The sequence below is a fragment of the Vulpes vulpes genome, chromosome 2, assembly GCF_048418805.1.
Source record: "Vulpes vulpes isolate BD-2025 chromosome 2, VulVul3, whole genome shotgun sequence".
NCBI lineage: Eukaryota > Metazoa > Chordata > Mammalia > Carnivora > Canidae > Vulpes > Vulpes vulpes.
In genome coordinates this window covers 103,109,492-103,322,935 of record NC_132781.1, presented here as the reverse complement: position 1 = coordinate 103,322,935, position 213,444 = coordinate 103,109,492, and the positions used below count along the sequence as shown (strand labels likewise).

Here is a 213,444-nt window from a genome sequence, read left to right as displayed (position 1 = left end):
AACAATGGCTCTTTTTTTGAAACCTGTTCTTTTTTGTTCCTTCCTCATCGGCATTATAATTTCCTTGTTTTTGTGAATTTGTAACTTACACAAAGTCCATAAAACAATGGTACAACTTGGAGCGCCTGGGTGCCTCAGTCAGTTGAGCATCTGCCTTTGGCTCAAGGCATGATCCTGGGGTCCTGGGATCGAGTCCCACATTGGGGCCCTGGCTCAGTGGGGAGTCTGCTTCTCCCTCTGCTGTCACCTTGCTCATGCTTGCTTTCTTTCTCTCTCCCTCTCTTTCTCTACCTCTCTATGAAATAAATACAATCTTTTCAAAATATAATGGTTCAACTTAAATAAAGTGAACATATTTACCCAGTACTGGTCATTGTCTTCATCTATGCAGTGTTTCTCCCTGAGAATGGCCACTTTCATGTGGTTATGGCCACCTCTGTCATTGGACATTTTCAAGACCATTTTCTGCCTTCGAAGTGTAGGCTTAGGGCTATGACTGATTCTCCCCAAAAGAACCCACAGAGCTCCTCAGAGATGGGTTTGCACATTATCATGATAAGGAAAAATCTGTCAGAGAAAAAGCTTTAATCTTTCATCTGTGTCTTTTATTTCCTTGTTCCTGGGGTGTAGAGATTGTTCAGATTTAGGCTAATAAGGAAAAAACAAAGAATAAAAATGCAGCACTGATATATTTTACTGAATGGTATTTTAGTTTAGTGAAATCTTCAGCAGCAGTGGATGTTAATGCCAATGACATATAACTTCCAGTGACACTGGTGGCTCCCCCTCTGTCCCTGCATTTTTTAATGGTATCTTCCCTTAGTGATATCTTCCACTAAGAGATTTTGATGCACTTTCTTGTGGGAGAAGCTCTTCTTTTGAAGAGGGAAGAACAATCTATGTGCCCATAAAGGTGAGAATAAAAAGGTTTTATGCTCCAGATTCAAGAAATAGAGACTGTCCTTTTGCTATGATCCCATGGGTCAACACAAAACTAAAAGCAATCCCAGTCAATCAATGACAGCATCACATCGGTGCATATGACTTTGACAGTCAGTGATGGCTCAAGGCTTTGGAAAGTCAGCCAATCAATAACAAACAGTAAACATGCTTCCACACAGGGGGAATTGGGTAAAGAGTCTGAAATTCTCCCAATCTCTGGATTCCATCTGGACTTATTTAAGATCACATGGTGCTTTGTTCATAGAGACTAACCCTTAGCACAGTTGTTCCCAGTGCATTGTATGGGCATCACCTAGGAACTTGTTAGAAACACAGGCCTATCAAATTAGAAACTTTAGAGGTCGTAGACTAGTAATCCGTGTGTCAACAAGGTCTTCAGGTGATTCTAAGGCAAGTTAGAAAACCACTGCCTCACAAGTCAGATTCTTCCTTGCTTTGGAAGAAATATGATTCAGATATTGAGTGATGACCTCTTTCTTCATCAAAGTGAGAATGTTAAAAAAAAAAAAAAAGTGAGAATGTTAACTATTTCTGTAGGAAAGGCCAAGAAGAGTGTATGGAGGGGAAAGGGAGAGGCTTATCTTACTAGGGATGGAAGTCAACTCCAGAAAGGGAAAAAGGTTGCCCCATCATAACGTGGACTGGGAATTCCTATCAAAAACATGAGCATGGGCCACCACAGTCCAAGCTTGCTAGAGCCAGTACAGGAAAGGGAGTTAGGCTGTCAGATGCCTGAGAGTCTGGAAAAATACAATGCCTAGGCTTTGAGGTGACTATCTCCAGGCTATGATGAGAGTGAATGGCAACAAATGTTACCCAACAAGTGGAATGACTGAAGGTGGGTGAAAGCCTTGTGTGTTCCCAGCAAGCAGGTATGATGGAATGTAGAATCTTTTTTTTTTTTTAATTTTTTTTAAAATTTTTATTTATTTATGATAGTCACACAGAGAGAGAGAGAGAAGCAGAGACACAGGCAGAGGGAGAAGCAGGCTCCATGCACCGGGAGCCCGATGTGGGATTCAATCCCGGGTCTCCAGGATCGCGCCCTGGGCCAAAGGCAGGCGCTAAACCGCTGCGCCACCCAGGGATCCCTGGAATGTAGAATCTAACCATTGCCAGAAGTAGCCCTTTTCTTTTCTTTTCTTTTCTTTTCTTTTCTTTTCTTTTTTTTTTTGAGAAAGAGAGAAAAAGAGAGAGCATTGGCTCAAGGGTGGGGGAGGGAGGAGAGAGAGAATCCTAAGCAGTCTCCACGCCCAGCTCCAGGCCCAACTTGGGGATGGATCTCACATCGCTGAGATCATGACCTGAGCAGAAATTAAGAGTGGGACACTTGACTGAGCCCCCAGGTGTCCCACCCTTTTCTCCTTCAATAAATTTGTTGTTGTCTGAGGTTTATTGAAAATATTACAAGCACAGCAGGAAGAGTCAAATGGCCTCATGTGGTGTCTTGAAATTCATCCCAACTGTAGACTGAGGGACCAACAGGTTGGCTCCACTGCCAAAGCCCAGAAGCTTCAGCAGTTCTTTGGGGTCACGATCTACCACAGTGACCCCCTGATCCAGGGCTTAGACCTTAAGAACATCATTCTCTCTCCTCTTCCTACAGCTTAATGGAGCTACCTCTCACACGTATCTCTGAATCCACTCTATCAGATGCGTGTTATAGCCTGCTGGCTGGCTGAGGAGCTTCTTGCTGGAAATGTTGGTGATCTCTTCACGCATGAGCTTGTTGGTGTGAGATTCGTTGTCCAAGCACACGTAGTACTTCTCAATGCTGACCCAGGCTGCTACCTTTACAGTTTCGGGGTGAGCACAGCCCATGTTGGCAGGTCCCTGATAAAAAGGCTTCGGTAGATTTTTTAAGAGTAGTTTTAGGTTCACAGTAAAATGGAGTAGAAGGTACAGAGATGTCCCATATGCCCCTTGCTGTGTACATATGCAAAGCCTTCCCTACCATCAGTATCCTGCGCTAGAGTGGTACACTTTCTATAGTTGATTAACCTATATTGATATATCATTATCACTCAAAGTCCATGGTTTATCTTAGGGTTCACTCTTGGTGTTATACATTCTATGAGCTTTGACAAAAATATAATGACATGTACCCACCAGAATAGTATCCTACAGGATGGTTGCACTCCCTGTTTTACTTATTCATCCTTCCATCTCCCATAGATAGTTGGGCCATTTACTAAAGTAAAAAACCTTCAAGAAGAATTCCCTCTGTGAGTATTAAAAAAGAAAACCATAGCTGGGTGCATCACAATGCCAGATTTCAGGTTGTACTACAAAGCTGTGGTCATCAAGACAGTGTGGTACTGGCACAAAAACAGACACATAGATAAATGGAACAGAATAGAGAATCCAGAAGTGGACCCTCAACTTTATGGTCAACTAATATTCGACAAAGCAGGAAAGACTATCCACTGGCAAAAATACAGTCTCTTCAATAAATGGTGCTGGGAAAATTGGACAGCCACATGCAGAAGAATGAAACTAGACCACTCTCTTGAACCATACACAAAGATAAACTCAAAATGGATGAAAGATCCAAATGGGAGACAAGATTCCATCAAAATCCTAGAGGAGAACACAGGCAACACCCTCTTTGAACTCGGCCACAGTAACTTCTTGCAAGATACATCCACAAAGGCAAAAGGAACAAAAGCAAAAATGAACTATTGGGACTTCATCAAGATAAGAAGCTTTTGCACAGCAAAGGATACAGTCAACAAAACTAAAGACAACCTACAGAATGGGAGAAGGTATTTGCGAATGAACTATCACATAAAGGGCTAGTTTCCAAGATCTATAAAGAACTTATTCAACTCAACACCAAAGAAACAAACAATCCAATCATGAAATGGGCAAAACATATGAACAGAAATCTCACAGAGGAAGACATAGACATGGCCAACACGCACATGAGAAAATGCTCTGCATCACTTGTCGTCAGGGAAATACAAATCAAAACCACAGTGAGATACCACCTCACACCAGTGAGAATGGGGAAAATTAACAAGGCAAGAAACCACAAATGTTGGAGAGGATCTGGAGAAAAGGGAACCCTCTTGCCCTGTTGGTGGGAATGTGAACTGGCGCAGCCACTCTGGAAAACTGTGTGGAGGTTCCTTAAAGAGTTAACAATAGATCTGCCCTATGACCCAGCAATTGCACTGCTGGGGATTTACTCCAAAGATACAGATTCAGTGAAATGCCGGGACACCTGCACCCCTATGTTTATAGCAGCAATGTCCACGATAGCCAAACTGTGGAAGGAGCCTCGGTGTCCATCGAAAGATGAATGGATAAAGAAGATGTGGTTTATGTATACAATGGAAAATTCCTCAGCCATCAGAAATGACAAATACCCACCATTTGCTTCGACGTGGATGGAACTGGAGGGTATTATGCTGAGTGAAATAAGTCAATCGGAGAAGGACAAACATTATATGGTCTCATTCATTTGGGGAATATAAAAAAAAGCGAAAGGGAATAAAGTGGAAAGGGAAAAAATGAATGGGAAATATCAGAAAGGGAGACAGAACATGAGAGACACCTAACTCTGGGAAACGAACTAGGGGTCGTAGAAAGGGAGGTGGGCTGGGGGGTGGGAGTGACTGGGTGAAGAGCACTGAGGGGGGCACTTGATGGGATGAGCACTGGGTGTTATTCTATATGTTGGCAAATTTAACACCAATAAAAAATAAGTTTATAAAAAAATAAAATAAAGATATGTTTCTACAAACTAACAATAAATTACCTATACAAAAATAAAAAAAAATCTCCTCTGTGATATCTGTACCATAGTCTTTTCATGCATTTTTAAAAATATTTTATTTATTTATTCATGAGAGACAGAGAAAGAGAGGGAGAGAGAGAGAGAGAGAGAGGCAGAGACACAGGCAGAGGGAAAAGCAAGCTCACTGCAGGGAGCCCGATGCGGGACTCTATCCCAGGACCCTGGGATCATGACCTGAGCCAAAGGCAGACACTCAACCACTGAGCCACCCAAGCGTCCCTCATGCATTTTTTAATAAAAGTTGTTTTTTTTTTTAAAGACCTGTCCTTTTATCAACCTTGTTCCACAGAAAATAACTTTTGCTTTCTTATTTATTACCAGTTAGAGGGCTACCTTAATTTTTCCCAAGAACATTTTAAAAAAATTAATCAACTTGATTTTTGAAAGTGGATTCAGATTTATAGAAAAATTCTGTCAAACGTAGAAAATTCTCATATACTCCGTCTCCATACTTCCCACAATTTTCCCTACACACTTCACACTGGTGTGGTACATTTGTTACAGTTCAGTAACCAATGCCAATACATTATTATTAAATTAAATCTGTAGTTTACATTAGGTCTCACTCTTTGTGTCACACAGTTCTGTGGGTTTTGGCAAATGTATAATGTCATGTATCCACCATTATAGTACAGATGTCCCAGAGGATATCTTTTTGCAGATTTTTCATCTTAGTAGATGGCCCAATTGTCTGGTTGTACAAGCTACACAACTAAAGGTCATTTTGACAGCAACACAGAGCCCCCTCTTGGTTGATGACTAAGTTCCTATGTGTCTTAGTCCATTCAGGCTGCTATAAAAAAATAGCAGAGACTAGCCAGAGACTTAGTCTGATCAGGCTGCTATAAAAAAAATAGCCAGAGACTGAGTCACCTGAACCACAAACATTTATTTGTCACAGTTCTAGATGCAGGGAAGTCTAAGACCAGGCCCCAGCAGATTCGGTGTCTGTTGAAGACCTGCTTCCTGTTCACAGATGGCATATTCTCACTGTGTCTTCGCATGGTAGAAAGGGGGCAGGAGCTCTCTGGTGTTCCTACTGGGCACAGTTCCCATTCCTGAGAGCTCCACCTTCATGACCTCCCTAGGACCACACCTCCTTTTTTTTTTTTTTTTTTTTAATTAGTTTTTATTGGTGTTCAATTTACCAACATACAGAAAAACACCCAGTGCTCATCCCGTCAAGTGTCCGCCTCAGTGCCCGTCCCCCATTCCCCTCCAACACCCGCCCTCCTCCCCTTCCACCACCCATAGTTCGTTTCCCCGAGTTAGGAGTCTTTATGTTCTGTCTCCCTTCCTGATATTTCCCAACATTTCTTCTCCCTTCCTTTATATTCCCTTTCACTATTATTCATATTCCCCAAATGAATGAGAACATACACTGTTTGTCCTTCTCCGATTGACTTATTTCACTCAGCATAATACCCTCCAGTTCCATCCACATTGAAGCAAATGGTGGGTATTTGTCGTTTCTAATTGCTGAGTAATATTCCATTGTATACATAAACCACAGTTTCTTTATCCATTCATCTTTCGATGGACACCGAGGCTCCTTCCACAGTTTGGCTATTGTGGCCATTGCTGATAGAAACATCGGGGTGCAGGTGTCCCGACGTTTCATTGCATCTGAATCTTTGGGGTAAATCCCCAACAGTGCAATTGCTGGGTCGTAGGGCAGGTCTATTTTTAACTCTTTGAGGAACCTCCACACACTTTTCCAGAGTGGCTGCACCAGTTCATATTCCCACCAACAGTGTAAGAGGGTTCCCTTTTCTCCGCATCCTCTCCAACATTTGTTGTTTCCTGCCTTGTTAATTTTCCCCATTCTCACTGGTGTGAGGTGGTATCTCATTGTGGTTTTGATTTGTATTTCCCTGATGGCAAGTGATGCAGAGCATTTTCTCATGTGCATGTTGGCCATGTCTATGTCTTCCTCTGTGAGATTTCTCTTCATGTCTTTTGCCTATTTCATGATTGGCTTGTTTGTTTCTTTGGTGTTGAGTTTAATAAGTTCTTTATAGATTTTGGAAACTAGCCCTTTATCTGATATGTCATTTGCAAATATCTTCTCCCATTCTGTAGGTTGTCTTTTAGTTTTGTTGACTGTATCCTTTGCTGTGCAAAAGCTTCTTATCTTGATGAAGTCCCAATAGTTCATTTTTGCTTTTGTTTCTTTTGCCTTTGTGGATGTATCTTGCAAGAAATTACTGTGGCCAAGTTCAAAAAGGGTGTTGCCTGTGTTCTCCTCTAGGATTTTGATGGAATCTTGTCTCACATTTAGATCTCTCATCCATTTTGAGTTTATCTTTGTGTATGGTGAAAGAGAGAGGACCACACCTCCTTATACCATTGCATATGAATTTTGGGGATGGTGGGCACAAAGTCTCTATCACCATCCAGGACTGAAGTATGGCAGTGTTGGCAGTGTACCGCCCAACACCAGGAGACATGGCTGACACAGACCACAATCTTGTGGGACTTGTCTTTTGCCATGACACCGCTGTACAACAAGTTGTCATCACATGTGGCTTCTTAATTGGTCTTCTGCCCAGCCCATTCTTGGCTCTTTTCTCTCTGTCACTGCCTGGATCCAGAGCAATCTTTCAAAAGCGCAAATCTGATTGATTCTCTCTTTTGAAACTCTTCATAGCTTGCTCATTGTCATCTGTCTCCAGATGATTAGACAGACCCCAGGCAGCCTCTGCAGGTTCAGCCATACTCGTTTCCCACTAATCTTTTAGTTCCACAGGAGCATCATGCCTTCTCCCATCCAAGACCTTTGGCAGTGCTGGGAATGCTTTTTCTTTCTGCTTTGCTCATCCTTTGGATCTCTGTTTAAAAATAACTTCTTTAGAGAAGTCATACCTGACCTCTTGACTAGACTAAGTCCTGCTGCCATTAAACTCTGTCTTAGTCAGTCCCTTATACTTTTATAATTCTATGTGACTGATGAATGCTTCATGCCCAGCAGACTACGAGCTCTTAGGGAGCAGGGACTGTGCCTCTTTCATGTGGCATTTCCCCTTCAGTGCCCATCGCAATGCTTAGCACATAGGAGGCTTGTGTTAAATACCTGTTGAATGAATGGATAAATGACCTGGAAAAGAAAATGGACTTACATTGGGCAATGTGGGTGATATTGAAAGCACCAATAACCAATGTGTGACATTGAACAGAGTATAGAATGTTTATTGACTTCAGTTTCTTCCATTGAAGATGAAGAGATTGAAGATGATCTTTACTTTCCCCTTTAATTATGAAGCTCTTTGATTATATGGATGGCCATCTGTTTCCTGATTTTTTTTTTTTCAAGAAGTATGTATTAGGTTGTAGTATACTCCGAAAAGCAAATACTTTGTACTTGTAAAATGCCACATTGCAATGTATAGTATTGCTTAGCATGGAATATATATATTAAGGCAATATATGCTTATATATAGTATATTTATAGTATATATATATATATATTAAGGTAGTTTAGAAAATCTTAAAATGTGGGACTGAAAATTCAGTGGAAACCATTATAAAAGAAACTTCAGTTTAAGCTGAAGCATCAACAATAACTGGCCAAGACAGTGTTCTTAGGAGATATATCCAAGGTAGGCTTGAGCCCAGCAAACTTGGCAAGGGGTAAATCTCAGCTTGATACATGCCTAATGCACAGTTTTTAAAAGAGTGTTTTTTAAAATAAATTATTTTTGTGTGTGTGTGGTGAAATCTGATAGTTTCATAAAACAAACAAACAAAAAATCTCTTTCACAGTCCCCCCTCCCTGCCTTCTTTCAAACAATATCTGTATATTTTATACTTTAGGGGCCATTAAGATTTAAGATATTTCCTAGGCAGTCAGCATGTGTCCTCTAGATGGCAGAACAGGATTTCATTTTGCGCTGTTGAATCCTCTCGGTCATTTAATTGAAGATTTCCTATTGCAGAAAGTTCTTATTGATCTTGCAACCGAAAGACTCAATATATGTCTAAGAATTTCTTTTGTACAGATAACACTTGACCAATCCAAAGTCACAGGCAGAAGAAGCAAGGTGCATTAGGAGAAAATCTGAACAATGAATTAAAAAAAAAAATCCAAAATTTTTGATGTTCTTAAGCTACTAATTATTTTGAATCAATTGCTTATTATTTTGCCAAAATGGAGATCCTGCTAGACTGGCTTTAATGGGGCAGCCACGGTGGCCCAATGGTTTGGTGGAGCCTTCAGCCCAGGGCGTGGTCCTGGAGACCTGGGATCGAGTCTCACGTCGGGCTCCCTGCATGGAGCCTGCTTCTCCCCCTGCCTGTGTCTCTGCCTCTCTCTCTCTCTCTCTCTCTCTCTCTCTGTGTGTATCTCTCATGAATAAATAAATAAAATCTAAAAAAAAAAAAAGACTGGCTTTATTGGACAGATAAGACTTGTTGTCAAGTTGTTGACCTTTATTGTCACTACTTAATAAATGTTGCTGGAGTCCCTGGAAATTATTCTCTTACCTAGGTTAAAACTGCTGTTACATTTGCACGTATATTGCAAATTTGCTTAGCAACGTATTTTCTTCTCAAAGAAATTTCAAAAACAAATTTTAGAATAGATTTACCTGTTATGGGGATCCCTGGGTGGCGCAGCGGTTTGGCGCCTGCCTTTGGCCCAGGGCGCGATCCTGGAGACCCGGGATCGAATCCCACTTCGGGCTCCCGGTGCATGGAGCCTGCTTCTCCCTCTGCCTGTGTCTCTGCCTCTCTCTCTCCCTCTCTCTCTGACTATCATAAAATAAAATAAAAAAAAAATTAAAAAAAAGATTTACCTGTTATTAGGAATTTTGGATTGGTCACGTCTGAAAGATACGGTTTATATTAGCCCCTTAAGCAATCCTTTCTAAGAGTTTGTGATACTATGAGATGTCATCTCTGAATACAGCTGCCATGGAGGATCTATTAGCTTTCTTCCATCTGTTAATAACCAATTCCTACCAGGGGATACATTTTCCAGAGAGCAGACATTCATTAAATACTTATGAATTTGAATGGACTTGAATACAGGTCACATCCAAAGCTTGGATGTGAAACATCTCAAGAGATACACTCGAGAGCTGAAGTTTAATCTTTCTGAGAGAGATCAGGTTTCCTCCACAGAAAACTTGGGTCTCATGTTTCCAAAATGAAGGTCACTCTATCCACTAATATGGATAAAGTAATGAAGACCAATATGTGGGTTTTAGGTTTGCTTACACTGAGGTCCAAGTTCTCTATTCCTTCTTTTAGGTAGCAGACAAAAGTAATAAAATCTGTGCTTTCTCAGTCTCTCATAATTTTGCCTACAACTGATGAATGCAAGCAACCGTGACAAATAAACATTGTCTGGAGTATATGCAGTTATGGCTTCTAAGAGCCTTGCTGGGCATTCAGAAGGGAAGATGAGGTGATTCAGGAGCCTTTTCTGTCCTGGGCTACCCGCCGCCTCCAGCGCCCAGACGGTCGCGCCACAGGTGGCATCCGGGGCGGGGCGGGGCGGGGCGGGGGCCCGGCGCGCGGCCTGGGCCCCCCGGCGCGGGCCTGGCGCCTCCCAGATGCCTCCGTGCGCCCACCGCCCCCCAGCGCGCGGGGCCTCCGGGGCGTCCGGGGCGCCCAGTGCGCAGGCGCCGGCGGGGGGCTCCGAGCGTGCGCAGGCCTGGAGCGCGGTCGGAGCGCGGCGGCGGACGTGGGGATGGACGGGCGCGCGCCGTGTCGCCCTGCGCCTGCTGAACTCCGAGCGCCCGAGGATGTCTGCGCTGAGGAAGGTGCGAGCCGCGGGCGGGGCCGCGGGCGGGGCGCGGGCAGGGACCCCGAGCAGCGGGGGCGCACGGTCGCGGGCTGCGCGCGGCGGCCTCCTCCCTCGCCGGGGCTGGGCGCCTCGCGGGCGGGGCCTCCCGGACCCTGCGCTCCCGGGGCGTGGGTGCGGCGGGCTGCGCTGGGCCGGTTGTCCTGATCTCCTAGGGCTTATCTGTTGCTTTTTAAATTTTTTTCCTTGTTTATGATTTTAAAAAGCCATAGTTTAAATATCGGGGCCGTATAATTAAAAAAAATCGATTATCTTCAGAAGTTGATTTTCTTATATGTGTTTTCTATTTTATTTTATTTGTAAAAGATTTTACTTACTGATTTGTGAGAGACACAGAGAGGCAGAGACAGGCAGAGGGAGAAGCAGGCTCCATGCAGGGAGCCCGATGTGGGGCTGGATCCTGGGCCGGAATCACGCCCTGAGCCCAAGTTAGACGCTCAGCTTCTCAATCACCCAGGTGTCCCCGTGTTTTCTATTTTAATTTAGGTAATAAGGCATATGTCATCAATCTCAAAGTGATTTGCTATTTGGTTAGTCCCCAAAACTTCTTTCAGGTTTTATCCACAGATTAGAAATTATAGGGATTTTCACTTTATGTGTTTTATGCGGATGCTTATTCCTCTGCTCCTCTTGGTTCTTCATTAGAGAACCAAACTTTTTGAAGTGAAGTTGAGTAAAGGTATAGACAGAATTCTAGTAAGGGGCAGTTGCCACTTGAGGAAGTCTTAAGAAATCACTTTATTTTTTTTAACTTTTTTTTTTTTTTTTAAGATTTTATTTGTTCATGAGAGACACAGAGAAAGAGAGTCAGAGACACAGGCAGAGGGAGAAGCAGGCTCCATGCAGGGAGCCTGACGCTGGAGTCTTCCCTGGTCTCCAGGATCACGCCTGGGCCGAAGGCGGTGCTAAACTGCTGAGCCACCCGGGCTGCCCAATTTTTAAAACCTTTTTATCAGGGACGCCTGGGTGGCTCAGTGCTTAAGCGTCAGCCTTCAGCCCAGGGTGTGATCCTGGAGTCCTGGGATCAAGTCCCGCTTTGGGCTGCCTGCATGGAGCCTGCTTCTCTTTCTGCCTATGTCTCTGCCTCTCTTTCTGTCTCATGAATAAATAAAATCTTTAAAAAAATTCATCAAATGCCTCTTTTGTGCCAACCACAGGACTACATGCCTTGTTCCCTTGCATTCTTCTAACAATCATGTTAACCACGAGTTCTCCTCTTGCTTTAACTGTACTTTGAGATAACTGTGGATTCATGTGTTGAAAGACAATACAGATCCCAAGTACCCTTGACCCTGCTTCCTCCAGTGGTGACATCTCGCATAGTTATGGTAACCACGTGGGTACATCGTCACAGATGCAGTCCCTTAGGCTTTTCCAGATTTTACCTGTATTATATGCACACACTTGTGTATGTGCATACGTTTGTGTATTTTTTCCTGTCCAGTTTACTACATGTGTAGATTACCGTTTCTTTTGAACATATGATGGAAAGAAGGCTGAGGTAAGTTATGGGAGGTAAATGAAGTATAGACCTGGTTTGAATCTAGGTCTGTTTGACTCACAGTTTTGATTTTTCAATAGCACTAGTGGTGGGCACTCCTGGGTGGTGCAGTGGGTTGAGTGTCTGACTCTTGGTCTCAGCTCCAGCCATTATCAGGGTCATGATTTGGAGCTTCGTGTCAAGCTCCATGCTGAGCGTGGAGTCTGCTTAAGATTCTGTCTCCCTCTGCCCCTGTCCCCTGCCTCTCGGTAAAATAAATTAATCTTAAAAAAACTAACAGTCCTGATGAATAACAGTAATAATAACAACAATAGCTGAAGCTCACTGAGTTACATATGAAATAGACTATTTACCATATGCCGGGGCTGCTCTAATACATTACCGCAGTTAACGCCCCCCCCCCCCAAGAACTATACCTCATAAATTATGTTATAGTTGAACTAGTATTATTAATTAAACTAACCATATTTCCAAGGAACAAGGAATTCCTTTTACTGCTCCTAAATCAATAATAAAATAGCGAAATTCTACCTCCTTTTTACATAATTTTCAATTTGAACCTGACCTTAACCACTGATCTTGGCAATTGTTATGTTTTTAAAGGTGTATGTATCTGTGTATGTGTAAAGTGAGACCTGTATTATTATACGTCGAATTATGTGGGGACACCTTACAAATAGTTTTATGAAATCATAAATAAGAGCTAGCTTAGGCATGATGCCAGGTTTTTAAGGCAATAAGTGTAAATCATCAAGAATACTTAAGAATGGAGGGGGAGGGGCAAGATGGCGGCAGAGTAGGGTCTCCAAGTCGCTTGTCCTCAACAAATTACCTAGAAAACCATCCAATCATCCTGAAAATCTACGAATTCGGCCTGAGATTTAAAGAGAGACCAGCTGGAACGCTACAGTGAGAAGAGTTCGCGCTTCTATCAATGTAGGAAGACGGGGAAAAAGAAATAAACAAAAGGCCTCCAAGGGGGAGGGGCCCCGCGAGGAGCCGGGCTGAGGCCGGGGCGAGTGTCCCCAGGACAGGAGAGCCCCGTCCCGGAGGAGCAGGAGCTGCACCAACCTTCCCGGGGGAAAGGCCTCCCGGGGAATTGGAGCAGGATCCCCAGAAAGGCGGGGATGCCCTCGGGCTCCCTGGGACAGTAACAGAGGAACTGCGCCCCGGGAGATGCGCCGAGCTCCCTAAGGGCTGCAGCGCTCGGCGGGACCCGGAGCAGCTCGGAGGGGCTCGGGCGGCGGCTCCGCGGAGGGGGCTGCGGGGCTCCGGGAACAGCTCGAAGGGGCTCGGGCGGCGGCTCCGCGGAGGGGGCTGCGGGGCTCCGGGAGCAGCTCGGTGGCGGCGGCTCGGGCGGAGGAAGAAGCTCCGCGGAGGGGGCGGCGCGACTCCGGGAACAGCTCGGAGGGGCTCGGGCGGTGGCTCCGCGGAGGGGGCTGCACCGCCAGGAGCGCGAATCCAACAGCGCAGGCTCCGGAGCACAGGGCGCCGGGACACAGCCCAGGATCCGGCCTCCCCCGGAACAGGCAGAGGCCGGGAGGGCCCAGGACAGCAAGGACGCTCCTGCCCCGAGCTGAGCAGATCAGCGGCCCCGCCCCGGAGCCTCCAGGCCCTGCAGACGGAGAGCCCCGGAGCTACTGCGGGGGCTGACTCCAGGGCCCCAGAGCTGCCCCCGCCACTGTGGCTTCCTCCCGGGGCCTCACGGGGTGAACAACCCCCACTGAGCCCTGCACCAGGCAGGGGCAGAGCAGCTCCCCCAAGTGCTCACACCTGAGAATCAGCACAGCAGGCCCCTCCCCCAGAAGACCAGAGACACGGACAAGTTCCAAGGGAAGTCAAGGGACTTAAAGTACACAGAATCGGAAGATACTCCCCCGTGGTTTTTTTTTGTTTTTTGTTTTGTTTTGTTTTGTTTTGTGCTTTTTTTTTTCTCTATCTTCTTGATTTCTGATTGCTTCCCCCACCCCCCCTTTTTTTTTCTTTTTTCTCCTTTCTTTTTCTTTCTTTTTCTTCTCTTTTTCCCCTATTTTTTCTTCTTTCTCTTTTTTCTTTTTCTCTTTTCTTTCCTTCTCTCTCTTTTTCTCCTTTTCCCAATACAACTTGTTTTTGGCCACTCTGCACTGAGCAAAATGACTAGAAGGAAAACCTCACCTCAAAAAAAAGAATCAGAAACAGCCCTCTCTCCCACAGAGTTACAAAATATGGATTACAATTCAATGTCAGAAAGCCAATTCAGAAGCACTATTTTACAGCTACTGGTGGCTCTAGAAAAAACCATAAAGGACTCAAGAGACTTCATGACTGCAGAATTTAGATCCAATCAGGCAGAAATTAAAAATCAATTAAATGAGATGCAATCCAAGCTAGAAGTCCTAACGACGAGGCTTGACGAGGTGGAAGAACGAGTGAGTGACATAGAAGACAAGTTGATGGCAAAGAGGGAAACTGAGGAAAAAAGAGACAGGCAATTAAAAGACCATGAGGATAGGTTAAGGGAAATAAATGATAGCCTGAGGAAGAAAAACCTACGTTTAATTGGGGTTCCTGAGGGCGCCGAAAGGGACAGAGGGCCAGAATATGTATTTGAACAAATCCTAGCTGAAAACTTTCCGAATCTGGGAAGGGAAACAGGCATTCAGATCCAGGAAATAGAGAGATCCCCCCCTAAAATCAACAAAAACCGTTCAACACCTCGACATTTAATAGTGAAGCTTGCAAATTCCAAAGATAAGGAGAAGATCCTTAAAGCAGCAAGAGAAAAAAAGTCCCTGACTTTTATGGGGAGGAATATTAGGGTAACAGCAGACCTCTCCACAGAGACCTGGCAGGCCAGAAAGGGCTGGCAGGATATATTCAGGGTCCTAAATGAAAAGAACATGCAACCAAGAATACTTTACCCAGCAAGGCTTTCATTCAAAATGGAAGGAGAGATAAAAAGCTTCCAAGACAGGCAGCAACTGAAAGAATATGTAACCTCCAAACCAGCTCTGCAAGAAATTTTAAGGGGAACTCTTAAGATTCCCCTTTAAGAAGAAGTTCAGTGGAACAATCCACAAAAACAAGGACTGAATAGATATGATGACACTAAACTCATATCTATCAATAGTAACTCTGAATGTGAACGGGCTTAATGACCCCATCAAAAGGCGCAGGGTTTCAGACTGGATAAAAAAGCAGGACCCATCTATTTGCTGTCTACAAGAGACTCATTTTAGACAGAAGGACACCTACAACCTGAAAATAAAAGGTTGGAGAACCATTTACCATTCAAATGGTCCTCAAAAGAAAGCAGGGGTTGCCATCCTTATATCAGATAAATTAAAATTTACCCCGAAGACTATAGTGAGAGATGAAGAGGGACACTATCTCATACTCAAAGGATCTACCCAACAAGAGGACTTAACACTCCTCAATATATATGCCCCGAATGTGGGAGCTGCCAAATATTTAAACCAATTAATAACCAAACTCAAGAAATACCTTGATAATAATACACTTGGTGACTTCAATCTAGCTCTTTCTACCCTGAATAGGTCTTCTAAGCACAACATCTCCAAAGAAACGAGAGCTTTAAATGATACACTGGACCAGATGGATTTCACAGATATCTACAGAACTTTACATCCAAACTCAACTGAATACACATTCTTCTCAAGTGCACATGGAACTTTCTCCAGAATAGACCACATACTGGGTCACAAATCGGGTCTGAACCGATACCAAAAGATCGGGATAGTCCCCTGTATATTCTCAGACCATAATGCCTTGAAATTAGAACTTAATCACAACAAGAAGTATGGAAGGACCACAAACACGTGGAGGTTAAGGACCATCCTGCTAAAAGATGAAAAGGTCAACCAGGAAATTAAGGAAGAATTAAAAATATTCATGGAAACTAATGAGAATGAAGATACAACCGTTCAAAATCTTTGGGATGCAGCAAAAGCAGTCCTGAGGGGGAAATACATCGCAATACAAGCATCCATTCAAAAACTGGAAAGATCTCAAATTCAAAAGCTCACCTTACACATAAAGGAACTAGAGAAAAAGCAACAAATAGACCCCACCCCCAGCAGAAGAAGAGAGTTAATTAAAATTCGAGCAGAACTCAATGATATTGAGACCAAAAGAACTGTGGAACAGATCAACAGAACCAGGAGTTGGTTCTTTGAAAGAATTAATAAGATAGATAAACCATTAGCCAACCTTATTAAAAAGAAGAGAGAGAAGACTCAAATTAATAAAATCATGAATGAGAAAGGGGACATCACTACCAACACCAAGGAAATACAAACGATTTTAAAAACATATTATGAACAGCTGTACGCCAATAAATTAGGAAATCTAGAAGAAATGGACGCATTCCTGGAAAGCCACAAACTACCAAAACTGGAGCAGGAAGAAATAGAAAACCTGAACAGGCCAATAACCAGGGAGGAAATTGAAGCAGTCATCAAAAACCTCCCAAGACACAAGAGTCCAGGGCCAGATGGCTTCCCAGGGGAATTCTATCAAACGTTTAAAGAAGAAATCATACCTAGTCTACTAAAGCTGTTTGGAAAGATAGAAAGAGATGGAGTACTTCCAAATTCGTTCTATGAGGCCAGCATCACCTTAATTCCGAAACCAGACAAAGACCCCACCAAAAAGGAGAATTACAGACCAATATCCCTGATGAACATGGATGCAAAAATTCTCAACAAGATACTAGCCAATAGGATCCAACAACACATTAAGAAAATTATTCACCATGACCAAGTAGGATTTATCCCCGGGACACAAGGCTGGTTCAACACTCGTAAAACCATCAATGTGATTCATCATATCAGCAAGAGAAAAACCAAGAACCATATGATACTCTCATTAGATGCAGAGAAAGCATTTGACAAAATACAGCATCCATTCCTGATCAAAACCCTTCAGAGTGTTGGGATAGAGGGAACTTTCCTCGACATCTTAAAAGCCATCTACGAAAAGCCCACAGCAAATATCATCCTCAATCGGGAAGCACTGGGAGCCTTTCCCCTAAGATCAGGAACAAGACAGGGATGTCCACTCTCACCACTGCTGTTCAACATAGTTCTGGAAGTCCTCGCCTCAGCAATCAGACAAGAAAAAGACATTAAAGGCATTTAAATTGGCAAAGAAGAAGTCAAACTCTCCCTCTTCGCCGATGACATGATACTCTACATAGAAAACCCAAAAGCCTCCACCCCAAGATTGCTAGAACTCATACAGCAATTTGGTAGCGTGGCAGGATACAAAATCAATGCCCAGAAATCAATGGCATTTCTATACACTAACAATGAGACTGAAGAAAGAGAAATTAAGGAGTCAATCCCATTTACAATTGCACCCAAAAGCATAAGATACCTAGGAATAAACCTAACCAAAGAGGTAAAAGATCTATACCCTAAAAACTATAGAACACTTCTGAAAGAAATTGAGGAAGACACAAAGAGATGGAAAAATATTCCATGCTCATGGATTGGCAGAATTAATATTGTAAAAATGTCAATGTTACCCAGGGCAATTTATACGTTTAATGCAATCCCTATCAAAATACCATGGACTTTCTTCAGAGAGTTAGAACAAATTATTTTAAGATTTGTGTGGAATCAGAAAAGACCCCGAATAGCCAGGGGAATTTTAAAAAAGAAAACCATAGCTGGGGGCATCCCAATGCCAGATTTCAGGTTGTACTACAAAGCTGTGGTCATCAAGACAGTGTGGTACTGGCACAAAAATAGACACATAGATCAATGGAACAGAATAGAGAACCCAGAAGTGGACCCTGAAATGTACGGTCATCTAATATTCGATAAAGGAGGAAAGACTATCCATTGGAAGAAAGACAGTCTCTTCAATAAATGGTGCTGGGAAAATTGGACATCCACATGCAGAAGAATGAAACTGGACCACTCTCTTTCACCATACACAAAGATAAACTCAAAATGGATGAGAGATCTAAATGTGAGACAAGATTCCATCAAAATCCTAGAGGAGAACACAGGCAACACCCTTTTTGAACTTGGCCACAGTAACTTCTTGCAAGATACATCCACAAAGGCAAAAGGAACAAAAGCAAAAATGAACTATTGGGACTTCATCAAGATAAGAAGTTTTTGCACAGCAAAGGATACAGTCAACAAAACTAAAAGACAACCTACAGAATGGGAGAAGATATTTGCAAATGACATATCAGATAAAGGGCTAGTTTCCAAAATCTATAAAGAACTTATTAAACTCAACACCAAAGAAACAAACAATCCAATCATGAAATGGGCAAAAGACATGAAGAGAAATCCCACAGAGGAAGACATGTACATGGCCAACAAGCACATGAGAAAATGCTCTGCATCACTTGCCATCAGGGAAATACAAATCAAAACCACAATGAGATACCACCTCACACCAGTGAGAATGGGGAAAATTAACAAGGCAGGAAACAACAAATGTTGGAGAGGATGCGGAGAAAAGGGAACCCTCTTACACTGTTGGTGGGAATGTGAACTGGTGCAGCCACTCTGGAAAACTGTGTGGAGGTTCCTCAAAGAGTTAAAAATAGACCTGCCCTACGACCCAGCAATTGCACTGTTGGGGATTTACCCCAAAGATTCAGATGCAATGAAACGTCGGGACACCTGCACCCCGATGTTTCTATCAGCAATGGCCACAATATCCAAACTGTGGAAGGAGCCTCGGTGTCCATCGAAAGATGAATGGATAAAGAAGATGTGGTTTATGTATACAATGGAATATTACTCAGCAATTAGAAACGACAAATACCCACCATTTGCTTCAATGTGGATGGAACTGGAGGGTATTATGCTGAGTGAAATAAGTCAGTCGGAGAAGGACAAACAGTGTATGTTCTCATTCATTTGGGGAATATGAATAATAGTGAAAGGGAATATAAAGGAAGGGAAAAGAAATGTTGGGAAATATCAGGAAGGGAGACAGAACATAAAGACTCCTAACTCTGGGAAACGAACTAGGGGTGGTGGAAGGGGAGGAGGGTGGGTGTTGGAGGGGAATGGGTGACGGGCACTGAGGTGGACACTTGACGGGATGAGCACTGGGTGTTTTTCTGTATGTTGGTAAATTGAACACCAATAAAAGTTAATTAAAAAAAAAAAAAGAATACTTAAGAATGTAATAGGGAGACATTTTCTTCCCCCTAAAGTAGAATAGATCTTTTTGGCCACATGCAGTCTCAGGAATGTTTGAGTTTAATGTCTCAAGTTACAGATCCAACTTTCCAAGGGAAAATGAATACATTTGGTGAATGATCACTGATTATCAGAATATGATAATACTTTAGGAAGATAATAGACTAATCAGCAGGCCATAATTTACGATTCTTTGCTAGTTACATATATTGTAAAGCTGTCCCTGTGATGAACAGCAGCACTTCTTCAGAGCAGGAATTACAACACGCTCCTGTGTCGTAGATCCCAGGAGGTTTCGGTGCTCTTGTAGACAGTAGACAGAAATAAAAGGAAGTTTCTCCTTTTTTACCTCATATAATCCCACTGGAAAGTGAAACGTGTGCTGATAGTTGATACTGACTTCTTCTAGGTCACCTCCCTGAAGAGGCCCCGGGCAGGCACTGTCATAACAGTTCTTGGACAGGAGTCTGACGGCCCCCAAAGGAGGTGGGAGGGTTTCTGCAACAGGCTACTGGTGGAACTGGGCACTACTGTCTAGCCCCAAGAAGCTTCTAGTGAGGAGGGCCCCGAGGAACCTGCATCCTTTTCCTTAACTCTTTCAGAGGGTACGGCATACGCCCAGATTGGAGTTAAAGATAAACTCAGTTCTGTGTAGCTTGTGGTGGTGGTTTTTGAAAAATGAGCAGCTACAAGAAAGCAACACCACATATGGCTTAATAGGCCTTAGCTTTTTGGAACTTGAATTTGGATGTAGATAACGCAAATGGTTTTGAAGCTATATATCATTAGGAACTCTTTGGAAACCACAAAACCTTTTTAATGGGCCACTCTATCAATTTTCTGCTCTTCTAAGGAAGTTTTTCCTATTCATGACTTATTTTGCTCTTTGGCTAACACTGAGGCAATAATAGTGACAATTTAGTTTTCTTCTTCCTCTGAAAGCTTGTACACGTTTTCTGCCTCGGGTTGTGTCCACTTGGATGCCTGGAGAATGTTGACAAACGAAAGATTAGGCTAGCCTGTTGATGCTGCATATTTGTTTGGGCTGTAAAAATCAAAAGGTTCCTTGGCTTCCTCGGAGAAGCATTCTGCTTGATGGCCCAGAATACTGATCCAGTAAAAAAGACATGTTCCAGCCATCCTTCACACACACCTTAAGTGAAATTAATGAGATCACTCTACAATTACGCTTTGTGTTTTATTTTCACTTTCTAGGTCTGTATGAGCTGTTGGCTGTTGGCTGTTGTGCCAGGCCGGCTGGGGCCACATGTGGACAGCCAGGAAGACCTGACCTTCCTCTGGGATATGTTTGGTGAGAAAAGCCTGCATTCACTGGTAAAGGTAAAACCATGCTGATGTCACATTCTCTTGGTGGGAAAACATATGGAAAAACATTTTGAGTGCTTTCTCATAAACCAGAGATCAAATTGTTGCCTTCTGCAAGGCAGAACAAATCAGCCTTGTTCCACTTCCCTGATGGGCATGGAAGTTGTTAAAGATTTTACCAAAAATACCTAGATGATTTCCCTTAATGGTGGTGATCTGGCTGTGTGCACTAATGAAGCCAACGTATGCCTGCCCTTGTTTAGAAGAAGAATATGAAATAATAGCAGGAAGGTATAGGCTCCTTATGGACAACATTCATGAGCTGGAATTTAGCTTGAGTATTGAATGGTCACAACAAAAATTAGAAGGAATATATTTTCTGAGATTAAGGATGGCAGCAGTTCGTAGCCACATTAATTTAAAATAATTACCTTTCCACACCAATCTTAAGATAATTTGTTCCAACTCTCTGAAGAAAGTCCATGGTATTTTGATAGGGATTGCATTAAATGTGTAAATTGCCCTGGGTAGCATTGACATTTTCACTATATTAATTCTTCCAATCCATGACCATGGAGTATTTTTCCATCTCTTTATGTCTTCCTCAATTTCTTTCAGAAGTGTTACGTAGTTTTTAGGTTGGTTAGTTTATTCCTAGGTATCGTAGGCTTTTGGGTGCAATTGTAAATGGGACTGACTCCTTAATTTCTCTTTCTTCAGTCTCATTGTTAGTGTATAGAAGTGCCACTGACTTCTGGGCATTGATTTTGTATCCTGCCACACTGCCGAATTGCTGTATGAGTTCTAGCAATCTTGGGGTGGAGTCTTTTGGGTTTTCTATGTACAGTATCATGTCATCAGTGAAGAGGGAGAGTTTGACTTCTTTTTTTTTTTTTATTTTATTTTATTTTATTTTTTTATTTTATTTTATTTTTTTAAATTAATTTTTATTGGTGTTCAATTTACCAACATACAGAAAAACACCCAGTGCTCATCCCGTCAAGTGTCCGCCTCAGTGCCCGTCACCCATTCCCCTCCAACACCCGCCCTCCTCCCCTTCCACCACCCCTAGTTCGTTTCCCAGAGTTAGGAGTCTTTATGTTCTGTCTCCCTTCCTGATATTTCCCAACATTTCTTTTCCCTTCCTTTATATTCCCTTTCACTATTATTTATATTCCCCAAATGAATGAGAACATACACTGTTTGTCCTTCTCCGATTGACTTACTTCACTCAGCATAATACAGTTCAACGCTGAAGCAAATGGTGGGTATTTGTCGTTTCTAATTGCTGAGTAATATTCCATTGTATACATAAACCACATCTTCTTTATCCATTAATCTTTCGATGGACACCGAGGCTCCTTCCACAGTTTGGCTATTGTGGCCATTGCTGCTAGAAACATCGGGGTGCAGGTGTCCCGACGTTTCATTGCATCTGAATCTTTGGGGTAAATCCCCAACAGTGCAATTGCTGGGTCGTAGGGCAGGTCTATTTTTAGAGAGTTTGACTTCTTTGCCAATGTGAATGCCTTTTATTTCTTTTTGTTGTCTTATTGCTGAGGCTAGGACTTCTAGTACTGTGTTGAATAGCAGTGGTGAGAGTGGACATCCCTGTCTTGTTCTTGATTTAGGGGAAAGGCTCACAGTGTTTCCCCATTGAGGATGATATTTGCTGTGGGTTTTCATAGGTGGCTTTTAAGATGCTGAAGAATGTTCCCTCTATCCCTACACCCTGAAGAGTTTTGATCAGGAATGGATGCTGTATTTTGTCAAATGCTTTCTCTGCATCTATTGAGAGGATCATGTGGTTGTTGTTTTTTTCTCTTGCTGATATGATGAATCACATTGATTGCTTTAAGAGTGTTGACGCAGCCTTGCATCCCGCGGATAAATCCCACTTGGTCATGGTGAAGCATCTTCTTAATGTATTGTTGGATCCTAGTGGCTAATACCTTGTTGAGAGTTTTTGCATCCGTGATCGTCAGGGATATTGGTCTATAATTCTCCTTTTTGGTGGGGTCTTTGTGTGGTTTTGGAATTAAGGTGATGCTGGCCTCATAGAATGAGTTTGGAAGTACTCCATCTCCTTCTGTCTTTCCGAATATCTTTAGTAGAATATGTATGGTTTCTTCTTTATTTTTTTTAAAGATTTATTTATTTATGATAGACATATATAGACAGAGGCAGAGACACAGAAGGAGGGAGAAGCAGGCTCCATGCAGGAGCCTGACGTGGGACTCGATCTCAGGTCTCCAGGATCAGGCCGTAGGCTGCAGGTGGTGCTAAACCACTGTGCCACCAGGGCTTCCCTGGTTTCTTCTTTAAACGTTTGATAGACTTCTCCTGGTAAGCCATCTGGCCCTGGACTTTTGTGTCTTGGGAGGTTTTTGATGACTGCTTCAATTTACTCCCAGGCTATTGGCCTGTTCAGGAAACAACAAATGCTGGAGAGGATGTGGAGAAAGGGGAACCCTCTTGCACTGTTGGTGGGAATGTCAATTGGTGCAGCCACTCTGGAAAACTGTGTGGAGGTTCCTCAAAGAATTAAAAATAGATCTGCCCTACATACGACCCAGCAATTACACTGCTGGGGATTTACCCCAAAGATACAGATGCAATGAAATGCCGGGACACCTGCATCCGGGTGTTTCTAGCAGCAATGTCCACAATAGCCAAACTGTGGAAGAAGCCTTTGTGTCCATCAAAAGATGAATGGATAAAGAAAATGTGATCTATGTATACAGTGGAATATTACTCAGCCATTAGAAACGACAAGTACCCACCATTTGCTTCCATGTGGATGGAACTGGAGGGTATTATGCTGAGTTAAATAAGTCAGTCGGAGAAGGACAAACATTATATGGTCTCATTCATTTGGGGAATATAAAATATAGTGAAACTGAATAAAGGGAAAGGAAAAAAAACAAGTGGGAAATATCAGAAAGGGAGACAGACCATGAGAGACTCCTAACTCCGGGAAACGAAGAAGCGGGGGTGGAAAGGGAGGTGGGTGGGCGGTGGAGGTGACTGGGTGATGGGCACTGAGGGGGGCACCTGATAGGATGAGCATTGGGTGTTATGCTATTTGGTGGCAAATTGAACTCCAGTAAAAAAATAATAAAAATAAATAAATAAATAAATAAATAAATAAATAAATAAATAATATTACCTTTGACAAGGTCAACTGAAATTTGAAGAAGTTGCTTTTTTTTTTTTTTTCCCCACAACGCCATTGAAATGGTATTTTGTGTATAAATACATGGAAGTTCAAAACGAAGAAAAAGAGTTTCTGGAGCTGGTTCTTGGTAAAGCATCATGCCATGGAAATGGTCAGCCACCAGAAATGAGATCTTGCCACACAGCAATGCTGGGAGTGATCAGAAATCTTAAAATAGTAAAATGAGATTAAGAAGCTTAGTTTTGCTTCTGGAAATATGAATTGCATTTTTTTTTTTCATTTAACTCAAGCTGAATAAAAAATGTGAGTCTTACTTGAGTCTGTAGGAAATTGATACCTGTGGTGCCTTAGCTCTATCTGCGCCAAAACCAAACTCAGGTGAATTTGTTATGGTTGTCTGTCATGAGAGAAGGATGTTACTGATGTATAGTATTTGAAAATCAGCCACTTCCAATGTGCTTTTGCTTCACAGGATAGAAGAAATCTTAGTCCATTTTTTTCCCATCAAATTTGCTGAACTTTGCCTGCCTCAAGCAGTAGCAACTCTCAAGAAATGAAAAAGTTGAGATGTGGCATTTTCCTAACAATACATGTAAAGACTAGAGTGCTTGATTTAGTTTTTATGGAATTGCCACGGTACCTTTGTGTATCGTTGTGTTCATCAGCACATTAAACAGACATGCCCAAAACAATGCATGCACGTGTGTCTCTATTTAGTTGTAATATGGCCACTGTCTGTTTCCTTCCTATAAAATGGAAATTATAGGGATCCCTGGGTGGCGCAGCGGTTTGGCGCCTGCCTTTGGCCCGGGGCGCGATCCTGGAGACCCGGGATCGAATCCCACGTCGGGCTCCCGGTGCATGGAGCCTGCTTCTCCCTCTGCCTGTGTCTCTGCTTCTCTCTCTCTCACTGTGTGCCTATCATAAATAAATAAAATTAAAAAAAAATTAAAAAAAAATGGAAATTATAATGTTAACAAGGTGGTTTGTGAGTTTCAAATACAATAGTGAAGATCTCCTTTCTTTGATAGTTACATCGGTTAGGCAAATACAAGCAGGCATTTAGTATTAAATTATAGCACATGAAAGACCAAAAAATAGTGACAGGTGGTTGTTATTTCTACTTAGAAAAGAACACTAATTTTTTTTCAAAGTCTTAGTTACACTAGCTCTTGAGTTTTAAGCTTGGTGGTTTTTCAAAGTAAATGTGACTGGTAAGTGGTGAGGAAGCATAGTTACTGATATCCTGGTTTTAGAAAAACAATGAATAAACAAATTGATGTTGCTAGCATTTAAGTGGCACAGTAGCATGTGTACTATTACAAGGATCTTTCTGTGATTGCTGTAAAATGTGCTTTTAATGTTTACTGTGCCCCTCTAGTCCATTCTCTGTTTCCTACTAGCTGTCCCCACTCGCAGCCTCTATCACACGCAAACTTCAAGTGTGTCTTTTGACCCATTCTGTTCACTTGCAAGTATGTCAACAAGCAAGAGAGAGAAGGCGAGCCACATGTGCGCGTATGCGAGAATGTGCACAAGTGCTAGAATGCGCAGAGGGAGACAGAGAAAGTTTAGCAGACTCCCCACAGAGTGTGGAGCCCTGTGAAGGATCCGGGGTCCCGACCCTGAGACCAGGACCTGAGCCCAAACCAGGAGTTGAGGCGTAACCAACTGAGCCACCCAGGGGGCCAGGCAGAGACCTCTTCTTGATTGACTTCGACTTTATTTGACCATGGTAGGAGCCACTATATTGAAAGGGTTAAAGCAGCAGAATGACGATATCAGACTGTTTTTTTTTTTTTTTTAGAAGTAAAATTTAGTTGCTACGGAGATGGGATGGGCCTGGAGATTTCCAGGTCAAGACGATGGCAGTGAAGCCATGGGTGAGGGAAGGAAGGTGATTTTTGTTTTGAGAAAGGGAGTTGGATGCTCAGCCTGCCCTCACCATCAGGGTGATGTTTCTCAACGTATTGAAACTCCTCCCCAGTGTTGGTTAAACCTCAGCTCCTAGACACCACACGCACTAATCCAACCACCAGATTGTTGATGCTAGGCCATCGGGGGTTGAGAGAGGGCTCCAGAGACCTGCACAAGTCCTGACCTACCACTTCTGACATAAATGAATATCTCCTCATAAGAAAGGCAATTTTAGTTTTATGTTCATTTGCTATTTGGCAGTTAACCAAGTAAAACTTCTACTGTGTAGTTGGATACCTGGATTTTGAATTGAGGATAATTAGTAAGTTCTAGGTTGTAGGTAATAGACTTGGGAGTCAGGTTGCCAGATAAAATACAAGGCATCCAGTTTAATTTGAACTTAAGAGAAACAGTAATTTATTTATTTATTTTTTAGTGGACTTATGAACTGTGCAGTTTTTTTTTATATTTCCTTTTGTGAAATCTCGCAACTCTGATTGGGGTGTCATCAACATTTAGATAGTAACACTCTTTGTAACCACTTTATTGAGACACATATCAGACAGTTTACCCATTTCAAGTATACGTGCAAGGATGTGAAGTGTACGCACAAAGTGATGCAGCCACCTCCACGATACTAGAATAATTTCATCTCCTCCCAACAAACCCCTGTCACATGTAGCTGTCTACCACTAATCCTTCATCCTCTGACCCTTCTTCACTCCAGCCCTATGCAACCACTAATCTACTTTCTGTTTCTATTTACCTGTTTTGGACAATTCATGTAAATGGAATCATATGGTGGGTAGATTTGTTTGCCATCGGCTCCTGTCACTTAGCTTAATCCACATGATAACACGTAGCAATACTTCATACCTTTCTATGGCCCAGTAGTATTTATGGATATACCAGCTTTGTTAACCTCGTTATCCAGGTTTGGACATTTGGGTCATTTCTACCTATTGCCTACGATGAATAATGCTGCTAAGAATCTTCACATAGAGGGGATGCAAGTGGCCTTATGGGCTGAGAAGAAAAGCCAAGGTGATCGCAGTAATGAATGCTGTGGAAGAAAACCAGGGGTCTGGCGAGTCTCAGAAGGTGGAGGAGGCCAGCCCTCCTGCAGTGCAGCAGCCCACCAACCCTGCATCCCCCACTGTGGCCACCACACCTGAGCCCGTGGGGGCAGATGTTGGGGACAAGAACACCACCAAAGCAGCCGATGATGAGCTGGTGTACGAGGACGGCCAGGGCTTTGGCACTGGGGAGCTGGTGTGGGGGAAACTTCGGGGCTTCTCCTGGTGGCCAGGCCGCATTGTGTCTTGGTGGATGATGGGCCGGAGCTGAGGAGCTGAAGGCACCCGCTGGGTCATGTGGTTTGGAGATGGCAAGTTCTTGATGGTGTGTGTTGAGAAGTTGATGCCACTGAGCTCCTTCTGCAGTGCTTTCCATCAGGCCACCTATAACAAGCAGCCCATGTACCGCAAAGCCATCTATGAAGTCCTGCAGGTGGCCGGTAGCCACGGGGGGGAGTTGTTCCCGGCATGCCACGAAAGCGATGAGAGCGACACTGCCAAGGCCGTGGAAGTGCAGAACAAACAGATGATCGAGTGGGCTCTTGGAGGGTTCCAGCCTTCTGGCCCCAAGGGCCTGGAGCCACCCGAAGAAGAGAAGAACCCCTACAAAGAAGTTTACACAGACATGTGGGTCAAACCTGAGGCAGCTGCCTATGCACCACCCCCACCAGCCAAAAAGCCCCGAAAGAGCACGCCTGAGAAGCCTAAGGTCAAGGAGATCATTGATGAACGCACAACAGAGAGCTGGTGTACGAAGTGCGGCAGAAGTGCCAGAACGAGGACATTTGCATCTCTTGTGGGAGCCTCAACGTTACTCTGGAACACCCTCTCTTTGTTGGAGAAATGTGCCAAAACTGTAAGAACTGCTTCCTGGAGTCTGCATACCACCACGATGATGACAGCTACCAGTCCTACCACACCATTTGTTGTGTGTGGGGGGGTAGGGGACACGCGAGGTGCTCTTGTGTGGGAACAACAACTGCTGCAGGTGTTTTTGTGTGGAGGGTGTGGATCTCTTATTGGGGTGGGGGCCACCCGGCAGCCATCAAGGAGGACCCCTGGAACTGCTACATGTGTGGGCACGAGGGCACTTACAGGCTACTGCGGCGGCGGGACGACTGGCCCTCACGGCTCTAGATGTTCTTCGCCAACAACCACGACCAGGAATTTGACCCTCTGAAGGCTTACCTGCCTGTCCCAGCTGAGAAGAGGAAGCCCATCCGGGTGCTGTCTCTATTTGATGGAATTGCTACAGGGCTTCTGGTGCTGAAGGATTTGGGGATTCAGGTGGACTGCTACATCGCCTATGAGGTGTGCAAGGACTCCATCACGATGGGGAAGATCATGTATGTCGGGGACGTCCACAGCGTCACGCAGAAGCATATCCAGGAGTGGGGCCCGTTGGATCTGGTGATTGGGGGCAGTCCTTGCAATGATCTCTCCATCATCAATCCTGCCCGTAAAGGACTCTACGAGGCCACTGGCTGGCTCTTCTTTGAGTTCTACCGCCTGCTGCATGATGCGCGGCCCAAGGAGGGAGATGACCGCCCCTTCCTCCGCTCTTTGAGAATGTGATGGCCGTGGGCATTAGTGACAAGAGGGACATCTCGCGAATTCTCGAGTCCAACCCTATGATGATTAATGCCAAAGAAGTGTCAGCTGCACACAGGGCCCACTACTTCTGGGGGAACCTTCCTGGTATGAACAGGAGGCCATTGGCATCCACTGTGAATGATAAGCTGGAGCTGCAGGAGTGTCTGGAGCACGGCAGGATAGCCAAGTTCAGCAAAGTGAGGACCATTACTACTAGGTCGAACTCCATAAAGCAGGGCAAAGACCAGCATGTCCCCGTCTTCATGAATGAGAAAGAGGACATCTTATGGTGCACTGAAATGGAAAGGGTGTTTGGCTTCCCTGTCCACTATACTGATGTCTCCAACATGGGCCACTTGGCGACGCAGAGACTGCTGGGCCAGTCATGGAGCGTGCCGGTCATCCGCCACCTCTTCGCTCCGCTGAAGGAATATTTTGTTTGTGTGTAAGGGACATGAGGGCAGACTGAGGTAATGACACAAAGTTAAACAAAACAACAACAAAACACAAAACACAACAAAACACCAACAACATGAGGATGGAGAGAAGTATCCGCACCCAGAAGAGAAAAAGGAAATTTAAAACAAAACCAGAGGCAGAAGTACCAGAGGGCTTTGCCTTGCACAGAGGGTTGCACATCATCTGATTTTTCAATGTTAGTCTTCAGTCCTATTTATTTTTTTTCCTTCAGTCCTATTTAAAAACAAAACCAAGCTCCCTCCCGTCTCCCCCTCCCCTTTTTGTAGGTCAAACCTTTTGTTTTCTACTCTTTTCAGAGGGGTTTTCTGTTTGGATTTTTTGTTTCTTGCTGTGATTGAAACAAAGAGGGTTTGTTGCAGCAAAAACCAGTAACAGGACATAGCAACAATACCTTGCAGAGGAATGACAGGTGGGAGAAGAGGAAATTCTACAGAAATCTATATATTGGAGTTTTTTTTCTATGTATCTTTTGTTGTTGTTTCTAGCCTGATCAGATAGGAGCACAAGCAGTGGGCGGAAAATAGTGACGCTCAGCGGCAGAATTTCCTTCCAGTCGCTGAGCTCTCCTGCCAGCACCATTCCTGGTCATGCAGAACAGAGCCCAATGAGCAGCAGGGAGACAGATCACACAAGACCCTTGTATGCAGTATTTCAGGTGCCTACCACACAGGAAACCTTGAAGAAGATCCATTGTTACCTCTACCAGTTTGTATGTATGTGTGTGTGTGTATATATATATATACATATATATATATACACACATAGGTATGTGTATACATATATACATATGTATAGGTATGTGTATACATATATACACATATATATGACAGATATGAGATATATAAATATAAAAGGTACTGTTAACTACTGTACAACCTGACTTCATAATGGTGCTTTAAAACAGTGAGATGAGTAAAAACATCAGCTTCCACATTGCCTTATGTGCAAAGGGTTTTAACATTGGATGAAGGGAGGCAGCTTGAAGGTGAATCGTTGCCATTCATGGAGGGCTTTCCCTCTAGTGTTTAACAAGGTGAAGGAGGAGAATTCGGGACCACGTACTCCCGCTTCTCCCTGCCAAAAACGGGTGAGAGGTGAGATGGGGTGGTTTGGACCGTGGAGGGCTGACAGTGGGATTCATCCAGGCTCACACAAGAACCTTTCGATTAAAAAAAAAAAAAAAAAAAGAACCTTTCGATTTTTTTTTTTTTCCAAAAAAAGGAGACTCCCTCGGCAAGATGGCAGTTTAAAGGGGTCTTCATTCCCAATTTCTCACGTTAGCTGATTCGAGGGTTCCTGGAATGGTGGGATCAGAAATTATCCAGAGTGTGGGAAAGTGACTGTTAAAAACCCCACCTGGAGGAAAAAAAAAATACAAAATGTAAAAAAAAAAAAAAAGAAGAAGAAGAATCTTCACATACAGGTATTTATGTGGACATATTTTCATTTCTGGGGGCTACGTATGTAGGAGTGGAATTGCTGGGTTAAATGCTAAGTCTAAGTCTGTATTTAACACTTAGAAGAACCAGCAGTTTCCCAAGGTGACTCCACTATTTTGTATTCTCACCAGCAGTGTGTGAGGCTTCTGATTTCTGTATGCTTGGCAACCCTATTTTTTAAAAAAAAGTTTTTATTTATTTGAGAGAGAAAGCAAGGGAGCGAGCAGGGAGGTGGGCAGTGGTGAGGGAGAGGGGCAGAGATGAAATCTCAAGCCGACTCCTTGTGAACACAGACCCTGATTTGGGGCTCAATCTCACACGACCCTGGTATCATGACTTGAGTCAAAATCAAGAGTCGGCTGTTTAACCAACTGAGCCACTGAAGTGCCCCACCAACACTTGTTTTAGCTAACACTTGCTTTTATTTGACTTGTTTGTTCTCACCTTTCTAGAAGAAGGTGGGACATGATACCTCCTTGTTGCTGTGGTTTAGGTTGCCTTGATGACTGAAGTTCAATATCTTTTTGTGTGTTTATTGGCTATTTTTGTATCATCTTCGCAGAAATGTCTTTTTGGATTCTTTGGACAGTTTCCTTTTCTCATTAGATACCTTTGAAATAGTAGACTTCTTTTTAGAACAGTCTTAGATTTACAGAAGTGTCTTTTCCATTTTTTGCCTATTTTTAAGGGAGTTGTGTTTTTCCCTTATCATTGAGTTTTAACAGTTGTCTTTTGTGGATACGCATTGTTTATTAGATACGTGTTCTGAAAATATTTTTTTCCAGTCTGTGGCTTGTTTCTTCATTCTCTGAACGATTTCTTTCACAGAACAGAAGTTTTTAATTTTAATAATGTTCAACCTTGCAATTTCTCTTTCATACATTGGGCTTTTGGAGTTGCATGGAAAAACTCCTTGCCATGCTCAAAGTCACCCAGATTTTCTTCTCCTGTCTTCTAGGAATTGTGCAGATTTGTCTTTATATTTAGTTCTGTGATCTAATTTGAGTTCATTTTTGTAAAAAGGGATAAGTTCTATGCCTAGATTCAAAGATTTTCTGCATGTGAATATCCAGTTGTCTAGCATCAGTATTTGAAAAGACTGGCCTTTCTTCACTGAATCGTCTTTGCTCCTCTGACAAAGACCAGTTGATTGTATTTGTGTGGGTTTTATTCTGGGCTCTGTTACATTCTAGAGATCTGTTTTTCTGTTCTTTGACCAATACTGCTGTGTCTTTATTACTGAAGCTTTATAGGAAATCTTGAAATTGGTTGGTGTCAGTCCTTTGACTTTGTTTTTCTCAATATTGTGTCAGCTGTTCTGGGTTTTTTTGCCTATTCTTGTAAAATTGAGAATGAGTTTGTCATATATATGTGATAACTTGCTAGGATTTGGGTTGGGGTTGTGTTGTATATAGAAATCAAGTTGGGAAGAACTGACATCTTGATCATATTATGTATTCTTGTCTGTAAACATGGAATTTATTTATGGAGATCATCTTTGATTTCTTTCAACTGAGTTTTAAAAAATATTTATTTATTCATGAGAGACACAGAGAGCACAGAGAGAGAGAGAGAGGCAGAGACACAGGCAGAGAGAGAAGCAGGGAGCCCGACATGGGACTTGATCCGGGGTCTCAAGGATCAGATCCTGGGCTGAAGGCGGCGCTAAACCGCTGAGCCACCCGGGCTCCTCATCAGCTGAGTTTTATATGAATTGAGATTCTGTACACTTTTTGTTAAGATTTATACCTGGGTTTTGTTTTGGGCACCAATGTAAATGGTATTTTGTTTTGAATTTCAAATTCCCAATGTTCATTGGCCGTGTGAACAATGCTATCTTGGGCAGATGATGGCTCTCTGTGGCCTGAAGCCTTCTGGAGCACAGGTCCCTCTCATATTCTTTCTTTTTTGCCTGGTCACACCCTTAAGTACACCCATGAATGTCCCTCATCTGCTCTAGAGATAGGATTATGATTTTCAAGCATTTCCTCCTGGGTGGGCTTCCAGCAGTTACCCGCCAGCTTCTTGGGCCCCAAAACAGGTCTTACTGGAGGTGGTGTTGTGGAGATCTACTAATCTTTCAGCCTCTCAAGACACACTTCTGTCCCTAAGTCCCCTTAAGAAGCCACTTCTCATCAAGCTGGACTTGTCAGCCTTTTTCTCCTCTCTTTCATAGAACACAGGTATATAGGAAAGTAATTGATATTTGTACATGAAGTTTGCATCCTGAATCATTGCTATAATCACTTACTAGTTCCCAGAGTTTTTTTCGTTGTTTCTTTAGGATTTTCTACATACATAGTCATGTTGTCTCTGAACAAAGGCAGTTTTACCTTTTCCTTCCCCATATGTAAAACTTTTCTTTTCTTTTCCTGTCTTAAAGGATTAGCTAGGACTTCTTCTTAAGTACTGAATCTTTACTAGTGGTAAGAGGGGAACATCCTTGCCTTGTTACTGATCTTAGAGGGAAAGAATCTAGTTTTTCACCATTAAGTAGGTTTGCTCTAGGTATTTTATACATGTTGTTTATCAAGTTGAGGAAGTCCCCTCTATTCCCAGTTTGGTGGTAACTTTTATCATGAATACGTGTTGGATTTTTCTTAATAATTGTTTTGCATCTGTTGATATGATCAAATAGATATTTTTTTATCTTGTTGGAGTGATGGTTTACACTAATACTTCTGCATATTATATAGCCTGTGCATTCCTGGAAAAAAAAAAAAAACATTGGTTTTGGTATAGCATCCATATTATATGTTGTTGAATTTGATTTGCTAATATTTTGTTGAAGAGTTTTTCATCTCTGTTCATAAGAGATATAGTAGTCTATAGTTTTCCTTTCTTCTGCTGTCTTTATCTGGTTTTGATAGTAGGATAAGGCTGGCCTTATAGAATGAGTTAGGAAGTACAGCCTCTGTTTCATTTTCTCTGAAAGAGTTTGAGAATTGGTATAATTTCTTCTTCTTATTTTTGCCAGTGAAGCCGTCAGGGCTCAGTGCTTGCTGTTTAGGAAGGTTACTAATTATTAATTTCTCTTTTAGGTATAGGCCTATTTAGATCACCTATTTCTCTTTGTGTAGGAGTTTTTGTTACTTGTGTCTTTTACGGAATTGGTGCATGTCATGTAAATCCTCAAATTTGAGGGCATAGAATTATTGTTACCTTTAATTTTTAATCTCCATGGGATCCATAGCGATGACTCTTCTTTCATTTCTGATATTAGTAATTTGTCTCTTTTCTCATTTTTTCTTGGCTAGCCTGGCTGTAGGTTTACCAATTTTATGAATCATTTTAAAGAACCAGCTTTTGATTTTGTTGTTTTTTTCCCAGTTGTTTTCCTCTCTTTCTCCCCTCCCTCCCTCCCTTCCCTTTCCTTCCTTTCCTTCCTTCCCTCTTGATTTTATGTATTCATGAGAGACACAGAGAGAGTGAGAGGCAGAGACATAGGCAGAGAGAGAAGCAGGCTCCATGCAGGGAGCTGGATGTGGGACTGGATCCCAGGATCCAGGATCATGCACCCAACTGCTGAGCCATCTGGGCGTCTTCCTTCCTTTCCATTCCTTTCCTTTTTCCTTTTTCCTTTTTCCTTTCCTCTCAGAAAGAGAGAGAGAATGAGCAGAGGAGAAGGAGAGGAAGAGAGAGAGAGAGAATCTCAAGCAGACTCACCTGCTGAGTGTAGAGCCTGACTCAGGGCTCAATCTTATGACCCTGAGATTATGACCTGAGCCAAATCCAAGATTCAGATGCTTATCAGATTGAGCCACCTAGTTGCCATGTTTGCCTGTTTCAATTCCACAGATTTCTATTTTATTCTTCCTTTTCTTCTCCTGGCTCTTCTTGCTCTTGTTTCCTAAGGTAGAAGCTTAAGTTATTGATTTTAGTGTTTCTCTCTCTCTTTAACATATGCCTTCAATGCTGAAATCTTCCTCTAACCACTCCTTTGCAGCATTCCACAAATTTGGATAAGTTGTATTTTCATTTAGTTCAGAATAGTTAAAAATTTCTCTCAATGCTTCAACTTTAACTCATTTATTTAATTTCCAAATGTATGGAGATTCTCCTGCTGTATTTCTCTTACTTAACTCCATGTGGTCTAAGCTAATAGTGTGTGATTTCCATTCTTTTAGATAGTTACAGTGTGTTTTATGGCCAGGATGTGGTCTGTCTGGTTCTGTGTGAGTTTGCGAAGACTGTGTACTGCTGTGTTAGATGAAGTGTTAGACTAGTTGGTGCTGTTGTGTTCAACTGTATCCGCACTGATGTTCTGCCTAGTGGGTCTGTCAATTATTGTGTAGAAGGCTATAGAAGTTTCTAAGGGTGCTAGTGTGTTTATCCATGACTCCTTGGATGTTATCAGTTCTGCCTCATGTATTTTGACCCTCTCTTGTTAGGCACATACATACACAGTAAGGAGTGTTCTGTGTTCTCAGAGAATTGATCCCTTTTTCACTGTGTAATACCTTCTTTTATCCCTGAGAATTTTCCTCATTCTGCCATCTGCCTTGTCTGAAATTGATATGGGTTCTTCAGTTTTCTTTTGGGTGGTGTAGGCCTGGTTCCTTTCTCCCTCCCTTTACTTCTCTTCTACCTGTGTACTTCTATTTAAAGTAGGTATCTTGTAGACGGCATATAGTTGGATCTTCTTTTTATGTGCTCTCGCAGTCTCTGGTTTGATTGCTTGCTTGATTTTATTTATTTAGTCACCAAAGACACAGAAGGAGAGGCAGAGACCTAGGCAGAGGGTACCCAGGCTCCCCACTGAGCAGGGGGCCTGATGCTGGACTGGATCCCCGGACCCCAGGATTATGACCTGAGCAGAAGGCAGATGTTCAACCACTGAGCCATCCAGGCACCTCCAGTCTCTTGTTTTAATTGGCATATTTAGACCATCCACATTTTAGGTAATTGTTGCTGTAGTTGAGTTAATGTTCACCATATTTGCAACTGATTTCCACTCATTACAGTTCTTTTTTTTTTTTCTCAGTTCTTTTTTATATTTTTATCACCCTCTCTTTCTCTTCCGTCTCTGCTTTTAGTTTAACATTTTATGGGATTCCATTCTTTCTTAGCATATTCATATACTTTTTTCTTTTTAAAGATTTTAGTTTTGAGAGAGAGAGAGAGAGGAGCAGGGGGAGGAGCAGGAGAGAAGGATAATCAGACTCCCCACTGAGCCCAATGCAGGGCTCTATTGCAGGACTTTGGGATCATGACGTGAGCTGAAGGTAGACGCTTGAACCAACCGAGCCCCCAGACAACCCTGTCCATATACTTTTTTTTTTTTCATATACTTCTTTAAAAGAATTTTTGTGCTTGCCCTATAGTTTGTTATATTCATTTATAATTAATCCAGGTCCACTCTGAAATAACATTACATCTTTTCACAGGTAGTGCAGTTGCCTTATAGGAGAATATATTCAATTCCTTTTTTCCTCATCCTTTATAACATTGCTTTAATTGATTTCACTTCCTCATATTCCTTAAGAACTCAGCACGCTTATTTTAATACTTTTTGCAAGACAAGTCTGCTGAGCAGTAAATTCCTTGGGTTTATTTGAGTGTTTTGTTTTTATTTCTTTTCACTTTTGAAGTACAATTTCACCAGCTACAGAATTCTTAGGTGGTGGGTTTTTCTTTTTAACCTTTTTTACCCGCACCCTCCCTGTTCTTGCTTGCATGATCTCTGATGAGGTGTCTGATGTATTTCTTATCCTCGTCCTCTGTAGATAAGGTGCTTTTTTCTCCCCTCTGGCTCTTTTCAGTATCTTTATCTTTGGTTTTTGCTGTTTGAGTATTATTGCAAGATGTAGATCTTTTTGGCATTTATTCTGTTTGGTGCTCTCTGAGCTTCCTGGGTATGTGGTCTGGTGTTTTATTTTTATTTTTATTTTTTTCTTTAATTTTACTTTTTTTTTTTTTTTTTTTTTTTTTATGATAGTCACACACAGAGAGAGAGAGAGAGGCAGAGACACAGGCAGAGGAAGAAGCAGGCTCCATGCACCAGGAGCCCGACGTGGGATTCGATCCCGGGTCTCCAGGATCGCGCCCTGGGCCAAAGGCAGGCGCCAAACTGCTGCGCCACCCAGGGATCCCTGGTGTTTTAATATTAATATTGGAGAATTAATATTGGAGAATTTTCAGCTATTATTACTTTGAATATTTCTTCTCCTTCCTCTCTTTGTTCTCCTTCTGGTGTTTTCCATCATGTGTCTGCTATACTTTTTGTATTGTTCCACAGTTATTGGATATTTTGTTCCTTTTTGCATTTCACTTTTGGGAATTTCCATGAACATATTTTCGACCTTACTGATTTTTCCCTTGGCCACGTCCAAAGGCAGCCTTCATTTGTTACAGTGTTCTTGGTTTCTCGCATTTCGCTTTAATTCTCTCTGAGTTTCCATCTCTCATTAGCATATTAATCCACTAAGGTATTAGCATATTCATCATACTTATTTTAATCTCCGTATTTCTCCTGCTTCCATAAATCTGTGTCATATCTGAGTCTGATTCTTATGATTGCTTTATCTCTTCAAACTGTGTTTCTCTCTTATCGTGCCTTGTAATTATTTTTGTTGAAAGTTGGACATAGTTATTGGGTAATAGGAACTGATATAATCCAGCTTTTAGTGTGAGCTTTTATGTTAAGCCAGCTAGAGGTTAGGTTGTGTTGAATGTTTGCTATAGCTGTCAGTGTCAGAGACTTCGGAAACCTTCATGTCTCTTCCATTCCCTGCCTCCTTCTCTGGCTCTTTAAGGAACTCTCTTGAGGTCTTTGATGTGCATCTCTCAGCTATGACCACTGTGGTTTCACTGGCACCCCATTGGTGGGGAGTTGTTCTTGTGATCCTGATGGTTAAGTGTCCGTTATTTAGTGGGCCTGAGTCCTGGGCTCTGCTGACTCCTATAAGCATTTCTTAGCCTCCTTTTTTCCTCCTCCTTCCTTAGTTGGGTCAGGAAGGCAAGCAGGGGCTGGAGTTAACCTTACTGCTCTTTCCCCAGGTCCAATAGGGCTCTATTTAAAGCTGCTTGTCTCAGAGAGCAGGCCTTAGTTACGGAGAAAGTTCTTGACTTAACGTATTTCAAAATGATTGTTTCTCTGTTCTCCTATTGCAAACCCAAGGGGATTTTTCTCCAGTCTTCACTATGAGAATTTGGTGCAAGGAACGTGCAGGGGCCTCCTCCCCTAGGACTGGGGCTCAGGAGGTTTTTGACTCTCAGACTTCCACATTCAGTCACCATCAATTCATCAGAGTTACCATTTTTGTTTTCTTACAAGCTTCTGGCTCCACCGGCTTCTGCTTTGCTAAGCTGATCTTGGCCATGAATCTCTGTATTCCTCTTTATTTTCTGATTTCTGAGAGGCAGTTTGCTCTGTGACTTTTCATTCTCCCTAAAGATCTGAGCTGAAACCAAAAGTCTCCCTTTACCTAGTTTTATCATTTGGTTCTTACTTTTATTGCTGATTTGTAAAGAATTCGTTGTGTATTTTGAATACTAACTCCTTGCCAAATTATATTTGTAATTGGAAATATTCAGTTTCTCCTTTGGAAAAGATAGCCTGGAATGTTGTTTTTAATGAAACACACAAAGTTGTGGACAGGGTAGTTGACCAGAGGGAAGAAGATATGATGGATAATTAGTTTATTTTAAATCTCGATATTCATGTGAATTTGTGAAGATTTTCATACTTGTGATTTAGGTAGAATTTTAAAAGTGGAAGTCTTCTTTGCATCTACAAGTAAGTCTTGAACAGATGCTCAGAAGGTAACCTATTAACAAGAATTTATTTATATTTATATTTCCAAGCAGGAAACATTAGAAAATGAAAGACCAATTTGAAGTTTATGTGTGATCTTCATCTTTTAGTAATTCCAATTTTCTTACTAATTAGCAACATGAGTGTTTCTTGGAAAAGAGTTATTTTCAAGATAATTGATACAGCCAAGCTATTAAAGAGAGAGAGAGAGAGAAAGAGAGAGAGATCATGTTTTGAGCAGTGGTTTTATAAACTTATTTTCTGTGCAGGCCTTTGGTTTCCTCTTTTATTTGAATCTAGAAGCAATGAAAAGCAAAGTAGTGGGGGATGGAAGGTGAGATTTACATAGTAGTAAGTGAGATTCAAAAAAATATTTTATAAGATTCTTGGGGGGGGTACAGGGCTTCTTAGAAACAAATTGTCCTGTTCGAGAGGGGAGAGGTGGTGTTAGGTTCAGAGAGTAACCCCGTTGGGGTGGTTATGTTACTTGCCTCTGCAGTCCTATTTGCCTTGGTGGGAGGAAAGGGAAAAGATAGCCAGATGTTGCAAATGATCCATGGCCACCTGGTCTGACAGAGTGCAGACCTGGGCATCAGCAGCTGGTAATGCTCCTTGGCCAATCCAAGGTAATTGTTCAGCCAGCTGTGTTGGAGGAAGCAGACAACCTTATTTCTTACGTTATAGTTGACATTTTTTTCTGGCATAGAAACAGGTAAAGTCTGCCCAAGATAGGAATTCCTGAGACCCTGAGTAAACAGTTGCCTTTGTAATTGACACTCTTAAGACAGAGGCCATATGTAGCCCTTCTTAGAGATCTGCCTGGGACTGGGGCTGAGTGATTAGGAGCCAGGTTGTCATTGGAAATGCTCAGTTTCTCTTCTTACAGATGTCCGGAAATGGTTGCTTGATGGGGCTGTCTCCTACCGAGGTAGTCTGTGTTCAGCGTAACACATCAGCTGCCTTCTGAAAGTTAGTGTGAGATTAAAGTGGTTATTCAACTATGCTTCGTTGCAGAACAGTCACCTTACTTTTGGATTGATTCCTAATTTAATAACAGGGAGTCTATTTGCTCTACAAAAATGCACGTGGGATGTTTCCTCCTGAGCATCACATAAGAGCAGGTAGTTGATTGCCTGGAATGAGTGGAGGCAGGAAGGCAGTTCTCACTTCCCTTGTGGAGGTGATTCCTGTTATTCTCCATCTCCAGAGACCAGGAATTTTAGTAGGGAAATATCCAGCACCTGAGCTATTCTACCTAACAGTGGATTTGTTGGGGCACAAAGATGTGTGTCTCCCACTATATTCAGCTTTGCCAAATCATCCTACAGGTGATTGTACGTGACCGGAAGTGACTGGCTTGCCGAGCTGTGTGTTGGCATTAGCAGTACCCCACTTCATCTCCCGTTATCACCTCAGTCTCTGGACTGTGTGGTTTTCAGAACCCTTGTTTTATTGCCAGGGCAGGCGGTAGTTCATGTCCTGTTGCCGGGAACGTGTTTGGTCATGAGCGTGGGCCTGACATTCTGCATTGGTTCTCAGAGTACATTGACCACAATTCATTGTGGACCCAGATAGGAAAAGGGAGTGGCCTGTTCCTCAGGGCCGAGATGGAATGGGATGTGGTGATTGTACAGAGGCTAGGTCCACGCTTCTCTGAGTTGTGTGAAAAGGGCTATAGAAACACAAGTTCTGTTGGAAGAAAAGTCAAGGTTGAGGTAGAATCTCACAGGGTAGATTTTTTTTCTTAAAAGTGTTTATTTACGAGAGAGAGAGAGAGAGAGAGAGAGAATGAGCAGGTAAGAAGTGGCAGAGGTAGAGAAAGAAGGTGACCGACTCCCCGCTGAGCACCTGATGTAGGGCTCCTCCCCGGGGCTCTGAGATCATGACCTGAGCTGAAGGCAGATGCTTAACTGCCTGAGCCCCCCAGCTGCCCCTCATAGGATGGATTGAAACCTGCTTTTATGGGCTGACTTGGAGACATCACCACCATATTCACAGTATCAACAGGAATATGTGTCCCAAAATCTAGGATAGAATTACAAGTGAACTTTTGGCACCAACTCCATTTGATTCAGGTGGAGGAGGGACTGAGTAGTACTCCTTGAAGTTTAGTTTGGTCCCTTAGGCACTCAGCTACCACTCATTGAATGAGTGAAGGAGAGAGTCTGGTGTGTGGCTCAAGGCACTAAAGGTTAATTTCTAGAAGGAGGGATCCTGCAACCTCCAGGACACCTTTCATTATTCATCCAGGTCAAGTTTGGACCTTTCGCTGCCTCTTTTCTCTTTTCTTTTGTTCCTTTTTCTTTCATTCTTGAGGTCATTTCATTGTCATTGTGTTTGTCTAGTCACCTCTCTTGGAGTGCCTTAGCTATATGGTCAATTGGGTGTAGTAAGGAGTATTCCGTGTGTGCAGATCCCTGGGCTCTGCATTCTGGTGCACACACATCTGCGGTGGTAGTTCAGGGCCAGGGCTGTGGAGCTACATTGCTTGGACTTGGATTCTGGCTGTGCTAAGAATATCATGCCAACAGTGTGATGATAATACCTCATTGTCTGACCTCGTGGCACCTCTGTTCCTTATATGTGAATGATGGTAATAGTGGTACCTACCTTGCATGCTAGAAGTGAAATCATAGGCTTTTGTGTGTATAACCTAAAATTTTTTTCAGACGATTCACTTGGAATCAAAAAGATTTTTGTATATTGTTGTAAGCATCCATCCATCCTGCCGTATATACTGTCTGATATTTGCTGTTCACAGACACATATAAGGTTATGTTACTTATGGTCATGTGACTTGTTAGTCAATGAAATGTGAAAAGAAGTGAAGTGTGTCACTGCAAGGCAGAAGTCTTTGAGGGCCAGGGCACTGTCTGCTACATTTCTCCACCCGTGCACTCCCCGTTGGTCACAGGTGCTGTTCCAAATGGTAGAAGCTCTCGCACGGGGGCCCAGGAGTGCAGAAATGGGGAGCAGAGTTGCCAGAGGACATGTGGTGTCCACAGAGTAGGAGTGAGGTAATCAATCTCCAGTGTCAGTGCCACTAACATTTGCGAGTTATTTATGACCATTGTTCCCCTATTTAATTCTCATGATTGCCTTCACCATGTTATATTTTAAATCTGTTTTTCTGACAGTATAGCTTAGTGATGTAGAGGGTAAAGCACATGTAATTAACTTTCCATGTAGTTCTTTTTAAGTGGCTGCTCTTGGTCTGGGAGTTGCACTGTAAAAAGTTAAGGTTTATATTCTTGTCAAAACTATGTATCTTTTATTAGGTCTTTCTTGATAGACATGTACTCCCCTTCTAACTGCTGGGGTGAGGCTGGAGAAAGGCTGGCATGAACTAAAAGATCTGTTTTTTAATGGGGTTTTTAAAGATTTTATTTATTTATTTATTTATTTATTTATTTATTTATTTATTTATTTATGAGATAGAAACAGAGAGAGAGGCAGAAACACAGGCAGAGGGAGAAGCAGGCTCCATGCAGGGAGCCAGATGTGGGACTTGATCCCAGGACTCCCAAGATCACGCCCTGGGCCAAAGGCAGGTGCCAAATCGCTGAGCCACCCAGGGATCCCCAGATCTCACTGTTTGATATGATTATTCTGGAGTAATATAATAGCAGGATAGTGTGCCATCTTGGGTCAGACCTTGTCCATTTCGTGTTCTCTACAGCACTAATAGGACAGAAGGCCAGTATCTCTATGTTTTTTTTCAGATTCCTTTGTTTTCTTAATGAATTTCGTGAGCTTATTTTTACTTAACAAGCAAGGGTTTTCAGTATCAAAGTATAAAATGTATGTCACACACACCCCCGCCAGATCATCTGATTTATATCCTTTTAAGTCAAAAGAAGTGAACTATCATGTAACAAACAGTGTATTACATATGCAATTAGCATTTCATTTTTTTTTTGCAATTTGCATTTTAATTGTAACTTGTTTCTTTTGCAGATTGCAGGATTTCTTTTCTTTTGTAGTATTGCAGCCACAACTGCTTTTTTTCTCCTTGTCCTTTCTGTGTTTAGTTCAGCCAAATGCTAATAAATTAAATGGTCTTCACGGTCAACCTTAAGAATAGATTTTACCAATTTGAATGCCTTTAATGTCTTTTTGTTGTCTGATTGCTGAGGCTAGGACTTCCAGTACTATGTTGAATAGCAGTGGTGAGAGTGGACATCCCTGTCTTGTTCCTGATCTGAGGGGAAAGGCTCCCAGTGCTTCCCCGTTGAGAATTATATTTGCTGTGGGCTAAAAACTATAGAACACTTCTGAATGAAATTGAGGAAGACACAAAGAGATGGAGAAATATTCCATGCTCATGGATTGGCAGAATTAATACTGTGAAGATGTCAATGTTACCCAGGGCAATTTACCCAGGATAGTTTAACGCAATCCCTATCAAAATACCATGGACTTTCTTCAGAGAGTTAGGACAAATTATTTTAAGATTTGTGTGGAATCAGAAAAGACCCCAAATAGCCAGGGGAATTTTAAAAAAGAAAACCGTATCTGGGGGCATCACAATGCCAGATTTCAGGTTGTACTACAAAGCTGTGGTCATCAAGACAGTGTGGTCCTGGCACAAAAACAGACACATAGATGAATGGAACAGAATAGAGAACCCAGAAGTGGACCCTGGACTTTATAGTCAACTAATTTTGGATAAAGGAGGAAAGACTATCCACTGGAAGAAAGACAGTCTCTTCAATAAATGGTGCTGGGAAAATTGGACATCTACATGCAGAAGAATGAAAGTAGACCACTCTCTTTCACCATACAGAAAGATAAACTCAAAATAGATGAAAGATCTAAATGTGAGACCAAGATTCCATCAAAATCCTAGAGGAGAACACAGGCAACACCCTTTTTGAACTCAGCCACAGTAACTTCTTGCAAGATACATCCACAAAGGCAAAAGGAACAAAAGCAAAAATGAACTATTTGGACTTCATCAAGATAAGAAGCTTTTGCACAGCAAAGGATACAGTGAACAAAACTAAAAGACAACCTTCAGAATGGGAGAAGATATTTGCAAATGACGTATCAGATAAAGGGCTAGTTTCCAAGATCTATAAAGAACTTATTCAACTCAACACCAAAGAAACAAACAATCCAGTCATGAAATGGGCAAAACACATGAAGAGAAATATCACAGAGGAAGACATAGACGTGGCCAACACGCACATGAGAAAATGCTCTGCATCACTTGCCAGGGCGGAGGCTGGATCCTGGGCTGTGTTGTGTCTCTGGCGCCCCGTGCTCCCGGGCCTGCGCTGTTGGATTCGCGCTCCCGGGGCCGCGCAGCCCCTCTGCATGGAGCCTCCGCCTGAGCCCCGCTGAGCTGTCCCGGGGCTGGGGAGCCCCCTCCGCGTGGAGCCGCCGCGGAGCCCCTCCGAGCTGCTCCGGGTCCAGCCGGGCGCACGCTGCAGTCCTTTAGGGAGCTCCGCGCACTCTCCCCGGGGCGCAGGTGCCTGTTAGGGTCCCAGGGAGCCTGCGGGCACCCCTGCCCTCCTGGGGTCCTGCTCTAACTCCCTGCGAGCACTTTCCACCTGGGAAGGTTGGTGACGCTCTTGCTTCTCCGGGACGGGGCTTTCTTGTCCTGGGACACTCGCCCCGGCCTCAGCCCGGCTCCTTGCAGGGCCCCTCCCCCTTGGATGCGTTTTGTTTATTTCTTTATTCCCCGTCTTGATAGAAGCATGAACTCTTCTCACTGTAGCATTCCAGCTGTTCTCTCTTTAGATCTCAGGCCGAATTCGTAGGTTTTCAGGATGATTTGAAGGTTATCTAGGTAATTTGGTGGGGACTGGTGACCTGGGGACCCCACTCTTCCGCCATCTTGCCCCGCCTCCTGTAGTCTCATTTTTAATCACTTAAAAAAAATTTATTTATTTATTTATTTATGATAGTCACACACAGAGAGAGAGAGGCAGAGACATAGGCAGAGGGAGAAGCAGGCTCCATGCACCGGGAGCGCGACGTGGGACTCGATCCCGGGTCTCCAGGATCGCGCCGCGGGCCAAAGGCAGGTGCTAAACTGCTGCGCCACCCAGGGATCCCTAATCACTTTTTTTTTTAAATCACTTATTACAGTTAGATTATTCCTTCTCGTGATGCACTTTGAGGGGCGTCAGGGAGGGGCCTCCCTGCCCGCACCTAACCTGCCGGTTCCAGGGCTCCGGGGGCTGACATTTGTATCGCGAAGCTCAGGTGTCGGGTCTGGGCCGCACCAGGCAAGGAGAAAAATTAAAGATGTGGGGTTTTTCCAGAAAAAAAAAAAAAAAAGAATTATTCCTTCTCAGTTCTTTGAAGTTACTTTGAGATACATTTTTTTTCAAGATTATATTTATTTTCAAATGAGACATACAGAGAGAGGCAGAGACATAGGCAGAGGGAGAAGCAGGCTCCCTGTGGGGTGTGCGATGCAAGACTTGATCCCAGGACCCCCGGATCATGACCGAAGCCAAAGGCAGATGCTCAACCACTGAGCCACTCACAGGCCCAGAAAACTACATTTCCACACCTCAGAGGCTTTTGCAAACGTCCCCAAATGCTCAGTCATCCCACCAACTTCTGAAGGGAAGCCAGCCCAGCTCACAGGGGATCTCAAGAGATTTGAGAGGCTTGGGCCTCCTGGCACAACAGGCTTTGGGCACCCTTGGCCACTGCCCTCTGTGCGCATGCGCAGGGATGCCAGCTTCTGAGGTGCGCAGGCGCGTTTGCATTTAGCACTGTTGCTAGGTTACACCGGTTCTGCCCAGGAAGATTCTAAGTCGTTGGGCTTAGTCCCTGGGACATTGAGGCGAGGCCCACTTGCCTTATTGCTGGCGCGGGAGTGTATCGCACTAGAGGCGGTGAAACCTGTGCCACTGAGGCCTGTCGGCTTCATTATGGAAAAGAAATCTACAGCGCGGAATGGGTGGGGCGTGCTGCCCTTCGGCTTCAACCTCAGGCCTCTGAGGGTCAGATCGCCGCCTATGGCTACGACTGTTTCCGACTTCCACAGCCCCGGCCCCGGATACCACATCAGATATCAAGATCTCCGGGAAATCCACAGAGCTGTGTTTGAGGGCGATGCAGAAAAAATGCAGGAGATAGAGCAGTTGCTGGTTTTTGGTTTACATGACTTAAATCAAAGGGACAGGAAGAACAGGTAACAGGGCTTTTGAGGCGGGCGGGAGGAGGCGGGGCGGGCGGTAGAGGGGCTCATGACATTAAAAGCAAAAATTCTGGAGTTTGATTAAGCCACATAAAAAAAAAAAAACCCTCTGAATCAGAAAGTAATATTAGCAAAATAAAAGAGAATGTACTTGCAAAATATTTACAACATATGTTTCGGAGAAAAAGAACATCTTCGTTTTATAGGATGGTTATTACAGGAATGAGATAGGGGCCTCTGGATGGCTGAGTCAGTTGGCCTCTTCTGACCTCCTCTCAGGGTCATGATCTCTGGGTCCTGGGACTTAGCCCCTGGTGAGGCTCCCTGCTCAGTGGGGAGTCTGCTTTTCTCTTTCCCTCTCCCCTCTGCTGGTGTTCTTAATTTCAAATAAATAAAATATTTTAAAAAGAGGCACAAAATCCCATTTTCCATCCCAAGCTTTGTGAAGATAAGGAATGATGTTACTTATACTACTTAAAATTTAAGTTGTTTTGGACTTTTCAGATAGTTTGGTGGTTAAGTACCACATTGAAAAATAAGTATTTCCTTTAGCCATGAAGCTTATTGATGTAAAATATCTTTAGGAAATCATTAGAAATAAATAATATACAATATGGTATTCTCAGCACTATTTACAATAGCAGTGTATTAAGGAGTCACTTAATGGCCTGTATAAATAAATGGCAGTGTATCCATAGGCTGGACTACTATGTGACCACTGAATGTGGCAGAGATAGTTGATACACATTAACATGCAAAGCTGTACTTTGGATCATTAAATGAGTGAAAAATTGTTTTGATGATACAAACACATAAGCAGACAATGGTTTTGAGTTAGCCAAAAAGATGTGCAAATATAAAATTAGTTATCTTCAAACATTTGGATTCTAAGTGGATTTTTCATTTTCTTAAAATCTGTGATTTCTATAGGAAAGATACATAAAAATTCTAAGAAAGGTTTATTATCAATGAACTAATCCAGGAGAACAAGAATATGAATCTTGTGTAGACAAAAAATAGTTTCTACTTATTTACTTTAAAGAGAGAGAGACCAGGCAAACAAGCAGCAGGGAGGGGCAGGGGGACAACAAGCAGAAACCCATAGAGCAGGGTGAGCCTGATGATGTAGGGCTCGATCCCAGGACCCCAGCTCCATGACTTGAGCCGAAGGCAGATGCCTAACTGATTGAGTCACCTAAGTGCCCCTCTTTCTATTTAAAAAAAATTAAAAAAAAATTGATGGGAGAGGATTGGTATTTTCTGACAACCTTTAGCCTCTTCAGAACTAAGGGGAATATTTTTATCTGTATTGTAGGTTGTATTATGCATACATTAAATATAGACATCTGGTTTTATTTATTTATATATTTTTAAAGATTTTATTTGTTTATTCATGAGAGACACACACAGAGAGAGAGAGGCAGAGACACAGGCAGAGGGAGAAGCAGGCTCCATTACAGGGAGCCTGACGTGGGACTCGATCCTAGGTCTCCAGGATCACACCCCGGGCTGCAGGCGGCGCTCAACCGCTGCGCCACGGGCGATGACCTATACATATGTTTTTATTATGTGCAACTTTATAACATCTAATAAGTAAATGGTTAATGATTTTATTTTGGTTAAATCCTTATAAAAATAAAAAGTAAAAAATATAAATGGTATTGCAAAACCTTATAGAATTTTTGTTGTATCCCTCCTCTCAAAAAAAATTAAAAAATAGCAAATATAAATTTTATTGCTATTTCAAAAGTATGTTTACTTCACAAAAGTTTTCTTTAAAAATATTGAACTTTCCTGGTGCCTTGGTGGCTGTTTGTTGACCATCAGACTCTTGATTTTGGCTCTGGTCATGATGTTAGGATTGTGGGGTTGAGCCCCCTGTTGGGCTCCATGTTCAATGGGGAGGGTGCTTGAGATTGTCTCCCTATCCCTCTGCCCTTCACCGCACTGATGCATTCTCTCTTTTTCCAAGAAATAGATAAATCTTTAAAAACTATCGAACTCTCCAAATGAATTTTTTAATAATAAATTTATTTTTTATTGGTGTTCAGTTTGCCAACACCCAGTGCTCATCCTGTCAAGTGCCCCCCTCAGTGCCCGTCACCCATTCACCCCCACCCTCCGCCCACCTCCCCTTCCACCACGCCTAGTTTGTTTCCCAGAGTTAGGAGTCTTCATGTTCTGTCTCCCTTTCTGATATTTCCTACCCATTTTTTCCCCTTCCCTTCTATTCCCTTTCACTATTATTTATATTCTACAAATGAATTTATGTATTCTTTCAGTCCATTTATTTCTCAGAGAAACCTGAACACAGGTTATATAGCAGACATAGTCTACTCGGGATCTTTTCAATTTTAAAAAGACTTCAGGGACTCCTGGGTGACTCAGTGGTTGAGCATCTGTCTTTAGCTCAGGGCGTGATCCCAGAGTTCTGGGATCGAGTCTCACATTGGGCTCCCCGTGAGGCACCTGCTTCTCCCTATGTCTGTGCTTTCTGTGTCTCTCATGAATAAATAAAATCTTAAAAAAGAAGACTCCATGTTTCCCAGTATGAGCAAGATGAGAAATTTTATGTATTTAGGTTTTAGGGCTTTCATTTTTAAGTAATCTCTCTACCCAACATGGGGCTGGACATTTAAGGACACATGCTCTACGGACTGAGCAAGCCAGGCAACCCTAGGATGAGAGATTTTATTTTATTTTGTAAATGATAGAAGATGCATTTATTCTAAAAAGAAAGAGAGAAGGTCATGGGAGGGGAGGAATAGAAGGAAAGCGTGGATCTCAAGCAAAATCCACCCTGAGCATGGAGCCTAATGTGGGCCTCTGTCTTAATGACCTTGAGATCATCCTGAGCTAAAACCAAAAGTTGGACACTCAGTCAACTGAGCCACCCGGGTGACCCTAGGTGAGAAATTTTAAATGGAAATATTAGGACTTAATCTCACGTGAAGCTTTTCCTTGGAATTTCCTGTCAAAGGAAAACATTTCTGAAGATCAGAAATTGTAAAAGATTACCTTTACCTGCCCTTTTGACATTTCAATAATATTAAATACTAATATTGGTAATTGGAAATACTTCATTTCTATGAATCTAAACATTTTCTATTAATTAAAATGCTTAATAAAATGAGCTTCCCAGCACCTCCCAAAAAATAAAAGAGCTCTCCCCGTTTATTTGAATCCTGAGTTACTTTTGGCTTAAAATTCCTTGAAATTTAAAGTAAGGGTTGCTTTTGTTCTTTTTAGACCTCTCTTCTCATAATGCTTTCAACTACTGAAAATTATTTTAGTTCTTGAACAATGTAATTCCAGGCATAGGACTAGAAGTGCAGCAGACCTGTTGTATATGTCATTATTTCACTTAAGGCACACCGTAGATTGTATGATGCCCCACTATTTATGTACCAAGAAGAAATTTTTAAAAATCATGCCAGTTATAGTTTTAAGACATTTTGAATTAGAAATTGGATTCCGATGTCAGAGATATTAAAAGGTGACAAAATGAGCATCTTGGAATCATTGAAATAGAGTATTCATGCTCATCCTTAAACGTAGCTGCAAAGTAGGCATAATTGGATCATTTTACCTAATTGTAGTGGGTCTTTGTAAGTTGTAGTAATAGCTATAATAATATTTGTGCTAGGAACTAGTATTCTAAACGCTTTGCATGGATCCTCATTTAAAGATCACGACAAGAGGTCTTGTGAGATAACTACCTTTTAATTTATTTATTATTGTTTCGTAACCTCTATAACCAACAGGGGTCTCGAACCCCTGGCTCCCGAGATCAAGTGACATGCTCTTCAGAGTGAGCCAGACAGGTGACCTGAGATAACTATTTTTATGCCCATTTTGTGGATGAGGAAATTGTGATAAGGCTAAGTGGTCACTGTGAAGCGACAGAGTTAAAGTGGGAATCAAACCCAGGTTGAGCTGCTTCCTGAGATCATGCTCTTCCTAAATAGATAGGCTGCTCTTTTAATAGAATGGTGAATATCACTAATAAATATTGTACTTTCTTCCAAAGAAAACTAAATCTTTGTGTTGGAGTCATGAGAATAACATAGTATTTAACATTTACAATTCTATGAATTAGTTTGAATGTTTTGAAAAGGTATACTGTAATTTCCTGACCAGTCCTTTCACGCTCACAGGACTCCTCTCCACTTGGCCTGTGCCATTGGCTCTGTAGATATGGTGAAGGAGCTGGTGATGTGGGAATGCGAGCTAAACCTCCGTGATGGAGAAAACAGGACAGCTCTCGTGAAGGTGGGTGGTCACAGCTATGTCTGCCTGAGGTGGATTGGATTGAAGCCCTTGGAATGAACATTTGTTGCATTTAAACATAACTCATGGTGAAACTTGTGGCATGTTTCGTTTAAGTTCCCAGAATTTACATTCTGTTTCTTGTTGTAATGCTGACAGGCTGTACAATGCCAAGAAGAGGCATGTGTAGATATTCTTCTCAAAAATGGTGCTGATGTAAATACTAAGGATTTCAAGGGCAACACCGCTCTCCATTATGCGTCCTATGAGGGAAATATCTCAATAGCACGGAAGCTGCTTTACAATAAAGGAGATATAGAGGCTAAAAACAAGGTACAGGTCAACTTGTTTTTACAACGTATTTGACATCATAAATAAATAAATAAATAAGTCAGTAAAAAAATAAATAAATGTAGCTGCAAAAGGATTTTTTATATGTATATGTACATATATTTGTACATAAGCACATAAATATATGAAGACATCGATATTGAATATTACACAGCAGGTCCTATCATCATGGAAACACCTCCAAACCAAGGCAGAGGGAGGGAAAGAGAAAAGTAATGCATATAGAAAGGAAACATTCTGTCTGCTAGCTACCCTTCCACCCTAGTAAGAAAATCTTCCCCTTAGTGCCTGGGAGTAGATGGTGCCCTCAGAGCCCACAAAGGATTGATGGCCTAGAGGGGAGTGTGGTGATGATGGAGGCTGAATGCTGTGCAGGGGCTTAGGAAATGGATGCTTCTGGGGATGAGTAGCAGACCGTGACCCAGAGGAGTAGCTTGGGTGAATGTAAATGGGAGGAGAAAGCAGCAGGTTGTAATAGGCCTTGGGCGCTCTAGGCCCTAAGGTTCAGAAGATGAGAGCAGGGGGATCAAGTCATGACATCGTACAGGGGGTATCTACTTGTGCTGGTAGCCACTCTGCCAGCCACATACCACGTTGAGGCCTCCCATTCCAGAGGGTAGCTCCTGCTCAGCCTATGTAGTTCCTCAGTGGGGTGGTAGGTGTCCATGGGGAGCTGGTGCTGACCACACTTGCCAGTCTCCCTGTGTTTTCTTTGACGTGCATTACCTTCAGTCACTGCCCTTGCAGAAACACTGTTGTATGCCATAGATAGGGTCGATTTTTCATATTTGGAAGCTCAAGCATGTCCTGGATGAAAATATTTCCAAATAATTGTCTAAGCTTTTGCTTTAAATAGCAACACTTTTTATTTTTGAAGATTGTATTTATAAGAGAGAGAGCAAACATGAGTAGGGAGGAAAGGCAGACGTAGGGGAAGAAGAGGCCTTCCCACTGAGCCAGGTAGCCTGATGCATGGGGCTTGAAGTCAGGAGTGGGATCATGACCAAAACCAGAAAGTTTTGCTTAACCCACTGAGCCACCCAGCCTCACCATACTTCTTCCTTCCTACCTTCCTTTTTTTTTTATTAAAGTTTTTTATTTATCCATTAAAATCAATAACAATACTTTAAAATTTACTAGTATGTTTTAGAGAGTAGAGATACAGAGATAGAAAATAACCCCTCCCCTCTAGAAGCTTTTGGTTTAGATGGTGTGGAATAAAATAACTGGAGTATACCATGATATATATTGTGAAAGAAGCAAAGATTCTTGGAGCCAGGCAATGTTTGAAGCGAGTTTGTGGAATGACTGCAGGTTATCTGTTGAAGAGGAAGAGGAGGTCTATTTTATTATTTTTATTTTACTTTTTAAAAAGAGTTTATGTTTTTGAGAGAGACAGAGAGTGAGCAAGCAGGAGAGAGAGCACGAGTGGAGGGGAGGGGCAGAGGGAGAGGGAGAAGCTGACTCTTTGCTGTAGAGGGAGCCCAAGGTGGGACTCCATCCTGAGACCCTGAGATCATGACCTGAGCTCATGAGCTGAAAGCAGATGCTTGACCAACTGAGCCACCCAGGATCCCTGAGAAAGCCGTATTATAAAAAGAAGGAGGAGGTGGTGAAACCATGGAGGGTTGAGAACGAAGAGGCTAATTTTATTTACTTTCTATGTTACATGTTTAAGTTACAGGATCGTTCAGAATTTTTATGATTCATTATCCAAATATGTAATTTTGTAAATTTTAAATTTTGTTTGCACTCCTACAGGATGGCCTCACACCACTTTTAGTTGCTGTAAATGAAAAAAAAGAGAAAATGGCGAAATTTTTACTAGGAGAAGCAAATGTAAATGCAGTTGACCACGCTAAACGGTAAAGGTTTTTTTGTGTGTGTGTGTGTGAATCTTAGTATTTGGTCAAGAGTGGTAACAATTTCTCAAGGCAGAAAGTTTAACTTAATAAGAAGAGTATAAGTATAGTGAAAAATATCAGCATGTGATTGGTTAGCTAGAAAAAAATTACTGTGACAGGATAAGGTGAAGAACATTGTATAGTATAATTCAGAATCCTTTGTAATATAGATTGATGTCATTTGCAATAGTTTTTTTTTTCTGTATGATTCTACAGTAGCTAAAAGGGTTTCTTGTTAAAATTGTGAGCTTTTTTAGCTCAGAGCATGATGCCAGAGTCCGGGTATTGAGCCCCACATGGGGCTCCCAGCAGGGAGCCTGCTTCTCCCTCTCCCTATGTCTCTGCCTTTCTGTGTCTCTCCTGAATAAGGAAATATAATTGATAAAAAAAAAATTTAGAGAGTCCAAGCAGAAACCTCTGAAACTGTCTCCAAGCCTTCATTTGGTAGGGTAAACCAAAAACAACCCTGCATCCTAGCAGAGATGCAGTGGGATAGTGCTAAAGGATGAAAGGCTGGTGAGCTCTATCACATTTCTGCTTGATTCACTAGTCTGGCCCATTCAGAGACTGGAGAGATTGTGGCAAATATCTGTAGTTACTGTCAACTTAAACAAAGAGTAGTTCCAGTCATAGTTATTGTGCGCCTCTTATTGCTTCCAGAACAGATTGATAAGACGTCAGGTACATGGTATGTCACCACTGATTTGGCAAATGCATTCTTTTCTATTCCGCCTGTGAATCAGAAATAGTTCATATTCATAGAGTATAGGCAAAGTGTCCATTCATTTCATTTGCCTCAGCGTTTTATTAACTCATGGAGCTAGACCATTTGAACATCCCCAGAATACCTCATTGGCCTATCATATTAACACCATGCTAATTTGACATGAGGAGCGTAAGAGGCTATGACGCTTTGGGCCCTTGGTAAGACGGCATGAATTGACATATCCGTGAAGTTTTGAGGCATCTAGTGGGCATGCCAGGATATTCCCGCAGGAGTGAAAGAAAAATTGCCACATTTTGAATACCTTTTCACAAAGACAGAAACTGGGAGACGTCTTTCGGTTCTGGAGGTAGCATATTTTATACCACTAATTCTCAATGCGTTGGGGGTGGGGTGGTGGGAGAAGAATTCTGCTCCTCAGGGAGCATTTGGCAGCGTCTGGAGACATGTTTTTTGACATGTCAAAAGCTGTACATACTTAATGTATTGAATTCAGTGAGTTTGTGGATAAGTATAGACCTCTGTGAAATCATCAGTGCCTTAAAGCCATAGTCCTACCCATCACCTCCCAAAGTTTCTTCCTGCTCTTATTAATTAATTAATTAATTAATTGTTAAGAACACTTAACGTAAGCTCTACCCTCTTAGCAAAGTTTAAGTATAGAATGCAGTATAATTAGCTACAGACACTGCTAACAATAGATTCGTCCGGAGACATTTCCGATCCTCACAACTGAGGACGTTGCTGGCATCTAGTGGGTCGATGTCAGGAGTGCTGGTAAACATACCCAAGAGAGGCCTCCACAACAGTCCACCATGTCCATGGTACAAGGTTGGGAAACCTTGTAGCAGCTGTCTACATTTTGAGCTGCAGTTCAACTGTGCTCTCTGTAGTAGATCCTCTAGAAGACAAATCCAAAGAGTGCAACTCCCTGGCCTCTATCTTAGTCTGGGTCCAATCAGAAGACAAATATGACATAGTATTTTAAACAGTGGAAGTAAATACAGAGAATTACTAAATGATGATGAGATAGTAATGAAAAGGTGGGACAGAGGAGTCTGAAGACAGTACCACAGAAGAGTTAACTTGGGGGGGGGGGGTCCAAAGTTGCTAAAGAAGGTGTGATTGCAGCACGATGGATGGCAGAGAAGTTTGAGTCCTGTATGTCTGACTTCCTCTGTGCATCCGATTACCAACCTCAACTCATTGGTGTCCCAGAGGGTTGTTCCTGTTAGCCTGGAGATTGAGCACTGGCCCTGGCCCACGTTCCGGTTTGCTTCCCTTCTTCTTCTTCGTCTTCTTTCATCTTCATCTTCATCTTCATCGTCTTTGTGTGCTCCTCCTCCTTCTCCTCCTCCTTTCCTTCTTCTTCTCTTCTTCCTATCTCCTTCCTTTCTCCTCCTCCCTTGCCGCGCCCCCTTCACCAGCATCAGAAGTACTCTTCCCAGCTGTGCACTGCAGAGCATGCAGTCCCAGCCCCAGCCAGTGACCTTCCTAAAATGGATACCATGCCCCTAGCAAATGCTCTTGACACCCTACTCACTCTCTGCATCCAGTCCTTAGTCTTAACTCTGCTGTATCCCTAAGGGTTTTGTTGCATCCTTCTGCATGTGCATATGATACACTGGAGGCCTTGCACTGCTCTGCTGGTCGGTGGGCTCATTGTTCCCTGACTCTCTCTATACATCCATTTATCAGACAGGACTCCCTGCACTCCTGAAGGGTAGTTCCTGTTTGCATGCTGAGTAGCACGGACTAGCTTTGGCAGGGCAACTCTGACTGCAGTTCCGACATCTCCTTCAAAGAGACCTGAATCCCAGCCTTGGGATTTACCCATTTGGGCAATCTTTCTTGGGTAATCTTGCACCTTAGGGTATTTGGATTTCTTTTCTCATCTTTATAGTTGATCTACTGTTATAGTTCATCATTTTTTATATTAAACATTCTCTGTTGAAATTACTAAGTGGTTTGTCTCCTGTTTGGACCCTCACTGATACACTATCCCTTCTTTTTGGAATGTGCTTCTCCCCCTCTTCACTGGCTAATCCCTATTCGTTCTTTAAGTTTTAGCTTTGATATCGCATCCATCCCTGACTCACTACCCTTATTTTTACATGACTCCGTAGGCCCTTTGTGCTCACCCTAAATGTGGCATTAAACTCGCCTCTACTCTGTGAACACCGCAATGTCATGTTTGTTGTTCCCTCACTGACTCCCACAATGCCAGAATACAGGTTTTCTGATTTAATTTTGTGGTCCCTTTGAGGTGGTTCTCCCAGGTCAGGGATTTTTAGTAGACTATGGCCTAGATCATCCTCAGCTCACTGGAGACCTCATATTCTCATCATGGTTTAATTATGACATAGTTTCAGTTTTCCTCAGGAGATAGAGTGGACTGCAAGGGAAGAGACATCCAAAGGAATGAATAACCAGTTATGAAAAGCTATTGGTTGTTTTTAAAAGATTTTTATTTATTTGAGTGTGAGAGAACACAAATGGGGGTGGAGACCGAGGAAGGGGGAGAAGTAGACTCCCTGCTGAGCAGAGAGCTGGAGGCAGGGCAACCCCAAGGCCCCTGAGTCCTGACCTGAGCTAAAGAAGCCTTATTTTTATAAGATTTTATTTATTTATTCATGAAAGACACAGAGGAGAGAGAGAGAGGCAGAGACACAGGCAGAGAGAGAAGCAGGCTCCATGCAGGGAGCCTGACGTGGGACTCGATCCCGGGACTCCAGGATCTCGCCCTGTGCCAAAGGCAGGTACTAAACCGCTGAGCCACCTGGGATTCCCTTAACGAAGCCTTTTAATGGACTGAGCCAGCCAGGTGCCCCTATGGAAAGTGTGTGGTGAATTTCTTGGCAACTCTTAAAAGGAGGAGACATTCATGACAGCCCTGAAGTAGAATTGGAAAACCTGAGCTAAGGGATTTGGTAAAGCATTCATATCTCAGTTGTTTTTCATCATAAAACATACATTACTCTAACACTGTGTTATTTTCATTGGTGTAACTACCAAATGAGTATGCAGCTAAGTTGAACCAGGACATACATGAGACTCAGATGGGGATGGGAGTTCTAATCAGGAACTTTCTAGAGGATGTGTGTTCTAGATCCGAAATTGTTTTCGACAGAAGTCTGGGAATTGGAAATCTTAGGTTTCAGGTGATTGTGAGAAAGTCTTTGGGGGATCCACCTAGCATTTGACCAAGGAACAAAGAAGCTCAGAGTTGGACTACCATATACGCTTTGAGTATCTCTGATCTATACAAAAACACTACAGTCAACCATATTCTTCAACTTACCTGGAGTCCTGGTGTGGAGTTCCTGTCTCCTTATAGCCTAGTAATGCCGTTGCCTCTCATCGCAGGTTGCGTTAGGAAATGTCAGTCTTCTATTCAATTGTCACTACAGAGAGCCTCTACTGGTCTCATAAGTCACCCTGGGGAATTCTAAGGGGACAAAAGATAATTTTCTAGCTGGCACCTGTAAGAGACAAATGCTTGATGCTCATAGTTGCAATCATTCACACGCACCAATACCATTTGGTCTAGCTAAGCTGAATGGGGCCAAGAAATGGTTTCTTGTTGTTGTTCCTTTGTTTTTGTTCATTGCTCTTCCACCAATGAACATGATCTGCCCTGGAACTAGCCACCCTCTCAGAAGGGACCCTAGTGGTCTCCAGAGTTCTGTAGTTCATTCCAGCAGCAGTTTCTGAGGATGCAGACCCCCTTAGTTTCTAGGTTGCTCATTCCAAACTACTTCCTGTCAAATCATGCCACCTACACACACAAAATGGCACACACACAAAATGGCCTCTGAAATAAGTGCCTACACTTGTATCTATGCATTTGTCTTGCTGTAAAAACACACCAAACTTCCCAATTTTGCTGGTGCATCTTGTGCCAACAGTGGCTTCTGTTAGGTTTTGTTGGTCAATTTCTTTTCTTTCTTTTTTTTTTTAAACTTTTTATTGATCTATTTGACAGAGAGAGAACAAACCAGGATAAGGAGCAACAAAGGGAGAGGGAGAGGCAGGTTCCCCACCGACCAGGTAGCCTGATATGGGGCTTGATCCCAGGACCCTCAGATCCTGATCTGAGCTGAAGGCAGATGCCTGACTAAGCCCCCACCCCCTCCCTTTTCTAAGCAGGCTATAGTCCCAATGGAAGGCTTAAACTCACAACCCCAAGACCAAGAGTTGCATATTGTATCAACTAAGCCAGTCAGGGGCGGCTCCTACTTTGGTTAGTCCTTAAAATCATTAACAAATGTAATAGGAATCTGGTGAGTTTGGGGGTAGCTAGTTTTGTATTAGCTGTTGTCGTGGGTTTGCTCCTGCTTTTTTCTATCTGCCTCACCCACAATACCGCGTGTAGTCCGGTTGTAATTAATTAATGGATCAATTACCACCACATTAAAAGGAGTTTCTGTAGACATTCGTATACAGCCTCTGTGTGTGTGTGTGTGTGTGTGTGTGTGTGTGTGTGTGTGTGTGTGTATCACATACACATAAATATGAACAGCCTATCCTGTTTGTATTTTACTTGATTTGTTTTTCAACCACATCATACCATTCTTCGATGTGGATCTTTCTGGTGAAATCTTTCCCATCCAATTCGTGCCTTCCCTGAGTATCTTCGAGAAACTCCCAACTTTTGTTAACAAGCATGTAGTTTATAATGCACTTTACTCTCATTACCAAATAAATACACAGATATCAAAAGAGTGCCCACTTAGACGTTACAATGGGAAAATATATCATTTCATTAGAAAAAAGAAAAAGCCAGGATATAAATACATCACGAAGTGTATGCAGGATTTACATATGGTAAAAAAAACCTCCTGGAAGCTAAGGAGGGATGTCAAATAAGACGTAAAAGCAAAGACATAACGTGCATCTAAATACACTGATTCAGGGAGATTGATTCTGTTAACATTAATTGTCTTCACCTAATTACAAATTCTCTCCATGAATTCTTCAAATTTAGCATAGTGATTAAAAATTCATCTCCAGTAACAGACGTAAATATTGCCAAGAGAATACTGAAAGAGAAGATTAAGAAGGGGAACTATGGACCTGCATTGGATACTAAAGCATATGTATAAAGCAGTTAAAATACTAGAGTACTGATTGATACAAGGCAACTGGTCAATTGAATCCATTGTAAAACCCAGAAAAATAAAAACATAACAGAATTTATGATAAAGTGGCATTTTAAGCTAGGTGAGAAAAGATGGGTTATTTAGAAGAAGCAAATAGCTGTTTTTTTAAACAGTTCTTAAATGTTGGGGCGTGGGCGCCCGTGTGGCTCAGTTGGTTAAGCCTCTGTTTATTTTTATTTTTTGTGTTTGTTGATTTTAGCTCCTGTTCCTCCATCTCTCTCTCTCTCTCTCTCACTCTCTGTCCCTCCCTCTCTCTCAGAAAAACAAAACAAAAAAAACAAAAAACAAACAAAACAAAACTTAATTGTTGCACCACACTGCAAACTAAATCTTGGATTGATTAAAGATTCAATTGGGGAATAACAGCAAAAAATAAGAATAAAGGAAATGTAAATGTAAGGCTGGGCCAACTGGGAGGATTATGAGGCATGCAGAAACGGGTTTTCATTTCATCTAGGGAATATGAATTGTTCTCCCCTTGTGAGCTTGCACTTGATGATACATGTCTCCCTCTCCCTGTGCCCTTCACCGCACTCATGTATTCTCTCTTTCTCAAAGAAATAGATAAATCTTTAAAAACTATCGAACTCTCCAAATGTATTTATTCTTCAGTCCATTTATTTCTCAAACAGATCCTGAACACGGGTTATGTAGCAGACATAGTCTACTCAGGATCTTTTCAATCTTAAAAAGACTTCATGTTGCCCAGTATGAGCAAGATGAGAAATTTTATGTATTTAGGTTTTAAAGCTTTCATTGTAAAGTGTAATCTCTCCACCCAACGTGGGGCTTGACGTTTCAGGACACATGCTCTACTGACTGAGTCAGCCAGGCACTCCTAAGATGAGATTTTATTTTATTTTATTTTGTAAAAGTTAAAAGATGTATTTATTTTAAAGGGAGAGAGAGGGTCATGGGAGAGGGGAGGGACAGGGGGAGAGAGAGGAACCCAAGCAAACTCCACCCTGAGCATGGAGCCTAATGTGGGGCTCCGTCTTACGACTTTGAGATCCTCCTGAGCCAAAACCAAAAGTTGGACACTCAATCAACTGAGCCACCCGGGTGCCCCTAAGGTGAGAAATTTTAAATGGAAGTATTAGGACTTAATCTCACCTGAAGCTTTTCCTTGGAACTTCCTGTCAAAGGAAAACATTTCTGAAGTTCAGAAATTGTGAAAGATTACCTTTACCTGCCCTTTTGACATTTCAATAATATTAAATACTAATATTGGTAATTGGAAATACTTGATTTCTATGATTCTAAACATTTTTCTATTAATTGAAATGCTTAATAAAATGAGTTTCCGCACATCCCCCCTCCAAATAACTAAAATGAGCTGTGCCCGTTTATTTGAAATCCGAGCTTCCTTTGCTCAAACTTCCTTGAAAACCAAACTAAGAATTACTTAAAAATATTCTTTTGTTATTTTAATCTCTTTTACCCGTAATGTGCTTTCAACTACTGAAAATTATTTTAGTTCTTGAACAATGTAATTCCAGGCATGGGACTAGAAGTGCAGCAGACCTGTTGTGTATGTCATTATTTCACTTAAGGCACACTGTAGATTGTATGATGCCCCACTATTTATGTACCAAGAGGAAATTTTTAAAAATCATGCCAGTTATAGTTTTAAGACATTTTGAATTGGAAATTGGATTCCGATGTCAGAGATATTAAAAGGTGACAAAATGAGCATCTTGGAATCATTGAAATAGAGTATTCGTGCTCATCCTTAAATGTAGCTGCAAAGTAGGCATAATTGGATCATTTTACCTAATTGTAGTGGGTCTTTGTAAGTTGTAGTAATAGCTATAATAATATTTGTGCTAGGAACTAGTATTCTAAACGCTTTGCATGGATCCTCATTTAAGGATCACGACAAGAGGTCTTGTGAGATAACTACTTTTTATTTTATTTATTATTACTATTGTTTCGTAACCTCTATAACCAACAGGGGTCTCGAACCCCTGGCTCCCGAGATCAAGTGACATGCTCTTCAGAGTGAGCCAGACAGGTGACCTGAGATAACTATTTTTATGCCCATTTTGTGGATGAGGAAATTCTGATAAGGCTAAGTGGTCACTGTGAAGTGACAGAGTTAAAGTGGGAATCAAACCCAGGTTGAGCTGCTTCCTGAGGTCATGCTCTTCCTAAACAGATAGGCTGCTCTTTTAATAGAGCGGTGAAGAATCACTAATAAATATTGTACTTTCTTCCAAAGTAAACTAATTCTTTGTTTTGGAGTCATGAGAATAACATAGTATTTAACATTTTCAATTCTATGAATTAATTTGAATGTTTTGAAAAGGTATACTGTAATTTCCTGACAAGTCCTTTCATGCTCACAGGAGTGCTCTGCACTTGGCCTGTGCCAATGGCCATGAAGATATGGTGAAGCTCCTGGTAGATCGGAAATGCCAGCTAAACCTCCGTGATAGTGAAAACACGACCGCTCTACTGAAGGTGGGTGGTCACAGCTATGTCTGCCTGAGATGGATTGGACTGAAGTCCTTGGAATGAACATTTGTTGCATTTAAACATAACTCATTGGTGAAACTTGTGGCATGTTTCCTTTAAGTTCCCAGAATTTACATTCTGTTTCTTGTTGTAATGCTCACAGGCTGTACAATCCCAAGAAGAGGCATGTGTAGATATTCTGCTGAAACACGGTGCTAATCCTGACCTAAAAGACAACAAGGGCAACACTGCTCTCCATTATGCGGCATTAGGGGAGAATGTCACAATAGCACAGAAAGTACTTTTAAGGAAAGGAAATATGGAGATCAAAAACAAGGTACAGGTCAACTTTTTTAACAATGTAATTTACAAAATAAATAAATAAGTAAATAAGTAAATAAGTAAATAAATAAAAATAGCTGCAAATGTTTTTTCTTGTACATGTACACTTATATGTACATAGGTACATATATATATGAAGACATCGGCACTGAATTTTATACAGCAGGTCCTGTCATCCTGGAAAGAACTGCAAAACCGAGGCAGGGGGAGGGAAAGAAAAAAGTAATGCCTGAAGAAAGGCAGCATTTTGACTGCTAGCCACCCTTCCACCCCAGAAAGAAAATCTTCCCATTGGTGCCTGGGTGTAGATGGTGCCCTCAGAGCCCACAAAGGATTGAAGGCCTAGAGGGGAGTGTGGTGATGGTGGAGGCTGAAAGCTGTGCAGGGGCTTAGGAATTGGATGCTTCTGGGGATGAGTAGGAGACCATGACCCAGAGGAGTAGCTTGGGTGAATGTAAATGGGAGGAGAAAGCAGCAGGTTGTAATAGGCCTTGGGCGCTCTAGGCCCTAAGGTTCAGAAGATGAGAGCAGGGGGATCAGGTCATGACATCCTACAGGGGGCATCTACTTGCCCTGGTAGCCACTCTGCCAGCCACGTACCACGTTGAGGCCTCCCATTCCGGAGAGTAGCTCCTGCTCAGCCTATGTAGTTCCTCAGTGGGGTGGTAGGTGTCCATGGGGAGCTGGTGCTGACCACACTTGCCAGGCTCCCTGTGCTTTCTTTGACGTGCATTACCTTCAGTCGCTGCCCTTGCAGAAACTCTGTTGTGTGCCATAGATAGGGTCGATTTTTCGTATTTGGAAGCTCAAGCATTTCCTGGATGAAAATATTTTGAAATAATTGTCTAAGCTAATTGCCTTCGGCTCAGGGCATGATCCCGTGGTCTCCCGAATCGAGTCCCACATGGCACTCCTTGAATGCAGGAGCCTGCTTCTCCCTCTGCCTGTGTCTCTGCCTCTCTCTCTCTCTCTCTCTCTCTCTCTCTCTCTCTCGGTCTCTCATGATTAAATAAATAGAAATCTTAAAAAACCAAAAACTGGAGAAGAAGAGGAAAGAACACAGTATAGTATTTTGCAGCTATAGCCACTTAGGTAAGAGTCTAAACTCTGCTTGCAAATCTAGAATGTCTTGATGGGAAGGAAGTAAGGAGAGTGTAAATAATGGAATCAAGTTGCATTTTGAGTTTACTACTCCTTGTTCTACCTCTAGCCATGGAAATTGAATGAAGGTTTGATAAGTGACTCATTTCTGTTTTTGTCTGAATCCTTAAGTGATAGGGAGAATTGGCTACGTAGGTGAAAGAGGGGACTGACATGGTTGTGTACTGTGCTAGTTCTCAGCTAGACTTGTGCTGGTGAATCACAGTCAGCTAGGGAGCTTTAAAAGAATTTACAAGCCAAAACTGTCCCGTGAAGATTTCGATGGAGTGAATCCAATAACGTGTGTACGCAGAAATTTGGAAGTAGTTTTTTGAGATTCTGATACAACTCTTGGCTAAGAACTACTGAATGGGTAGGTATACATATACAAATTTGGAGATGTAAAATAAAAAACAACTGATGTTTGCTACTGGCTACTTCCTTCCACTCTCTCCAACATTAGCGTTTCATCTGTCTGTATCTCTTTGAGAATTACAGATGAAAATTATTGGTCATCTCTGTTGGCTTGAAAAATAATTACCTTTTCTTCCAACTATCAGTCATTCACCGGCACCCAGATGGGAAGTCTTTATGAGTAGTCTTTTAATAAGTAGAGTCTGACCGTTTAAAGATTTTACATGTTTTGCTACCATTCTGTTATTAGAAGCAGGGTTTTCCCAATTGCAGCAGTAGAAATCCGTGAACCTTCCTTTTTAGTTGAAGCTGTGCGATAGACTATCTTAGGATGTCTTTCAAATTCATAGGGCCCTGGCATAGTCACTACTGTGTTAAACATTCAGCATGTAGTTAGTGACAATACAGATGGTAATTGTTTTAATAACTTTGCTTCAGCATTCCTCTGAACTCCTGTCTGTTCGGCTAGCAATCTGAGGGAAGTAAATACAAATAGATTGTAGTTGAAACAAGCATTGGAAAATTCTGACAGTAGGTGTTAATGAGTCTTCACAGCAATTTTCCTTAGAAGGTGGGGCCTAATTTGTTGGGAAAACATGATCCTGATGCTTTAGGAAAGGTTTGATGTCCAAGTATTTGTTTTACGCACAGCCATTGGAAACAGTCACAGCAAATAGAAAAACACAAGTAGGCTATAGACTAGATGTGGCCCCCGGATGTATTTAGTTTCCACTGTCAGTTGAGCTAACATTTAAAATTATGACACGCATGTAGAACTCTGGATTTTGAGCTTTTCTTATAGATCACTTCTGGTACCTTCAGCCCATGCTGCTGTTTGGTATGCTGTGCAGAGGCTGTCCCTTTATATGAGGCGTGTGTCTCCAGTTTGCTCGTGTCCCCGACTAGGTTCTTCACTGACTCGTGTCACCTGCTTTGCCTCCATAAGCATTGAGTTTACCATTACTGTTTTATGGTATATGTTGACAAAGATTTCAAGATTTTCAAGACACTCCATATTAATTTATAATATATATTTTGTATTTTATGTTAATTTCTTAGGATTGGGATTGAATTTTCTGTTTCTTCGTCTCCTTATTTTTTTCATTACTTTATTCAGTAATTGAAGAGAGACACACAGAGAGAGGCAGAGAGCTAGGCACAGGGGGAAGCAGGCTCTCTATGGGGATGCTGATGTGGGCTCGATCCCAGGACCCTGGGATCACCATGCTCAACCACTGAGTCACCCTCTGCCTCAGGATGAATTTTCCAAGTTAAAATTTAAAAGATTTTTTTTTAAAACCATTTTTTCTTTAAATGTACAGTAATCACGTTCCTTTTGGAATATCTGCAAGCCATATGAGGTTAATCCTGGTTCTCCTTGGATAGATTATGCATATTTCAGACAGTGTTCTCTTTCTCCTTGGTATTATTCCCTAAATACGCAATTTTTATGGTAGGTTTTATTATAGTAAAAATAATCCGTATAAAGCAGTATTAGAATTTTTGAATAATAGTTTTTTCTTAAACTCAGTTTCCCAACATTTAAACACCCAGTGCTCATCTAGTATTAGAATTTTTATTGGTAAGTCATGTCATTTTTTTTTCTGATTTACACTTAGTCTAAATTATAAAATAATCATAAATAGCAATGATAATAGAAACTAGAATACAAACAGGTTTTTTTAGAAGTAGATGTGCATTAGGTTCTCAGAATGAGTATAGTTGAGAATAAAATCTCATTGACTTATTTTACTTAGCATAATACCCTAACTCAGTCAGAGAAAGACAATTATCATATGATCTCATTTATATGTGGATCTTAAGAAACAAGAGAGAGGAGAAGGGAAAGAAGAGAAAAAGTTAAACCAGAGAGACTGAGGGAGACAAACCATATGAGATTCTTAATCATAGGAGCCAAACTGAAGGTCACTGGAGGGGTGGAGTGGGAGGATGGGATAACTGGGTGATGGACATTAAGGAGGGCACGTGATGGAATGAGTCTTGGGTGTTACATAAGACTGAGGAACCACTGACTTCTACCTCTGAAACTAATAGTACGCTATATGGAAATGAATTTGAATAAAAGGGTAAAAATGAAAAAATCTCATACTGAGCCTTCTAACAGTTAAGATAAAACTTTAATGTGGTATAGTAGGAGAAAGTCCAAGGATTATTTATTTAGTTATTTATTTTTAATATTTTATTGTTTTTATTTTTTATTTTAAACAAAAAAAACCCCAAATTTTTTATTGGAGTTCATTTTGCCCACATAAAGAATAACACCGAGTGCTCATCTCATTGTGTGCCCACCTTTACCAAAGATTATTTAGTATTAAGTGGTCCAAATTCATTTGAAGCTTGTTTCTTTTATTTTTATTTTTTTACTTTTGTTTTTAATTTTTAAAAGATTTATTTAAGTATTTTAGAGAGACAGCACACACATGCACAGGCTTGTGGGGGTGGGGGAGGCGGAGAGGGAGAGAGAGTGTCTTAAACAGTCTTGGTGCTGAGTGCCAGGGGAGCCCCGAATCCAACGTGGGGCTGGATCCCACGACCCTGAGATCACACCTGAGACAAAACCAAGAGTCACTCAACTGGCTACGCAACCCAGCTGCCCTGAAACCTATCTCTTTTCATTCAGAGTCCATCTCCTTAGTGACTCATTTGGAGCTGGAGTGTTTTATGTTGACATCTGGGATCCCCATACCATTGAGAGATGAGAATCCAGCAAGTTTGTACAACCTGGAGAAAACCCTTACCTTAATTGGAAAGTTCTTAAAACTATATCCCTGGGAACTCTTATTTCTCAAGTATTAATGTTTGCTACAAAAGAAGGAATTGTCAAATGGGGATAAGCAAATGTAAATGGAATTCATTTGTGCTAGTTGTATAGTGCAGTTTTGTAATATTTCACAAACTTAGATGATCATTGAATCTTTCTTTTGGGGCACAGTATCTCTTGCAAATCATGTGTTCTTTGTAATATAATTGAAGAAACACTACTCCGGAGATCTCCATTAAAATCAATAACAATACTTTAAATATTTACTACTGTGTTTTAGAGAGTGGAGACACAGAGATAAAAAATAACCCCTCCCCTCTAGAAGCTTTTGGTTTAGATGGTGTGGAATAAAATAACCATGATATATATTGTGAGAGAAGCAAAGATTCTTGGAGCCAGGCAATGATTGAAGCGAGTTTGTGGAATGACTGCAGGTAATCTGTTGAAGAGGCAGAGGAGGTCTATTTTATTATTTTTATTTTACTTTTTAAAAAGAGTTTATGTTTTTGAGAGAGACAGAGAGCGAGCAAGCAGGAGAGAGAGCACAAGTGGAGGGGAGGGGCAGAGGGAGAGGGAGAAGCTGGCTCTTTGCTGCAGAGGGAGCCCAAGGTGGGACTCCATCCTGAGACCCTGGGATCATGACCTGAGCTCATGAGCTGAAAGCAGATGCTTGACCAACTGAGCCACCCAGGCTCCCCGAGAAAGCCGTATTTTAAAAAGAAGGAGCAGGTGGTGAAACCATGGAGGGTTGAGAACGAAGGGGCTAATTTTATTTACATTCTATGTTACATGTTTAAGTTACAGGATCGTTCAGAATTTTTATGATTCATTATCCAAATATGTAATTTTGTAAAATATAAATTTTGTTTGCACTCCTACAGGATGGCCTCACACCACTTTTAGTTGCTGTAAATGAAAAAAAAGAGAAAATTGTGGAATTTTTAGTAGAAAAAGCAAATATAAATGCAGTTGACCCCGCTAAAAGGTAAAGTTTTTTGTTTTTTTTTTTTTTTTTTTTTTTTTTTTTTTTTTTTGTGAATCTTAGTATTTGGTCAAGAATGGTAACAATTTCTCAAGGCAGAAAGTTTAACTTAATAAGAAGAGTATTTATAAGTATAGTGAAAAATGTCAGCATGTGATCGGTTAGCTAGAAAACAATTACTCTGACAGGATAAGGTGAAGAACTTTATATAGTATAATTCAGAATCCTTTGTAATATAGATTGATGTCATTTGCAATAGTTTTTTACTGTATGATTTTACAGTAGCTAAAAGTGTTTCTTGTTAAAATTGTGAGTTTTTTTAGCTCAGAGCATGATGCCAGAGTCCGGGTATTGAGCCCCACATAGGGCTCCCAGCAGGGAGCATGCTTCTCCCTCTCCCTATGTCTCTGCCTTTCTTTCTGTGTCTCTCCTGAATAAGGAAATATAATTGATCAAAAAAAATTTAGAGAGTCCAAGCAGAAACCTCTGAAACTGTCTCCAAGCCTTCATTTGGTAGGGTAAACCAAAAACAACCCTGCATCCTAGCAGAGATGCAGTGGGATAGTGCTAAAGGATGAAAGGCTGGTGAGCTCTATCACATTTCTGCTTGATTCACTAGTCTGGCCCATTCAGAGACTGGAGAGATTGTGGCAAATATCTGTAGTTACTGTCAACTTAAACAAAGAGTAGTTCCAGTCATAGTTATTGTGCGCCTCTTATTGCTTCCAGAACAGATTGATAAGACGTCAGGTACATGGTATGTCACCACTGATTTGGCAAATGCATTCTTTTCTATTCCGCTAGTGAATCAGAAATAGTTCATATTCATAGAGTATAGGCAAAGTGTCCATTCATTTCATTTGCCTCAGCGTTTTATTAACTCATGGAGCTAGACCATTTGAACATCCCGAGAATATCTCATTGGCCTATCATATTGACACCATGTTAATTTGACATGAGGAGCAGTAAGAGGCTATGACACTTTGGGCCCTTGGTAAGACGGCATGAATTGACATATCCGTGAAGTTTTGAGGCATCTATTGGGCATGCCAGGAAATTCCCACAGGAGTGAAAGAAAAATTGCCACATTTTGAATACCTTTTCACAAAGACAGAAACTGGGAGACGTCTTTCGGTTCTGGAGGTAGCATATTTTATACCACTAATTCTCAATGCGTTGGGGGTGGGGTGGTGGGAGAAGAATTCTGCTCCTCAGGGAGCATTTGGCAGCGTCTGGAGACATGTTTTTTGACATGTCAAAAGCTGTACGTACTTAATGTATCGAATTCAGTGAGTTTGTGGATAAGTATAGACCTCTGTGAAATCATCAGTGCCTTAAAGCCATAGTCCTACCCATCACCTCCCAAAGTTTCTTCCTGCTCTTATTAATTAATTAATTAATTAATTGGTAAGAACACTTAATGTAAGCTCTACCCTCTTAGCAAAGTTTAAGTATACAATGCAGTATTATTAGCTACAGACACTGCTAACAATAGATTCGTCCGGAGACATTTCCGATCCTCACAACTGAGGACGTTGCTGGCATCTAGTGGGTCGATGTCAGGAGTGCTGGTAAATATACCCAAGAGAGGCCTCCACAACAGTCCACCATGTCCATGGTACAAGGTTGGTAAACCTTGTCCTACATTGAGTACTCCTTTCATCCATACGCCTTGGTGAAACTAAAGAATGCAAGACTTCAGTGGTCTCAGAGCAGATGAATTGTGCAGCAGGTGCAGGCTGTGCTTAGGAGTCCTCACTGCTTTGGTCACAGGATCCAGTAGACCCTATGCTATTCATGGTGTCAGTGGTGGGGAAAAGCTGTGCAGTGGATCTTAGGGCAAGCCCCGTTGGAGAATCAGAGGACAGGCCCCTGGGGTTTTCTGATCTTGAGTCCCCATCAGAAGCTTGCCTGTAGAGGGGTCCTATGGGAGACAGAAATGACTTGGTTTTAGTATTCCTTCTGTGCTAAGTCATTGGCTGGACACAGCCTACCAGAGACACGAGGCCTTAGTGTGAGTGCTATGGTGGATATGAAAATGTAGCAGCTGTCTACATTTTGAGCTGCAGTTCAACTGTGCTCTCTGTGGTAGATCCTCTAGAAGACAAATCCAAAGAGTGCCACTCCCCGGCCTCTGTATTAGTCTGGGTCCAATCAGAAGACAGATATGACATAGTATTTTAAACAGTGGAAGTAAATACAAAGAATTACTAAATGATGATGAGATAATAATGAGAAGGTGGGACAGAGAAGTCTGAAGACAGTACCACAGAAGAGTTAACTTGGGGGGGGGGGTCCAAAGTTGCTAAAGAAGGTGTGATTGCAGCACGATGGATGGCAGAGAAGTTTGAGTCCTGTATGTCTGAATTCCTCTGTGCATCCGATTACCAACCTCAACTCATTGGTGTCCCAGAGGGTTGTTCCTGTTAGCCTGGAGATTGAGCACTGGCCCTGGCCCACGTTCCGGTTTGCTTCCCTTCTTCTTCTTCGTCTTCTTTCATCTTCATCTTCATCTTCGTCGTCTTTGTGTTCTCCTCCTCCTTCTCCTCCTCCTTTCCTTCTTCTTCTCTTCTTCCTATCTCCTTCCTTTCTCCTCCTCCCTTGCCGCGCCCCCTTCACCAGCATCAGAAATACTCTTCCCAGCTGTGCACTCCAGAGCATGCAGTCCCGGCCCCAGCCAGTGACCTTCCTAAAATGGATACCATGCCCCTAGCAAATGCTCTTGACACCCTACTCACTCTCTGCATCCAGTCCTTAGTCTTAACTCTGCTGTATCCCTAAGGGGTTTGTTGCATCCTTCTGCATGTGCATATGATACACTGGAGGCCTTGCACTGCTCTGCTGATCGGTGGGCTCATTGTTCCCTGACCCTCTCTATACATCCATTTATCAGACAGGACTCCCTGCACTCCTGAAGGGTAGTTCCTGTTTGCATGCTGAGTAGCACGGACTAGCTTTGGCAGGGCAACTCTGACTGCAGTTCCGACATCTCCTTCAAAGAGACCTGAATCCCAGCCTTGGGATTTACCCATTTGGGCAATCTTTCTTGGGTAATCTTGCACCTTAGGGTATTTGGATTTCTTTTCTCATCTTTATAGTTGATCTACTGTTATAGTTCATCATTTTTTATATTAAACATTCTCTGTTGAAATTACTAAGTGGTTTGTCTCCTGTTTGGACCCTCACTGATACACTATCCCTTCTTTTTGGAATGTGCTTCTCTCCCTCTTCACTGGCTAATCCCTATTCGTTCTTTAAGTTTTAGCTTTGATATCGCATCCATCCCTGACTCACTACCCTTATTTTTACATGACTCCGTAGGCCCTTTGTGCTCACCCTAAATGTGGCATTAAACTCGCCTCTACTCCGTGAACACCGCAATGTCATGTTTGTTGTTCCCTCACTGACTCCCACAATGCCAGAATACAGGTTTTCTGATTTAATTTTGTGGTCCCTTTGAGGTGGTTCTCCCAGGTCAGGGATTTTTAGTAGACTATGGCCCAGATCATCCTCAGCACACTGGAGCCCTCACATTCTCATCATGGTTTAATTATGACATAGTTTCAGTTTTCCTCAGGAGATAGAGTGGACTGCAAGGGAAGAGATATCCAAAGGAATGAATAACCAGTTATGAAAAGCTGTTGGTTGTTTTTAAAAGATTTTTATTTATTTGAGTGTGAGAGAACACAAATGGGGGTGGAGACCGAGGAAGGGGGAGAAGTAGACTCCCTGCTGAGCAGAGAGCTGGAGGCAGGGCAACCCCAAGGCCCCTGAGTCCTGACCTGAGCTAAAGAAGCCTTATTTTTATAAGATTTTATTTATTTATTCATGAAAGACACAGAGGAGAGAGAGAGAGGCAGAGACACAGGCAGAGAGAGAAGCAGGCTCCATGCAGGGAGCCTGACGTGGGACTCGATCCCGGGACTCCAGGATCTCGCCCTGTGCCAAAGGCAGGTACTAAACCGTTGAGCCACCTGGGATTCCCTTAACGAAGCCTTTTAATGGACTGAGCCAGCCAGGTACCCCTATGGAAAGTGTGTGGTGAATTTCTTGGCAACTCTTAAAAGGAGGAGACATTCATGACAGCCCTGAAGTAGAATTGGAAAACCTGAGCTAAGGGATTTGGTAAAGCATTCATATCTCAGTTGTTTTTCGTCATAAAACATACATTACTCTAACACTTTGTTATTTTCATTGGTGTAACTACCAAATGAGTATGCAGCTAAGTTGAACCAGGACATACATGAGACTCAGATGGGGATGGGAGTTCTAATCAGGAACTTTCTAGAGGATGTGTGTTCTAGATCCGAAATTGTTTTCGACAGAAGTCTGGGAATTGGAAATCTTAGGTTTCAGGTGATTGTGAGAAAGTCTTTGGGGGATCCACCTAGCATTTGACCAAGGAACAAAGAAGCTCAGAGTTGGACTACCATATACGCTTTGAGTATCTCTGATCTATACAAAAACACTACAGTCAACCATATTCTTCAACTTACCTGGAGTCCTGGTGTGGAGTTCCTGTCTCCTTATAGCCTAGTAATGCCGTTGCCTCTCATCGCAGGTTGCGTTAGGAAATGTCAGTCTTCTATTCAATTGTCACTACAGAGAGCCTCTACTGGTCTCATAAGTCACCCTGGGGAATTCTAAGGGGACAAAAGATAATTTTCTAGCTGGCACCTGTAAGAGACAAATGCTTGATGCTCATAGTTGCAATCATTCACACGCACCAATACCATTTGGTCTAGCTAAGCTGAATGGGGCCAAGAAATGGTTTCTTGTTGTTGTTCCTTTGTTTTTGTTCATTGCTCTTCCACCAATGAACATGATCTGCCCTGGAACTAGCCACCCTCTCAGAAGGGACCCTAGTGGTCTCCAGAGTTCTGTAGTTCATTCCAGCAGCAGTTTCTGAGGATGCAGACCCCCTTAGTTTCTAGGTTGCTCATTCCAAACTACTTCCTGTCAAATCATGCCACCTACACACACAAAATGGCACACACACAAAATGGCCTCTGAAATAAGTGCCTACACTTGTATCTATGCATTTGTCTTGCTGTAAAAACACACCAAACTTCCCAATTTTGCTGGTGCATCTTGTGCCAACAGTGGCTTCTGTTAGGTTTTGTTGGTCAATTTCTTTTCTTTCTTTTTTTTTTTTTTAAACTTTTTATTGATCTATTTGACAGAGAGAGAACAAACCAGGATAAGGAGCAACAAAGGGAGAGGGAGAGGCAGGTTCCCCACCGACCAGGTAGCCTGATATGGGGCTTGATCCCAGGACCCTCAGATCCTGATCTGAGCTGAAGGCAGATGCCTGACTAAGCCCCCACCCCCTCCCTTTTCTAAGCAGGCTATAGTCCCAATGGAAGGCTTAAACTCACAACCCGAAGACCAAGAGTTGCATATTGTATCAACTAAGCCAGTCAGGGGTGGCTCCTACTTTGGTTAGTCCTTAAAATCATTAACAAATGTAATAGGAATCTGGTGAGTTTGGGGGTAGCTAGTTTTGTATTAGCTGTTGTCGTGGGTTTGCTCCTGCTTTTTTCTATCTGCCTCACCCACAATACCGCGTGTAGTCCGGTTGTAATTAATTAATGGATCAATTACCACCACATTAAAAGGAGTTTCTGTAGACATTCGTATACAGCCTCTGTGTGTGTGTGTGTGTGTGTGTGTGTGTGTGTGTGTGTGTATCACATACACATAAATATGAACAGCCTATCCTGTTTGTATTTTACTTGATTTGTTTTTCAACCACATCATACCATTCTTCGATGTGGATCTTTCTGGTGAAATCTTTCCCATCCAATTCGTGCCTTCCCTGAGTATCTTCGAGAAACTCCCAACTTTTGTTAACAAGCATGTAGTTTATAATGTACTTTACTCTCATTACCAAATAAATACACAGATATCAAAAGAGTGACCACTTAGAAGTTACAATGGGAAAATATATCATTTCATTAGAAAAAAGAAAAAGCCAGGATATAAATACATCACGAAGTGTATGCAGGATTTACATATGGTAAAAAAAACCTCCTGGAAGCTAAGGAGGGATGTCAAATAAGACGTAAAAGCAAAGACATAACGTGCATCTAAATACACTGATTCAGGGAGATTGATTCTGTTAACATTAATTGTCTTCACCTAATTACAAATTCTCTCCATGAATTCTTTAAATTTAGTATAGTGATTAAAAATTCATCTCCAGTAACAGAGGTAAATATTGCCAAGAGAATACTGAAAGAGAAGATTAAGAAGGGGAACTATGGACCTGCATGGGATACTAAAGCATATGTATAAAGCAGTTAAAATACTAGAGTACTGATTGATACAAGGCAACTGGTCAATTGAATCCATTGTAAAACCCAGAAAAATGAAAACATAACAGAATTTATGATAAAGTGGCATTTTAAGCTAGGTGAGAAAAGATGGGTTATTTAGAAGAAGCAAATAGCTGTTTTTTTAAACAGTTCTTAAATGTTGGGGCGTGGGCGCCCGTGTGGCTCAGTTGGTTAAGCCTCTGTTTATTTTTATGTTTTGTGTTTGTTGATTTTAGCTCCTATTCCTCCATCTCTCTCTCTCTCTCTCACCCTCTGTCCCTCCCTCTCTCTCAGAAAAACAAAACAAAAAAACAAAAAACAAACAAATGAAAACTTAAATGTTGCACCACACTGCAAACTAAATCTTGGATTGATTAAAGATTCAATTGGGGAATAACAGCAAAAAATAAGAATAAAGGAAATGTAAACGTAAGGCAGGGCCAACTGGGAGGATTATGAGGCATGCAGAAACGGGTTTTCATTTCATCTAGGGAATATGAATTGTTCTCCCCTTGTGAGCTTGCACTTGATGATACATGTCTCCCTCTCCCTGTGCCCTTTACCGCACTCATGTATTCTCTCTTTCTCAAAGAAATAGATAAATCTTTAAAAACTATCGAACTCTCCAAATGTATTTATTCTTCAGTCCATTTATTTCTCAAATAGAACCTGAACACGGGTTATGTAGCAGACATAGTCTACTCAGGATCTTTTCAATCTTAAAGAGACTTCAAGTTGCCCAGTATGAGCAAGATGAGAAATTTTATGTATTTAGGTTTTAAAGCTTTCATTGTTAAGTGTAATCTCTCCACCCAACGTGGGGCTTGACGTTTCAGGACACATGCTCTACTGACTGAGCCAGCCAGGCACTCCTAAGATGAGATTTTATTTTATTTTATTTTGTAAAAGTTAAAAGATGTATTTATTTTAAAGGGAGAGAGAGGGTCATGGGAGAGGGGAGGGACAGGGGGAGAGAGAGGAACCCAAGCAAACTCCACCCTGAGCATGGAGCCTAATGTGGGGCTCCGTCTTATGACTTTGAGATCCTCCTGAGACAAAACCAAAAGTTGGACACAAAATCAACCGAGCCATCTGGGTGCCCCTAAGGTGAGAAATTTTAAATGGACGTATTAGGCCTTAATCTCACCTGAAGCTTTTCCTTGGAACTTCCTGTCAAAGGAAAACATTTCAATATTAGAAATTGTAAAAGATTACCTTCACCTGCCCTTTTGACATTTCAATAATATTAAATACTAATATTGGTAATTGGAAATACTTGATTTCTATGAATCTAAACATTTTCTATTAATTAAAATGCTTAATAAAATGAGCTTCCCCACATCCCCCCTCCAAAAAAAATAAAATGAGCTGTGCCCGTTTATTTGAAATCCGAGCTTCCTTTGCTCAAACTTCCTTGAAAACCAAACTAAGAATTACTTAAAAATATTCTTTTGTTATTTTAGTCTCTTTTACCCGTAATGTGCTTTCAACTACTGAAAATTATTTTAGTTCTTGAACAATGTACTTCCAGGCATAGGACTAGAAGTGCAGCAGACCTGTTGTATATGTCATTATTTCACTTAAGGCACACTGTAGTCTGTATGATGCCCCACTATTTATGTACCAAGAAGAAATTTTTAAAAATCATGCCAGTTATAGTTTTAAGACATTTTGAATTGGAAATTGGTTTTCGATGTCAGAGATATTAAAAGGTGACAAAATGAGCATCTTGGAATCATTGAAATAGAGTATTCATGCTCATCCTTAAACGTAGCTGCAAAGTAAGCATAATTGGATCATTTTACCTAATTGTAGTGGGTCTTTGTAATTTGTAGTAATAGCTATAGTAATATTTGTGCTAGGAACTAGTATTCTAAATGCTTTGCATGGATCCTCATTTAAGGATCACGACAAGAGGTCTTGTGAGATAACTACTTTTTATTTTATTTATTATTACTATTGTTTCATAACCTCCATAACCAATAGGGGTCTCGAACCCCTGGCTCCCGAGATCGAGTGACATGCTCTTCAGAGTGAGCCAGACAGGCGACCTGAGATAACTATTTTTATGCCCATTTTGTGGATGAGGAAATTGTGATAAGGCTAAGTGGTCAATGTGAAGCGACAGAGTTAAAGTGGGAATCAAACCCAGGTTGAGCTGCTTCCTGAGGTCATGCTCTTCCTAAACAGATAGGCTGCTCTTTTAATAGAGCGGTGAAGAATGACTAATAAATATTGTACTTTCTTCCAAAGTAAACTAATTCTTTGTTTTGGAGTCATGAGAATAACATAGTATTTAACATTTACAATTCTATGAATTAATTTGAATGTTTTGAAAAGGTACACTGTAATTTCCTGACCAGTCCTTTCATGCTCACAGGAGTGCTCTGCACTTGGCCTGTGCCAATGGCCGTGAAGATATGGTGAAGCTCCTTGTAGATCGGAAATGCCAGCTAAACCTCCGTGATGGCGAAGACAGGACAGCTCTCGTGAAGGTGGGTCGTCACAGCTATGTCGGCCTGAGGTCGAATGGATTGAAGTCCTTGGAATGAACATTTGTTGCATTTAAACATAACTCATTGGTGAAACTTGTGGCATGTTTCCTTTAAGTTCAGAATTTACATTCTGTCTCTTGTTGTAATGCTGACAGGCTGTACAATGCCAAGAAGAGGCATGTGTAACTCTTCTCCTGGAACACGGTGCTGATCCTAATCTGAAAGACAACAAGGGCAACACCGCTCTCCATTATGCAGCCCGTGAAGAGATTCTCTCAATTGCAGAGAAGCTGCTTTTAAAAAACGCAAATATAGAGGCCAAAAACATGGTACAAATCAACTTTTTTTTACAACGTATTTGACATCATAAATAAATAAATAAATATATATATTTATATAGCTACAAAGGTTTATATATATATGTGCATATATATGTACAGAGGTACATATGTATACGAAGACATTGGCACTGAATTTTATACAGTAGGTCGTGTCATCATGGAAACAACTCCTAAACCAAGGCACAGGGTAGGGAAGAGAAAAGTAATGCATATCGAAAGGCACCATTTTGTCTGCTAGCCACCCTTCCACCCCAGAAAGAAAATCTTCCCATTGGTGCCTGGGTGTAGATGGTGACCTCAGAGCCCACAAAGGATTGAAGGCCTAGAGGGGAGTGTGGTGATGGTGGAGGCTGAAAGCTGTACAGGGGCTTAGGAATTGGATGCTTCTGGGGATGAGTAGGAGACCATGACCCAGAGGAGTAGCTTGGGTGAATGTAAATGGGAGGAGAAAGCAGCAGGTTGTAATAGGCCTTGGGCGCTCTAGGCCCTAAGGTTCAGAAGATGAGAGCAGGGGGATCAGGTCATGACATCCTACAGGGGGCATCTACTTGCCCTGGTAGCCACTCTGCCAGCCACGTACCACGTTGAGGCCTCCCATTCCGGAGAGTAGCTCCTGCTCAGCCTATGTAGTTCCTCAGTGGGGTGGTAGGTGTCCATGGGGAGCTGGTGCTGACCACACTTGCCAGGCTCCCTGTGCTTTCTTTGACATGCATTACCTTCAGTCGCTGCCCTTGCAGAAACTCTGTTGTGTGCCATAGATAGGGTCGATTTTTCGTATTTGGAAGCTCAAGCATTTCCTGGATGAAAATATTTTGAAATAATTGTCTAAGCTAATTGCCTTCGGCTCAGGGCATGATCCCGTGGTCTCCCGAATCGAGTCCCACATGGCACTCCTTGAATGCAGGAGCCTGCTTCTCCCTCTGCCTGTGTCTCTGCCTCTCTCTCTCTCTCTCTCTCTCTCTCTCTCTCTCTCTCGGTCTCTCATGATTAAATAAATAGAAATCTTAAAAAACCAAAAACTGGAGAAGAAGAGGAAAGAACACAGTATAGTATTTTGCAGCTATAGCCACTTAGGTAAGAGTCTAAACTCTGCTTGCAAATCTAGAATGTCTTGATGGGAAGGAAGTAAGGAGTGTGTAAATAATGGAATCAAGTTGCATTTTGAGTTTACTACTCCTTGTTCTACCTCTAGCCATGGAAATTGAATGAAGGTTTGATAAGTGACTCATTTCTGTTTTTGTCTGAATCCTTAAGTGATAGGGAGAATTGGCCACGTAGGTGAAAGAGGGGACTGACATGGTTGTGTACTGTACTAGTTCTCAGCTAGACTTGTGCTGGTGAATCACAGTCAGCTAGGGAACTTTAAAAGAATTTACAAGCCAAAACTGTCCCGTGAAGATTTCGATGGAGTGAATCCAATAACGTGTGTACGCAGAAATTTGGAAGTAGTTTTTTGAGATTCTGATACAACTCTTGGCTAAGAACTACTGAATGGGTAGGTATACATATACAAATTTGGAGATGTAAAATAAAAAACAACTGATGTTTGCTACTGGCTACTTCCTTCCACTCTCTCCAACATTAGCGTTTCATCTGTCTGTATCTCTTTGAGAATTACAGATGAAAATTATTGGTCATCTCTGTTGGCTTGAAAAATAATTACCTTTTCTTCCAACTATCAGTCATTCACCGGCACCCAGATGGGAAGTCTTTATGAGTAGTCTTTTAATAAGTAGAGTCTGACCGTTTAAAGATTTTACATGTTTTGCTACCATTCTGTTATTAGAAGCAGGGTTTTCCCAATTGCAGCAGTAGAAATCCGTGAACCTTCCTTTTTAGTTGAAGCTGTGCGATAGACTATCTTAGGATGTCTTTCAAATTCATAGGGCCCTGGCATAGTCACTACTGTGTTAAACATTCAGCATGTAGTTAGTGACAATACAGATGGTAATTGTTTTAATAACTTTGCTTCAGCATTCCTCTGAACTCCTGTCTGTTTGGCTAGCAATCTGAGGGAAGTAAATACAAATAGATTGTAGTTGAAACAAGCATTGGAAAATTCTGACAGTAGGTGTTAATGAGTCTTCACAGCAATTTTCCTTAGAAGGTGGGGCCTAATTTGTTGGGAAAACATGATCCTGATGCTTTAGGAAAGGTTTGATGTCCAAGTATTTGTTTTACGCACAGCCATTGGAAACAGTCACAGCAAATAGAAAAACACAAGTAGGCTATAGACTAGATGTGGCCCCCGGATGTATTTAGTTTCCACTGTCAGTTGAGCTAACATTTAAAATTATGACACGCATGTAGAACTCTGGATTTTGAGCTTTTCTTATAGATCACTTCTGGTACCTTCAGCCCATGCTGCTGTTTGGTATGCTGTGCAGAGGCTGTCCCTTTATATGAGGCGTGTGTCTCCAGTTTGCTCGTGTCCCCGACTAGGTTCTTCACTGACTCGTGTCACCTGCTTTGCCTCCATAAGCATTGAGTTTACCATTACTGTTTTATGGTATATGTTGACAAAGATTTCAAGATTTTCAAGACACTCCATATTAGTTTATAATATATATTTTGTATTTTATGTTAATTTCTTAGAATTGAGATTGAATTTTCTGTTTCTTCGTCTCCTTATTTTTTTCATTACTTTATTCAGTAATTGAAGAGAGACACACAGAGAGAGGCAGAGAGCTAGGCACAGGGGGAAGCAGGCTCTCTATGGGGATCCTGATGTGGGCTCGATCCCAGGACCCTGGGATCACCATGCTCAACCACTGAGTCACCCTCTGCCTCAGGATGAATTTTCCAAGTTAAAATTTAAAGGATTTTTTTTTGAAAACCATTTTTTCTTTAAATGTACAGTAATCATGTTCCTTTTGGAATATCTGCAAGTCATATGAGGTTAATCCATTTTATTTGGATATATTATGCATATTGCAGAGAATATTAAATAATTTAGTAGTATTGATTGTGCTAAAAATAATCTATGTAAGCCAGTATTAGAATTTTTTGTTAAGAATTTTTATTTAATTTCATTTTACCCATTTATAAAAGCACAGTGCTCTTCCAGTATTCCTATTTTTATTGATAAGCTGCTATATTTTTATTTCTGATTTACTCTTTGCCTAAAATACAGAATAATTATAAATAGTAATCACAGTAAAAACTGGAATCCTTAGAGGATTTTTTTTTTTCCTTAGAGGATTTTTAGAAGTGGATATGCCTTACGGGTCCCAGAATTAATATAATTGAGACCAAATCTGATACTGACTTATTTCATGTAGCGTCATACCCTAAGTCAGTCAGAGGAAGACAGTTATCATATGGTCACATTCATTATGTAGATGGTAGAAACAAAACAGAGTATCAGAGGGGAAGAGAAGAAAAACTGAAACAAGACAGAGTGAGGGAGACAGACCTTGAAACTCTTAATCATAAGAACCAACCTGTGTGTCCCTGGAGGGGTTGGTATGGGTGGATGGGGTAACTGGGTGATGGACGTTACAGAGGGCACATGATGGAATGAGCACTGGGTGTTACATAAGACTGCTGAATCACAACCTTTTACCTCTGAAACTAATAATACACTATATGTTATTTAATTGAATTTAATCAAAAAGGTAAAAATGAGAAAAATCTCATACTGAGCTTTCTAACAGTTAAGATAAAGCTTTATCATTGTATAATAGGAGAAAGTCCAAGGACTATTACTTATTTGTTTCTTTTAAATTTTATTTTTTTCAGTTTGCCACAATAAAGTATAACACCCAGCGCTCATGTCATCATTTGTGCCCTTCTTGACCAAGGACTGTTTATTCTATTTAAAAATATTTTATTGATTTATTCATGAAAGACACTGAGAGAGAGGCAGAGACACAGGCAGAGAGAGAAGCAAGCTCCATGCAGGGAGCCAGACGTGGGACTTGAACCTGGGGCTCCAGGAACACACCCTGGGCTGAGGGCAGGAGCTCAACCTCTAAGCCACTCAGATTTCTCAACCACGAACTACTTAGTATTAAGCATTCAATGTTCAGTTGAAGCTTGTTTCTTTTACTTATTCTTTTTCTATTTTTGATTTCTCCTAAGTTTTATTTACATATTTTAGAGAGACAGCTTGTACATGCACAGGCTTGGAGGGTTGGGTGAGGGGAAGAGGGAGAGAGTATCTTAAACAGACTTGGTGCTGAGTGCCAGGGGAGCCCAGAATCCAAGGTGGGGCTGGATCTCACCACCCTGAGACAAAACCAAGGGTCACTCAACTGGCTACGCAACCCAGCTACCCTGAAACCTAGCTCTTTTCATTCAGAGTCCATCTCCTTAGTGACTCCTTAGTGACTCAGTGTTTTGTGTTGACATCTGGGATCCCTATACCATTGATAGAAGAGAATCAAGCAAGTTTGTACAACCTGGAGAAAACCCTCGCCTTTATTGGAAAGTTTATTGGAAGGCTATATCCCCGAGAACTCTTATTTCTCAAGTATTAATGTTTGCTACAAAAAATAAAAGGAATTGTCAAATGGGGATAAGCAAATGTAAATGGAGTTCATTTGTGCTACATGTATAGTGCGGTTTTGAATATTTCACAAACATAGATGATCATTGAATCTTTCTTCTGGTGTCTTCCAGTGCCTTCCTTCTTGCAAATTATGTATTCTTTGGAATATAATTGAAAAAACACTATTCCAGAGATATCCATTAAAATCAATAACAATATTTTAAATATTAACTACTATGTTTTAGAGAGTGGAGATACAGAGATTAAAAAATCACCCCTGCCTTCGAGAAGCTCTTGGTTTAGATGGTGTGGAATAGAGCGTACCATGGTATATTATGTGAGAGAAGCAAAGATTCTTGGAGCCAGGCAATGTTTGAAGCGAGTTTGTAGAATGACTTCAGATAATCTATGAAGAGGTAGCGGAGGTCTATTTTTTTTTAATTTTACTTTTTAAAAAGATTTTATGTTTTTGAGAGAGACAGAGAGTGAGCGAGCAGGAGAGAGAGCACGAGTGGAGGGGAGGAGCAGAGGGAGAGGGAGAAGCTGACTCCTTGCTGCAGAGGGAGCCCAAGGTAGGGCTCCCCCCTGAGACCCTGAGATCATGACCTGAGCTCATGAGCTGAAGGCAGATGCTTGACCAACTGAGCCACCCAGGCTCCCTGAGAAAGCAGTCTTTTAAAAAGAAGGAGCAGGTGGTGAAAACACAGAGGGGTGAGAAGGAAGGGGCTAATTTTATTTGCTTTCTACAATATATGTTTTAAGTTTAGCAGAATGTATAGAAATTTTAAAATTTAGCATGCGAATACATAATTTTATAAATTGTAAGTTGTTTTTGCACTTTTACAGGATGGCCTCACACCACTTTTAGTTGCTCTAAATGAAAACAAAGAGCAAATGGTGAAATTTTTAGTAGGAAAAGGAGCACGTCTACTTGCAGGGGATACGGTTAAAAGGTAGAGTATTCTTTTGTTTTGTTTTTTAAACCTTACTCTTTTGTCTTGAGTGGTAACAATTTCTCATGTCATAAATTTTATCTTAATAAGATGATTAAGTTATAGTCATATAGTGAAAAATGTCAGGATGTCATCTCTTAGGTAGAAAGCAATTATTCTGACAGGCCAACATGAACAGTGTATAGCAGAATTCCTATTTCTTTGTAATATTGATTGATGTCATTTGCAATAGTTTTTTTGCCATAGGATTTTATATTAAAAGGGTTTCATATTAATATTATTAGTTTTATAATGGGGACTCCCAACTTGTAGTTTACTTTATGACACAATTCTGGATATCTGAACTCTTTTATTAATATTTTTTAAGATTCTGTTTCATACTTTAAAAGATATATAATAAGCATAAGTAGGAGTTGTTTTGTTTTTTTGGATGACTCTTTGCTTTATTACTTTTTGTTGAAGAATACTGATGTTGTTAGATGATCCCGAAGTGGTTACCATTAGCAGATACTCTGGGTTCATCAGTTTTTATACTTTTTCATGTCCAGTATGTTTTATCATTTTCATTTTTAATTGGAATGGATTGAAGGATGAAAGAGAACCTTAGGTGAATAGACTCTTCCTTTAATGAGGAGAAATCATAGGTGAGTGATAAAGAGAAAAGAGATGGACTTTAGATTCACAGAAGACTAGGTTTAATCCTTAGCTTGCCTCCTTGCTGGGTATGTGACCTTGGAAACATTACTTACCATCACCAGATACATTTCCTGATATGAAAAGGAGGATAATAATATATCCTTCAAGGGTGGTTGTGTGTAAATAATTATATATATATATATAATCATGTAATTTAGTGCCTACCACATGCTTAACTTAGCATCATTAACTGCAACTATGACTGTTTTCTTATCATTAGTGTGAATATTACTGTTTTAAGCCTACAGATAGCTTTTATACCGACCTGGCCTCCAGGTGGTTTGGAGGTACAATGTACCAGTTTAAGGAAGAGATGGGGATTTTTAAAATGATTTTATTTATTTATTCATGAGAGACACACAAAGAGAGGCAGAGACACTGGCAGAGGGAGAAGCAAGATCCGGAACTCCAGGATCACGCCCTGAGCCAAAGGCAGACACTCAACCGCTGAGCCACCCAGATGTCGCAAAATGGGGAATTTTTTTAAAAAAACCCTTCACCTATTCAGATCAGTGACCTCGGCATAGTTTCTTGTTCATCAGAGGGTTTTAAATTAGCAACTTCTACTATAATACCCAAGTGGAACCAGAGGATTCTTTTTTTTCGCTTCATTTTAGCCGTGGGGTTAATTTACAAAAATGAACACTTGGACATGTTAGTGGTCAATTCTGTAGCAACATGTGAGATATTACCCTGATGAAGTATATCAGATTAGGTGCTTAAATACTCTGAGTTCTTAAGGATGAAGTTATCTCTCTGTTATTTTAGACTAGCCCTTATGCTTGCTGTAAAATATGCTGTAAAAGATGAACCATGAAATATAGTCAGTCTTCTCTTTAGGAAGGTTTTCCTAAGATGTATATAGATGGACTGCAGAAGAATATGCTATTATTAATAGTGTTAATATGTAAGTGTTTACATTAAAATGCTAGTTTACTGGGATACCTGGGCAGCTCAGCGGTTGAGTGTCTGCAGTGGACACAGGGCATGATCCCGGGGCCTGGGGATCGAGTCCCATGTCTGGCTCCCTGTGAGGAGTCTGGTTCTCCCTCTGCTGATGTCTCTGCCTCCTCTCTCTCACTCTGTGTGTGTGTGTCTCTCATGAATAAATAAATAAAATCTTTCTTCAAAAGTGAAAATAACTTAAAACATGCTAGATATTTCTCAACTGAGGTTTAAAATATAGTAAAATAGTGTTACTTCCTATGTAACAGCTGAGAAGGTATAATTTGATTCAGCACTTTGGGATGGCAGTGAGTTAGAGCCTATCATCACCCAGAAACCAAGCAAAAGGCTAGAGTAGTTAGAAGTAGCAATGAGTGCAGGATTCTTTATGTCAGGACTCTTGAGACCTTTATGCTTAGGGATCCTCACTGTATCTGTTTCATTCCAACTATAACCCTTCTGCATGTGGTTCACATAATGTTATACCTGGGTGCTTTTTAAAAAGATTGATTTTATTTATTATTTATTTATTTATTTATTTATTTATTTATTTATTTATTTATTTATTTTTATTTATTTAAGAGAGAACAAGCACAAGTGAGGCGGAGGGGTGGAGGGAGAGGGAGAAGCCGACACTCTGCTGAGCTGGGAGCCCAACACAGGGCTGGATCCTGAGACCATACCTGAGCCAAAGGCAGATGGTTAACTAACTGAACTACCCACCTCAATGTCTGTTTTTACTAAAGAGTTACTTGTGTCCTAAGATGTTCAGTTTCATAGGAAACTGTATACTTTTCCTTGTGGGTTATCGCCTATATTTTCCCCCTTGAATTTTCCGAGAACCTAAGGATTTCCCTACGACCAAAGAGACAGTCCTCTTTCATAAGCCTTTTGGATGGAAAAAAGGACATACTCATCATTCTGTGGTTTCCTTTGATTCTGTTCCTGCAACATTGCTGTTGAAACTGGTTCTGCAGTCCAGTCATGATTGGCTTTTGCTCATAGGATGCCCTTGCTGATCCTCATTCCTCGGTGCTCATGATGATCCACACTTAGAATTCAAACTTAGAACCCTTTTTTGGTTATTACATATGCTTATATGCTCAGCTGCTATTCCAAAGCCACCGGCGTGCTGTTCTGGCAGCTGGGCCTTCTGGCTTTAGCCCCCATACACCCTTCCCTTCACACTCAAAAACCTTACGTGGAAACCATATATTAGCCCAGACCTTCATGATGAATTAACCTTCGAGGATTTTGTTTGTCTTTTCTGCTAGCAGACTTTAGTTAGGACCATTCTAAACTATTAAAGAAGTTCAAATAATACTATGAGACTGGACTTTCCTTCCCCTTTGTTCCTACATCTGTAGCCGAAGGCTGCTTTATTTATTTTTTTTAAGATTTTATTTTTATTTATTCATGAGAATACACAGAGAGGAGAGAGAGAGAGGCAGAGACACAGGCAGAGGGAGAAGCAGGCTCCATGCAGGGAGCCCGACATGGGACTCGATCCTGGGTCTCCAGGATCACGCCCTGGGCTGAAGGCAGTGCTAAACCACTGAGCCACCCGGGCTGCCCCCCAAGCCTGCTTTAAATCCTGTGGAATACCTTTTTTTATTAGGTCATGGAAGGTCTCATATTGCCCTTCCCAGAGTTGTGGGCATCACCTTTCCTGAGAGGCCACGTTTTGGGTATTAACCTCATTAAATCCTCCTAACGGCCTTGTAATAGAAGATGGTAAGATTCCTGTTTTATAGAGGAAGACTTTGAGTGGAAGAGAAGTGGCGGGTCTAAGAACAAAAAAACTGCTGGTTTTCGAGCTGGGACTTTGGGATTTGAGACACTTTCCATTATGGCATTCTAACTCTTAGTTTACTGAGCAAAATGCCTTCAACTCATGACTGGTTCACCTTACTTTTGATTCTCCTTTAATTATAATTACATACTTGATAAAAGTTTTTAGAACTAACAAATTTGAAGTACCTATTCGGGTAATTTAAGTTTTGATGTTAACCCTGATATTCTTTGAAAAATCTTAAGAATTTGATATATCTGGTAAATATTTTTCATATCAGTATTTAAAAAGTCTCATTGTTTATCACTCTTTCTTATACGTAGCAGTGACCAACTAATTTCTGAACATAAAGAAGAAATGAAACCTGAAAATTCTTCACAGAATCATGATCTAGGTACGATTTTTTAGAGTGAATTACTTATGGTGGTCCTAACATAGATGAAGTCAGAATAAGGCAGTTTTGATCATGAAAGAGCAATGAAAACAAAATGAAACAAATCCGATGTGTAAATTGCATGGGTGTTTGGTTTCTTAATTTCTTTCTCAATAGTCTAGGATTCAGAATTTGAGAAGTTCTTTTTGGTAATTTAAAATATGAGGCAGTATTGTCTGAAAATAAATTCGTTATCTTAGTATTTTTTAGATTTTATTTCTTTATTCCTCAGAGACACAGAGAGAGAGGCAAAGAGAGAGGCAGAGGGAGAAGCAGGCTCCATACGGATGCCTGATGTGGGACTCAATCCCAGAACCCTGGGATCACAACCTCAACCAGTGAGCCATCCAGGTGCCCTCATTATTAGTTATGATACTTAAAATCCCATGGGATATCTTTGTGTAAATAAGGAAAAAAGATTTTCAAGTTAGTATGTTTTATGTTTCCTCTATAAACATGTTATAAAAATTATACTGGTTATACAAATGGCATTTTGACTTTTACAAGTGGATTTCATTTAGTAAATATTATTATAGTGTGATTTGTCTCATTATCCTTAAAACTGGAACTCTGCAATACCTTGCTGGTCCTTTACACAAATGGCAAACAATGAGAACTGCGAAACCTAGCTAGTGTGCAGCAATACCAATGAGATTGCTTGATTTTTTAGGTGATGACCTATCCTACGGAAGCCTGTTGAGGAGCACAGGTTATTTTAGATGCTGTTGCCATCAACGCAATCTCACTATTAGTGACTTCACTTCTCTTAAGTCAGAATGTGATATGTTGACTTCATTAGGACAATGTTCTCTCCTGTTTGTTGCATAATACTGTAGTTTTTTGGAAATAAGATACTCTGTTATCATTAGTCAAAATATGATCATAATAAATATTCAAAAAGGGCAACTTGGGCTCAACAAATTATAATAAAAGCACAAAAATGTTCGCAGTAACAAAGATGTTATCGTTGCTCCCCAGAGGTGGCACCTAGTGCGTTGCATGGTCTGAAATGTAGGAAGAAACCTTTAACTTAGTGGATCTCTATCACAGAAATTCTTTAGGTTGGCTTTGGTTTTGCAAGTTATAAGAAGCAAAGATGGAATAGAGTTTTGGTCTTTCAAGGTGCTCATAGTAGAATAGAGCTGTCTTTGTGTTGTGTGTGTTTTTTTTTAAGATTTTAATTTATTTATTCATGAGAGACAGAGAGAGAGAGAGGCAGAGATATAGGCAGAGGGAGAAGCAGGCTCCAGGCAGGGAGCCCGACATGCGACTTGATCTGGGAAGTCGGGGATCAGGGCCTCAGCCAAAGGCAGACACTCAACCGCTGAGTCACCCAGGAGTCCCTGTCTCCTTTCCTGCTTGGCTAATTAGCAACAGCTTCAGGCATATTTTCACATGACAATATCCGTGACCAGAAGGACTGTGTTTGTCTCTGTGTTTCGTTTATATAGGAAGAAAACTCAGCCTATAGGACTAACATTTTATAGGCTAGGTAACATGACTTGCTTGTTCCTAAACCAGTCACTGGTAAGTCAGGTACTGTGATTAGCTTAGAATAATCCTTTCTCCTTTTGCAGCTGGGGCAAGACCACGTTCTTTGTGTATTGGGACACTAAATATCCAAATAAAGCTGTGGTTCTCCAGCAAGAATGAAGACTATGGAATGGCTGTTGGGGAGGGAGCCAGCAGGGATTGATAGGAGAATTTCAAATAGAAGAGTAATCAGATTAGATTTGAATTAGGGCCCTTTGGTTATGGCATAAAATGGGGATCACCAAGCTTTTCTTAAAAGGGCCAGATAGTGAATATTTTAGGCCCTGGGGTCTCACACTCTGCCATTGTCGTGTGAAAGTAGCCATAGCAATATGTATTGAAATAGATGTGACTGTGCTCCATTACAACTTTATTTACAGAACCAGATGGCAGGTTGGATTTGGCCTGTGGCCATAGTTTGCAGGCATTTCCTGTGGAGGATAGATTGAAGAATACCAAGTTAAAGATACTAGAAGACAAAGGAAGCTTTTATTTCCTTAGCCAAGTATCATTCCATTTTGAAATTTTCAGCCCTCTCTACTGAACAAGTCAGGAGGCTCAATTCATTCCATTTAAAATGTTGTTCTTTTTCTCGGCCTTATGTCTTTCTCTAGAAAAGGTTTTGAGAAGAGTTTATTTATTTATTTGAAAGATAGCACAAGCGAGGTGGAAGGACAGAGGGAGAGAGAAAAGCAGACTCCCTGAGGGTCTCCACCCAGGACCCCAAGATTGTGACCGGAGCCGAGCCGAACTTTGTGATGAAGTGTTTCATCCTGAACTTAGCAGTCTTCCACTGAGGAGCTGGAGAGGTTCCATCGTGTTCCAGCCAAATATGTCTAGTCTGTTTTAACTGCTCCTAGTAGTGGAAGTCCAGGAAAATCATGCTATTTAAGTTTGCCATTGTCACTTTAGGATAATGATTCTGCTGATGATACCATTTCCTGTCAGTCTCATAGGGTTTGGTTACAATAATGGTCATTAGAAACATCCACTTGTATGTACCACATTCTGATAACTAGAATTCTTTTCTTGCATTGGTAATTATAGAGGAGAAAATGAGATTTCTTAAAGCATTAACTGCCTACCAATAGTACAATTAATATCCACTGTAGTGTGGTTTCCAGGTGTGGTCCCAAAGGAATACTTTTTAACAAGTCATCATCTGTCTTACACTTTTAATATTCTGTATTTTTCTATTGTTGACTTAAAATGTATTTTTCTGCTTTCTTTACTAGTGGCTAAGAAGTCTGAAGAAGTCGCTTTAAGCCGGTAGGACTTTTATGGATTTTTTAAAAATGACGTGTTAACTAAGGAAGTGGAGAGGAAAGGATTTGTTGAGTGTTGTCTTCTGGGCTAGACACTATATTATGTGCTTCATACGTATTACTTATTACTTATTAGTCATTGCAATAGTTTCACCAAGGAGCTGTGTTGTTATAGCCTACTTTTTATTAACTAGTCAGCTGTAGTTCAGGGAGATGGATAAATTGACCCAGGATTCCATAGTTAATGAGTAGCAGACCCATGATTTGAATGTTAGCCTGTGTGGCTCCCACGTACATGTTGTGCCCCTCAGCAGCACTGGAATTAAGATACAGATCTTAGATCATCCCAGAATGTCAAATTTCATTACATGTTAACTCTGATTTAGAGTTTTCTTAAGAACCAGGCAAGTCCAAGCATTTTCCTAATATATTTGACACAACTAGTGATAGCTAGACGTAATTATTGCAGTGGTAACTAGTTTCTTGTTTTTACTGTCAAAGATTTTGGAGTGGATCTCAGTTACCTATGGCCACAGTACCATAGCTTTTACATAAGCAAGCCCTAATCTGGCAAGCTCTTAGATATAGTGACGTCTGCTCTCCTTGAGATGAATGATTTTTCTGAAAGTGAAGGATATGTAATCTAGGTATAGACCATGTAACGTTAATTAAATTTATCATCTATTTAGAGGGTATTTCTAAACAGTTGTCTATTGACTGACTTCTGAGTCTAATTTTCCCTTTAGGCTGGCACCCTTGATAAGTTCTGTGAAGCTTTTTCTTTTTTTGTAGACTTGTTTGCTTTTCTCCATGTCCTTTCTATACTCTTTTCTTGATTGTTTTGTAACTTTCTTCTCCAATTTTCTTGCTGTTTCTTTTATTCCATTACGTTTTATCATTTCTGCAGCTAAGGATTCTCCATTTTTCTAAAGACAAAATGAAAAGCAGATAGAATTTCAGGGTTTTAAAGAATCTTAGAGATGTGTTAATCAAAATACTCTCTGATGCTGTAACCCATGTTTAACATCCTTACCACGTGGTTGTTGAAGTGGAGAATTTGAAACTCAAAAGGGATTAAAGTGACTTACTTGAATTTGATAACTGACAGAAATGAGATTTAAATTTAGATTTTTTCCCTTTTCTCTCATCTTGTAGGTAAGTGATTTAATAAAATAAAGATAGGGAGTGGGTCTAGTGTACACGAGACGGGAATTAGCAGGAGAGGGCATGTTTCAAGAAGAACCACACTGGGTTGAATAGGAAAAGAGTTTTAGAAATGATGTCAGAATATTGGGGTTTATGACAACATAGACAAAGATCAATTACAAAAAGAAAGAACACAACATATTGGGTGTTGTTTATAAAAGCATATTAAAATAGAGCATTCAAGAGAGTCCTGAGCAGCATTTCTTTTTGTTGGTTTATTTGTTTATTTATTTTAATTTTTATTTATTTATGATAGTTACACACACAGAGAGAGAGAGAGAGAGAGAGAGAGAGAGAGAGAGAGAGGCAGAGACACAGGCAGAGGGGGAAGCAGGCTCCATGCAGGGAGCCTGACTTGGGACTCGAACCTGGGTCTCCAGGATCATGCCCTGGGCTGAAGGCGGCACTAAACCGCTGGGCTACCCAGCTGCCCTACTTCAGAGTTTCTGTTGAGAAACATTAAAATCAGTTCAGCCACTGGCAAGAGTATTTACAGCAAATAGGAATGGGATATAATCGACTTCTACCCCACCTTACAGAAGGCGGGTTAGATCCTCTCAAATAATGGGGGGAATGGAGATTCTGAACTATGTAAATGTATGGCCCAAGGTCACAAGGTCTTGTGATCACTCCACCTCTTTTCGTAATTCTCTGATGCCCTTCCTGTGTATGTGTAGGGTTTGGTGGGGTAGGACTAGCTGTCAGATCAATAACGGAGCTTCATTTGGGTAGTTGGTAAGGTGCCTACATTGAGATGACTGCATGGATGACTCAGACTCCATTTAGCTGGTTCTCCAGGAGCAGGAAATGGCTCCTATTCTTGGTCATTTGAGCCTTTCCTTGTTTTGGGAATCTGTGCCTTGGCAGGCTAAAGACTTAAACGTTGGAGAGTGCCACTGAGCCCTGCAGAGGAGTAATCCAGGAGTGGGAGCTCACAAAAAGAAAATATTAGGCAGTGTGTGGGGCAATAGAGGCACAGATATCAGGACTATTTTTATAGAAGTCTCTCTTCTTGGGTATCTGAGTGCCCTTGATGATTTTTAAGGTCTTGCTAGTTTATGTGGATGCAAATACGGCAGGACTTGTGAAACTTGGATTTTATAGTTTTTAATCTTTTAATCTCTTCAGGAATAGTATTCCCACTAATAACATATAAATTTGTTCTTTAACATCTGTAGATAGTTCCTTTTCAAAATTTAAGTATAGTTGACACAACGTTATGTTGGTTTCATGTGTACAACATAGTGATTCAGCAGGTCTATGTTGTTACCCCATGCTTACCACAAGTGTAGCTATCATGTGTTACTGCATATTGCTATTACAATACTATTGACTATATTCCCTATGCTGTACTTTTATCCCTGTGACTTACTATAACTGGAATGCTGAACTCCCACTTCCCTTCACCCATTTTTGTCTGTCCCCCACCCACTTCCCTTCTGGCAATACAGAATTCTCTGTACTTACGGGTCCGGTTCTGCTTTTTGGTTGTTTGTTCATTTGTTCTGCTTTTTCGATTCTACAAATAAATGAAATCATATAGTATTTGTCTATTTTGCTCTGACATATTTCACTTGGCTTAATACCCTCCAGGTAATCCACATTGTTGCAAATGGTAAGGTTTCATTCTTTTTTATGGCTGAGTAATATTGCTGTGTGTGTGTGTGTGTGTTTGTGTGTGTGTGTGTGTGTGTGTGTTATACATCTGTTGATGGACACGGGTTACTTTCATATCTTGGCTGTTGTAAATAATGCTGCAATAAACGTTGGGGTACATATGTCTTTTCAAATTAGTGTTTTCTTTTTTGGGGGGTAAGTAAGTACCCAGTAGTGGATTACTGGGTCATGTGGTATTTCTATTTGTACTTCTTCAAGGAAACTCCATTTTGTTTTTTACAGTGCCTACCCCATCACCAGCTCACGCGTATTCCTTATTCTCTGCATCCTCACCAATATTTTTGTGTGTGTGTTTTTTATTCTAGCCATTCTGACAGGTGGAAGGTGATAATTCATGGTGGTTAACTTTTGTTCAGTTAGCTGTCAGACATTTCAGAGAATTCCTTACCTGTCACACTTAGTAATGGGAACTAAAAATGGGCCTTTACTGGGCATTTCACAGGTTAGGAGAGGTGAAAGGAAAGTAGATAACTAAACCCTTTTTAAAAACAGAGGCCAAGGGGCCTCTGGCTGGCTCAGTCGGTTAAGCGACTGCCTTTGGCTTGGGTCATGATGTCAGGGTACTGAGATAGAGCCACATATAGGGCTCTCTGCTCAGCAGGGGCCCTGCGTCTTTCCCCTCCCTCCACCTGCCTCTCTGCCTACTGTGCTCTCGCTCTCTCTCAAATAAATAAATAAATAAATAAATGAATAAATAAATAAATAAATAAATAAATAAATAAATAAATAACATCTTAAAAAAAATAACACAGAGGCCAAATTTTGAAAGACCTGCATTCTGAAAACATTGGTGAAAGCAATTGAGGATGACACAAAGATGTGGAAAGAATTCCATCTCATAGATTGGAAGAGCACCTATTGTTAAACTGTGTATAGCACCCAAAGCAATCTACAAATTTAGTGCAATGCCTACTAAAATCCATCGACATGTTTCACAGAATTAGAGCAAACAACCCTAAATTTATATGGAACCACTGAAGACCTCAAATAGCCAAAGCAATATTGGAAAAAGAAAAACATAACTGGAGATATCTCTATGCTAGATTTCAAGTTATATTACAAAGCTGTAGTAATCAAAACAGCATAGTATTGGCATTAAATGGATACGAAAATCAGTAGAATAGTATAGAAAATCCAGAAATAAACTATAATGATATGGTTAATTAATCTTTGACAAAGGAAGAAAGAATATCCAATGGTTTGAAAAGGCAGTCTCTTCAATAAATGATGCTAGGAAAACTGAATGGGTATATAAAAGATTGAAACAGGACCACTTTCTTTCACCATTTACAAAAATAAATTCAAAATGGTTTAAAGATATAAATATATCACATGAAACCATTTTATCCTTGAAGAGAGCACAGACAATGATCTCTCTGGTATTAGCTGTAGCCAGGCTTGGTTTTTTTTTTTTTTTTTTTTTAATGTCTCCTGAGGCAAGAGCAATAAAAGCAAAATAAACTGTTGGGGCTACATCAAAATCAAAAGCTTTTGCAGTGAAGGAATCAATCCACAAAACTAAAAGGCAACCTTACAGAATGGGAGAAGACATTTGCATATGACATATCTGATAAAGGATAGTATAAGAATATAAAGAACTGATACATCTCAACACCCAAAACACAATCCAGGTCAAGAATGATCAGAATATATCAGACATTTTTCCAAAGAAGATGTCCAGTTGGCCAACAGACATATAAAATGATGATCAGCATCACACGTCATCAGGGAAATGCAAATCAAAACTACAATGAGATAGCGCTGCACACCTGTCAGAATGGCTAAAATCAAAACCACAAGAAACAAGTGTAGGTGAGGATGTGGAGAAAAAGGAACCCTGTTGCACTTTTGGTGGAAGTGCAAACTGGGACAGCCACCATGGGAAACCATATGGAGGTTCCTTAAAAAGTTAAAAACAGAACTACTAACAATCCAAGAGTTGCACTCCTGCGTATTTACCCAGATATGACAAACCCACCAATTCAAAGGGATGCATGCACCTCATGTTTTTACTACAGCATTATTTGAAATCGTCAGCCTAAGTGTGCTTGTTGATGGATTAGTGAATAAAAAGTGGTGTGTATATGTTTATATATATACACACACATATATATATATATATATACACACACACACCAATATACACACACACACAATGGAATATTCTTCAGCCATTGAAAAGAATGACATCTTGTCATTTGCACGGTGAGGGCTAGAGTGTATTACGCTAAGCAGTGTAAGTCAGAGAAAGACAAATATGATTTCACTCCTAAGTAACATGTAAGAAACAAAATAAAAATGAGCGAAGGAGACAGAAAAGATAGATTTACCAAGAAGAAGACTGCTATAGAGAACAAACTGATGGTTACCAGGGGGGATGTTGGTAGGAGGATGGGTGAAATAGGAGATGGGAATTAAGGAATGCACTAGTCATGATGAGCACTGGGTGATGTATGGAATTACCAAATCATTATATTGTATATATGAAACTAATGTAACACTGTATGTTAAGGATACTGGAATTAAAAGTAAAAGCTTAACCAAAACGAAGCTAAATTTTCGTATTTCAAGAAACTTCATTAATAAACAGCTGACCTTTTCCTCGATTTTTCTTTTTAAAAAAATGAACTTGTCTTTGTTTTCTATTTTTGCTGTAAAGTCTTACCCGCAAAGCTGATACTGATGATTCAAGGCCTTCAAAACATGAAGACTTAAGTTCTGGTACCAAGGTAAAGTACTCTCTTGTAAAATTAATTTTCCTGCTCTGAGTTTAGTGTTGTGTATTATTTACTCTTAAAATACAAAGTGGCTTGCCTCCTGTCATTTTAAGTTTTTTTAACTTTTTTTTTTTATTGGAGTTCAATTTGCCAACATTTAGCATAACACCCAATGCTCATACTGCCAAGTGACTCCCTCAGTGCCCATCACCCAGTCACCCCAACGCCCCCCACCTCCCTTTCCACTACCCCTTATTCATTTCCCAGAGTTAGGTGTCTCTCATATTCTGTCACTCTCACTGATATTTCCACTCATTTTTTCTCCTCTCCCTATATTCCCTTTCACTAATTCTTATATTCCCCAAATGAATGAGAACATATAATGTTTGTCCTTCTCAAATTGACTTATTTCAGTCAGCATAATACCCTCCAGCTCCATCCACGTCAAAGCAAATGGTGGGTATTTGTCATTTTTAATGGCTGAGTAATATTCCATTGTACACATAGACCACATCTTCTTTATCCATTCATCTTTCGATGGACACGGAGGCTCCTTCCACAGTTTGGCTATTGTGGACATTGCTGCTAGAAACATCGGGGTGCAGGTGTCCTGGCGTTTCACTGCATCTGTATCTTTGGGTAAATCCTCAGAAGTGCAATTGCTGGGTCATAGGGCAATTCTATTGTTAACTCTTTGAGGAACCTCCACACAGTTTTCCAGGGTGGCTGTTCCCGTTCAGATTGCTACCAATAGTGTAAGAGGGTTCCCCTTTCTCCACATCCTCTCCAAATTTGTTGTTTCCTGCCTTGTTAATTTTCCCCATTCTCACTGGTGGACAGTGATACCTCATTCTGGTTTGATTTGTATTTCCCTGATGGCCAGTGATGTGGAGCATTTTCTCATGTGCTTGTTGGACATGTCTGTGTCTTCCTCTGTGAAATTTCTGTTCATGTCTTTTGCCCATATCATGATTGGATTGTTTGTTTCTTTGCTGTTGAGTTTACTAAGTTCTTTATAGATCTTGGATACTAGCCCTTTATCTGATAGGTCATTTGCAAATACCTTCTCCCATTCTGTAGGTTGTTATGTTATGTCAAAAAGTGTGTTGCCTGTGTTCTCCTCTAGATTTCTGATGGATTCCTGTCTCACATTTAGATCTTTCATCCATTTCAAGTTTATCTTTGTGTATGGTGTAAAAAAGTGGTCCAGTTTCATTCTTCTGCATGTGGCTGTCCAATTTTCCCAGCACCATTTATTGAAGAGACTGTCTTTTTTCCAGTGGATAGTCTTTCCTGCTTTGTGGAATATTAGTTAACCGTAAGTTTGAGAGTCCACTTCCGGATTCTGCATTCTGTTCCATTGATCTATGTGTCTGTTTTTGTGCCAGTACCACACTGTCTTGATGACCACAGCTTTGTAGTACAAACTGAAATCTGGCATTGTGATGCCCCCAGGTCTGGTTTTCTTTTTTAATATTCCCCTAGCTAGGGATCCCTGGGTGGTGCAGCGGTTTGGCGCCTGCCTTTGGCCCAGGGCGCGATCCTGGAGACCCGGGATCGAATCCCACATCGGGCTCCCGGTGCATGGAGCCTGCTTCTCCCTCTGCCTGTGTCTCTGCCTCTCTCTCTCTCTCTGTGACTATCATAAAAAAAAAATATTCCCCTAGCTATTTGGGGTATTTTCTGATTCCACACAAATCTTAAGATGATTTGTTCCAACTCTCTGAAGAAGGTCCATAGTATGTTGATAGGGATTGCATTAAATGTGTAAATTGCCCTGGGTAGCATTGAAATTTTTCCAATCCATGAGCATGGCATATTTTTCCATCTCTTTGTGTCTTCCTCAATTTCCTTCAGAAGTGTTCTGTAGTTTTGAGGGTGGAGACACTTTACCTCTTTGGTTATGTATATTCCTAGGTATCTTATGCTTCTGGGTGCAATTGTAATTGAGATTGACTCCTTAATTTCTCTTTCTTCAGTCTCATTGTTCGTGTATAGAAATGCCCCTGACTTCTGGGCATTGACTTTATATCGTGCTACAATGCCGAATTGCTGTATGAGTTCTAGCAATCTTGGGGTGGAGTCTTTTGGGTTTTCTTTTTGTTTCTTTTTTCTAAAGATTTTATTTATTTATGAGATACAGTGAGAGAGAGAGGCAGAGACACAGGCAGAGGGAGAAGCAGGCTCCACGGAGGGAGCCCGACGGGGGACTCGATCCCGGGTCCCCAGGATCAGGTGCTGGGCCAAAGAAGGCGCTAAACCGCTGAGCCACCCAGGCTGCCCTCTTTTGGGTTTTCTATGCACAGTATCATGTCATCTGCAAAGAGGGAGAGTTTGACTTCCTCGTTGCCAGTTTGAATGAATGCCTTTTGTTTCTTTTTGTTGCCTGATTGCTGAGGCTAGGACTTCTAGTACTATGTTGAATAGCAGTGGTGAGAGTGGACATCCCTGTCTTGTTCCTGATCTTCGGGGACAGGCTCCCAGCGTTTCCCCATTGAGAACGATATTTACTGTGGGCTTTTCGTCGATGGCTTTTAAGATGCTGAGGAATGTTCCCTCTATCCCTACACCCTGAAGACTTTTGATCAGGAATGGATGCTGTATTTTGTCAAATGCTTTCTCTGCATCTATTGGGAGGATCATGTGGTTCTTGGTTTCTTCTCTTGCTGATATGATGAATCACATTGATTGCTTTAAGAGTGTTGACACAGCCTTGTATCCCGGGGATAAATCCCACTGGGTCATGGTGAATCATCTTCTTAATGTATTGTTGGATCCTGTTGGCTAGTATCTTGTTGAGAATTTTTGCGTCCGTGTTCATCAGGGCTATTGGTCTTGAATTCTCCTTTTTGGTGGGATCTGTGTCTGGTTTTGCAATTAAGGTGATGCTGGCATCATACAACGAGTTTGGAAGTGCTCCATCCCTTTCTATCTTTCATAACAGCTTTAGTGGAATAGGTGTGGTTTGTTCTTTAAATGTTTGATAGAATTCCCCTGGGAAGCCATCTAGCCTCGGACTTTTGTTTCTTGGTAGGTTTTTGATGACTCCTTCAGTTTCCTCCCTCGTTATTGGCCTGTTCATGTTTTCTGTGCCTTCCTGTTGCAGTTTTGTAGTTTGTGGTTTTCCAGAAATGCACCCATTTCTTCTCGATTGCCTAGTTTATTGGCGTAAAGCTGCTCATACTACGTTTTCAAAATCGTTTGTATTTCCTTGGTGTTGGAGGTGTTCCCTCCTCTCTCTCGTTCATGATTTTATTAATTTGAGTCTTCTCTCTCTTCTTTAAATAAGTTTGGTTAATGGTTTCTCTGTCTTATTAATTCTTTCAGAGAACCAACTCCTGGTTTTGTTGATGTGTTCCACAGTTCTTCTGGTCTCTGCCTCATTGAGTTCTGCTCGAATCTTTATTGTCTTCTTCTGCTGGGTGAAGGTTTCAGTTGCTGTTCCTTCTCCAGCCCCTTTAGGTGCAAGGTTAGCTTTTGTATTTGAATTCTTTCCGGTTTTGTGGCGGATGCTGCTGGTCTTGCGATGTATTTCCCCCTCAGGACTGCTTTTGCTGTATCCCAAAGATTTCGAACGGTTGTATCTTCATTCTCATTAGTGTCCAGGAATCTTTTTAATTCTTCTCTATTTTCCTGGTTGACCCTTTCATCGTTTAGCAGGATGGTCATTTCCTCTCACGTGTTTGAAATCCTTCCATATTTCTTCTTGTGGTTTAGTTCTAATTTCAAAGCATTATGGTCTGAAAATATGCAGGGGACAATCCCAGTCTTTTGGTATCAGTTAAGACCTGATTTGTGACCCAGTATGTGGCCTATTCTGGAGAAAGTTCCATGTGCACTTTAGAAGAATGTGTATTCAGTTGCGTCTGGATGTCAAGTTCTGTAAATATCTGTGAAATCCATCTGGTCCAGTGTATCATTTAAAGCACTTATTTCTTTGGAGATTTGTCCGTAGAAGACCTATCGAGTGTAGAAAGCACTAGATTGAAGGCACCAAGTATATGTGTATTATTATCTAAGTATGTCCTAACTTTGGTTATTAATTTTTGTTATACTTGGCAGCTCCTGCATTTGGGGCATACATATTCATGATTGTTAGGTCCTCTTTTTGGAGAGATCCTTTATTATGATATAGTGTCCCTCTTCATCTCCTACTACCATCTTTGGGATAAAATTTAACTTATATGATGTCATTTTATGTTTGTAATGGAAGGTTGGTCAGTACATTTTAGAGACATATGGAAAGTTGAATTTTTTTTTTTTTACTTTGGTAAATCGGCAGAAAAAATAGGTAGGAACATATATAATGACAGCAAACTTTTATTGGGAAAAGCTTTCCCATGTTGGAGGGAACATGACATTTGGTCAGGGATCAGAATTCTTACTGTTGTGATTTTTAAATTATACTAACATTTAATTTATTGATTCATTTAATGAATTAATTTATTTATTGTTATCATGACTTTTATAATACTCATGCCTAACTGAAATCTTTAGTGGATCCAATTATTGTAGGTTTTTTTTCTTGGATACTTTTCTTTGTTGGACATTTTTTTTTTATCTTGTTAGCATATAGTTTTACCAAAGAGGACTCGGTTCTCTATTTCTATCCTTTTTGTTACATTTAAACTAAAATAATAGAAATTGTGGAAAATCAGGGATTGTTTCTCACAATTTATATTGCTATGGTATTCCACTGTGTTTTTGAAATTATTCCATTAAGAGTATAGTTAACACTCTTTATCTAAGTGAAGAATACAAGTATTGCCTAAAACAATAATCAGCTCTAGAAGGGAGGCTCTTCCTAACCCCATGGTAAAATGTCCATTCTCAGAATTCTTTTATAGTAAAGTGCTAAAAATATCTACTCATAGTCCTGTGTCCGATGTTCAAATTTAAAATTTTAGATATTTTATAATTATTTACATATTCATTTTAAAGACCCTGCTTCATTATAAGGTAGTAGATTATGTTAGGAAACAGTCGTGCTTCTCCTGGAACACCTAAAATAATATCTTGCTTGGAAGAAGCAATTTAATATTTTTCGAATGTGAATAAGTGAGCAGACAGATGGAATTCTGTAAAATGGAATGTTATAAGTATTATGCATAATATGTCATAAATATATACATTTAAAAGTAAAGTTCAAATTTATATTTCCTTTTCCCATTTAGGATTTACAAGCTCAAGTGAATTATGTTGAGGAAATAAAGAAAAAAGTAAGAAAGAATGTTATGTTTTTTAGTATCCTTCAATTGTCAACTTAGAATTTTAGATAAAAATTCCTCACCTTTTGTTTTTTTAACCCCATCTATATTACATTAGATACAGGCTTTCAAGGTATACATTTCTTCTTAGAATTCTCATTACCAGTTCTTATTCCACATGGAAAGTTGATGTGTTTGAAACATTTCTTTTTCAATTTTTTTCTCTCTCTAGTGATAATTTATACCTTCCTGGTTGTGAGAGATGACCACTATCTGAAGAATTTACTTTATGGTGAAAAAAGTAAATTCTTACTTTTTAGATTTTATTTTTTATTTATGAGAGACACACACAGTGATGTGGGACTCGATCCCGAGACTCCAGGATCATGCCCTGAGCCGAATGCAGACACTCAACCACTGAGCCACCCAGGCATCCCAAAACTAAATTCCTTATTTACAATATTTATAAACAACTGTAGAGTAAGAAAAGTCAGTATTATTAGGGATATAGTATTAACAAAAGTCTCTTAATCTTTTTTCAATTACATTTTATAAATATATCTATTATATAAATGTTATATGTATATATAAAACAGGCGGCTGTTCATTGTATATTCCTCACTATACATACATACACGCACACACACACACACACACACACACACACACACAGAGTGAGGCCAGTGGAAAAAATGGTCAGGTTAGTATTATACTAATTAATAATTAATTAGTATTAACTAATAAGTTAATACTAACCTGACCATTTTTTCCACAGGCCTTTTTTAACTTACATTTTTCCCTGCCTTAAGCTCATGCTTGATTGGTCACATCTTATGTTTTACTTTTTTTCTTCTTCTTCCTGCGTTTTTTAAAGGTTTTATTTATTCATGACAGACACAGAGGGAGAGAGAGAGAGAGAGAGAGAGAGAGAGAGAGGTAGAGACACAGGCAGAGGGAGAAGCAGGCTCTATACAGGGAGCCTGACGTGGGACTCGATCCTGGGGCTCCAGGATCTCGCCCTGGGCCGAATGCAGACACTCAACCACTGAGCCACATGGCTCTCCCCCCTGCATTTTTTTGTACATGACTTTCCCGTACCCTAAGTTTTCCTTACATGGGGGAAAAAAACAAAACACGTTTCTTTAGTGTCTGTTCTTTCAGTCCATCTCTTTCTATGTTTATTGTCAATATTTTTGATTATGCCTTTCTGTTGTGTATGTGTGTCTGTGGTTTTCATTCCTGAATCATTACCCCACAAGCCTTATTATTTTTCTCACTTTCCTGGAAGGAGCTGATGTTAGACAATCATTTGTCCTTAGCATTTTGACAAACAAAAGCAACTTAAACTGTTTGTAATGCCAACTTGCCCAAATAAATACTACTAAAAACTAAATTTTAATATTTTCTCTTATAAGAGATCGTCATGCAATTATAAATAATGCAAACACATTTAAAAAATTTAAATATAATAAAATAATTAATTTTAAAAAATATTGTATTCATTTATTCATGAGAGAGGTAGAGACAGAGGCAGAGGGAGGAGAAGCGGGCTCCATGCAGGGAGCCTGATGTGGGACTCTGGGATCACACCCTGAGCCGAAGGCACATGCTCAACCACTGAGCCACACAGGCGTCCCAATAATGACATTTCTTATTGTCAGTTTTTTTTAAAGATTTTATTTATTTATTCATAGAGACAGAGAGAGAGGCAGAGACACAGGCAGAGGGAGAAGGAGGCATCATACAGAGAGCCTGATGTGGGACTCGATCCAGGGTCCCCAGGATCACGCGCTGGGCTGCAGGCGGTGCGAAACCGCTGCGCCACCAGGGCTGCCCTTATTGTTAGTTTTTTGAATTTAAATTACCTAGTGATAAATTTTTATTGTACGACATTTTGGTAAAGAAAGTATTTAAAAAAATTTTTTTAAGTTTTTTTATTTATTCATGATAGACATAGGGAGAGAGAGGCAGAGAGAGACACAGGCAGAGGGAGAAGCAGGCTCCATACAGGGAGCCTGACATGGGACTCGATCCCGGGTCTCCAGGAATCACACCCTGGGCCAAAGGCAGGCGCTAAACCACTGAGGTACCCAGGGATCCCCTTTTTAAAATTGTTTAATTCAAATTAATTAACATATAGCGTATTATTAGTTTCAGAGGTAGAATTCAGTGATCCATCAGTTGCATACATCACCCAGTGCTTCAAGGGCCCTCCTTAATGCCCATCACCCAATTACCCCATTGCCCAACCCTCTCCCCTCCAACAACCCTCAGTTTGTTTCCTGTGTTTAAGAGTCTCTTACGGTTTGTCTCTCTCTGATTTTTATCTTATTTTTCCCTCTCTTCTGCTATGCACCTCCATTTTGTTTCTTAAATTCCACATAGGATTGAAATCATATGGTATTTGTCTTTCTCTAACTTATTTCACTTAGTATAATACTCTTAAGTCCCATCTATGTTATTGCAAATGGCAAGATTTCATTCTTTAGGATGGCTGAGTAATATTCCATTGTATTTACACACACCGCATCTTCTTTATCCATTCATCTGTCAATGGGCATCTGGCTTTTTCTGTAGTTTGGCTATTGTGGTCATTGCTGCTTTAAACGTTGGGGTGCTGGTACCCTTTCAAATCACTATGTTTGTATCCTTTGGATAAATACTGAGTACTGCGATTGCTGGGTCATAGGATAGCTCTATTTTTTTCCCTAAATTTTTATTTACTTATGATAGTCACAGAGAGAGAGAGAGAGAGAGAGAGGCAGAGACATAGGCAGAGGGAGAAGCAGGCTCCATGCACCGGGAGCCCGACGTGGGATTCGATCCCGGGTCTCCAGGATCGCGCCCTAGGCCAAAGGCAGGCGCTAAACCGCTGCGCCACCCAGGGATCCCGGATAGCTCTATTTTTATTTAACTTTTTGAGGAAGACTTTGTATACTAATCAGGGGTAAGAAAAGTAACATTTTGGGACTATTAAATCTCTTATAATCTTCACCTCCATGAGAAAATGTAGGTTAGTAAATGGCGGAACTGAGATTTGAATCTATATTTGAATGATCTCCAAAACCTGTGTTCTTTTTGTAATGGTGTTCATTTGGTAATGGTGAATATTACAATTGTTTTTACGAAATGTGATACTTGTAATTCTGAAAACTATCAATTTTTTTCTAGACTGTCCCGAAACTAAACTTAAGAAAGCTAATGGCTGCTTTTCAGCGACCCAAGAGTAAGCTATTTGAAGATTTGTGTTATTCACTGAGTTTTGTCCATTTTTGTGTTATTTAGTAATTCATAGTTACAGATATCTTCATGTACTCTTTACTTTGTTTTTCACTAAATAGGAGCAAAATGTGATCTTGTGAGCCAAGAAGATAGACCTTTATTTGCTGACAACAATTTTGCAAGGGAAGATAAGACTGAAACTCTTTGTAAACCATCAGTCAGTGTCTCTGACTATTCTCCTCTTGCTTTTGTATCACCTGAAACTCCTCAAAAGTCTTTAGCAATGCTTGGTGTTACAAAGGTAAGTTGTTTTGAACTTTGTCCCCCATGTTTTTTCACATACCATCCTCTTGATATCCTTATAATGAAAAGAATCTAAGGGAGAAATGGAAGCCCTCAAGAATATAAGAGAAAACAGTGGAATAACAACAGAGAAGTAAGTACTGGGTTGAGATTTATTATGGTTGGTGGGAGTAAACAAATCTTAGGTATGTCATTATGGAGGGAAAGAATTAGAAAGCAACTGGAAAGAATAGCTCGATGGATGTGAAGATGAGGGAGGGGTTGTGGGGTAAGAATTCATTTAATAAGGATGAGATGAATGTAAAGATAGGAGAGTTTAGAGAGATTATTATTAAAAACACAGCAATAGTGAGGCTAAGGTAGAACAGATGCTGTATATTATAAAGTACGGTAGAAATTATTTTAAATGCAAGTTAATAAAAGGCAATACAAAAAATGCTCAGATTCTTCAGAATGACAGCTCGTTTTTATGAAGAACGGGAAGGAAATTTTATCCTTTTAAGTTTAATAAAGTATGATAGCCTATATTTAATTTAGCAAGAGTTGTGTTTATACATAGTGCAAAGTGAAGTCTGTTTTAAGCCGTAATCAGATTTATTATGAGTTTTGAATTTTGGCTGTTGTCTTTCTTGTGGTTTCTAATTAAACTTACTGTGTGGTATAATCTTGGTCGACTTTATATCTTTTGAGAATAGAGAGGACATAAACATTTTAGTTTTTTCATTAATTAAAACTGAATTTTTTTCTTAGGTAAGTGAGGTTCTTAATCTCTATCCATTAAATGAAAAAAATAAATTTTAAGCTGCAAGATTCTTAAAAAATATAAAAACTATTTTCTGGATTCTGATGCATCTGTTTTTAAATATAAGCTTAGAATAGAGACACATGTCAAATGAATAAACTCATGATTTATCATTTTTTTATCAGATGATTTATCATTATAGAATCGTAAGGAAGGAAAAGTTGCCCGTAGAGTATACAATATTATTTCCAGAAGGATGATCTTTACTTTCTCAAAGATTCAAACAGTGGATACATTTTACGTTATCTCGGGAAACTTTAGTCTTCATAGTTGTTATATTTCGTATTTTTTAATTTTGTATTTTATTTGTAATTTTTTTATTGGAGTTCAATTTGTCAACATATACCATAACACACAGTGCTCATCCTGCCAAGTGACCCCCTCAGTGCCCATCACCCACTCACCCCAACGCCCTGCCCGCTTCCCCTTCCACTACGCCTTGGTCTTTTCCCAAGGTTAGGTGTCTCTCATGTTTTGTCACTCTCACTGATATTTTCACTCAATTTATCTACTCTCCCTTTATTCCCTTTCACTAATTTTTACATTCCCCAAATGAATGCGACCATATAATGTTTGTCCTTTAAAGACTGACACGTTTCACTCAGCATAATACCCTCCAGGTCCCTCCACCTCAGAGCAAATGGTGGGTATTTGTCGTTTCTAATGGCTGAGTAATATTCCATTGTATACATAGACCACATCTTCTTTATCCATTCGTCTTTCGATGGACACCGAGGCTCCTTCCATAGTTAGTCTGTTGTGGACATTGCTGCAAGAGACGTTAGGGTGCGGGTGTCCTGGCATTTCACTGCATCTGTATCTTTGTGGTAATCCCCAACAGTGCAATTGCTGGGTCGTAGGACAAATCTATTGTTAACTCTTTGAGGAACCTCCACACAGTTCTCCAGAGTGGCTGTGCCAGTTCACATTCCCAGCAACAGTGCAAGAGGGTTCCCCTTTCTCCACGTCCTCTCCAAATTTGTTGTTTCCTGCCTTGTTGATTTTTGCCCATTCTCCCTGGTGGGAGGTGGTATCTCATTGTGGTTTTGATTTGTACTTCCCTGATGGCCAGTGATGCAGAGCATTTTCTCATGTGCTTGTTGGCCATGTCTGTGTCTTCCTCTGTGAGATTTCCATTCATGTATTTTGCCCATATCATGATTGGATTGTTTGTTTCTTTGAGTTTACTAAGTTCTTTATAGATCTTGGATACTAGCCCTTTATCTGATAGGTCATTTGCAAATACCTTCTCCCATTCTGTAGGTTGTTATGTTGACTGTTTCTTTTGCTGTGCAGAAGCTTCTTACCTTGATGAAGTCCCAATAATTCATTTTTGCTTTGGTTTCTCTTCCCTTCAGGGATGTATCTTGCAAGAAGTTGCTGTGGCCAAGTTCAACAAGTGTGTTGCCTGTGTTCTCCTCTAGGATTCTGATGGATTCCTGTCTCACATTTAGATCTTTCATCCATTTTGAGTTTTTCTTTGTGTATGGTGTAAGAGAATGGTCCAGTTTCTTTCTTCTGCATGTGGCTGTCCAATTTTCCCAGCACCATTTATTGAAGAGACTCTCTTTTTTCCAGTGGATAGTCTTTCCTGCTTTGTCGACTATTATATGAGCATAGAGTAGAGGGCCCACTTCTGGATTCTCCATTCTGTTTCCATTGATCTGTGTGTCTGTATTTGTGCCAGTACCACACTGTCTTGATGACTACAGCTTTGTAGTACAACATGAAATCTGACATTGTGATGCCCCCAGCCGTGGTTTTCTTTTTTAATATTCCCCCTAGCTATTTGGGGTCTTTTCTGATTCCACAGAAATCTTAAGATGATTTGTTCCAACTTTGTGGAGAAAGTCCATATTATGTTGATAGGGATTGCATTAAGTGTGTAAATTGCCCTGGGCAACATTGACATTTTCCAAATATTCATTCTGCCAATCCATGAGCATGGTATATTTTTCCATCTCTTTGTGTCTTCTTCAGTTTCCTTCAGAAGTGTTCTGTAGTTTTGAGGGTAGAAACCCTTTACCTCTTTGGTTATGTATATTCCTTGTTATCTTATGCTTTTGGGTGCAATTGTAATTGGGACTGACTCCTTCATTTCTCTTTCTTCAGTCTCATTGTTAGTGTATAGAAATGCCACTGTTTTTCTGGGCATTGATATTGTATCCTGCCACACTGCCAAATGGCTGTGAGTTCTAGCAATCTTGGGGTGGAGTCTCTTGGGTTTTCTAGCTACATTATCATGTCATCTGCAAAGAGGGAGAGTTGGACTTCCAACTCTCAGTCAGTCTTTTATTTCTTTTTGTTGCCTGATTGCCGAGGCTAGGACTTCTGGTACCATGTTGAATAGCAATGGTGAGAGTGGACATCCCTGTCTTGTTCCTGATCTTCGGGGACAGGCTCCCAGTGTTTCCACATTGAGAACGATATTTGCTGTGGGCTCTTTGTAGATGGCTTTTAAGATGCTGAGGAATGTTCCCTCTATCCTTACACTCTGAAGACTTTTGATCAGGAATGGATGCTGTATTTTGTCAAATGCTTTCTCTGCATCTATTGGGAGGATCATGTGGTTCTTGGTTTCTTCTCTTGCTGATATGATGAATCACATTGATTGCTTTAAGAGTGTTGACGCAGCCTTGCATCCCGGGGATAAATCCCACTGGGTCATGCTGAATCATCTTCTTAATGTATTGTTGGATCCTGTTGGCTAGTATCTTGTTGAGAATTTTTGCGTCCGTGTTCATCAGGGCTATTGGTCTTGAATTCTCCTTTTGGGTGGGATCTGTGTCTGGTTTTGCAATTAAGGTGATGCTGGCATCATACAACGAGTTTGGAAGTGCTCCATCCCTTTCTATCTTTCATAACAGCTTTAGTGGAATAGGTATGGTTTGTTCTTTAAACGTTTGATAGAATTCCCCTGGGAAGCCATCTAGCCTCGGACTTTTGTTTCTTGGTAGGTTTTTGATGACTCCTTCAGTTTCCTCCCTCGTTATTGGCCTGTTCATGTTTTCTATGCCTTCCTGTTGCAGTTTTGTAGTTTGTGGTTTTCCAGAAATGCACCCATTTCTTCTCGATTGCCTAATTTATTGGCGTAAAGCTGCTCATACTACGTTTTCAAAATCGTTTGTATTTCCTTGGTGTTGGAGGTGTTCCCTCCTCTCTCTCGTTCATGATTTTATTAATTTGAGTCTTCTCTCTCTTCTTTAAATAAGTTTGGCTAATGGTTTCTCTGTCTTATTAATTCTTTCAGAGAACCAACTCCTGGTTTTGTTGATGTGTTCCACAGTTCTTCTGGTCTCTGCCTCATTGAGTTCTGCTCGAATCTTTATTGTCTTCTTCTGCTGGGTGAAGGTTTCAGTTGCTGTTCGTTCTCCAGCTCCTTTAGGTGCAAGGTTAGCTTTTGTATTTGAGTTCTTTCTGGTTTTGGGGCGGATGCTGCTGGTCTTGCGATGTATTTCCCCCTCAGGACTGCTTTTGCTGTATCCCAAAGATTTTGAACGGTTGTATCTTCATTCTCATTAGTGTCCAGGAATCTTTTTAATTCTTCTCTATTTTCCTGGTTGACCCTTTCATCGTTTAGCAGGATGGTCATTTCCTCTCACGTGTTTGAAATCCTTCCATATTTCTTCTTGTGGTTTAGTTCTAATTTCAAAGCATTATGGTCTGAAAATATGCAGGGGACAATCCCAGTCTTTTGGTATCAGTTAAGACCTGATTTGTGACCCAGTATGTGGCCTATTCTGGAGAAAGTTCCATGTGCACTTTAGAAGAATGTGTATTCAGTTGCGTCTGGATGTCAAGTTCTGTAAATATCTGTGAAATCCATCTGGTCCAGTGCACCATTTAAAGCACTTGTTTCTTTGGAGATGTTGTTCTTAGAAGATCTGTCGATTGCAGAAAGGACTATAGTCAAGTCTCCACACATAAGTGTACTAATATCTAAGTATGTCTGAACTTTCATTTTTACTTGAGTGATATACTTGGCAGCTCCCGCATTCAGGGCATAAATATCATGATTGTTAGGTCCTCTTTTTGGAGAGATCCTTTTAGTTTGATATAGTGTCCCTCTTCATCTCTCACTACAGTCTTTGGGATAAACTTTACTTTAGCTGTTAGAAGGATGGCTACCCCTGCTTTCTTTTGAGGACCTTTTGAATGTTAAATGGTTCTTCAACCTTTTATTTTCAGGCTGTAGGTGTCCTTAGGTCTAAAATGAGTCTCTTGTAGACAGCAAATCGATCGGTCTTGCTCTTTTATCCGGTCTGAAACCCTGCATCTTTTGATGGGGTTATTGAGCCCATTCACGTTCAGAGTTACTATTGAAAGATGCAAGTTTAGTGTCATCATGATACCTGTTCAGTCTCTGCTTTTATGGATTGTTTCCTTGGACTTACTCTTTCTTTTACAGAATCCTCCTTAATATTTCTTGCAGAGCTGCTTTCCTGGTCACATATTCTTTCAGTTCCTGCCTATCTTGGAAGCTCTTTATCTCTCCTTCTATTGTGAATGGGAGCCTTGATGGGGATAGAGTATTGTCGGCTGCATGTTCTTCTCATTCAGGACCATGACTGTATCCTGCCAGCCCTTTCTGGCCTGCCAGGTCTCTGTGGAGAGGTCTCCTGTTATTACTAAGACTTCTCCCCATACAGGTTAGGGATCTCTTGTGTCTTGCTGCTTTAAGGATCTTCTCTTTATCTTTGGAATTTGCAAGCTTCACTATTAAATGTCAAGGTGTTGTGCAGGTTTTATTGATTTTAGGTGGTGATCTCTCTATCTCCTGGATCTGAATGCCTGTTTCCCTCCCCAAGTTAGGGAACTTCTCAGCTAGGTTTTGTTCAAACACACTTTCTAGACCTCTGTCCCTTTTGGCACCCTCTGGAACCCCAATTACATGTCGATTTTTCCTTCTGTGGCTGTCATTTATTTTCCTTAACCTGTCCTCATGATCTTTTGTTTTTCTCTTTTTTCCTCCATTTCCTTCCTTGGCATCAACTTGTCTTTTCTTTTTTAATTTTTATTTATTTATGATAGTTACACACACAGAGAGAGAGAGAGAGGGTGGCAGAGACACAGGCAGAGGGAGAAGCAGGCTCCACACACCAGGAGCCCGACGTGGGATTGGATCCCGGGTCTCCAGGATCTCGCCCTGGGCCAAAGGCAGGCGCCAAACCTCTGCGTCACCCAGGGATCCCATCAACTTGTCTTCTCTGTCACTCACACATTCTTCTATATCGTTATCCGTCGTCAGGACCTCCAGTTTGGACTGCATCTCATTTAATTCATTTTTAATTTCGGCCTGATGAGATCGAAATTCTGCAGTCATGAAGTCTCTTGAATCCTTTATGCTTTTTATCTTGAGCCACCAGTAGCTTTATAATTGTGCTTCTTTATTGGCTTTCTGACATTGAATTGTAATTCGAATTTTGTAACACTGTGGGGGAGAGGAATGTTTCTGATTCTTTCTTTTTAGGTGAGTTTTTCCTTCTAGTCATTTTGCTCAGTGCAGAGTGGGCATAAGCAAGTTGTACTGGATAGAAGGGCAGAGGTTTCTCACTGTGTCACTTCAGTTCTCTCTTTAAATCTCCGACCGAATTGGTAGGTTTTCAGGATTATTTGAAAGTTATCTCTTCTGGGGTGATAACACCGGTTTCCTTACATTTTGATTCCTTGAGGACCTGGGTCAGGTACTCAGCCACTTCCAGTGCCTTTCCCTTCACCGTGTTCATCACGTTCTGCTTCCTGGGGCGGGGAGGCGGCGGGGACGCCCACCCTGTGAAGGGGAGTCCCAAGCGATCCCCGCCCCCGCCGCCGCGGCGGCATATGGGCCCGGGCTGTGGGCGCCGGAGGGGCGGGACTGACCGCAGCGCCGGGATGGGACGAGGGGGAGGGGCGGCGGCGCCGACCCCGAGGGCAGGGCGCGAGCTCCCGCCAGGCCACCCAGGCAGGCGGTGGCGGACCCGGCCCCGGTGTCGCAGGCCGCGAGGGAGGGCGCGGGGAGAGGCGGACGCACGCACACCCCTCGCCTTCTCGGGAGCTGTGGGCTCCCCTCGGCTTCACTCGCTGTTTTGTATTTTTTATATTAAATTTTTTTTTAAGTAATCTCTATACCCAATGCTGGGCTTAAACTCAGATGCTGAGATCACGAGTCACACACTCCTGTGAGTGAGCCAGCCCGGTGCTGCCAAAAATTGTTAAATTTAACCTGTGAATTCTTTCCTATCTGAAACTCAGATATACAGGTGATTTGATTGTTTAAGGCCTTTTCTTCTCTCCCGTGAATATGGAATATTGTGTCCTGCTTGATAATCATTCATGACTTTGGAGACTTTAAAACTTTAATTTGGATGATCATGATTATTAATATTTTAATATTAGATTCTTTCCCCAGCCTTTAAGTACCATCCTATATGTGTAGATAGGGAATTAAAGCTATTAATTCCACTGCTATTCACAGTGGAATAAGAAACCATGTGAATTTTAAAGTGGGTTTTATGTTTTTCTCATAAAGTGCCTTAAAATACTGTAATCCCTAAAATATTTCTCTTCTACAACTTAGTCTTAGCTTTTAAGTTTCATTTTTAATAAGGAATAGTGTGGCAGCCTGGGTGGCTCAATGGTTTAGCGCCACCTTCAGTCCAGGACCTGATCCTGGAGACCTGGGATTCAGTATTTACCTTAAAAGTGCTATTCGTTGCAGAAATGAATACATGCCCACGTATATATGCATTTTTCTAAAGATTTATTTATCTCAGAAGTGGGGGGAGGGGCAGAGAGAAGGAGAGAAGCAGAATCCCTGCTGAGCGTGGAGTCTGATGTAAATCTCAATGTCACAATCCTGTCATCATGACCTGAGCCGAAATCAAGAGTTGGATGCTTAGCCAACTGAGCCATCCAGGTACTCATTACTTGTGTATATTAATAAAAGTATTTTTTCTAAAAAAAAATAAAAATAAAAAAGTATTTTTTTCTGTTCTAGAAGTAATGTTGAAGTATATAAGTGAAGTACTGAATCCCATGGTTCCCCCCCCTTCTTTTATTTATATTTTGAAAGTTTCAGAGTTTTGTGTAGGTTTACATTAATTATATCAGGTTAGTATGTTTTATAGATGACTTTTTAACATCATGTGGTTTTCCTGAGTATTGTCATTTTTTTCTACTCCTAATGTATTTATCTAAAACTTTCTTAATAAGTCCCCCGGGTGCTTCAGATTTGATGAAGTCCCAGATGGAAGACATTATTTCTGACTCTTTCCTCTTCCTGACTTTTAAATCTGCTTTGTCATTTGTTTTCCCCACCCTAATATAAAGCACCATTGGAACACTGCAGCAGAAAAACAATCCTGGACTCTAAACTTCCCTAAAATTAGGTGACATCACATCCAGGTGACTGGGGTGGCTCCCTTGGTTAAGCATCTGACTCTTAATGTTGGCTCAGGTCATGATCTCATGGTCCAGGTATTGAGCCCTGTGTCAGGCTCTGTGCAGAGTGGAGAGGCTGCTTGAGGATTCTCTTCCTCTTCCTCTGTCCCTCCCTCTGCATGGGCATACACACTCTCATTCTCTCCAAAAGTGAATAAATAAATCTTAAAATAAAAACCACATCCAGTCACTCCACCACATACAGTATCTTTACCTGCTTACGATTTTTCACATCTTATTACCACAATTCACTTTCTCATCTATAATTTTGAAATACTCTTCTCTTTTGGTTCCTTTATGTTCATCTTTACATTGGTACTAGAGTGACGTTTCTAAAATATCTATGTGATGATGTAACTCCTCTGCTTATTTAGTGGATTCCCCAATACCTGACGGAGAAAGTTCATATCTTAGCATGACTCCTGTCTTTTGCAGTTCAGTCCTGATTTTCCAATTATATTTCTTTATCCCATTCCCAATAATTGTGTCCTAGTTTTGCCACATTCTGAGCTATTGTCACTTACTATGTTATTTCCTACTTCATCCTTTTGATTATTCTACCTTTGCTAGAATGCCCTTCACACACTTCTTGTATACTTTGTCTTTCAAGATACAAGCCTTATCTTTGCAGCATTTCCTGAGCTTCCCATATACAACTTTTGTCTCCTTGTGCCTTCACTGAACTTTATTCACTTCACTTCTAGAACTAGAGAATGTTCCTCTCCTGTTCTTATTTATTTTTGTCCATCTGTCCCCCTAGTAGCATATAAGGCAGACTCCCTCTTTTATTTGGCTCAGTGGCTCAGTGGTTGAGCATCTGCTTTCTGCTCCGGGCACAGTCCCAGGGTCCAGGGATTGAGTCCCACATTGGGGTCCCTGTGGGGAGCCTGCTTCTCCCTCTGCCTGTGTCTCTGCCTCTCTGTGTGTGTGTGTGTGTGTGTTTCTCATGAATAAATAAAATCTTTTTTAAAATTGTGTTAAGGAATCTTTTTTTTTTTCTATATTTCATCCATTTACTCATGAGAGACACACAGAGAGGCAGAGACACAGGCAGAGGGAGAGGCAGGATCAGCACGGGGAGCCCCACGCGGAACCCGATCCCAGGACTCTGGGATCACGTCCGGAGCTGAAGACAGATGCTCAATCACTGAGCCACCCAGATATCCCAAGTTTGGGTTTTAAAGTTATCTAAAAAGCTAAAGAAAAACTCTAGGTCAACCTATGGTGAAATGTATGATTCTGTGGTGTGTATGGATTTGCAAAACTTCTAATGTGATCTTCTAATGTATCTATAATCCAGAGTTTGGATTATAGTTTTTTAGAATATAAATCATATATATTATGTTTATACATTAAATTTATTAGCATATATGTGTATCTTATAGATTATAATTTCCATATTCTATTTTATATATAAAACACATTTATATAGTGTTTGTGTATTATGCATAATGTATAGTATCATAATTTATATATTAACTATATATAAAGATTTATTAAAAGTTTTTATGTATTTATTTATTTATTGAGAGAGTTAAGTGGGAGGGAGCGGAGACAGAATCTGAAGCAGACTCCAGTCTGAGTGCAGAGCCCATCACAGGGCTTGATTCCATGACCATGAGATCATGACATGAGGTGATACCAAGTATTGGATGCTCAACCAACGGAGACATCCAGGCACCCTAGAAGTATTATATTTGGATTGTCAGGTAGATCTACAAGGAGCAGTGGGAGTATAATAACAATGTGGTTTAGTGGTATGTTGTTCATTTATTATTGTAAAGAATTTATTTATTTATTATTTATTTATTTATTTTTTCATTCATTTATTTATTTATTTGAGAGAGAGTGCACGTGCATGAGCGGGGGAAGGGGCAAAGGGAGAGGAAGAAGCAGGCTCCCCACTGAGCAGGGAGGCTGATGACTTGGGGCTTGATCCCAGAACTGACTCAGCCATCAAGGCCCCCATGATTTAGTGGTACTTTAAAAGGTAAAAACATTTTGGATAGTTAAAATAGCATGCATTGAGTATCTTTGTGGCTGCCCTACTTATAGTAACATAGTATAAAATAATGATGACCTATTCTACGGTGACACCTATGGAAGAAGGTAAAAAGGTCCTATGTCTTAGTAGAGGCAGCTGTTCTACAATGGTGTGGGCACTGTATTTGAAGTCAAAAGATGTGCTATCATCCTGGTTCTGTCACTTACTTGCTGTGGGATCTCAGAAAAACTTGGTTAACCTGTTTGAATGTCAGTGACCTCATTCATAAAAATGATACTAATACCTACATCTAGGGTGTGTGTCATGACCAAATGTGGTAACAAAGGTGATCACCCACTTTGTGAGCTGTAAAGAATGCTCTAGAAATTTTTGTCTTGAGACAAAAAATGATCACAGCAGTATTTGAGTGACTTACTAAATATAGAGGGCATGGTTTTTAAATTTTTTTTCTTTTTAAAATTTATTTATTTATTTATTTATTTTATTTATTTATGATAGTCACAGATAGAGAGAGAGACTCTGCCTATGTCTCTGACTCTCTCTCTCTCTGTATGACTATCATAAATAAAAAATAAAAAAAAAAAAAAAAAGAGAGAGAGAGAGAGAGAGAGAGAGAGAGAGAGGCAGAGACACAGGCATAGGGAGAAGCAGGCTCCATGCACCGGGAGCCCTATGTGGGATTCGATCCCGGGTCTCCGGGATCGCGCCCTGGGCCAAAGACAGGCGCCAAACCGTTGCGCCACCCAGGGATCCCGAGGGCATGGTTTTTAAATGTGAAGATTTCTGAAGGACAGTAAAACGGCAAGTGTTAAGAAAAGAATGGGAAAGTTAGAGTGGACAGGTGGATTTCTAATTTGGGGGATGTTATTAAGTTTCAGTAGCCTGTGATTAGAGACATTGTGTAGGTGTACAGTTGGCCCTTGAGCAAGATGGGCTTGAACTGTGTGTCCACTTACAGATGCTTCTCGATAAGTATTTTCTTAATATATTTTATCTTCCTTATGATTTTCTTAATAACCTTTTCTTTATATTTTAAGGATACAGTGTATAGTACATATAATATACAAAGCTTGTTCATTGCCTTTACGTTATTGGTAAGGTCAACATCAGGTGATAATTTACTAGACTTTCCATGCTGAGTTTACAGTCAGTGGCCAAATGAGGGTTAAGAAGTAGCTTAGATCTCGAGAGCATATATATGAGTCTTTTATTGAAATGTTTTGATTTTTCATATATACGTTTCCTATTTTTAAGTCTAATTGCTCTTAAAGTAGGAAATAAGAGATGAGTAGCTAAGTTTTGGGGGAATCAAAAGTCATTTGTAGATATTTGACTGTGTAGCCATCAACACCCTCAGCCCTTGCATTCTTCAAGGGCTGACAGTATAGTGATTTGGTACTTAGACCTTCTCAGTGAGATGAGGATGATGATTATGTTTTAGAGAGAGAGAGAGAGAGAGAGAGAGAGAGAGAGAGTGCACACACACATGTGGGCGGGTGGGGAGGAGCAGGGGCTGAGGGAGAGGGAGAGAGAGAATCCTAACTTTGCTTCATGCTCAACACAGAGCCAAACCCTGGCCTGGCCACATGCCTGCAAGTTGGCTCCCCCATGAGGGGTATGGGCTGAGTGGCAGCCGCGTGGGGCAGGGTGGCAACAAAGCGGCCTCTCAGACCAGTTACCTCACCCCCGACCTTTACACAGCCTCTGCTGAGCCATGGGCCTGGCCTGGCTGAGCACCCGCCTGGTTCTCTGGCGGGAGGGAGCAGTTCCCCAGGCTGAGCGGCCGTGACTTACCATCTTCTCAAGGCTGTCGCTTGCTCAGAGTGTCTATTTGCTATGCTGAATGCAGCCCAAATTTACTTTTTACGATTTGTGATGCCTTACCGATTGGATCTTACTCCTGTATTTAAAGTTTTCTAACATTGCCTTAAAAAAAAAAAAAAAAAAAAAAAAAAACGACCCTGAGACCCATGGCCTGAGTTGAAATCAAGATTTAGATGCTCAACTGACTGAGCCACCCAGGCACTCCCTCAGTGAGAGGAATTTCAGTGTTTCGACCTTAAATACATTTATGTTACTGAATACTAACTATGACCAGGCTGTACAGGTTGTAGTGGTAGGAGCAGAAAAATAAGGAAACTCTGATCCATTATAAGTCACTGTAAGCATTTCATGTAAAAAAAAAAAAAAAAGGAAATGTTAGTTTAGGGAATATTGGAGGCGTTTGTAGTTAGGATGGGGATGAGAATGGGAGTGGAATTTTGGTAGTGAGGAAAGATCTCTCTGAGTGTGGCCAGAGCTGCCAAGTGAAGGGTGGGAAGGACCAGTCGCAAGAATGTCTTGGATGGAGAAGGACATTCTGGACAGAGAGACCATGGAGCACATCTGTTCCTTTTACTCTAATGTCTTAGAAATGACCAGGAAGCAGGAAGACCCACTCTATTGTTATAATCATTGTTATTTTTGTGTGTAGAAAAGAAACTGTGTGTACTAAAACAAATGCCTGGTACCTTTTAGGTGATTAATCAGTAAATGTTCTTTTTGTGTGTGTGAGTAAAATGAAAGAAGTTTATTCAGTAAAGATACAGAGAAAGCTCTTAGGAGTGAGAGGGGTCCCAGCAGGGTTGCCCTCAATGAATGTTCTTATTCTTCCCTTCTGAAAGCTTACTATACTTTTTGAAGCATTTCATACCTATATCTAAAATCTTTTGCTATTATTTAAACATAATTTCAAGAAAAGTTTTTCTTCCTACTTTGCCATTTCATTCAACCATTTTTTCCTACCAATGAAAATTCCAAGCCTTTGTTTATCTAAATGAAGCAGCAGCTACCACAGTGTTCTGTTTATACTCAACATGATGTACTCCGAGGTTTCTTATCATGCCAAGTATCTTATTTTAAGGCTACAAATCTTTCTGCCATTAGGAACAGTTTAAATTTATAGCAAATGTACTTATTAAAGAATTTGTTTCAATAGTTTTACTGTCCTTGTATCCTGGTGGAGAATACAAAGTAGAGTTAGGTGTTTTGTTATTTCCTTGTTGAAATGTATGTATAAGTCAGTCTTCTTGTCTGTGAAAATATTTACTCTGGCCTTCCATGTTCAGTTAGAGTTAATGGCCAAATGAAGTTGAAAAGGTGCACTTAATTGAGAGAGCATAGATGAGGTTTTTAAATGTGTTGATTTTCAATACATGCTTTTCTTATTTGTATGTCTGATTGCGATTAAAGTAGAACATTTGAATATTTTCTTAGAAAAGGATTTGGAAATCTTTATGCAACTCATTATTGATGTTAATTTTAACAGAGTATTTCTGCAAGACTTCCAAAGAAATCTGTTGATTGTTTACCTGGAGCTGCAGATCAACAAGGGAAAAGTATTTCTGCAAGACTTCCAAAGAAATCTGTTGATTGTTTACCTGGAGCTGCAGATCAACAAGGGAAAAGTATTTCTGCAAGACTTCCAAAGAAATCTGTTGATTGTTTACCTGGAGCTGCAGATCAACAAGGGAAAAGTATATTCAATGAACAAGTAGAAGGTAAGAATTGTATTTTATAAAAAGTCATTTGACAGAATGTTGATTTAAAACAGAAATTCTCATGTATCCTAATTTCCAAAGAAAATCACCGATTACATGCATAGAAAGGAGAAAGGTGAGAAAAGGAGGTGAGTTCTATATTTTATCAGGTGTCAGCTGCAGATTAAATTGAGAGTATGGCTAGAGGAGCTAAATTACTGGTTCCATTTCCAGGTATTCCAAGACCTAAGGAATGCCTGGAAATAGCTGGAAAAGAGCAAAGAGGGAATGATGAGAATGGCTGAGAGTGCAGGGAGTAAATGGAGGAAAATAAGCAACGCTTTATAGTGGAAGGTGGTCAAATGAAAGCATTTTTTTAGGAGGAAGAGCAGGGGATCCCTGGGTAGTTCAGTTTTGGTGCCTGCCTTCAGCCCAGGGCATGATCCTGGAGTTCCGGGATCAAGTTCCACATCAGGTTCCCTGCATGGAGCCTGCTTCTCCTTCTGCCTGTGTCTCTGCCTCTCTCTGTCTCTCTCTCTCTGTGTGTGTGTCTTTCTGTGTCTCTCATGAATAAATAAATAAAATCTTTAAAAAAATAAAAGGAGGAGCAAATTATTTGAAATGTGGGGATATCAGGTGAGCTTCCAGTACCCAAACTTGTCAGAGTAGTATACCAAAATTTTCCCACTCTTACCAGTTTTTCTCGCTGTTGGGGAGACATTATGGATTGACCTAGCTGATTATGCAGAGCTATGTCCTAGTCAGCTATAAATGTATGTATGTTAGGGGTGCCTGGGTGGCTCAGTCAATTGAAGGTCTGCTTTTGGCTTGGGCCATGATCCCCGGGACCTGGGATGGAGCCGTGCTGAGCTGGGAGCCTGCTTTTCCCTCTCCCTTTGTCTGCTGCTCTGCCTGCTTGTGCACGCTCTCTCTGTGTCAAATAAATGAAAACGTCTTTTAAATAAATAGATATGTGTACCTCTATGTCATATGAAATGGTGGTACTTCGTAAGTTAGTATCATTTCGTGCAAAAAAAAAAAAAAAGAATTGGAAGGAAAAAAGGAAAAAGAGAGCAGGGTCAATTAGGTGGAGATCAGGGAAGCTTTAGTCCTGGTAAAAAGTCCGTTAGAACATTTATGACTTTTAATACGTCTTCACTTTCAGAATTGATAGTGATGAACTTGAGGCTTGATCCTAGAAGGTTAAGGTAAAGGAATACAGCGGCAGCGTTCAGTATGACCCAGGATTTCTCAAATTGTAGGGAATCGCCTGAGACCTTGTTAAAAATGCACACTGAACATCAGGTCTGGAATCTGCATTTTGACCTCTCAGGTCATGGCCGTGTCTGTGGTCCTTGGGTCATGTGCTCAGTAGCATGGGTATAGACTTTCCTGTAGAGAAATCTGGAATATCTGTTGGACAGTTCAAGACATAACAAGGTCAAGAAAAAGAATTATTTTGTTTTTATTTCTGAACATGTTTATAACCAGAGGGGAGCAAGGAGATACAGAAATAGAAGGTATAGATGTAAGATACTATTGCTAAACAAAGAGGAAAGAAGTGGTGGAGAAAATCCATAAAAACGGTTGTAAAAGCAAAAAAAAAAAAAAAAAAAAATCAAGACCATAGATCACAAATTACTTTTTAAAAAGATTTATTTATGTTAGAGAGTGAGCGAGCAGGGAGGGGGCAAAGGGAGAGAGAGAGAGAGAGTCCTTAAGCAGACTCCCTGCTGAGTGAGGAACCCCCCATGGGACTTAATCCCAGGACCCCAAGATCATGAACTGAGCTGAAATCAAGAGCTAGACTCCCAACTGACTGGGGCCACCCAGGTGCCCCCAGAAATTACTTTTGAAGACAGGGGATAGTAAAGGGAAAGAGGGAAAAATGAAAGAAGCCTTAGCTAGGAAATTTTGGAGTTGGTGAGGAAACTCTAGAGAATTCACTTTTTTTTTTTTATGAGAGACATAGAGAGAGAGAGGCAGAGACACAGGCAGAGGCAGAAGCAGGCTCCATACAGGGATCCCGACGTGGGACCGGATCCTGGGTCTCCAGCATCACACCCTGGGCCGATGGTGGCACCAACCCTTGGTCCACCGGGGCTGCCCGAGAACTCACTTTATAGAAACCTTGAGTTTATTTCTACTGAAACAGATTAGATCACAGCTGCTCCACCAAGAATACTGAGAGCAAATGGAGTGCTAGACTTGGGATAAAACATAGCCACCATTCATCTTCCTCAAATCTATTGGACCTCAAAGATATATGTTGCTTTGATATTCATTATTCAAATGAGACTAATTTGAATATGGAAGTATGGGTGTTCTTTTTTCAGATAGCTCATTTTGGGGGATGATAGCTGTTTCAAAGAAACCTTTTCAAGACTGACATAGTCTACCAAATCAAACTAATTTTGGAAAGTAAAGAAATCATAGGGTCCATTCCTTAAATGCTAAAATTGTTACTATCAATAACTATGACACTGATTTTGAAATACAAAAGATTTTTAGTATCTAAAAATTCGGTGGCAATTAAATTGATTTTTTTCATTTTGGTAGTAGTCATGGTTCCATATTGAAAGCTTCTTATACATTATTTCTTAGACGTGTTTTATATACCTTCTTGCGTGCGTGGGTCAAGAAAGTTTAACATGGCTAAACTAGAGGATACAAGAAATGTAGGCATGCCAGTTGCCCACATGGGTATAGACAAAAATGAATACTTTTATTGACTATTACCCTACAAGTATAACCAGGCTGATCAATTCATAACACTGTTTTTGGTGACAAATAAATTACGCATTCAATAAATTATGCATTCATCATAAGTGCGTACTGCCTAAATTGCGGGACAAATTGAAGAACATGGCAAATACTTGTAGTAGAATGGTATCGATGATTCTGCTGTACTGCAGTCAGGATGTGCTGTTGCATTCTGCCATCAGCTTTCACGTTTATCCTCTCAGAGTCATCATTTGTTCCTCTGATTAAAGATTGCTTTTCTCCCCCGTCAATCAGCATGTTCACGTTAGTATATGTGCAACATTTAGTGATTTCTGTTTTAGTCATTTCATTTGAAACATCATCTTACTTTTGGAATCCTAACTGCATGTTATGTTGAACATATATTTCTTAAATTTTATTTATTTATGATAGGCACACAGTGAGAGAGAGAGAAGCAGAGACACAGGCAGAGGGAGAAGCAGGCTCCATGCACCGGGAGCCCGACGTGGGACTCGATCCCGGGTCTCCAGGATCACGCCCCGGGCCAAAGGCAGGCGCCAAACCGCTGCGCCACCCAGGGATCCCTGAACATATATTTCTATTTTTTATAGTATTTATAACGGGTTCCTATTTCTGTCTTGTTGCTGTCTTAATCCACCTTCCTGTCTCTAGAATCAAGACCAAAGCCTAATGTAATCACTTTGAAAGCCAAGCATGAGGATTCAGCTTAATCCTAACTGCACGAATGTATAGTTGGCTTTCATATTTACGTATAATTAACTACATGTCCCTTTTGTGTTTTAGATTCTCCTAGAAAAGATCTTCGTCACTGGGAGGTAAAGCTTTTGTATTTTCATTTTGAATTTTTAACTACAGACTGTATGAAATGTACATTGTTCTAATCATATTGTTTCAATACCCATCCAGTCTCCCACTAAAGTGAAAGATTCTGTTCCTACTGAAGCAGTCACAACGAGTGATAAACAAACACCCAGATCAGGTAAATTTTACAGTTCAAATTTGGAAAGCTTGGAAATTGGAAAATTTGGAAAGTGGAAAGATGTGCACTAAACTATTGAAATGCCCATCGTCTTATACCAAATTCTTCTTTGTGTGTGTGTGTTATGTGAGACAAATTTAATCGAAGGATGTGACATAAATAAGGTAGATGTCATTGCTGATATCCACGTTTGAACAAAAGATATTTACAAGCATAAGAAAAAGAGATTTTAAAAAATGTAAGCTTTAGTTCAAGTTTCAACTTTTAAGTTTTGAAATCCTAATGTCCCCGGTTTGGAATTCCTTTACTTCTAAGGGGTTCCCAGAAGTTAATTATTAGACTCTAAGATTTTTCCGGTGTTCACCATACTTATTTGAATTCTGACTTTTACCCAGAGTAAAGCTTCACTTGCTAACATGTCAGTTGTGTTAAATGAAGTTAAAACTTCATTTCATGTTTGTGTTGTTATAGTGATCATTTTAAGCCAAACACTTGTTCCGATTGTGTGTGTGTATGGTGACTTTGATTATTAGAAATGTGGGACGGAATTAGTTGTATCTTAATATTTGGTAGACACAATCTTTTAAAAAAGTAATTCTGAACCTTTTCAGCCTAGGGTCCTTTTCCACTGTTCAAAAATTATTGAGAATTCCAAAGAACGTCTGCTTAAGTGGGTTATATCTGTTGATATTTACAATCTTAGAAATTAAAACATTTAAAACACAAGGATACACAATCTCATGTTGTTAGCCATTAGAGCTGTGATCCACTGATCATGCGAGTTGCGATGCTATCACACATTTTATCTTTAGAAAACTTTATTGTACACTTAATAAGAAAATGAGAGTGAAAATGGCAACTAGCATTTAGTACAATTGTGAAGATCGTTTTCACCTCTTGGATTTTGTGAATCGATGGATCTTTGGACTCTGGGGATTCTCAGATGACATGGGAGAACTAATTTAAACCATGTACAGGGTTCATGGATGCAAAATGATAAAGGGGCCCTTGTGATGAAATGGGCATTAAAGTTTCATTTCTGCATTTCTTCCTTTTTTGTTTCCCTTGTCTTAAAGAGGTTTAAATCAGACCAATCTTGTTTATAAAGGGACAATAGTTTTGTTATATATTCATTTTCTGTTTCATGGCGCTGTAGTTTTTGGATCTCAGTGTGGACTGAGACTTATTTTGTTTTTACATGGAAAGGATTATATTACCCAAGTCTCTGATTTCTCATATAAATATGATATTTGTCCAAAAATTAAATTCTGAGGATGTTGGTGCATTGAGGAGAGACCATCTCATTATTATTAAAGTAGTACCATTCATCACAAGTTTTTTAAAACTCATGTCTTTAGAACACAAAATGCATATTTAAACATAAAATAAATGATTAGACATCAGTTTTGTTACTAAAAACATTCAGACCTTGAAGACTCTTTATTATTAATGGACAGAGCTTTCATGGAATATAGAATATGTAATAGAGCTTGGTGAGTGAATTAAACTGTGTAATACTAGAGAATAAAAAAGAGAAAATGAGAGAGTTAAATTCATCTGTGTGAATGCCAAGTACAGGACACGTAAAATATAATTAGCTACGAATGAGTAGTAAGTAGTGCATCTGGGAGAGGAGCAGGACTTGTGGCTGTTTCTCCAACAAAAGAATTTGTACAATTTTGTTAAGTTTGTATTGTTATTTACATTATAATAAAGGAAACTTTGTTTTCAGATTTTTCTGATTGTGATTCTAGTTTGTCCCTCAGTAATGAGACTTGTCAAAGAACTGGGGATTTGAAAGTTGATAATATGCCCATTTGTATCACAACCAATGATCAAAAATGAGTCAGCATCCACAGAATTTGGACAGACGACCTTAATAGATAAAATATTAATATTGGAGCTGTGTTTCAGTTAGAGAATTCTGTGCTCCATGGCCTGTGTGAATCACTGCTACTAGAAAACAGAGAGAGCAAAAAAGGTAAAGAATCAGAGAGAGTTCAGTGTCCTCATGATTTCACCATAGTTCTGATTTTTCAAAAATAATTTTGTGGTAAGATTTACTTTGTGTTTACTCCTTTCATGCAACCTGCCACCAAACAGAGCATCTTTCAGCAAGACATTTTTGCATTCTTCCTCTAACCAAAGCCACATATAAATAAGAAAGAGAATTAGGAGAAAATAATTTCTTTTAGGCTCGTGTTCAGCTTTCACTTGAGTGTGGGTAGCGGGATTAGATTTAGAATTTGGGGACCAGTTGGGAAAACTAGGTAGAGATGTAAAGATTGTTTACTCACAACATAGTTTCTTAGCTTTATTTTTATAGCTCTAAATTCATAAGTATTGGTCACACTATATTCACTGTAACAAACAAAAGCACCTTCCCAAACAGAATATTAAAATATTTCCTATATTCTCTTTGACTTTATTTTGGAGTTGACTTTCCCAGCAGTAATTGGAATCATTGAGAATTTACTACATAGTGTCCTCTTCTCAGCTATGTAGGCATAGTCCATCTCCTTGTTTGATTATTTTTATTTTACTTTTTTAGAGAGTGTCAGAAAGTAAGGAGGGAGGGGTGGGCAGAAGGAGAAAGAGAATCCCAAGCAGGACCCACACTCAGCACGGAGCCCACTGCAGGACTCAGTCTCTCACAACCCTGAGATCATGACCCAAGCTGAAATCAAGAGTTGGATACTTACCTGGCTGAACAACCCAGGTGCTGTTTCATTATTTTAAATGAGTAAAGAGTTCCTAAGGAATATTGGTTTTAAGTATCAAATATCATTTAAAAAGAATATATGGAAAGTCAGTTCTAATTCTACTAAGATGTTCAGTTGATTAACCACATCTAACATGTGTTCTACTTAATGTATCAGTTAATCCAGTGTCCTTTATCAGTCATATGATCACGTCTGTACTAACATATCATATAATATTTTTTCACTCCTGTAGTTTTGTTGTTTTCTTTCTTCTAGAATTAACTCATTTTCTAAAGATTTTCAGTTATCTCCAGGAGTAGTGAGTATAGGCTGTAAATCCAAATTTATTGATCTATGCAAGTGACTTGTTTGCTGTTACTTCTTTGTGAGCTTGGTAGATCCAAGAAACAGGACTTTAAAAAGAAAACACCTGTAGGCTCCTGTACCACAGGAAAATGTAAAACAAAACCAGTTACAAAGTACATGCAAGCAACATAAAACAGTTCATGTAAAATTATATCTCTTTTCCCTTGATGCCAGCATTGTTGTTGATTCACTTAATACAGATTTATTCTGTCCTGAGACCTGATGATTTTATATTCTGAGTATTTCTGGAACCATTCAGTCAGTTGAGGTGTGTATCATCTTTGTTTTGCATTACTACCTTCTAATTCATCTCCTGTCTTTGATCACAGTGCCCCTCACACTCATCCCTCCCCACAGTATGTAGAGTGATCTGTCTCAAATGCATATACGACCATGAACCACTGTTGAAAACATATTTATGTCCAGGCATCTTAAAATTACATACAAAGCTTTCATAATCTTGACTTCTGCCTAAGTCTTCATCTTTAGCCCTTTATACCGTCCGCCCTTATCTCTGGTATCCTGAACTGCTAGTGATGTCTTCCTCTGTGATCTCTCTATTTTAGACAAATATTTACCCTGTTGTGTGCTTCTCTCCCTTGTCTTACTACAGCCTTGCATGCTCTCCCCATTTTCTGCCCTTTAATCCCTTTGAATCTGTCTGACGTCACTGTTGCAGTCTCAGTTTAGGCATTATGTCTAGGAAAGCTATTCCTGACACCTTACATCTATATGCTTCTTTAAACCTGGTCCCCTATCTATCACTTAGTGGGAACTCAGTGAGTAGTACTAAGTGACATAAAGACTGTTTACTTTTATAAGTACTAAGTAACATAAAGACTGAAAGATGATTTAAGAGATTGTCCCCTACAGGGATGCCTGAGCGGTTCATTCGGTTGAGTGTCCAGCTCTTGATTTCAGTTCCGATCTTATCTCAGACTTGTGAGATGGAGCCCCGGGTGGAGCTCAGCACTGGGGGTGGAGCCCGCTCAAGATTCTCTCTCTCTCTCTCTCTCTCTCTCTTGTCGAGATTGTCCCCTACAGTGTAGGAGCAAAAGAACTAGATACATAAAGAAGTAGTTTACAGTTCAGGTGGTGAAGGTGCACTAGAAAAAGCTGTAAGGTATTAAGGTAACCCCAAAGAAAGAGATACATTTTTATCTGAGAAAGGATAGCCATAATCAAGGATGACTTTACACAGCAGTCTGAGTCCTAAAAGATGCAAGGAAATTTGTGAAGTAGTAGAGGAAAATAATTTCAGAAACCTTTACTTATTGGGCACATACACCCACAGGATGTATGTCCAGTGTATCCCAGAGGATATACACTGATACAGACATGAAAAGTACTAATAATTTTGGAAATGATGAATAACGTTGTGTTGAAGCTTAAGGTGTTGTTTAAGAGGTACTGTTACAAAGTAGAGAATAATCTCTTGTGATTTTATATGTTTCTACTGAATTTTAAACTTTTGTTTTGTTTCTGATTGTTTTGTTCATGGATGTTAGTGGATGAATTTGTGAATGAATCTTGGAGATGTTTGTGTGCCTTTAACCTGGTGACGTTTAGTATTTCTTAAATGGTTTGTTGAAATTTTAGATAATTAGAAGTATTTCTTAAATATTCAGCTAAAGATGAATTTAAACTCTTCAGTGATAAATGATGTTTTCTATTTTTATAGAGGTAATAGCTTTTATCTAACCTTTCTAAGTAGTCCATTTTAACTAAATATATAGATTTTTCGTCAGAACCAGACTTAGAAGTGGCATCAGAGCAAAAGCAAGAGCAAGAAAGACCTGATAAAAGTGAAAATAACCACCCCCAGGTATGTAAAACTTTAAATTTATGATTTCATATTGTTTTCCCTGCTTTTCTAATACTACATGGTTCAAGTGAAACTCTTTGAGTGGATATATTGAAATCAATAGAGTATAATTTAATATTTAGTTTTTATAAAATTTTACGAGTTACAAAACTTAAAATGTTGTAATTTTTAGTAACCTAAGTTTAGCTAAACTTCATCCTTGGAATTTAGGCAAAAAAAATTCTTTTGAGACCAAAATAATTCTAAATATTCTTTGCTTCTTCCATTTTTGTAACTTCTTTACATGATAAAGAAGGTAGCATCAAATATTGAGTCATGTTTAAGCAGTTGAAATTATGAGCAGTATAACAATGATGACTACTGACTTAGACTCATGTACAAGGAGGGATTATTCTCAGTGGTTCAAAGTGTCCAGTTCTCTATTTCCAGTTACAAATGCCAAGATTAAAGATGTATTGTGCTTTGTGATCTCTGTGTAGTTGACTTGAGAGAATGGGGTCATGAAATCAGCACGATCGCCTATTGTAGAATCACACCTTCCAGGATGGGACCTTTGTAGTTGGATTATAAACAATAACTCTTTCAGTTATTTCAGCACAGGAAATCCATATTATTAATATTTTTCTTATGCGCTCTCAGTGGACATTACAATATATTAGAGCTGGATACAAGCAGATAATCTATAGCGATGTCTAACACTATCATAGTATATAATTTAAATTAAAATATAGGAATTTATTTTTCTTTGATTGATGTTAATTGATATTTGCCCCCCAAAAGTGTAGTTTGCCTATTATCTAGGTTTCAAACTTGTAAAAACTCCTGAAATGCATTGTTGGGGCTCACTGTTTAAGATACAAGGGAATAAAGTGTTTTTAGGTTTGTAACATTAAAAATCATCTGATTCATTTTTTCGTAGATGTAACTGTATTGAGTTGTTTAGTTAAGAAAAACCTGACAAAATATAAGTGAATGGATTTATGCTTTTCTTCTGTCCTCACTTCTTAGTTAATAATCCAGTGACTTAGGAACAGCTAATAACTAAATTTTAATTATTTTCTATTTTTCTTTGCCCGTATTTGATTACCTAAGGATAAAGTTATTTTACAAACATGTATCCTGGCTGAAAAGACATCTGAAAGCCAAATGAAGCAAGTTAACATTCCACTTGTGCAACTGCAAAATATGGCTCGAGAACCAGAAATGAATATGGAATGTGATAGACAGAGTGATAGATCTGTACATTCAGAACATCGTCGTGTGCACGAGGAGTATGAGGAGATACAGATGAAACAAGGCAAATTAGATTGGAAAAATGTGAAACGCATGAGCAGAGAGTTAAAGCAGAAGATTGGTAAAACTTGTAAAAAGTACGGAATTATTACTCATCCTAAGTTAGAACGACTACGTGGTAATTCTAAAGAAGCAGACTTCAAGGAAATGCCTCCTAATGTGACAAAAGTTACACTTGATCGTGAGGAAAAAGATGAATTTGGAGTGTCTGTCTCTGTAGTACCTCAGGCCTTTCCTGAACAAAAAGAGCCTAGTCTCGACAATGCTATTCTCTCTCATTCATACTCTGGGTCCCTGGACTATGCTTGCCAGTCATCTTCTAAGCTTTCTTCCCATGAAAATGATAACAAACCAGGTGAGCATGTTTTTAACAAAAATGAGAGTCTTGATAGCGATCCAGAAAATAAAGTAAGGAACCCACTAGTTACATCTGAAGTGAAAGAAGACCAAGAGTTTGACATGCAGATGGCCAAAAGTTTGAACCAAAATACCACCAATAGCAAATTAGACACTGGATATATCCCTCCGTATAGTGACCCAGAAAGCCTTTTGGATTTGCGGCCTGCCCACTCCAATGTGGCGAAACGTATGATTCAGAAGAAAAGGCATGATACTTCTGCTATTACAAACACTTACAAGAAAACAAAACCAATACCAGACTCTTTCCAGAAGCCATTATATGCAGATAATGACAGTACTGATAACTATAAAAGTACGGAACCTGCATTAGAAAATGTGAGTTCTTCACCACGTCCTTTCAGAACATCAAAAGTATATCAAAAAGAAGAATTACAGCAAGATATGCAAAATCTGCAAAGGTTTAAGAATGAGAAAGGCATGTTACAAGAAAAACTGGCTTTGGAAAAAGAGAAAGTTGAACTTCAAGAAGAGGTAGGGAGATTCACTTTGCTGCTGCTCTTTTGATTTTTTTTGTCTTTGTCAATTATCTGAGCCATTTTGATTTTCCACTTAAGAAAAAAGCTCATGTATAAAATGGGGTCATCTCAATATACAATTGTGTTCGGAAATAGATTATTTCTGCTATCTAAATGATAGGAATGCAGGAAAACCTAAGATTTGTGTTCCTTAAGTTTCTTTCAGTTTCGCAAGTGGCGTGTGAACTGGAAAGCTCTTTTCGCTATGCACCCTGTGACCTCATGAACCAGAATAACCGTAGAGAAAATTGCTTTAAAATGCGATTATCTTGGGGTGCCTGGGGGGCACGGTCAGTTGAGAGTCCTAGTCTTGTTTTTGGCTTGGGTTGTAACGTCAGGGTTGTGAAGAGGAGCCCCACGTCAGGCTCTGTGCTCAGCATGGAGTCTGCTTGAGTTTCTCTCTCTCGCTGTGCCTCTCTCATGCTATCAGTCTTGTTCTCTAAAATACATAGATGTTTAAAAAATGTATCATAATATCTAAGATTTTTATCTATTGGCTTAAATATAAGTTGCACTTCCATAAACAATAAAATGGAAAAGAAGTTGGGATGCCTGGGTGGGTGGCTCACCTGTTGAGTGTCTGCCTTTGGCTCAGGGTATGATCCCGTGATCTGGGATTGAGTCCCACATCAGGTTCCCTGCATGGAGCCTGCTTCCCCCTCTGCCTGTGTCTCTGATTCTCTGTGTGTGTGTCCCTGATGAATAAATAAATAACGTCTTTAAAATAAATGAATACATAAAATGGAAAAGAAGCAATAACTAAGGGAAGGGATATAAACAAATATTTCATCTAAACCAATCTATTTATTGCTTCTGTTTATTGCTTCAGTATGTGTAGTCTTCTCTGCTTTCCTCAAACTCTTGGAACTTCAAATTCCAACACGACCACTTTTTGAGATATTTTTAAGAACAAATATTTGCATTATCACCAGTTTTTTTCTCCCATGTTTTAAAAACAGACTCCTTTTTTCTTTTAGGATTTATTTATTTATTTATTTATTTATTTATTTATTTATTTACTTATTTATTTACTTATTTATTTGAGTGTGTGAGCAGGGTGAAGGGTAGAGGGAGAGAGAAAGGGAGAGAAGCAAACTCCCCAGTGAGCGTGGAGCCTGAAGCGGGGCTCAATCCCATGATCATGACCTGAACTTCAATCAAGAGCTGGAGGCCCAACTAACTGTGCCATTCAGGCATCTCCTCCACGTTAGAAAAAAAAAATTTTTTTTTTTTAGTTTTTATTTCACACTGAGAGAGAGAACACAAACAGCGGAGCAGCTGTAGGAGGGAAAGGGAGAAGCACGCTCCCGGCAGAGCAGGAAGCCTGATGCACGGGTCTTGATCCCAGATCCCGGGGATCATGACCTGAGCCAAAGGCAGATGTTTAACTGACCGAGCCACCCAGGTGCCCACATGTGTGTGTGCGTGTGTGTGTGTGTGTGTGTGTGTGTGTGTATACACATATATGTGTTTGTTTAATCACCATTCTCAGATGTTTTTGTTGAGTCAAATCTTTACATCTTGTTTAATAAAGTATGATATATTTTGGCACGTACGACTTTTATCATGTAGGTAGCATAGATTTTCAGCAAACCTTCAGTATTTGACTCTAAGGGAGAAAACTGATGTTTGAGGTGAAAAATAAACAAAATCTAGAGATGTCCTCCTTTAAAATAAAAATTAGCTAAGCGCCTCATCCCCAATTAAGGTATTAAATTACTGTGCCAAAGTCACACTTTTAGCATAGCTGATTAATAAACTTGTTGGGTCATTTATTTGATTTAGCATTAAGGAATTGTATCATCTCTTTGATGCTAGGTAATGCCACTTTAGGAACTTTGGACAAATCATGTAACCTTTTTTGGTTTTATTCCCATTATCAATAGAAAATGGGATTAAAGTTGATAATTACTTTTATACCCTCTAGCTATAAAATGTTGTGGTTATGGAATGTGAAATTTGGGGAGCATTACTCATTTCCCAAAATTCTACACTAATCTCAGTTTTGCTCTGCTCCTTTTATGTTGTGGTGAACTTTGGTTCACATATTTTAATGAACACTGTGACTTTTTTGATAGCCCTGGGATCCAAATGAAAAAAGAATTATAAAAGGCAGTTGGGGAAAGAATAGTTCAGTGCAGAAATGGAAAGCTTCCTCTTTGTTCCTGGAGCATCACAATGTCACATCCTTTAAATCTGTCAGTGTAAGCAAAATCCAGATGGTAAAGACGAGAGGACAGATTTTTGTGTCTTTTTATTCCTTTGTATCTGCTGGTCAGATGGGGTGAAGTTGGGAATGTTAGGTGGATATGAACACAAAATTAAGAAAGTGCTTTTTGGAATTCTGGAAAATTATGTTGTTCTATTCCAACAGAAATGAAGCAGAATTTCCAAAAATTGCAATTACATGTAATGATAAAGTTAAGCGCAAGATAGTTTTATTGATTAAAATTATAAACTAAGAGTCAAATGATACAATTAATGAAAAAAGTTCTTTTTAGTGAATAAAGTTGTAACAGTATCAAATTTCCATTCAAGACTGGAAAAGAAAGGAAGCAGCACGAGAGTAGTAAAATGGAAGGAGCAGAAAACATATATGCTGCTGCTGCTGCTGCTGCTGTTCCTGTTCCTGTTCCTGCTGCTGGACTAATTCAACAAAGAAAGAGTGGAAAAACTGATTACCACCTGTTTCCTACTACGCAGAATGAAGATTCTGATAGGTAAGCCTATAGCAATATTTAAACAATAGATAATTATTATTTTTCTATAAACCAAATTGTTTGGAGCTAATGTTCATGATTAACACATTTTATATTTTTAGTAGAGATATTCCACCCAGGGTGCTAAACAGAAAAAGGCAAAGACTGGTAAGGTATCAATTTTTTTTTTGCAGGCATAGTGATAAATATTTAATTAAAAAAAATAACCTAGGTTAGCAAATGTGAGGCAAAAGTCATTCTCATACACTTGTTAGGTGAAAATTGTCAAATCCGTTGCACCTGAGTGGCTCAGTGGTTGAACGTCTGCCTTTGGCTCAGGTTGTGATCTCAGGATCGTGGGATCAAGTCCTGCATCAGGCTTCCCATGAGGAGCCTGCTTCTCCGTCTGCCCATGTCTCTGCCTCACTCTGTGTCTCTCCTGAATGAATAAATAAAAATCTTTAAAAGAGAGAGAGAAAGAAAATTGACAAATCCTTTCTGAAGAGTGATGTAGCAGTGCATTTGAAATTTCACATATGCTGTCCCTATATTCCAACGGCTTCATTGCCAGGAGTAGATCCAATAGGAAAACATGACTTGTGTGAACACTTAGACACACATATTATAAGAACATTTATTATATATTATTATATATATACAATATGACAAATATATTAAGAATACTTACATAAGCATGTTACATATATATGTTCAGATTATCTATCAAAAACTTGGAGGGAGTCTAACTCTCCATCCCTAAGGAAGTAAGTTTTCACACCTATAAAATGATGCAGCGTGTAACTATCTGAGAAAATGAATTTAGGTCTGCAGAGTTTTGATTGTTTAACAAAGTATATATATATATATATATATATATATATATATTTAAATTTTATTTTTATTTATTCATGAGAGACACACAGAGAGATAGAGAGAGAGAGAGGCAGAGACACAGGCAGAGGGAGAGGGAGAAGCAGGCTCCATGCAGGGAGCCTGATGTGGGACTCGATCCCGGGACTCCAGGATCACACCCTGGGCTGGAGGCAGGTGCTAAACCGCTGAGCCACCCAGGGATCCCCCAAAGTATATTTAAAGTGTTTGGTTTGATGTCTTACAGAAACTTTAGAATACTTTTAATATCTGCTGAGTTGCAAAAGGAAGTTACCTGCTACACTGGCACTCTACCTGACAGTGCTCAAATGTTGGACTCTCAAATTGATCTGAATATTATTACGAAGAGATTTCACATGGCAACTTGTCCCATATTCTGTATAAACATTTGATCCCTATGCTATAAACCAAGAGGTTGTTAATGCAGTGAATCTTCTTTTTCATGCACTTTGCATACAGGCTAATATTTTTCCTTCAAAAATGTTTTTAAGATTATTTATTTGAGAGAGAGAGAGAGAGTGTGTGTGAATGCAGGGAGCGGCAGAGGCAGAGGGAGAAGCGGGGAGCCTGAAGTGGGGCTGATCCCAGGACTCCAGGGTTATGACCTGAGCCAAAAGCAGACGCTTTACCGACTGAGCCAACCAAGTGCCCCTTATTCTTCCTTTTTAAAGAGCATATATTTCAACATGCACCACATCAAATTTTTCAATAGTGACTTCATATTATATAATCTTCAAAAATTCACTTTCCATTAATTCTAAACACAGTGGATCTATTCAAACATAAGTCAGATTATGTCCTCCTCTGCTCAAAACCTAATGGCCTCCCATTCACTCAAGTTCTTTCTAATACCTACAAGGCCTTATGTGACTTGTTCATCTCGGGTCCCTCCCTATCCTTTCCTCCTTCTGTCTCTCTGATTTGAACTATTTTCTATCCCTTTCCTTCTGTTCAGCCACACTTGAATTTCTCACTATTCTTACCCCCCACCCTCATTATAAACACTTCAGGCATACCTCTGTACTTGCTATAAACTCTCTGTGCAGTGCTTTTCTCTCAGGTATCCTCATGGCTTACTCCTCGCTCCCTCTTTTTCTTCCTGGTTTTTGCTTCAAGGTCATTTTCTCAGCAAGGCCCTTCTTGGTTTATCCTGACTAGTATTTCGACCACTCCTTTTGCTACAACATGTCGAAATTTGATTTCTCTGCTTTAGTTTTTCTCCTCTCATACTGTGTAGTTTGCCTAGGTAGTTTATTGTTACTATGTTTACTTTCCTCGTGAGTAGGGTTTTTTTCTGTTCATGGCCGTGTCCTCAGTGCTTAGAGAACATTCTAGCATATATAGTGCTATGCAATAAATGTTTGTTGAGTGAATGGAGTTTAACTAAACCGTGTGTATTGTTTTTAACATAATACCAATTCTCAAACAGAAAAAATGGTTGGCATGGGTCCATTCTGACGATTTAACCTGTCCGTTATCTGCATTTTGTGGATTATTTGGGCCTTATATTGTGGTTACTTGCTACTTATTCTTTTACTGGTATTTATGTTAGTTTTAATTATAGTAGAATGGAACAAAGGAAGAGCAAACTTCATTTATGTTTCATTAAGGAAAATGAAATGTGGTGGTAAATTATTATAGGACTTTAAACATTTTTGCCAGGGGATATGAGCCCTCAATATCTGAAATATAAAGGTGAAATTGAAATTTACTGCTGACTAATAAGAGGGAGCTATGCTGGCCACTTACAGTCTTTTCTGACAGAGTAGTCTTCACTTTTTATATACAGTTTCAGGAAAAGTGGAGTTTAAGACTTGGGAGACTTTCAGAGAATTAAGTGATTTGTCATCATCTGAAGCACCATGGTAATTTGGGTAAGACTGTTGTTGATTGGTTGGCACTCAAGGCATGCGTATTGGAGTGATTTTGTCCCACACTGGCTATACCTCAGGAGGGAGAAGCTGACATTGGTTGGCTGGTGAGTGAGGACAGATGGCATTGATCATTACAAACATTTAAAACTGGTTCTGATGGGTTCTCGTTACCATGGCTGCATGTTAGCATTCCCCCACCAACATAACTTTGAGGTGTCTTTAACCAGTTGTTTTCTATTTAAAAGTTACTTCTATCAACTGTTTTCAAAATGAAAGCTATTTCATATCCATAATTACAGATTTACTTCTGAAATTTGGGTCAAGAAGAATTGTTTAATACTTGCTTTCAGGAAGATCCATCTTTTTTGGATGTTATTTAACTAGAAGAGTTAGCTGTATGGCAGTTTTATTTATTTATTTATTTTTTATTTTTTAATTAATTTTTATTGGTGTTCAATTTACCAACATACAAAAAACACCCACTGCTCATCCCGTCAAGTGTCCGCCTCAGTGCCTGTCACCCATTCCCCTCCAACACCCCCCCTCCTCCCCTTCCACCACCCCTAGTTCATTTCACAGAGTTAGGAGTCTTTATGTTCTGTCTCCCTTCCTGATATTTCCCAACATTTCTTTTCCCTTCCTTTATATTCCCTTTCACTATTATTTATATTCCCCAAATGAAGAAACAAACAATCCAATCATGAAATGGGCAAAAGACATGAAGAGAAATCTCACAGAGGAAGACATGGACATGGCCAACATGCACATGAGAAAATGCTCTGCATCACTTGCCATCAGGGAAATACAAATCAAAACCACAATGAGATACCACCTCACACCAGTGAGAATGGGGAAAATTAACAAGGCAGGAAACCACAAATGTTGGAGAGGATGCGGAGAAAAGGGAACCCTCTTACACTGTTGGTGGGAATGTGAACTGGTGCAGCCACTCTGGAAAACTGTGTATGGCAGTTTTAAAACAGTAATTGCTGGTTTTGTTTTTGTTTTCAGTGCCCTAAAGTTACTCAATTGATAATCTCCTATGGGAAAATTCAGTCTTTTTGTAAATTTACATAGCTATATGCTCATAATATTTTCTTGCATGCATTTAGTCCATGAAAAAAAAATATAATTTTCTGTTGGTAAATCTAGCTTTTTGTATTAGGATTAGATACTAAGCTAAAAGTATGCACAAGTTACCAAAACTAATTCTTTTTCTTTGTCCCTTTAAAATTATTTTTAAAAATATATTCATTTGAGAGAGAGAGAGAGAGAGAGAGAGAGAGAGAGAGAGAAAGAAAGAAAGAAAGAAAGAAAGAAAGAAAGAAAAGGAAGGAAGGAAGGAAGGAAGAGCAAGTGGGGAGAGAGAGAAAGAGACGGAGAGAGGATCTCAAGCAGACCTGGGGGTGATTCCACGACCTTCAGATCATGACCTGAGCCAAAACCAAATCAGACACTTAAACTAAGCCCTTGCAGCTGTTCATTAAACTTCTTTTTTGTTGTTGTTTATGTAGTGTATTCCTCATTTTATTGAATTAACTGTTTTTTAAAGATTTTATTCATTTATTTTAGCGAGAGAAAGAGTATGTGAGCTAGGGGGGAGTAGCAGAGGGAGAGGGACACTGTGCTGAGTGTAAGCCTGATGCAGGGCTCAATCTCCTGACCCTGAGATCATAGCCTGAGATGAAATCAAGCGTCAGACATTTAATTGCCTGACCCACCCATGCACTCCTGAGTTGGCTTTTTGTGTTTTCTGGTAGCTCCTTGAATTTCCTTAAGACTGAGATTTTGAAATCTTTCTTGGATAAATTACAGATCTTCACATGTCTGAGATTGATTACAGGAAGATTATTGTAATCCTTTGTTGGTGTCATATTTCCTTGATTTTGTCATATCCTTTTGCATTGCTGTCTTTGCCTTTGAAGTAGCAGTCACCTCCTCCAGTCTTTAATGACTACCGCTCCCATGTGTCCAAACCTGATTGTTTTGCTCTGGTGGTGTCCTAGAACTTCTCTGCAGGAAAGCTGGTTTTCCACGTAGACTCTCTACCCCCATGGGTGATTATCTAAGTGTTTTCCAGGGGCTCCCAGATGGTGGCTGTGAGGGTGAGGGTGGTGCCAATTTATGGGCTTTTGCTGGATCCATAGCTGGGAGTGTAGTGCGTATGCCTGTTACCCGATGCATGGGCAGATGAGACTTATCCGCCGTGCCTTGGTGAATGGCACTTGATTCCACAGGTCCTACACAGGCAGTTTTGTCCCCACAAATGACATTGTATCATAATTGTATATGTGTATTTCCTTGCATATGGTTGCACTTCATAACTTTCTATGAATTAATAAATGAATTCAGATGGGTAACAGATGTTTACCAAAAAAATTTTTTATTCCTTACCAGTAAAATTATTACAAAATATTGGCTTTCTAATGGATATTTTAACTGGATTTTTGTTTTAAGTAATGATCCTGGTTTGTCTATCATGGAAATAAAGAAAGATACAAATGTAAAGTGGGCATCAAAAGCATCTGTGATTAAACCAGGCTTTGAGGAGGCCGATTCCCTAACTGGTAGTCTACTACGAGTGAGTAATGACAACAGTCTACGTGAAATGGATCAGGATGAAAGAAGGTAAAATCCCATAAATTCTTTATTTCCCTCTGAAGGAATGTTAACTATGATTATTATGTAAGTAAAACACTGTAATATACAGCCTGTCATTACAGTCTGAGGGAAGAAATACTCAAGTATATCAAAAACACCACTTGAAAGGTTAGGATGAGGAGGAGTGACTTTTTTTTTAAGATTTCATTTATTTATTTGTGAGAGACACAGAGAGCGAGGCAGAGACATGGGCAGAGGGAGAAGCAGGTTCCCTCTGGGGAGCCTAAAGCAGAACTCGATCCCAGGACCCCCAGATCAGGATATGAGTTTTGTGGTAAGAGATTGTTTATTTAGAATCGGTTCCACCATGCAGTATTCTCATATAATTGAATATCAGGGATCCCTGGGTGGCGCAGCGGTTTAGCGCCTGCCTTTGGCCCAGGGTGTGATCCTGGAGACCCGGGATCGAATCCCACGTCGGGCTCCCGGTGCATGGAGCCTGCTTCTCCCTCTGCCTGTGTCTCTGCCTCTCTTTCTCTCTGTGTGACTATCATAAAGGAATAAAAATTAAAAAATAAATAAATAAATAAAAATAAATGAATTCAGATGGGTAACAGATGTTTACCAAAAAAATTTTTAATCCTTACCAGTAAAATTATTACAAAATATTGGCTTTCTAATGGATATTTTAACTGGATTTTTGTTTTAAGTAATGATCCTGGTTTGTCTGTCATGGAAATAAAGAAAGATACAAATGTAAAGTGGGCATCAAAAGCATCTGTGATTACACCAGGCTTTGAGGAGGCCGATTCCCTAACTGGTAGTCTACTACGAGTGAGTAATGACAACAGTCTACGTGAAATGGATCAGGATGAAAGAAGGTAAAAATCCCATAAATTCTTTATTTCCCTCTGAAGGAATGTTAACTATGATTATTATGTAAGTAAAACACTGTAATATACAGCCTGTCGTTACAGGCTGAGGGAAGAAATACTCAAGTATATCAAAAACACCACTTGAAAGGTTAGGATGAGGAGGAGTGACTTTTTTTTTAAGATTTCATTTATTTATTTGTGAGAGACACAGAGAGCGAGGCAGAGACATGGGCAGAGGGAGAAGCAGGTTCCCTCTGGGGAGCCCAAAGCAGAACTCGATCCCAGGACCCCCAGATCAGGATATGAGTTTTGTGGTAAGAGATTGTTTATTTAGAATCGGTTCCACCATGCAGTATTCTCATATAATTGAATATTCAGATACTATCCTTCATCGATTGAAAATATATATATATATATATATATATATATATATATATATATATATATATATAATAGTAAATTTAGAGACACATAGGCGATTCTGAATAGAACTAATCATTTCTTGATAGGTTTTAAGGTATTCAGTACCTTTGACAGTATCATGATTAGCTATGATTTTGTGAGGGGCTTTGGAGTATCTGATTATATTAAGTTAATATTTGTTTAGGTTCTAGGGGAAAGGGGAATGGTTTTGTTTATTTACAATATGTTTATTTACAATCAAAAACTATTCATCTATCATAGATTTTTACTTTTGGATTATAAAGTTCTAAATTACAAGAGCCACGGTTACTGTACCAGCAGCGTCATTGACACATATTGTGTGCTTCATGAGTCATTGTTGAATCCATGAATAAACATTTGAATGAGTAAAAGAATGCCCATTAATGAACTTCTTTAGAAGAATTAAATATTTAGTTTATTGAAAGTAGATTTTCAATACAGCTTAGGTTTGAAGTGTTTTAATTAAAAAATGTGTGTGGGATCCCGGGGTCGCACAGCAGTTGAGTGTCTTGCCTTGGGCTCAGGGCGTGATCCTGGGGTCCCACACCAGGCTTCTTGTGGGGGAGCCTGTTTCTCCCTCTGCCTATGTCTTTGCCTATGTCTCTGCCTGTCTCTCTCTGCGTGTCTCTCTAGTGAATGGATAAATAAATAAAATCTTTTAAAAAAATAAAAATTAAAAATGTATGTAAGATTCAGAAATTATTTGTAGAATAGTTATAGCTAGAAATGGAATAATACTATAGATTCAATTGCTATCACATTACTTAGAAATACTTAACTTACTTTTACCACATATTTTAAAACACATGTTTGGACGGGACATTTCCTGGACTTGAGTTCTGGGTGGTCTGCTCCTACCAGCTGTATGGGCTTGGGGAAGTTCCTTAGAATATCTGTGCCTCATTTGCTTCCTGTGAAAAGATACCCAGTATAATTGCCTACTTCATACGGTTTGTGTAAGGCCTAAAAATCCTTTAAGATATGTAAACTGTCCCAAATAATGCATAGTAGTTGCACAGTAAAACTTCAAAACACTAATATCACGATTATTTCAAAAGGGCTTGTGTCATTAAAAAAACTTAGTTTGCACTTTCCAAATTGATTTAGTGAAAACTTGTTTTTATTGAAAATGACAACAAAAAATGTGGTATATTTACCCCTATCAAATAATGTAAGTAACATTAGGATTTCCTTTACTTTTGCAATTTTGATCTAAATTTAATACTTTGTTAATATTGCTATTAATATTGCTTAGATATGCTTTAAATATTCTTTGTATTTTAAGTATTTAATATTTTCCTGAAAAGAATCCTTCCTCTTTTTAAATTTTTTTTAAATTTATTTATGATAGTCTCACACAGAGAGAGAGAGAGAAGCAGAGACACAGGCAGAGGGAGAAGCAGGCTCCATGCACCGGGAGCCTGACGTGGGATTCGATCCCGGGTCTCCAGGATCGCGCCCTGGGCCAAAGGCAGGCGCCAAGCCGCTGCGCCACCCAGGGATCCCCTCTTTTGAGACCTGCAAAGAAAACATCTAAGGAAAAGAACAAGGTAGACAAACAAACAAAATATATAATTCTATTTCATTTATGATACATTTTTATTATATTATTCTATTTCATTCATGGTATATTTTTATTATATTATTTTGATATTTCATATTTATCAGAAATATTCCATGGTAAAAAAATTACTTTATGAAACGCATAGTGAAAAAATGAAAATTTTCCTTTGTTGTATAGACATCTGCTGTGAAAAAATTATTCAGAAACACCAATTATTGATAAAGGTCTTTTTGATAAAAATCAGTTCTTTTAAAAAGTACCTATGTTTTTGCTTTTATAAAAAGATGGATATGTATCATCTTTCTACACTTAGTATATTTTATAAATATTTGGATGACATTTTGAAATAGTATTATTTATTTGTAGGTCAAAAAGCAAGTGAAGTCTGTGGAGCATCTTGATGACTTAACTCAGTCATCTGAAGCAGCTTCAGAGGATTGCAAGTTGCAATACTCTGATTATAAGAGTTCCCTGTTGCTCATTGAACTTGGCATGGATTGTAAAGGTAGGGCCGTCGTATAAATTTAAAGCCTTTTTCTGTATATATGATTGTAGTAATATGTGCGCATCTCGTCTAGCGCTGCGCCACACAACACTGAGGTGTTATAGAGCTACTCATCTCAGAAATATGTTTTATATTAAAATAGAGAACTATTGAAGACTCTCATCCAAAGAACTATAATTTCCATTGTGGTTGTCCACGTGGGAATGGCACACTTGATGTGTTTGTGAACTCTGCTTCTCTTCTGTGCCTTACCATTATTTTTCTCCTAGATTACTGAGCTAACCTCAGGACTGTTTTCCCTGCCATTCCACCTCTCGGGATCTTGGTCTACACTGCAACCATACTTACTATACATTTTTAAAAGTTTACATTTCATCACGTTACCCCCTTGCTTAAAGCTTAGCTGTTACTTCTTAATGCCATGAGGTGAAAGACCATCGTCCACTAGCTTCATCTTGTATGGTTTCATATCCATCTTTCCATCCGTGTCTCAGCCACTGTCTTAGATGGTTTTTCATATAATAGAGGCTTTCTTTCTCCAACAGCTTTAGTTAGGTAAACTGCATGTGTATGAAGCATATAATTTGATAGTTTTGTCATATATATATATACACATATGAAACCATAACTGTAATTTAGACAGTTAACATATCCATCACTCTTAAGTCTCCTGTCTCTTCATATTGCCTTATTATGAAACTGCCAAATTGTTTTCTAAAGTAATTGTACTATTTTCTAAACCCACCAGCAGTATGTGAGGGTTTCTAACTCCTCCATATATATTTATGAGTACTTAGTATTATCAGTTTTTTAATCGTAGCCGTGGATGGGTATGGTGTATATATATATACGCACACACACACATAAATACTTATATATGTGTATAAATATATACATTTATGGTTGTAATATACATTTCCCTAATGACTGATAATGTTGAGCTTATTTAACATCTGTGTATCTTCATTGAGCTGTCAAAATTTTTGTCATTTAAAAAGTTAGGTTTATTTCTTATTTGTTGAGTGTTGATAAATCTTTGTTTTTGTTTTTGATATCGTATTATTTTTTAAATTGGAGTTCAATTTGCCAGCAGATAGCATAACACCCAGTGCTCATCCCATCAAGTGCCCCCCCTCAGTGCCCATCACCCAGTCACCCAAACCCCTCGCCCACCTCCCTTTCCACCATGCCGTGTTTGTTTCCAAGAGTTAGGAGTCTCTCATGTTCTGTCACCCTCCCTGATATTTTCACTCATTTTCTCTCCTTTCCACTTTATTCCCTTTCACTATTTTTTATATTCCCCAAATGAATAAGACCATATAATGTTTGTCCTTCTCCGACTGACTTACTTCACGCAGCATAATACCCTGCAGTTCCATCCGTGTCGAAGTAAATGGTTGGTATTTGTTGTTTCTAATGGCTGAGTAATATTGCATCGTATACATAGGCCACATCTTCTTTATCCTTTCATCTTTCGAAGGACACCGAGGCTCTTTCCACAGTTTGGCTACTATACATTGCTGCTAGAAACATTGGGGTGCAGGTGTCCCGGTGTTTCACTGCATCTGTATCTTTCAGTAAATCCCCAGCAGTGCAACTGCTGGGTCGTAGGGTAGATCTATTTTTAAGTCTTTGAGGAATCTTCACACAGTTCTCCAGAGTGGCTGTGCCAGTTCACATTCCCACCATCAGTGCAAGAAGGTTTCCCTTTTCTCCGTATCCGCTCCAACATTTGTTGTTTCCTGTTTTGTTCATTTTCCCCATTCCCACTGGTGTGAGGTGGTATCTCATTGTGGTTGTTGTTTTTTTCCCTGATGGCCAGTGATTCGGAGCATTTCCTCATGTGCTTGTTGGCCATATCTATGTCTTCCTCTGTGAAAATTCTGTTCATGTCTTTCGCCCATTTCATGATTGGATTGTTTGTTTCATCATTAACAAATGACCTTATACATCACGAGAATATATATTGCTTTGAAATCTATTTTGCCTGGCATTAATATTGCTACTCAAGTTCAGCCTTCTTTTGTCAAGTGTGAGTGTGGTATATCCTTATTTTTGTCCTTTTCACAAATTTGTGTCTTTACATTTATTTTTTTATTTTATTTATTTTGTGTGTGTGTGTCTTTACATTTAAAGTGAATTTTTTATAGGCAGCCTATGGTTGTCACTTACATTTTTATCCATTCTGACAGTCTGCCTTTTAATTGAGGCTTTTAGACCATTTTCTTTCTTTCTTTTATTTTTTGACCATTTTCATTTACTCTGATTATTGATACAGTTGATATAAATCTCTCATCCTGTTTGCTTTCCATTTGACCTGCTTTGTTCGCATTTTCTTTGCTTTCTGCTTTCCTTTAGATTAATCAACTAATTTTTACAAGTTCCATTTATACATATATATAAACATACAGATATATGTGTATGTATGTGCTTTGTTTATTACTATAACTCTTAAGATTTGCTATTTTAGTGATTGCTTTAGCGTTTAAAGCATATGACTCAAGCATCACAGTCCACCTTCTTGTAGTGATATACCACATCATATGTAGTTTAAGAAAATTACAATAGGGAACACGTGAGTAGCTTAGTGGTTGAGCATCTACCTTTGGCTCAGGGTGTGATCCCAGGGTCCTTGTATCAAGTCCCGCATCAGGCTATCTCAGGGAACCTGCTTCTCCCTCTGCCTGTGTCTCTGCCTCTCTCTCTCTCCATGTCTCTCATGAATAAATAAATAAAATCTTTTTTTTTCAAATTACAAGAGTTTACTTCCATTTCTTCTCTCCTAGCCAGATCCTTTGTGGGTCTGTGGGATTATAGTTTTCATTCAGTTTAGAAAGGTTTCAGTCATGTTTTCTCTTCTTTTTAAAAGATTTTAAAGTTCTATTGATAATAAGATTTTATTCATTTATTTGAGAGAGAGAGAGCATGAGCAGGGAGAGAGGCAGAGGGAGAGGGAGAAGCAGACTCCCTACTAAGCAGGGAGCCCACCATGTGGCTTGATCCCAGGACACCAAGATCATGACCTGAGCCGAAGGCAGACACCCACTGATTGAGCCACCCAGTCGCCTGGTATAATATCTTTACGTTGAAGTCACTCAATATTTATTTCATGTATGAATGAGTTAATGTGAGCATGCTCGGTCCCTTATATGCAAAAAGTACTCATATTGTTTTATTTTACTTTTTTAAAGAACAAATTTTTGAGAGAGCATGAGCAGGAGATGGGGAGAGGAACAGAGAGGGAGGGAACGAGGGGGTAAAGAATCTTAAGCAGACTCTGTGCTGAATGCAGCAACCAATGCCAGGTTCAGTCCCACAACTGTGAGATCATGACCTCAGCCAAAACCAATAGTTGGATGCTTTACCAACTGACCCGGTCTGATGCCTCCTGCATTTTATTTCTGTCTTTGTGTTTCCTCTGGTGTAGATTCTGTTAGCGTATTGACATTCCGGGATGCAATTCTTAAATACGAAAGATCAATAGAATTAAAAAAAAAAGAGTGTGAACGACTTAAAAGAAAAATTTTAAAAGTGGAACGTAAGGTCAATGAACTAGAAAAGTTGCTACCAGAAACAAAAGAAATGAAATCTCAGTTAGAGCATCAAAAAGTGGAATGGGAACGAGAACTCTACCGTTTAAGGTATGACATCTTGGTTTTAAGGAAATATTTCAACTATTTACTTTTTTTTTTTTTAATAGAATCCACACTCAGCGTGGGGCTTGAACTCACAGCTATGAGATCAAGAGTCACATGCTCTGTCAACTGAGCCAGCCAGGAACCCCTTGAAATACTTACTTTTATGCTGCACATGTGTAGGAGAAGTTTTATAATTGCTAATTTGCCTTCTGGGATTTTATAGGGAAGGAAACGCCGTTAGAAATGTGAAGTATCAAAAGGCGAATAGGTAAAGAAACAGTGGTCTATGTATACAATGGAATATTCCTCAGCCATTAGAAACGACAAATACCCACCATTTGCGTCCACGTGGGTGGAACTGGAAGGTATTATGCTGAGTGAAATAAGTCCATCAGAGAAGGACAAACATTATATGGTCTCATTCATTTGGGGAATATAAAATTTAATGAAAGGGAATAAAGGGGAAAGGAGAGAAAATGAGAGGGAAATATCAGTGAGGGTGACAGAACATGAGAGACTCTGGGAAACGAACAAGGTGTAGTGGAAAGGGAGGTGAGTGGAGGCTGGGGTGACTGGCTGATGGGCACTGATCGGGGGCACTTGACGGGGTGAGCACTGGGTGATATGCTGTATGTTGGCAAATTGAACTCCAATTAAAAAAAAAAGATGTAAAGTGTGAGATTCTTTGAAACAATACAGCAAGGTTTTAACAGTGAATACTTCTAATAATTTAATGTATATTCTAAAGCATAATTTTAATGACCATGTAGAAGTCCATCATATGTAAGCCTCATTATTTAGCAAATTGAATTTTGGTTGTTTTCCATTTTCCTATATTTTAATTAATGCTATAAGGAATGTCTTTTATTTAATTCTGTTTCTACATTCTTGGTTAATTGGAATAAATTCTCTAATGTAGCATTGTGTTAACGTATAAAAATATTTAGTAGAGGTCTCTGATCCATATTTTTAAATTGTTCTCAGGAAATTTTATATTAAATGCCCCCCAACAGAGTGTGAAATGGCCAATTTTTCTCAAGACAGAAAAATTGGTTTATTCTTAACATATGCAGGGGTTAAAAAGTAAAATGGAAAATGATTAAGTTAAGTTTTTCCAACATTTCTCACATATGTAAAGAAAATTAATTCAAAAGTCTATGCTGCAAGCACATCTTACTCTTTATTCCTTACTTAATTAATATGGATCCTGTGGTGTTTTCAAAGGAGTTTTCAAATGATTTATAAAATACATAATGATCAACAAGGTTGACAATGTTACAGAATAAGAAACATAAAAAACATGGGCAATAGATATTAGACTCCCTAGTCTAGTGCTGGATCAGAGTCATCTGCAGGTGTGTGTTGTGTAAACGACATCTGCTGATGCTGTCTTACACTGAAGATCATTTTTAGAGGTACCTGTGATGTTTTGTGAAATAAAAATGTATTTCTAGTGAATTTATAAAGTTGTTGATAAACAACAAGTTCTCTTTTTAATTAGTAATGAAATGATTTGTCTTAATTGAAGTGTAATTATGACTCTGTGGGGAAAAATGGCAATTTTGAACTCTAACTTTATTGAATAATTTCAGAATTCCTTTGCTTACAACATCTCCCAGAGTTATTACTGACTAAAACTTACTAAGTTGCAAAATGCTTTCTCATTGCTTCTTTAAACTATATATCTTTTTGAAGAGATTGAAGTGATAAATTAAAAAACATGAGCCCTAGAAAGGGAAAAAAAATTGAGAACAGAAAAATTTCCTTTGGGTAGTGAACCAACATATGTGGAACTAGATCATAAAATAAAATTTTTATTGCTAACAAGACAAATTTTAAAATGAACACATGCATTTGCAGATTGACCTTAAAACAAGAAAAAGAAAAAAGAAGAAGTGCTGAAATGTTATATATAAATATTAAAGAGCAATTAAGAAGTAGAGAAGAGCTGAGTGAAGTAAGTCAATCGGAGAAGGACAAACATTATATGTTCTCATTCATTTGGGGAATATAAATAATAGTAAAAGGGAATGTAAGGGAAGGGAGAAGAAATGTGTGGGAAATATCAGAAAGGGAGACAGAACATAAAGACTCCTAACTCTGGGAAACAAACTAGGGGTGGTGGAAGGGGAGGAGGGCGGGGGGTGGGGGTGAATGGGTGACGGGCACTGACGGGGGCACTTGACGGGATGAGCACTGGGTGTTCTTCTGTATGTTGGTAAATTGAACACCAATAAAAAATAAATTTATTATAAAAAACAAGAAGTAAAGAAGAGCAATATAGTAAAGAAGTTGAAACGAAACAACAACTTCAACTTAATCTTAGAAGACGAAACTTGGAATTGAAGGGTGTAAAAAATAATTTGAATCAGGTAAATTTTTGGCAGTAATTGTATATTTCCATCAATATTATTTATAGTATCCCTTTGATATAATACATATTATTAGGCTTCAAATAGATTAAACATTTCATTTTAACCTAATAGCAACCATGATCTTTGTAGCTACAATTACAACCTTTTCGGATTCTAGGCCTCTCACATATGCCCTATGTATATATTTTGAATGAAGGGATGGAAGGTAAAATGAGATAAATGTTATATTGATATATGGAATTGTGTTTATTTTTACACAGAGCATGGGCTGGGGGGAAAGGAGTAGAGGGAGAGGGAGGGAAATGAATCTCCAGCAGACTCTGGTTCTTGAGTCTCATGATCTGAGTCTCCAGCCTCACCTGGTTCTGAGTCTCGTGATCATGAGATCATGACCTGAGCCATAAAAAGAGTCGGACACTTAATCCACTGAGCCCCCAGCTGTCCCAGTTTTGAATTTTTTAATGTTGAAATATGAGCTAGATTTCCTTGAGATGCTGATAAAACTAGTTAAATGTTTTATACAGAAATCTTATTTCACAATACTATGTCTATTTGTATTTTTACTCTGTGGCACATTTTGCTGTCATTTAATTTAAAATTTGAATTATTCATTGAGGATGAAAAACCTTGTTATAAAAAAAGACCGCTTTTGAACATTTTTTTTAAGTTCTCTTAAGCCTTTTGACTTTTTTTTTTTAATGATAAGATCCAAAATCCTAATGAAAATGTGTCTCTAGGTTATAGAAGAGTAAAATGAGGTTCAGAGGCAACTTTCTTGAGAACAGAATGTCCAGAGTATTACATGATAGAATACTATTTTTTGTATATTTTTTATTGGAGTTCGATTTGCCAGCATATAGCATAACACCCAGTGCTCACCTGTCAAATGCCCCCTCAGTGCCCGTCACCCAGTCTCTCCACCCCTCCGCCCACCTCCCCTTCCACTATCCCTTGTTCGTTTCTCAGAGTTAGGAGTCTCTAATGCGTTGTCACCCTCTCTACTTTTTCCGACTGATTTTCTCTCCTTTCCCCTATAATCCTTTTCAGTATTTTTATATTCCCCATGGAGTGAAACCATATGATGTTTGTCCATCTATGATTGACTTACTTCACTCAGCATAATACCCTCCAGTTCCATGCACATTGAAGCAAATGCTGGTTATTTGTCATTTCTAGGGACTGAGTAATATTCCATTATATATACAGACCACATCTTCTATATCCTTTCATCATTTGATGGATACTCAGGCTGCATCCACAGTCTGGCTATTCTGGAAAATGCTGCTATAAACATTGGGGTGCAGGTGTCGCGATTTTTCACTGCATCTCTATCTTTGGGGTAAATCCCGAGTGGTGCTATTGTTGGGTCATAGGGTAGCTCTATTTTTAACTCTTTGAGGAACCTCCACACAGTTTTCCAGAGTGGCTGTACCAGTTCACATTCCCACCAACAGTACAAGAGGGTTCCCCTTTCTCCACCTCCTCTCCAACATTTGTTGTTTCCTGTCTTGTTAATTTTCCCCATTCTCACTGGTGTGACGTGGTATCTCATTGTGGTTTTGATTTGTATTTCCCTGATGGCAAGTGATGTGGAGTGTTTTCTCATGTGCTCGTTGGCCATTTTTTGGTGAAATTTCTGCTCATGATTTTGCCCATTTCATAATTGGATTGTTTCTTTGCTGTTGAGTTTACTAAGTTCTTTATAGATCTTGGATACTAGCCCTTTACCTGATAGGTCATTTGCAAATAACTTCTCCCGGTCTGTAGGTTATCTTTTAGTTTTGTTGACTGTTTCTTTTGCCGTGCAGAAGATTTGTATCTTGATGAGGTCCCAATGGTTTCTTTTTGCTATTATTTCCCTTTGCCTTCATCTGCAAAGAAGTTGCAGTGGCCGAGTTCACAAAGGCTGTTGCCTGTGTTCTCCTCTAGGATTCTGATGGTTTCCTGTCTCACGTTTAGATCTTTCATCCATTTTGAGTTTATCTTTGCGTATGGTACAAGAGAATGGTCTAGTCTCATTCTTCTGCACGTGGCTGTTCAGTTTTCCCAGCACCATTTATTGAAGAGAGTGTCCTTTTTCCAGTGGATAGTCTTTTCCTGCTTTGTCGAATATAACTTGACCATGGAGTCGAGGGCCCATTTCTGGATTCTCTATTCTGTTCTATTGATCTATGTGTCTGGTTTTGTGCCAGTACCACACTGTCTTGATGATCAAAGCTTTGTAATACAACTTGAAATCCGGCATTGTGATGTCCCCAGCTCTGGTTTTCTTTTTCAATATTACCCTAGCTGTTCGGGGTTTTTTCTGATTCCACACAAATCTTAAGATTATATGTTCCAACTTTCTGAAGAAAGTGAAGAAAGTCCATGGTACGTGGACAGGAATGCATTGAATGTAAATCGCCCTGGGTTAGCATAGACATTTTGACAATATTAATTCTTCCAATCCTTGAGCATGGAATATTTTTCCATCTCTTTGTGTCTTCCTGGATTTCTTTCAGAAGTGTTCTGTAGTTGTTAGGGTATAAATCCTTTATTTCCTTGGTTAGGTTTTCCTTGGTATTGGTGGTGATCTCTCCTTTTACATTCGTGATTTTATTAATTAGAGTCTTTTCTCCTTTGTTTTTTAAAAGGCTGGCTAATGGTTTATGGATCTTATTCTTCCTTTCAAAGAACCAACTCCTGGTTTTGTTGATCTGTTCCACAGTTCTTCTGGTCTCTATTTCATTGAGTTCTGCTCAAATCTTCACTCTCTCTGTTCTGCTTGGTGTAGGTTTTATTTACTGTTCTTTCTCCAATTCCTTTAGGTGCAAGGTTAGCTTGTGTCTTTGAGGTTTTTTTCCAGTCTTTTGAGGGATGCTTGTATTGCGATGCATTTCCCGCTTAGGATTGCTTTGGCTGTATCCCAAGGATTTTGAATGGTTGTATCTTCATTTTCATTCGTTTCCATGAATCTTTTTATTTCTTCTCTAATTTTCTGGTTGACCCATTCATCTTTCAGCAGGATGGCCTTTCTCCTCCATGTGTTTGAGTTTCTTCCAGATTTCTTCTTGTGATTGAGTTCTAGTTTCAAAGCATTGTGGTCTGAAAATATGCAGGGGACAATTCCAATGTTTTGGTATTGGGTGGACTATTCTGAGAAAGTTCCATGAGAAGACTGTGTATTCAGTTGCTTTCAGATGTAAAGTTCTGTAAATATCTGTGAAACCCATGTGGTGCAGTGTATCGTTTAAAGCTCTTGTTTCTCTGGTGATGTTGTGCTTAGAAGATCTGTCATTGGCAGAACGTGCCGTGTTTAAGTCTCCTACTACTAGTGTATTATTATCTAAGTATGCCGCTACTTTGGTTATTAATTCATTGATACACTTGGAAGCTCCCACATTAGAAGCATAAATATTCATGATTGTTAGATCTTCTTGTTGGATAGACCCTTCAAGTATGATATAGTGTCCCTCTTCATCTCTTACTACAGTCTTTGGGATAAACTTTAATTTATCTGATATAAGGATGGCTACCCCTGCTTTCTTTTGAAGACCATGTGAATGGTAAATGGTTCTTCAACCTTTTATTTTCATGCTGTAGGTGTCCTTCTATCTAAAATGAGTCTCTTGTAGACAGCAAATAGATGGGTCTTGATTTTTTTATCCAGTCTGAAACCCTGCGTCTTTTGATGGGATCATGTAGCCCATTCACATTGAGACTACCTATTGAAAGATATTAATTTACTATCATTGTAATGTCTATTCAGTCCCTGTTTTTGTGGATTATTTCTTTGGGCTTCCTCTTTCTTTTACAGGGTCCCCATTAATATTACTTGCAGAGCTCATTTGGTGGTCACATTTTTTTCAGCTTCTGCCTATCTTAGAAGCTCTTTATCCTATTGTGAATGAAAGGCTCACTGGATAGAGTATTCTTGGCTGGATGTTCTTGTCATGTAGAACCCTGAATATTTCCTGCCAGCTATTTCTGGCCTGCCAGATCTCTGTGGAGAGGTCTGTTGTTAATCTAATATTTCTCCCCATATAAGTTAGAAATCTCTTGTCTCTTGCTGTTTTAAGGACTTTCTTTTTCTTTGGAATTTGCTTGTTTCACCATTAAATGTCGAGTTCTGCTTCCCCCCCTCCCCTTGGTGGGGGACCTCTCTATCTCCTGGACCTGAATGCCTATTTCCCTCCCCAAATATGGGAAGTTCACAGGTATGATTTGTTCAAATATGCTTTCTGGCCCTCTGGCCCTCTCGCCCTCCTGTGGAACCCCAATTATGCATAGATGTTTTCCTTCTGAGGTTCTCAGTTATTTCCCTTAACCTTTCCTCATGGTCCTTTAATTGTTTTTCTGTTTTCTCTTCAGCTTTCCTCTTTGCCATCAACTTGTCTTCTGTGGCACTCACTCTTTCCTCTAACTCATTAACCCTCATTGTTAGAACCTTCAGTTTGGATTGCATCTCATTTAATTAATTTTTAATTTTGACTAATTAGATCAAAATTCTGCAGTCATGAAGTTTCTTTAATACTCTCTGCTTTTTTACAGAGCTACCACTAGCTTTATAATTGTGCTTTTGAATTGGCTTTCTGACATCGAATTGTAATTCAAATTCTGTAAGTCTGTGGAAGAGAGTACTGTTTCTGATTCTTTCTTTTGTGGTGAGATCTTCCTTCTAGTCATTTTGCTCACTGCAGCGTGGCTGTATGAACGGGCTGAGTCAAGACTATCAACCACAATCTAAGTCAATTTCACCTTAGATGATTGTTTTTAAACATTTCATTTATGTATTTTTGAGAGACACAGAGAGAGGGGCAGAGACACAGGCAGAGGGAGAAGCAGGCTCCATGCAGGGAGCCTGATGTGGGACTTGATCCTGGGACTCCAGGATCATGCCCTGAGCTGAAGGCAGGCGCTAAACCACTGAGCCACCCAAGGTTTCTTATCCTTCGATGATTCTGACAAGGTCCATGACATGAAATTTAAAATGAAGAGAAGAACAAAATAACACAAAATGACCACTAAAGTGAAAAACAAATTTTAAAACAAAGTAGTAGAAAATAAAAGGCCAAGAATGCCAAGGAAGAAAAAAAGAGAAAAAAAGCAAAGGTAAAGAGGGGGAAAAAAAAGAAGTAGAAAAATAAAATGTTGGGGGGACTGGGACATGGTGGTGGTGATGAAGTTGTAGTGGAGGGAGAATGTAGTCTACCTGAGGGGTGCTAGGGGGTGATCCTCTTGGTCCTGGGTGTATTAAGTTCTGTATGTTAGAAGATACTGAGTCCCAAATTTCTATAAACCAGAAATACTTGTAGAGAGCCCCAACATTGTTCCCCAAAACATAAATGAGATAAAAAGGGGGGGCATGGGATCCCTGGGTGGCGCAGTGGTTTGGCGCCTGCCTTTGGCCCAGGGCGCGATCCTGGAGACCCGGGATCGAATCCCACATCAGGCTCCCGGTGCATGGAGCCTGCTTCTCCCTCCGCCTGTGTCTCTGCCTCTCTCTCTCTCTCTGTGACTATCATAAATAAATAAAAAATTAAAAAAAGGGGGGGGGGCAGAATGGGAATGAAGAGAGAATATAGTCTCACAGAATGAACCAGCATGGTATACCACTTGGTTCTGGGTGCATGCTGGTCCTGTTTTAGAAGGTATTGTGCCATTGTAGAACAAAATGAGGCACAGAAAACAAAAAAGCACACACACACAAAACATATCTCGTCTAGCTCCCAAAATTACGTTGAGTATGTTGAAGGGAATCTAGAAGTGGAAAATATATCTAAGACATGTAATTGTAAAAATATGAGAGTCAAAAAGGAAGAAACTTGAAAAGGTGGCAAAATATTGTAGTTAAGGTGGAAAAGGAGAAAGAAAATTGGAAACTTACAGTCTGATAAAAAATGAGTTGTACTGGAACATGGGGGTGGGGGGAAGAGGGGTACCCTCTAGTTCTATATACTGTAGATCCCTCCACTTCCCCTGGAGCTTTCCAGGGCTGCTGGGTCGGGAACTCCCCCTGTCCTTCCAGCTGGTCTTCTGGGGGAGGGGCAGGTGTGTGCACCTTGGGGAGCTGTCCCGCCCCCTGCTGGGTGCAGGGTCACGGGGAGCCGACCTCCCCTGAGGCCCGTGTCCCCCACCGGCCCCGCCTCTTCCAGGCACCGGGTGGCACCAGGAGGGACAACCACACCGGCAGCGGCCAGGTCTCTGGCAGCAGTGACTCCTGCCATCTGGCCCTGGAGGGCGCCCCCCGCAGTGACTCCTGCCATCTCCCAGGCCACAGGGGCCTGGCTGCTCCCGGGGCAGGAGGGTTCTCGCTGTCCTGGACCCTCCCCGCCTCGGCCTGTCCCGGGGGGAGCGCAGGATCCCGGCTGTGTCCCCTGGGGTCCGGGGCCTGCGCTGCTGGAGTCTGGCTCCCGGAGCCCCTCCCGACCCACGGGCTTCTCCCTGGGGCCCGGCGCAGCGCGCTCCAGCCCTTTAGGGAGCTGGGCCGGAGTGGGGGGCGCTCTCCCCCGGCGCACTTCCTCTGTCAGTGACCCCAAGACTGGAGGTCCCCCCCTTCCTGCCCGAGGTCCCTGCTGAGCGCCTTTCCATCCCGGAGGAATCCGGGGCGGATTGTAAAGCTCCCACTTGTCCGCTTCTCCGGGACTGGGCTTTCCCGCCTGGGAGGCTTTCCCCGCCACAGGCCTTAGCCAGGCTCCTCCGGTGCCCCCCCCCCCGCCCCCCTTGATTCTGTTTTATTTTTTTCCTCCTTCCTACCTTGTTAGAAGCGAAAACCCTTCTCTCTGTAGCGTTCTGACTGTTCTCTCTTTAAATCTCAGGTCAGGGGGATCCCTGGTGGCTCAGCGGTTTGGCGCCTGCCTTTGGCCCAGGGCAGATCCTGGAGTCCCGGGATTGAGTCCCACGTCGGGCTCCGGCATGGAGCCTGCTTCTCCCTCCTCCTGTGTCTCTGCCTCATGTCTCTTTCTCTATCATAAATAAATAAATAAATAAATCTTTAAAAAGAAACAGGTCGGGCACTTGCCCCGGGAGAGGGGGCACTTGACGGGATGAGCACTGGGTGTTATACTATATGTTGGCAAATCGAACTCCAGTAAAAAAATAAATAAATAAAAATCAATCAATCAATCTCAGGTCGAATTCGTAGGTGTTCAGGGTGATTTGAAAGTTATCAAGGTAAGTTGGTGGGGCCAGGTGCTTGAGGATCCCTACTCCTCCCTCACCTTGCCCCCTTCCCACCCAAGATGGAATTCTAAACAATCACCTTTGCAAACAAAATGAGACAGAAATGTCTCATACTAAAATGAATTCTGAGGTATTTTCTTTAGTTATTTTGAAGTACGTGTGTATGTATTTGTACGTATGTATATTTTATTTTTTGGAATTATTATTTTTCTCCATGCATGTGTATATTTCTAAAAAAACCAACCCTGTACATTATGGAAAGTACAGAGGATTTTAAAAGAATACATATATATGTGTGTGTGAGTGTGTGTGTGTATATATATACATATATACATACATAGATACATACAGACAGACACATACGGGTCTATATGGGGGGCAGTGAAGTTTGTAGTCCATTCATTAATTTAAATACATTTGTCTGTGGTGTCAAATAGTGACATTCATAATGCCCTTATCTGAAGGAGAAGTTTTTATTATTTTGGGAAATAGTATGGAATTTATGAGCTTTCCATAAGCACAAAACTCTTGCTACTAACAACATATGCTTTAGTTTTTGGCAATTCCTTCACCACCTCTATATTCATAGAGAGGTTAGTTTCACACTTGATGAACAGGAGGAAAAGTGTAGCCCATCTTAAGACCTTACTTCAGATGTTAGTCTCCTACTTTTGAGAAGAGTAACAATTTGCTCCAAGTAGCATCTGATTTCATTACAAGGAGCTTTTTTTTTTAAAAATTTTTTTATTTAGTTATGATAGTCACAGAGAGAGGCAGAGACATAGGCAGAGGGAGAAGCAGGCTCCATGCACCGGGAGCCCGATGTGGGATTCGATCCCGGGTCTTCAGGATCGTGCCCTGGGCCAAAGGCAGGCGCCAAACCACTGCGCCACCCAGGGATCCCTACAAGGAGCTTTATAAATAATCATATGCTGTAATATATACTTACTGGTAATTATTGATAAGTCTTTTGTTCCTAATAAAATAGCTCAGTGTATTTTCCCCTCTTTTGCATCTATTGCCATTTTAAACATCTGAAGAGGAAATAAAATTAGTTGTAGCCACAAATAATCTCATGATTTTTCTAGGAGCTACATAAATTTTACCTTAGTTAGTATTGGCATTTTGAAATATAAGGCTTTTTTTTTCTTTTTAAAAGACTTTCTGGATTCATTTGACAGAGTACAAGCAGGGGGAGTGGAGGCACAGGGAGAGAGAAAGCAGGCTTTTTGCGGAGCAGGGAGCCTGACACGGGACTTGCTCTCAGGATCCGGGGACCATGACCTCAGCCGAAGGCAGAGGCTTAACTGACTGAGCCACCCAGCCACTCCCGAAATACAAGGCTTCTTTTGTATTTAAGATTCAGGCTAGAGAAGTAGCTGCAGTTTGGTGCCAGAACAGTGGTAGTGGGTACAAAGACCTGGGGAATGTCCTGCAGCTCACTTAGTATTTTTAACCTCTTCATTCTGGAATTGTGATAACTAAAAGAGATAATTAATGTATGCAGACATGTTTGTAGTACAATGCCTAGATTTATTAGTTATCAGTAGATAAAATTCTTATAACTGAGTATACAAATGTTAGAAAAGTAGAATACATATGGAATATTCTCAGAACAAAGTGAGGTTAGGAAATTGAATCTGTCCAAATATATGCAGAGCTAAGGGTTTTCCTGTGGACTGTGTTAGACATGAGACTTATAAACTCAATTTTAGTGTAGTCAGATGTATTAGTCTTTTCTTTCAAGCCTTCTGCGTTTGTTGTAAACCAGAGAAAGACCTTTCCAATTCTGAGATTCTTAGGATTTTGTCATGATTTCTTTTTCCTTTCATGCATTCATTGCTTTCAATTAAACTTTTGAACTTTGGGGAATTTATGCTTGTATAAAAGTTTGAGGCTTGGATCCAACTTTGTGTTTTTCCAGTTGGATATCCACTTAACTGCAACCTATTCCTTGTATAAACATAGGATATTCTTTGATTTCAGAGAAAATCATGATAATGTCATTTTATTGAGTTCCAGCTAAAAGACTCTTGTTTTACTTAGGTTTCTCCTCCTCATGAAAAAGAAAAAGGTCTGTTACTTGAAAACCGCACGTTGCAAGATGAAATTGCCACGCTAAGAGTGGAAATAGACACAATCAGGAATCAGAAACAGGAAAAGGAAAAGAGGTATCGTGAAGACACTGAAATTAAAAAAGAAAAGAATGACTCCATAAAACTGAATGAGGTAACATTAACAAATACAGTATTCCAATCTAGTGGGCAGCTGAATGTTGTGACAACTGAAAATAACATGCTGACCTCTAAACTGCAGGATGAAAAGCTAAACAGAGAAAGACTGGAAGCAAAACTTCAGTCATACCGAGCTAGACTCGCTACAGCTATACAGGATCACGATCAAAGTCAGGCATCAAAAAGAGACCTAGAACTTGCTTTTCAGAGAGCCAAAGATGAGTGGTCTCATTTACAGGCCAAAATGAACTTTGAGATGTCTAACCTAAAAGAAAACAATGACGTGCTTTCTCAGCAACTTTCTGAAGCCGAAAGTAAACTCAACGCCCTAGAAATTGAGCTCCAGTACACAAGAGATGCTCTCAGAGAAAAGACTTTGGCTTTAGAACATGTACAAAGAAACCCAAAACAAACAGAGGGTCAGAAGAAGGAAATTGAGCAGAAATATCAAAACGAACAAGGCAAAGTGAATGAATACATTGGAAAGCACGAATCCTTAGAAGGCAAATTATCTCAACTACAAAGTGAAAATATGTTGCTCCGAGAGCAACTAGATGATGCCTACAGCAGAGTGGAGTGTAAAGAAAAGACTAGAACTGATCTCGAAGACCAGGTTCAGCTTATTGTAAGAAATCTTCAAGCTGAAAGTGAAAAACGAAGTCGTATACTGCAAGAAAGAAATAAGGAGTTAATCAATGAATGTAAACATTTAATGGAAAGAGTATTTATGTATGAAAAGGAGAAAGAAGAAAGAGAAGTAAGTATTCAGAAAGACAAATAGTTTTCAAGCTTCCTGTTAGAAAATTCAAAGTAATGTTTGGTTATGGCTTATTAGTAGTATTTTTTTTTTTTTTTTGGAGAGAAATAGTACACCTGCACTTAAATGGGAGTGGGGCAGATGGAGAGGGAGAGAGAATCCAAAGTGGGTTCTATGCCCAGTGCAGAGCTCCACTTCATTACCCTGAGATCACGACCTGAATGATTATGGGTCAGTTTTGAATCTAGATGAATATAAAAAAATATAGACCTGTGAGTCAGCATAACTTGTAACCAGCAAATAAAAATTAGACCTGAAAGGTGCTTTAATTTGAATAAAAATGTGCGTCATCTATGAGAAACCTCAAGAGGTTAAGTTATACATTGTTAAAGAAAGGAGTCTGATCTTAATAATTTATTGTTAGTACTACTAAAATAGTTTTAATTCTTGTCACCACGTTTTAATACCATTATGAACAGGTAAGTGGAAATGCTCATACCTGAGTGTTTTGACCTTGAGGTTCAAATAAGTGGATTAACTTGACAACTAACTCCAGATTTGTCACATGAACTGAAGTGTAGGTGCTGTATCTCAGTACTTTTCTTTGATAGCTTTTTAAGCATTTTCAGTTAGCATACTTTTATTTTTATTTATGTAAATTTAAATGTTTAGTCTCAAATCATTTATTCTTGTGACCTTTGAACTCTTTGAAGGCATCTACTTTTCACTAAATCATAATTTGGGATAACTGGTGACTTAGCAATGCTGTATTTGATTTCATCTTCCCACTACGGTTTATAATTTAAGCATTTTTCAAATAATTTGCTCATTTCAAAACTCAAGTAACTACCATTTGGGCTTAAAATTTTCCAATAGAATTGTATCTTTGTGATTTATTAATTTGGCACTGGATCTCTATTTTCAGGCTACTGAGGGAGGGATGGCAGGATTCTTGTATAGCAGGAGTGGAGTGAGCATGAACAGGGGAGGGAGCTCTAGGAGCTGAGGCCAGGAGGGAGGCAGAAGCCAGGTTATGTAGGGGGCTTGAGGGCCATTAGTATGACTTCACTTTTGTTCTGAGATGGTAACCTATTGGAAGGATTTGAGCAGAGGATTGAGTATGTGAAGAGCTCGGAAGTTAATTTTAGCCTCTAATAAAAAAGAGAGAAAACATTTCATTAATGTAGGATTTACCACTGCTAGCCTCACCTATATAATACCCATTTCTTTTTGAGACTTCAGAAGGCTAGGAAGCTTTGCAAATTCATCAACAAGGAATGGAGAGTGGGGCTGAAATAATTATCTATGTAACATAATACTGACTAGGCAGGAGGATGACACTTTTTGTGTCTTTAACTGAATTCACTTAACAGCAGTGTGTACACTCTAGGAATAAAAGGTGAGTTGATGTATGTGGTGATAAAGTACATACATTAGAATTATATATTATTAACATAATAATAGGATGATTTCTAAAATCAGTAACAGGAGGTCTTATTAGGTAGTTATGAGAGAACTTCAACAAGAACTGGCTGATGCTTTAAAAAAGCAATCTATGTCACAGGCTTCACCGGAGTTATCACATTATCGTATTAATTTAGAAGATGAAGTACAGGATTTAAAAACATTGGATCAAATCGAAAGTCAGGTATGTATTACATATAACATGTCAACAGTTCATCTGTAGCTGGTTAAATAATATAAAGGGTTTTAGGATGCTAGTTTCCATGGGCCACTTTCTTTTGTATTTTCGTTTCAGTTTAGCATAATTTTAGTGTCTTCACCATGCACTTTTTTTTTTATTAAATTCTGACTTTTCATTCTGCTCTCTGTGTGATATGTTTTTTTCTTATAGCATTTACCCATTCACAGAAATTGAGCGACTTTTTTTTCCTGCTATACACTTTTTTTAATCATTTATTTATTTATTTGAGAGAGAGAGAGAGAGAGAGAGAGAGAGAATGCATGTCCATGCACACTCATGAGTAGGGGGAGGGGCACAGGGAGAGAGAAAGAATCTCCAGGAGATTCCCTGCTGAGTACAGAGCCCCATGCCAGCTTAAACCCACCACCAATGAGATCATGACCTGAGCTGAAATCATGAGTTGGATGCCTAAACCAACTGAGCTACCCAGATGCCCTAAAAACAATGTTCTCTAGTGAAATCTCTATTACCATGATGAGGCGAGCTAGATAAAATCAGAAGATAAGGTTTAATGGAATGTTTCAGACATTGTCTGAACAATGTCTGAAAGACAATGTCACTTCTCATCTTCACTTTTATTGATGGATATACACTCTGTACTGATTTCAGGAAAACTTGTAAAGAAAGGTTACGACTAGTGGAACTGAGGCATTTCCTTCATTTTCTTTTCCTTTTATGTATTTATTTTTAATATATTTATTTATAAGTATTAGAAAATATTTATATTTTTAATATTTATATATTAAAAATGCATGGAAATACTCAGATGATGTATATACAGCCAAAAGTGAGAATTAAGAAAATTATCTGGGTCCTGCCATTGACTCTTTTTAAAAGCTTTATTGAGCTATAAATACACCTACCATACAGTTGACCCATTTAACATGTGTTGTTGTCGCTGAGTATATTTATAGGGTTTTGCAACTATCACTGCCATCAGAACATTTTCATCACCCTGAAAAAAACCCTCAGCTGTTGCCCTTGACCTCCGGCAACCAGAAGTCTACTTCTTGTCTCCATAGAGTTGCCTATTGTGAATGTTTCACATAAAGGGAGTCACACCATGTGTGGTCCTTTGTGACTCGCTTCTTTCACTTCCTGTTTTCAGGGTTCGCCTGTGTTCTAGCATATGTCAGTGCTTCATTTCTTTTTCTGGTTAGACAGTCCTCCATTGTGGGCTAACGCCCTTGTTCATTCATCATTTAATGCACCTTTGGGTTATTTCCACTTTGTGGCCATTAATAATGCTGCTGTGAACATTGATTTAGTTGTTGTCTGGCATCTGTTTGTATTTCTCTGCCATCAGGTTTTATCCTTTAAGTTAATTGGGGTGATTTTACCATCTCTCACCCTTTTTTTTTTTTACTCATTCTACCCTCTGTCTTTTTAGTTTCCCTTCCTCTTGCCTAATCGTACACTATTGAGTCCTGGCTCATTGTCTCTCATTCTCCATGAGGCTTTTCTGATTATTCTAACTCCCCTGTGAACTTACTTTCTTCACCCGTATTATCTAGTCTGTGCAGACCAGTTTAGTCCTTTATTTTACATTGTTTTTATTTTTTTTTCATGAGCAATGATTCTGTCTTCCTATGTACAAATGTATCTAAGAGGGAAAATATTTTATGTGTATGGTACCTGTCCTTGCCTAAATTTGAGAATATCTTAACAGTTTTTAGGATAAAATTAAGTACTTTATACCATAGCAGTAATTTCTGATTGAAACACATTGACATAACAAAGCTGTATTCTAAATGTATTTTAAGCAGTTAAGTGTAAACCTGAAAGCATTTAATCCGACCAGACAAAGTGTTCAATCGGATGCTGGTTTTTTCTGATTTGGAGAACTCTGAGAGGATGTGAAAAAGAGGAATAGCAAGGGTCCAAGGACTGAATGTCAGCGTTTGCTGTCATTTATAAATGAAATGGGATTAGAGGAGCAGAGGGAAGATGTGGCATTGTTTTCAGCTGCTGCTGAGAAGTAAAGCAGGATCAGGACTTGCAAAAACAGATCCTTGATGATTGTCAAAAATTTTCAGTGGAATTCCAGGATTGAAAGTCAGATTTTAGTGTAGAAGACGCGATGAAAAGATGAATCTGTGCCTGAGATGACACATGAAAGAATGTTCGAGTCCAGTGAAAGGGGAAAAGCAAGATGATCGAAAATGCTGCAAGAGTAAGGAAACGTTTTGATAGAATAGTGGGAAGGCTTGAATTTTATTTAGAGAGAAAAGTGGTCAATAGAAAAGAAGAAATTGAAATCTTGCAGAGAAATGTTTGAAATGCTTGCAGAGAAAAAGAGTATCTCATCCCAAAGTCAGATAATCATCAAAATTATAATGGGGACAGTATGGGAATTTTTCAGAGACTGTATCTTAATAAGCTGTGATCTCACAAAACCCAGAGTATCTTAAGATATTGGTGAAACTGCTTCTAGGACATCTCTAGAAACTCAAATGTAAGTATAGCCACGTTAAAGATTTTTTCATTAATGTGGATTAAAAACCTCTGTCTGTATTTCCCAAGTAAATTTTGGCAATTTAAATTCTAGAAACAAAAATGATGAAAATATAAACTCAGGTGAAGCTGTTTTAACAAACATCCTTATTTTTGAGATTTCTTTTCATTGACATTTGGTTCATAACCTACATTTTATATGTATTTTATAAACCTGTCTAAACACATATTACCCATGGATTCATGAGAAATAGCATTTTATAAAAGAAGAAGGAGTCTCTTGATTTTTGAAACTAATGTTCTTAAAAAATTGTTTCCAAAGTGTGGTGATGAAAAGGAAAACCTAAAGAAATGTATGGAGTTAAAACAGCCTTTGCAGTTCAGGTTGGATCAAGAAGTGAAGAAAAATGAGGAATTACAAAAAGAGAATACTGGGTAAGACTAATATTTCATCACTTTAACCATTAATTAACTAATTTATCTGTAATTGTAGTTTATAAAAACCTAAATAGAAATTCTTGCCAAAATACTACATTTACTCTTCCGTGATTCCTTAAATAATAACAACAATGCCTTTGACATATATTGTCAACTGCGCTTTTCATTGTCCACCGTGAATTATTTCTGCAAGATATCTTTGTTCTTAGGTAATCTTTCCTTTTAATAGTGTTCTTTTCTTAGAGCAGATATCCTAATCTCTAAAAACTTATCTGTGTCATTATATAACAACATCAAAAGTTATCTTGGATTCACTTGTATTTCTTTTTATTTTATATTATTTATTTGAATTCAAATTAACTTATAGTGTAATATTAGTTTCAGAGGTAGAGTTCAGTGATTCATCAGTCTTATATAACACCCAGTGCTCATGCCCTCCTTAATCTCCATCAGGCAGTTACCCCATCCGCCCAATCCCTTCCCCTCCAGCAACCCACAGTTTGTTTTCTAGTATTGAGTGACTTATGGTTTGTGTCCCTTTCTGATTTCATCTTGTTTTACTTTTCCTTCCCTTCCCCTATGCTACTCTGTTTTGTTTCTTAAATTCCACATATGAGTGAAACCGTATGATAATTTTCTTTCTCCAATTGACATATTTTGCTTAACATTATCCCGTCTGGTTCCATCGCATCATTGCAAATGGCAAGAATTCATTTTTCTTTTTTATAAATGTTATATATTTATTCATGAGAGGCACACACACACACACACACACACACACACACACACACACAGAGTGAGAGATAGAGAGGCAGAGACGTAGGCAAGAGGGAGGAGAAGCAGGCTCAATGCAGAGAGCCCGATGTGGAACTCAATCCCGGGATTCCGGGATCATGCCCTGAGCCAAAGGCCAACTCTCAGCCACTGAGCCACTCAGGGGTCCCAAGATTTCATTATTTATTGGCTGAGTAATATTCTGTTCTCTCACCTCCCTCCCTCTCTCTCTCTCTCTCTGTCTAATAAATAAATATGATTACTTATTTATTTATATCTACATCACATCTTCTTTATGCATACCTCTTTCAAAGAACATCCATACCTCTCAGGTTGGCTATTGAGGATATTACTGGTATAAACAGGGGGTGCAGGTGCCCCTTCGGATCCCGACCAAAGTGATCTTTGGGATTCATACCTTCTAGTGCAATTTCTGGGTTTTGCATAGGTAGCTCCTTTTTCAACTCTTTGAGGAACCTCTGCTACTGATTTCCAGAGTAGCTGCACCAGGTTGTATTCCCACCAACATCATAAGAGGATCCCCCTTTCTCTGCATTCCCGCCAACATCTGTCATTTCCAGACTTGCTAATTTTGGCCATTATGAAAGGCGTGAGGGGGAAACTCACCGTGGTTTTGATTTGTATTTCTCTGGTGCCAGCTGATGGTGAGCATGTTTTCATGTGTCTGTTGGCCATATGTATGTCTTCTTTGGAGACATGTCCTTTCATTTCTTCTGCCCATTTCTTCATTGGGTTATCTTTCTTTGGGTGTTGACTTTGAATTAGCTCTTTATAGACTTTGCATACCAGCCTTTTATCTGATAAGGCATTTGCAAACACCTTCTCCCATTCTGTCAGTTGTCTTTTGGTTTTGTCAACTGTTCCCTTGCTGTGTAAAAGCTTTTTATCTTGATGAAGTCCCAGTAGGTCATTTTGGCATCTGGTGACATGTCTAGCAAGAAGTTGCTGCAGCCAAGGTCACAGAGGTTGCTGGCTGTGTTGTCCTCTAGGATTTTGATGGATTCCTATCTCACATTTGGGTGTTTCATCCATTTTGAGTCTATTTTTGTGTATGGTGTAAGAAAATGGTCCAGTTTTACTCTTCTACATGTGGTGGTCTGATTTTCCCACACCATTTGTTGAAGAGACCACTTTGTCTCCATTGGATTTTCTTTCCAGTATTGTTGAAGAGGAGTTGACCATAGAGTTGAGGGTCTACTTCTGGATTTTCTCTTCTGGGCCATTGATTGACATGTCTGCTTTTGTGCCAGGACCATACTGTCCTGTTGATCACAGCTTTGCAATAGAGTTTGAAGACTGGCTTCTAATGTCACCAGCTTTGGCTACGTTTTTCAACATACCTTTGGCTATTCAGGGCCCTCTAAGGTTCCAAACAAATTTTAGTATTATTTACTCCAGCTGTATGCAAAGAAGTTGGGGGCAGCCCAGGTGGCTCAGCGGTATAACTCTGCCTTCAATCCAGGATGTGATCCGGGAGACCCGGGATCAAGTGCCACGTTGGGCTCCCTGCATGGGGCCTGCTTCTCCCTCTACCTGTGTCTCTGCCTCTGCGTGTGTGTGTGTGTGTGTGTGTGTGTGTGTGTGTGTCTAATGAATAAATAAATTAAAAAAATCTTGAAAAAGAAAGAAAAGAAGTTAGCAGTATTTTGATAGAGATTGCATTGAATGTAGAGATTGCTCGAGCTTGCATAGACATTTTAACAATATTTGTTCTTCCAATCCATGAACATGGAATGATTTCAGTTCTTTATGTCTTTCTCAATTTCTTTCCAGAATGTCCTGTCGTCTTCAGAGTACAGATCCTTGTCTCTTTGGGTGGGTTTATTACGAGGTATCTTATGGTGTTTAGTGCAATGGTAAATGGAATCGACTCCTCATTTTCTCTTTCTTCCATCTCATTGTTAGTGTATAGAAATGCAACTGATTTCTGTGCATGGATTTCCTATCCTGCTGCTTTGCTGAATTCAGGAAAGGGTCCTAGCAATGTTGGGGTGGCATCTTTTGGGTTTTCCACATAGGATATCATGTCCTCTGAGAAAAGTGAGAGTTTGAGTTCTTTTCTGATTCAGACGCCTTATTATTTCTTTTTGTTGTCTAATTGCTGAGGCTATGTCGAACAACACTGGTTGTCCAGAGAGTGGACCTCCCTGTCGTGTTCCTGACCTTAGTGGCAAAGCTCTCAGTTTTTCCCCATTAAGAATGGCATCGGGTGTGGGCTTTTCGTAGATGGCTTTTATGATATTGAGATATGCCCCCCCCCTCCCTGCACTGCAAAGAGTATTGATCCGGAAAGGGTGCTGCACTTTGTCAACTGCTTTTTCTGCATCTGTTGAGAGGATCCTATGGTTCTTATCCTTTCTTTTATTACTGTAGTGTATCACATTGTTTCATCTGTGGATGTCGAATCACCCTTGCAGCCCAGGCATAAAACCCACTTGGCCATGGTGAATAATCCTTTAATGTACTGTTGAATCCTCCCAGCCAGTGTCTTGGTGAGAATTTTGGCATCCGTGTTCATCAGGGATATGGGAGTGTAATTCTCCTTTTGGGTGGGGTCTTGGTCTGGTTTTGCGATCAGAGTAATGCTGGCCTCACAGAGAACGCTGGAAGGTTTCCCTTCCATTACTAATTTTTATAAACAGCTCCGAAGAATAGATTAATTCTTCCTGGAATGTGTGGTAGAATTCTCCTGGGAAGCCACGTGGTCCTGGAGTCTTGTTTGTTGGCAGATATTTGATGACTGCTCCCATTTCCTTGCTGGTTATGGGTCTGTTCAGGTTTCCTGTGTCTTCCTGTTTCAGTTTTGATAGGAAGGGATCCATTTCTTCCAGATTGCTTAGTTTGTTGGCATATAGTTGCTCAGAATATGTTCTTAGAGTTGTCTGTATTTCTCTGGTGCTGGTCGTGATCTGTCTTCTTTCATTCACGATCTTATTTCTTTGGGTCCGTTCTCTTTTTGATATGTCTGGCCAGGGGTTTATTGATCTTATTCTGTCAAAGAACCAGCTCCTGATTTCATTGATGTGTTCTACTCTTCCTTTGGTTTCTATTTCATTGATTTCTGCTCTGATCCTTATGAATTCCCTTCTCCTGCTGGTTTTAGGTTTTAATCTTCTGTTCTTTTCCAGCTCCTTTAGGTGTAAGGTAAGCTTGTGTACGTAGGACCTTTCTCGTTTCTTGAGAAAGACTTGTATTGCTATATACTTCCTTCTTAGGATGGCCTTTGCTACATCCCAGATGTTTTGAGCAGTTGTGTTTCCATTTTCATTCATTTCTATGAGGTTTTTCAAACTGTGCTTTTATTCCCTGGCTTGATTCTTTAACCTCCGTGTATTTGAATTCTTTCCAAATTTCCTCTTGTGATTAAGTTCCAGTTTCAAAGCATTGTGGTCTGAAGGTATGCAGGGAATGATCCCAATCTTTTGGTATCAGTTGAGACCTCATTGATGACCCAGTACGTGATCTAGTGTGGAACATGTTCCATGTGCACCCGAGAAGAATGTGTATTCTGTTGCTGTAGGATGGAATGCTCTGAAGTTATCTGTGAAGTCCATTTTGTGCAGTGTGTCATTCAAAGCCCTTGTGCCCTTGTGGATCTTCTGCTTAGGTGATCTGGCCATTAAAGTGAGTGGTGTGTTAAAGTGCCTACTATTATTGTATGACTATCAATGTGTTCCTTTAATTTTGATATGAATTGGTTCCTAAGGGAGGCCTGGGTGGCTCAGTCGGTTAAGCCCTTGCCTTTGGTCAGGTCATGTTCTCAGGGTCCTGGGATCAAGCCCTCATCAGGCTCCCTGTTCAGTGGGGAGTCTGCTTCTGTTCTCTCTCTGTGTCAAATAAATAAATAAATACATACATACATACATAAATACATACATAAATGAAATCTTAACAGAAAACTGGTTTATATAGTTGGCTGCTCCTACTTTAGAGGCATTAAAACTTAAAATTGTTCAATTTTCTCTTTGGATAGACCCTTTAATTATGGCATAGTGTCTTTCTTCATCTCTTAATGCAGTCTTTGGTTTAAAATACAAGTTGTCGGGATCCCTGAGTGGCGCAGCGGTTTGGCGCCTGCCTTTGGCCCAGGGCGCAATCCTGGAGACCTGGGATCGAGTCCCACATTGGGCTCCTGATGCATGGAGCCTGCTTCTCCCTCTGCCTATGTCTCTGCCTCTCTCTCTTTCTCTCTCTGTGACTGTCATAAATAAATAAAAATTTAAAAAAGTAAATAAAATACAACTTGTCTGATATCAGGATTGCCACTCCACAGTTTTTTTTTTTTAATGTCCTTTAATATGATAAAATGGTTTTCCACCCCCTCACCTTCAATCTGGGGTTGTCTTTGTGTCTAAAATGAGTCTCTTACACATAGCATATCGATGGGTCTTGCTTTTTTTTTTTTTTTTTTTTTTAATCCACTGGGATACCCTGTGTGTTTTGGTTGGGGCATTTGGCTTGTTTACATTCAGAGTAATGATTGAAAGATATGGATGTAGTGCCATTGTATTACGTGTAAAGTCCGTGTTTTGGTGTACTGTGTCTGTTCCTTTCTGGTCTGTGTTACTTTTGGGCTGTTTGCTTAAAGGTTCCCCTTTACCACTTCTGGCAGGGCTGTTTTAGGGATCACAAATTGTTTTAGTTTCTGTTTGTCCTGGAAGCTTTTTATCTCCCCTTGTATTTTGAATGAGAGCCTTGCTGGATAAAATTCTTGGCTGTAGATTCTTCTCATTGAGCACCCTGGGTATATCATGTCAGCTCTCTCTGGCCTGCTAGGTCTCTTTGGATAGATCTGCTGCCAGTTGAATATTTCTCTCCTTCTTGGTTCAGGGCCTCGTGTTCCAAGCTGCTTTCAGGATTTTCTCTTTGTGTCTGAAAGTTGCAAGCTTTGCTATTATATGTTGAGATATTGACCTGTTTTTTATTGATTTTGAGGAAGGTTCTCTGTGTCTCCTGGCACTTGAGTGCCTGTTTCTTTCCCCAGATGAGGGAAGATTTCTGCTATAATTTGCTCAAATATGCCTTCTGCCCCCTCCTTCCCCTCTTTTTCTGGGATCCCCATTATTCTAACATTGTTTTGCTGTGTGGTAAGACTCATCTCTCAAATTCTCTTGTCATAGTCCAGTGGTTGTTTCTCTGGCTTTTCCTCAGCTTCTTTATTCTCCATTGTTTTGTCTTCTATATCACTACTTCTCTGTGAAGCCTCATTTATCCTAGCAGTTAGAACCTTCATTTTTTATTGCATCTCACTAGGATTAGCCTTTTTTTTATCTCAACTTGATTAGATATCAGTTGTTTTATTTCTCCAGAAAGGCATTCTTTAGTGTCCTCTGTGTGTCTTTTAAGCCCAGCTATTATCTTGATGGTCATTATTCTGAACTCTCGCTCCAGCCTCTTCCTTCTATCCATGCTGATTAGGTTCCCGGCAGTCAGTACTGCCTCTCATTCTCTTTGTGGCGGTGAGTTTTTCCATCTTGTCATTCTGTCCAGAGAAGAAGAGATGAGTGAGAGAACAGAATAGAAAAATATCAAGTATGACCCCAGATAAATATATCCTAAACAAACCAGAAGAGACCCAAAGCCAATTTCAAGGTTAACAAAGGAGATCATAGAATTAGAGAGATCAAGAGACCAGAGCAGTACACTGGATCCTATGTGTATTTTGGTGTGTTTGAGAGGAAATTGCATCCCCAAATGATTAAGAGGAAACCTTGTATATATACAAAAATAAAATTAAATACAAGGTAATTCTAGAATGTAAGTGTAAAAATGGAAATTAAAAATCAAAATCAAAAGGATATTATCGGGGATCCGTGAGTGGCGCAGTGCTTTAGAGCCTGCCTTTGGCCCAGGGCACAATCCTGGAGACCCGGGATCGAATCCCACATCCAGCTCCCGGTGCATGGAGCCTGCTTCTCCCTCTGCCTATGTCTCTGCCTATCTCTCTCTCTCTCTCTCTCTCTCTGTGACCATCATGAATAAAAAAAAAAAAAGGATATTATCACCCAGTTGAACAAAACCGAGCAATATACCATATCCTATGTATATTTTGGTCTGTTTGTTAGAGAAATATATCCCAAAGGAAAAACAAGCAGGACTTACATGTATATAGAAATAAAATTAAGTACGGTGAAATAATAGAATGTAACTCTGAAGGTGAAAGTTAACCAAGACTTGCAGAAAGTGGTCACTTTTCTATTTGTAGAAATGCTGCAATTCTTTCCTTAGATCGCTGGTATTTCACAGGTGTTCAGAATGATTTGAAAACTCTCTGGCTGAATTTCTGGGATCAGACAAAACTATGTTCTCCTCTTGCTCTGCCATCTCTGACTCAAGTGGCTTACATTTTCTTCCTGCATTTTCTAGCTATAAAATATATCATTCATACAAAAATATATGTCTGACTTAATGAAGAATAAAATGAACAATTTCACTACTCAGATTTTTAAAAAAGTCTTTCCGATGTCTCTGAAGCTCCCACCTGGCTTCCTTTCTGCTTATTTGCTGAGTATTTAAGTGTTGCTCTGATCCGCCAAAACTTTTCTGTCATTTAACTTTGTTTCTCTGCATTGTTTGGCATCCTTCACTTTCCTAAGAGTGTACTAGCCAAGGTATTAGATTTTTGTTTAAAACAGTCTCATAGGCCATCATCATACATTCTCTCTCTGCTGATTTCCTTTCTTCTAAAGCTCTGCCTCTTCCTTCTTCCTCTGAATTCAAACTTTATAAATATTTTTCTTTCCTGTTTCTCTTTCTGTTTTGAATGATCTCCTTTGATGTTTTTTGTCTGTATTTTCTTTCCTTCTTGTAGACTGTGGTAGGTGGGTACCAAAATGTAATTTTGTGTCTTTATAAAACATTAATAGATGAGGATGCTTTTCTTCCTCACCATGGATTACTAGCCTCTACTACCTAATAATAGATTAATTTTTATATTCACATGCTGAAAATAGATATTAATAATAACTTACAAGAACTCTTAATATAGTTACCCTGTTAACTCTTTAACTGCCATATGTGTCATAAAAATCTTTTCCATATTTTTTTACTTAGCAATGTAATTTAGTTGGTATTCTCTCAAACAATGAGAGATTGGAACAAATGAGATATCATAATTATAGATTTGTTTATGTGATAGAACATATTATCTATTTAAATAAGTATTAAATATTTCTTCTTAAAGGACCTGACTTACTCATTCTATACCTTCTGCAGGCTTAAGAACCTCTTAAACATGACAGGAAGGATGTTATTAAGTAAATATGAAAATGGAGAGCTTCCTTTCTATGGAGATTTAAAAACCAGTCAAACGGACGCGGATATTCAGATTAATATGCTAAAACAGAAGGTAATTTTTAATTAGTTTTGGGACTCTAAAATCATTGGGAAATAAATCCCTCTGTGCTTTGAGCAGTAAAATACAGATTTTCCTACTAATCTTACATACTTGATATATATTTTTGGTGATAACTTTATTGAGATATAATGAACATACGATGCATATTCAAAGACTACCACAATCCATTTTAGAACATTTTGTCACCGTAAAAATAAACCCTATGCCCTTTAACTGTCACCTCAGGCTAGTTTCCCCCTCCCTATTCTTCTTAGCCATAGGTAGTCACCATTCTAGTCTCTGTCTCTATCGATTTGCTGCTGATTTTGGACAGGTCATCTCAATGGAATCACCAAATATTTGATCCTTTGTGACTGCCTTCTTTGGTTCAGCATGTTTTTAGATTTATTTTGTGCCATGTGTCAGAACTTTGTTTTTTTTTTTTTTTTAATTTCTGAATACTATCCCACCGTACGGACAGCCCACATTTTATTTATGTATTTATCATTTGGTGGATGTTTGAGCTGTTACACTTTTTGGCTGTTGTTAATAATGCTGTTGTGAATACGCATGTACAAGCTTTTGTGTGAACATTTCACTTCTCTTGGGTATATACTTATAAATGGAATTGTTAGTTCATTTGTTAAAGGACCTTTTTGGTTTAAACATTTTTTATTTAAACCTTTTGAGGAACTGCCAGACTATTTTCCAAACTGGCTGCACCATTTTACATTTATGTCACCAGTGTTTGAGGATTCTCATTTTCCCTGATTCTTGTCAATGTTTGTCATTATCTGTTGTTTTTGTTATAGCTATCCTATTGGGTGTAAAATGACACGTTGTAGGGGTATTTTCATTTGTTTCCAATTTTTATTTGAATTCTCGTTAGTTGACATATCATGTAATATTGGTGTCAGGAGTAGAATTTAGTGATTCCTCACTTAAATACCCAGTTCTCATCAGTACAAGTGCCTTCCTTAATACCCATCACTCATCTAGCCCCCCCTGCCCACCTCGACAGCCACGCTTAGTTTATTCTCTATGGTTGATAGTCTCTTATGGTTTCCCTCTCTTTCTCTCCTTTTTTTCCACCTTCCCCTATGTTCATCTGTTGTTGTTTTTTTTCTTAATTCCACATAGGAGTGAAATCATATGGTATTTGTCTTTCTCTGACTTATTTCACTTAGCATAATACACTTGTTGAGTTCCATCTGTCTTGTGGTTTTAATTTGCATATTTCTTAGAACTAGTGATGTTGAGCATCTAACCTTTATATGTGGTCATTATTCATTTCCATATCTTGCTTAAAGAACTAATCATTTCTTTTGCCCATTTTCATATTGGACTATCTTTTCATTATTGTAAGACTTCTATCTATATCCTAACTACAGCCCCCTTATCAGGGATATGATTTTCAAATATTTTATTCATCACCTTGCCTTTTCACTTTTTCCTGATGGTTACATTTGAAGCATAGAAGCTTTTATTTTTTTAGATTTTGATGAAATCCTTAATCTGTTTCTGTCTTTTGATGCCATATTTAAGAAACTGTTGCCAAATGCAATCACCAACATACACACCTGTTTTTTTCTATGAGTTTTATAATTTTAGCTCTTAATATTTCATGTTAAGTTTGTACATACGTTGTGAGGTAGAGGTCTAATTTTATTACTTTGTGCGTGGATATCCATTTGTCTCAGTACCATTTGTTAAAAAGACTATTCTTATTCCATTTGAGTGTCTCGACACCCTTGTTGAAAATCAATCCACCATAATTTGAGAGTTTGTTTTTAGATCCTCAATTCTAATACATTGACCTATATGACTATCCTTACGCCACTACCAAATCAGATTTTATGAGAATTCTTTCCTAGTCCTCTTGCAAATTACCACTCATTTATATTACAATTATGTAATAAGTCAATGTAGTAGAACCTAACTTTACTCCTGTAGAGACTTATACTTTTTGAAGGAGCCTTTTGCCAGCTTACGCCTTGCTGACTACCTGACACAATGAGAAGCCAGGCTCAAAAAGATAGAGTCCCGTTTCTCTTCTCCAGTAATACCTGTAGTTTCTCACTCAGTGCCTCCCGCATCCATTTCCGTCAAATCTTGGTTGTAGGATCCACTGTCTACTATGTACTTCGTTGTGTTATATTAACTTGTTATAATGCATAGACTCACCCATAGATTTCACCATCTAGGATATAAAGGAATAACTCTGGGTTATCAGCCTTTCTGTTTGGCAGTCTTCCTAATCCATCATCTTAAAGTTCACAATTAGATACTCTTTTGACCTGGTTCTTGTGCATACAAGACTGGCGCCGATCCCGTTCTTGGCACAGATCGTACATTCTTGGAAAACAGAGTTGCCTGTATCCATCTTCTTTTACTGAAATAGAAAGATGTGCATAGCTGTACTTGGATAGGTCAATACATAATTAATGGAATAAACATTTCATTACATTATGTCAAGAATACACCTGTAAAATATCCTGTTGCATTTAATTGAATTATCAGGGAAGCCCGGGTGCCTCAGTGTTTTAGCACTGCCTTCAGGCCAGGGTGTGATCCTGGAGACCCAGGATTGAGTCCCACATCAAGCTCCTTTCATGGAGCCTGCTTCTCTCGCTGCCTGTGTCTCTGCCTCTGTCTCTCTCTGTGTGTGTGTCTCATGAATGAATAAATTAAAAAAATTTTAAAATAATCAAATTATCAGAGACAAATAGTAGGCAAGCAGTTTGAATCACAAAAAAATTTAAAAGTGAACCTGTATGATATGGAGAAGCATTCTAGTACGATATAAAGATGAGATAGTCTTACTTACCTCCCCTGAAAAATAAGCTTTCAGTAAGATAAAGGAGAAATTATATTTAATTTAAGTGTGCCAAAGGACAATACATTTGTTTTGCTAATGAAAAGATTAGAAATTATTCCATAACGTTCTCCTTATTTCATCACTGATGAAGGGAGAATGAAGATTCTTGATTTAAAAGCACTCGATGCTGCCTCTTTCTTTCAGAATTGCAGTTAATTGAATTCAGATAAAAGGTTCCGTTTTGCTTATTAAACTTTTACTAGTTGTTCAGCTGTTATACTTCAAATCACATGTCTCTCTGCTTGCCAGTCGTTTTTCTCTCCTAACTTGAGGGGAAATTTAAAAGAGGAGTTCTTGCCTAGTTTTAATAATTTGTAATTGAAGGGATTCTTTAGAAAAATGTCTTAGAGAAAGGAAGATGGTGGCAGGGTAGGAGGAGCCTAGACTCACCTCGTCCCACTAATACAACTAGATACCTATCAACTCATCCTATATACCCCAGAAATCTACCTGAATACTGACAGAACAAAGGTCACAATTAAAGAGAGAGAAGAGGCCACTTCAAAGAAAGTCGGAAGTACAGAGACATAGTTTAGAAGAGAAAGAGATCCTATCTGCAGCAGATGGGAGGGAGTAGTGGTCCCAGCGAAGGGCAGGAGAGAAGAATACCTGGGAATGCACATAGCCACTGGCTTGGAAAAGGAGAGTGGCTGAATTCCTGAGTTCTTGCAACTACGGGGGGCTTAAAGCCTGGAATTTTAAAGGTTATTGGGCTTGGCTGCGGTAGAATCTGTAGGGCACTATACTTGGAGAGAGGCACACAGCATGGAACCAGCTGGCCGGTGCCATTTCCCTCCCCTGGCCCTGTGCACAAACACAGAGCCACCTGTGGGAATCAGTGCCACTCTGACACCAGCTGCCTAACTTGCTTACACCAGCCACCAACCCGTTTGCACTCCAGGGGAACTGCCCTTTTCAGTCATGCTTGCCTCAGTTCCAGCACAGCAAGCCCTTCCCCCAGAAGACCAGTACAAACCCCTGCGGACACCATGTGTCCCGACCAGAGTTTTGCAGGGTCTCAGTTCTAGTGGAGTGTGACAGGTCTCATTTCGCAAGCTAGTTAAAACCTGCTAGATTCAGGCCAAGTACCAAACACTGCCCGCAGCAGATACTGAGAGCCTATCTCTCAGATGACTGGCCTGAGGGATAGAGGAGCCAGAACCCAGTAGCAGAGTGCATGCCGCACACCCTGGAGACCGTCCCTGAAGCACCAGGCCCTGGGCACTACGGGACCATTTTCAGTGGTCCATTACTTTCAGGAACAAGTGACATAACTGGCTTTTCTAACCCAGAGAAACTGTCAGAGACCTAGACAAAATGAGAAGACAGAGGAATTTATCTCAAATGAAAGAACAGGATAATGCCACAGGGCCAGAGATCTAAGTGAGAGAGAGAGAGAAATAACGTGCCTGGTGGAGGATTTAAAGCAGTGACCATAAGGATGTTCAGTGGACTTGAGTAAAGAATGGAAGACATCAGTGAGACCCTTACAACAGAGATAGAAGAGTTAAAAAAGAATCTGAGATGAAGAGTGCAATAAATGAAATTAGAATACAGATCTGGAATATTCTCTGGACTAGATCATACATTAGGCCAGAAAACAGGCCTTAGGAAGTACAAAGATTGAAGTCCTACCATGCACCGTTCCTGACCACAATACTATGAAACTAGAAGTGGACTACAAAAAACCGTCTGAAAAGACCACAAATACATGGAGGTGAAATAACATCGTACTATCAATGTGTGGGCCAACCAGAAAATAAATGAAGAAATTTCAAAATACATGGAAACAAATGAAAATGAAAACACAATTGTCCAAAACCTTTGAGATGCAGCCAAAGTGACTCTAAGAGGGAAGTATATATAGCAATACAGGCCTACCTCAAGAAGCAAAAACAAAATCTCAACACAACCTGACCTTACACCTAAAGAAGCTAGAAAAAAGAACAACAAATGAAATCTAAAGCCAGCAGAAGGAAGGAGATGATAAAAATTAGAGGAAAAATAGGGGTCCTGGGTGGCTGAGTTGGTTAACTGGCCAACTCTTTGATTTTGGCTAAGGTCACGTTCTCAGGGTCCTGGGATTGAGGCCTGCTTCAGCCTCCAACCTCAGTCTACTGGAGGATTCTCTCTCTCCCTTTTCCTTTGCCCCTCCCCCCCGCCCCAATAAATAAATCTTTAAAAAAACATTAGAGTGGAAATAAATGATATAGAAACTAAACACAAATAAAAATAGAACAGATCAACAGTAGCTGGTTCTTTGAAAAATTTAATAAAATTGATAAGGCTCTAGCCATAGTTCTCAAAAAGAAAAGGGAAAGGACCCAAATAAAATCACACATGACAGAGGAGAATAACCAACACTGCAGAAATCCAAACAATTATAAAAGAATATTATGAAAAATATATGTCAACAAATTGGACAACCTAGAAGAAATGGATAAGTTCCTAGAAACATATAAATTACCAAAACTGAAGCAGGAAGGAAGTAGAACAGAACGCTAACCAGCCAAGAAATTGAATCACTCCTCCAAAAACCTGGAACAAACACAAGTCCAGGACCAGATGGCTTCAGAGGCAAATTCTACCAAGCACATAAAGAAAGAGTTAGTATGCGTTCTTCTCAAACTGTCCCAAAAAAACAGAAGAGGAAGGAAAACTTCCAAATTCATTTGATGAGGCCAGCATTACCCTGATACCAAGACCAGATAAAGACACCACAAAGAGAATTACTGGCCAATTTTTAGTGCAAAAATCCTTAACAAAATAGTAGCAAACTGAATAACAATACATTAAGAAAATCACCGCCATGATCAAATGGGATTTATTCCTGGGTTGCACGGGTGATTCAGTATCTGCAAATCAATCAGTGTGATGCACCATATTAATAAAAGAAAGAAGAATCATCATCATTTCCATAGCTGTAGGAAAAGCGTTTGATGAAGTACAATATCCATGCATGATAAAAACCCTCCACAAAGTAGGTTTAAGAGGGAACATACCTCAACATAATAAAGGGAATGTATGAAAAAATGCACAGATAATGTCCTCCTAAATGGGGAAAAAGCAAGAGAAAAGGTTCATGTCTGGTGTTGTTGATGCTGGCTGTTGCCTAGATTTATAGTTAGGGCAGGCAGCCAAAATGCTTACACTGGCACACCTGGACTCTCTTTGTGGCCTGAGCCTCCTCACAACAGGAGGGGCTAAATTCCAAGTAAGCAGGCTGAGATACAGAACAGGGCAGAAGCTGTGTTGCCTTTCGTAGCCTAGCCTTGGAATACACACAACATCACATTGACCGTATTCTGTTCGTTAGTAGCAAGTCACTAAGGTTAGCCCACAGCCTTTTTGTTTTGTTTTGTTTTAGTGGAATACTGGACCACCTATGAACACATGAAGAATGCAATTTTTAGTGTAATTTACCCACCGGCCACAGTGTTCTATATTCCTTTCACATGAAAAATGCACTCACCTCCTCCCAGTACCTGCAACAAATCTCAGTTATCATGGCATCGGGTTCAGGATGGAGTCCAAGATCTTGCCATCTTAATCAGATGCAGCGGGGATAAGGTGCCAGGGTTATGTTGTCTAAATTTTAGTCCCTTGAGAGCAGGTTCTCTCAATAGGAATGAAGACTTGAGAATTAAAGAGAACAGTTCTCTACTATTGAAAACACAACATTCTGGTAACTTGCTAAAGACTCTTCCATTCAGAAAGAAGATGGAAATCACACTAGTCCATAGCAGGTTTGAGATGCAGCCTGATGCATGTGTCCATCTTTCAGTCAGACTCAGTCTGAAACCATGGAAATTCTTCTCCATGGCTCTTTGCTGTCTATCCTCTCTGAGCTCTTGGTTCTGTCCTTCAAGAAATGACCTGTGTTTGCAGCTGTGTTTTCAGCCTGCTGCCTCCCTGTGGGGACTTCTAAGACCCAAAGGCCTATTTTCAGTCTGTGCTATCTAGGTCTCTTTTAGTCCAAGCTCACAAACAGTGTTTTTGATGCTATAATTTTCTTAACTTCTTGAGTTTTTCTGTGAAAATCAGTGGATTGATTTTATGTCAGTAGAAAAGCCACTCTCCTGGGTCTTTTTGAGATAAACATTTCAACTGGCCTCTCCTGTGAAGCTCATACTCCTAAGATGCTTAAATAAATTTGAGGCATACCTGAAATCCTTCTGAGGCCTTAACAAAAGGTTTTATAATCTTGGCTTCATCCATAGGCCATGTTTTCCCAGATTTGCTCTTGACCCAGAATGCATTTCTTTATTTTAGCATTATTTGACATTTCAGCATACGGAAAGGCTATAAATGTGGAAAAAATATTTGCACCCAGTTAGTCCGGGTCTTTCATACTGCTTAGACCTTGTTTAGTTTATCTTTTGTGTCCCGTTTTACTTTCAAGTGGTTTGTGGCGCGAGTTCCTTTTCCGCTAGTGTCATTTTCTTCACTTGCCTGGAACCTTTGCTGTCAGCCTCTTCAAGGGCCATCAGGTTTCCATTAACAGTCTGTTAGAAGCCCTTTTGGTTTTCATTCTTACTCTCCCCTACATCCTTTCAGTTACTACCTAACTCTCGGTTCAAAGGAGGTTCAGGTTTAAATATTTTAATGGCAGCACCCCACGTTTAATATCAGTACCTGTGGCAGTTATTTATTGCGGCATAATAAACCACCTCAAAACCTAGTTGCTCAAAACAGCATTTATTTGGTTCACAAGTGTTTAGTTTAGGCAAAGCCGAGTAAGGCCAACTCATTTCTTCTTCATTTGGTGTCAGCTGAGATGACTGGAAGCTGGGGACTAGAATCATCTAAAATCATGTTCATGCAAATGTTTGGCTGTTGAGGCTGGCTTTTGGCAAGGACGTTAGCTGGGTCAGTCTCAGCTGCAATGTCTACATGAAGACACACCAGGTGGCCTGGGCTTCCCCATAGCAGCTAGATTCTAAGGGTTAGTTTCCCTAGAAGAAGAATGTCAATGGAAGCTGTATCACATTTTTTAACCTAGCCTTAAAAAATCACACAGCGGTTCTGCCGAATTCTATTCACTGGAAACCAATTACTAAGGTCAGCACATTTTAAGGGGTGGGATTATCATGGGAGAAGTGTCAAAGAATTTATAAAACCACCACATCCACTTACCCTGCCTTATCAGTCATATCCAGAAGAAAGAAGTTCTTCCCAACTCAGCATCACTGAAACCCTGTCAGGTTTTTCGGTGGTGGTTCTTGGTGCTTAGTATGTTCCCTTGTTTTGTGGGAAGTAACAGAGGATTATAAGATAATACTATTCAATTAGGTGGGGTTTTTTTGTTGTTGTTGTTCAAAAGCATATGGTTCATCTCACTTATACTGAGACTTGTGGTTTCTTAATCCTGAGAATCATTTCTCCTGGGAATGCAATTCAAATTAATGTAAATCATTTGTAATTCAGAAAAAGGCTTGTGGCTTAGAATGAGTATTTATAGATTCAATAATTAGAGTCTTATTTTCAAAGTCTTCTCTTAGGAAGCATTTATTGGTTAAGACCTACATAAGTCAATATGATATTACTAAAACTTTTTAAAAATTAATGGGAGTATTCATTGGGACACTCGAGTGGCTCAGTGGTTTGCGTATCTGTCTTTGGTTCAGGGCATGATCCTAGGGCCTTGGGATCGAGTCCTTCATTGGGCTCCCTGTGGAGCTTGTCCCTCTGCCTATATCTCTGCCTCTCTCTATGTGTCTCATGAATAAATAATTTTTAAAAATTATGGTGTGTTAGGATGGGGGAAGGGGCCAGAGACTTTCTTTTCTTTTTTAAAATTTTATTTGAATTCAATTTGCCTATGTAAGAGACTTTATACTAAGAGGTGACTTACAGTTATTTTATGGAGGAAAGATCTGAAGCAGTCATACAAAAATGAAAGCATAAAATGAAGTACAAATGTTGTATGGCAAAGACAATGGTAGCAGAGATCTTTTTTTAGTAACTCCTAGTGGTTTTAACTTTGTTCTTAATTTTCTAAGTGCTTCAGGGTTCCACATTCTAAGACTACTACAATATAGATTATATTTTATTGCAAATGAATTTATTTTAAAATGGGAGCACCTGGCTGACTCAGTCAGTAGAGCATATGACTCTTGATCTTGATGGTATGAATTCGAGCCTATGGTTCAGTGCAGAGACTTAAACATAAAATGTTTTTTAAAATGTTGGTTATAGTTTTGAGTTAAACTAATTTCATTCCATTTCCAAACTGTATTGTTCTATTCATGCAGATTGGTGATCTTAGAGCAAGATTGGAAACTGAATCTTCAAGATGTCTACACCTGGATGCAAAAAATCAAGTTCTTCAACAGGAGTTATTATCTATGATGGCAACAGAGAGGGAATGTGAGAAACTAAAACAGATTAAAAAGAACTTGGAAGAAAAAGTAGTAAACCTCAGAAGTCATGCAGAAGTCAATGTGGAAGAAGGCATTCAAGTAGAAAAGTATTATAAGTGGGAGATTGACCAGAGAGCAAGATTGATTGTAGAAGAAAGATTAAAAGAAGTCAATCTATTTTTACAGGTTAGTTTACTGATCTGTGATATGCTTTCATTTATTTCATTACAAATTACACTTTGGTTATATGCATTGTGTATGTTTCCTCTGCTTCCTTTACAGCAATCTGTTTGGTATATTTCTGGAGGCATTCGTTCCTCCCTGTAAAGATTTCACTTTTCATCATTATTCTCACTAAATTGATCTTTCAAAGTGATTCTCAGGAGAGAATCATTTTTATTTTTATGACCAGTATGTATGAAACAAGACTATTTTTCTAAGATTTTATTTATGTATTCAGGAGATACACATAGAGAGGGAGAGAGAAGCAGAGACGCAGGCAGAGGGAGGAGCAGGCTCCATGCAGGGAGCCTGATGTGGGACTTGATCCCGGGACTCCAGGATCACACCTTGGGCCGCAGGCAGGTGGTAAACTGCTGAGCCACCCAGGGATCCCCTGAAACAAGACTATTAAGAGGAAAAGAAAAAATTGTGATTTAAAACTTTTACCCTGGGGAAAAAAATAAAATAAAATATAACTTTTACCATGGGGATTCCTGGGTGGCCCAGTGGTTTTAGCACCTGCCTTTGGCCCAGGGCGTGATCCTGGAGTCCCAGGATCGAGTCCCACATTGGGCTCCCAGCGTGGAGCCTCCTTCTTCTCTGCCCGTGTCTCTGCCTCTCTCTCTCTCTCTCTCTCTCTCTCTGGCTCTCATGAATAAATAAAATAAACTCTTTAAAAATAAATGAATTAAAAAAAAATAAAACTTTTACCATGGAGTATCTGGGTGGCTCAGTTGGTTAAGCAGCAGACTGTTGATCTCAGCTCAGGTCTTGGTCTCAGGTTTGTGAAATCAAGCCCTGCATTGGGCTCCATGTTCCATTCCTGGGGTATTCTTCCTTTTTGAAGATTTCATTTATTTATTTATTTCCTTATTTATTTATTGAACATGAGCAGGGGGATTGGCAGAGGGAGAGAGAGAGAGAGAGACCGAGAGACAGAGAGAGAGAATGAATCCTGGGTAGACTCTATACTGGGTGCGACACAGGGCTTGGCCTCAGGACTTCTGACTGAGAACATGCTCTGAGCAGAAATCAAGAAGCGGGTTATTCTCAAGTTGTATTATGCACTTTTTAAAATTTTTAATTGATTCTCTTGTTCTTTGAAGTATCAGATTGCATGAGTACTAATATAAGAATGATTAAACTTTATTTTTATCATTCAGATTTAATTCAGGTGACATTGGTGATAAATATTTTACACTTCAGCTTTTTTTACACATTTAGAATTGCTCTCTGAATCATTGACTCCCAACTAAAGGAAAGAAATATACTATAATTACTCAAGTTTTAGCTGTTTTAAAACTGTGCTTTTAATTTGCTTTAGAGACGAGCAGCATCTCAAGAAAACTTAGAGCAGTTAAGAGCAAGTCATGATGCTTCAATAAGAAGTCAACTGGCACTCAGAATTGAAGAGCTGGAATCTGAACTTCAATCCAAAATAAGAAATTCTCAGGAACTTAAAATAGAATTGGAAAAGTACAGGCAACTCTACCTAGAAGAATCAGAAATGCGAATGTCATTGACAAAAAAATTGAGCAAGTAAGTTAAAACAGAATCAATGAAAATAGATTTAGCTTATTGATTTGCCTCTAAAGCATAATTTTTATGGAGATGGGTTCATGAGATTAGTAGGAAGTGAAAGCCAACTGGATAGTATAATTTTGAAAAATAACTTTTGTAAATAAACTTACCATTTTATGTTCATCCAGGATAGTTTGCCTCTCTCCTCTTTTTTTTGGGGGGGGGGGGGTGGTTTATATGATTTTACTTTTTCCCGTTAATATTTTCAGTTACTCTATCTTGTTGTCTTTACAAACTAATTGTTTAAAACTTTATAATTTAGACAGCATATTAGTTTTTTAAAGTTGATATATTTTATTTAACACAATATATCAAAAAATATCCTTTCAACTTGTGATCAATATAAAATTATTACTGAGATATTTCATATTTTTTTTCATTCGAAGTCTTAAAAATCCAGCATGTATTTTACAATTATGGTATATTTCAATTGGAACACTAAATTTGCATTGGGAATACGTGTCTATATTTAAACTTCATAAAATTTATAGTGGAAAAAGCAAATTCACATACCTGCATCTTTACAACCCTACTTAAAAGTTGTTTTTTTTTTAAATTTTTTGGGGGGAGTTCAATTTGCCAACATGCTGCATAACAATTTGCCAACATATTGCATAACAACCAGTGCTCATCCAGCCCAAGTGCCCCCCTCAGTGCCCATCACCCAGTCACCCCACCCCCCTGCCCACCTCCCTTTCCACCATCCCTTGTTTGTTTCCCAGAGTTAGGTGTGTCTCGTGTTTTGTCACTGTCACTGATATTTTCACTCATTTTCTCTCCTTTCCCTTTATTCCCTTTCACTAATTTTTATGTTCCCTAAATGAATGAGACCATATAATGTTTGTCCTTTTCCGATTGATTTATTTCACTCAGCATAATACCCTCCAGTTCCATCCACGTCGAAGCAAGTAGTGGGTATTTAGACAGCATGTTACTGTAAAGTTTTTTGTCAGAATTACCCTAAATAGAAATATTAATGAGTTCATTTTTGCAAGATTACACCTTTAACCCAAAAGATCAAGTGCCAATTCTATACATCCTGGCAGGTTGGTAAATTAACTTTCTTGATTGTGTCTTTGGTATTATCACTAGAGAGCCTGAGGGTGGGGGAAACCTTTGTAGGTTTTCTACTTTATATGAAAGTATGCCTGTGAAATAGAGAAAGATTCACATTGGGGTGAAAGGCAGTATAAATCCCAACGTGGCTAAAAATAGCATCATGGTGGGCATGAGGAGGTGTGTGGAAGACAAAAGGGCAGATTCTACTTCCAGGGCCTTGGTAAGTGTGTTATCAGCTAATTGCCTCTGGAGCTGTTTCAGTCCTTCTGATCACTGCTCTGCCATCTACCTGGCCCCTAGAGGTTGTTGGTCTGAGGTATTCCTCGGTGCGAAACCCTCAATTTCTCTGAGGCAATGAGTAAAATGTACAAGAGTGGTGAAAGCACATCCTTGAAAATGTCTTTGAGGGATGGTTTATTTTTATGTTCTGAACTGGTTTACTAAATACAAATATGTGTAATGGCATTCTCCAGAATCTTGTAATTGCAGCCATTCCAGAAGGTAGCAAGTATTATCTGTCAATCCATGTACATCACTGTCAGCCATTTCTTTCCCTCCCCTAATTTGTTAGTTAGTTATCCCTGGAATCATATATACTCCTTTGGAATAATTTTATTTATTTATTTATTTTATGATAGTCACAGAGAAAGAGAGGCAGAGACAGAAGCAGGCAGAGGGAGAAGCAGGCTCCATGCACCGGGAGCCCGATGTGGGATTCGATCCCGGGTCTCCAGGATCGCGCCCTGGGCCAAAGGCAGGCGCCAAACCGCTGCGCCACCCAGGGATCCCATAATGAAGCGTTCTTTTTTTTTTTTTTTTTTTTTCAATTTTTCTTTATTTATGATAGTCGGAGAGAGGGAGAGAGAGAGAGGCAGAGGAAGAAGCAGGCTGCATGCACTGGGAGCCCGACATGGGATTCGATCCCAGGTCTCCAGGATTGCGCCCTGGGCCAAAGGCAGGCACTAAACTGCTGCGCCACCCAGGGATCCCTCTTTGGAATAATTTTAAACCTATAAGTATATATAGTAGCTCTGCTCTGTCACGTTTTCAGTGTTAAAACACTGTTTACTGGCACATTCTGTTTGATATTATGGAAACTTAAAAAAATGCAGGTCATGCAGGAATGATTTGGGTAGAAATGAAATGCTAAGCACCTGTGTTGCATAATCTTCACAGGACTAATGAGAGGCTGGAAGGTACCACTACCAAATATCTGGTGGAGAGACAGCAGAACAGACCTTTCCACAGCACTCCTACTATGGGACCAGTCTTGGAAGGGCCTTATGTTGGAAATTTGACTAGTAGTTTACTGCTGGATAGAAATGTTACTCCAAGAGAAAATGTAATGATTCCTACCTCAAGGCCGCAGACTTCAGTTCGCAGCATTGAAACTCACTTGATCAAGGTTAGTTATATTATCTTTCTTCTCTTGAGTTTCAGATTTCCAATAAAATTTTTGTTTTTAATTTGGTCAAATTCTGAGTTAACTGAATAATACTCATTAAGTAAAAGTTATACTGCTTTGTGCTAATAAGGAAATGGGACAGAAATTTTATGGTATTTTTTTAAAGCTCCTGGAGCGCTTATTGTCAAGAGATACCTATTATTACCTTTATTCAATAAATACAACTAAACTGTCACATTTTATCTTCTTATTTTTTAAAATTTTATGTATCTGAGAGAGAAGAGAGTGTGCCCATTAGTGGGGAGAGAGGCAGAGAGAGGGGGAGAATCTCCAGCAGGCTCCCCACTGAGTGTGGAGCCTGACTCAGGGCTTGATCCCATGACTCCGAGATGATGATCTGAGCTGGAATCAAGAGTTGGATGCTTAACCAACTGAGTTACCAAGGCACCCCCAAACAGACCCATTTCCTTGAAAAGCTATGTTAAATTGGATTTTGGAAAGTAAATATTATTACCTACGAACCCAAAATACACTTAGATGCTTTGACTTATTCTCTGATTAGCAATAGTTTATAATATGTTTAAAGTTTGCTGTAACCCAATTTTCCACCCCTATGCATAAGTGAATGATTAGAATCCAAACGCTTCACCATGTAGGGATATTTATTATTTTAACGATTCCACGGTAATTCCTTTTTATGAATTAAATAAACTTGTAACACTAAATTGATAGTTCTATGTTTTGGTGGCACCTGTGTGACTCAGTGGTTTAGCATGTATCTGCCTTTGGCTCAGGTCATGATCCAGGGGTCCTGGGATTGAGTCGCGCAACAGGATCCCAATAGGGAGCCTGCTTCTCCCTCTGCCTATGTCTGTGCTTCTCTCTCTGTACTTTTTATGAATAAATAAATAAAACAGTTTTTAAAAAGTTGTAAGTTTTGGCATTTTCTTACATAAGAGCACATCCCTAATTGCTTTCTTATAACACTTTTTTTAACTTATATTACTTCTATTTCAATTTTTATAAAATGGCTTGCTGAGCAACTATAGAGATTTTCTAAATAAGTCAAGGAAATGTTTGATTCTTTTTTTTTTAGAGATAGAGAGAGAGAGACAGAGAGAGAGAAAGAAAATGAAGGAAAGCAAGCAGGTGGTAAAGGGCAATGGGAAAGAGAGAAGAGAGACTCTTGGGCAGGCTGCATGCTCAGAGTGGAGCCGGATCTCATGACCCTAAGATCATGACCTGGGCCAAAATCAAGATTCTGACACTTAACTGACTGAGCCACCCAGGCACCCCACAAATAATTGGATATTTCAAATGAAATTCACATATATTTACCTTGATGCCATCACTTGAATGATTGATGACTAAGATGGCAGTGATAGGGAGCCTTTAATAACAACTCATTTCCATTGTGTATCATTGTTGTTAACATACCCATTTCAATCAATGCACATAGGCTTAATTTTGATAGTATACTCATGGTTTTATTAATGTAGAAAAATGTAGCATAGACTCATGTTAAATGAAGCCTTAGTCTTGTTCTTTCATTCAACTTCCTTGTTTTCTTGCTCTATTCTCTTCTGATTCGATGACTTTTAGTATTATGTTTGGATGCTTTTCTTCCTTTTGTGTATCCGTTATAAATATTTGGTTTGTGATTACCATGAAGTTCATATATAACATCCTGTGTATGTATAGCAATCTCTTTTAAGTTGATGGTTACTTCAGTTCAAACAGACTTTAAAAACACTGCATTTTTACACCCTGCCTTGTTTTATAAATTTGATGTCATAGTTTACACCTTTGTATTTTGTGTATCCCTTAACTAGTTACTGTAGATCTAATTGATATTATTCCTTTTGTCTTGTAACCCTCATACTGGCTTTATAAAAATGATTGGTCTATTACCTTTACTGTATGTTTGCTTTTACGATAAAACTGTCTCATTATTTTCTTATTTCTAGTTATGGTCTTTCTTTCTTTCTTTCTTTCTTTCTTTCTTTCTTTCTTTCAGAAGCAGAGTGAGTGAGAACCAAAGTGAAGGGGAGGGAGGGGCAGAGGGAGAGGGAGAAGCAGGCTCCTCTCTGAGCAGGGAACAAACAGGGAGTCCCTTGCAGAGCTTGGTCCCAGGGTCCTGGGAGACTGTTCACTGACAGCCATCCAGGTACCCTGGCCTTTTCTGATTAAAGAAGTCCTTTTAGCATCTCTTATAAGACCTATTTAGTGGTGATGAACTTCTTTAAGTTTTGTGTGGGAAACACTTTATCTTTCTTTCAGTTCTGAATTATAAACCTGCCAAAAATATCCTAGGTTTTTTCCTCTTAGCACTTGGAAAATATCATGCCATAATTTCTTTTCTTTTTTTTGAACTTTCTTTTTATATAATAAATTTATTTTTTATTGGTGTTCAATTTGCCAACATACAGAATAACACCCAGGGCTCATCCCGTCAAGTGCACCCCTCAGTGCCCGTCACCCATTCACCCCCATCCCCTGCCCTCCTCCCCTTCCACCACCCCTAGGTCGTTTCCCGGGGGTAGGAGTCTTCATGTTCTGTCTCCCTTTCTGATATTTCCTACCCATTTCTTCTCCCTTCCCTTCTATTCCCTTTCACTATTATTTATATTCCCCAAATGAATGAGACCATATAATGTTTGTCCTTCTCTGATTTTAATTGGAGTTCAATTTGCCAACATTTAGCATAACACCCAGTGCTCATCCCAAGTGCCCCGCTCAGTGCCTATCACCCAGTCACCCCAACCCTCCGCCCACCTCCCCTTACACTACACCTTGTTCATTTCCCAGAGTTAGGTGTCTCTCATGTTTTGTCACCCTCACCGATATTTTCACTCATTTTCTCTCCTTTCCCTTTATTCCCTTTCACTAAATTTTATATTCCCCAATTGAATGAGACCATTATAATGTTTGTCCTTCTCCGATGGACTTATTTCACTCAGCACAAGACCCTTGAGGTCCCTCCACGTCAAAGCAAATGGTGGGTATTTGTCGTTTCTAATGGCTGAGTAATATTCCAATGTATACATAGACCACATCTTCTTTATCCATTCATCTTTCGATGGACACCGAGGCTCCTTCCACAGTTTGGCTATTGTGGACATTGCTGCTATAAACATCAGGGTGCAGGTGTCCTGCCGTTTCACTGCATCTGTATCTTTGAGGTAAATCCCCAGCAGTGCAATTGCTGGGTGGTAGGGCAGGTCTATTTTTAACTCTTTGAGGAACCTCCACACAGTTTTCCAGAGTGCATGCCACAATTTCGGCTGAAAAATCCACTGATATCCCTGTAGTGGTTCACTTTGATATAACTAATTGCTTTTCTTTTCTTTTTTTTCCTGCTTTTAAGATTCTCCTTTTCTCTTTCAATTTTGACTTGTTATGTGTCTTGGTGTGAAACTCTTTGGGTTCCTTTTATTTGGGACTGGCAATGCTTCCTGGGCCTGGAGGTCTGTTTTCTTCCCCAGGTTAGGGAAGGTTTTAGGTATTCTTTCTTCAAATAAGTTCTTCTCCCTTTTCTCTCTTCTTTTTCTGGGACCTCTCTAATGTGAGTTTTATTACACTTGATGCTGTTCCAGAGGTCCCTGTATCTTTATTTTTCCAATTCTTTCTTCTTTTTGCTTTTCAGCTTGGATGATTTTTACCACCCTTTCTTGCAGATTGCTGATCTGTTCTTCCCATCTTTTAATCTGCTGTCGATTGTGTCTGGTGTATTTTTCATTTCAGTTATTGTATTCTGCAGCCCTAATTGGTTCTTTTGTATATTTTCTCTTTGTTGAAGTTCTCACTGAATCCGTCCGTTCTTCCAAGTTTGCTGAGCATCTCTGTGACCATTACTTTGGACTCTTTATCAGGCTGACTCCTTATCTCTGTTTCATTTCGTTATTTTTCTGAGGCTGTGTCTCGTGGCCTTGTTCTTTCTTTTGGAACATACTCCTCTGTCTCCTTGTTTTGTGTGACTTTCTCTGTTTGTTTCTAAAATTGTTCTTTCCAACTTTTCCCTCTTCAAAATATGTTGCTTTGAACAATGAATGTTAGTTATAAAGTCAAGCAAGAAGAAACATTTTTCAAAGTATTGTCTGGTCATTTCTCTCATTGGAGCTGTGGTGGGGTAGGTGGCAGATGACAGTGCTCTTCTTTTTCTGAGTTCAGAGCACAGGAGTCAGGCAGATGGAGTTAAACTTAGTAGGTTTGTTACTAATACATGCTAACGGATCGGAGGATGTGGTTTGGGTGGGTATGTAGCCACAGTGGGCTTCCCAGTTCTTTATCCCAAATTAGGCACTTCCCCACACAGTTGTAAATGGAGGAAACAAATGTTTGATGCCCATCCCACGAAGATGAGAGCAGACCTGAATTCATGTTACCATGGGTGAGCACATCTTTTCAAAAAAGAGATTTGGAATCTCATAAGCACTGCCTAGTGCCTTCTCCCCAATTCACTCATGAGGTAAATCTCCCTTCCTGCTGTGAGGGAGGTAGAGATAAATCCACTTGTGGGTAATGATGGTTTACCTCTAATTTCTGGCTGGATTTAAATTAAAGATAGTCCTGCCTTTTGTACATACCAACTCTCCTAATGATGAGAGGTTGGACAGAGCATACTAGGTGGTAAAGAGAAATCTGTTTTGTGTTTAATAATCCACAACATAGATAACTCATTTGTTGATTGATTTTGGTAAACCAAGTTTTATCTGGAGGAAAAGAATAATTCTTTCCAGGAAGAGTTTCCTCCATTTCAGCCTCTTTGGTTCAACTAAAGATTTTCTCCTTCAAATTCCGTGTCTTGTGGTTTAAAAAATTTGTGCTTATAAATGCAGTCTATTAACTGTTCCTAATAGGAGTAAAGATCATTTCCATTGCTGTTTTTTACTCATAAAGCATTACAATTTGTAATTTAAATTACACTTTAGACTTTAAAATTTATAATTTAATTAGAAAGCTGTTTTGTGCCTCATGCCTAGTCGTTATTGAGCCACATGACAAACTTTTATGTGTTCATTTTCAGTCAGTTATAGTTAAAAATGTAGGTATTTTTCCTGAAGATGATGAAGTAACTGGCATAAAAACTCTCAGCTCAGGAGGACCTAAAGCACATTCCTGGCCTGCAACTCTTTGGTCTTTTGACCTGAGGCAAACTGCCATCTTTCTGAGGCCTTCTTGTCTCTTATGTAAAAGTAGGGACTTTGACTAAATTAGTGACTTTGATACCTTTTGGAAAAAAATATTTTTTTCAAAGAATGGAACTTCATTTGTTTTTGTTTTGTTTTGTTTTTTTGTTTGTTTCTGTTTTTGCATTAAACTGTATTATACAGAACCGAGACAAGTGGAGCTGTGTAGCTAAAAGAGAGAGGAGACTACAGCTGTAGACTTTTGTCCCTCAATCCTACAGTATCCCCAATGGAACCTTAGATTTCTATGATTGGTAGTTTGGAAACAAACTGTTTTGAGAAAATCCTTCTAATTAATGAGTCTTCGAATTAAAATTTGCTGATACGTTGTTTTTATGTGTATAATTTTCTTACCCTCCTATGTTTTTGATAAATGGAAAAGTATAAATACAATTGCAAATATGTTCTCTTTATTAATGGATTGCAAGCTCTTTCTACCATCTAACTCAGTTCTCACCTGGAAATAAACCAGGGTCACAGAAGCAAGTATTTAGGAAAAGACATTTGGGGAAAAGATAATTACATTACGTTGATCGTTCCTTAAGGAAATGAAGGCAGGCACTTAAGTGACTGGGCCACCTAGGCACCACTTAGTACCGTATTTAGACCCTATTTTGGGAATTCAATGAGAGGATACCTTTTATAAGAAATAAGAGCGTTCTAGATGGGAATATTTGTAATGCACATTTGATCCTTGACCAACATGGAATTGAAGCTGCAGGTCTAGTTTGCCTACACATGGACTTTCTTGGCTGTTGTGTTGTACTGTATTTTCTCTTATCTTTTTCTCAATAACCTTTTTTTTTTCTCTAGCTTACTTTATTTTAAGAATATATTATATAACACATGTAATGTACAAACCATGTGTTAATGGACTGTGTTATTGGTAAGGCTTCCCATCGCCAGTAGGCTATTAGTCATTAAATTTTGGGAGAATCAGAAATTATACAGTTTTGGCTGCACGGTTTAAGTGCACCTAACCACTGTGTTGCTCAAAGGTCAACTGTAGTTTGAAATATTCCCAAATATTCCATAATTAAGCAGATTATGATAAGTATAGTGTTTCAAAAATTGGTCCTAATTCATAGAAAGGAAACAAAGTTACAGTAAAAATTTCTTTTCCTTGTTTCTAATTCTAGAAACTTATCAATGTGAAACTAAGTTGGAAAACTGGTGCTAGCTTATATTTTTTCCTTTCCTGAAGCAGATTTTCTGAAATCTCTGTGTTCGCATGAAAAGAAGTACATCAGTCATCATATAGATAACAAAATATTTTTACTCAGTATTGCCAGCAGAATTTCCACATAACTTTTTGTAGTCCCACTTCCATTGTTTTATGTATTTAAGAGTCTGTGCTGAAAAATCGAGCATACAACATACCTTAAGATTTTGTTTTTCTAAAAGTGCAAAAGTGGAAAGCTCATTCGGAGGAATAATTTATTAAACAACTGATTAAACTCTCATAAAGGGCACTTTTTCTGAAAATCACAAAGTATTTAAGTGTAAAATGACTCTTGTTACACTTTTTGTAACAGATCAGAAAGGATCCTTCAGAAGTTATGTATATTCTTTTATTTGACATTCTGAGCTCCATTGGTTTCTATACTATTTTTCATTTAAATTCAATTAATTAGCTTATAATGTTATGATATATATATATATTATATCATGCCCTGAGCCAAAGGCCTACTCTCAGCCACTGAGCCACCCAAAGGTCCAAAAATTTCATTATTTATTGGCTGAGTAATATTCTGTTCTCATTCTCCCTCCCTCTCTCTCTCTAATAAATAAATAAGATTATTTATTTATTTATTTATTTATTTATTTATTTATATCGACATCACATCTTCTTTATGCTTATGGGATGTTTCAAAGAACATCCATACCTCTCAGCTTGGCTATTACTGGTATAAACATATGGGTGCAGGTGCCCCTCTGGATCCCGACCAAAGTGATCTTTGGGATTCATAACTTCTAGCGCAATTGCTGGGTGTTACATAGGTAGCTCCTTTTTCAACTTTTTGAGGAACCTCTTGTACTTATTTCCAGAGTGGCTGCACCCGGTTGCATTCCCACCAACATCATAAGAGGATTCCCCCTTTCTCTGCATTTCCGCCAAAATCTGTCATTTCCATTATGAAAGGCGTGAGGGGGAAACTCACCGTGGTTTTGATTTGTATTTCTCTGGGGCCAACTGATATTGAGCATGTTTTCATGTGTCTGTTGGCCATATGTAGGTGTAAGGTTAGGTTGTGTACTTAGGACCTTTCTCCTTTCTTGAGAAAGGCTTGTATTGCTATATACTTCCCTCTTAGGATGACCTTTATTGCATCCCAGATGTTTTGAGCAGTTGTGTTTCCATTTTCGTTCGTTTCTATGAGGTCTTTAAAACTGTGCTTTAATTCCCTGGCTTCTTTAACCTCCGTGTATTTGAATTCTTTCCAAATTTCCTCTTGTGATCAAGTTCTAGTTTCAAAGCATTGTGGTCTGAAAGTATGCAGGGAATGATCCCAATCTTTTGGTATCAGTTGAGACCTCATTTATGACCCAGTACGTGATCTAGTGTGGAACACGTTCCATGTGCACCCGAGAAGAATGTGTATTCTGTTGCTGTAGAATGGAATGCTCTGAAGTTATCTGTGAAGTCCATTTTGTGCAGTGTGTCATTCAAAGCCCTTGTGCCCTTGTGGATCTTCTGCTTAGATGATCTGGCCGTTACAGTGAGTGGTGTGTTAAAGTGCCTACTATTATTGTATAACTATCAATGTGTTCCTTTAATTTTGTTATTAATTGGTTCCTAAGGGAGGCCTGGGTGGCTCAGTCGGTTAAGCCCTTGCCTTTGGTCAGGTCATGTTCTCAGAGTCCTGTGATCAAGCCCTCATCAGGCTCCCTGTTGAGTGGGGAGTCTGCTTCTCCCTCTCCTGCTTCCCGTGCTTCTGTTCTCTCTCTATGTCAAATAAATAAATACATGAAATCTTAACAGAAAATTGGTTTGTATCGTTGGCTGCTCCTACCTTAGAGGCATTAAAACTTATAGTTGTTCAATTTTCTCTTTGGATAGACCCTTTCATTATGGCATAGTGTCTTTCTTCATCTCTTAATGCAGTCTTTGGTTTAAAATACAATTGTCTGATATCAAGATTGCCAATCCAGTTTTTTTTTTTTAATCTCCTTTAATATGACGAAATGGTTTTCCACCCCCTCACCTTCAATCTGGGTTGTCTTTGTGACTAAAATGAGTCTCTTGCAGATAGCATATCGATGGGTCTTGCTTTTTTTTGTTTTAAATCCACTGGGATACCCTGTGTGTTTTGGTTGGGGCATTTGGCTTGTTTACATTCAGAGTAACGATTGAAAGATATGGATGTAGTGCCATTGTATTACGTGTAAAGTCCGTGTTTTGGTGTACTGTGTCTGTTCCTTTCTGGTCTGTGTTACTTTTGGGCTCTGTGTTTGCTTAAAGATTCCCCTTTACCACTTCTTGCAGGGCTGTTTTAGGGATCACAAATTCTTTTATTTTCTGTTTGTCCTGGAAGCTTTTTATCTCCCCTTGTATTTTGAATGAGAGCCTTGCTGGATAAAATTCTTGGCTGTAGATTCCTCTCATTGAGCACCCTGAGTATATCATGCCAGCTCTCTCTGGCCTGCTAGGTAGGTCTCTCTGGATAGATCTGCTGGCAGTTGAATATTTCTCTCCTTCTTGGTTCAGGCCCTCCTGTTCCAAGCTGCTTTCAGAATTTTCTCTTTGTGTCTGAAATTTGCAAGCTTTGCTATTAAATGTTGAGATATTGACCTGTTTTTTATCGATTTTGAGGAAGGTTCTCTGTGCCTCCTGGCACTTGAGTGCCTGTTTCTTTCCCCAGATGAGGGAAGATTTCTGCTATAATTTGCTCAAATATGCCTTCTGCCCCCTCCTTCCCCTCTTTCTCTGGGATCCCCATTATTCTAACATTGTTTTGCTGTGTGGTAAGACTCATCTCTCAAATTCTCCTGTCATAGTCCAGTGGTTGTTTCTCTCACTTTTCCTCAGCTTCTTTATTCTCCATTGTTTTGTCTTCTATATCACTACTTCTCTGTGAAGCCTCATTTATCCTAGCAGTTAGAACCTTCATTTTTTATTGCATATCACTAAGATTAACCTTTTTTATTTCAACTTGATTAGATATCAGTTGTTTTATTTCTCCAGAAAGGCATTCTCTAGTGTCCTCTGTGTGTTTTTTAAGCCCAGCTATTATCTTGATGGTCCTTATTCTGAACTCTCGCTCCAGCCTCTTCCTTCTATCCATGCTGATTAGGTTCCGGGCAGTCAGTACTACCTCTCGTTCTTTGTGGTGATATTTCCATCTTGTCATTCTGTCCAGAGAAGAAGAGATGAGTGAGAGAACAGAATATAAAAATATCAAGAATGACCCCAGATAAATACACTAAAGAAATCAGAAGAGACCTGAAGCCAATTTAAAGGTTAACAAAGGAGATAATAGAATTAGATAGCTGAAGAGAGCAGAGCAGTACACTGGATCCTATGTGAATTTTGGTCTTTTTGTTAGGAAATTGCATCCCCAAATGGTTAAGAGAAAACCTTGTATATATACAAAAATAAAATTAAATACAATGAATGGATTGAATGTAAGTATAAAAATGGAAATTAAAAGTCAAAATAAAAAGGATATTATCAGCCAGTTGAACACAATAGAGCAATATACTATATCCTAAGTATATTTTGGTTTGTTTGTTTCTTAGAAGAAACTCCATCACAAAATTGTAAAGAATGAAAAACTTCATTATATGCAAAAATAAAATTAAACGCAATGAAAGGAGATTGAATGTAAATATGAAAATTAAGATAGATTTTAAAAATAATATAATCAGACAGATGAAGAGAATAGAGCAGTATAGTAGATTCTGGTTGTACTTTAGTCTATTTCTTAGAAGGAACTACTTCCTGAAATGATATAGAAAGAAAAAGTTCAATATATATAGGAATAATATTAAGAGCCGTGAAAGGATTGAATGCAAGTGTAAAAAGGTAAATTGTAAGAGTTGATAAACGAAGAAATTGGTTGAAAGCAAAAAGAAAATTAAAATAGAAAGACTAAGGAGTCCTGAGAAATAGCCATGAGTTCTATATACTGTTTGCCCCTAGCACTGGAGTTCTGCAGCTCTGTATGATGAGTAAAGTTGGCCTTAGCAGGATGTTGTTGCTGACCTCCTGAGGGAGAGGCCTGTTGCACTGATTCTTAGGTGTCTTTGCTTAGGGTGGCATTGCACCACCCTTGCCAGGGGGCCAGGCCAGGTAAGCAGCTCCAGATTGCTCTCTGTGGCTTTTGTTCCCTGAAGGCTTTCTGGGCAGCTTTAGAGGATGAGAATGAAAATGGCGGCCTCCTAATCTCCAGCCCTGGAATAGAAAGATCTCACTCCCTACTGTGTCTCCCTGGTTTCTGTCTGCACTCTGTATTCACCCAGCCTGTGACCAAGCATTTTTATCTCAAGCACAGACCCCCTTTTGATTTTCCAAACTTTGCAGACCCCTGTAGCCCCCATTCACGCTGTGCCTCCAGGGGGAAGGAGGAGGTCTTGCCCAGTTTTGCCACTTGCTGGACCCCTGCTTGGAAAGTGGTCACCTGACTGTTCCTCGGTTTGGGGTTTATGGCAACATTGAGCTGAATGCCCACTCCTGGGCTCACTGATTGCAACTGGCTTCCCTGCCAAATGCCTTGGCAACTGCCATACTCAGGCACCGCCCCCATTCCTTCTGTGACACCCCGCCCCCCGGGATCCTGAGACCACACTGTCTGTCCCACTTAGGATGCTGCCCCCCGTTGCCACCTGAGCACCTTTCAGACAGGGATGTCCTCACTGGAACAGACCTCTTAAAAGTTCTGGTTGTGCACTCTGCTGCTATATCACTTTCCAGGACTTGCCTTCTGGCTTCCAGAGGCTCCCTGCCCCCCTGGTTTAATCTTCTGATATATGCCTGTGATTCATTTCTCCACAGCTCCTACCTTGCAGAAAGCAGTCACTGTTCTATTTGTAGAATTGCAACAATTCTTTTCATGGATCTCTGTCTGAGTCCACAGGTGTTCAGAATGATCTGATACCTATGTAGCTGAATCCCAGACACCAGACAAAACTAGGGTCTCCTACTCCTCCACCATCGTCCTCTTCTTCCAGAAATTCTGTATATTCGATTGATCAATATTAAATGTACTTTTCATTAGACTCCTCTAAACACCATTATAGGTTTCTTCTCAGTTATCCAGATTAAAATAAGTAGGGATTTATTTTATTTATGTGATTATCTTTGTATTTAAGCGAATTGTAACTTTTACTCTCTAAAAGTATCATTTCCAGACCACGTTTCATAAGCAAAATAAAATTCCTACAGTAATGTCTCTTGTTTAACTTGAACATTGTAAGTAACGTTTGACTTATTTCAGATGCTGCAGGAATTGGAAGACAGTATAACCGGAGAACTAAAAGAAGGTATGTTGCCAAATGTACAAATTTAGATGGTCATTAATTTCTGAAATAAACCACAAATAGTAACTGGCATCCCTTCCCCTTGTTAAAATTTTGTCTAGATATATCTAATAAAAATGTAAAACAAACATAGTGAATAACAGACTTATTCCTCATTTGCTCATCGTGTTTCATACCTTTTTTTAAAAAATCTGCAGCCTGTGTGCCTCTTAGCACTTTTGGCTGTAATCTTCCTTCACTTGTGCCATCGCTATGGAACTGTCAATCTGAAAATGTGGGTGTTCTCAGATTCTTGTTTCTGCTAGTGGTAGAAGACCAAACAGACCAGACTTGTCTTAGCAATACTTAGTTAAGCAATTATATAGTTCATATAGCTGTCCCTTGACAGGTGACATTTCAATCTCCAGCCACTGGTTTTGCCATTGGGTAAAATTCCAGGTTTCTTAGCATGGAATACAAACACCCAAATCAATTTGGTTCTTGCCACATTGGTGAGCCTTCTCTGTGCTTTGCAGAGAGTAATCTTTCAGGGATCAGCTTTCCTATTCCCTCCACCGAAAAGCAGACAATATTGATAGAAAACCAGGATGTCCCTTCTGTGTGTTCTTATAATGTCTTGTTTTAAACCTGTCATGGTATATTTGACTCTAGGTATTGCCTCTTTGATTTTTCAGTTGATAGTATATGATTGTTCAGGGGTGGACTGTGCCATCAGCTTGCAATCTCATCTTGTAATGAGAAAACCAGAAGCTCTAGTATTTATCCACAGTAGCAATTAATTCAATGGGCAATCGTGAGCAAACTTGATTTAATAGTAATCTTGTATTTTATATTGTAGCTATATGTAGATATTTTTCATTCTTTTAACACTCAGAAGATCCCAAGTTTTTTTTTTTTACTAACTCTAGTTAACTACAAAGTATTTCAGATAAAGAATATTATTCTTTCTCTTTTTCAGTTGCTCGTGAATTAGAATCAGGATTCTGTAGATCCTCTCCTTTAGGACCTACTGACGAATCAAATGTAAATCAAGATCTAGTACTGCAAGCATCACAAGAATATGTAGAGATTTTCAATAGAAAGTATGTGATCTGAAAGATATATAGTAACAGTTTATTACCTAGATGTTTAACATAACATTTTAATTGTTTCCCAGTAAATGTCTGATGTACAAAAAATCTTTATTAAAGGAAATTTTGTTATATCATGTGTAATGAAAGTTTATATATTATTTTAAGCTATGGTTCTTGGCATCTGATTAACTTTTAAGCATATTTTGTACATGGAAACCAGCATTATTGAGTTTTATAGGCTCCAATCTGCCCAAGTAGATCAGACCAAGTTGTCAATAATGTTTCGGGGATGGTAATTGATAGTTTTTTTTTTTTTGTATTTTCCATGTTTTATTACTACACATAGGATTGAGACACATATCATTTTGATATACTGCTGCTAAAGCTATCACCAATGTTTGTATGTATTTCAATTTTTATAGTGCCATAAAACCTGATAATTTTAATTTAATTTTATTTTTTATTTTTATTTTTATTTTTATTTTTATTTTTTTTAATTAATTTTTATTGGTGTTCAATTTACCAACATACAGAAAAACACCCAGTGCTCATCCCGTCAAGTGTCCACCTCAGTGCCCGTCATCCATTCCCCTCCAACACCCACCCTCCTCCCCTTCCACCACCCCTAGTTCGTTTCCCCGAATTAGGAGTCTTTATGTTCTGTCTCCCTTCCTGATATTTCCCAACATTTCTTTTCCCTTCCTTTATATTCCCTTTCACTATTATTTATATTCCCCAAATGAATGAGAACACAGACTGTTTGTCCTTCTCCGATTGACTTATTTCACTCAGCATAATACCCTCCAGTTCCATCCACGTTGAAGCAAATGGTGGGTATTTGTCGTTTCTAATTGCTGAGTAATATTCCATTGTATACATAAACCACATCTTCTTTATCCATTAATCTTTCGATGGACACCGAGGCTCCTTCCACAGTTTGGCTATTGTGGCCATTGCTGATAGAAACATCGGGGTGCAGGTGTCCCGGCGTTTCATTGCATCTGAATCTTTGGGGTAAATCCCCAACAGTGCAATTGCTGGGTCGTAGGGCAGGTCTATTTTTAACTCTTTGAGGAACCTCCACACAGTTTTCCAGAGTGGCTGCACCAGTTCACATTCCCACCAACAGTGTAAGAGGGTTCCCTTTTCTCCTCATCCTCTCCAACATTTGTTGTTTCCTGCCTTGTTAATTTTCCCCATTCTCACTGGTGTGAGGTGGTATCTCAATGGGAGAAGATATTTGCAAATGATATATCAGATAAAGGGCTAGTTTCCAAAATCTATAAAGAACTTATTAAACTCAACATCAAAGAAACAAACAATCCAATCATGAAATGGGCAAAAGACATGAAGAGAAATCTCACAGAGGAAGACATGGACATGGCCAACAAGCACATGAGAAAATGCTCCGCATCACTTGCCATCAGGGATAATTTTAATTTTAAATACTTATTATTCATAGCTCTTTCCTCATGGTGAAAAAGATATGCCTAAGGCTTTTTATCTTTTCTTTTTTTTAATTTACTTTTTGAGAAGAGTCTTAAAATTAGAGAAAAGAAAAAAAATAGAGAAAATGACCTTTTCCCTCCAGAATGGTTTGGAAGTAAATTGTTAAATTGTGCCCAATTCCTGTGGCCCCTATATCCTGCAAGTCAGTACATTCCACATAGCTACCGTACAACCCTGCCAATCAGAAAATCAACACTAATAAAATTGTCCCTTAAATAATGTGGAGCTTAGGGGCACTGATCCTCTGTGTGAAAATCTGTGAACTTTTGACTCCCCGGCACTTAACTACTACTAATCTGCTGTTGACCAGAATATTTATTGTACCAAAACAGTCAATTAACCTATGTTTTGTGTGTTATATGTATTGCATACTATATTCTCCTTATAAAGTAAGCTAGAGAAAATTGTTATTAAGAAAAATCAGAAGGAAGAGAAAATACAGTACTGTGTTTTTTAAAAATTGGCATATAAGTACACCCATTCAAACTATGTTAAGGATACATTATGTTTTTAAATTTAAATTCAAGTTGCCAACATTTAGAAGGGTCATCATTTTCAGATAGAGTTTTTGATAATTCATCAGTTGCATGTAACACCCAGTGCTCATCACGTCACATGCCCTCCTTCATGACCATCACCTATTTACCCCATCCCCTCATTCACTTCCCTTTCAGCAACCTTCAGTATGTTTTCTGGAGTTGAGTCTCTCATGGTTTGTCTTCCTCTCTGATTTTTCCCCATTCAGTTTCCCCTCCTTGCACCATTTCTTATATTCCACCTATGAAGGAGACCATATGATCATTGTCTTTCTCCAGTTGACTTGTTTCAACTTGATATCCTATAGTTCCATGCCCATTGATGTAATGGTAGGTATTCATCCTTTCTGATGTCTGAGTAATATTCCATTTTTTTTAAATTTTTTATTTATTTATGATAGTCACACACAGAGAGAGAGAGAGAGAGAGAGGCAGAGACATAGGCAGAGGGAGAAGCAGGCTCCATGCAGCGGGAGCCCGATGTGGGACTCGATCCCGGGTCTCCAGGATCGCGCCCTGGGCCAAGGGCAGGCGCCAAACTGCTGCGCCACCCAGGGATCCCCTGTAATATTCCATTTTGTATGTATACCACATCTGTTTTTAAAAAGAATTCATCTATTTACTCATGAGAGAGAGAGAGGCAGAGACACAGGCAGGGGGAGAAGCAGGCTCCATGCAGGGAGCCGGACATGGGACTCTTCCCAGATTGCAGCATCATGCCCTGAGCCAAAGGCAGACGCTGAACCGCTGAGCCACCCAGGGGTCCCATACCACATCTTCTTTATCCATTCCTCTGTTGAAGGACAACTTGGCTCCTTCCACAGTTTGGATATTGTGGACATTGCTACTATAAACATTGAGATTGGGATCTCTGGGTGGCGCAGCGGTTTGGCGCATGCCTTTGGCCCAGGGCGCAATCCTGGAGACCCGGGATCGAATTCCACGTCGGGCTCCCGGTGCATGGAGCCTGCTTCTCCCTCTGCCTGTGTCTCTGCCTCTCTCTCTCTCTCTGTGACTATAATAAATAAATAAATAAATAAATAAATAAATAAATAAATAAATAAATAAATAAATAAATATCATGAGGAAAGGTTAAGGGAAATAAATGACAGCCTCAGAACAAAAATCTACCTTTAATTGGGGTTCCAGAGGGTGGTGAGAGGGACAGAGGACCAGAAAGTATATTTGAACAATCATAGGTGAGACCTTCCTTAACTTGGGAAGGGAAACAGGCATTCAGATTCAGGAGGTAGAGAGATTCCCCCCAAAATCAATAAACACCATTCAACACCCTGACATTTAATAGTGAACTTGTAAATTCCAAAGATAAAGAGAAGATCCTTAAAGCAGCGAGACAGAATTCCCTAACTTTTATGGGGAGGAGTATTAGGGTAACAGCAGACCTCTCCACAGACATCTGGCAGGCCACAAAGGGCTGGCAGGATACATTCAGGGACCTAAATGAGAAGAATCTGCAGCCAAGAATACTTTATCCAGCAAGGCTCTCATTCAGAATGGAAGGAGAGATAAAGAGCTTCCAAGATAGGCAGAAACTGAAAGAATATGTGACCACCAAACCAGCTCTGCAAAAATATTAAGGGGGACTCTGTAATAGAAAGAGGAAGTCCAAGGAAACAATCCACAATAACAGGGTCTGAATAGGTATTATTATTATTTTTTTTTTGCAATTTGTTTTTTTTTAATTAATTTTTATTTGTGTTCAATTTACCAACATACAGAAAAACACCCAGTGCTCATCCCGTCAAGTGTCCACCTCAGTGCCCGTCACCCATTCCCCTCCAACACCCGCCCTCCTCCCCTTCCACCACCCTTAGTTCGTTTCCCCGAGTTAGGAGTCTTTATGTTCTGTCTCCCTTCCTGATATTTCCCAACATTTCTTTTCCCTTCCTTTATATTCCCTTTCACTATTATTTATATTCCCCAAATGAATGAGAACATACACTGTTTGTCCTTCTCCGATTGACTTATTTCACTCAGCATAATACCCTCCAGTTCCATCCACGTAGAAGCAAATGGTACGTATTTCTCGTTTCTAATTGCTGAGTAATATTCCATTGTATACATAAACCACATCTTCTTTATCCATTCATCTTTCGATGGACACCGAGGCTCCTTCCACAGTTTGGCTATTGCGGCCATTGCTGATAGAAACATCGGGGTGCAGGTGTCCCGACGTTTCATTGCATCTGAATCTTTGGGGTAAATCCCCAACAGTGCAATTGCTGGGTCGTAGGGCAGGTCTATTTTTAACTCTTTGAGGAACCTCCACACAGTTTTCCAGAGTGGCTGCACCAGTTCACATTCCCACCAACAGTGTAAGAGGGTTCCCTTTTCTCCGCATCCTCTCCAACATTTGTTGTTTCCTGCCTTGTTAATTTTCCCCATTCTCACTGGTGTGAGGTGGTATCTCATTGTGGTTTTGATTTGTATTTCCCTGATGGCAAGTGATGCAGAGCATTTTCTCATGTGCATGTTGGCCATGTCCATGTCTTCCTCTGTGAGATTTCTCTTAATGTCTTTTGCCCATTTCATGATTGGATTGTTTGTTTCTTTGGTGTTGAGTTTAATAAGTTCTTCATAGATTTTGGAAACTAGCCCTTTATCTGATACGTCATTTGCAAATATCTTCTCCCATTCTGTAGGTTGTCTTTTAGTTTTGTTGACTGTATCCTTTGCTGTGCAAAAGCTTCTTATCTTGATGAAGTCCCAATAGTTCATTTTTGCTTTTGTTTCTTTTGCCTTTGTGGATGTATCTTGCAAGAAGTTACTGTGGCCAAGTTGAAAAAGGGTATTGCCTGTGTTCTCCTCTAGGATTTTGATGGAATCTTGTCTCACATTTAGATCTCTCATCCCTTTTGAGTTTATCTTTGTGTATGGTGAAAGAGAGTGGTCCAGTTTCATTCTTCTGCATGTGGATGTCCAATTGTCCCAGCACCATTTATTGAAGAGACTGTCTTTCTTCCAATGGATAGTCTTTCCTCCTTTATCGAATATTAGATGACCGTACATTTCAGGGTCCAATTCTGGGTTCTCTATTCTGTTCCATTGATCTATGTGTCTGTTTTTGTGCCAGTACCACACTGTCTTGATGACCACAGCTTTGTAGTACAACCTGAAATCTGGCATTGTGATGCCCCCAGCTATGGTTTTCTTTTTTAAAATTCCCCTGGCTATTCGGGGTCTTTTCTGATTCCACACAAATCTTAAAATAATTTGTTCTAACTCTCTGAAGAAAGTCCATGGTATTTTGATAGGGATTGCATTAAACGTATAAATTGCCCTGGGTAACATTGACATTTTTACAATATTAATTCTGCCAATCCATGAGCATGGAATATTTTTCCATCTCTTTGTGTCTTCCTCAATTTCTTTCAGAAGTGTTCTATAGTTTTTAGGGTATAGATCTTTTACCTCTTTGGTTAGGTTTATTCCTAGGTATCTTATGCTTTTGGGTGCAATTGTAAATGGGATTGACTCCTTAATTTCTCTTTCTTCAGTCTCATTGTTAGTGTATAGAAATGCCACTGTTTTTCTGGGCATTGATTTTGTATCCTGCCACGCTACCAAATTGCTGTATGAGTTCTAGCAATCTTGGGGTGGAGGCTTTTGGGTTTTCTATGTAGAGTATCATGTCATCGGCGAAGAGGGAGAGTTTGACTTCTTCTTTGCCAATTTGAATGCCTTTAATGTCTTTTTGTTGTCTGATTGCTGAGGCGAGGACTTCCAGAACGATGTTGAACAGCAGTGGTGAGAGTGGACATCCCTGTCTTGTTCCTGATCTTAGGGGAAAGGCTCCCAGTGCTTCCCGATTGAGAATGATATTTGCTGTGGGCTTTTCGTAAATGGCTTTTAAGATGTCGAGGAAAGTTCCCTCTATCCCAGCACTCTGAAGGGTTTTGATCAGGAATGGATGCTGTATTTTGTCAAATGCTTTCTCTGCATCTAATGAGAGTATCATATGGTTCTTGGTTTTTCTCTTGCTGATATGATGAATCACATTGATGGTTTTACGAGTGTTGAACCAGCCTTGTGTCCCGGGGATAAATCCTACTTGGTCATGGTGAATAATTTTCTTAATGTGTTGTTGAATCCTATTGGCTAGTATCTTGTTGAGAATTTTTGCATCCATGTTCATCAGGGATATTGGTCTGTAATTCTCCTTTTTGGTGGGGTCTTTGTCTGGTTTCGGAATTAAGGTGATGCTGGCCTCATAGAACAAATTTGGAAGTACTCCATCTCTTTCTATCTTTCCAAACAGCTTTAGTAGACTAGGTATGATTTCTTCTTTAAACGTTTGATAGAATTCCCCTGGGAAGCCATCTGGCCCTGGACTCTTGTGTCTTGGGAGGTTTTTGATGACTGCTTCAATTTCCTCCCTGGTTATTGGCCTGTTCAGGTTTTCTATTTCTTCCTGCTCCAGTTTTGGTAGTTTGTGGCTTTCCAGGAATGCGTCCATTTCTTCTAGATTTCCTAATTTATTGGCGTACAGCTGTTCATAATATGTTTTTAAAATCGTTTGTATTTCCTTGGTGTTGGTAGTGATCTCTCCTTTCTCATTCATGATTTTATTAATTTGAGTCTTCTCTCTCTTCTTTTTAATAAGGTTGGCTAATGGTTTATCTATCTTATTAATTCTTTCAAAGAACCAACTCCTGGTTCTGTTGATCTGTTCCACAGTTCTTTTGGTCTCGATATCATTGAGTTCTGCTCGAATTTTAATTAACTGTCTTCTTCTGCTGGGGGTGGGGTCTATTTGTTGCTTTTTCTCTAGTTCCTTTATGTGTAAGGTGAGCTTTTGAATTTGAGATCTTTCCAGTTTTTGAATGGATGCTTGTATTGCGATGTATTTCCCCCTCAGGACTGCTTTTGCTGCATCCCAAAGATTTTGAACGGTTGTATCTTCATTTTCATTAGTTTCCATGAATCTTTTTAATTCTTCCTTAATTTCCTGGTTGACCTTTTCATCTTTTAGCAGGATGGTCCTTAACCTCCACGTGTTTGTGTTCCTTCCAAACTTCTTGTTGTGATTAAGTTCTAATTTCAAGGCATTATGGTCTGAGAATATACAGGGGACTATCCTGATCTTTTGGTATCGGTTCAGACCCGATTTGTGACCCAGTATGTGGTCTATTCTGGAGAAATTCCATGTGCACTCGAGAAGAATGTGTATTCAGTTGAGTTTGGATGTAAAGTTCTGTAGATATCTGTGAAATCCATCTGGTCCAGTGTATCATTTAAAGCTCTCGTTTCTTTGGAGATGTTGTGCTTAGAAGGCCTATCTAGTATAGAGAGAGCTAGATTGAAGTCACCAAGTATAAGTGTATTATTATCAAAGTATTTCTTCAGTTTGGTTATTAATTGGTTTAAATATTTGGCAGCTCCCACATTCGGGGCATATATATTGAGGATTGTTAAGTCTTCTTGTTGGATAGATCTTTGAGTATGAGATAGTGTCCCTCTTCATCTCTCACTATAGTCTTCAGGGTAAATTTTAATTTATCTGATATAAGGATGGCAACCCCTGCTTTCTTTTGAGGACCATTTGAATGGTAAATGGTTCTCCAACCTTTTATTTTCAGGTTGTAGGTGTCCTTCTGTCTAAAATGAGTCTCTTGTAGACAGCAAATAGATGGGTCCTGCTTTTTTATCCAGTCTGAAACCCTGCGCCTTTTGATGGGGTCATTAAGCCCGTTCACGTTCAGAGTTACTATTGATAGATATGAGTTTAGTGTCATCATATCTATTCAGTCCTTGTTTTTGTGGATTGTTCCACTGAACTTCTTCTTAAAGGGGAATTTTAAGAGTCCCCCTTAAAATTCCTTGCAGAGCTGGTTTGGAGGTTACATATTCTTTCAGTTGCTGCCTGTCTTGGAAGCTCTTTATCTCTCCTTCCACTTTGAATGAAAGCCTTGCTGGATAAAGTATTCTTGGTTGCATGTTCTTTTCATTTAGGACCCTGAATATATCCTGCCAGCCCTTTCTGGCCTGCCAGGTCTCTGTGGAGAGGTCTGCTGTTACCCTAATATTCCTCCCCATAAAAGTCAGGGACTTTTTTTCTCTTGCTGCTTTAAGGATCTTCTCCTTATCTTTGGAATTTGCAAGCTTCACTATTAAATGTCGAGGTGTTGAACGGTTTTTGTTGATTTTAGGGGGGGATCTCTCTATTTCCTGGATCTGAATGCCTGTTTCCCTTCCCAGATTCGGAAAGTTTTCAGCTAGGATTTGTTCAAATACATATTCTGGCCCTCTGTCCCTTTCGGCGCCCTCAGGAACCCCAATTAAACGTAGGTTTTTCTTCTTCAGGCTGTCATTTATTTCCCTTAACCTATCCTCATGGTCTTTTAATTGCTTGTCTCTTTTTTCCTCAGTTTCCCTCTTTACCATCAACTTGTCTTCTATGTCACTCACTCGTTCTTCCACCTCGTTAACCCTCGTCGTTAGGACTTCTAGCTTGGATTGCATCTCATTTAATTGATTTTTATTTTCTGTCTGATTGGATCTAAATTCTGCAGTCATGAAGTCTCTTGAGTCCTTTATGGTTTTTTCTAGAGCCACCAGTAGCTGTAAAATAGTGCTTCTGAATTGGCTTTCTGACATTGAATTGTAATCCATATTTTGCAACTCTGTGGGAGAGAGGGCTGTTTCTGATTCTTTTTTTTGAGGTGAGGTTTTCCTTCTAGTCATTTTGCTCAGTGCAGAGTGGCCAAAAACAAGTTGTATTGGGAAAAGGAGAAAAAGAGAGAGAAGGAAAGAAAAGAGAAAAAGAAAAAAGAGAAAGAAGAAAAAAAGGGAAAAAGAGAAGAAAAAGAAAGAAAAAGAAAGAAAGGAGAAAAAAGAAAAAAAAAGGGTGGGGTGGGGTGGGGGAAGCAATCAGAAATCAAGAAGAAAGAAAGAAAAAAAAAGCACAAAACAAAACAAAAAAAACACACAAAAAAAAACAAAAACAAACAAAAACAAAAACCACGGGGAGTATCTTCTGATCTGTATACTTTAAGTCTCTTGACTTCCCTTGGAACTGGTCCGTCTCCTTGGTCTTCTGGGGGAGGGGCCTGCTGTGCTGATTCTCAGGTGTTAGCACTTGGGGGAGCTGCTCTGCCCCTGCCTGGTGCAGGGCTCAGTGGGGGTTGTTCACCCCGTGAGGCCCCAGGAGGAAGCCACAGTGGCGGGGGCAGCTCTGGGACCCTGGAGTCAGCCCCCGCAGTAGCTCCGGGGCTCTCCGTCTGCAGGGCCTGGGGGCTCCCGGGCGGGGCCGCTGATCTGCTCAGCTCGGGGCAGGAGCCTCCTTGCTGTCCTGGGCCCTCCCGGCCTCTGCCTGTCCCGGGGGGAGGCCGGATCCTGGGCTGTGTCCCGGCGCCCTGTGCTCCGGCGCCTGCGCTGTTGGATTCGCGCTCCCGGCGGTGCAGCCCCCTCCGCGGAGCCGCCGCCCGAGCCCCTCCGAGCTGCTCCGGGTCCCGCCCGAGCGCTGCAGCCCTTAGGGAGCTCGGTGCACTCTCGGGGGCGCAGTTCCTCTGTTACTGTCCCCGGGAGCCCAAGGGCGTCCCCGCCTTTCTGGGGATCCTGCTCCAATTCCCCGGGAGGCCTTTCCGCGGGGAAGGTCGGTGCAGCTCCTGCTCCTCCGGGACGGGGCTCTCCTGTCCTGGGGACACTCGCCCCGGCCTCAGCCCAGCTCCTCGGGGCCCCTCCCCCTTGGAGGCCTTTTGTTCCTTTATTTCTTTTTCCCCGTCTTCCTACCTTGATAGAAGCGCGAACTCTTCTCACTGGAGCGTTCCAGCTGGTCTCTCTTTGAATCTCAGGCCGAATTCGTAGATTTTCAGGATGATTGGATGGTTTTCTAGGTAATTTGTTGAGGACAGGTGACTTGGAGACCCTACTCCTCCGCCATCTTGCCCCTCCCCCTGAATAGGTATTATGATGACACTAAATACATATCTTTCAGTAGTAACTCTGAACGTGAATGGGCTTAATGACCCCAACAAAAGGTGCAGGGTTTCAGACTGGACAAAAAAGCAACCTCCCACCTCCCAAAAAAAGAGCAAGACCCATCTATTTGCTGTCTACAAGAGACTCATTTTAGATGTAAGGACACCACAGCCTGAAAATAAAAGGTTGGAGAACCATTTACCATTCAAATGGTCCTCAAAAGAAAGCAGGGGTAGCCATCCTTAAATCAGATAAACTAAAATTTACCCTGAAGACTGTAGTGAGAGATTAAGAGGGACACTATATCATACTTAAAGGATCTATCCAACAAGAGGACCTAACAATCATGAATATTTATGTACCTAATATGGGAGCTGGTCAATCAATTAATAACCAAAGTTTAGACATACTTAGATAATAATACGCTAATACTGGGAGACTTCAACACAGAGCCTTGTGCAAATGACACATCTTCTAAGCACAACATTTCCAAAGAAACAAGAGCTTTAAATGATACACTGCACCAGATGATTTCACAGATATTTACAGAACTTTACATCTAAACGCAACCAAATACACATTCTTCTCAAGTGTACATGGAACTTTCTCCAGAATAGACCACATACTGGGTCACAAATCAGGTCTTAACCGATACCAAAAGATTGGGATTGTCACCTGCTTATTTTCAGACCATAATGCTTTGAAACTAGAGCTAAATCACAAGAAGAAATTTGGAAGAAACTCAAACACATGAAGGTGAAAGAGCACCCTGCTAAAAGTGAATGGAAAAGCAGGAAATTAGAGAAGAATTAAAACGTTTCATTAGAAACTAGTGAAAATGAAGATACAACCGTTCAAAATCTTTGGGATACAGCAAAAGCAGTCGTAAGAGGGAAATACATCGCAATGCAAGCATCCCTCAAAAAATTGGAAAAAAGAACCCTCAAATACACAAGCTAAACTTGCTCCTAAAGGAACTGGAGAAAGGACAGCAAAAAACCTATACCCAACAGAAGAAGAGAGTTAATACAGATTTGAGCAGAACTCAATGAACTAGCAAAAGTACTGTGGAAGAAATCAACAAAACTAGGAGTTGGTTCTTTGAAAGAATCAGTAGGATAGATAAACCATTAGCCAGTCTTATTAAAAACAAAAGAGAAAATACACTAATAAAATCACGAATGAAAAAGAAGAGATCACCACCAATACCAAGGAAATATAAACGAATTTCCAAAGGCAGATGGTTCAACCACTGGGCCACCCAGGTGCCCCTGCTCTTCAGTTCTGTCATATTAATCCACAGGAATTTTGATATACTTACTACCTTACAGATCACCATGGTTACTGATTATATGGATTACTTCATGCTAATATTATGAGGTACATAGGGAATAGTCTGGAAGTTTGTGAAAAAAATTTTCCCCAGGTAATTTTTGTCAACCTTTACAAAAAAAGGAGAAACAGAGAAAACGGTTGGCCATGTAGCCAACCCTTAACAGAAGGGCTGGAGAGAAAGACTAAGAAATCACAGGCATACAGATGACAGAAGAAAATAGAAGCCTAAAGAACCAAAGAAATAACCTTAAGTTTACCAATATGAAAGAGTAAAGAAGGACCTCACAAGATAATTTCTGAGTTTTAACATAATCATAGAAATGTTATCAACAGAATGAAAGGGGAAATAAGAGCTGCGGCCAACTAAAAGCAGTCATCAGAAGGGATTTCTCTTGCTTATTAATTTAGCAATAATATTTTGTTTAAAAAGTTAAAGATGACATATATTCACATTTATGTGAATATTATGACAGAACTATTTCAGATTTTGAAAAATCATACAAATGAAATTATACCACAAAAAAATGTTCACATTTCTTTAAACTTATTTTTTCTTAGTAATCTCCACAACCCAATATGGGGCTTGAACTCACAACCTCAAGACAGGAGTCACACTCTTTAGACTGAGCCAGCCAGGCACCCCAAAAGTCTTAATATATGCAACCACTATTTTTTTTTAAAAAGATTTTTTTATTTATTCACGAGAGACATGGGGGAGAGAGAGAGGCCAAGACACAGGCAGAGGGAGAAGCAGGATCCATGCAGGGAGCCGACGTGGGACTCGATCCCAGGTCTCCAGAATCATGCCCAGGGCTGAAGGTAGGCACTAAACTGCTGAGCCACCCAGACATCCCTGTAACCACTATTTTTGATTCATAGGATATTATCACACAGCAAAATCATCTCCTGGTAGTCTTTTAAATATTCAGGTATTTTTTCTCTCAATCCAGGTTGAAAAACTTTACTTAAAATGGCACTGAAACAGAATGTCCAGCCCCATATAAGTATAGAAACACCAAAAGGCAAGAGTTAATTAGCCAGGCCAGGCTACAGGTTAACCACCTGCAGTAGGTGATTAGGGTAGGGGGAGAAGGCTGGCATGGCCTTTTCTTCTTTCCTGCTTAATTCCATCTCTCCTCTCACAGCTGGCTGTCTGCTCTGACTTTGCCAGGGTCAAAACTATGGGGAGTGGTTGAGTTCTTATCTGGCTGATGCTACTGTTTGGTTTCTTTTAAAGATTTATTTGAGAGAAACAGAGAGAGAGAGAGAGAGAGAGAGAGAGAGATTGCACAAGAGAGCATAAGCAGAATGAGGGAGAAGCAGGCTTCCCACTGAGCAGGGAGTCTCACACAGGGGCTCCATCCCAGGACCCTGGGATCAAGACCTGAGCCAAATGCAGCCACTTAACAGACTGAGCCACCCAGGCTCTCCTGGCTGTAAAATGGTTTTAAGCAGGCTGGATTTGGCAATTTTTTTTTAGTTTTTTTTTTTTTTTTAAGATTTTATTTATTCATGAGAGACAGAGAGAGATGCAGAGACAGAGAGAGAAGCAGGCTCCATGCAGGGAGGCCGATGCAGGACTCGATCCCGGGACTCCAGGATCATGCCCTGGGCTGAAGGGAAGCACTCAACCACTGAGCCACCCAGGCATCCCTAGGTTTTTGTTTTAAAGCAGGCTCCATGCCCAATATGGGGCTTACACTCATGACCCCAAGATGAAGAGTCACATGCTCTACTGACAGAGCCAGCCAGGTGCTCAGCAATTATTTTAAAGCTGACTCTCTCAGGGCCACTTTGGTACCCACAGCTGATCTGATCTGCAATTCCCTTGACCTGAGTGAATACAGTTCATTCGGTCAGGCTCTCTTTCTTCTTAGCTCTTAAGGAGTCCACATATCCATCCTGGACTGTCTTCTTCTGAAGCCTCTGCACCTCCAGAGGTGCACTTTAGACTCTATCTAAAATAGAGTCCCCATGAGGGCTCACTCTCCACACGTAGTATCTGGCCCTTCATAAGCACTCAAGCAGTTTTTGTCAAACCAAATGCTGAGAGTGCAGAACAGCTTTATCTCCCTTCATTAGCCAAAGCACCTTACCAGCCCTCTCAGGTTCCAGGTTTCCTGAATATAAGGAAACAGTCATACTTCCAGAACAGCAAGAGATTCCTATCAAGCTCTCCAAACTAGTTTTGAGAAATACGTACCTGCTCACCCTCCCACTCAGGCAGCTTTGTAATTAGCTTTGTAATTTTCTTTCTCTTTAAATGGATTCTTAAATTCATAAGATTATCTACTCATCATACTACCATATGATGCAAGACTGAAGACAACACAGCATTTATATATAACTAAATTAAGTCCATGGCCTAAATGGAGTTGGGGATCCACATTCTTGTCTAAAAGGATGTGTATTCACCTGTAATAGGATGAGGGCAAGAGAGAATTTGCACAGAAATAAAGTCCTCAGTTCATATATATATCAACTCTCCCGATTCTTTTTTTTAAATTTTATTTATGTATTCATGAGAGACAGACAGAGAGAGAGGGGGGGGGGCAGAGACACAAGCAGAGGGAGAAGCAGGCTCCATGCAGGGAGCCTGACATGGGACTCCATCCCAGGTCTCCAGGATCACACCCTGAGCTGCAGGCGGCGCTAAACCGCTGCACCACCAGTGCTACCCAACTCTCCCAATTCTTATGTCCACAGGTAGGTGTTATTTTTTCAATCCAAAGACCAAGTCTACATTCCAACATATTTTACTGAAATGCTGCATACTTAAGAAACATACTCATAACCAGCTGGACTGAAGTGACTTGGTATTTACTTAAAAATGAATATAAACAAATAAAAGTAATATCCAAACATAAAACATGTATCCGTGACCAAAAATAATAAATAAATAAAGGTTACATGTCAAACTCTGGCATTCTGGTAGCTTTGAATGGATAGCTCTGAAAAGTTTACCAGTCCTCTTTAGGTCTATTCTTATTAAACTGCTTTGGTTGCAGTATGATTCAAAATAAGTGAGAGAGATTCACTTTCAGTACAATGATGAATGGAGGCAGACAAATCATTCCCATTTTTAAGAAGGCAACTATAAAGTTGAATAAAATTATTTTAAAAACAACCACCTCAGCACTCTGGAAATCTACCCAAGACCTACGGCAAACTGTTTCTTCATGAAAACCACGTAAGTTTGGTGAGAGCTGCATTAAGTCTGTGGTGCTGTGCTCTCACTTCCCATGCCAGAACTTGTCACTGCCAGAAGGGACTTCCTTGACCTGATGCAGAGTAAGTCAAAGGGTGACCTCTATGCTAAGCACACAGGGTTCTCTCGCCTGAGGCTGCAATCCTGTTAAGGGCAAACACGGTAAGAGTAGAAAGGTATTTAACTGGAAGTTCTGAGAGGTAAGACAGCCATGTGGATTTGATAAGCACTCCATACACTTCAGATTTACCAGAGGCACGCAGAACAGGAACTGAAATTGGTTCAAGCCACCCACATCCCACTGTTGCCAAGGTGTACACATCCACACAAAGGAGCAGCAAAAAACAAAAACCAGGGAAGACCTGAAAATGACCCAAATGTTGAATGGACTTGCAATCCCACACAGATCCATCAGCAGAGTAGAAGGCAAGAATGATGGGGTCGGAACACAAACTCTGCCCAATCTTTGGCTAAATGTTAAGGTCTGCAGACAAAGCAATCGTTAGGAACCAAGATTAAAACATTTTAAAAATGAACAGAGACATCAATGGCTACATACTGTAGTAGAGATGACTTCATAAATTTATTGGAGGCAAGTTACTAAACATAACAAAATCCTCTGGGGAAGAAATACTTTCCCTTACTAACGAAAAAAAAGCATTAAGTAGAAACTGTCCATTTCCAGATGGTAGATTTAGTAAAGATTTAGAAGCAGCTATATGGACATGGTCAAAACAGTAATGGAAGTCATGTTTAATGAATTAATGAAAACCATGATGAAAATGATGCAATGCAAGAAGAATCTCAATAAAAAAGATACAAAGTAGGGATCCCAGGGTGGCGCAACAGTTTAGCACCTGCCTTTGGCCCAGGGCGCAATCCTGGAGACCCGGGATCGAATCCCACGTCGGGCTCCCGGTGCATGGAGCCTGCTTCTCCATCTGCCTATGTCTCTGCCTCTGTGTGTGTGTGTGTGTGTGTGTGTGTGTGTGTGTGTGTGTGACTATCATAAATAAAAGTAAATAAATAAATAAATAATATACAAAGTAAATTAAAGAATTGAATAGAAACTTAGAGCTAAAAAATACAGTACCTGAAATGAAAATTCAACTGATTTGAGATGACAGAAGAATCAGTGAACTTCAATAATCAATAGAAATTATTCAATCTTATGTAGAGAGGGAGAAAAAACAATGAAGAAAATGAACAAAGCCTCAGAGACCATATCAACATTAACTGTACCAACACACATGTCAGGAGACTCCCAGAAGGACAAGACAGAAAAAGACAGATAAATGTATCTGAAGAAATAACTGCCAAAAACTGCTTAAATTTGATAAAAAGCTAATCTACAGATCCATGAAACCCATTAAACCCCAAATAGTAAAAACACAGGGACATCCACATCTCAACACATCATCATAGTAAAACTTGTAAAAGATAAGGATAAGCAAACAAAACCAAAACAAAACTTTGAAATCATCAAGAGAAAAAAAAAAAAAAAACTTCAGAAAAGGAAACCAAAATTATGATTAACAGCTGACTCCTCACAAAAAAAAAAAAAAAAAAAAAAAAAAAAGCCAGGAGTCTATGGGATAACATATTCAAAATGATTAAAGAAAAAAAAATGTCAGGATCCCTGGATGGCTCAGTGGTTTAGCTCCTGCCTTCAGCCCAGGGTGTGATCCTGGAGACCCAGGATCAAGTCCCACATCAGGGTCCCTGCATGGAGCCTGCTTCTCTCTCTGTGTCTCTGCCTCCCTCTCTCCCTCTCTCTGTGTCTCTCATGAATAAAATAAAAAAGAAAAAAAAGGCAATCATGTATTCTATAGCCAGCAACACTATACTTACAAAAAAGAAAAATAAAAGACATTCCCAGAGAAAGAGTGAGGAAATAAGATTATATAAAGCACAAGTTTTGTCACTGTATTGTTGAACTGCTGTAACATGCACAGATATAACATGACACTAAGAGCACAGAGAAGAAGATGAGATATACTGAAACAAAGTTCCTACATTTAACCAGAATTAAAGTAGACTGATGGCCATCCCTAGATCAACCACTAAGATGTAATTCAAAAAGGAAGAGAAGGATCTATTTATATATGAGAAAAACAGGAAACAAAAAGCAAAATAGGAGGTGCAAAAACAATTATATCAATACTAACTGTGAATTAACTAAACACTACAATGAATAGAGATGGTTGGACTGGATAAAACAAACAAGATCCGGGGATCCCTGGTGGCTCAGAGGTTTAGTGCCTGCCTTCAGCCCAGGGCATGATCCTAGAGTCCTGGGATCGAGTCCCACATCGGGCTCCATGCATGGAGCCTGCTTCTCCCTCTGCCTGTGTCTCTCTCTCTTATGAATAAATAAATAAAATCTTTTAAAAAAGAAAAAAGTAAGATCCTTCGATAAAGCACTTGTATTCAGAATATACGATCTCTTACAACATATAAGACAACCCAAAAGTGATGGTGAGGGTCGTCTGAATGGACATTTCTCCAAAGAAAATATACAAATGGTCATAAAACAGGGGAGGTATCACTAGTGTAGATAAATGTATATAAATCCATGAGATATTATTTCACTCACACTAAAATGACTTTATCAAAAAGACCATAAAAACATACTGTAGCAGATGTAGAGAATGATGCATCAGGTTCTTTAAAAAGTAAGCAGAAACTTACTACGCAACCCAGCAATTTCAATCCTAGAAGTCTATCCAAGAAAAATGAAAACATATATCCACACAATGACATGTATACACACAGGGAGAGGGAAGGAGGGAAAGAAGGACGAAGGAGAAACAAAAGGGGAAAGAGAGGTGGGCAATTAAAAAGTGAGATAATGAATCTGGACCAAGGTATATGGGACTTCCTTGTATTATTACAGTAATATTTCTGTAAGTTTGAAATCAGATCAAACTGTAAAATTAAAAAAAAAAGGCGAAGATATTATATAGCAAACTCCATCAACTTCAATGAAGACCATATACAGCTTAAGAATTATTAGAAAACTGTAGGTAACTTTAATAAAATAACTTCAAGAATATAATTTGGTTGTAAAACCAATACAATGAGCTCTAAAAATTTTTTTATTCAGTTAATAAAGTCATCTGTAAATCCTGTAATATGTTCATATTCACAAAATCTGAATGAAAAGCAAACAACTTTCCATTTCTAACATGGTAATTCAAAGTTCATTTGAAGGGACTGGGATTTGGGGTTAATTTTATTCAATACCAAGCATAATTATATAATAATTCAGATTTTGAAGTGACTCACTTTTTATTTAATGAAATACTTGCTGCTCTGAAATAAATTTCATTAGTAAGAATGATGATGATGTTAAAAAAAGACAATGAAAATGCAAGCTGCATCTCTAAAAGGTTATAATCATTTAAATTATGATTATATCTTTACATTTACAGCTCTCTACTTTTAGATAGACAAAAACAAAAGCAGAACTATTTTATATTACGGACAACCTGGAACATAATTAAGTGCATCTTAATGACGTTTCCACTGACATGAATAGAAGTATGGTTCACCAACAAATGGTACTATCTAAAAACAAAGACACTCCTTCAACAATTTTACTTTGCCAAGTAAAAATACTTTCCAAGTGCTAAAAGCACAATTTTTATTCGCATCTAGTAGAGGAACCAACCATGAAATCCTTACTTATTTTCAACTGAATAACTGACATGTCTCTAACAAGCTATTTTCAATCCTAACAGTCCTTTATTTTCTTTAACATATTTGCTATGAGTTGATAACTTGCAATAGGTGTCATCATGAGACTAACCAAAACTAGACTAAACGTGACAAGAGACAAAGTGTTTCACACCCTTGAGTGATATCAAGTCAAGAATGAGAGAAAAGCATTGCAAAAGGAGACTACTGAAATGCTACTTATTTATTCTTGCAGTAAAACCAGCAATGCATCCATTTTAAGAATTATCATCTCACTTCCAATTTCTTTCCCTCAAGAACAATTTGAATCTCTTTGGCATCCAAAGTTTCATAGGTTAGTAAAGCTTCTGCTAGATTCTTATGCTCTTTTGCATGAGTCTTCAAGATATGTTTTGCTCCTTCATATGAGTCCTGAAATGGAAAAGCAGGTATCTTAGAAGCAGAAAACTTAGGAGAAGCAAAAACCATAAATAAGAAAAAAAAAAAAAAAAAGGATATGCCTTAAAAAAATGTGAAATCTATTCATTTCTATTTATAAAAGATAAAAGCACTGGGCTCTATGCCCAGCATAGATGGACAGGTAGATAGAAAAGGAAGCTTGGTTCTCAAAGATGAGATTGCAAATGTTCTATTTTTAACCTCAAAATTTATCACATGGATAAATAAAGACTACTTAGGGAGTTACTTAAATATATATAAGTATATAATGTATCTGTTTTTTAGGTAAAATCTATGAACAAATAAATCTTTCAGAAATGTACTGAAATGTACTGAGAGAGGATATGAATTGAGTTAGAAGTTTTATCGGGTTTAAGGTATCTTACTCTTCAAACACTTGCAGAGCACCATTTTGTGTCAGATTCCATGACAGTTTGTGGAAATAGGAACGTGAATGAGAATGATGGGGACTCCTGCTTTTCTGCTTTTCCTGATGCTTTTCCGGCATCCTAGAAGAAACGAACGTGCAATTAACAGACAGTTGCCCAGGATAAGCATCCTTTTAGGGCAAATATAAGGTGCAGCAGGGAAGGGAGGCTTTAGGGAAAGCTATTCCGAGGGGTGATATCTATGTTGAGAGCTGAAGGATGGGCTGAATGGGGATGCAAGACCATTCTGGGGCAGAGCAGATGACAGAAGTCCCTGAGAGAGCACATTCCAGTTTATTATTTTTTAAAGATTTTATTTATTTATTCATGAGAGAGACACAGAGAGAGGGGCAGAGAGACACAGGCAGAGGGAGAAGCAGGCTCCATGCAAGGAGCCCGGCGTGGGACTCGATCCTAGAACTCCAGATTCAGGCCCTGGGCTAAACTGCTGAGCCACCCAGGGATCCCCCGCACATTCCACTTTAAAAGCAGTTCACTGTGACTCAGATATAGACTACGAGGACCAGAGTTTACTGTCTGAGGCTGGAGAATAAAGTTGGGTTTTCAAGGGTTTTGAAAACTATTCCAAGGAGTCAAGACTTTATTGTCTGAGCATTGAGATGCCACTAAATGATTTTTAAATCAATGTAGTTTTGATTTAGTATCTGATTCCGTTTACCACCTTCAGCCAGATAAGTTGGCAGCATTTCCACTTTCTGGATGGGACGAATAAGGCCCAGAAGAACACATTTCAATGTTGGTGGAGTTGATTTAATTCTCTTCATGACAGTATCAGGGCTTCTAACTCCTACCCTCCCACCCTCTCCCTTCCTTCTTTCTGGTTGTTATTCTTGTCAAACATAAAGCTATTTATCCACCATCCTTAACTTTTCCCAAGGAATATCCATGCACTCACGCAGTTTCTAATAACCAGACCCCTGAGTGGAAGCCAGTGACCTCATGGGTGGCAGGGCTTGTATGTGGATGGATACCATATTGTGCACTGGGCTGGAATTCTCTGCTCTTCTTCACTAGGAAGCTGGATTTGTACCAGGAACCTCTTATCTGAAAAGGCAACTCTCCGCTGTGGAGAACAGAGCTGGTTTGACGAAGTGGAGAGGCGCTCAATATTGGTCTGCCCACGCTTTGGGCATGCGTGAGCACTCACAGCAAAACACAGCTGGCATGTCTAATTTTAGCCTTGACTGCCTTGAAAAGGGACCCTTAAAGGAAATATATTTTCGCTGAAACCATTTGTATTATAATGTAATAGCTGATAGACATGTCAGAATATTACTTATTATAGGTGGGGAAAAACTCTGTCAAGTAATTGTGCTTTTTTTTTGTGATGACATCGGGAAAGTGATTAAAGCATCCCTGAATCAAAATCATCATAGATAGACAGTGAGAGAACCAGTGATTTTATTTATAAAGACGCCTGTAAACCTAATGGGGTACCTCCTTTGATGCTTACAAAATGGATGTAAGGATAAGAATGATCATTTCGGCTATGGTAAGTTGATCATTGTGAGCTGATGATGCAGGGCTTGCTAATAGTAGTCCTGGCACAGACTCTCAAATTTCTTCAATACTGAGCATCCTCCGTGTCCTCCGAGAAGTAAAAGGTTAGTTTCTGAACCAGGTCTTGGATTCATGTGGCTTTTGTATGTTAACAGCTTTTGAAAGCATCTGGGACACACTTGTTCCATTTTAACCAGCACGGGTCGTCCGTCTGCTTTTATTTTTGTCTTTCTCTTCCTCCTCCCTTGTCCTCTCTTTCCTCCCGTGGTCTTCTGTGTTTGGTTTAGCACTGTGGCTTACCTTGCAACTTGGCAAGAAAAAAACAGGCAGCTCTTGTGTGGGGTAGATGG

At 39.8% G+C, this 213,444-nt stretch overlaps 1 protein-coding gene and 1 pseudogene across 7 annotated transcripts; both read left to right on the top strand.

Moving 5' to 3' along the window:
* The first annotated feature begins 10,407 nt into the window (after positions 1-10,407).
* On the top strand, positions 10,408-192,608 carry LOC140595960 (uncharacterized). 7 transcript variants are annotated; one of them, XM_072742431.1, is made up of 39 exons: positions 10,415-10,530; positions 20,463-20,588; positions 49,332-49,446; positions 49,603-49,776; positions 51,556-51,659; positions 59,933-60,047; positions 60,205-60,378; positions 65,601-65,704; positions 74,399-74,513; positions 74,669-74,842; positions 80,193-80,299; positions 84,056-84,126; positions 86,934-86,967; positions 92,506-92,575; positions 97,738-97,782; positions 100,942-100,996; positions 101,112-101,293; positions 114,829-115,060; positions 118,568-118,599; positions 118,691-118,763; positions 123,568-123,656; positions 124,749-125,840; positions 128,423-128,604; positions 133,806-133,976; positions 134,660-134,830; positions 136,620-136,818; positions 137,199-137,337; positions 140,765-140,978; positions 142,836-142,932; positions 152,558-152,740; positions 152,828-153,502; positions 155,067-155,150; positions 157,984-158,096; positions 166,110-166,242; positions 175,363-175,656; positions 177,017-177,231; positions 179,509-179,737; positions 191,364-191,409; positions 192,365-192,608. In XM_072742431.1, the coding sequence occupies exons 3-39, from the start codon at positions 49,372-49,374 to the stop codon at positions 192,499-192,501; spliced, it is 6,399 nt and encodes a 2,132-aa protein (XP_072598532.1). In that variant the 5' UTR covers positions 10,415-10,530; positions 20,463-20,588; positions 49,332-49,371; the 3' UTR covers positions 192,502-192,608. The 7 variants fall into 7 exon arrangements, with proteins under 7 accessions (XP_072598544.1, XP_072598551.1, XP_072598532.1 ...); XM_072742443.1 differs by lacking the exon at positions 49,603-49,776 and having other exon boundaries at positions 10,408-10,530; XM_072742437.1 differs by lacking the exon at positions 97,738-97,782 and having other exon boundaries at positions 10,424-10,530.
* Positions 26,707-28,786, top strand: LOC112907456 (DNA (cytosine-5)-methyltransferase 3A pseudogene; annotated as a pseudogene).
* Positions 192,609-213,444: the final 20,836 nt, after the last annotated feature.

Coding starts and splice junctions, on each gene's coding strand:
- LOC140595960 (XM_072742415.1), top strand. CDS start 44,906: ATGGAAAAGAAATCTACAGCGCGGAATGGGTGGGGCGTGCTGCCCTTC. Junction 45,169..49,331: donor CAAAGGGACAGGAAGAACAG/GTAACAGGGCTT, acceptor TCACGCTCACAG/GACTCCTCTCCACTTGGCCT. Junction 191,410..192,364: donor AACCGGAGAACTAAAAGAAG/GTATGTTGCCAA, acceptor TCTCTTTTTCAG/TTGCTCGTGAATTAGAATCA.